The following is a 218,786-nucleotide window of genomic DNA, read 5'->3' as shown; positions in this document are numbered from 1 at the left end:
CAGAATAATGTTTCGTTGGCCAGACAGAAGAGAACAAGCCTCGGTGGAGGGAACCCCCTCATAATTGTTGGCAAATACCATTTGTACTTCCCTTGTGGTTGTCTGTGATCCCACTGACTGTTGAAGTAATGTCCTTTCTCCTTGAAGGGACTTGTAATTCTCAGAGTTTCAAGGAAAGCACCTGCCCCTGTGTTGTTTCAACTCCATGTTCATACTAAAATGTGCAAACTGTGTTCACATGTTCAAACTGAAGCACACCACTCCCTCCCTGATAAACCGAATCTACCGCCATTGTCACTGTCATTGTTAATAGCCTCCTGGTACTCTGTTTGACATGCAGAGTCAGCGTTTAACCACTCATTTCATCACCACATGTAGCGATTTCTTAAAACAATGATGCTGTCTTCCTTGAGCCCATTGTAAGTAAGGTCATGAAAGTATGAGGTTATTTTTCTTGCCTCTGTCATTCTAGCTTTGTTTTCATTCTGAGTCTTTCAAAACTCTCATTGTTAGAATAGACGATTACATCTAGTAAGCACCTGCTCCATGCCAGGCATTGCACCTGCGTTCTACAGTGTCTTAAATTCTTTCAGAGGACAGGTAGGAACAGTAATTTTTAAGTGAGTCTGGTAAGGTTCAGGTTTACATTCAGACACACCCTGGATAAGAAGACAGTTCTCATGGTCTGTGTAGCATGTTTCCTTGGCTGTTCTACTGTGAAACCTCTAGGGGCTGCAGCAAACTGTGTTGCCTCTGTGTGATGGGGATCGTGCACAAGCTGGCCTAACCTATTCTTGGATGCGTGGCAACAGAGCCTAACTCTTAGGGTTGTGCTTCTTTCTAACTCTGGCATTCGATTTTACTTCCTCATTTGCTGATGTCCCTGTAAATCCAAGATAGAGCTCTTGGGTTTCTCTTCCTTAATGGGGAGTGATTTGTTGCCAAAGGCTCCTGTGTTATCAGACTTGGGAGGAATTCTGTCACTGTATGATAACTTGCTATACTAGAACAGGCACAGACTTTTGTGGCCTCAGATTTTCTAGAAGTTACTAACAGTGTGATCTAACCATTGATTTCCTTGTCTGTAGATAGGAATATGCCTAACTTAGAACTTTGCTTTGAGAGTTAAAGAGTTGAAAGCCATCTGTGTGCAGGCCATTAAGTTATAACATGGTTAGACCTGGATAAAAAAATAAGATCATTCTCTACAGGTGGTAGTAGCATTTTCTAGTAGGAACTCAACCAAAAGGACCAAAGAAAGGAAGATAATTAGATTTGTATGTGATAGAGGAGGAGAAATGAATGGATGGTATATATCCATTGAAAGTGCTCTCTTAAATTTGACTAGAACCTTTAGGAAGTAGAGACTAAGACAAGGGTTCTGTGAGTATACTTGGTTCATTAGAAACAAAATCTGAACCAGTCAGTAGCAGGGGAAAGGTGAGGGGAATGGAAGAGGGAAGGAGAAAGCAAATGAACAGAATTAAGGACACTGCCTATAAGCAATAGGGCTTTGATTCTGCCCTTTTAAATCCATGTTAGGTGCACTGTGTAATTTCTAACTTGTAAATATTGACATTATAGTTAGCCAGCTAGAACATGTGTAAATGTATGCAGTTGAATCTGATGCATCTCAGTGCTTTTGTTGCTTACCATCATTACTTTTAAAAGAACATGAGCAGAACTTTGAGACAATGTGACAGACTAAAAGCTACCTGCGTGTGACTTTGTAAAGAAGAGTCGTAATAAGGAAAATCATACTCCAATAGAGAGCTTGGAAATCCATGAAGGTGATGATAGCAGTTTGAAGTATGCAGGGAAAGATGGACAATATGCTGAAAAGGGTAAACTAAGTATCTAGCAGTGCACCTCTCTGGTAGAGAGAGGGGAAGCAGAGATTCATCAAAAAGGTAAGCCAGGTGGCTCTGGTTAAGAGACCGACAGTCCTACCCTTGGGGAAAGTTTATAGCCTTAAATCCAGGTGCCATCTTGAGAACTTGTTAAAACCAAGCCATCTCTCAGGTACCTGAAGATGGGATAATCACTAACCAGTCTGAATTTAACTTGCTACATTCCTAAGGTAAAGGAGACCTGTTACACATGAACTGACAGTAGTTGTGTTTACCCACATAAGACCTATGTAGTATGAGCAATCCAGTTAAAAATTCTAGCATGGATGGAAAAGGGCCTCCAAAGGCTAAAGCTATTGGCAGCTGATGACTGCAGGGTGAGGAAGAATTCTATTTCTTGAGGAATTTGGACACTGGTAGGTTCTTCATTTCCCAGTGGATGGCTCTGTGCCTGTGTTCATATGGGCAGCACTAATTGTGCTTAGAGGGTAAAAACAAACAAGAGACTAAGTTTGGAGGAAGTTGTAAAAGGAGGTCCTGGGGGTAGTTGGAAGGGGAACGAGAGGTGAATATGATCAAGACGTATTGTATACATGTAAAAATAAACAATTTAAAAATATGTAGAAATAGATGTTGGAGGCTGGGATATGACTCAATCAATAAATTATTTGCTCTAAGGAAAAAATATGTAGAAAATAGAAAAATAAAATACACTTACCATATACACTACCCCACCTTCTGAATATAAAGGAAATAAAATCACTATTCCAAAGAAACCAATTATCTGTTCTCAAGACATATACCTCATTGGTAAATAAACTCGCAAACTGGTAGGCAAGGGATGGAAATAGCTATCAAGTGAATAGGTGCTGGAAAAAGAAAAGCCTGGAACAACTACTTGGATATATAATAATAGATTTAAATTCAAAACCAAAAAAAAAGATAGAGCCATTCTGTTATAGTGGAACAATTTATGAAGACATAACAAGGAAGTACATGTTCACTGGACATTGAGTTCACAATTTTATAATACACAAATAACCATAAATAATGACTAGATTCCATACAATAATGGTAGTTCTATTCATTGTTCCCATTCATGGAGCTAGGTCACATGAACTAAAATTGAGAATTAAACTGTACTTAACAGATAAAAACTGAATATCCATTCAGTAGTTGAGAATAAACAGATGATCCTCAGCAACTCATGAAATAATCCCTAATACAGGCCACATTCAAATCCACAAACACAACAATCAAATCAACAAAACAAGTTTTTTTCCACAAAATATATTTTGATCATATTTCCTCCTTTGCCCAAACATCTCCCAGAACCTTCCCACCTCCTTACCTGCCCAGCTTCATGTTGTTCTTTTTCTTACCACCTTATGTCTCAAGAAAAAAAAAGGAATGAAAAACAGACAAGCAAAAGAAAAGAAGGAGAAGAAGAAGAGGAGGAGGAGAAGAAGGAGAAGAAGAAGAAGAAGGAGAAGAAGAACAAAAAATACCCAAACTAAACAGCAACCCATCTCAAGGCAAGGACTTCAAAATAGCCTTTTATAAATATGGAGTAGTCACCAATCTCATCACAAGAAATGGCCTTTAGCAACTCAAACAGGACCTCCGAAGCAAGCCTCACTCATGGATTATAAGAGTGAAACTCAGACATGGAAGACATGATAGAAATGGATTCTGAGATCAATGAAAATGTTAAATATAAACCCTCCTGGCACAAAACATCCAGGAAATCTGGGACTCTGTAAAAAAGACCAAATCTAAGAGTAATGGAAATAGAAGAAGGAGAAGAAATCCAGGTCAAAGGCACAGAAAATGTTTTCAACAAAATCATAGAAAACTACCCTAACCTAAAGTAGGAGATGCCTATCAAGGTGCAAAAAGCATACAGAATACCAAATAGACTGGACCAGAAAAGAAAGTGTCCTTGGCACATAGTAATCAAACACTAAACATAAAGAACAAAGATCATTAAAAGCTCCAAGGGGAAAAGAACAAATAACAGACAGACCTAGAATAACACCTGACTTCTCAAACCCAGAAGGTCCTTTAAGAAACCACAGATAATAACCCAGACTACTATATCCAGCAAAACTTTCTATCAAATAGATGAAGAAAATAGGACATTCCATGATGAACCAAATTTAAGCAACATCTGTCTACATATCTAGCCCTGAAGAAGGGCCTAGAAGGAAGACTCAAACCCAAAAAGGTTAACTGCACCCAAGAAAACAGAATAATCCTAAACCAGCAAGTCAAAATGGGAAACCCACACGTGTAAAAGTAAAGTCTTAGCATGGATATTTTAAGACACTAAAGAAAATCAAAGAAGTCACTAGAAAAATGAAAGATTTCCCAGTCTCAAGGATTGGCAGAAGGAGAAAGAAGGAAAGAGGAGGAAGAAAGGAAAGGAAAAGGAAGGAAGGAAATGAAGGAAGGAAGGAAGGAAGGAAGGAAGGAGGAATAGAAGAGAGGACCTAGGACAATGATGTCATGAGCACTCACTGGAAAAAACTATACCCTCTTCATGACAATTTAAAAAAAATGCTGGGGAACTGTATATCCATACGTAAAAGAACAAAACTTTATTGCTTACCTTGCAGAAAAAAAAATAGTCCAAATGGGTCAAAAATCTTAGTGTAAGACATGCGACTCTGAAAGTACTAGAGTAAAATGGACAAAACACTTAAGCACCTTTGGTGGCACAGAAAATAATCTCAGCCCAGGGCTGTATGAAAACAAAAAGCTTCCGGAAAGCAAAAGAAACAATCAACAGAGACAGGATGATAGAAACTCTTGCTATAGATGCACCTGAGGGGAGATTAGTACTCGGAATTTATTTTTTTAAAACTGTGAAATCTAAACACCAAACTCACAAGGAACTGAGTAAACAGCTCTCAAAGGATGAAATGGAAATGGCCAATATTTGAGGGGAAAAATGATGCTTTAATATCCTTAGCTGCCAAAGAAATGAAAATTAAAATGCCTTGGGATTGTACCTCACCCCAGTCAGCATGATTATCATAAAGAAAAACAAAGTGCTGGCAAGGATATGGAGAAATGTATACCTATTCACTGCTCTGTGGGAATGTAAAGTGCTGCAGCCAGTATGAGAACCAGATTGGAGAATTCAAAAAAAAAAAAAAAAAAAAAAAAAAAAAAAGTAAACTACCACAGCATCCGATGTATATTCAAAGAACTCTTTTTCAGCAAAGTATCTTTGCTTCTCTCTTTAGAATATCCAGGATATGGAAATAGCTTAGAGATCATAACGGATGAATGGAAAAATAAAATATGGTAAATATCACATGGTGTTTTCTTTAGCAATAAGAATGAAATTAAACATTTTTAGGAAAACAGAACTGGTAATCATTATGTTAAGCAATATAAGCCAGACTCACAAATACAAATACAGTATGTTTTCTCTCAGATGCGAAGTCTAGATTTACATTTATGTATTCTCATTTATATGTAGCTCAATGCTGTGAAATTATAGCTTTGAATGCTTATGTTTAAGAAGAAAATGTGTACAAAATCACTGATCTAAGACTCCATGTTAAGGAACTGTAAGAACTGGAGAAATGGTTCAACGGTTGACAGCAGGCTTTGGAACGAGTAGATGAGAGGGTCTAGATTTGGTTTCTAGCATCCACATGGCAACTTACAACCATCCATTCCTTCAGATGCCGTAGCTCTGATACCCTCTTCTAATCTGCATGTGGACCAAGCATGCATATGCAACATGAACAAACGTGGAAAAATCTTCACGCATATCAAATAAAAATAGTTTTTAAAAGAAGTTATAAGAAAAAGCAAGGTAAATTATACAAGCTGCAACTAATGAAATACTAATGAACAAACATTTGGGAAATGTCTAAATCAGAACATTGGCTCTTGGAACAGTATGGCTGATAAAGTCCTACATGAACATAAAAAATTAAATAGGAGATGGACATGAATCCAATAGGCAATTTTATGTAAAGAGAGCTTTTGAACAGCTACATTCAATTGAGGCTTAGATAGAATATAAAAGGTCCTCCAAGGAATTATATAAAACTTAATTTGTTTTGCCAAAAGAGTAAGAAACAATTTGAATTTTAAAATCTTTGCTTAACGAAAACCCAGCCTGAATGTGAATTCTATTCCTTTTAAAGAAGAGATAATAGCCTGGCAGTGGTAGCATGTGCCTTTAATACCAGCACTGGGGAAGCAGAGGCAGGTGGATCTCTGTGAGTTCCAGACCAGCCTGGTCTACCAGAGCAAGTTTCAGGACAGTCTCCAAAGCCCCAGAGAAGACCTGTCTCAAAAAAAAAAAAAAAAAAAAAAAAAAAAAAAAGATGGAAATTGATCAATATAAAGATTTTTGTCAAAATCCAAGAATTGGGAGTAAGTTGACAGTTTGGCCCTAAAATTTGTTCAGAGATGCAGAATGTGTGTGTGTGTGTGTGTGTGTGTGTGTGTGTGTGTGTGTGTGTGTGGTGGGTTGGAGATGACAATAGAATTTACAGAATTTTTAAGGTTAAAAATAATTCAAACTGTATTACAAATGCACAGAAACCAAGAGTTTGACATCAGCAGGAAAATAGCCTGGATTAATGGGGGAAGTACAAAATAAACCTGTATGATCATTACTTGACTCATCAACAAAAGTACCTGGGTAGATTGTGATAGTGGATACTGATAGTGAGTGTCACAATGTGTATCTGAGAGACTAGTTTGTGAGCATGCCCATGAGAGATTATCACAATTAGGTTAACTGAGGTAGGGATACCCATTCCCAAATGTGGCAGCATCATTTCATGGGATGGGTCAAATCCAAAGGGGAAACGAAGTGAGCAACAGCATCCATCCTGGTCTGTGCTTGTTGGCATGATCTGATTAGCTGCCATGCCCTCCCTGAGCGATAGACCTTCCCTCCAATCATAAGCTAATTGTGAACCCTTTCTTCAGTAAGTTGCTCTTCTCAGGATATTTTATCATAGCCACTGAAAGATTAACTAGTTGAAAATACTGGTACAGAAGTGAGGTCATACTGTGATAATCCTTTGAAACTGGACTTGTGGGAGGAATTTTGTAATTTTGAAAGTGGTGAGAGAGAAAGATGCCATGTGACAGAGCTTGGGTGGATTGGGTCCTTTGTTGGGGGAAAATGAATGGGAAAGGGGGGAAGGGTGAGAGAGGAGGCCAGCCTCTGGGGACAGGAGCAGCAAAAGATAAGACAGGAGGAGGAGGGAGGAGAGGAGAAGAGGGAGGGAGGGACAGAGGGAGAGGGAGAGAGAGATGGGAGGCGGGCAGGGCCCTTTTAAAAGGGAACATGGTGAATGTGCACAGGTGGTGCTCTTAGTGGCTGCAGCTGAGGGCCATATCCTGTCAGAACCCCAAGGACAGGCCAGTACAGGTGCTTGAATACTAACAAGGAAGGTGGAAAAATTTGCAACTTTGGGCTTGAAAATGCTTGACTTTAAGCAGACATCAATGGACCACTGTGGTAGCTTGGGAAACAAAGGCAATGGAGGCCAGCTCACGAAGCCTCTTTCTTTCCTTCCTTCTTTGCTTTCCTTGCTTTTCTTTAGCAGCCTACCTAGAGGCTTCTCAAACTTCTTGTTTTTTTTTTTTTTATTATTATTATTAAGAAACTGTTTGTTCCTGTATCTCATTTCCCTATTGTGGCTTTCGTTTTATTTTCTTTCTCTGATGTTTTAAAATTTCTTTATTTCTTTGGATTCATTGTTCTTATTTTTTTAAAACCCTTTGAGGTAGAAGCTATAGTGACTGACTTTGGATATTAATTCCTTCTATTTTAGGCAGTTAAAGCTATGGATTTCCTCCTAGACTCTGACGGATTTCACTGCATACCCTGATTTTTATGTCGTCCACCTTCAGATGGAGGCAGAGGCATTGCTTTCTGCACTTTAGGACCAGGACTGGAAAACTTGTGTATCAGCACATATGAAGTGAGGAGCACCATGTAAGGCCCGAAGAGGGGAGTCAGAGCTAGGGTAGCAGCGGCCCAGTGTGCAGCGTGACAGACCCTTGTGGTGGGGTGTGGCTCAGTTGATCACATGGCTGGCACCACCCTGGAAACAGAAAGATGGATGCTGGTGCTCAGTTTGCTTTTTCTGTTTTATCTAGTCTGGGACCTCAGCCCATGAAATAGTGCTGTCACATTTAGGGAAGAAGGTTGTCTCACTCCAGTTAACCCAACCCCCCACCCCCAGGTATCCCCAGAGCTTTGCTTTCATGTCGATTCTGGGCAGGGTCTTCTCAAAAGCAAAAGGAACGATAATGAAAAAGTAGACACACCCATTTCCTCGGCTGAAGGCGAGGATGTAATTATTTCACTAGACCCAAAGTAAATTATAAACTGGTGTTTATTGGGGAACAATTACACAGAAAAATACAAAGAACCATGGGAGCATTTCCCTGCCCTTCCTACCAGATCTGCTGACGCACCAGAAAGAGCCTGTGCAAGTAAGACCATACCTTACCTTATACTTCCCTCTTTCGGTTTCTGTCAGCCTGAAGCCACATCCAAAGGGGTGTGGCCACTCCTGCAGGGTCACAGACCAAAGGCCTACATGCAGTGAATAATGGAGCAAAACAAATGCTGATGACCCAGAATGACTGACAGAGGGTGGACGTTTGTCTTAACAGGTGTCTTTGATCTGAGAGTGAGGCTTCTAATTAGAACACTCAAGAACACGTGGAGGGATTAAGCTCTATAAGGGTTGTAAAACTTAGAGCCAAAACACAAGGCAACAGCTAGCATGGAACATGGAACCAGTGTTAAATAAAAATTGCTAGGGGCATTCATGGTGTTCTGAGAGGAAGCAGAGATCAAGATGCCAAAGGTGAGGGAATTCACCTTCAATTGGACTGACTGGGCTGCCACCATTACAAACCTCTATTCCCAAGAAGATATTATTGAGTGTTTACTGCATGCCCTTCATCATAATGCACATCACACATGTGTAAATCCACTTATGATATCACCCCAAGACAACTCAAACAGTGCCAACATATGGCCATTGTGTTTGCTTTTTAAATGCAAGTCAAGATATTCCTGGTTCTTGGTGCAATTTTTTTTTTTAAACCAAATCTTTGTTCTCTTGCAGAACATGAGTCATTTAATTTTCCCTTGTGAGGAGGACGACTCCTCCACCCTTGAGTGGGGAAAAGCACAGTCTCTCTACTGCCTGGCGAGACTGGAGTTGAATTCCTTGTCCCAGGCCCCAGTGACCTAGCAGAGGGCGGGCATGTGAGTTTGGCCATCTCCTGCCCCCTGCTAATGCCTCCTGGTAGGCCCCGGGGAGTACTCTGCATGATCCTAGCTGACACCACAGGCAGGTACTGCAGGGTGTGGGGGAAGTCTTCACTCTCCCCTAGACCGCTTCCGACACCACCCTAGTGGAAAGTGTGGCATCATATTGGTCCCCTGAGGGTTCCACTGATACCGCAGAGAAGGGTATCCTGACTTCCCGGCAGGGCCAACATCCTGGCTTCTCACTTGGCCTTTGTTGGCTCAGAGGTGGCTGAGTGAGTTTTTCTGCAATGGCCGCCCCTGCCAAGAGGTTATTTTCTAAGAGTCTCTATTGTGTCAGGCTGATCCATAATCCTGGGATCCTGGCTTTGGGATGCTTTTTCTGATTGGTTGTTTGGGTTTTATATGTGTCCAATGACATTTGTGACTTGCAAGCTTTTCATGTGAAATTAAAATTACAAGCCGGGGGTTTGCTACCTCTTACTCCTCTGGTACTGTGACTAACTGCTCTGTCTTCCCTGGTCCCCCACTTCTCAATGGCTTGGCTTCTTACGTTTGTTCCCAGGTGATGTCCCCAGGGTTAGCTGCTCCTGGGAGGGGTAAGGAAAAGTGTTTCCACACCATCTTTCTGAATGTAGAAATTAAGTGCTAAAAAGCTTTGTTATTGCCCAGGTGACCAAAGGAAAGGAAGCATGCCCGTGGCTTTGAGTCACGGGGTGAGTGTGTGTTGGGGAAAGAGGTAGGAGCGAGGGCCCAGCAATACCGGGACAGACCAGAAGTCTGGAAGAGAGGGCCACAGGCATCGGTGGGCTCCGAAGTGCAGGTGTGTGAAGTTCCATCTGTAACATCTTGCACTTGTCTAATTATGCAGAGGCTCTATGTTAGGGAACGAAGGAGACAGACAAGGCTGGGCCATTGTGTTCAGAACTGAGGAGAGCCTGTACCTGTGGTGACATTTGGTTTATGATCTAACAAATAGATCTTGATTGAGGATCAGAGTGCATCGATAGTCAGGTAGTGGTGGCCACACCTCTAATCCCAGCACTCGGGACACAGAGACAGACAGATCTCTGTTAATTCAAGGCCACTATGAGCTACATGAAATTGATCCAGTCTAAAAGAGAAACAGCTCACACAAAGGTGACCTCAGCACTTGGGATCCCATGCCCTCGGTAGAGACAGAGAGACAGGGAGGCGGGGGAGGGAGGGGAGTGGACGGGACTGGGGGGTGGGGTGGACAGACGGACAGGAGCTCAGTGAAGTCTGAGGTTTGGTGGAGACAGATCCAGCCTGGAGATGCAGTCTGAGGACACGACCGCCCCCTTTGAGCACTGGTAGAAGTGAGAACTCTCTAGTGGCTGGCCACTTTGCTTCTGTGGTCTTCAGTTTTAACCCCAGTACCTATTAGAATTAGTGCTACATGTACCAGTGAGCAGGAGCCCTCCACCAGGGTGATGGAGGTCTGAGCCGGAAATGGAAGCTGGTGGAGTTAGCATGGAAGCCGTGTTCTGGGTCTCAGTGAGTAAAGGTCCAGCAGGAGTGAGGAGCTGAGTCATGGTGAGGAGGCATGAGGGATAGTGAAGGCACTCCTCTGCTCTACAGCCTGGGTGCAGAGAAACCCCCTCTGGTAGGGCGGGGCAGCTCTGGTGTTCACTGAGGTCCACACTGCTCTGCCCAGTACTGAGCTCACACCACCCCCTCCAGCGGTCTCTCGAGTGAGCCTGGGCATAGAGTACCCATTCCTCTCCCCCAGAGCCCTCTTCATTCTGCTTCACGGGTCATGCTTAAAACCGCTCAAGCAGCGGAGGCACTGGAGCACAGCCACCCACCTTAGCGAGGATCTGGTCCCGTCCACCTTCCCCAAGCCAGAGCCAGACACGGTGACTAAGCACTCTGCCTGCTTTGACCAATCCGGGCCAGGGTGTAAGGCAGGGGGAACAGTGGGTCTGTGACAAACCTCGAATGTCTGAGACGCGTCTGCTTTGAAAATGGGGCATGCACAGGGCTGTGATGACCCTACTGCTCCAACAGGAAAGGTGCTGCTGGCCTCCAGCGCATGGGGTCACCAGGAACCTTCCAGCAGGGGCAGTAGGGGGTAGGCGGGAAGAGCTCTTCCTATCCAGTTCCTTGCAGGACTAACAACACAGAGCCCTGAACCATCTTTGCTGGAAACCTGTCCTCATCCGATCTCTTTCCAACTTTCCAGGGTGACTGGGTCTTCCTGCACTTAGCCTTTCTGAGCACCTAGGAGTGAGTCTCAATATCCAGCCACGAGGGTTGAACTTCCTGGGCTTCAGGCAGGAGCTCGTCCGCCTTGCTAGTGCACAGCTGTGAGAATCCAGAAGGATGAGGGTGTGGGAAACGGAAGTTCACTGTAAAGAGAGAAGACTAGGACCTTAGGCTGGCAATGGTAACAGAACGCCGGCATGGGAAGAATTTGAGCTAGAACCTCTGTGTAGCATCCAGGGAGAGGGGGACCAGAGCTCTATGGAGAGGCTTGGATGGAAGCTAGGGAGTGATGAGGGAAACTCTCAAAAGTGCAGATACCCAGGAAGTGGGCAAGGAGTAGGTTTCTTAACGGTCTTAACTCCATACTCAGTTTGCATCACGAGCAGAACATGTTTAGGTGTGGGGGGATGCTTTGTGCATCCCAGCTCCAAATTCCTATGTTGAGTCTTCCTTCTGTAGCTCAGTACAGTATTTCGAGACAGGATCTTGATACAGTAACTAAATTAAAATTTAATTTAATAAAATTAGGTAGTCCCTAACCTAAAGTGCCTGGTGTCTTCAGGAGAGATTAGGACCCAGGCATACAGAGGGGAAATAACCACATGAAGACAGAGATTGGCCAGTGACCCACAGGCCCCAGACTGGAGCCTCAGAAACCAACCATGGCACATTCATCTCAGTCTTCGGCCCCCAGAACTCTGAGAAGAGGCATGCCCACTGTGTAAGTCCTTGGCAGTCAGCGATGGCAGCCCAAGCCAGCTAACACAGCTGCCAATGCGTGTACTTACGCCCAAGACAGAGTAAGCCAGAGTTAGCCTAGCTGGTCTCTGCAGCCTCCCTACTTGCTCTGTATCTAGCACAGAGTTAGCCCTTGGTTCCTGCCCAGAGGAGGCTTGTCCTCTTCCCCCCCCAGCTCTCCTTCCTGCTGCTAAGGACAGTGTCCTCCAGATTCTGACATTTTCCTCCTCCACTCCTCTGGTGAGAGGACGTTCACTGCCCTCAGCCCTCTGCCCTCTGCCCTGCTGGTCTGTCCTGTGTATTTGTCTTTACATGGTGACACACAGTGATGTCTGGCACGACACTGCCCTTTGCACATTAAGAGCATAATGGCAATGGTGATGGCATGGATGAGCCGCACACCTCGAGTCTTTATTTGCTCTCTTGAAGAGCTCCTGAAGACGTGGAGGCACGCATGGCCACAGCTCAGCTTTGTTGTTAAGACAGGGCTTAGGGCTGAGGGCTAAGGCTTCTCAGAGGTTATACAGGGGAAGGACGGGAGCTGATTCTGAGAGAAACTGCAAGACGTGGGCCTTCTGTGTGAGAGACTCCCACTTCGGCCTCTGCTAACTCGGCAGGGTTTAGAGCCCAGAAAAGTTATGGAAGGACTAGAGAAATGTGTGTACATATGCATGTTTGCTCATGACGATTGTGAGGGTGTGTGACGTAGCCTCACATTCGACACTAATGAGGGTTGGATTTTTCCTATTTTCTGCCAATGGCTTCATGTTCTAGAATAGTGTCTACATATGTTAGACCCTAAAACACTGCTGGAGGGAGGAAGGGAGGGAGGGAGAGAGGGGGAGAGAGAGAGAGAAGGAGGCAGTGAGGAAATCAGGAGAGAAAGAGGAGACCGTTTATCCTTCACAGTAGTATGATCCAACTCTGTCACCCCTAAGGATACAGAACTCTGTCACTTGCCTGCAGAGAGGCATTTTAGCGTCACCCTCCCATCTCTTGTCCCCACAGCCTGGAGTGTCCACCCTCCTGACCACTCGAGTATTCTTAGGGGGAGCAGACTCAGGTAGAGGGAGTCCCTGTGACTGGCAGAGAAAACAATGTGCACTGCTACCCTGACAAGTGTCCTAGAGCTTGAGAGCAATACTCGTGTCTGTGCTATAAAGGCTCCATGATGTGGGGACTCAAGCAGGACCTAGCCCTGTGTCCCAGGAGGGGGCAGGATGATGGCCCTGGTCTTCTGGGTCTTTGCTTTGTTGAGCTCAGTCTGCCTGGCAACAGCCAACATCTTTGGTAAGTTCTAAGGCCAAAGCCATGGGTTTGAGGGGGAGTTTGCAGGCATGGGGCCCAGGCAGGCCCAGGGAGGACCCCTAGACCCGCCTGGTGTCACCTCACAAATGCTAGATTTTTGCTCTTTTCTGTTTAGATGAAAAGAAGTTCAGAGAGGTGAGCAGTGTGGCCTGAGAGCCCAGAACTAGGCATTGGAGTAGTGATAAACTAATTCAATCATAGCTTCCCCAATCTCATCCTTATCTCATATTTTTGGCATTTGCATATACTTCTAATATATATCTGGATGCTGCAAACAATATTCCAGCCTTACCAGCATGTGGTAAGAGTAGAGCAGGTAACAAACATGAGATCACCCTATGGCTTAAGACAGACTCGAGCTCTGTACTGGGCTCAGCCACGTATCTATTCGGCTGTGCATGGACTTCCAAGTTTAAGTTTCCATGGTAAAAGTCAGGCAGGGGGAGGCCACAAGGATGACTCATCCGGGCATCTCCTTGGTATGTATGTGTTCATGAGAACCTGAGTTTGGATCTCTAGACTCCACATAGAAGCCAGGCCCTGTCATGTGTGTCTGTAACCCCGGGGCTAGAAGAGGCAGAGACAGGTGGATGCCCTGAGCTCACTACCAATCTGTTTAGTCAATCAGTGAGCTCTAGGGGCAGTGAGAGACTCTGTTGTAAAGCAGAGAACTTAGTGAGGATGACACTCAATGGGGAGCCTTGACCTCCATGAAAATGCACACATGCAAATGTACATATCACACGCAGGCACCCACCCACACACACACACACACACACACACACGGATGGCGAGGGAATGCAAAGGACACACATTTACTTCCTGAGGTGACTGTAATTTTTGCACGAGATCAGACCATCAGGCGGGTCCTTAGTGATGAATCAGGTACTTGCAGTGTAAGCCTGGAAGGTATTACCCCACAAGCACGACTTGGTCACGGCAAGACCAACCAACTTTTGGACTTCCGGAGGGTGTTTTATCCTAATCCACATGAGGACCCCAAAGTTGACTCAGGAATTCTCTTTCAAAAGGTATACTCTCACTGGTACCCCTGGAAGAGTAGAGATATTCCCATCACCTCCCAGGAGCGTACCAGGGATTAAATCTCTTACACTGGGGATGGTGTTAGTGGCTGCCAACACTAGTAAGACTAGGAATGTAAAGGCCGTGTGTCTGTGTGATGGGGACCTGGCCTGCACCCTTATCATGTGTCACCTCCCTTCACAGAGTACCAGGTGGATGCACAGCCACTCCGCCCCTGTGAGCTGCAGAGAGAGAAGGCCTTTCTGACGCAGGCTGAGTATGTTCCACAGTGCTCCGAAGACGGAAGCTTCCGGTAAGAATGGCTTTAGTGGGAGCTCCAGGAACCCAGAGCGCACGGACGAACTCACATCTTGTCCCTGTAATTCCCAGTTGTACCCACCCAGCTGCTCAGAAATCTCTAGCCATGCTGTCATTTGGAGGGGCTCCTTCTCTGTCCTCCACAGATAGTCTGCTGCCCCTGGCAGCCCCTCAGATCTTGCTGAAGCTAACATAATCTGTAAGGCCTTTTAGCAAAGCCCAAATAGAGGTAAGGGAAATCCTAGGCACCTGCTCCCTAATTCCCTGACAGGCAAAACAGAAACTGCCCATTCCTTCCGCTACCCTGTTTTCATAGCTTTCCCGGGCTGCTAGGCTACTCTTCCCCTGGGAGCTCTGCTTTAAAAGGGGCTTTTGGGGGTGCCCTGCCCCGTCCCAAGACAACGTGGGGATTGTCTTCCTCTGAACAGAGTCAGGTTATGGTATAAACTCCTGTTCCCTAGGGAGCAAGAGGCCTTATCCCAGCCCCCACACCCCGTGTGTGGTCACATGAGGAGGCCTCCTCATCTCTAGCGTGAAATTCTGCCCCTGCTTCCTTACTCAGGCTTGCCTTAGGTTAAAAACGCTGCCTATCTCTCCAAGACCTCTGGGAATTTCAGGGTGGTGAGGGAGGAATTAGGGGGTGTGCATCCCTTTCTACCAGCCTGTATATGTTCTCTCCAAGTGTTTCTTCTTACCACTCAAGTTTGGGCCTGCCCTGTCCACAGGAGGGTCTACATCCATGCTTCTTCCTACACAGGCACCTTCTACCCCAGGCCACCCTGAAACTCTCAGTGTAGCTGTAGGGACTCACTCCACAGCCTAGCCTGACCACAACTTTGGCTTTTCTGTGGGACTTGCTAGCCCCTGCTCTCACTAGGCTGGAGCCAGAATGTGGTGGCCTCAGAAACCCATAATGAGATCACATCATATGTCCCTCTTCAGGACAGTCCAATGCCAAAATGATGGCAGATCCTGTTGGTGTGTGGATGTCGACGGCCGGGAAGTACCTGGCAGCAGGCAGCCGGGGAGGCCAACAGCTTGTAAGTAACAAAGGGGCCCAGTGGACAGGGGCCCTCACACTGGGACATCTCACACCTAGGGACAAGAGCTGGGTTTAAAGTAAACAGTGGCGCTGGGCAAACTCCCCTAAGGTCTGCTGGCTCCTCCTCCTCATTGACTACAAAGAAGGTCCAGCTTCTCCAAGACAACTCTGAAGGCCGTGTGAGATACTCAAGCCTGGCCAGTAGCCAGTAAGGTCTTCCCATGAGCCGGCCACTGTGCCCAGCTTGAGTCAGTCATGGCCAGTAGACATCGGAGGGTTATGAAGCCAGGTCAGAGCTCAACAATGTTTGTCCACACTCTCTGACATCATCACCTTAACCAAAGTCACCTACCCTCTGTGGTCTACACACACCCAACCCCAGTCCAGGAAGGAAAGGGAGAACCTGCTTCCCTGGGTGAGGATTTGCAAGGTGATAAGCCTGGTGTGCACGACAGGAGCCAACGCACAGGGGCTTTCCCCTCACATCCGGGGCGAGGCAGAGGTCTTCCCACTCCTAGAGAGGGAGCGAAATGCAAGGTAGTGAAGCAGCTTCCCAGGCAACACAGGCAGACCACCCCACTCTGTCCCGGTTCCCCAGGTGACAGAGCCTTCTGAATGTCTGGCTGAGTGTCCCTCAGGGAGGAAGGGTCCTCCTGGGTTTGATCCCACGTGCTCCCCAAAGTCCTCCTCTGTTGCCTGTGTCCCCAGGTCTGTCCTTCTGCCAGCTACACAGGCAGCAGATTCTACTGAACAGTTATATCAACAGCACAGACGCCCCCTACCTCCCTCAGTGCCAGGATTCCGGGGACTATGCACCTGTGCAGTGTGACCTGTGGCAGGCGCAATGCTGGTGTGTAGACACAGAGGGGATGGAGGTATACGGCACCCGCCAGCGGGGGAGGCCAACGCGGTGTAAGTGTCACTGTCCATGGGCATCGGAATCCCTGAGTGGGCTATAGTTTGACTCCCCGCAAACCCCACGCCTGATGACACAGAGTGCCTGGCCCTCGGGGGTGGGGGTGGGCAAGTGCCTTGCCCTGGAGGGGGTGGGGTCACACGGGCAGTTGTATGACTTTAGGCAGCTACAAGCTCAAACAGGATTTCAGCAAATGCTCGTGAGCTTTCGGTAGACTGTTTGGGGCACTGGTGGCTTTCCATGGGTCACATACGTAGCGTCAGTACTTGAGTCCTGACTGCAGACACCTATGCACCTACCCATCCATGAGAACTGAACAGCGTTGCATGAAAATGTTTAGGTCCAAGGAGCTGTGAGATACGAAACCGCCGTCTACTCCACGGGGTAGGAGACAAGTCGCCACCCCAGTGCTCTGCAGACGGGGAGTTTATGGCTGTCCAGTGCAAGTTTGTCAACACCACAGATATGATGATTTTTGATCTGATCCACAGCTATAATAGGTAAGGAGGTCTGTCCCTTAGTGGGGAGGCACTTAGGGAACCATAAGCTCACGCATGTATCAGGGTCTGGGAGTGTCATGTGTTACACGCAGCCTGGTGGAGAATTAAGGAAGAGTTGCCAGCTGGGAATAGCTATTGCAATTGCATTATCTTAGGCAGTGTTCTATTGCCGTGAACAGAAACCATGACCAATGGTTGGCAACTCTTATCAAAGAAAGCATTTAACTGGGCAGTGGCTTACAGTTTCAGAGGGTTAGGCCATTGTCATCATGGAGGTAAGAATGGTGGTGTGCAGGCAGATGCTGGAACAGTAGACGAGAGCTATATCCTGATTGGGAGGGGGAGGGGGAGGGGGAGGGAGAGAGACAGACAGACTCACTCTGGGCTTGGTGTAGGCTTTTGAACCCTCAAAGCCCACCACCAGTGACACGCTTCTTCCAATATGGCTATACCTCCTAGTCCTCTCAAACAGTGCCGCTCCCTAAGCGGTCATTCTTAATCAAACTACCATGCACATGTACTCTGCGCCCTGCAGCCCACCATGCAAAGGGAAACACCAGAAATGCGATGACCTGCATGCATATCAAGGGCGATGGTCTCGTTGTTCTCCGTCCTAGCAGAGAGCAGGGAGAAAGAGACTGCTTGTCAAACAGGGAGTGGCTGATAAATGTAAGATGCCTTAAACTGTTGAGTAGCCACTGCGAAGAAGGCATCAGGGCTGGAGAACTTGACTTGAGCAGGGTTTGGAAGCATGTTATACTAATACTAATACAGTAGTGGAAGTGCGGGGTTTGGTTGTTAAAAACCAATAGCAAGAAGGTTCTTCATATGTGTGCACATGTGATGCTGTGATCAGATGAACCAGAGGCAGAGGGCTTATGCGAAGGGCCACACGGTTGACGAAGGGCATTCGAGGGGCAGGGTTTCAGTGGAAGGGCACATGGGAAGGGGGTCCTCATCAAAGTGAAGAGAGCCCAGTAAAAAGCATGGCTATGACATATGCATACATTTCTGTAAGTTCTGTGTGTGTGTGCAATAGAAAAGGGCTTCCGTGTCTAAATAATAAATACCAAATGAGAAGCAGCATGTGCACCGTGACCCAGATTTCCAGGGAGCATCTGGCTACTCTAGATCACCCAATGGTTGTAAAGGGCCGCAGATGAAACCAGACCTTTCTGAATGCAAAGAAAGAAAGCAGTAGCTTGTGGGAACGCTGTTGTAGATTCTGTGAGAGAACCTGAGCCTCCGCGTGGCGGCCTTCCAGAACGACCCGTTTCCCTGTGAGAGAGAACGTTCCCACGTGTTGTGCCAGATGGGTCACAGACCATGACCCAAGCTCAGCTCCCACAGACAAAGTGGAGCTGGACCGCACAACACTCTAGAGGCTTGGCCTTTTCCCTAGGTGACATCTTACAAGGGACCCACGGGATTCAGTGCCAGCGATTTCATAGGTTCAACCTTAACTACGAAACTCACACCAGTTTTTAGGAGATCTTTTAGGCGAATCCTGCCCTGAATTATCTGTTTTGCACACCCCCCCCCCGTGTCCTGGGTCCCTCGGAGCTCGGAGCTTGGCCGCCTCACTCCTGCCAGCTCGGTGTCCTGTATTATCCTGCTTCACAGCCTTTGCCTCTGCCTGCTATAGTCTTCACCTGCCACTTTGCAAGGCAACCGGCCTCCTCGGAGTTCTCAGCTGGGAAAAGAAAGTTTGCACTCTGCTTGGCCACTGTTAAGGTCTCCTGTGACTCCATTTATGAAGTCACTGAGAACGTGCATTGCCCAATTTCAGAAAACGTAGGTTAGATTCTTCCCCCTGGGCACCAGCTCAACGGGGAACACAGAACCAGCAGGCAGCCCTACTCTCCAAATGCTCATCTACTCTATGCAAGCTAGGCATCATCAGCTCACGCCTAACTGAATGCTAACTGTGGTCCAAGGATTTGTGTAGATTTCAGCTTTGATGCAGACGTAAACGAGAGAGTGTCGTTTTTGGCATATTGCCCTAGAACCGGGAAGATATTACTAGGAAACATAGTAAGTTTTAGAGATGTATAGAAAATCATTCACTTGTCTGTATTTATGTGACTGGTTTCTCTTCCCCCACGGTGTCTTGCATAGAGTAGTTCTGCAATCCCAGTTCAGAGATGAGATGGGTGTATCAAAAGATGTCCTTAGCAAGGACTTTTTGCGATTGAGGCTCAGTTCACAGCTACGGCCACAAGAGGGCAGTGTAGTTAAACACAAAACTCGAGAATCAAGTATTCATTGTGAATGCAAACAAAATATTCAATTCTGAAATGGGATCCTTCTCTCTTTTATTGTGAGTAAGCATATCTTTGAGCAGACTCTGGCCTGGAAAGGTCATGGGAATGGTTGAGTGGTGGATTATTGCAAGCCCAGGAGTAATCAGGAATCTTCTGTTACTTATGTAGATCTGGCCGCTGCAGGTTTAGTGCCTCCTTTGGGCCAATGGAAGGAGCTGTGCTCACCTGGGGTTGACAGATATGACACAGGGCAGCCAGTTATAGCGGGGTTTCAGATAAGCGATGGGCAATATCGTTTTACTGTGTGTCCTTAACATTGCCTCAAATGTTTTAAACAGACAGTGGTGAAGATTTGAATGGGTAAAGCATTGCATAACCACCACCAGATCCCAGACGTCAAAAAGAATAACCTGGGAAGAGCAGAGTGGGTGCTGGGAGTCAGTCCCAAGTTCCAGGTTCAGTTCGGAGGGAAACGATGCTGGCCGCATCTTAGGAGAGGAGAGCGGGTGTGGTGCTTGGCAGAAGGAGCTGCGCTGGAGACATATTTGTCACACAGGGCTTTGGAAGGTGGGGAAGAAACATCTGGAGGAGAGGGAGAAGAGAGTGAGGGACGACTCCATTCCCAGCAGACGGTTGAAAGTGTGTTTGGTAGGGGAGGAGCCCTGGTTTGACGTTGGAATATTCAGTCTGAGGAGATTTCCTTGTAGATGTGGCATGAAAGACTGACTTGAAACCAGGGGTCTTTCGAAACTCCGAGCCCCAGGGACAGCTTGTTTTCTAAACCCCTGTGGGGTCTTCATGTACTATGCCATGATTTGAGCTTGAGTTTGGCTATTGTAGGTCCCCACCCACCCACCCAGAGGAACCCTAACCCTAACCCTACCCTCACCCCTAACCCCTGGCCCCTGACCCCTAGCCCCTAACCCAAAGGACCACATTCTATTTCATGGGTCTCACCATGTGACCTTCTCTGTGGAAAAGGATCAGCGGAGGTGGGCTCGGGGTTTCCTGGCTCCTTACTCTGCATCCGAGCTTTCCCGGGCATCAGCAGGGTCCTTCTTCAAAAGCAATGTTGTGAGGAGTGAAGGACTGTGGGGGATGCTTGGCTGAGTGTCTGGCCGTCCCCTGCACTGTGCTCCCAGCTGATTCTGAGTAGTAGTAATAGCGGCAGTCAATGTGGTAGGATAGGGCAGGAATTCTGCCATGCTGATTCAAGGCCGCCAGCTCCTCCCGTAGAGTACGGAGCTCAGGAGAGAGAATCGCAGGACAGGGGCACAGGGTCTTCTCCACAGGCACTGAGGGCAGCTCTGGAGAGCAGCGACCTCCAGGAAGTAGTCCTGGAGTGACAGAAGGACCCTTCTCATAGGGCTGAAGCCAGGGAGATCCCCTCAGTACGCAGGAAGCAGAACGATCAAGAGAGACCACACAAAGAGCGCTGGTAGATACTGGTTTCTTTATATCCCAGGGATGCCACGACAGGGACTTAGGCTATAAAATGGCAGAATGGAAATCATGGAACGCCCCTGGAGGCTGGTGCCTTCCCTGGGTTGAGGTGGCTCTCGGGGTTACCTCAGCACTTCATGGTGGAGGGTAATGTAAACGTCTTGTGCCTTTTGCTGGAGTGAGTGTCTGAGCCTTCTCAGGCATCCATCTGTGGAACTGGTATGTGCACGTGACCTCAACCCAGTTATCTTCAGTGTGTGTTAGATGCCAGGAAAATGAGTATTGAGCATCCACAGAATAATGTCACAACAGACACGTGTCTCCAAAGACATGGGACAGGAACCAAGCCCAACCCACGCTGAGAAAGACAGAGAAGACAGGGTCAGATGCTGGATACGACCAGATGTGGATCCAAGGCACTGCCACTAGGCCAAGACGGCAGCCCACATCCCTCACTGCACCCGTCTCCACGATGAGATGAAAAATAACCCTGCTGTCTCGTGGGGAGCACTGGGTGTATTAACGACTCAGTGGGTAGTGAGCCCGTTGCAATTGTCTTTCACAAAGCAGGGCCTCAACAAATAGAAGCAGCCACTTTACTATCATTGACACGTTTAAAACCAAACTATCTCCGTTTCCAGTGAATGAACTTTAAAAAAATCATTTGTCCTCTATCTGCAGGAACAAGACCAAGGGAGATTTTAATTCCCTCAGGATAGCACCCTTTCCCACGTGACCCACGAACCACGACCATACGCAAGCCACGTGGTCACGGATTTGTGGCTCTATAGCACTTTTGTGTATTTGTGGCCTTTGGACTCTAGAGTCACCTCAGTTAAGAAGCCAGCCGATACAACGCTCATAACTTCCACCCAGGCTAACTAATACTTGTGTCTTGTGTGAGTGATGCATGTTCAGAATCGGACAGAATCCCCCCACATTGCCTCCCCGAGTTGGCTTTTCATGGCAATGATCATGATGCGTGTATTTGTTGTCTTACACCCATCTCTTTTTTGCTATTTGGAAGTGTTGCCCTCATCTGTAGTTTTAATCCACTTTGTGGGATTACTAGAATTCATTTCTCTGCCGTTGGACGCGAAGGTCACTTTTAGTATTTTGCTAGAAGATACTAAGTAGTATTAGAAAGAACTCTTTATACAGATAATGACTTACTGTGCTACATGTTCAGACGTAGGTAGAAACACACACTTGAATGTAATGTGATGTAGTTACACAGGACACACACACGAAAGGAAAATTCTCGGCTGACTACTTGGTTGCCCATGGAAGGACCTTCCTAATTAGACTCAGTGCTTTAGTCTCCTCTTATGAGAAGGTGGGGACCCAACCGATGGGCTCTATGTAGCATAGTTAGGACAAGCATTTCTTCAGTTGGCAGAAGGACATGGTGAAATCACTTGGATTCTGTGGAGTTTGATGATGGAGTAGAAACATCTCCCTCTTACAGATCTCATGTAATAGAATCTGGCTTCTTCTTTACACGACCTCGAAAAGTGTTAAAAGCCCTGGAAGCAGTTGCTCTCACAAAATGAGACCCTTCTGCATCCCACCACGGCTGCGAAGCAAACCCAACCTTTGGACTCTGCCGTCACTCTCCTGGGAAAGCTGACATAGTGTTCATGACTTGTTTTCTCTCTGGTCCTCCAAAATTGGCCAAATGCCACCCACAAGGAAAAGAGCTAATTGGTAGACAGATGATAGCTAAGCACCGTCTAACCGTGCTCTGGCTAAATTAAGCCAGTGTAGGAAAATCTAGCCTCCCCACTCAGGTCTCGGCCATGTTGATTCTAATTGAGGATGACTTGCCTTTATGAAATGGTGACCGTACAACTTCCTGTCCGTCAGGTTTCCAGACGCGTTTGTGACCTTCAGTTCCTTCCGGAGCAGGTTCCCCGAAGTGTCTGGGTACTGTTACTGTGCGGACAGCCAGGGGCGGGAGCTGGCTGAGACAGGTAATCGGCCACACTTCTGGCAATGGGAAGGGATCAAGTGTGATTCTCGGACTCCGGCGTCCAAGGCTTTCCACATCCTTGTTAGGTTGCTATGGGTACGGAAGAAGACAGAGTTTAGCCAGCTTTCATCTGTGACACTCTGCCGAGGCTTCTGCATGCTCATATTGATGCCAAGGCAAGCTGAAAGAGGTGCCCTCCTTGTCATGGGGCAAGAGGAGACAGGACAGGTTACCAGCCTCCTTCTCGGGGTAGCGCTGCTCTGTGCCGTCCAACACCTGCACAGCCACTCACAGCAGCCTGAGTTTGTAAACCATTAGAGTATTATTCCAAGCATGTCCAGCCTGTGGCCCAGGGGCTGCATCAGACTTTATATGGCCAAGGATAACTATAGATGTGGCCCTACGAAAATCACGAACATACTTAAAATGCTGTCACTGTTTTCATTATTAATTTTGTAACTGTGTTGCCGGGTTTTCAAGCATGAACTTTGTAGGTGCAAAGTCTACAGGATGTGCACGCCTGGACCCACAGCAAGCTGCTGCTGATGTAGACCCTAACCTTTTGACACCTGCCAGCTCGGCCCGATTAGAGCTCTTCCCCCCCCCAGGAGCCCACCCCCTGAAATGCTGTCTGTATTTGCTCAGGTTTGGAGTTGTTACTGGATGAAATTTACGACACCATTTTCGCTGGCCTGGACCAGGCTTCTACATTCACTCAGAGCACCCTGTACCGGATATTGCAGAGACGCTTCCTGGCCATCCAATTAGTCATCTCTGGCAGATTCCGATGTAAGTCATCACCAGCCAGTAGCAGCTGTGTGACTCTGCTGTGGAATCCCTGGTTTCTTGGGGTCACACATGTAAGAGTCTGTGTGGCTGCTAGTGCGAAGTGCGTTCAGATGTGTAACTCAGGGGCAGCAAGCACCGTGCGTACTCAGGCATTACTCTCACAAGCCTCCTTTCTTGTAGGTCCCACCAAGTGTGAAGTAGAGCGGTTTGCTGCCACCAGCTTCGGCCACCCGTACATCCCCAGATGCAACAGGAATGGGGGTTACCAGGCGATGCAATGCCAGGCACAAGGGCTGTGCTGGTGTGTGGATGCTCAGGGGACAGAGGTCCCTGGCACCCTGCAGCGAGGGCAGTCACCATCTTGTGGTAGGTCGTTTCCTCTCACCACAGCCTGTTACCAGCAGCGCCGTTTCTTCACACCGGTCTAACCAACTGCCCACTGAACCCCCCCCCCCTCCCCGGGTCCTTCAAAGTGTACGTGACTGAAGACAGTTTGCTGCTGCTAACTTGCAGTGGGGAGTTTGTCTTGTGTCAGACACAGCGATTTGTCATAGAACCTACGGCACACAAGGGGACTCGCAGCTAACAAAGGAGAAAAGGAGTGTCCATGAGCTTTGGGAGAAGTGTACACAGGCAGCTGAGGGAACAGCAGTTAATTCTATCTCAAAGCCCCGAGGAAGGCTTCACGGATGAGGAAGACAGTTGTTCAGGGTTCCCACGACACTTTATACTACAAGAGGGGGGAAGACAATGCCTGCAGTATGGCGTACACTTAGTGACTTGGGGAAAGGCGGGAAGGAACAAGACTCCACAGCTCCTCTCCTAACTCAGGCTTGGGCTCCATGTTGGAGGTGAGGCTGGTATGAGACCCATCCTGCAGAGGCCTCCCAGCAGTGTTAACCAATTAGACAAGTCACCTCAAGGTCCTTAGGAGAGAGAGTGGGGAGGCGAGGTCACGACTTCTTAGGGCATTTGTCACAAAGTAACTCAGACTGGGTCTCTTTCAACAATCGTAGCTCTCTCTGAGCAGCAGCTGGCAGGGTCGGGGTGGAGGCTGGGAGTCCACCCCCAGGTGGAAGCTGAGTGCATTCTTCTGCAGTCTCCGTCAGGGGCCTCTCCTGACTCCCTGCTCTGGCAGGGGCTGTTGTGATTTAAGAGACGCGGTGTGTGAGAGAAAGACGCCACGTGACAGGGTTCAAGCAGAGGGGTTGTTTATTAGGGGAAGGGATCATAAAGGGGGGAAGGGGAAGATGGGCCTCTGGAGGAGACAGGAGAGGAGCAGGAGAGAGGAAAGAGGAGAGACAGGGATGGGAGTGGGCGGGCCCCTTTAAAAGGGAGCACAGTGAACGCACACAGGTGGTGCAGCTGAGGGCGTGTCCTGCCAGGACCCCAAGGGCAGGCCAGTGTAGATGCCTGAACTCTAACAGAGATCATCCTCATCTCAGCCAATGACCCTTTTACTACAGTAGCACTTCCCGTGGCTCTGGGAAGGAAGATGCATCTTGGAGGGACATTATTCTACACTGTATGCTAAGGCAGAAGGAAGGCAGGGGCAAACCTCAGCACCATCCGTCGTCACAGGGTATCTCAGAAAGCCCCAAGGATGGGAAGGGTGTGACTATGGGGGAGGGGCTTTGAACCAGGGGAGCTAAGCTGCAGAAGAGTGGAGAACTCCAGTCTCATAGCCTCAGAGTAGGTAGATATTAACGTTGATTCAAGGATCCCCATTAAACCCTTCAGCTTCTTCCTGGGACACTTTATATATTCTTTTCTGTTTTGTTTGTTTGCTTTGTTTTTCAAGACAGGGTTTATCTGTGTAACATCCCTGGCTGTCCTAGAACTCTCTTCTTCGTCCAGGCTGACTTGGAACTCACAGAGATCTGCCTTCCTCTGCCTCCCCAGTGCTGGGATTAAAGGTGTGCACCACCACCGCCCATCTAGATATTCTTTATTTAGTTTGGTGAGTGCACAGATGCCCTAAAAGAAATGTTTAAAGCCTTGTCTTGGGAGTATTTGATACCATCACCCATTTACATGAAATCCCATGAAATACTGTGCCCCCCAGCCTTCAGGGGGAAATGTAGAAGCATAGCTTTCCAAGTTAAAGCAGGAACTCTATTGAATGCATGGGTGGTTTTTTTTTTTTTTTTTTTTTTTTTTTTTTTTTTGGTTTTTTGGTTTGTTTGGTTGGTTGGGGTTTTTTCTAGCGTTTTCTCATGGCCTGTCTTTAGTAGCAGAACTTACTTAACAAATGTATGAAGGGGCTGAGCTCTCAGTGGAGAAGAGGAAGTGAAGCCATGCACTCACTTCCTCTGCCTCCCGTGGCGTCAGTTACGGGGCATTGTGGACTGGCTGAGGTATCTGTTCAGCTTTACAGGTTGTCTGCATGCACACATGCATGCACATACATGCATGCACGCACACATACACACACTCTCCCTCATACTCTCTTACTTTCTCTCTCACACACATACACACACTCTCCCTCTCTCCCTCTCTCTCTCTCTCTCTCTCTCTCTCACACACACACACACACACACACACACACACACACTTACACACCTACCTACATGAGCTACATGTTCCAATTCTTTCCCTGTTGCCTGGTTACAACGGGAAATTGGCTGCCTTCCTTTTTGGCATCTGTGTGAATCAAGAGGAAAGAATTACTTTTGTGAGTTGGGAGTGGCCTGGTGGTTTAGAAGGTCCCCTAAGCTCTGTGGATTTATGGAGGAAGATGGAGCTGACTCACGTCCACCTGTGTGAGGAGATTCAGATGCTGTGTGAGTTCTGCTTTTCCTCCCATGGATACTTTTCACAGACCATCCTGGCCATGACTGAGTCAATCCTTGTCTCTCCAGCAATTTCACACAAAGATGGAGAAGCCCAAGGGGTGATACTCTAAGTGGGCCAGCTTGTCAGTATTACAGTATAGACAACAGTGGAGTATGCTGTGCCTTGGACATCACTTATCACGGCACAGCAGCATAGTTCTTCTGTGAAGCACTGGGCTTTGCTGGGAGAGGTCTCATTCTGAAATAGACTGTAAACTAGACAAGACCATGCCCAGGAGGAATTAGAGAGGCTGGGGGGGGGGACACAAGGTGAGGCATTAGAGTCCTTTGAGAATCCCAGCAGAAAAAGCTTGGAAGCACCAGCTGAGCATCACAAACAGGGTTTTGTTAGCAAACAGGGGCTCCTAAGGCTGTCACAACCAATAGCTACAAAGTGGGTACCTTAGCAGTGGAAATGTGTTCCCTCCCAGTTTCCATGCCAGAATTCAGAAGCCAAGGTGTGAACAGGGCTGTCCATGATCCCTTTGCATAGGATGGTTGGCGATTTCTGGTGTTCCCTGGCTTCATGGCTGCAACTGTCACTTCAGCCTGTGTGTCTTGACCCCCACACAGACAGCCCTTACCCCATCCCTTCTCATGGGAATCTTACTGCTTCCCTAGCCTGCCTAGGTGACTCCACTTTAACTTAGTTACAACTACCAAAACTTTTCTTTCAGTTCACATTTGGGAACGCCATATAGACAAAAAAATACTTTCACGGGACTCTATTCAGGCTAATGCAAGTGTGTCCAGGTTTTCAGAAAATGGGTTGGCATCTCCTAGACTTGCTGTAGAGAAGCACCAGCCTGGTGGGAGGTGGGTGAGCGGTTATGAGGGAAGGAATAGTCACCCCCAGAACTAGCCCCACAGAGGCAGCTCAAGGGAAGACATGAGTGGATAGAGAAAAACAATGGCTCACAAGGTAGCCATGAGCTTTTGGTAGAGGGAGGATGCTTGGTACCATTTGCTCTGAGAACTGTGCCTGCCATTGTTTCACACAGCTGAAGATCAGTCATGTACCTCTGAAAGGCGGCAGGCCTTGTCCAGGCTCTACTTTGGAACCCCAGGCTACTTCAGCCAGCAGGACCTGTCATCTTCTGAGGACAGGCAGACCCCTGCAAGTGGTACCAGATTGGCCACCTCCTGCTCCCCTGCAATCAAGGGACTCTTTGTGGACTCTGGGCTTCTACGCGCCATGGCTGGGGAGCAGTCCCAACAGCTTTCCGCATCAGGAAGTCTCCTTAGAGAAGCCATCCAAGCAATTTTCCCCTCTCGAGAGCTGGCTGGTCTTGCCCTTCGTTTCACCACCAACCCTAAGCGACTCCAGCAAAACCTCTTTGGAGGGACATTTTTGGTAAATGCTGCCAAGTTTAACTTGTCAGGAGCCCTTGGAATAAGAGGCACATTTAACTTCAGTCAGTTTTTCCAGCAGCTTGGTCTCCCAGGCTTCCAGGATGGAGGCAGAGCAATTGATCTAGGCAAACTTCCCCGCATCTCTGAGAAGACAGTTGCTATGAACAAACCAGTTGTGGGTACCTTTGGCTTCAAGGTCAACCTACAAGAGAACCGAAATGCCTTGAATTTCCTTGCTTCCCTCCTGGAGCTTCCAGAATTTCTTGTCTTCTTGCAGCGTGTTCTTTCTGTGCCTGAAGATGTAGCAAGGGACTTAGGAGAGGTGGTGGAAACGGTGTTCAGTGCTCAGGCTTGCAGACAGACACCTGGAAGGCTCTTTGTCCCATCATGTACGGCTGGAGGAAGCTATGAGGATATCCAGTGTTATGCTGGGGAATGCTGGTGTGTGGATTCCCGAGGCAAAGAACTTGATGGCTCAAGAGTCAGCGGTGCACGCCCCAGGTGCCCCACCAAGTGCGAGAAGCAAAGAGCTCAGATGCAAAGCCTTGCAGGCAGTCAGCCTGCTGGCTCCAGCCTCTTCGTCCCTTCGTGTACTAGTGAAGGCTATTTCCTTCCTGTCCAGTGCTTCAACTCAGAATGTTACTGCGTTGATGCTGAAGGTCAGGCTATCCCTGGGACCCAAAGCACAATCGGCGAACCCAAGCAGTGTAAGTCTGTCGGGTATTTATTTTACAAATTCTTGAGTCACCATGTAGACCGTAACCTAATACATTGTAAGAAATCGAGTTTGCTCATGACTTAAGAGTAAGCTTTGGTCAATAGACTAATTAATTACTTTAGCTAAATCTTATCCATGGAGACCTGGACAGTCTTAGCCATTCTAATTAGCTAATAGAGATATTTTCTTGTTACTAAGAAAGTGCACACGCCATAAAGTGCTTGCTGCACAGGCATGCGCATCTGGGCTTGCATCCACCTGAAGTCACGTTGAGCAATGTGCATTTGTAACCCCAGTGATGTGGGCATGAGGAAGGTGAGAACAGGAGCATCTGGAGTTGGAGCTCACTGGCCATCCAGTCTATCTGGAGCTTCAGATTTGGTGAGAGACTGTCTACGAATGTAAGATAGAGCGATTGAGGCACATCCAACCTCAGCCCCCAGCCTACACATACTCACATATGTTCTTAAACACATACATACATAAACACTTGACACACATACAACAGAATGTGCCACATACATTTCTGTGGCTCTGGTCTGATCAGTAGCTGGATTAGTCACTAGGTTGGATGTTATTCATGAATTTAGAAGTATTAAGGTTCCTGAACCTGACAGTTAATCAGACACCTCTTGCTGGAGTGTCCTTCCAGCCTGGTCCATAGCCAATTAGCCCCAAAGAAACACACAAAGACCTGTATTAATTTATAAACTGTTGGCTGATGGCTAGGGCTTCTTACTGGCTAGCTTGTTCTTAGTTAATAACCCATAACTACTAATCTATGTATTTCCACATGGCCTGATCTTAACAGAGAACACCTGGTGCATCCTATCTTCCCAGTCTCTACATGGCCTCTCTCCCATGGCTTCCCCCTCTCTCCTCCTTCCTTCCTCTCATAGCTCCACCCATACTTACTGCCTGGCTACTGGCCAAGCAGTATTTTATTCATCAACCAATAAGAGAAACATATATACAGAAGGACATCCCCCACCAGTCACCTTGCTCCTTCTGAGTTATCCGATTTATTAAATACGTACCCATTATTTCTCCCCAGGTCCCAGTGTCTGCCAGCTACAAGCTGAGCAAGCTTTCCTTAAAGCGGCGCAGGTCCTGCTCTCTGACTTCAGCACCCTGCCTTCCCCGTCCAGTGTCTACATCCCTCAGTGCAGCGCCAGCGGGCAGTGGAGGCGTGTGCAGTGCGATGGGCCCCCCGAGCAGGTCTTTGAATGGTATGAACGATGGAACACTCAGAGCAGCGACGGCCAGGTGCTGACTCCAGCAGGGCTGTTGACGAAGATCATGGGCTACAGAGAAGCAGCTCACGGAAACTTCAGTCTCTTTCTTCAAAGTCTCTATGAGGCTGGCCAGCAAAGCATCTTCCCAGTGCTAGCACAGTACCCTTCCTTTCAAGATGTCCCACAGGCAGTGTTGGAGGGAGCCCTGACTCAGCCCGGGGAGAACATTCTTCTTGACCCATACATCTTCTGGCAGATCCTAAGTGGCCAGCTCAGCCACTACCCAGGGTCCTACAGAGACTTTAGCATGCCTTTGGCACACTTCGATCTCAGGAGTTGCTGGTGTGTGGATGAGACCGGCCAGGAAGTAGATGGGACTCGGAACAAGCCAGGCAAGATGCCAACATGTGAGTAAAGTCATATACAGACCCGATCTCATGTTTTCTTGGAAAATGTTTCCTGGAGGGAAAGCCTCAGTGGGACCAGGGGCATTTCTTTTGTTCCCATTCATCCTTCAGTTTGCCCATCCATCTACCCACCTTCCTGTATCTGTCTATCCAGGTGGTCTAGAATTACATGGGAAGAAAATGTCAGTTGAGGAAATACCTAGGTCATATTGGAATTGTCTTGATTGTTAACGGATGTAGTAGGACCTAGCCCACTCTAGGCTATAGTATCCCCTACGTAGGCAGTACTAAACTATATTTAAAAAAGCTAGCTGGGCATAAGTTGCTTGCCAGACAGCAAGCAAAGCCCTCCATGGCTGGCCCCTGTTGCTGTGGAGGAAGTTCTTTGGCCAGACATAATGCTGCGTGAAATGCCAGGGCTGCCTTCCTGTTCCTGTTGAGTTTCTGTTTCAGTGATGGGCTGTGGCCAGAATTATAAGCCAAATAAATCACTTCTTCCCTATGTTGTCCTTCTGGTGAGGACAGTACAGCAACAGAAACGAAACCTGGGCACGTGGGAGCCAAGTATCTTCTTAGACTTGTGTGCAGATTAAAGTAGACCCTGTGAATGTGCTTAGTGCCTGCCTGGCATGGTGTGAACATGGCGTCTCCTGCGGGCTCCTCCGTGAAGGTCGAGGAGGTCAAGCAAAGGGAGGTGGACTGGGAGACTAAATTCACCCGGCTGTCTGTATTGCTGCCCCAGGTTCTGGCCTCTGTGAGGAAGCGAAACTCCGTGCCCTGAAGTTCATTGAAGAAATGGAAGAGATTGTCTTGGCCTCCAATGGCTCTTCATTTCCTCTGGGAGAGAGTTTTTTAGCAGCCAAGGGAATCCAGCTGGCCAGTGAGGAGCTTGGCCTTCCTCCTCTCCACCCATCCCGGGAGGCTCTCTCTGAGAAGTTTCTGCGTGGGGGTGGATATGCCATTTACTTGGCTGCCCAGTCCAGTGAGTGATGTGTGGAAGGTTCTCACCCCATCTTGTAGTAAGAAGTTTTTTTTCTCTTTTAGAGCGCCCTGCACACAACTCCCAAATGAATCGTGCACGGAGGCTTATTCTTAGTTATAAATACCCAGCCTTAGCTTGGCTTGTTTCTAGCCAGCTTTTCCCATCTACCTTTTGCCTCTGGGCTTTCCCTGTTCTCTTACTTCTGTAAATCTTACTCTGTGGATTGCCTGGTAGCTGGGTGGCCCCTGATGTCTTCCTCCCCTTATTCTCTCTTCTCGTTTCTCCTGCTATTTATAGTTTCCAACTGCCTGCCCTGCCTCCCTATGGTCATTCACCTCTTTATTAGGACCACCAGGCATTTTAGACAGGCACAGTAACACAGCTCCACAGAGTTAAACAAATGCAGCATAAACAAAAATAACACACCTTAAAATAATGTTCTACTACACCATCCATTCGGAGGAAGCCAGAGCTTCTGTCTGACTCTCTTGGGCTTAACTTGGGCTGCCAGGTTCCTGGAAAGGCAGAGTGGTTCTTTGGCCCTCGCCAATGCTTTCCCTAAAAGATCCATGATCCCATAACATAGCCTGTGAGGGGCTTCACACTGTGTACTCCAGATGGCACCCACAGCCCTCGTAAAACCATAATCTTGTTAGAAGGCTCTGTGTGCTCTCAACCCTTGGCCTATCTTAAAGTGGCCTCTCATCCCCAAGACTAAGGGAGGGGGAAGGGACATTGTCCCCTGTACTGAGGAGTCACGGTTCATGTGAGCCCAGGGAATTGTGAGAGCAAGTCCCAAAGGTTTGTGTCATCTCTGAACATGGCAGAGAATCACAGTCCTCCAGCCTAGCAACAGCCACAGGGAGTTTAAATCTAAGCCATGCCCAGGTGTTTGAATGACAAATACATTGTATTAGTTGGGTTAGTATTTCAGAAGAACAATGATGTAATACTTCCTGCGATTCTTTACACAGGTAACTTGAGTCATGGTTGAGACCCTTGCCTGGGTTCACCCATCCGGTAACTGTGTAAGCTGGGCCAGGAAGCCTAGTAGTCTAGTAGTCTAGCCCATACTGTCTGTGTCCTGTGCCCTGCCCAGCTGAACACGGAGCAGCTGTGGTCAGTGCCGAGGCCTGGCTCAGCTGAGAGCCAGCGTCCTTCCTCTGCCAACAGCCTGGTCTGGCCAGAGGCCACTGAGTTTTCACTGACCCCACGTCAACATAACCTGAGCTCTCTCTCTCTCTCTCTGAGCCGCATCTGCATCCCCATCCTTTCTCAGTGGTCTCTGGAGTTCCTGGCCATCCTCCCCTGACAACATTTACGTGACATCAGAGTGAGTTGCCTGCAATAAGCTTGAGACTCCCTGTTTTCCCCTGATGGCACCTGCTGCTGGCTTGGGAGTGGCGTCTTCGTTCTATCCTCAGAGAAGGCTCTGGCAGATCAGCCCATCGTTTGCTGCTCCCTCCCCAACCAGACGACTATTCTGGGGGCCAAAGCACCACACCTTCCTCATTTCCTTCACACCAGTGGCCTGCCCATCGCACACCTGGCCGCCCTTTTTCCTCTGTCCAGGGTCCACCTTTCCCACTTCCTCAGAAACTGGAGGCTTCTGCTTTTACCAGGGAAGCAGCTGTTTCAAACCCGGAGTCTGTATGGAGTCTGGGGATGGAGGTCCCAGGACAAGGAGAGGGTGAGGGCCGCAAAGCACCCTCGGCTAGCAGAACATGGAGGCAGTGTCTAGAGGCAGAGCTGTACCCACTCATTGCATGTCACCTCCCAGCTCTTTTAATATGATGTAACACTTACCCAGTCAGTACTGAGTTCATTTCACTGATGAGCAAATGCAGGATCAGAGAGGTAGAGAAACTTGGCTTTATCACACAGCCAAGAGATATGATACCAGGATATGTAGAAACTAATCAGCTTTGAGAGTACCATACACACCAGGCTGCTTCAAATGCAAATCTTGGTATCTGACTGCAGGTTGATGCTGTCCTTCTATCTGAGATACCTCCTCCTGGAGTCCTGAAGTTGACAGGTTGGGAAGGACCCCCCCCCCATGAAACAGATTGCCGAAGTTACACCAGAGATGGTAGTTCTCTGGGATCCCCAAGAGGAACCACACCCTGGGCACTTCCATTTGTGGAAAGGTTGCAGGCCAGACAGGGAAAGGGGACGGGAGAGAAACCCAGCTCTGTAGAAGGGTAGCAGGGACCTAGGGTGAGGATCTGGGGGATCCAGGCCACGTGGCCATGAGCTCTGACCACTGCTTACTTCTCCTTGCCCTTCTTCTCACACATGCACACATGACAGCATTTATTCCAGCTCTCTCTCTCTCTCTCTCTCTCTCTCTCTCTCTCTCTGTCTTCCTTCTTACTTTCTATCACTTGTCCCTCTTTTTTTTTTTTTTTTTTTTTTTTTTTTGCTTTGTTTTATACATACTAGGGCCTCATATGCCAGGAAATTACTCTTCCATTGACCCACACCCCCCCAGTTCTTTTTTAAATTAAAAAAATTGAGACAGCTTCTCACCAAGTCTCCCAGACTAGCCTTGACCCTGTGGCTCTGGCCGGTCTTCAGCGTGAGATCCTCTTGCCTCCGCTTTCCCTGTAGCTGGGATTACAGGTGTGCATCAGCGTTGACCTAGGGATCAGTTGTCCCCTGAATGTATGTCGTGAGCCAGGTTCTTTGTGCAAAAGAAACATGGACCTCAGTGCTAAGGATCCTAAATGTGAGCCCAGAAGAGGAATGTGATAAGCACATACATGATCTATTGTACATGTATGAAGTGTTGGATGGTGGCGAGTGATGAGCAAGAGGATCCATGCAGGGCTGGGAGAGGTGTGGTGTGAAAACCACATGTTGTCAAAGCTGTCCTTCCATGTCCTGTTGTGAGACCCTGGCTAAGTAGTGTCTGTCTGTCTGTCTGTCTCAGTTTTGTTACTGGTCAGATGGGACGCTGATGCCGCCTAGGTCCCATGGCGAGGATTCAGTTAATCCTTTCTAGCATGTCCAACCTACAGCCTTGTGGGCCACATGTGTTTCAGGATGGTTAGGAATGTGACCCCACACAAAACCGTAAACTCACTCAAAGCATTATGAGGCACGTAAGTGATTTTATTTCTGTCACCCAACTGCGTAGTTCTTGATACTGGACTTTGTAGATGACAGTGTCGTACCAAAAGGTTGACACACGCGATACACAGCATACCTTTGGGCGTCCTGTGTCGTGGGATATTTGCCCACTGTGTGAAGGTGTATTGCAGGCGATTGGTGTAATAAAAAGCTGAATGGCCAATAGCTAGGAAGGAAGAATAGGAGGGAGGAGAAGGAATCTAGTCACGAGAGAGAGAGAGAGACAGAGAGAGAGAGAGAGAGAGAGAGAGAGAGAGAGAGAGAGAGAGAGAGGCCAGGGACATGGAGGGGAAACAGGAGGTCCAAGATGGAAGAGAGGGTTAGACCACATGATAGAATGTAGATGAAGATAATGGGTTAATTTAAGTTATAAGAACTAGTTAGGAACAAGCCTAAGCTATAGGACAAGATTGCACAATTAACAAGAAGTCTCTGTCTTTTGCGTGTTTGTGAGCTGGCAGCCCAAAGAAAAATCTTATGACATCCATGTCTCTTCTGTAGAGTAAAGTGCATCCCATGGGCATGAAGCCCCCAGCAGCCTAATGGATCGTCTATGCGGTTACCACACAGGGTTACGGAGAGCCCTCCCAATGCAGTCTAGCACTTATTTTCACAGGGAGATCTGTTGTTGAGAGTCTCCTGGCTGTCCAAAAGTCTAGGAGAAATTTCAGGTTGAAATGTTTCTCAGGTTGTAAGAAGGCTGTCTTACATGCTGCATGCAAGGACTTGTCCAGAGGTGGGCGTGGTTTATCTCAGGACAGAGCGGCCCACAAGGCAGCTGTCACATTCGGTGCTTTTCTTTCCCTGGCTCCAGCATTGAATTTCTATCAGAGACTTCGAGCTTCCCGGGGAGAGTCCAATGGAGCTGCAAGTCTTCTGTGGTCAGGACCCTATGTGCCACAGTGTGATGTTCTTGGAGGCTGGGAGCCCATGCAATGCCATGCTGGGACCGGTAAGGAGACTGTGAGAGGGCGAGTGAATATTTAGCAGAGAGAGCCACAGTGGGAACCAAGTGGTCCAGATTACTGGCCCCTCTTCAGTAACTAGGAAAAACCCGTAGCTTCTCTATTACCAGCTGTCTCCCCTGTTAAAGGGCAGCAAGGACCGGGATCTGTAGTCAGTGTGGAGTTGACATGCTCATTTACTGGGGGTCTTTTGATTGTGGGCAGTGTCAGGTGAGGGGGCACACAGGCTACCTTGCTGGCTATGAATGCAAAAGAGAGAAGTTACTCACCGGACCCTTGGGAGAGTTCCCACCATGCTTCCGGAGCTGATGGGCTATGGCTTCTTTCCCAGGACAGTGCTGGTGTGTGGATGGGCAGGGAGAGTTCATTCCAGCCTCAATGACTGCAGGCTCCACCCAGATGCCCCAGTGTAAGTAAAGCTGGTGAGATTCTTCAATCTGGTCTCTGTAATGACCTCTGTGCTGCTGGAGCCAGCCTGGTCACGAAACAGAGAGGGACTCTAGGATCTAGCCCTCCAGACCTGTCTCTGAGAATGCCCTGGACACATTGTTTTCTGTGTCCCCAGGTCTTGGGGCTCGTGTTGACTTTGGGACATCCTTGTTGGTGCTCTCTCTGGAGATGTACCAGCAAGAGCCAAGGCTGGTGACAGCTTGGCTTTAATCCCTGTGCCCTGTCCCTGGGCATCTTCAGCTACAGTGGTTATATTGCTACCTCATATGCATTTCTGAGCCCAGCCTCCTATTGAAGGTCACCTCTGGGCCATCGATAATTGATAGCCATCTTGACCCTCTAAAGCCACCAACATAGCCCACACATGTCTCTCCCTGAATGGAGCCTGCCCCTCTGAGGCTCGAGCTCTGTGGAGTACGCATCCACTGGTCTGGAGTCTGGGGTTAGCTGGGGTTGCCTGCCTCCCCTTAGCTCGACAGCAGTTTGTTTATAGCCCCTCTCCCCCCCCCCCACAGGCCCCACAAGCTGTGAGCTATCCCGAGCCAATGGGCTGCTTTCTGCATGGAAGCAGGCAGGACCCCAAAGAAACCCAGGCCCAGGAGATCTGTTCACCCCCACCTGCCTACAGGTGAGCTTCTGCAGACTCAGGAAGGATGCATGGAGGGAAGGTGGCATTGACACGGCCTCCTCTGACTGACGGTGGATTTTCTAGATTTCTAGGTCATTCTCTTTAGTATAAAACTCTCAGGGAGTCATGGGTGCCCTGATCCTTCTAGACCTGGCTGTGTGTCCTTGTGTAGGCCTGCTTTTATTCTCTGTGTCCAACTGTGTCTTGCTTTAATCATAGGCCTGGGCCTTTAAAGACCGATTATGTACTTATATTATTATGCATAATAATGTATAAAATACAGTAGAACACAATGTATGTGCATGCATACTCACATATGTGTGTGTGTGTGTGTATGTATATTTGCTATCGTATGTTTTCTGAAGTCACCTTGTTTGGGTCAGTGGGCTTTGTCTTCTGGTTCCCAGCCTTAGAGGAAGACGTCACCCCTCATCACTTCTAGCTCCTCTGTTGCCAGTTGTAACTCACAGTGCCTTGAAACACCGACGTAAAAACCTCCAGGGAAAGCATTCATGTTCAGGATCTAACCACTTAGTTACCAAGTGGCCCACTCCCCCGTGCCTGTCCCCTATCCCTACTAAAGGGTGGGTGACATCGCCCCCCTACTCTGCTCCCCTCCCAGATGAAAATCAGATGAAATCAGGAGTATGAGATGTTCAGGGACATGTAATGCTAGGCGGCGCCATAGTATGGTGTAGCCCGACGCTTTTATGTGTCCTGCACAGTCCCACAGCCTCTCTTAAAATAACCACTCAGAAGCTTAATATTAATTATAATTGTTTGCATGATGGCTCATAGTTATTATTGGCTAGCATTTATATTACTTATTTATTTTAACCACATAAAGTTCTTTAATACATTTCCTTGGCCCTTTTAATCAGTAATGATTGATACAATCATTGTATGCATACATGCATACAAGATATGTATGGGAGTGTATGTATAGCATTTATATTTAAATCAACCAATTTCTATTAATCTTTGTATTGCCCCATGGCCTGTGGCTTACCAGTATGTGACACTGGGACATCTGTCTCCTTTGGTGGCTGGATGGTGTCTCCTTGACTCTACCTTCTTTCTCCTTGTATCCCTGCTTGGATTTCCTGCCTAGCTATATTCTGCCTTGCTATAGGTCAAAGCAGCTTTATCCATCAACCAATAATAGCAACACATATTTGCAGCATATAGAAGGACATCCCACCCACATCATTATGGGATTCCATAAACAATAGGTCCTCTTATTAATTAATTTGTACAGAAAGTTGCCATTTTGGTCTAGTTTTTTATCTTGCCTGACAAATCACCTTCTCCTGGAGACGCAGGTCAGCCCAATGTTCCTAGCATGGCTGTTCTCCTGAGCAAGGAAATGTGGGCACTGCAGCTTCTGAGGGCAGGAAGGGTAATTCTGACATGTGATCTGATGATCCACAGATTGTGAGGGTTTTGCCAGCTATGGCACTGGTGAACAACAGCTAAAATCCTCACTACCCAAACTGATACCTTCATTTCTGGCCTGCCTTCATCCCCCCCCCTCCCCAGGACTGGTATCTAACCAACAGCTAGACTCCATTTGGATCTCAATGAATTGAGACTGGTATTCACAATTCTAACTTTCTCCCATAGACTTTCCTCAGAACTTAGCTTGAGTTTGAATCTTACCTGGTGGTTGACCAGATGGCCAGAAGCAGAGGCATGCCCTCCTTCTGATCTCTCTCTCTCTCTCCCTCTCTCTCTCTCTCTCTCTCTCTCTCTCTCTCTGTCTCTCTCACTCTCTTTTTCTCTCTCTCTCTGTAGAATGATAAGGGCAGCAGAGTCCCCAGCTTTCTGAGTAGTTCTGGGTTCTGTGTCTCACCTGGGATGAAGGTTGCAGACATAGGATGGGGGCTTTTCTGCTGAAGGAGTTCCTGGAGTGAAAGTACTCTGGAATCAGGCCTGGGGAGATGGCTTTTTCTGTAAAGTGCTCGTCTGACACGCACAAAGACCAGAATCCCCCTAACCCATGTAGCAAAAGCTGAACATCATAGTGCCTTAATCTCAGTACTGAGGTGTCAAAGATCGGCGGATGCCCAGAGTTCCTGGCTAGCAGGCTTAACCTATATGGTGAGTTCCAGACCAATGAGAAATCCTGTCCAAAAATATTGGGTACCTGGCACCTGAGGAACAACAACCAAGGTTGCCCTTTGACCTCCATGCACACACAAATACATGCATACATATCTACACACACACACACACACACACACACACACACACACACACACACACACACACGGCGGGGGGGGGTGGGGATCAATCTAGTCTAGCTTCCTGGCTTTATATGGGGGGGGGACTGAGGACTGAGGCCTAGATAGTTGAAGTGTGAGGTTGGGGAAGCCTACTGTCCCAGGACAGAGCAGGAAAGTAGGAGCCCATGCTGATAGGTCATGTCTGAAGGTCCCCCAAAAGGAGGAAGGGCTTGTGGGATCATTGTCTTAGGCCACGCCTGTATTGCTGATTACAGACACTTAAGGCTTTTTTGAGGTTCCGAATTAAAAATCGTTTCTAGAATTAGTTCTGGACCATGTGGAGCTGGTGTGGGGCACATGCAGTCCTGCTCCTCTCTAGTTCCAGGACATTGTTCCCTTGCCTCACGTCTCATAATAAGACGAGTTTTCCCTTCCCTCAAGTGGCACAACTTGTCCTTGCTTGGTGCCAACAATTTAGAGAATGGCTATAAAGTCTGAATGGACAGTGACCCCTTTATGGAAAGCCTTCTTTGTCTGGAGAAGCTGTCACCAGTTGTTGAGGAAGGGACATTCTTGCAAGCCCTTCTCTCATCAATAAGAGAACTGCAAACCCTCGCATATACTGAAATAACCGTGGCTTTATCACAGACAGGACAGTATGCCAGGCAGCAGTCATCAAAATCCGGAACCTGGTGTGTGGACCCAGCCTCAGGAGAACGATTGCCACAAAACACAAACAGCAGTGCTCAGTGTGAGTAACCTTCTCTTCCCCTTGCCCTAAAGCGGCCGTGGTGAGCATGGAGGCCAAGCCCCAGCTCTGCTCCCTCCTCAGCTGGGACGAGACTGTGTCCTGATACGAATGTGTCTCAGCTTTCCCGTCTATAAAACAGGCACCCTTCCTGTCTTGAAAGATCTCAGGAAAACCAGTGCGGCCAGGAGCTGGCTGTGCTCTGTAACCGAGAAGCACTGGCCAGGATCAGTGCCCATCATCTGTCCCTGCCTACGGGGGACACTGGCATTTTGGGGACGACTGGCCATGCAGCCCTGAGGCACTGCATGCTATGCCTGGCCCTACATGTTCCCAAGGGCAACCCTGGGCTCTGAGGCATGGGTCCAACATTAGACTCCTGAGTGGCCTCTTGCATTCCTCTCTTTGCCATTGCTTGTGCTTGAGATCCTGTCACAAACTGTGGTCAGCACATAAAGAGAGGGCACACTCATTGTGACTCAGCTGCCCAGAAGGCGTCCATCCTTCCCCACTGTGCTCCACCTGGTTCCCACAGACCCCCCAGGGAGGGATGTGGCAAAGGGCAGAGCAGGGGTCAGAGGGAGCAGGTGTCAGAGGGAGCAGGTGTCAGAGGGAGCAGGTGTCAGAGGGAGCAGGTGTCAGAGGGAGCAGGTGTCAGAGGGAGCAGGTGTCAGAGGGAGCAGGTGTCAGAGGGAGCAGGTGTCAGAGGGAGCAGGTGTCAGAGGGAGCAGGTGTCAGAGGGAGCAGGTGTCAGAGGGAGCAGGTGTCAGAGGGAGCAGGTGTCAGAGGGAGCAGGTGTCAGAGGGAGCAGGTGTCAGAGGGAGCAGGTGTCAGAGACAGCAGGTGTCAGAGGGAGCAGGTGTCAGAGGGAGCAGGTGTCAGAGGGAGCAGGTGTCAGAGGGAGCAGGTTTCAGAGGGAGCAGGTGTCAGAGGGAGCAGGTGTCAGAGGGAGCAGGTGTCAGAGGGAGCAGGTGTCAGAGGGAGCAGGTGTCAGAGGGAGCAGGTGTCATAGGGAGCAGGTGTCAGAGGGAGCAGGTGTCAGAGGGAGCAGGTGTCAGAGGGAGCAGGTGTCATAGGGAACAGGTGTCAGAGGGAGCAGGTGTCAGAGGGAGCAGGTGTCAGAGGGAGCAGGTGTCAGAGGGAGCAGGTGTCAGAGACAGCAGGTGTCAGAGGGAGCAGGTGTCAGAGGGAACAGGTGTCAGAGGGAGCAGGTGTCAGAGGGAGCAGGTGTCAGAGGGAGCAGGTGTCAGAGGGAGCAGGTGTCAGAGGGAGCAGGTGTCAGAGGGAGCTCCCCATCCCTTGTCTCTGTACAGGCCCAGGCCTCTGTGATGTTCTCAAGAGTGGAATCCTGACCCAGAAAGTCAGCCCTGGCTACACCCCAATCTGCGAGGCACCTGGCGGGGGCTTCTCCCCGGTGCAGTGTGACTTGGCCCAGGGCAGTTGCTGGTGTGTCCTGGACAATGGGGAGGAAGTGCCTGGGACCCGCGTGGTAGGCGCCCAGCCTGCCTGTGAGAGTAAGTCTCCAATGACCAAGCCTTCACGTCTGGAAGCATGTGGGAGTCATTCTTACTCAAACGTCCACAGCTACACACACACACACACACACACACACACACACACACACACACACACACACTATGCGACCTGTGCTGAGAAGACAGAAGCTAACAGAAGCTGGCTCCCGTCTGTCACCGGTGTGTGACCTTGGGAAACCAGGTTGTGCCACAGCCTCCCATTTCCTTGACTCTACAGCAATCACAATGTCTAGTAGATATGATTTTGGAAGCACCCCAGGACCCTGGCCTGGTCCTCCCGTGCTGCAGAGCCCCATAACATACGAGTGGGAGGCAGAGGCAGCAGGCAGGCACACGGGCATCAAGAGCCCATAGTCACTTTGGGCAGTGCAGACTGGAGGGACACGAGGGAGGGGCCAGTGCTGAAGACCTCACGCACAGGACTATTGTCCCTCTGGGGGGAGAGGCTACAGGGGCTGGTCCTTGAGCTCAGAGCAGTAAAAGTGGAAACATGGACCAGGTTGTGACCCTGAGGTAGCGAGGATGAGGTGGTGGCTCACCGGATTTGTAAGTTAGCTGCGGATGCTGCTGTAACTCGCCTTTGTGGGCAGGAGCCGGGCCGCAGCCGGGCAGGTGCCCATGAGTCTGCTTCTTCCTGCCCCCAGGCCCACGGTGCCCGCTGCCATTCTCTGAGTCACGTGTGGCTGATGGAGTGGTCTTCTGTGAGAAGGCTGCTGGTCCAGGAGCGGCCGCCATTCAGCAGTGCTATCTGCTCTGCCGCGAGGGCCGTCACAGTGCCTTCCCGCTAGGGCCACTGATTTGTAGCCTGGAGAGTCTGCGCTGGGTGTCACCGCCGCCACCCCGAGGAGCCTGCCAGCGTGAGTAGCGATGGGGACATTTGACTTGCATCCTGTTCCCTCTCTGGGCTGTTGCTGAGGAGACTCTGAGGAGACTCTCCCAACTCATACACAGCCTTTTTATAAGTAGGGTGGTACCAGGGCTGGAGAGCTGGCCCCATGGAGCACTGCTTCTAGAAGGAGCTCTGGGAGCAAATATGTCCACAGCTCCTGGAGTTAGGTTATATTGGTGGCTCTCTGGAGCCAAATGTTGTATGGGAGAATTAATGTTATTCTAGGTTGCCTGTGGCTACTTGAATTGGAAACAGATATTCAGTGGTAGATGCTCTGGCTGCCAAGCACTAACCTCTGCCCATATCCATCTTGACCTGTGTGGTGAATTCCTGGAAGGGCAAGGGTCTAAGACCTGTGCCAGATGGGCATTAGCACCTTGGGTAAATGGAGACCTCTCCCTGAGGCAGCTTCTTTTGCTGCCTCAGAAAACCCATTCAACTCAGGTGAAGACAAACCCACCCACCTACACATACTACCGCGTGGCAGCATGGGTTTCCACCCTAGCCTGACTTGACAAGGCCAGGGCATCAGCAGCCCCGGCAGACCAGTTTGAACTGGATCATTCACTTGACCCTCCCAGTGGTAGGAGAAGCATCTTGAGGTGGAGACCAGTATCCCGAGACTGACCTCCATCCTAAGGCTCTAGCTGACTGCCAGTGTGTCTAAGGTAGGATTAGCTGCAAAGCACTGTGGGTTGTAGAGGGTTCTCATCCGGAAAAAGTTTAACATGTGGTTTGCACAATTAGGGGGCCTGTCTCCTTGACTGTGACAGAGTGGCCTCAGTTAAAATTAAGACCAAGTCAATCGTCATTGAACACTGAGCAGCATTAGGGAACATGTACCCCTAGCCTGCAGAGTCATGTGGGGTGGGTGGTGTTCATCTGCAAAGCAGTATGGGAGATTTTTCCAGGGAGAATGTCAGAGTCTCTATGAAGCAACCCCAGTTCAGAGACTGAATCAGCTGGGAGTTTGGCTGTGCCGAGTCTGAGGCATTCAGAGCTGAACCAGTGTGCCAGAAGGCACGTGGTATCTCAGGCCATCTGTGCAAAAAAGGCAGCACTTGTGTGTTTATGCTGAAGGAGGAGGGACTGTGAAGTGCCCAGGAATGGATCAGGCAGGCCTGTCGCCTCAGCTCACCGGGTCCTTTCTTGTGCCCGGCTGCAGGGCCTCGGCTGTGGCAGACCATGCAGACCCAAGCACACTTCCAGCTCCTGCTCCCGCCAGGCAAGATGTGCAGTGCTGCCTACTCCGGCTTGCTTCAGGCCTTCCAGGCCTTCATACTGGACGAGCTGGCAACCCGTGGCTTCTGCCAGGTCCGGGTATGTGGCAGCCTTCCCACAGTGAGGGCTTGGGCTGAACTCAGAATCACTCTCAGGGAGCCTCATGTGGGGAAGAGGTTTTTCGGTCCCGACACATGCTTGCTATCAGCAGCTTCTCCTAATGTCCCTAAACCAAGATGTCCATCTCCATGCAGGTGAACACATTTGGGACCCTGGTTTCCAGTACTGTCTGTGACAACTCCTCGGTTCAGGTGGGGTGTCTGACTGCAGAGCGTTTAGGTGTGAATGTCACATGGAAATTACGGCTTGGGGACATCTCAGTGACCTCACTTCCAGATTTACCCAGCATCGGTATGTCTATCTGTGTGACAGCTTTGAAGGAGCTGGGCGGCCTCCTTGAGCCTCAGACTCCTCCCGGCAACGAAACCGGAGAAGCAAGTGCTCTTAAGCTGCTGACCCTTCTCGCCTGGCAGCACAAACTGGATAGATTACTAGATAATTATTACTACACAATCGATAGACTACTAGAAAAGCGGGAGACATGAAATTGAGGAAGTGGGTAGGGGTGTAGGGTTGATCTGGGAAGAGTTAGAGGAAAGAACTGTGGGTGGTATGATCAAATTACATTGTATGAAAGCCTCCAAGAGTTAATAATAGTATTGTGTGTGTGTGTGTGTGTGTGTAGACAGATAGATAGATGCACTAGTAAAGTTCTTGTCAGTAGGACAGATAGCATCACAAACAATAGAGAGGCTAGACACTTCAGTGTAGGGGTAGACACAGCATGAAGGGAGACTGGGTGGAGAGAGGGTGTCTTCACTGGCTCACAATTTACATACCACCCATTTCCACTGGGAAAACACCTCAGCCCATTGCCTCTATCAACAGCTTGACGGTTATGCTAGGGATGAATAGAGAAACCACAAAAACCTAAGAAGATAGGGTTGGGTGAACTGTGTGAGAGCCATCATGCGTGTGTGCCCTGTGTTCTCTGAGCTTTCTGGTAGGGTAGGGACTGATCCATACATTGCTAAGTAGCATCATTCTTAGGGTCTCAGGGAGCAACTTCTGTCTCTCCTCTGTCATTCAGTTGCCCAACACCCAGTTACCCAGAGTGCCTGGAACCTGACCTCTGTTCTAGGACAATAAATCTCTCAAAAATAAATAAAATAAAAACACAAGGTTGGGGTAGAATCCAGTAGGCAGACTACAGGTCTATAACCCTCTTGGACTCCTGATGGTACCTTGGCAATGATCTATCTAGCATTATGGATTGGAGGTTTTCATTACCCTTCCCCTAAGAAAGCCTGGATAGTTTGAGAGTGTTTGATATTGTAAAAGCATGAGAGGTTTGTCCCCAGCTTCAGTGTGAGGATAATGATGACTGTGGCTTCAGGCCAAGGCCAGTGGCAGGTTGCAGCATGGATGTTCTCTACACATAGAGGTCTGTATCAGTCCCTTAGATGGAACTCCTCTGCTTTCTACTTGGGAAGTCATAGCCCTCTGCAAACTTAGCGAATAGTAAAAGTCGCATTTCTAAAAGAAGGCCATGCTTTTCATGTGGGTGGCTCTTGGGAACTTCCCCACCTATAAATGAAGCATCCCTAGGCCTGTCAGCTGATGTGAACACTGAGGCTTTGTAGAGATCTGAATCTGCTTTACCAGATCACAGTAAAGCACAGTCTGTACCAACATGGATCATTTTAGTGACAGGGAACTAGAGACTTAGCTTAGAGTTTGACTTTGTATGTATTGTGTATGTGACGTTGGGCTAGCCAAGTCACCTTCTTCGAGCCTGGCCTGTTTTGATGTCTAAGGAAGGAGTGCACGATACCCACGTGTCCTTCCTCTCAGGGTGTTCTAGGCAGCCCCACACCTACTATCCTTCCTGGATCTTCAGAGAACAGTTAGGTGACCTCTGCCTCATCTGTGTCTTACAGAACGGGCTTTACTGGGCCAGGATCTCCTTGGACGCTTCACAGATCTGATCCAAAGTGGCAAGTTCCAGCTTCATCTGGACTCCAAGACATTCACAGCAGACTCCTCCCTGTACTTCCTGCATGGGGGCAGCTTTGCCACCTCTCCCAGGACTCAGCTTGGGTGCTTGGAAGGATTCTACAGGGTCTCAGCGACGAGTCAGGACCCTCTGGGCTGTGGTAGGTACCCACCTCCCTCTGGACCGAGGTTTGGAACCCAGGAAGCTTCAGAAAAGGCCACTGAGCTTGGGGGCCAAGGAATCACCAATGCATTGGTCAAGCAGTATTTTCCTCTGTTCGGTTTTCATAGGAATCACTCATTAGCCTTCACTCACAAGGCTCAGCGAGAGGAAGAATCCAGTGTGTGACATTGTACTTTCTGTTAGGCCTTCTTCGGCTTGAACCCTGGGACTGGGTTCACAGGGATAAGATAACCAGTGTCTACACTGTATCCTGGCTCAGCATTTCTTGGTTTTGTTTTAGGAAGTGTCATTCCTCTCAGCCCACATATAGCCATTTGCCAGCCCATTCCATAGCTCATGGACATGAGACCTGTAATGGGTTGGCTTGGCTGTTATTACTCTTGCCCATGAGCATCTTTGAAGACCATTTTCCTGGGAATTCAGCTGCAAAGTGAATGGAAGAATGTGTCGTTTTCCTGTTGCCCTCTTTACAAATCACTCCAGACCCAGTGCTTTTATCCTATAGTTCAGTAGGTAGAATTACAATGTGGGTCTCCTTGGCTAAAAATCAAGGCATCCTCAGGACCGTATTCCTCCTGGAGACCCTTGAATGATCTATCTCCACTATTTTCTCAAAGCTGGGGACACTCTCCACCCTAGACACCCTCTTTCAATGTCAAGGGCAGCAGTCCTGTGACTTTCCAAACCTCCCTACTTCCGGAACCACATCTCCTTCTGGGTTAAGAGCCATTTTAATGATGTACAGCTGGATAATCCAGGACACTTCCATGGCTGAATGATCATCTATTTTAATCCTAACCCCTCCTCTAATTCTAATTCCTCTTGGCTATATAAGTTAATATACAGCTTTCAGGGATAGGGATGTGGTCTGCATGTGGTAGGTTGATGGGATTGTTATTCCATCACCAAAGCTTGAAAGGTTTAACGACGGGATGGAAGCCTTCTTCCTACATGAATTGAGGTAGAGAATGTTTTCATCAAGCTGGAGAGAAAGGTTCTCTGTTATTCCCCCCCCCCATTATTTGTATCAATTGCAACACAGAGCCTTTGTAGACTTTCTGAAATTGGTGCCAAGTTCCTGGGTTTGAGCAATATTCCCATCCTAGCACAGAGAACAGGATCAGTCATTCCCTGCCAGTGTATACTTCAGACTTTACACTCGGCTGTGAGACTTCGTGTGTATGTATCTCACAGGAGTCTGGTAGCAGGCCCTTTCCCCATGAGTCAGAGATGTTAAAGGGATGTGTACAGCCTAAGCAGGGTGTCTCCCAAGAGGGACTTGAAGTCGCCAAACCCGATATCAGTGGGTGAGGAATCCTCGCTCCTCTTGGGCCAGAACACACAATCTGTCTGTCCATCTTCTAAGAGCTGGCCAGACCAGAGGATGCGAAGCTGGAGGAATTGGGGATGGTGGTGTCTGCTAAGTGTAAGGAAGAGTCACAGAGAGGACGCGTCACACATGTCAGCCACTGTGTTTGTTCTCAGACTTTAATATGCTGTGTCCTGGGCGGAGATGTGGGCTTAACATGTGGCGGCTTTGCCTAAAGGAGAAACCCTGCATGTCATCAGGATGGGAAGGACTTCAGTAAAGCCTATAGGAAAACAAAGAAGGGTACTTGGGGAAGAGGCTAGGGTCAGGCTTTGCTGGTCCTTTCTTACAACTCTCCTCTGTAAAGGTCCAGATGGGCAGAATTTGTGGCTTTCTGGGCCATATGGTCTGGTACCAATAGTTCAACTCGGTCACTGTAGAGAGTCAGATGTGACTAGATTCTAGTAAGCCCAATCGCTAAAGCTGAAGGCCAGCTGCATTAGGTTTACATATCTCTTTTGGGCAGCTTCGCTTCAGAAGCATCCCACAAAAGGTGTCAGGAAAATATTGGGGTTTCTTCCATATTTGTGATGATGTCTGAGATCCCCGGTGAGCTGCTTGTATGTGTGGGCGTTTCTGTAGAGTTCAGTGTGCCTCATGTTACCCCGAGGAAGCTGAGGCATACATACAGCTCTATACACTTAGGGCAGCAGTCTTTAGTCAGACACACCTGGACTTGAGTCCTGGGCCCAGCGCCTTCTCACCCTGGGGACCAAGGAGGTCACTTGTCCTCCCCTGAAAATCATGACCTTCCTGATGAGAGCCCACCTCTGTCTAGGGCCAGCTCTTGGCCAGTGCCCCTGCTGTTGATTGCCCGTGTAGACTTGTGAGCCGGGCTCTACCAGCACCAGAGATCTGCTTCTACCCTGTGAACCACAGCCCACCCCTCTCAACAGGGGAGTTCTAGTGAATCCCCACCTCCAAGAATCAGGTTTCTCCTTTTTTTTTTTTTTTTTTTTTTTTGGCTCTCCTTCTAAAACACATCTGGAACACAGCTGTGGAGCTACGAGGCAGAGTATTGTCCTGAGGAGACGAGGCAGGATTTTCTCTGTAACCTCCGAGGTCTGATGTAAGCCGCCCCTGCTAGTGCAGCGACGTGGGGGCCAGCAGGAGTTTCCCTCCCTTGTAAGCTATGTGGACAGGGTCATTCGGATGCTGCGAGGGAGATGATGCCTTGCTTGCAGTTTCATCAGGGTATGATGAGTTCACTCTCTAACCTCCATTCATCATTATGGCTCCTGTGGAAGCCCCTGCTAACAGCCTCCATTGAAGGAGATCACAGGGAGTCTGTCCAGATTTCCTACTTTCCTTCTGCCTGGCATTAATTTTCACTTATCTACTATACATTCTTTTTCCTCACTACAAGTTCTTATACTAGAACTCGTTCCCTATGGACTCCTTTTCCTGGCGTGGTGTGTTACGGCTTTTCCCTACCCTCTTTCAGCCATCTGCCACCCATCTAGTGACATGCAAGCCTCATGCCACAACTACAGAGCAGCAAAGGCACTGTGTATGGCTGGAGCAGAGGACCGTGGTCCTTCCAGAAAGCCAGAGAGACATGCAGCAGGTGTTGGGCAGGGTCTGGAAAAGTGAGTAGGAATTGCTGCTAAGATGGGCAGGTGTGTGTGTGCGCGCGAGCGTGTGCACGCACACGCGCTTTTGTGTATTAGGGTCATCAAAATGAAGACTACTCCAGAAACTGGATGGATTCATGGAAAAGCAATGAGTCTAAAAGCCCCCTGGCTTTATGAGACAATGACATGGTTTCTGTAGCAGAATGGAGTCTGTGAGGAACATGGCAGGAGGTCACCCACTGAGCAAGATGGGGTACAGGGAGGGATAGACCAGAAGTTTGGCTCCCCATCGAGTGCCACAGGAGAACTCTGAGTGACAGGACCAGAAAGGCTTGAGAGGGCTTGAGTGAACTTCTTAGATGGTAAAGGACCATGATGTCGCCTCAAAGACATTTTCCTCTCTTCAGAAGTGTAGCTGTGTCACTGATGGGACGCAAAGATATTGGCAAGTAGAACAACCTGACTCAAAGCCTTGACAACTCTAAACCCAAATGACCCAGGTAACACACTGCGTAAAGGAAGGTGCTGGCCGCAGGCTTCAGTGATTCTGGCTGGCAGAGGGGCACAGTTGAAGGTGTAAGTGAGCGTGCAGGGGCCATGGTGGACTCTCTAGCCTCAAGAGAAGCCACTTTCTGAGCAAAGGATGCTGGCCCTCAAGGCTCCGCCTCATTAGGATCTACAAAAAGTGCCCTTTGGGTGGGAAGGCTCCTGAGGTCAGGCAAAGTCACCATGGAGATAAAGCACGCACACTCCTCACACCGACAGAAGCCCGCGTTCTGATGTGTATCTCTCCAGGTCTCACTTTCCTGTCATCATCAGAACTCTGAGTAAAGATGGCAGGGCCATGAAGCTTGTGTTTGCTTTAGTCCTGAATTTATAGGGCGCTCACTTGTAAAAGCAATTGCCCCAACCAATCACGAAACTCTGTGCTCAGAGAAGGATCTCCGCTGCTAGGGTGTGCTGGAAAGTGCTGGAAAGGCGTGGCAGAGGTTCTGATTTGCTCAGAGACACCAAGCATGCACGCAGATTGGGGACAGCAGCTCCCAGGACGGTGACTCCATCTCGCCGCCGCTTTGTGCTTCCTTTCTGCCAGTTGAGTGCCTTGCTGCCAACTCAGAAACGATGTCTGTCTCATGGGAATAGCTGTCACTGTGCCATAATTTCACCTTCTCCTCTTCCAGAAGAGTGCTGCAGGAAGTGATGGCAGGCCCGGCCGTCTCCGCTGCGAGACGGGAATAGTTGCTAACTCTTAGTGGTGATATATTAAATCATGGAGTGTGCACGGCAGGTGTGTGCCAGGCGCATGCCGAGGGCTCCAAGGACGAAAAAGAGTTTGGCCCCAGCGTTTACAGGCTAAAGCTCAGAGTTTGAAGTTATTTGACAAGTTATTGTGGATACAAACCTGAACCTGGAGGGAAAAGAGACAGGCCCTCCATGTTTCTCCGAGGCAGCAGGGTCAGGGTGGCGGGTGGAGCTCCTGAAGGCTCAATGCATCTTTAGCTATGGGATTCTGGGCTCCCAGCCTATATCGTTGGAAAAGAGACATGAGGAGGGACTGAAGATGTTAGCAGGAAAGAAAGCACCGGGTACCAGCAGATGAGCCGCGAAACAAGGAGAGGACCACAGTAAGATACCAGCACCCAGGTTGACAAATTGACAAGAGCTCTTATCCACAGAATTTGAGCTTTTTAAGACAATCAGAAGCCAACAGGCCTGATCGCAAGAACCACCTTTAGTATTGATTTCTGGGTACCCAATTAGCATCCCCTTTGTCCAGTATTAGCATCATAACTATTAGTGACGGACCCACAGGGACATCAGCCACAGCAGTCAAGTGAGATGGATGACACTACATTGCTAGAATTACTGGACTTGACCCATTGCGAAGGTAACATTTGTGCACAGTTCGCTACAAGGAAGGACTTTCTTTAAACTAAAAGTGGCTATTATTTGCTGATCACATACGTGGTATTAGGATGGACACTGTATGTTCATGGCCTCTATACCCCGTTAAATATTATTGACTCCATTTCACACAGAGTAAAAACGACAGAAGAACCCAAGAACTGTACAGGAAGCAGGGAACCACCCAACCTGCCTGCGCTTTCCACCCTCTGTCACACCCTTTGGGAAGCCACGGTTGGGCCTCTTCTTTCTCATTCACTTCCTGCCAAGCTCATGTCCTTTGCCATCTCATGTCTGGCTTCCTGGCTGGCCTGATTTGGCCTTTCTCTTGCCATTATACCTTGGGGGTCTTGTCCTTGCTGTTTTAACTGTCTGGTACTTGCTCCCCCATCCCCCCCCACACACACACCCAAGTCTCTAGTGTTAACTTCTCAGAGGCTGTTCCTCTCTAATGTGCCCCTGACTTGTCTCCTACTTCATTAGACCCACATCTGAAATCTCGCTTGAATTCCCATGCCTGCCGCACACCCTCAGCTTCTGGAGAGAAGGGCCCAACCGCCTGCCTTTCCTCATAGCTGACTCTTCAGCTTTTGAGCCGGAGGCCCCATTGAAATCCTGGGCTGATTTTTAGGGTTCTACGTGCACTGCAAGCCCCGCCTATGACCATAAAGCAAGTTCTCACTCTGATGTCGCCTGTGCTTGTGCCCCTAGTGAAGTGTCCCGAAGGAAGCTTCTCTCAGGATGGGCGGTGTATTCCCTGTCCCGCTGGCACCTACCAGGAAGAGGCAGGCAGCTCAGCCTGCTTCCCATGCCCAAGAGGCAGAACGACCATCACCACTGGTGCCTTCAGCAAGACTCACTGTAAGTTCTTCTGGGGCCACGCTGAAGGGAAAGCCTTTCCACCCAGCAGAATGCAGCAAAGCTACTCAGTGTCAGCACTGGAGACGTTTGGAGGTGGAGCTCTCTGCATCCTAGACACTGCCCCACAGTGGTAGGAGGTTGAATAGCATCAGTGTGTCCCATATCTGCTAGATGGCACCAGCAGCCTCTCCCCCAAGTTATGACAAGCAAACTTGACTATAAGAATTGCCAAGCATTTCTTGGGTGGCCGGTGTGGGGAGGTTAACGACAAAATTTTCCACTGTTGAGAACCAGTGGCCATCTTCTGTGAATGCCAGGCTCCTGCCAGGCTCCAGACCAATCATGTCATCTGTAAAGTCTCATTCAGTCATCCCAACTCCTCTCCCAGGTGGATGGGACTGCCCACTTTTAACAGATAGGATGGGGGTTCAGGTAGGTGAAGACACTGGCCAGGTGGAGCATGGACTTCCAGGGAGAGACAGTGGCTTGAACACAGGGATAGAGAGGTGTTCACCCCTGGGCAGCAATCTTGCATTCTTGGATGTTGAGGTGGAGTATACATTTTAGACACTGGGCAGTGCAATGGGCTGCAGGCCCTGCCCTCACGGCGCTTCCATCAAGTAGGATGCAAGTTGTCATTAACCACCTTTTCACAGGGCAATAGAAACACTGGCCAAGCTTACCATTGGGTGTCAATTCCAGAAAGAATCATAACATTGGACAAGACCAAGTCGGGGGTCTGGAGATGTTGCCATCTCTCCAGACAGCTATTTCAAACAACTATAAGATGAGTGGCATTGGGCAGCACAAGTTTGGTTTTCATTCTTCTGGAGTCTGGAAGCCCAAAATTAAGTTGACATCAGGTTTGGTGTCTACTGAAAATACCACAGAGGATGACTTGCTAAGTGTCCATGTGTGGCAGAAAGTGCAAATCGGCTCCTTTGCCATCTTTTGTAAGGGCACCAATCCATGTCTAAGGGCACTATCCTCACGACATTATTACTTTCCGAAGGCCCCATCTCCTAATGCGATCACACTGAAGGTTAGATTCCAAAATATGGGCTTTACAGTCCATGTAAAGATGCACTGTAGGTTGGATACAGAGCCTTAGTGGTATGCTTTGCTGAGGGCGGACACACTAAGAGACCTCAGATAGAGTGTCTGGGTTACCCATGACTGTGGCATCACCACAGTCCAGGGGTCCTGAAAGCTGGAAAAGAAGGAATAGAACACACAGCCCTGTTACTCATTACTGTGTCCATCTGTTGTTCCAGGTCTCACTGACTGCCAGAGGAATGTGGCCGGCCTACAGTGTGACCAGGACGGCCAGTACAAAGCCAGCCAGAGGGACAGGGACAGTGGAGCGGCCTTCTGTGTGGACAGCGAGGGATGGAGGCTACAGTGGTTACAGACAGAGGCGGGACTCTCAGATTCCCAGTGCCTGAGTATGTACTGGTTGTATTGTTTCTACTGTGGGTGCCAGGACCAGGGTCTTCAGGGACCTACAGAAAGGGATTATACACAGATACCGTTTGCCTGTCTTAATGGTTTCTATTGCTGTGAAGACATACCATGACCATGGCAGCTCTTACAAAGGAAAACATTTAATTGAGGTGGTGTCTTACAGTTCAGAGGTTCAGTCCATTATCATGGCAGGGAGCACGGGGCAGTGTACAGACAGACATGATGCTGGAGCAGGAGCTGATATTTCTTACATCTTTACTCATAGGCAACAGGAAGTGGTCTGTGACATTGGGTGGAATATTGAGCATAGAACACCTCAGAGACTAACCCAACAGTGACATTCTTCCTCCAACGAGGCCACACCTACTCCAACAAAGACACATCTCCTAATGTGCCACTCTCTATGAGCCAATTACATTCAGACCACCACCTATTCTGCACTAAAAGTTTTTAACTTATATAGAAATCAGAAAATGAAGATTTCCTTCACTTAGATATGTTACTCTATGCTTGCTTTTTTGCTGTTGTTGTTGTTGAATCATTTGAAAATAAGTTTCGGCAATCATAAGACCATCGCCCCTGAATAATTTAGCATGCAAAAGAGATGAAATTTTCATGAAATCTTAACTGGTAAGACCTCTTCTCTTGTAGGCAGCTTGCATCTGTGGGTCTGGGTAGCATTTCCCTCTCAGTTGGATGCTGTGGAACTATTGGGTATCTGTCTCTATTCTATCATTTCCTTATGGGATGACTAGGGATGACTTGCTCAACCCTGATCACCAGCGTCTCTTCTCTGTTTTCTGAGACATTGTGAGAATCAACGTCATCTCAAATGTCCACAAATAAAGCACTATCTCAGGTCTTCAGTGGGCAGTGGATGAGAAGGTCCCAGGCATACCATCAAGTCCCCTCATACAAGGTGTGATAAGAGTCTACAGAACAGAAGGATGTGATATGATGTCTGGGGTCAGAGCGGATGAGTCCCCAAGATTCCCTTGCTGTTCACGTAGTCCTGCATATTCTCTTACCTTCAGTGGTTTCTTCATTTATAACATGAGGATCCAAGGGCCTCTCTTAAATGGTGTCTAAAACTCTGATTTGATGCATAGCGAGTACACAAAGAACATATGAATACCGAAATGAATGTCCACCTTCCCCTCTTCCTTCTCTGCTGGCCATGAACTTCTTCATAGCACCCAGCATGGTAAACAAACAAACAAACAAACAAACAAGAAAAACGCTACTATCTGGGGCTCTTCATATAGAATCCCTAAGCAGAGAGATAAATGGACTGCACTTTTTAGACTCTGTTAGGAATGGAAAGGCCTGTCAAGTTCAGTTTAATCTAGGACGTGCACATGTAGTCTCTATCAAACTGGCCTTAGTGACACCAGAGTGAGTCTGCTGTGGTGTTTGCTACACAGGCACTTCTAGAATATAAACAAAGTCTTAAGGGATGGAAAAATAAGGAGGGGGGATTATGAGGAGCAAGGCTGAGTGTGGGCTGCATTTATGAACCTGGCATCTTCAGTGATGAGAGCAGAAAGGGTCACTTTGTAAATTTAGAAAATGTTTTATTTCTTCATTTTCAAACGTTTCATCCAAGTGTGTATTTATTTTACAGAAGTGAATCTATTCCTTTTCTCATCCCGGTCTCTTTCAATTAGTCCCTTTTGTTTGTCTAGATGACAGTTCCACAGACCCCTCTTCTACATCTACATGAAAGCTTAAAACCTGCTGTTTCTCTGTTAGCACTTCGGCGTATTTATGCTTTCATGAAAAAACTGAGAAAGGACAACTTAATGTCTACTTTCATTTTTCCCCTGCTTCCTCATTAAAAGCATGGTTGTTTTGACCTGTGGAGACCAATGTAGATACAAGGCCTGTTTGTAATGGATTGGACATCTATGGTAATGTGCATCTACATCCGGGTTTGTAGTGGTGACTGAAGATGCTAAGGGGTTATAAATAACTCCTGTGTATTTTGATAGAGATTGGCAGCATAGGCACGCTGGAGTTGTTGTGGCTTGGAAGGTAGCTCTCTCTGTGACTATCACTCATTGGTCTCCTTTGTCAGAAATGCACCCCAAGTCATAAAGCAGCCGATATTTGTCTTTTCTTCCTCCTCACTTGTCTGGTTCCCTGAGCAGGTGGCTCTGTGAGTCCCACCAAATGGATCTCAAGTGTGTTGACGGTTGCTAGAGAAACAGATGACAACCCATCACCTAAATAAATACAGTCTGAAAAGTGTAGGGGGCACGTGACTTATCTCCAGGTCTGCAAAACCTCATACGCACATGTTTGATTTGTCTTGTAAAAATAGCTTACCTCACTTCGGGAAGAATTCAGAATATTTTAGGAGAGGGCGTTTTCAATGTAAGCATCATGCAATATAATTAGCATTCCAAGGCAGGAAAAGAGACGATTAGATGGGGGAAGCAATCAGTTAACTATGAGAAAATATGAGATGAAAAGTCCAAGGTAATGTGAGATCTTCCCCTTACTTCCCGGGCATAGGGTAGGAAGTGGGGCCACAGCAGGGTATACTTCTGAGAACCAGATGTGAGGGAGCAGGCTGGGGCCCCTTCCAATGGCAAGTGCCTCATGTGAGACAGTTAGATGATCAAGGGTGACATCTTGACCTTAACAGGACTTTCTAGCCTGAGTAAATAGTCACGTGCAAATGTCCTCAACACACTTCCGGCTTGGACCTCACAGGTCTACTTTATTTCCAGTGATGCAGAAATTTGAGAAAGTTCCAGAAGCAAAGGTGATCTTTGATGCCAGTTCTCCTGTGATAGTCAAGTCAAAAGTCTCTGGGAATGACTCCTCAGCTCCACTGGTACAGTGCTTGGCAGGTAAGTGAGTTGAGGAGATGCTCACCCGGAGAGGCAGGGCAAACCACACATTAATCAATATGATGAAAATTTAATCAGTCAAAGACATTCTGGGCAACTTGATTTATTAAATGTTTGTACAATTCCTAACGTCTCTGCTGTTTGTCTCATATCTACCATCTGCCGAGAGTTGCACTGAATGTTGGAAAACGGAAATGCAGTCAGTTGTGTATCACTCCGCACCTGCCTAATGCGTGTACCGATAGGAAGGTGTAACAACTTCTGTTCATTGAGCACATCTCTCTAGCATCATCTAGTAATTCTACAACCACCCCATAGGGATTCCAAGGTACAGCTGAACAGGCGGCTTTGGGAGTGTTAATAGTTCGTTCAATGACATGGCCTTAGCAAGTGACAAGTCTTAAATTCAAACCCAGGCTAGCAAAAGTGAAAGTGGCAATTGTGACCACAGCCACAAACCTCTTTCAGTGGCACTCTGAATAAGGACCTACTTTGGATGGCGCCTCTACGTAGGCTAAGCCTATGCTCTTGTTTGTATTGCAGCCGTAATACAAAGCAGGAGATAGGTGGCTAACAAAGTTATCTGTAGAACAAATGGTGTGTGGAAACTGGGTGGGCAGTGTGAAGGGGAGTGAGCAGATGCTACAAGGCAGCCCCAGGACAGCAGACTCGGTAGGTGCCTGTGAGGGTCACTTGTCCTTGCACAGGGCATCACACACACACACACACACACACACACACACACACACACACACACGTGTGCACCATCGCACTCTGTAATACGGCTTGATTTCGAAAGACAAGGCAGCAGGCAGGTAAAAGGGGGATGTAGAATTACATGGAGTGAGGTTAGCAGAAAGGGCAAGGCCCTTTGCTGGCACCAGAAGGTAACGTCATCCAAGCGTGTGAAATCCAGTGCTTAAGGCTAGGGAACACCAACAGACAGAAGTTAGAGTAAGGCTACCATGTCAGGAAGGTCTGGCAAAATCGGGTCTGATAGAGAAACCAGAGCAGGCCATCTCACTCGGGGGCAGACAGGATCTGCAGATCAGTGGGGTTTGGGTATCTTCAACCAGGAAAGTGATTTCCCATGGCTCCAGATCCCAAAGCCCTGAAAACAAGGGGTTGGCAGCCGTGGTCTGTCCAGTTTCTCAATGGCTGTCTTCCTGCTTTGTCTTTACATAGTTCCCCCTGTGTTTCCCGTGTCCTCCTCTCTTCCCTTTCTTAGGACACAGCTCGTGACTCCATTTCACATTATTTAATTACTGCTTTCCAGACCCTAACCCTAAATAAATTACAGTCCTATTCTGATGTACTGGTAGTGACCCCCGGAACGGTAGGCATAACTGTTTCCACAATAAGCATTAAGAGGTTGCTGCAGAAGGTCGCACGGCCACTTAAGAGGAAATGGCTGTGGCAGTGAGAAGGGTGGGTGCCACTGTCGATGAGAGAAAAGAAAATTGTAGGAGAGCCATGTACCGTAGAGAACGAAACAGGAGGGTGGAGAAGAAATGGAGGTGTGGGTTGCAGGGTCGCCGGGGACATGGCAGTAGTGCCCTTGTTCCTAAGACTGAAGTAGAGTCTTGCTTGCAGTGAAAATTAAGTTAATATGATTTGATCGAAGGACAAGAGGCCTTTAGGGCTGAGGGCATGTGGGCTAATGGGAATAATTCTCCTTGAGTTCTAGTGGGAAAGGGTATTTGTCGGTTGAAAGATGCTATTTGCTTCTAGTGGCCAATTCATGTGGAGCCATGTGGAAGAATAGATATCCCTTGAGTGTGTGTGTGTGTGTGTGTGTGTGTGTGTGTGTGTGTGTGTATTTGAATATATTGTGAGTATTTGTGTTTGAATGCTTTCTCTCTCTCTGTATTCTGTGTGTATTTGCGTTTGGATGCTCTGTGTGTGTGTGTGTGCGTGTATTCTGTGTGTATTTGGATATGATGTGAGTGTTTGTGTTTGGATGTTCTCTCTGTGTGTGTGTGTGTGTTGGTGTATTTGGATATATTGTGAGTATTTGTGTTTGGATGTTCTGTGTGTGTGTGTGTGTGCGTGTATTCTGTGTGTATTTGGATATGATGTGAGTGTTTGTGTTTGGATGTTCTCTCTCTCTCTCTCTGTGTGTGTGTGTGTGTGTGTGTTGGTGTATTTGGATATATTGTGAGTATTTGTGTTTGGATGTTCTGTGTGTATGTGCGTGCGTGCAAGAGAGTTTATGTGTTGAGGGCAGGGATATGTCAGGAGATGAGGGTGAGGGCAGGGTGTGGGTCAATCCCCTCCTCAGCATCATCTGAGTCAGATGATGAGTCCCCTGTGGTACTTGCAGATTGTGCAGATGACGAGGCCTGCAGCTTCCTTACAGCGTCCACAATGGCCCGAGAGGTTTCCTGTGACTTCTATTCTTGGACAAGAGACAACTTTGCCTGCATGACTTTTGACCAGGTGAGCTGCAACAGCTGTAGGCAGCTGTATTCCTTTTCCACTGTGGGGCACGTGCTCCTTTGTTTCCAGGGAGGCAGCTGGGCTTCTTTCCCACGGTGTCCGAGATGCTCTTGTGTTCCCTCCCATGGTGGCAGTCAGGAGGCCCCTGTGCCTGAAGATTGTCAAAGTGGCGAGTCTGAGTATTGCAGCAGTGGCGCACAGAGACTTGGGAGGTGACATCAGGAGTAGTGTAGCATCAAGACTGTCCTCAGGGTGGAGGACCCTCACCATGTGCCACTGTTTACCTCACCCAGCAGCTTGGGTCCTCATGCTAAGTGGCTGTTGTCCTAAATAGCATCTGACAACTTAGTTCCTGACACCAGCATTACTTGCACTGTAGAAGTCAAGGGTGATTGTGCTTTGAACTATAAAAAGGCTGGGCATTCATCAGACCTATATGAGACTGCTATTTCTTCAAGTGAAAGCTATTGGAAGATAGCAATTTTGGGTCTTACCATTGCATTAGGGTAAGGAGGGCATCCAGCCAAAATCAAATCCCAGGTCCCAGGGTCCAGAGTGCCTGCTCTTGCAAACTCCACTTTGCTATCCAGATTTTTCTGGTTCCTCTTGGGAAATGTTTATATATTGTAATCCTTTGTTAGTGTGCGGACACCATGCGTCTTCTTTCCTTCCCCGACCTCCTCACGAGTTTTGCATATCTGTATCTTTTTAGTGTGGAAGCCAGTCCACAGTGTGGATGTGTATCACTCCCCTCAAGTGCTTTCAGATCAGGACACCCAGGTGCATGGTAGTTTTAAGATATCACCAGCGCTGTGCACCGCACCTGCCCGTGCCTGTGTCTGTGCACACGTGTCAGAGTGTTCATGAGTGATGCCCCTCCAGGTGCATGGAGCGGGCATCCCCAGAGTTTTAGCAGCGTATGTGATGTAAAAGGAATGCTGGCAGGACTCAGGTTGAAGTATGAGTCCCTCCCACTCCGGACATCCCACATAGTAATAAACGACCATATATCCACATCTCAGGAGAGTGTGAGGATGGGAGACGGCGTGCCAGTGCATCACAGCAGTTTCTGCTGGGCGCATTGCTAGGATGAGAACCACTGCTGTTGTCCGCGTTATACCCCTCCCCCAACCTCTAACTAGGCCAGCAGGAACTGTTACAGGAAGTCCTGTGTGGAGGGAGCATGGTTAAGGTCCTCCCCAGCGCCCTGGCTCTCAGTGCTCTCCTAAGGCAGGGGTGGGGTTAGGGGTTGGTTACATCTGATTGGTCCACCTTGTCAGGGGCTAGGACCACATTCCTAACAGCTCTCACAACCTTCCTAGCTCTGCAGCTCCAACTCCTTTCAGATTTGAGAACCTCAGTGCAGGGGTGCGATCTCCCAAGTCCACATATCCATCTTATGCTTCCTGCCCAATCAGGTGCAAACAGAAGGGACAAGATGGTCTTTAAATCACTCTGGTTCTCTACCTCAATCCCTTCCGGGCCTTCAGAGCACCTTGTTTTTAGGCTCTCCATGGCTCTTCCTTCCCTCCTGCAAGGCCTCCCCTGAGCTGCCACCTCCTGCCTCGCTTCTCTGCCCACCCCCCATCTCACCGGAGAGAACTCCTGGTCTCCAATTAGAGCCCCGCCCATATTCAGTTTTTCTGGGAAGCTCTCTCCGTGGAATCTGTCTCTGTCACCCTGCATCAGACTCTTCTCCAGTTGCACGCCTTTTGCAGCTGCCGATGCAGTTAACGGGAGTTTGCTGCTCCCATGTGTGCCCCCTCTAATAGACCAGGAAGACTTACTACCAGATGCCCTCACGGACGTCCTTTGGAGCCCCGCCATAGAGAACTGTGCTTATAGCTTGGCAAATATGTAGTTGCTTTGCTTTGAACCGTGGGTAATAATGGGGCCTGTTTCCACTTCCAGGAACAAGATGCTGCGGGCAGCTCGAAGGCAACTAGCTTCAGAAGCCTTAAGTGCCAGATGAAAGTGAGGGCTGGCAGGGCAGATTCTCTGGCTGTGTTTGCGAAGAAAGGTAGGCTGATGATGTGGGTGGCGGATGCCAGCCAGGGCTTCCCTTGGTTGTGTTTGGAGTGGGTTTTCCCATGATGCATCTGTGAGGAGGAGACTGTCCCCTCCCCTCACACCACACCTGAGACCTGCTTCTCCTCCAGCCCACCTGAAGCAGGCTCAGCCCACCCGCCCTTTGCAGACAGTGGCCTCTCAGCAGCTGCAAAGGGATTTCTGCATGGTGTTCATTTGAGCCGCCAGTCCTGGTCTTTACCCCAGTGTGCTGGGCCTGTGAACCACATAGTGCAGGAACTAAGGCGCCAATGATAGCTCAACACAATACAGACAAGCACCCCAGTCAGCTTGGCCCACGGGCCTTGCACCCCAAGGCCTTGGTCCTACCTATGCCTGTCATTTGAGCAGGTCCCGGGCTTAGCTCCATGCAGTCATGCCTCCCAGGCTTTCTGACTCTCTCTCTCTCTCTCTCTCTCTCTCTCTCTCTCTCTCTCTCACACACACACACACACACACACACACACACCCCACTCCCAAAATCCCCACCGAGACCTGAACGGGCTTTCCACCTCCGTAGCGGTGTACATGTCTGTCACCTGGGAGACTGCAGATTCTGAGGCTGTTGATGAGTTATAATAACTCTCCAAGGTCTGGAACCTCTCAAGTAGCAAGAAATATCCTACTATTGCACATCTTACTTTCTTTTGCCTTACAGAAACTTGAAGGAAGGCCTCAGAGACACAGACACAGACTTTTGTTAATACCTCATGTATCTTTTTTAAAAAATGTCTGTCTGTCTGTCTATCCATCTTCTGTTTACCTATCATCTGTCTATCTCGTGTGTGTGTGTGTGTGTGTTGGTACACATACACCACAATATTCATGTGGCAAAGAACAACTCTAGGAAGTTATATCCCTCCTTCTCCCATATGGGTTCTAGCGATCAAACTCAGACTGTCAGCTTTGGCAGCAAGAGCCTCTACCTACTGAGCCATCTTGCCAACCTTTTCAGTATCTCTCTCTGTCAGTCCCCGAAGAGCTGTGCTGGGGCTTCAGCATCTTCTAAACAACATGGGGGTAGCAGCGAGAAAGTCTGGGCCCTAGCAGTATAAGGGCGATGAGCAGCAAATGTCTCAAGGCTTCCGTGGCCTGCGCCCCTCTCTCCAGCCTCGACTGCTTCCTGCTCCTCATCTGCAGGGTCAGTGGAGTACCAGCGTATGAAGCTGGGTTTTGTGGCCTCTGGCTCCTTCCAGTGTCCTGGGCTGCAGCTTTCCAGTGGTCCTGAGAGGCAGGATTTCTGACTCCTGTGTCTTATTTCTGTCTTGGAGGCAAACAAGTGTACTGAGCCTCCACAGTGCTCGCTGTTTGATCTATGGAAACTTCTCAGACATTCTAGACTTTAATGTTTATAACAGCAAAATGGGGTTCCCGTATGAATCTAGGCATCATGCGGTAGCCCCTGTTACCACTCGAAAGAAACCCTGCTTAGCAAGTATTGCAAGAGTGACGGTGTCTACAACTACTTTCTTCTTAAGAAGTGTTCAGCTGGCTGAGGACCAGAAGACAGTTGATGGAGGCAGGGCCTGCGATGTGAGGGTTGGAGAGGAGTGAGGTGGGCAGATGGGCTTACAGCACCCTGGAGCCTCAGCCTCGAGCTGGAAACAGCTAGTGTTAGGTTCCCAGGCCACAGCCTCAGGTGACCCTGCAGCACCCTTCAACCTCCACAGGGACAGTGCAGTATCTGTTCCCTCGTGTCCCTGTCCCGATGGAACAGAGTGTGCAGGGGTAACAGAGTCTCCTGGTGTTGGATTTCTCTCATCTACAGCCAGGGCTGCCAAGACTTCCTCCTAGATGTGCAATTGTTTCTACCATCCACTTTTAAGCATAACAAAACTTAGGGATTGTTTTATCCTTACAATAAAGCCAAAACAAATAAAGTAACCCCAGCTAAAAATGTCCCTTGAAAAACTTCAATTAGGCCTTTTAACACACTTAAAAATACAATTGGATTTAAGTGTTTGTTGTCTTGTGCCTCCTCCTGTCTCCTGGAAGTTTATATTTGGATTACAGGGGAAAGTGAGAACCTCTTTGTTGCCAAACTAAACCAAGGGCAGAAATTGGCTTGCTGCTTTATTTTGCTTTCTGTCAGAGTAAGGCCAAGATGTACTCCCACTGTGCTGGAAGAGGAAGGTGGCTGGACTCAGCCTCCTGTTTTCTCCATTTCTACTTTAAGCTCAGTCCTTTTTCCAACATGCTAATCATATGTTTCAGGAGGAAATAACAGTTTCTAAACAGTCTTGACTCCCTAAGGGCCCTTATGTCCAGGTCCACCCCTCACTCACCCTAAGTCACTTGTGTGATGGGACCAAAACCAAGGATGTGGGGGAGGAAGTATCACAGACTCCCAGCTTGTTGAGATGTTCAGCATCACTGCTCTCTTTACTCAGCTGAGGTTTATGGTCCTGGAACCTGAGAGGAGCATGTGATCCTTAGCATCGTAGGAAACTAATGTTTGGAAGTTCCTATGTGATGGGCTAGCCCAGCCCCCAACCAAAAGATAAGGTCTGGAAAGGAGAACCATCCAACTACTCACTGCATCCAGGTGAAACATCCATCACATAGGATCACTGAGACTTACCCCACTGTTGAGGAAATGGCAGCCATGTAGGGCTCACAGCCTTGGCTTGTCCTTAACTCTTCACTAGGAATCACAGGTTGACTATAAGGGCTTTAGTGGCCCAGTGGCTAAATCTGTGAGTAGAACATGACACTGAGCAGCAGAAGAATAACTTCAGTGAGGAAAGCATTTTGCAGGATGTGAAGTTCTTAGATTAAAATGAAGAGGAGAGATGAGACTAAAGTGAGCATGAGCTGCTTTAGCAGTCAGCAGAGAGACCTACAAGGCATGGCATTGCAAGTGATACTTGAAAGATAGGAGGGAGCCTATTGCATGGCGATTTCTGGGTCTTCTGTGGCACTTGTCCTATGTGAAGGACATCCAGGTTGACCTTGACTCTGGCCTTGGCACCAGGAAGCACTGTCCAGTAGAACTGCAGTCTCAGAATCTATGCAATGAAAATGACAGTCAACAGTCACATAGCAGTGCTGCACATTCAAATGGACGTGGCGGCTTCGTTCTTATCCAACGAAATCAGCCTTCACATAGTGACATTAAATACAGGTGAAGGGGGTGGGACCTTTTCTAAAGTCCCAAGCAGGGTGTGAATGAGATGCATGGAAGGAGTGGCAAGTTCTAAAGGTGATAAACCATGATGGCTCCTTTAAGGGAACCTGGGTCCCACTGAGGGATGGTGGCAGCTTTTCATGAGGTTCTAGGCAGAGGGGGCTGAGTGCGTCCCTGCTTGGAGGAAGAGATGCTGGAAGTTTGGAGTGCATCAAAGCCTGGGCACTAGGATAATTGCATAGCTATTTTGGATACAGTTTGCTTCTGGTCAACATCCATGAGGAGAAGGGTTCTCAGGCCTGTGTGTCGGTGAGGGAGCAGAGGCCCAATGGATCCTGGTACTTAATAGCAAGAAGCCATCAAGGTCTACCCTTGGGACCTTCAGAATCCAAGGCTGCACCTTGAGTCTCTAGGAATGGGAGTCAGTGTGAGCCTGGACCACCATTGGGTGAATAGGAAGATAGGGTAGGGAAAGCATAAGTCCCTTCTGCCACCTCCCATGGAACACACTTGGCATCACAGACTAAGGCCGTCTCCTCAGAATAACATGAACACAAGAATAAGGCTACACACACACACACACACACACACACACACACACACACACACTGTGTTTGCAGATTGGTACTCTAAGGGGAACTAGAATTAGGAACAGGCAAACTCCAGAGCAGGCCACTTTTAACCGGAGGGTCAATAGAGTCAATATGGCCCTGCTAAAGCTGGCAGCCTAGTGACAGGAAAACGTGTGCTGAGAACCTTAGCAACAGCTGGTGTGGGCAGTGTAGAAAGCCACTTGAAAAGCAGGTATCGGGGGGGGGGGCTGAGTGATGGTGGGTCACATGGTGAAGGGCAACATGTCAGTGACTTTGGAAGGAAGAGCCTAAGACAGGCTGAATGCAAGAGGCTAGCTAGATCCCTTAGGTCTCCAGCTGCCTCGTGTACTCTAATTTCCTCTGTTGGTGCTTGTGATAACAAGATGGCGGAAATGATGGCAGCCGAGTTTCCTTGCCTGCCACAGCCACGTGTCCAGGCTTACCTGTGTTACATACATGAAGCAGTAAGCATGAAATGAGATGGAACAGGGTGCAGTGTCCACGCAGTCAGGGCACCGTTGTCACCTCGGAAAGGTCGGGGGACACCGCGTGCAGTTTCCCAGGTGTGCAGCCACTCACGGGGATGGTGCATGTGGTCCAGGTAAATGGCCCTGAGGTCCCTGCGGCAGCCATGTCCCCTCCCTGCTCAGGCCAGTATAGAGGCTTCAGGCCCCACACTGCTCTGCACACATGGGCAGAGCTCATCAAACTTGACTGATACCTGGCAGCACTGCTCAGCCCCACAGGCTTTTGAAGGCTTTTCTTATTTTTTTCTGCTTTCCTTTTTTGTTTTTTTTTTTTTTTTGTTTGTTTGTTTTTTTTTCCCCCACTCCCCCTCTTTCTTCTCTCTCCCGTCCACCCGTCCACACTCCTGATTTACTCAGGAGGTCTTGTCTTTTCCCCCTTCCTAGGCAGATCTGTCTATACATCTCTTAGGGATCTCTTTGCTGCCAGGCTTCTCTGGGGTTGTGGACTGTAGACTGGTTGTCCTTTGCTTTATGTCTAATATCCACTTATGAGTAAATACATATTTGTCTTTCTGGGCTTACGTTACCTCACTCAGGATGGGCTTTTCTAGTTCCACCCACTTCCATGCACATTTCAAGATGCCATTGTTTTTACCACCAAGTAGAACTCCATCCTGTAAATAAATGTGCCACATTCCCCTTATCCGTTCTTCAGCTGAGGGACACTTTTTCTGCCTTTCTTTAGGCCACGAATTCACCGCGGCTTCCCAGAAGAGTTTCGAACCAACAGGCTTTCAAAATGTGCTCTCCGGGTTGTACAGCCCTGTAGTGTTTTCAGCCTCAGAAGCCACCCTGACAGATGCACACCTCTTCTGCCTGCTTGCCTGTGAGCATGACTCCTGCTGTGATGGTTTCATCCTCACACAGGTCAAAGCAGGTATGGCCACCTGCAGGGCTGGGCCTATGCAGGGGTTTGGGGCATTTGGAGACTGAAAGACCACAGTGCGGAGCATTGGAATCCGTAAGCAAGGTGTTACCGCGACCAAATGGAAGGTGATATTCACACACAAAGTCGCCCTCGCCTCTTCCCGATATCGTAGATTGTGCCAACACTTCTTGGCTTATTCTTTATGGTTGCCTTCAATTTTGTAAACAAAACCGGAGACTCCTAGTATTGAAATAACTTGCTCAGTGTGGTATTGCTTCTGAGGGGCCAGGGTGGTAGGTATTTGACCTAGGTGTATCCTTCCCAGCATCGTACCGTTACCTGGCAAGACTGGCCAGGCCACTTTTGGTCAAACTGCCTCAGCTCACTGTTCTGCTCCTGCTGACTATATTGATAAGCTGCTGACGGCATCTCTTCCCTGGGTCGTTTTCAATGCTCCCTCGACAGTGGGAATGTCTTCGTTTTACAGAAGTAAACTTGTGCAATTATTCGTGTGACCTTTTGGTCAGGAAGGGACTTTGGAGCTGTAGTGTAAAGCAGGTGAGATCATAGGGATTCGGTAGCTCCCTGGGGGACGTGGAGGCTGGTCCTTGCTCTGGTGAGGAAACAGCACATAGAGGAGGTGAGGAAGCCAGGGCGATGCTAGTGTGGGGTTCACTGGGTGTTAAGCTAGAGGCTGGAGGCACCGTCTGGTTTAAAGAGCACTGGCAGACCCTGGGTCTCAGTAATCAGCTCAGCATAGTGAGTGCATGCTTGAAAAGAGGAACTCACTCACATTCTCTTTCCCCGCACCCTGTCCTTTTCTCCCTGAATAAATTAGAGAGAGAGAGAGAGAGAGAGAGAGAGAGAGAGAGAGAGAGAGAGAGAGAGGTACAGTGGTGTAAGGGGGAGGAGTGGATGGAAGAAAGAAACCACTGGGGAAGCAGTAGCAGCGCCTGGTAGCATGGGAAGTTGTGGGGCTAGGGCTGGGGATGTGGCAGAGGGGTTAGGATGGTTGCCACGTATGCATGTGGCTCTGCGTCCCATCTCCAGCACCGCATAGTTAGGTTTGGAGGTGCATGCCTATAATCACCCCACTAAGGAGCGGTAGGAGGGGGGTTCCGAAGTTCAAGGTTACTTAGGTAGAGCGCTGCCTGGGATACATCAGAGTCTCTTATTTTATTTTTTGATAAAAGAAGGTTTGAGTGCAGATGAGGTAGAAGGTGATGGGTGAGAAGATGTGCAACGTGTCAGACCCTAGAGAATACCCTTAAAAAAAAAACAGGTAGAGCCACTAGGCAGGGAGGAAGAGACCAGAGGCTTCTAAAGGTAACCAAACGAGGAAGGGTAGGACACCAAGGGAGCTTTGACAGTCCCTCATGCTGCTGACAGTTCCAGGAGACAGCATTGGAATGCTCCCAGCTGGGCTCACCGTGGTCCAAAGTGGTAAAAATGAAACTGCTTAGTTTCCGTTGTTTTCACTGAAATAGGATCTTATTTATCCCAAGTCAAAGTTCACTAGGTAGTCAAGGATGACTTTGAACTGGCCTTGCTCTCCCCGCCTCTTCAGTGCTGGGTGTTAAGCTAGAGGCTGGAGGCTTGCATGCCTGTAACATGTATGGTACTGGGGATTGACCCTGGAGCTTTGTGCACACAAAAGCACGCATCCTATTAATGACACAGGGTCCTCGGGCCCAGAATAAGATCCCGTGGTTGAAAAGATGGTCAGAACAACTCGGTCCCTCCCTGTCCTTCTGGCTTCAGCCGTATGGCTGGTTATATGGGTGTAGGTTTAGGTTAGTGTTTACATGGCCAAATCATTAAGTGCCTCCCCATGTGTGTACCAACAAACTTCTTTCTGTATACCCATGTTTAGAAAGTCTGCCTACAGAGGCAGGATGCCTCCTTGAACTGACCCCATCTTCCGTGGGGGCCACCGTCTCTGCAGACACCACGTTACTCACCAATCATGTGACCCTTCTGTGTGGAAGCACTGACTTCATTTTTCCTAGGAGCATATAGAAGGATCGTTTTGTTCTGTGGGGTAGTGAGCCTTCCAAGCCCTGTTTTCCCAGACACCATGGTTGGCAGCCTGCTTGCTGTTCCCTCCAAGTCTAACTAGTGAGCTGGGAATTATCCTGGACCTAGCATCTTACCCACCCCTACCCTCAAATGCAGTGCCAGAATGTGCACCCTTGGGACATGCTTAAACCTTCCAGGCTGTCCTTCCAGACTCATCCGGTCCTGTGGGTGGTTGGCAGTTTTAATTTAGAGGAGTTTGGCTAGACCCGCTGTGGTCTGGGGACAGAATCCTGCTACATCCTCTACCACAGCCTGAAAAGTCATTTAGCTTTCTTTTAAAATCCCTCTTTCCCTCTCCCCTCCTAACCACTCCCCACAGAAGCTGCCAGCTGTGTCCAAACTCCTCTGCTGCCTACCTCCAGCCCTGATCAATGCACGGCTGGATTTTCAGCAGGGAGCAGCTAGCAACAAAGAATAAGTGCACGGAAGCAGAGGCTGCTCAGGGACACTGCAGTGTGACCTGAGTTATGGGCGGTGTGGCACTGACACGGGAGGGTGTGACAGCAAGTGACAGTCCCTGCCACAGGGACACCCAGTGCTAGCAGAAGAAGCTGTTCAGTTTCCTTTCAACCTCAGCACCTGGGGACAAGGGCAGCGCCTCTGCATTAAGGCATCACCCACCTTCTCCCTGCCCCTCCCCTCCCCCTTCCTCTCTCCCCTCCCCCTTCCTCTCTCCCCTCCCCCTTTCTCTCTTTGCCCCTCCCCTCCCCGTCCCCCTCCCTCTCTCCCCTCCCCCTTTCTCTCTTTGCCCCCTCCCCTCCCCCTCCCCCTCCCCTTCCCTCTCTCCCCTCCTCCTTTCTCTCTTTGCCCCTGACCCCTCCCCCTACCTCTCTTTCTCTCCCCTCTCTTCCCCATCCCCCTTCTTCCCCCTCCCCCTTTCTTTCTCTGGCCCCCTCCTCTTCCTCCCCCTCCCCTTTTCTCTCTCTCTCCCCCTCCCTTTCCCCCTCTTTCTCTCTCTCTCTCCCCAGTCAGCCCAGTGACTCCTTGACGGGGCTCTTCCTGCCTCCACCCTTTCACTATTGTTCAGACAAAACACTTCTTCTTTTGTGGTGACTCAGTTTCCCCCTCTGTGAAATGGGGGCATCTAATGAGATCAGTGACTCTTGAATCTGGCTCTACCCCAGACTCTTCCGTGTGCTCCTTGCGAGCATTGACACAGGCCCAGCTGCCTGTGACCACATGCTCAAGTCCACTGCTGGCACCCGCTCCCTGGGCAGTATGTCAGTGCCACATAGGCGCACCTCTGAGGCCATTTTTGGAAAGGGACTTGAAGGAAGGTTCTGGTAGCCTGGTGTCCCTGTCCCGTCCTTGGGAATTGCCCAGGCTCTCAGAGCACAGGAAGGCTTTGCAGGCCCCTGGTGGTTCCCTTCACACCGCCTCTCCTCTCTGACAGGGCCCACCATCTGTGGACTTCTCAGCTCTCCTGACATTCTGGTTTGCCACATGAGTGACTGGAGGGATGACTCTGATACTCAGGCCAACGCTACATGTGCTGGAGTGACGTATGACCAGGGGACCCGCCAGATGGCCTTGATTCTGGGAGGCCAGGAGTTCCTGCAGGGTAAGCCTCCACTCCTCACCATATTTCTAAGCTCCTCTTCCCACCAGCGGAACTTTGCTAACTTCTTAGGTGCAGCTCTGCATCCTGAAACCTTCTACCCCTCTTCAGCTACAAAACTCCCAGGACGCTCCCTCCCCTCACTGACCGCTCCTCCTCCAGGCTATATATATAAAATCCAGAAGGAAATGACACCCACGATATTGCACAGAAAATTGTTGGCTGAGTTCAGTGATACCCCAGCAAAATGTTTAGTTGACTTAGCTCTCAAATCTTCAGGTTCGCTGGGGGCCAAGATCCCTCGGGAATCTAGTGTGCCTGATTGCAGGCTGATCATCCCTGGGCCAACTGGGGCCAGGCCTGGCTTTATCCTCCTTGGCATGAGTGAATTCTTTTCCTGCAGGTGGCAGAAGCAGGGCAGAATTAGTAAGATGTGCAAGGCCTCTGGGAACCCAGACACACTCATCTCTGCCCTGTTCTGGTGCATAAACAAACGTGTGGGGAAACCAGAAGCCAAAGGACAGGAAGTACTGTTCCGTTAATGGGGGCTGTTGCAAAGTCTCATGTAAAATATCTGAAGATAAGTAAGGCTGGAGGAGATACAGTGAGCTACCTGGGGCGTTCTCCCTGGGAAGTTAAGAACCTCAGTGCTACACCTAATGCCCTGAAATCACAGGAGTACAGGGATAGGCCTGTCACGGGCAAGGATGTGCCTGCGGTAAGGAAAAGACTGGCATGCTCCCCTCTCCTGTGTTGCTGAAGCATCTGTGACTTTTCTGTAAAGTATGTAAACCTTAGCGATAGCTGGCCGGGCCCTCAGTCCACAGGGGATAACTGCTGAGGCGCTGAGGGCTGCCCGTGCCAGCCGGACTTGCTTTCTGTCTTCATCCATGGCTCCCTCTCTTAGCAGGCCCAGGAGAGGGGGGGGGCTTCCTTTTCTGTCTTAAACTGGCCCTGCCCAAGAGGCCCAGGAATCTGATTTCTGAGATGCAGTTTCAATAATGTTTAAAACTGTTGCTGGAAGAGAGGATAGCAGTATGGTAGCAACAAAATACTTCACTGTGAGGTCAGCCAGGTAGCAGCAAGGCTGAGACCTGCACACACACAGTGATTCAAGAGATGCACACTGTTGTGATCTTGCCCATCTTACAGTGGAAGGGAAGCAGGCATGTGGGAGCTAAGCCACTCCCTAAGGAGGCTTTGCCTGAAACAGGATCCTGGTGTCTTAGCCTGGCAGGCATACATGGAGAACTCCGGATGATATTATGTTATTTTTTTTAACTCATGCTGATACCAAGGCCAATATAAAATGTACGTTGTTCTTTGGAGAATTATATATGCCTCTGTAATTCTTGGACTCATGACACAGAGCATAGACTCCAGTGTAGAAAACACAGGCAATCTGGATGGCAAACCCAACCAAAGCCTGGAAAAACACGCCGGAATCTGGCAGAAATCCAGGAAGCCTAAGCAGCTTCTTTTGGGGTAAACAGAATCAAACAGCTTATTTGTGGAATGGTTGCCTCACAGATGGTCCCCATTACTCGGGAGAGGCGCCCCGGGGTGAAAACAGGCATTTCAGGAAAGACATGTGATGAACTGGCAGCCATAAGTCAGTGAACTGCATAAGCCAGGACATGTGCTCCGTGTGTGTGTGTGTGTGTGTGTGTGTGTGTGTGTGTGTGTGTGTCTGTGTGCATGCACGTGCCCACAGAGCCAGGAATGTGCCCTGGCCTGGCCTCCCTGTAAAAAGTGACAAGGAATGACATTTGAAGGCTTAACTATTTGTGCATCTGTGTGTGCATCTCTCTCTCTCTCTCTCTCTCTCTCTCTCTCTCTCTCTCTCTCTGTGTGTGTGTGTGTGTGTGTGTGTGTGTTTTCTAGAGCTTTCTTATTGAGGTGGTAGCCTTCTGAGCAATCTATATATAAGACAACCTTTGGTTTATAACACCAGGGGCATACCTCAGGCATCTTCTCAAACAAAAACAACAAACCCTATGTCTGTCAAAGCTCGCGGAGGGTCGCCCCGTCTTCTCACTTCACAGTTTCACAGAGACTGGTTGAATTGTGGAGTCCGCAGACTCATGACCCAAACTCACTGAGAATGCCTGTTCAGTGCTGTGCCTGCCCAGGAGGCAGTCTCTCCAGCTGTGGAAGAGAATTATGAGGGAGGTCCTGGGGACCTCTTAGAGGGTTAAAAGAGTCACAGCAGGAGGCACACACGGGCAACATGCTGCATGAATTGTTTGCTTTCCAAATTCCTTTGGTTGAGCCCAACATTCTCTCCATACCTCTGTTACCTTCCTGGAGCCTCAGGGTGACCCTCTGTGAAGTGTGACCACTTTATGTTATCGAGCCAAGTGCCAGCATGCTGTACAGGCCCCAAAATGGCTTTGCTTCCCGAGTTCCAGCCATTTGGTCATTCATCTGTGTGTCCCATGGCAACCCTGACAGCTAGCTGCTGATGTCAGAGTTGAGCCCAGCAGAGCCCTGGGCCTGGGTAAGGCAGGCACAGAACTATGTTGGGAAGCTCATATGGGTAGGCTCCCTCCCAGTTGTAGGGAACTGCAGCTCAAAAGAATTCATGGCCTTCCAACAGGAAACTCACAAAGTCTGCTTTGCATTACTGTTTTCATGATCCTTTGGATCACCTGCCCAGGCAGGCAAACTTGACCCAGATAGTGCGCTTCAGAACCGAGTGCCTTGTACCATCCACCAAAGCCATCCATAACCAAAGCTCCACTTTTTGAACCCCCACGTTGCTGTGCAAACTCCCCACCATGCTCCCTAGGGCCACTTGTAGTTTCCCGTGGTACCACATGTGATTCCCTGAAAGCAGAAAATGCTCTCAGGTCACCGCTGGTTACAGCAGCGGATGAGTTGGCATCTGTGATAGCTGGGAATCCCTCTTCTGGGATGTCCCTGCATGGCCTCTCTCCTGGACTCAGTGTGAACCCAAGATCCCAGCAAGTTCTGCTTCAAAGGTGGTGAGGGGAAGGTATTAAAGGACTGCTGGCAGGAGGAGCAGAGGGACCAGGGGTGGCCAGCTCTAAGCTGGTGGCAGTCTTCACATGATATCCCCATCCTCCTGTGATGTATTCTCCATAATAAAAGCCCAGCAGGCACATGGGAGGCAGCAGCCCGGGTGCTGGGTGCAAAGGTTGCAAATGTTTACATTGTCAATGCTCAGAAGCTCCCCAGCTAGCTGGGGTGATGGGTGTAGGCATCACTAAAGCACAGGCCTGCAGTGTGGCATCTTCTTAGACTGATAGGATCGTTGACCTGGAAATGCTCGAGCAGCACCCCTCTGCTCAGTTGTTAGAAGCTAGCTAGGTTCTATCTCAGACTACTTAACCTATCTCCAGCTGATTTCTGGTACCCACAACCAGAATAAATACACACACAAGCATGCCCAACACCGACCCACAGAACATCAAGAGATGATTTGGTTCAATCTGACCCCATAGCAGGTATACATAGGAAGTTTGCCCCTCAAACTATCAGGGGTATGTGCCAGGAGAGAGTGCCGGAGGTCTGCTTAGACTGTGTCTGAGACTGAATGGGGGAGCACTTACCGCCAAGAGGATGTGAGAAATGTAGCTTTATCCAGTGTGGCATCAGCGAAGGAGAACTTGCCAGAAAAGAGAGGGGACAGGCTAGAGTGGGACAGAGAGAAATGAGGGAAAAGAGAGGCATTATCGTGGTCAAAGTAGGTGACAAGCGCCAATGAAAATGTCTTTATAATGATATATAATGTAATGAATACATGCCACTAAGAATTTTTAAAGAATAATAAAATAGCATTAACAATGAATTAAATAAGAGACGCTGCCGATGACTGAATATGTATTAGATGTGAAGGATCTAGGAGGTAACTTCTGTAGAGCATTGCCATCACTCAGTTGCTAGTCCCAGTTAGCTTTTCCATTCATTGATCTGTGTGTTTGGTGTGTGTGTGTGTGTTGCATGAACACACATGCCACTATGTGCATGTGAGGTCAGAGGACAACTTGAGTGGGTTAGTTCTCTCCTTCTACCCTGTGGGGTCTGGGCATCAACCTTGGTGGCATGTGACCTTACCCCACCCTGCTAACCCAGACTTAGTAAGGAGCTCAGCATCTCAGCCGCGATTGATCACAGAACACACCAACAATGGAATCTCCTGAAGACCTTGTTTTCTTTAAGCTATAGGTTATGCTCCTATGCTGTATGTTTGTGACCCTCCCCACGTTAACCTGTTTGGTTCCCTGAGCTGGATTCCTGGAGTCTAACCAGCACGGGCTTTGTACCCGAGGGTTAGAATGGTTCTCCATGCAGCTTTGACAGATCCCATGGAGAGAACAGAGTTTAGCAAGGAAAATCTTAGTGGGGGGATGGGGCAGTTGTAAAGGTGGGTGGCCGGTAGGAGCAAGCGCCGACAGGCTCATCAAATGGCAATCTTCTGCAGGTCTGACACTCTTGGAGGGCACTGGAGAAGCCGTTACCAGCTTCCAGCAGGTTTACCTCTGGAAAGGTGAGCTCTGAGGTGGGGAAGCTTAAGTGACAGAACAGTGGCTTCCTGAGTTTGGCCCCAGTTTATATCCACAAGGTGGCCTGTTCTCAGTGGCAAACAAAATGCAGGCCTCTGTGCCGTGGACTTGCTTCTATGGAGCAGAAGGGCTCCCATTCCTCATCAGAGGAGACTCAGTCTAAAAGAGTGCTGAGTAGACAGCCTCCAGCAAATGGAGAAGGCAGGAAATGCTCGTTTCTGGAGAGGTGGCCTTCCCTGCTACCGGCTGCCTTTGTCACCAGAGTGAGCTGCTGTAAATCTCAGGAAGCACTTGCCCGGGGAACTTGGCCCTATGTGCCTCTCTTCCTGGGGTTTGGGGTGGTGGAATGTGACCTTGGTGATCACTGCTATAGATTTAGCTAACCTCTTTAAATCCTGCCTTGCCTGTTGGCCCTCTAAGGGTGTTGGGTTGAGTTCTTTCCCCTCACCACGTCCTCATTTCTTGAAGATTGCTTGTCAGGCTTCTTCATACCCTTCAAGGGTTTTGTGAACATTTTTGAGAATTCTTGAAAGGTAAATGTTAACAGTTACAGTGTCACAGACAATCTAGTTGTAGCCCTGAGAGACTGCATCTGTTAGGTGCGGGGACCAAGCCTGCTCACCCGGTGGTTGGATCTGTCCCTGCCTCCTGTTGAGTTTCTGGTTGTGGGACTTGAGGATTGATGTGTGACTGCCTCATCGTTACCAGTGATTTTATTTTCTTCTTCTAGATTCTGACATGGGGTCTTGGCCTGAGTCTATGGGATGTGGAAGGGACGTGGTACCAAGGTTAGACTCTCCAGCAGAAGCAGGTATTGACTCTGTTTGTACAATTGGGCCCTGCCTATTCAGACAAGATAATGGCATCCAAGATCTAATCAATGAATAGGCCTTGGAGGTATGGTTCTCAATCTTCCTAAAGCTGCAACCCTTTAACACATTTCCTCATGGTATGGTGACCCCAACCATAAAATTATTTTCTTGCTACCTCATAACTGTAATTTTGCTAGTGTTATGAGTTGCGATGCAAATATCTGATATGTAGGATATCTGATATGTGACCCAAGGGGGTCGGGACCCACAGGTTGATAACAGCTCACAAATACAAAGACTCCTGACATAGATAGTAAGAAGAGAACATAAGGAGGCTTCAGTGCCTATTCCCAATGCTACAGAAACCCAAACAAGCACAAGAACTATAGTAGGAGCAATTGCCCGCTTAAAGAGCAGAATTTGACATAGTATGCCCAGGACTTCAGCATGTCAACCCCATAGAGCCTAGAAAAAATGTCTCTCTGTGTGAGAAAATGTCAACTATGTCAAAATGAGAAGCCCGTAAGGAGTGATGGCAGGCTTGGGATGAGTTAATCTAGATGTGAATTGGGGTTGTGTTTGGGGAAGGTGTGTGAACACCTTGCTTCCCAAACCTGTCGTTTTCCTCTAAGGTGTCACTAAGAACCAGGGTGAATGGAAGGAAGACAGAGGCAGAGAGAGATGGAAAGGAAGTCTGGGGGCAAAGGGAGAATGTCTTAGCAACCCTCAGTGCTGCTGTAGCAACATTACAGACCAGGTAGTTTATAATGAATACCACATATCGTATCGCATACCGTGTATCTGACCGTTTACTGTGAAGGCTGGCAAATCCTGGATTGCAAAGCTGTATCTGGGGAGGACCTTGCAGTGGGCAATAATATGACAGAAGGTATGGGAAGGTTCCAGGGAGCAAGAGAGAACCCAGCCTCCTTCCATAGCCCGCCCTTGCCATACAACCTGCCCACTATGCGTTGGATTCAGAGGCAGAATTCCAGCATGACATAGCAAACAGCACTGTGGCTGCTCAAAGTTTCAGGCAGAGGAATCTGGTGATGTGACTGCTGTGATTGGCTCAGCTATGTCACACGAGGCCACCATGCACGGACTGGAATCTCAGTGGGGAACTCTGCCTTGGGTAGAAAAGTGAACTGGGGAGCTCCTAAGGTTTCTTCTAAACCAAACTTCTGGGTTTTCATAAGTATATGATTTTTTACAATGTCCTAAGACTTTCCGAGCCCCCTTTGTCTGACCCACACCCACACTCTAGCCCTGCTCTGGCCTCAGATGACCTAACAATGTTTTTGTCTCTACTTCTGACCTGACCTCTACAGCATGCTTGCTGTAGAGAGAAAGGTAAAGGAGTCTGATCCTCTCCTTCTTCTTCAGATATGGCAACAGAACTTTTCCTGCCTGTGGACACTAACCAGGTCATTGTCAATGCAAGCCACTCATTGCCCAGCCAGCAGTACAGGCTCTTCACACATCTGTTTTCAGCAGAGCAGGCAAACCTGTGGTGCCTTACTCGTGAGTATCCTTAGACTGGAGCCTTCTTCCACACCCTTGTTCAACAACTCCTGAGATGTAGACATGTTCAAATTCTTTGACATAACTTAGGGGTCACTACATTCTTAGCATAGAGATGGGGCTTGCAGAATATTCCCTTACACTGTGTGAAGATAGGACATCTTTTGTGTTTAGTTTAATAAAGATCTGAATGGTCAATAGCTAGGCAGGAAGAGGTTAGGTGGGACTTCAGGGGACAGAGGAGACTTGGAGAAGAAGAAGAGGAAAAAAGACAGAGTCGCCAGCTGGATGCAGAGGGAACAAGATATACAGGAGAAGTAAAAAGCCATGAGCTACATGGCAAACATAGAAGAATAGAAACGAGTAAATTTAAGTTGCAAGAGCTAGTTAGGAAAAACCTAAACTAAGCTTTCATAATTAATAAGTCTCCATACCATTTTTTTGTGAACTGGTGACCCAAAATCTGGATACAGAATTTAATCCCAGTCTTCAAAATGCTCACAGTGAAGGTAATGTCTGCTCAGCAACCAGAGCCTTCATCCATCCACCCACCCACCCACCCTTCCATCTATCTATCCAACCACCCATCCAGCCACCCACCCACCCACCCACCCACCCACCCACCCACCCACCCATCCATCCATCCATCCATCCATCCATCCATCCATCCATCCATCCAATGTTGAATATTCATTATGTTTTAGGACTTACATTTGACTTTGTGGATGAAAGCAGAATCAGGCATGACCTTTTCCTTCAAGCAGTTCACATGGCAAGACTTAATACATATGTAGGCAACTGGATGTTCATATACAAAGACCTGAATCTCTGGGCTGCTGACTCTTTGTGTTTCTGATAGACCACGAGTAAAACCCCTGAACTTTATTGCTGTTGTCTCTTTTGTGCTGAACTTGTTTCTGACCCCCGATTTCACTTTGGCTCTGCCTGTACTCGAGCCACAGCATCACCTGTCACCCCACTTCATAGATTCCCCCGTGTTTTGTGTAGTCCTTGATGACTGTCATGGGCCAACCTGATACAAGTTAGGGTCACCTACGAACAGGGAGCCTCGATAAAGAAAATACTTCCACCATATTGGCTGGTAGGCAAGCCTATTGGTCATCTTCTTCGTTAATGATGGATGTGGGCAAACCCAGCCCATTGTGAGTGGTGCCATCTCTAGGCAGGTGGTCCTGGGTTGCATGAGAAAGCAGGCTGCTTAAGGCATGGATAGTAAGCCAATAAGCTGCACCCCTTTATGGCCTGTACATCCTCCTGCCTTGAGTTCCCTTCATGGTAGACCGTAAGCTGGAAGGTGAAATAAGCCCTTTCCTCCCCAGGTCACTCAGGGTTATGGAGTTTATCACAGCAATAGAAAGTAGACTGGTGCGCTCCGCCAGGAAAGATTCCCCCATGAGTCTGCCTGCTCGTGGCCTTGCTCGGACTGTACATCAGCTGCCTTCTTGCCTTTAGGGTGTGCCCAGGAGCCCGATTTCTGTCGGTTCACAGACATATCGGAGAGCACGTCTTTGTATTTCACCTGCTCCCTCTACCCAGAAGCCCAGGTCTGCGACAGTGTCCTGGAATCTAATGCCAAGAACTGTAGCTGGGTTCTTCCCCACCAACCAAAGGCCCTCTTCCGGAAGAAAGGTAGGCATGGTTGTCTTCATGACCTGGGTGTCTGACAGGCCACCACTCTGAGGGTTTAGAAACAGTAAGAGTGATCTCTTTAAAAGTAATATTCTTGGTACACACACACACACAAACCAAGAACTAAAGAAAAAAAAAAAAAAGACTATGGACTTTTTAAAGAGAACAATGCATGGATGGGATTGGAAGGATGAAAAGGAAGGGAAAATTATGTAATTATATTATAATCTCAAAACACAATATATTGTATAACATAATATATATATATATATATATATAATCATGTAATACATATATACACATAACATTATCTGTGGTCTTTCAGAGATGTGACGCCATTGAGAAAGACTCAGGCTGACACTTTAGAGTGGCCTGTTCTGGGTTCTCAGCTCAGGCAGGGCCACCACTGATGAACCTTGCAGCAGGATTTTATCATGCAACTGTGTGGTCCAGAAATCTCAGAAGCAGTGGCTCTTGTAACACCACAGTTGTTCTTTCTCTTTAGGGATATTGTCATCGTGATGGTGATGCCATTTTTTTTTCACCCTGCTTCCCTCAGTAATTTCTTCTTCCTTATTCTTTGCCAAGCCCCACCCCCCTTATCTGGAGGCCCCTGGTTTACCCTCAGACATCAGGGGCTGCAAAGGCTGTGGAGCAGATCCAACTATTTTGTGGGAGCTTCATGGATGTGGGTTCATCCATAGAAGAATCGGATCCAGTCACTCCCGGTGGGGATTTTTTCCCATCTAAATCATGCTCTCAGATTCACTGTGGGTTTGTGTATCTATGTTCAGGAACCCAAAGGAGACTCTCTTCCAGAAATAAGTCTTCCATCTTTGCCTTTCCTCTGGAGGTGCAGGGGTCTAGAGGCACATGCTACTTCTTGTTATTTCTCATAGGGGAGCAGAACCTGCCTTTCCTAGTGTCTGGAGCCAAGGTTCGTTCCTCCACGGGCTTCCTGGATCCTGAGATTGTACTGATCCGTCCCTCTGATTCCCATTCCCCATGAGCTCAGGCCTTTACACGAGACCCTTTAATGAAATCCTGGGTTCCATTCCAAAAATCTACTGGTGGCTCAAACTTATAATCCTAGAACCTAAGAAATGGAGGCAGGAGGGTCAGAAGTTCAAAGATATCCTTGGCTACACATAGAATTCAAGACTAGCTTAGGCTACACAAGAGCCTATCTCAAAAACCAAATGAACAAACAGAATCTTCCACGTCTTATTCTAGTGAGATTTGGGGACAAATGTTTTAGTTTAATGTGCCGTCTTCCTGGAAGTTCAATCTGGGTTTTGCTCATCATCCCCATATTTGCAAAAGTATAATAAATTTGATTTCTTTTCCCTCTGTGCAGTTGTGCTGAACGACCGAGTGAAGAACTTTTATACTCGCCTGCCATTCCAAAAGCTCACAGGGATTTCCATCAGAGACAAAATCCCCATGTCTGGGAAACCCATTTCCAACGGGTAAGCAGCCAAGTTCTACCTCAATGCTTATTATTAAGACTCCTTGGCTTCCATGAATAGATGCTGCCTCAGCCTTGAAAGGCAGACGCACAGCAGTGATCCAACTCAAAGCTGAGGGTACGGGAGATCACCAGATCAGAAATCCTTGCTGAAGGCAAATGACATATTAAATACCACATCCAGCTCTGAGCCTGTGGTCGGCTGAGGGAGATCAGATGTGCTGAGCCGTCTTGTCAGTTAATAAAAGTGATCATGGTGGTAATAAACTTGTTCCTCAGTGCCTTCCAGTGCTATGTTCAGAGCCTGGAAAGCAAGCAGAATTTTTCACAGACCCTTGGCTTAGAGGAACATTTCACTTGCTACCTCTACAACCCATGCTCTTAATTTTTCATTGGCTTTTCTGTTGGTCGTTATAAACACTTGATGGGACCTCACTCTTCAGAAGCCCCAAGCATGCTACTGCCTACCCACATCTCTGGGCCATTCCCTCCTGAATTTGAGGCCCTGGAATGAGACTCAAGAGTCAAAATTTAAAGGAGGGGCTCCATGAGTCTTTTGCATTTCAGCAGTCACTGACCCATGAACTGCTAATCTGTGAAGTGCTGCTGAATTATGGAATTGCATCATGTTGCTGGCATTTAAGAGCTATTTCTGAGAATGGAGCTCAAAAGATGACACTGGCTGGTTTGTCTTGCGATCCATCTGGACATCACCTTACTAGGGAAAGGGATAGGAGCTAGATGTCATCTTACCGGGAAAGGGGACAGAAATCAGATATCTCTTGGTTGGACATCACCATGCTGAGCCTGGTACTCGGACAGGAACTGGCGGGACAGAGCTTGATGTCATAGTTCAGGCTGGAGTTTAACAGTAGTCTTCCAAAACGAAAGAGAAGCAATAGGTGGGAAGCTGAAGAGCTGGGCAGGAATCTAGAGCACTCAAAGCCAGAATTTCAGGGTCAGGGAAGAGACATAGCCTGCACCATAAAAGCTGCCCAGCCAATACAGTTTTCACCCCTGGGATAAGATGTGGATTTAGGCAAGAACAGCAAGAATGAGGCAGGATCCCTGTACCACAAAGGACCAAGTACCTCTCAAGAGAAGGGAGTGAGTGATCACATCAAGGTGTCGGGTCAAGGCAAGCAATCTTAGAACTGAATGCCAGGGCACTGGTTTGAATGCTAGAGCCCTCCTGCCATGAGGCCACAGGTGGGGTGTTGTAGCTACAGAGGGTGGATTAACAAGGACGGTCCTGGAGAGGGCTTGCAGGAGCGAGTCAGTGAATGGGGGACCCGAAGATACTGCTGTGGAGAGAAGAGTAGGATATTGCTCACAGGAATCTATAACGCCGGTGTTGGCCAGAGTGCTTGCAAAGAAATCTGCTCTCAGAGTCAGAGCGATCCCTTTCGCTCTACACGGCAGGTCCTGGGTGTTCATGGGAAGCTTCAGGCGTGTCTTCTCTTCTGACTCTAGGTTCTTCGAATGTGAGAGGCTCTGTGACAGGGACCCATGCTGCACTGGCTTTGGTTTTCTAAATGTCTCACAGTTGCAAGGTGAGGGTGATAAAGGAGGCAGTCCCCATGCCCTGGCATGTCACCTCAGTCTGGAAAGCCAGCATCTCCTCAAGGCAAGGAGGACGGGTGAACCTCGTATACCGTAAGGAAATGGGGCTGGGAGAAGCAGCAGATGGCTCATCAGTGTGACATTAGCAGTGTGGCTGTCCTGGTCCATGATCTGGTGGCCTATGTGTCCACCTCATATACACATACATCTAACTGACCACAGGTCTGTGTCCCTCCCGCTCAGTTCACATTTCTCCCTGTGGCCTTCCTGAACTCCTGTGGTCTCCACCAGGAGGAGAGGCGGCCTGCCTGACCCTGAACAGCATGGGGATTCACACGTGCAGTGAGGAGAATGGAGGGGCCTGGCGCATTCTGGACTGCGGCTCTGGGGACACTGAGGTCTACACCTATCCCTTCGGGTGGTACCAGAAGCCTGGTGAGTGCCGTCTCCTGAAAGCTGTGCCTTGTGTAGCTGGCTCTCGGTCCTGCATCCGCATGACATCTTCGGATGGGGAAGATTGGTCAGAAATGGCAGGATGGGTCCCCCGTTTACTTTAAGAAGAAAAGCAATGCCCCGGGAGAGCTGATCATTAACCTAAAGGAAAGGTGACCAAGTAGGTCTCAGGAAAGATGGGACCATACCGATTTCCACAGGAGTAGTTAGCCAGTGCCTGTAGACAACTTGTTCTGTTTGCTACTCCTCACTGATTGCTTCAGGGGTGGGGAGAGGCGCTTCGTGTCCCATAGAAACTCTGCATCCAGGATCAGGTTGTAGCCCACTGCTGAAGGGACAGCTTGAGTGACAGTCTCAGCAAACCCAGAACTACTGCAAGAAAGGAGGCTAAGGTCCTGTCGTTGGATGGGCAGCAAAGTCAGCAGCTGTCTGCTGTGCCATGATCCCTCTGTGTCAGTACCGTTTGGATCGTTGTCCTGTGTCAGGATGATATAATACACGGCGGCAGTGTCAGGGAAGGACGTGGGCAGTCCGTGCACTCGAGTTAAGATTTCAGGAACGGACGGCCTGCGCCCTGTGTGGTTCACGGGCACAAGTAGTTACAGCATCTCGGACTCGTTTCCAGGTATATTTTACAAGGACAATGTGAAATCAGTGAAGGAAACAGAATGCTTTTGTGTGTGCTTAGACATACCCAGACTCACAGGAGATGTTAGCATCGTCCCTCCATCAGGACAGGCTGGTCTTTGTAAGACTCATATCACCCCTTACATTCTGTCAGTAGGATAAGCGACTGAGGCTGTGGGTCCCACCCACCTAGGTTCTGGGTGAGATGGCTGCATGGAAACTTAGAAGAGGCTCTCCATCTGTTTGTGTCCCAGGAGCAAATTCAGGAAGGTGTCTCAGGTGAAAAGGTTACTCAGGGAGTAACATGGGTGGCTCACTTCCGGTTGTGAGTGAGTGAATCTGGACAGTGCTGGCCACTCTGGACACTTCCCTGCAAACTAGGGTCAGTAATGCTGGGGGAGGGGGCTTGGAGAAGTGGAACTTCGCTCTTCACGTTCTCCCTACCGTAGCCCACCATTTCTCCACCTAGTTCGGACAACGGGGGTGAACTGGCATTCTTCCCGGGCCTGCTGTGTGTCAGACACATGCTAGCTCTGTATGAGCCATGCCATTTCACCTCATGGGAGCTCAGTGGAGTGGACGTTCCTTCCTCCATTCTCACGTGCAACACACGAGGCCGACAGTGGAAGATGCTGGCCCAGCCACGTGGCTGTTAAGAAAGCAACCAAGTTGAAACCCCATGTCTGATTACCCATAGCTTCCTCTGTCTGCTTTTGGATAATTGCTGGAAGGCCACCTAGTGAGTGGTTATTAAAATCTCCACACACCTTGCCTGGCTGGCTTTCCTCACCCAATGCTAGTAACTTACATGCTACTAATTCATCAACTGTGAAAGGCTAACACCGTAGCAGACCAGCTGCTCCCGGAGTAGTCCCCTAGTCTAGGCCTTAGCTTTGTTTCCAGGGAAAAGATGCTCATATATGTCTCCAGCTCCGTGGCAGCTGGTACGGATGTGATTATTTCCAGGCTGGAAGGCATCTTCCTGCTCATGGCTATCTTGCACACCCTGTGTCTTGATTTGAGGTCTCTCTCTCTGCTGGAGTTTTCTTTCAATAGCTTGAATTGTTTTCAGGGAAAAAAATTGGAGTTGTATAATGAAATTGCCTCTAAGGGCTTATACTCCAAGGGATTTTTCCAGAGAGGGCTTGGGGCTTTACCTTGAGGGTCTGGGAGCAGCTGCCAGTCGTAAGCTGCTACAGAGCCACGCTCACCTCAGGACCTCCTTCCAGTCCATCCTCTTACCTTTTCACCCCGCCAGCATCTGGAAAATGCCACTTTCCGTTTTCATTTGACGATGGAAGAGTTGGACAGAAAGAAGCTTAGGCAGTAATTCGTTTGTTCAGAAAGTGATGGAAGTTGGTCCAAGCTGTTTCAACATTTCGACAGGGCTGGCAAGGACAGGAACCCAAGGTACTCCCGGTTCCAGCAGGTCCCAGATGCTCTGTTCCTTTTCATCTGCCTGCCTGGAGTGCTAGCATCTTCCAACACACACCCTGTGGCTCAGAGTTGGGACTCAGGAGTCCTGACCAGAAGCCACATGGCAGAGAATGAAAATTCATATCAGGCCTGTCACTCAACAGTGGGCACTACCCACGTGTCAGGAGTGTCCAGCAGCTTCCAGTGTGACAGCCTGGTGTCTGGCCGTGAGGTTCTGATGCTGGAGGCCAGCGCTTTGCGAGCACTGTCTCATCAAATCCTCATTTCCCACAGAGGAGAGACAAGAGGTGTATGGGGTCACAAGGGTTCACAGCAGGTAGACAACAGGCCAGGGACCCGGTTTATTTTATCTCTAATTTGCTATGTCACATGGCAGAGTGTGATGGTCCCTGTTTCCCGGCCTCTGGGAGCTCTCCGTCTTAAAGGGTGCTGAGGAGGTAAACCCTTGCTGCTGGGATTCCCACCTTAGGGCTGGACCCTTCAAAACTTTACACTGGGGTGCTGTGCTGGTCACCGAGGAATGGGAGAAGGACAAAACATTGCTGTTTTCATACGTACGGCTGGAGTGAGCATGTGTGAGTACCTGTAGCATATCAGGAACAGCCGAGGAGAAGTCTGAAGAAATGAGTTCTGCTGGGAGCCACGACTTTATGTTGTAGAGATGAAATGGGTCACCCCCCCCAGTGTCTCCTGGGCCAGTTGGCACAGAGCCGCCCGCACAGGCAAGCCAAACAGTACCTGTTCTCATTGTTTGAATATACTTGAGGAGGAGAACTTGTTCCAGTGGCACTAGCCTCTTATTTCCCATCTATGGCCCTGGTACTAAATCACCTCGGTGCATATGTGGCTGTGGGCGTTCTGGTGCGAAGTCTCTTACAAGAAGGCCGTCGGTCAGAGGACACGCTGTCCAGTACAACTCTCCAGGGTAGGGCAATGGCTTTGTCTTTAGGAGGTTTTCCTTCAGAAAGATGTGGGCAAGTTTTAAGTCCATAAGATCATTGCTTCCCAAGATCTAGACAGGAAAAATGAGCCTTACTTAAGAAGCCTGGCTGAGTAATGTCCTTCTTTTCTCAGATGGCCATATGGACCAGCCAGAACCAATCTCTTGACTCATGCTATATTTTCTTAAATGTTCTGTATCTGTGCCCTACACATTCATTTTCCATTGAGTTCCCCTTTCCCTAGCAGACACAGCACACTGGCCTGCTGTGCGGTGTCTCTGAACATGCAGATATCACAGCCACCTCAGCCACACTCTCCCATTCCTTGTCTCTGTATGGACGGACGGCATGGTTGAGCAGGGAAGGGTCTGTACAGGGCTGGGGGGGTGCTACACACAGCAGCAGCACTGAGCCTGACCCCTGAAGGGCACTCAGCCCTTCCTCCTCTCGGCCAGTCCTTGTAGAGGAGGCGTATGTTCACTGAGAACTCTGATGGGGAAGCTGTAGGAGGCTTTGGCCTCTCTGTACTCACAGAGGGAAATGGCTGTCCCTAAGCACTGGATGCCTGTAAATGCATGGAGCACCAGTGTTTTATCTACGAGGAGAGTTCCTTTTCCTGTCCCCTCTGAGGACATGTGTTCTCTGATCAGACAATTATATCACAGCAACATGACAGGTGTTGCTCTGGCTAGTCCACCGGATGAAGACGCGTGTGTGGCAGAGTTTAAACGGGGAGGAAGGACTACTCTTTTACAGGTATTATATTAAAAAGACCCCAGGGAAGAATGAGTCTGAGATAAAGGGCAGGGGACAGAGAAGCAGAGAGTGGGGATAAGGGGAGCATATTCCCACCTCGCACGCCTCACAGCCTCGCCAAAGAGGACAGCACGTCAGTCACTGCAGCCCGACATTTTACCCGTGCTCACAGAGGACACAACAAAGCTGAGTCCTTCAGAGTCCAGGAAAACGAGTTACACACCAAGAACAGAAGCATCAAAGGGAGTCCTCACAGATCCCGTGGAAGTAGCTTCCTGTTGCTGCCATTCTCAAGTTCGAGATGTGTCGCAGCGCAGGCATGCACATGTCCGGGCCAACTTTGTGAATGAAAAATGAGTTTTGAGTCTTCTCCAGCAGCAGGATTCAGAAAGGAAACATTCGGGGTGTACAGAGGCCCAGGGCTCCCTGCATAGATGGGGACAGGCCCGGGTGCCCCTTTCATTTTATGAAAACAAGGTCCCCTCCTGTTTGGATGTGCACCACATGGGATTCAATGGGTGGCACTTGGCTTTGCTCCCAGAGCCAATGACAACCACAACTCTCTCTGTGTCCTCACTTCTGACAGACAGGGGCCCTCAAAACCTGTTGAAGTTCTAGGCACAAAAGAAGCATAAGGAAGGGATGGGCAACCTCTTCTAGTTCTCCTTGGGACCCACGCAGGTGGCGCCACATTCACAGAGCAGTTACTGTAGCCCACATCCTCAACTCTAATCATACCAACCCTCTCACACATACCAAGCACTATGTGTTCCTACCATTTGCTAGTAGCCGGTGTTCCCTCACCATGTCGCCTTCTCGCTTTGCACAAACCAATGAGGTAAGGCTTATTCTGTTTCTTAAACCCAGCCAAGATGGAATGGGAGGCTTTTTTTTAACCCCCCCCAACACTTCTGACACAGTCCCATCTGTAGCCAAGATCCCAATTCTCTAGATATAAACTGGGTCTTTATGAATCCAGTTTATGGATTCTTGTAGTTCTGACATTAAATACCCCAAGTTGAGGTCAGAACTCAGAACCCATGTAAAGGGGACCAACCCCACAGATTTCCCCCACTACCTGCTAATTATGAGGCCAGGGTCTTCTGTTCTTCCAAGCAACTGTCCGTAAGTTGAGAATTTCCAGGTCCCCTACTGGTATTCAGTAGTTTGCCAAACCAGCTCAAGAAATGCAGAGAAACTACAAGCCACTATTCATACTTCACTAGGAAAGGTTCAGCTGGGGCTGGGATAGCGTGTAGCTCAGAAGAGTGCTTCTCTGACACGTGTGACACCCAGGGTCCCATATCCGCCAAGGCAAGCAAACGAAAACCAATGCCCTACAACCCAGTTCTGGCCATGTGGACGATGTCGGAAGTGGGAATGAGGGGCTCCCTTGCCCACCCTGGCCATGTGCTCACCTTCCCAAACCCTGGAGCTCAGGGGCTCTCACGTGACTCCATGGAGCAGAGGTCACCAATCACGTCATTGGTCACTGGTGCATAGACCCTTCGATCTTAGTCTCTGTAGCAACTAAGTCCTATCTGGAAGCCATGAAGGTCTCCAGCCACCAGCTCAGTCACTGAGTCACTGAGATCCCAAGTTATCCTAGGAAGAAGACAATAAGATAAACGATTCTTCCATTCTCTTGTCCTTCGGGAAATGTCACAGGCCAGAGGAGCCCTTTGCTAGGGAATCCCAGATCCCAGATACCGAGCTCCTACTACATGCCAGTGTCATAAATGCTTGTTGTGCTACCCGAGGTCATTATTCAAACCAACCGCGGTATGTTTTACGCTGCTAGACTGCTGCTGCAGGCAGAACTAGGTAGCAGTGTGTGTAAGGGGCTGCTGAGGGCTTTGTCTCCGCCATGTGTCCTCAGTTCAGATGTTTCTGTAAGAAGCTCTCGCATCCCATCAGAGCTTTCTGTGCATTTCTGGACCCGAGTCCCCAGATAACAGGGAGTACACATTTGAATGAACACCCTCACATACTCTAGACTGTTCTCTCAGATCCCCTACTCTGACCTCCTTCCGGGAAGGGAGGGTGTTTGGTAGAACAAAGCAGGGTGGGTGACAGAGGAGTGTCGTGGAAAGGTGATAGCAATTGCGGGCTTCCAGTGTGGGTGAACAGGGCGTCAGCTCAGAGGTTGGCGTCTGGGAACGTGTTGGAAATACCAAGTCTGTTTAAGTCATTGGAAGGAGAAGGAAAGAGGCTGCTTTGGAGATCTGGATCTGTTCAGTGAAGGCTATGGAAGGGAAGCTGACCCGTCATTTCTGTGACACCTACATGGTACGCGGTTTCTCGCTGACGTATGCCATGTTCACTGTACAAACCCCAAGGCCTCTGCCCTGCTTCCCTGTCATATGTCATGTTCAAAGCCAGACCTGTCTTTCCCCAAAGTTCATGTGACTGTCTATTTATCACCGCTCTTTATTGAAGCCTCTGTACCTCGTTCTGTGGCAAACATCACACTTTGGGTTACCTCTGCAGGCCCACAGTAACCTTGCTAGTAGGCTGTTCCAACTCCATAGTACAGAAGTAAGAACTGAGGCATGGGGTGCTCTGCCCACAATCGGGGGTCACAGAGGCAGGCGTTTGTGGTGTGGCCAATGGCGATGGCATGTGAGTGGACAATGCATGCCACTCTTAGGTGGAGCAGTAAAGCAGTATTGAAGTGGGCTGCATGCTCTTGACCCTGGTAACTGTAGCATGGATTCAGATGGAGCTTTCCTGAGTCATGGGAGAGGAAGTCAGCGTGGAGCGCCTCCCCTGGCTCCTCCTGACCTACCTGCACAGTCCGCGGCTTTGCGTCCCTGCCCCGGACCTCTGCTGTTGTCTCCATGGCTGTGACACCGCCTTTGCTTCTTTCCAGCTGTGCAGAGTGGCATTCCCAGCTTCTGCCCTCCCGCTGCCCTGCCGTCCCTCGCCGAGGACAAGGGTAAGTTCATTGTCTGTCTGATCATTCTTGGGAGAAATATCACCTCCTTTCACCTCTTTTCCTTTGCCTTTGTGCAATGGCTTGGCTTGATAAGACACGGCACTGTTAAACTCATGAATATTAGACTCTGTGGACCAAACACATTTAGGTAGGCTGGATACCCTTTCCACCATTATAAATGGCAGAAATGCACACAAAACAGGATCGTATGGGGCTTAGGCCCGGTGTTTTCCTTGTCCTGTCTAACAGTGTGTCACCCTCCCAGATATAGACTAGACTGATAGTCCCACACAGGGTCAGGAGAGTGGTGCTGTGGTCTCATTGGGACAAGTCACCTGGCGCTGGCAGTCACTGTCCGGAGAGTGCACTAGACCCTGAAGCAATCCCAGTGCCAGACCCAGGGGTTCAACCAAGACCGAGTCAGCCCACCCTTCTGTTCCACTGCAGCACGCTGCAAGGCAGCATGGGAAGTCAGGAGAGTGGGGGCTGGGGCTGCTTTGTGCTCTGGAGTGAGGGGAAGAGGTCTGGCCAAGGAGGAGTAACAAGCCTTCGGCGCTGTTCCTTCTACATCCCCCGTTAGGGAATGAGAGGCGCATAATAGGTTCCCGGTGCCACTCAGCTAAAAGCCCATATATCATTAACTTCCGTCCTATGTCATGGCGCTTGACAAGTCTGAGATGCCTGTCATTTGTCCCTGACTGGGGAGCTAAACCATAGATCATGGAGGAAGGGGTTATTACAAACAAACAAAAATGTCAGCCAGTGTCACCAGTCTGCTTCTCGGAGTGAAAGCAGATGGCTTTGAAGCTCACGTCGCATACACATATAGACCCCCCACCCCCCGAGCGTCCTCTATTCGGGGGCTGCTAAACCCTGCCAGTCCCCTGAAGTACCATGTCATTATTGTCATAGATGGCAGAGGTGCATAGCTTAGATCTGATGACGCCCGAGTCCTCACCGAAGAGCCATGTCTGAACCAAAATTTGTTTTGAATTGTGTCAGGATAGTATATAAACACTGTCGGGGTGGTCAAAGCACCTCCCAAAGATTTGTGGTTTAGGAGCAGTCTAAGTGACCCAAAGATACATAGTTTCACGCATACGTGTGCTCCCTCTCTCTCCCTCTCCCTCTCTCTCTCTCTCTCTCTCTCTTACACACACACATACACACACACACACACACAGTGTGTTTTTCCAGTGAAGAAATCTGTCTTTATAAAAGTGTATGGCATTGATATGAAGGGGCAGAGACCATAGAAATGGACAGGAGTCGGTGAGCCTTCAGGGAGACTGACAACTGGGGACTTAACATTCCAAACTAAGTGTCTGGAGAATGAAGGGTAGTGGGAATGCCTTGGGATTTTCTACTGTTATCAGTGGCGAAGGAGCATTTCTATACCAGGAGTACCTGCAAAAAATGGGAGTCATTTCCCTGTGGAGACACACTAAGGCAGCCAATGTCTGTGCTCTACACACAGTGACCACTACAACGAGAGGGGTCCATCTTCCTCTCTTCCTGTTAGTCGAGTGACAGCTGGGTTTTCCTAAGTGATATTAAGTGGGAAAGCCACATAGCACACCTGTAACGTGACTCTCGCTAAGAGAAGGTCACATATGAGAACCAAGTGTCCGAGACTCTGAGGTGGCTGCTGGCACCATGTGACAGGTTGAAACTGCTTGATGCAATGCTGAGCTCTTCCTTCCTTGCAGGGGCCATGGGGCTCTCAGAGCTTCCAAGGCAGCACTGTCTAATCTGTTCCAGAAGAACAGGGCCTGGAAGGCTTCGGCTGCCAGGAACCTGGCTGCTAAGCTGATGTAGTGGCATTTACCTGTGGCTCTGACTTCTGGGAGGAAGGGTGAGGTGGGTGTGAGGCCAGTCTGACTCATAGCAGTGAGATAGGAATACTGGAAAGGTACAAAATTACAAAGGCTTTTGCCATTTGCCTTAGGCAGACTGAGGAGTGTCGGGCACACACACACCCCAGCCTCCCCCGCAGCTCCTCTACAGCTGGGATGAGAACTCAGAAAGAGGGTGAGGAGGCAAAGACCTCTAGTTGTTATCAACTAGTAAAGGCTTTGGGCGCAGACTCTGAGCCCCTCACAGCAGACATGCAGTGACTATTACTCTGCAGTTGTGACCTCTCAGATGGGGGGACATGTCTTGTGATTTCTTGACCACTCAGAAGAACATCCAGCATGTGTCACCTCTTTTTTAATCTGAGGTAAAAATGCCGAAAGGTACCTTTTCCAGTTTCACATGGGAAGGATGACAGTTAGAGCAGGGGCCAGCTCAGGTCTCCTGGATGGCCAGGACTGTCCTCCCTCTCCTGGGTTGACAAGCACTGCAGTGCTAGGACCCTCTTCTGGAAGAATTGTAACACTTGAAAATGCTCCAAGCTCTGGAATCTAACCTCTTCTCTGGAGCTGACCTGGACTGCGGAAGCTAGGGGAGTTTAAAATGGTTCATTATCTGTGTTGTAATTTTAAAAAGGGATGCTCAAGAGAAAGACAGCCATTTGGCAGAGCTTGGGTGGAGGGTTTTTTTGTTTGTTTTGGTTTTGTTTTTTTAAATTGTAAAGTGAGTGGGAAAAGCGGGGAGACCAACCTCTAGGGACAAGATGGCAGAGGAAAGAGAGGAAGGGGGGAGGTAGAGAGAAGGAGAAACAGAGGGACAGGTAGAGAAGATAGAGAGGGGGGAGGCGGGCAGGGCCCTTTTTAAAGGGAACGTGGTGAATGTGCACAGGTGGTGCTCTCAGTGGCTGCAGCTGAGGATGCATCCTGTCAGGACCCCAAGGACAGGCCAGTACAGATGCCTGATTACTCAGAGTGTGTGTATAATGAACATCTTCAAAAGTATTCTAGTCTAGCTTTTAAAAAACACAGTGAACATTAGAAAGAGAAGACATGAGCAAATAAGCCCAATTGGCATATCCATGACCTCATTCTCTCGCAACTGTTTTTGAGGAGAATGTTTGAAATTCACTGTCTTAAACCCGGCATGTTGACACATGCCTACAATCTGAGTACCTGGGAGGCTAAGGAAGAAAGATCAAGAGTTTCTAGGCCAGCTTCAACTACATAGTAAGAAACTGTATCAAGAAATAATAGCACTGAGAAGTATGATGATGGTGGTGGTGATGGTAATGATGGTGGTGATGATGGTAATGATGGTGGTGATGATGGTGGTGATGATGGTGGTGGTAATGGTGATGATGATAATGATGATGGTGGTGATGGTGGTGATGATGGTGGTGGTGGTGATGGTGGTGATGGTGATGACGACAACAAGGTATTCTTTTTCTTAAAAATGTGAGGCTCACTGCACTTCCACATCATACTCATGTGCCTTAATATCACATGATCCATCAACATATATGGCTGTCAATTCCCAGCAATAATCAAAAGAGACTTTCGAAGGGCACACTAGTGCCTCGCCTGCCTGGGCTGCCAGGGCCTGGTGGCAGGCCTCTCTGGCTTCCAGAGCCTGGAACAGCTTGCTCTATCCTCCCTCCCAGTGTCTGCTCTCCCCTCTATCCCATCTCTTCAAGGGTTCTGTGGTTTGTAAGAGGACATACTGTGTGCAGTATCCTAGTTGCAAATACAAACTTTCCAGCTTAATGATAGCTGGCTTTGGGCAAGCCTCTCTTCATGGTATGGCAGTAGCAGGCTGGAGCCCCAAGTGTGGATAAGGTTTTGGTCAGGCTGAGGCTGCTGGTTTGGTGAGGGCTCATCTGATGTCACCAGCTATTGGAGGAGGCTCCAGATCACAGAGACGGGGCAGAAAGAACACAACTCTTTGCTGGCTCTGCCAAGCTCTGCCATGTGATTTGGGTTGGAACCTCTATAACCTTTAGATGCCCCATGCCCTTTCCTCCCAGACCTCAGTCCCCCCCTACTGTAAGGAGGATAGATGCTGATTAGAGAAAGTCTATCAGCTTCCTTTTGTTTCCTGTTCCCACGATTCATGTATAGCAGGCAGGTATGGATGACCAAGCCTAGACTGTAGGCTTGGGAGAGACTCATGTGGCTGCAAACCTCAGGGACCCTCCCTGCCAGCCACAGCCTGCTGACTCCTGGAGGAGGCTTGATGTGGAGTTCTGTAGTCAGACCTAGGTTTGTGCCAGGCAGAGTCCACAGCATGAGAATGACCACAACCAGCCAAGACTGGCGGCAAGGAAGACCACCCAGAGTCTCAGGGACATTCCTCAGGCAGGCCAGAAGGTAGATTGGACATAGGAGCTGATAGGGTGGGTAAGGGAGCCTCATTTGGGAACTTAGTGGCCTGTTTTTCCAAGATACACCTTTTGCTACAAGGTACTGTATGTGGGAAATAGAAGGAGGCTTGGGATGGTCAGCTGTCCATCACTGTGACAAAGGTACCTGAGGAAAACAATCCTTTGGGAGGACGGGTTGATTTCAGCTCACTGTTTCAGCCTGTGATTGCTTGGCCCCACTGTTTTCCGGACTGAAATGAGATAGAACAGAAACACAAAACATCTTCCCTTTATGACAGCAGTGGCCATTTCAAAGAGAGAGAAAAGAAACACATTCTGCTTTTAACAGCATTGTGTATTAATCCACAACACCCAAACAAAGAGATGAATGTAGAATTTTAAAATCATTACATATGATTACCAAGGGAGCACCCTTGAAACTTGACAGGGAAGTTTTCAAATTTAATCCAGAATAAATAACTAATAGTGGTACAAAGATTGCTACAAACAGATGGTAAAATGTGAAATAGAATGTCTCTGGTTTAAGTTGTGTGAGAACAAATCCATTATCCAACAATAGATGTTTGACAAAGAAGCGGTTCCCACAGCAGTGACTAATGTACTATATATGTATGTATGTATGTGTATACATACATACATATACATACATACATACATACATACATACATACATACATATATATATATAGAGAGAGTGTGTGTGCTATATACAGAGGGAGATAGAGGTAGATACCTAGAGATACTGGTGTGTATGTGCAATAAAGCTTTGTGGAAGGGTCTATTTTGTCACAAATGACTCTGACGTCATAATTACCATATGTGTGCTTTAAAAAAAAAAGAAAGGAAATAAACACAGAGGAATCATCTTCTGTTCAAACGAACCCCTCCCCAGTGGACAAGCCCTCAAAGGATGCCACATCATCAACCCGGAGAGGAGGTCACCTACAGTAGATCCTGGTTACTGCATGTGGAGGTACGGCTCCATCAATGCTAGTAACCCCATTCATGCCAGCGGTTTCAGACAGCGGCACACTATTGGGCTCTTACATCTTGCACAAGTGATGGTGCGATGGTGTTGTGAGTTCCTGGCTGATAGTAAATTGACACGAAAAGTCACCAGGATCTCAAGCTTCCACATGCTTCTGTGTCCTCAAAAGCCTGTTTCTCCGAAATATTATAGGAAGCCTATGAGCCCTCAGATGCTGGCAACAAAGGCTCACTCAAGAGACATCACGCAGGCTTGCGTGGGGGACGGTAGGGACATTGGCAAGGACTTGGCTTCAGATCCTCTGGGGTGACACAGCAGCTGGCTCCCACTTGGGGATGTAATTTACTCTTTAATTACAGAGACGGCAGCCTAAACATGGAGTAGGGTCAAGGTTTCCATCTTTGGACCATAATTGGCCTCTGTGGTCCTAAAACCCATGATCACTCTTCTCTGAAATTTCAGTTTCTCTCCATCTAAGAACATCTAAGAGTAGCCACATCACAAAGGCGCCCTTTGAGTTGTCTGTGAAGACAGTAGCATGCAGAACAGCTGAAGAAAAGGAGAGCCCAGAGGAGGCTGCCTGACTAGAGCCACGCACAGAAAAATCCGGCCCTTGGTTCCTCTGCCTCAGGGATGGTGTTGCGAGGCAGAGCGTGGGAGACGATGGCTTGGACAGTGGGGCCATCCTGGTGGTATTAGTAGTTTTCCAGGAGAGATGGGAAAGAGATTGCTTGTCCTCTGCTCTGCCATTTAAGGATATGACAGGAAATTAGCATCCATGAACCATGAGGAGGGACTAAGAAACTCAACCTCACTCAAGCCTAGATCTCAAACTTGAAGTGCATAGAACAGGGAGAAACTCCTGTCGCCTTTTAAAGTGCTCTGTCCGCTGAATCCTATTACAGAGGGGCATGGGTGAGGGCTGTGGGTTAGGCTGTCTCATGGCTCTATTTACCATACTAACTTTAGTGGCCCAGCACTGGTGATAAACATGGGTTGGAGATTGAAATTGCAGGCTCCCCATGTAGCTTGTGGTGCTGTGCTAGCAAAACAAAGACCCTCCTTCAACTAGGAACAGGGACATTGGGACAGTGACCTCAGAAGACTTAGGGCAGTTTCCAGGTTTTTTGTTTTTGTTCTTTTTTTTTTTTTTTGATGAATTAATTTGCCTTTGTATCACATTTTTGAGGAGCATTAGACTCCTAACTAACCCTTGCCACACTCAGAGTGCTGTGATATCAAATCAGATGTAGCAGACATTCACAAAGCCTGATACCTTATGCCATCATTGTGCTCTGCTAGCCAGAGGTCCACACTCACAACTATCTATAAGAACAACAAGCAGCTGTGATCTTCTGGAGCAAAGAGACACGGGAAGGGAGGGCATGATTCTCTCTTCTAATCTTCAGTGCTGTCCCTGCTGAGCTGGGCTTTTCTAGAGTCAGCAGCCTTGGATACTCACACAACCCATACCAGGGTAGGGCAGCCTCTGGCCTCAGAGAGGCGCTCCCATCTCAATGCTCAACTGTTCTCCCATGGCCTACCTTTACTCACAGCCTTGGAGCCGTGACTCCAACGCACCCATCTGTGCACACCCAAGCCTTCTGCTTAGCTGCTACATCTTTGTCTGTGTTCTTGTACCACCTATCGTGTGGAAACCTTGGGGGTATTGGGAGGCAACCATAGTCAGACATAGGCTCCGTAGCTGTGAAGGCAAGAGTTCTCCTCACACTGGCAAACCCTGCCATTATTCCTGAGCCTCGTTTTCTTTATGTTTAAAAGCAGATGCCATGACTGTGTCTTCCGGGAAACAGACTATGAGGTGGGCACTGCTTGAGATGATCCTTAAACAGAGTGTTTGGCCATGCTTGCACATGGAGCACTGTAGGACTCAGGACCACAGGGAGAAGGGGCAGGACTTCTCCGGACTGGGAAGAAGACAGAGAGTCAGACAATGGTCCAGCCCATCTCTCTGAGAGCAGCAGCTGGGTCAGGCATGTTTGTGGTCAGGGCAGACGACAGGACTATCTGCACGGATTAGCTTCTAGAAACAAGCTATCCCTGGGGGAAGGAGCCAGCTCCCTTAGATGAGCGTCAGTGGTTAGAATGACTTAGTTGAGAACCAGATGCTAAGTGGACATGAGAGCTTAATTTCTATAGGGGTCTAGGTAGTCCATCATGGTGCCCCTACAGAAAGCAGCAGGCTTGGGGGATGAGTAAGAGAAACGTCTGCGAAGCGACCGGCTATCTCTGTGGCGTCTGACCTCCATTAATTTCCTTGTCCTCTCCACTTCCCCCTCCTCCTTTGTCTCAGTTTGCAGACACACAACGCCTTCATTTGCTTGTCTAATTTTCAAACTTTGAACACTTGCGCTCGGAGCTTGTTCCACTTAAGTAGTTACAGAGTGGAGATACAGAAAAAGGCAAGGTATGACACAACAGAAAAGACAAACACATACGGTGACACAAGAGAAACCTCACGAAGGCCACTGTGGTAGCTTTTGGGGAAGTCCCCAAGGCCTTCATTCTGTCCCTGGCGATAACCACACGTGATCATCTCTCTTCTGTCCCCCAGTTGCTCTGAACGCCTGGCAGACGCTGCCCCTCTCTTCAGTGATTGTGGACCCATCCATCAAGCACTTTGATGTCGCCCATGTCAGCACCACAGCCACCAACAACTTCTCTGTGGCCCAGGACTTCTGCTTGCAGGGTAAGAGATCCCCCCAGAGAGGGCACAGCAGGGCCTCAGCCAAGTACTGCCCTAGATACCAACCAATGGTAGACAAGAGATTCCAAGATGGCGGGAACACCCGACAGGGAACAACTAACAAAGTAGGGAATGCGTGAGAGTCTCCCCGCTCCTCACCAGGCAGTCTGTAGTCAGGGTTTGCAAACAGCCAGATGGCCACTGAGGGCCGTGAACCAGTCAACAGGGATATCAGCCGCCAGAAGTGGGATTATTGTGAGGGTGAGAAAAACAGAGGTACATGGAGCCGGGTGGGTACCCTTAGATAGAAGGTGGGCTGCCGTGGGTGCCTGGACAGGGTCCTGCGACTATGCCAAGATCTATGGGGTAACCAGTAAAGTATGAGATACTTTCAAAGCAATTTGGAGTGTTGTGGTGGGCACAGTCATCTCCAGATACACCTCTATGTAGAGTTCATAGGCATCATTGGCGATATTAAACTATTAACGAGCTGACCACACGATTCTAACGTTCCACAAAGGTTTTCCTTTTCTAAGGGTGGCTTAGTTTGGCTGACATTTGCACCCGGATATTCTGAACCCTTTCAAGACATACAAATGTTGGGTATCACCTTCTCCACGTGACCGGACGTTTGTCATAAAGACTATACTGCCACGTGTGGATGGCAAGTTGTGTGCTACGCAGCCCCGGCCAGTGTCATTCAGAATCTGGACTTTGAGTAAAGGGGCACAACACACAAAGCTCAGACAGTCCAGTGACCTGGCCCATTCCCCAGAGCTATCCTTGGCACTGAGTGCCAGGAAGTAGGTTAAACTGTGACAGCGCGAGGCTTGCACAGGAAAAGGCGTAGTTCAGACGGAAGGTAGTGAGCATGTCACAGGTTAAGGAAGAGTTACAGGAGGCCAAAGGAAAGTAGGTCTAATGAGGATGCTAGGGGATGGACCACAGAGGGTTGTGCTGCACATGAAGCCCATGGGAAGCTGTGTGAGGGTATGGAAATATCTTTAAGCAAGGGAAGAGCACATTTATGAGATAATTAAGCAATTAAAAACATGACCATTTTGTGTAAAATATCTTGATGGCTGGTCGGGTTTCTACCACCACTGTTTTATTCTCAGCCACAGTGCACAGAATTTATGAATGAGACCTTCTATAATGGATAGATACATAGATAGATGGAAAGATGGGCACATGCATTGGTGGATGTATGCTTTGATAGGGTGGATGGCTATCAGCTGACATTGTGGATGAGTAAATAGGATGCATGATTGGATGCATGTGGTAAGGTACGTGGGTGGAGCAGTGCATGGGTAGATTGGTGCACGGGTAGATGGATGTATGTGTGCATGTGGTAATGCATGGCTACATGAATGAGGTAATGGCTCTGAGCCCAGGCCCCTCTCTCTCTTCTGTTCTGCAGAATGCTCCCGTCACCAGGCCTGCCTTGTCACCGCCCTGCAGATCCAGCCTGAGGGTGTGAGGTGCGTGTTCTATCCTGACACACAGAGCTGCTTGCATAGCCTAAAGAGCCACACCTGCTGGCTTTTACTCCGTGAAGAGGCTGCATACATCTATCGGAAATCTGGTGAGTCAGACTGGGCCTCTGAAGCCATCACTGGTTTGGGGGGGCTGGGGCTGGCTGGGAAGGATATTTGTTTTTGTGATTTGGAGGGCAGTGACTTCAAAATACTTAATGGAGACTTGGCCAAAGGTTGCTGGCTAGGTAGCGTTCTTCTGGGTGCAATAGCGGAGGTTTGAGAAATTCCTGTTTTTGCACATTTATTCTTTGAATCACAGAAGCAATTTGGGCCTTTGGATTCCATAAGATAATAGTTAAATGTGCTTTGTTTAGATACTGTGTGGTTTAGAAAGCTCTTGCCCATGCCTTATTTTGCCTGCAGGCCTGGCGCCTTCTCCTCATGTAGGAGCTGTGCACTCTGTGTTACAGGGAAGTCAGGTGATGGCAGAAGGGGGGGGGACCTAGAGGCACATCTGCCTCCCAGTGCCACCCTCAGCCTCAGCCTCATTCTCAGAGGAAACTTCTCAGCTCGGTTGAGTTTTAAAGTCACGCAGGACTAGAACTATAGTTTAGTTGTAGGGTTCTTGCCTAGCATAACCCCCCCCAGTACTCCATATAAATAAATACTTCAGAGATCACTTACAATGTATGCCAGGCAGTCCTTCACGTGAAGGTGGGGTGGAGATGCATATAAGTCTATCACAGAAGAAGCCAGGAAACGAGCCGTGAGCCAGGGAACATGAGCCAGAGACCATGGAGGAAACCTGCCCTACTGAACACTCTTACTGGGGAAGTGAATGGCTGTTGAGCTATTTGCCATACCTGTCACCCTGTCTCTTGAAGCAGGGTTGCACCTTTTCTCTAGAACGGATCAGATGAAACATGTAATAGGCTTCGTGGCTGTATGTTATTGTTGCAGATATTCTACAGCCATTGTAAGATAAAAGCAGCAGTATATGTCAACGCAATGGACCGGTGTGTCTCTAAAACTTTCATGATAAATCCAGGAGTGACTGGGATGTCCCTATCTCCAGTGCAGACAGTCATTCCTTAAGTCCACTCTGCGTGCCAGGGATTTCCTCCTCTGTTGCCTTAAACATTCAGGCTATGAGTGTCTCCCAGTCCTGGTAAACCTCTAGAGCCTTATCTTCTAACCAGATGCTGAGTCGATCTGGGAAGATTTGTAACAGTGTGTTCCAAGAGTGCAGCTAATCAATATGAGAGTCCCATATTGCCTTAAATCAAGGATGGGTCTTAGAATCAAGTTACATGCCTCTCTCTTACTTCAAGACTGACACTCAGTGGGCAGCCACATACTAAAGAGGAGCGTGCACACCTACACCTGCAAAGCACAGAGTACTAGTCAAGGCAGTCGCAGGATTCAATGCGCAGTGTTTGCAGAATCCACTATGTTTGCAAGGGTTCAGAGGGAAAGCTGCCCATCTGGCATATTTCCTAGGTTTGAGCATGCAGACAGCCTGAGCAGGCACCACCATACGCCAGACTTGAAACCAGGCTGCAGTCTACAGAGCAGGTTTTCATTCCTGTTCCTGCCTTACTTACTTAGTGCAGGTCCAGCTCAGGGCACATGGCTGCTTCCCACAAAGCAGGAGAAATCCAAGCCATCTTAGCAGCCACATAGACAGGTTGTCTGAGACCCTTGATTGAAAGTTGGTGGAGATGACTTCATGATTTGTGCTGTGTTCTCTACTAGAAAACAACCGCCCATTTGCATCCTGTTTCCATTTGGGGCTCTAACTCATACTCTGGGAATTTTGTAAATTCCTTCAGCCCATCTTCCACTTTTCTGCCATCCCCCAGCTCTCCTTCCATCCATCTATCTCTTTCCTTCCCCCATTCTGTCCACCCACACGTGCAGTTCCTTCCGTTGGTCAAGCTCCAGGCTTGAAATGCACCCTCAGTTGCCATTCAGTCTTGGCACCATTGCATTGCAGAACCGGTGCCACCCTGTTTAACATGAGGGAATCTGAGGCTCAGGCACACCACAACCTTTGGCCAAACTGCACCGGCTCCATCGTGTAAGGAGCAGGTGCTCTCCCAGGGCATCATGGGTTCTGCCTCACCCTGCTGAGCCCGTGTCCAGGTCACCAACAGACACCACAGCAGGTTTTTCAGCTTCAATCCCCTCTGGCATATCTGCTGCAGAATCCTTTGTTGAGTAGAGTGTCTTGTTCCATCCTTTGTTGAGTAGAGTGTCTTGTTCCATCCTTTGTTGAGTAGAGTGTCTTGTTCCATCCTTTGTTGAGTAGAGTGTCTTGTTCCATCTACTGTATGATGTTTAGAATCTCCAGCTGGATAAGTCACCACCTTCCACAACCTAGCTGTGACACTCCCAGGCAAGAATCACTGCATACAGCAGCAGTTCTTAGGGAATGGCCCAGCTTCCGCCCACCATCAGTGCCTCTTACACTTTGGTTTGTCATCACCGTGATAGACACATTTTTATAGGAGGAGTCACACAGGGAGCAGAATGGCTTTGTTTTCTGTCAGCTCAGATCAGAGCAAGCTTGCCTTAGGACAGTAAGAGATTTCACACAACATACACATGTATACACACACACACACACACACACACACACACACACTTCATCTTTCTTTGCTGGCATTTGTAGTTTTCTTTGTGCAAGGCCTAGGTCTTATGAGGGACCATCTCAAGACCCCTTGTCATTGTGCTTAGGACCCAGTAAAGATTACTGAATCAACTGGTGAAGGGGAAGACAAGTAGGAGAGGTAATAAGACAGGCAGGCGCTGGTGGCCAGTAACAGACTGATTAGTGTGGTGGCTTTGGGGTAACTCTGGTTCACCAAGCAGGCCTGAGCAGCACCAGATTGTGAATCAAGGCACCCAGGCAGGGAAGGCCTGGAGGCTATGGGGGAGAGGGCTGGAATGATTAACCAATAGGAAGGCTTGGCTTGTATGAACAGGCATGGTTGGGCAAGGGAAGGAGGGAGAGCTCTGATGAGCATCACCCATCACACCTTGTCTCTACTCCAGGACTGTAAACCCTTCTTCAGTCACGAGGCTGAAAGAAAGGTGATCTAGTAGTTAAAATAAACTGAGGGCAGACTCACTTGTCCCAAATCTGGGCTGAGCCGACTGGAGAAATGCCTTCTTCCATCTCAGTATGAATGATCCAGACCTTCCGACTCAGGAGTAAGAAACAAAAAGAAGAGCTTGATAAGAGGCTCAACTCCAGACTGCCAGTTGATGTCCAGTGCCCCTTTTCTACGCTCCCGGGTGTGTGGTGTGTGGTACGGGCCTGGGTTAACCCTTCTCCTCGGGAGCATCAGAAAAACGCAGGAGACCATTCATGAACAGGAGTCGGTGTGTCCTTGCTCCAGCTTTATGCCACATGGAGCGGCTTCTACCATTGATATTGCTGTTGCTGGCATTGAAAGCTAACCTTGGCTAACCTCAAATATGGATGCAAATGGCCCCCTGGCATGTTTCTAGCTGCCTCAAACTGCAATGGCGTCTGCTTTCTTCATGGAAGCCGTCTGGAAAGCCAGTCCTCACTGTCCTTGTCTGCCTCCCTGCTCTTACCTCCCCACCAGGAATCCCTCGGCTCCTCTCTGATGTAGCATCCACACCTTCTGCACGCATCGACCCCTTGGGCCAGCTTCAGGGTAGGACTCAGGTCGTCAAGGTGGGCACTTCTTGGAAGCAGGTCCACCAGTTCCTTGGCGTTCCATACGCTGCCCCACCCTTGGGAGACAGTCGCTTCAGGCCACCAGAGGTCTTGAATTGGACAGGCTCCTGGGACGCCACCAAGCCAAGGTATGGATATGGAGCAAGTGGCACCATTTTGGTGAATGCCCAACGAATGCACATCCCGGTGTAACTGTCATGGCAGAGCCAGGAGTTCTGGTTAGAATGGGACTGCATGCTATTAAATAATACCAGTGCTGGCTGCCCAGCTTCATCGGGCCAGTGCTATTTTGCTCACAGGTAGGCCGTCGGGTGAAAGGCCTGTGTGTTCTGGTCCAGGCAGTGACTCTGGAACCCAGGCTAAGGAGGAGCTGCATTTAGCAACAAATGGTTCTTCCAAATTCTCCTTGGGCATTTGTGTCCAGGAACATGAGGCTGTGGGAAAAATCTCTAGGAGGTTCATAGGGGTCAGGTGTGAGATGGCCATATGCATCACACCGGTATTGTAGTTGTCAAAGTCAGCAACATTTATCTGGCTTTTTAAAGGAGCTTTCTCCTTTTTTCTTTCTTTCTTTTTCTTTTTTTCTTTTTTTCTTTTTCTTTTTTTTTTTTTTTTTAACTTTTCCCTCCCTCACATCCTTCTTTTTCCTGTCTGTCTTTCTGTGATAAGGGCCTCACTATGTAGTTTGAGGCTGGCCTTGAACCTGAGGTCCTCCAACCTCAGTCTTCCTGAGTGATTGGGACTACATGTGTGTTACTATATCTGGCCAGACGTTTAATGTAATGGAATTGAAAATGCAACATGATGGGAAAGATGATCAAGCCAAAGAAAGAGAAAACCGTAGAACAACATAAGGAGTTCTGCTTCTCCATCCTCGTCTTTTCTGAGCTTATTGTGATGGTATTTTGTTTATGATCTAACAAATAAAACTTACCTGAAGATCACAGTGCAGAGCTACCCACACTAGTCAGACATACAGGCCAAGCAGTGGTGGCACACACCTTTAATCCCAACAGCCATACTAGCTAGCCACAGAGGCCTGGGGTGGGGGGTGGGGGTTTACACCTTTAATCCCAGCACCAGAGAGGGATATAAAGACAGGAGGAGCTCAGGGTCTCAGTCTGCAGTCATGCTGAGGACAGGATCACACAGCCTTGGTAGAGATGAGAACTCTCTAGCTGTTGGATGCTTTGCTTTTCTGCGTATCGCTCAGACCCCATCATTTCCCCTCATCAGACCGTTCATGTTAAACGTGAACACATCATGAATACCACTGGAGTATTTTGTGAGAGATATGCTTAGCCCCTTGGGGAGTAGGTTCCTGGTACCTCCTCCATTTGCGTTCTCTCCTTGGCTCCCGTGGCTCTGTCGTCAGGAGTATTCTTCTCCATGCCTTCAGTGGCCTCTGCTGAGCAAACGCCTTTCCCTGGAAGTACAGGATGAGGGAGGGGCTCCTGAAGCCCCTCAGGAAAGGTGACAAGGACCACTCGAGTAGAGTGGCAAAGTAAAATGCAACAGAGTGGTGTTGAGTTGGCTCCACCCATAGAAACCCCAAAACCAGAGGCACTAATTGGAGAACCTTTCTGTACTAGGATGTACCCAAGAGACTGAAGAGGTAGGTGACCACACAGATCTTGAGTAGACAGTGGCCACAGAGTTCAGTCATTGTAGCCCAGGATTGGTAACACTGGAGGATGAGTCCAAATGGCCTTGGGTAGATGATCCTTGTGTGGCCATGAGGAGGGATCCCAGATGAGCTCTTGTACAAGGAGCCACTCAAACTGACACCCAAGCCACTTCTCTGAGGCAGAAGGTTAGTCTGATACCTCTTCCCAGGGCTGAGTCTGGGCGATATAGCAAGGAAAGGCCAAGGCCTTGACAGCTCTCTCTCTGGCTTTGGAACTCTGGTTAGCACATTTACCTCTGGGTGGCAAGTATTTTCCACAGCCCAATGGCCAGAGAAGGTCATGGGCATGCTGCTATTCCTTCTACTCTCTGGCTGTACCTATGACCTGGAGCTTCCTCAACTACTCCAGAGCTACAGCAAAACCAGGCCTTTGGCTCTGGCCCCGAGTAGTGGGTATGGAGGAAAGGGAGAGGAGGCAGGTCCCTTTGATATTTCTCTGAAAATCCCATGCCTTATTTCTTCAGGGCCAGCTGCTGGCAACCAGGTACCCGTAGCCCAACGCCTCCCCAAATCAGTGAAGACTGCTTGTATCTCAATGTGTTTGTCCCCGAGGGCCTGGTGAGTATAGAAACACTGATTGTGTTGTCTGGTGAATAACTTTTAGTGGCCCTTTTTCTGCCTTTCCTGGGCTCTATGTAACCTGTGCTCCTACAGTGTTATCCTTAGAGGCACCGAGCTCCCTTTATGAGAACTGAAAGTGAACAAGAGGCCTCAGCCTTTCTAGATAGGCTCTTGCATGAGATGCGTGGAGATGAAGTGTTAGGCTATAACTTTGAACACGATTCTTCCTGTATGTGCTTAAGAAGCAATTGTTGTTGTGGGGCTGAGTAGCTGGAGGACCACAGACCATGAGAGAAAAAAGGTGCATGAAGGAAGTGAAACTCCAAGTCTGTCCTGAGCCTTGTTCCTACCCCTGCTCACCTTGAAACATTAGCACAGCATCCATACCTCTGTGAGCCTCCACTTTCCTACCTACGAAATAACATACTCATCAGTGATGACATTACAGACTTCCATGGTTAGGCAGCTTGAGCTACACAAACTTTCTCAAAAGGTTGGTTTCTCCCATTGCCTATCTTCTTGACTTGCACTCAGTGCCTTCAACGAGGGTCTTTCATGGTCTTTCCCTTGTGTATGCCTGTGTACAAATGCCTTTTCCCTAAAAGGACACGGTTCCTATGGGATCAGAGTTCACATATTGGACCACAGTCAGGTCTCCTTAGCTCACTTTCTGAGCTAAATTGTCAATGTATGAATTTGGAGGATAAAATTTTGCTCACTGGATAAGGTTAAGTATGTGTCAAGGCAGAGCTGGCAGGAGGACTCAGAGTCTGGTCTCACAAATGGCAATTTCCCCTCACGCAAGCTCAACTTCAACCCCTTCCATCCCGTCAACCCCTTCAGGTCTCCAATGCCTCAGTTCTGGTGTTCTTCCACAATGCCATGGAGATGGAAGGCAGCGGGGGACAGCTGACCATCGATGGCTCCATCCTGGCCGCAGTTGGCAACTTCATTGTAGTCATTGCCAATTACAGAGTTGGGGTCTTCGGCTTCCTGAGTTCAGGTGAGCTGCTGGTATGATGGTTAGGCCAATCAGTCTTCCATCGCTATAAGAGACACCTGAGATGGTTCGCTTAAAAGAGGAAGTACTCATTTGGGCTCACTGTTTTGAAGGTTCGGGTCCATGGTTGACTGCCTCGTTGCTTTGGTCTGTGCTGCATTAGCCTAGCGTGGCAGCTGGAGTCTCTAGGCACAGCTATACTCCTCATGGCCAGGTAGCGAGAGAGAGAGAGAGAGAGAGAGAGAGAGAGAGAGAGAGAGAGAGAGAGAGAGAGAGAGAGAGAGAGAGAGAGAGAGGAGAGAGAGCTAGGAAGTTACAATCTCCTTTGAGAGCGTGAAAGGGGTCTACCTGTAGTACCATTCCGGAGCCACGTCTTTACAACACCAGAATTTAGGGACCTTCTAGATAGACTGGAGCAATTGGGCTGCTTGCCTCTGAGCTGAGAGCTGTTCCCTGCATGAATTCATCCCCATCTTCTTCAAGCCTCAGAACCTCTTTGTCCCTACCATTCCTGTAGCCTGGCTAGACTACAGGAGCGGAGTAGTAGCTGCCATTTGAAGAAAACTTGCTTTATGTCTGAGACTGTCCCAGTACATCTCATGCTTTATCACCTGATATGATCTAACATGTCCTGAGTGTGTGCATGCATGTGTATATTTAGAAGGAAGATTGGAGGCCAAGGAGGGTGGAGAAATGGTTAGAAACCAGAACTGCCACAGTGGACCATGGATGTCCTGTCCGTGGTTAGCTCTGAGAATTAAAGCCATTCTACCACATAGAGGCCATTGGACTTGGTACAAAGGCCATGTGGATAGAGTGACTGCTTCCTCCTCTATTTCTCGACTCACTGTGAATCTATTTGTCATACTACCCACTGCCAACCACTTAAGAATAGAGTCCTGGCCCAGCACATACACCTTCTATCTACCCTTATCTACCTACACGCCTCTGTGACTGGGGCAGGTTGGTCACTAGTGGAGAGGGAGGTCCTTAGGATCTGAAGAGCTAAGGCCAGTCCTGGCTCTCATCACATTTGACCTTAGACCAACTCTCCCTTTCTCCCAGTGTGTTGGATCTCTCTAAAACAGGAATGGTTTTTGCTCTGCTTTGGAAGCTACTGGAAGGGTTAAGATGGTGCATTCAAGAGGTTTTAAAAGCCCTTGAGTATAGAGGTTGAGCCTCATCCCTGATTTCTTCTAAGTCCTGGAATGTGTTAACAGTGCACAGACTGGTGGAAGGCAGGAGACCCAGAAAGAATGTGGGTGGGTGGTGTGGACTGGGGGACCAAGTGGCATAAGGTCTTAAAAGCCGTGGAAAAGGCTCCAGGCTAGCCTGTGCAGCAGGCAGCTGCTGGTGTGGAGCATCTTAAGGCTGGGGAGTTGCTAACGAACTGCAGCTGTGGTTTCCTGTGGAATGCTAGGTTCAGCTGAGAGCCATGGGTGTTAATGGGATATTCTTCGTTTTCCATCCATCCCCTGAGGGATTCTGGGTAGTGTGAAGAGTGGAAGCAGAATGGAGGATGAATGTGTGCAAGTTTTGCATCAGGGTAAAGGAGGATTGTTCACTCCGGGGCTCTATTTTTTTTTTTTTTTTTTTTTTTTTTTTAGAAGAGGAAAATTTTCTGTTGGGTTTCCAGTGTTCTATTCAAACACACATCTGTTTCTCCAGAGCTTTAAGGGACATTTGGGGCTTAGCTGACAGAAGCCAGCAGACACAGCTAACTTTGGCTTAAGGCTTCTCTAGTCATCATCAGAGTGACTTTCCACATGTCCTTTGTCCCGAGGGGCACCTGGAATTGGGATTTCAGGGAGAACACATACCCTTTTGGATAGGCAAACTCATTGTTACCTCTGGTGTAGATGTTTGAGGGAAGGTGACAGAAGCTTCCAGAACACCTACTCTTCTCCTTCCTGACTTACCTGATCATTAAAAAATAAAATAAAATAATAAAACTATCAGCAGCAGGAGAGTTAGGCTTCTCGGGGCCTCTCTTCACCAGACAGTCTGCCTGGATTTCCTCACAGTTCTCAGGCAGCACTGAGACCTGCAGGCTCTGCACTTTCCAGGGGAAAGGTCCAGGCTCAGAGACACTGAGGGGCTTGCAGATCACCCACAGACAGTGACACACTTAGCGTGAACAAGAACAGCAACAAGAAACACCGGAGCACAGCGGCTCCAGGGAGGTCCAGGAATTGAACAGGGCAACCTGTCCACCAGGATTCCTCCTCTGCTGTCATTTAGCCAGGGGAGGCAATCCCTCTTGCGTTGTTCACTTGATGACTGGTTCCAGGGTACCGCCCTCATTCCAATGCCCGCCCCCCCCCCCCTGCACAGATCTTCCCGGAGAGGGAGGGATAGCAGGGAGGCAGGGAGGTAGGGGAAAGCTGTTTCCTAGCTTCTGGTAAAGCGCACAGCCAGGGCCATGGAGTGCTGGGCACAGGGGTGAGGAAGAGAGGGCAGACAATGGGCCCCTGGCAGAGGGTAGAATCAGAGGGGGTGTGCTCTGAACCCAGAGCCAGATGGAAGACTGCAGTTGGCTGTTTTCTGCTCTTTACTCTTTGGGGGTCCACCACCCAGCTCCCAGATAAACACACAGAGACCTGTTCTTCCTTATGAACGCCCAGCCATAGCTTGGCTTGTTTCTAGCCATCTTTTCTTAATTGAAATGATCCCATCTACCCTATGCCTCTGAGCTTTTATCTTTCTCTATTCTACATGTTTCTTTAGTTCTTACTCCATGGCTTGGGCGTGTATGTAGCTGAGTGACTGTGTCCCCCACCCCACACCCCTCTCCTCCTTTTATCACTCCTTGATCTTCTCTACCAAGTTTCTCCTCCTACTAATTCTCTCTGCATGCCAGCCCTGCCTGTCCTTCCTCCTGCCTTGCTATCGACTGTTCGCTCTTCGTTAGACCAACCAGGTGTTTTAGACAGGTAAAGTAGCACAGCTTCGCAGAGTTAAGCAAATGCAACATAAAAGAATGCCACACATCTTTGCATCATTAAACAAATATTCCACGGCATAAACAAGTGTAACACATCTTCAACTAATATTCCGCAACAGAAGACCTTCTACCACCAGCAAGCACACATTGGCATGACCATAGTTACCAGGTACTCTGGGCCTCTTAGAGGGTCTTGCATCTTCTCTAACCAATAAAACAGTAGCTATCACTGCTGTAAAGATTAAACTGGCCCTGCTAAAAGCATCAGTGGGACATTTCTTGGGCCTCAACACGTTTAATCGTATTTCAGGATAAAAGCACAGCTGGGGTGCCTATTTTGGGGAACACTACTGTTGCCTTCACAGGCATTAATTTAGTCATCAGCAGAATGAAATAAAGCACGTTCTACATGCACCCCCACTTTACACATGGAGAGAATAAAAATACGTGGATACTAGTCTTCCCAGGATCCTGTTCCGGGCAGGTGCAGGAGCCAGGATTTCATCTAGGCCCATACCCTTCCATCTCCCACTGGAGTCCATGGCCAAGACTAGGTCCTGCCAGGGGCCCTCCATAGTTGTTGCATAAACTGAATGAAAATGAAATGTGAGAGCCATTCATGTAATAAAGGGACAAGTTGATGTATACTGGGTGGTCCTATCCGGAAGGCTGGGTACCTGGAAGAGTGGGGCCAGATTAGGGAAAGATGACACAAACCATAATAACACATTGTCCAGGAAAATCTCCTCTTGCTTCAGCCTCCCTCTGTGTTTGTGTGTTGAGCGTAGTGTGTGTGTGTGTGTGTGTGTGTGGTGTGTGTGGTGTGTGTTTGTGTGTTGAGTGTAGTGTGTGTGTGTTTGTGTGTTGAGTGTAGTGTGTGGTGTATATGGTGTGTGTGGTGTGTGTGTGTGTGGTATGTGTGGTGTGTGTGGTGTGTGTGTGTGTGTGTGTGTACATGCCTGTGGAGCAGGATCCTGAGGGTGATGTAGCTTGGGCTTGCCCCCACAAGCTCTGCAAAGGAACATTACAGATGTGCTGAGTAGCCCTGGGCACTGCTGGAGCTGACTGAGCAGGAGGCAGGCCTGGAGGACCTAGAGAGTCAGGAGATTTGATGTGGTGTAATGAGGGGATGAAGTTCTGTCAATCAGAACATAACTTTTTAATGCTTGTCATAAAACCTTCAAAAGACATTTATGGAATTAGGTTTGCTTTAAGACAAAGATTTCTGATTTTGAGTTTGGATTTGAGTTCCTACTCAGTGTCATGTTTGCTCTTGCATCTAGACAATTTTCTGTGCTCAGTGATTTTATTTCTTTACCAATGAAGGCTGAGGATGAACCAGATACCTGACAGCACACTGGCCAATCCCCTGCCTTTGTGTGCCAGGGGAGAGCTTGCATTGGGAGGCTTGCACACTGCAGAGTGTGTGCACTGAGAAGTGTTTGCACAGGAGGTGTGGGCATCAGGGGGCATGTGCAATTGGAACGGTGTGTGTGGGAGAGTACATCCATTGGGAACTGTGCCCCAGGAGTAATTACTTTCTGCCTTCTGTGGGGATATATTATTTGTGATCTAATAAAGCTTGCCTGAAAATCAGATAATCAAAGCAGCTAACCACTAGAGACCCTGTCCTCAGTGTGGCTGGAGACTGAATGCCCCATGAGACCCCGAGTTCCTGTCTTATATTCCTCTGTAGTGACAGGATTAAAGGCATGCACTACCATCGCCCAGCTTCTATAGCTAACTATCACAGCTGCTGGGATTAAAGGTGTGTGCCACCACCGATGGCCTCTATGACCATGTCTAGCTTTGCATTCTGACCTCCAGGCAAGCTTTATTAGATCATAAACAATATATCATCACAGCCTTCAGCAATTTATGGCACTGTACTGCACTGGAGGAAGCCCGATTTGTCTTTGTTTGATGAAGGTCTTATTAAATCACCCAAGTTCTTATGTCCCAGGAGTCTAAAGACCTCGGAACGCCCGTGTTAACCCTCATCATGTGGTGGGAAGCTGACGCATGGACAGTTAGCATCCAGTACTCTCCTTCCACATTGCTCCTGCTGATGCCGATTGTGGATTTCTCTCCCTAGAATTGCCCTCTCGCAGGCTTTGCCCTTTCTCACTCAGCACCCTGTTCTCCTGGACTCCCAGAGGTTCAGAGGAAGCAAACACATTGTTCTTGACAAATGGAACTCAGGAGCAATCCAGAAGAGGCCACAGGGAGGACAGGGTTTGCCAGTAGTTTCACCAGGCCCAGATCATGGAAAGAGTCCGAAGAGAACTGAACGGCTCCGCTGCCGGAAGAGTCCTTTGTGCTTTTCATGTGCTCGGAGCTGGTGTTCTCTTCAGCTGTGCAAACATTGGGTCAGGCAATCAGCATGTAGGATTTCCCTACCTTTGAGTATTTGGGAATATGGGGTCTTTTGGGCACATTCTTGTTCCACATGGAACTCCCCCCCCCCCCGTCCATAGCTACAGCTGTGGTGTCTGTCCCATGAGGAACTGTTAGTGGCGCTTAAGAGAGATGCGGGCTGTGGGTATAGCTGTGTACCCATGGCAACAGGAGTTACGCTGTCCCTATGCCTCAGTTTTCTTGTTGCTGTGACAAAATAGCTAACAAAAGCACCTTAAGGAATCAAGAGTTCCCTTTGGCTCACGTGGTCCATCACGACAGCAAGAGCTTGAAGTAGCTCATTACACAGCACCCACCCTCAGGTCACAGAGAGGAGTAAGTACCAGTGCTGAGTTCGTTTTCTTCATTTCACTCAGTTCAGGATCCCTCCCAGGCCATGCATGGGCTGGTACCTCCCACCTCAGTTAAGTCAGCCTAGAAACTTGCTCATAGCCGTGCACAGAAAGAGACTGCTGTGACATGCTAGAGGCATGCCCAGGTCTCAGTGCACAGCACCAGTGTCCCCAAGGGCAGAGTCAGAAAAGGCAAGGGTACGTGCACTTCAGCTGGCAGGGAGTGAGTTACTGGAGGACCCGCCTGTGGAACGGACCAACAGGGAGACGCTGTTATGGCAACCAGAGCACAGTGTAGTGTCTCAAAGGAGCTATTGAGATGTTTACACTTTCTTTATTTAAAGATGGTGCTGTGTCTTCAACAAATAGCTATTAAATTCTATAAGAAAGAGATATGGGTTCAGTGGCATACTTCTAAAGCCACGGATTAGGCCATAAGAAAGGCTGGGCTTCCTTGCCTGGCCTGGTCTGGTTTTGACAGATCTGTCTGCAGTAGGTTTGAGCCCTGGGGTGGGAATTCCATCTCCTTCCCAGGGCTGGAACTGAACATGCATGGCCTCTGCTCTGATCCTGTCCTTCACATTGTCCACTAACAGACAGGAAATCCACAGCTCAAAGAGGAGAGACGTTTCCGATCTCCTGGCTAGTCCAGCCCAAAGCTCAAAGGGAAGCCAGTTATGGTTGATTCCAAAGCCCAGGCCATCTCAGTGGCTACAGCTGTGTTTGTAGCTTATAGCACCGGCCTGGGAGGGCCAGCCTCCTCGGCAAGCCTTCCATCTGTCATAGCGCTGTTAGTGCAAACTCTAAAGCTGTTAACACACGGGCTAAATGGCTTTCCTCTTTTTTGTAGGCTCTGACGAAGTAGCTGGCAACTGGGGGCTGCTGGACCAGGTGGCAGCTCTGACCTGGGTGCAGACCCACATTGAAGCTTTTGGTGGAGACCCTCGGCGCGTGACACTGGCATCAGACCGTGGTGGGGCCGATGTGGCCAGCATCCACCTTCTCATCACCAGGGCTACCAGGATCCAGCTCTTCAGGAGGGCTCTGCTTATGGTGAGTGGCGTGGCTGGCCCTCAGTACTCCCTCAGTGGATTCCCGGGCTTTGGAGACCAGCTGGCTGTAATTATTTTTATGTTCTTGTCCCTCCTGCTGTTGTGGATACCGGCCTTGCTATCACCCCAGGTATGTGTCATCCAGGAGGCTAAAGGTCTTCCTTACTGCTCTCCACTCATGTGGAACAGTCTACAGGGCCGCGCGTCTGTATTTCCTGGATTCGTATTGGGGTTAAAAGCACTTGTCGGTGAGGAAAACTCACTCCTAGGGACTTTGCCTAGCGGGCTGAGATGCCTGCTGAGTGGAGGTGATGGTGGTTCTGCTTCTGCTGTTGTTGCTCCAATGATACCAATGATGACACGAAGTAACAAATGACCCAACTGGCCACATCAGGAGCTAGCTGTTCTGCCACCGACCAGCTACTGCTTGTGTCGAGCATTTGGCTGGTCGGCAGCACTGTGGTGGTGGATGATGGAGTGCCGTGGTAAACTAGGCACATCCCAGTTCACGGGTTGCTGGGCAGGAGACACACACCGAAGGCAGATGCTTTGAAGGATCATGGGACATGAACAAAGGCAAACATAAGAGAAGGAAACAAGATGGATGGCTATGACCTGCAGAGGGAAACGGCTAAAGGCAGTGCAAGCAGTAACCAGAGCCCTGGTGATAATGGCAGTGTGGGAGCGGTGTGCACAGCCTTGCCTGACGGGCACATAGCTTGGGCTTTCCCGGTATGCATGGAAACTACACAGGGATTTTTGCTTGTGCGTTTGTCCGGTTTCTTGTCTGTTCTTATGACACTAGCCATTTTTTTAAGAGTCTGATCAGTGACACTACAGAAGTTCCCAGTGTTACGTGACTATTAATGCTATCTGATGCCAGAACTCTTTTTATCATCTCATGTAGATCTCTGTACCTACTGAATGTGACCCCTGTGCTTTCTTATCCCTGAAGCCCCAGAAAGGCTCTCCCTGCTAAACTCTGGTTTTTATATACTCTAGAACATCATGTTGGTGTAAACACGGGGTGCTTATGATTTGTGTATTCCATATAGCATACCATTTTTAAGGGTGGGCAAGAACATGGTGCATTTTATGAAATCTTTTGGCTTTAGCTATGAACACTATTCCATAGCGGGCATAGACAAGGTTTTGTATCCTTCCACTCACCTGTCAATGGACAGCCATTATTTTCCTTTTGGCTACAGTGAGTAGGGCTTCTGGGAACAAGAGATACATCCTAGGCCTTTAAAGCAGACATAAAACTGGTTTGAGATCCCATCTTGGAAAATTCTCTTAGACATGAATGAAGAGAGACTTTAAGAAGTGGAAATTTCAGGCAGAGAAGTAGCTACTGGACATCTCCAGTAACCCAGGCTAAGGAAAGATGGAGGTGTTGGGGTAATGACTCAGTCATTAAACTCCAGAACCTGTGTAGAAACAATCTGGATGCTGTAAAAAGTTTGGTGTAGTAGTATATTCCTGCATTCCCAGCACTAGGGAGAAGGACATAGCTCCAAACTCAAGACTCACTGGCCAGCCTAGCTTACTTGGCAAGACCAGGCCAGTGTAATACCCTATCTCAAACAATTCCAACACATAACACACAACACCAACAACTAATGAACACTGCTTAATGAATGACACCCAAGGCTCTCCTCTGGGTGACACATACACAGTGACACACAAATGCACATAAACATACACATACACACACATCTACACACACAGTGACACACACACACAGTGACACACACACAAACACACCTACACACAGTGACACACACACACCTACACACACACAGTAACACACACAGTAACACACAGTGACACACATAGTGACACACACACCTACACACACACAGTGACACACAAATTCATATAAGCATACACACACTCAGTGACACACATACAGTGACACACACCTACACACACACATACACAGTGACACACACACAAACACACCTACACACACAATAACACATACATGAACACATACAGAGAAACAAACAAAGACAGAGGACCACTTAAACTAAAACCTTAACCTAATCCCACATAAACCTGCCTCTGCCCATAATTCTAGACCAGTTACTGTACTCCAGCTTCACCCAGCCCTTCTGAGGGCCACACCTTTGGTTATGAGGGAGGAGAATGCCACTGCTTGGCCATATCCGATGCTAGCTGGTATTGTCACCGTTCATGACACAGAGAAGGGCCTCTTTCTCCCTCTTGGAGCTGCAGGGGGTGTCCCATTCCTTGGGCTTTTTCCCCATACCTGTGCAGATAGTTTCATTGACAAAGAACACCCACTCACCTCTTTCCCTGCCCACCCACCGTGTAAAGAGAACCTGCAGACTTTGGGGCTCAGAGCCATGCTCTCTCTATGGCATGTGCTGTCCAAACATTTCCTGTGCAGCAGGTGTTCTCATCTCCATGAGTCTGATTGCCTTCAGTGCCAGCTCAGCCTCTGCCACTTGCCTAGCCCCTGGAGAGGAGTGGCTGCTGTGACTCGGACTCCAAGGCCCCGGGGTGCCCAGCTCAGCACACCTTGAAATGAGGACACAGGGTACCAGTGGGCAAATGAATGTTCTCGGAGACCCAGGGAGCCCTGGAAACCCGGTCCTTCCTGCCCTGATTTTCTTACACCTCTTGCAATTGGTTACCCTTTTTTTTTTTTCTTCACTCCCACACTTAGAAGTGGATCCACCTAGGAGGGAGCTTGGAGCACAAAGACCTTCTAATCTCGGTATTAAGCAGGTCTTCTGTGCTCCAGGCTGACCCTGGAGGGGTTCCTCCAGCTCCCTGTGTTTGCAGGGACTTGTCAGGGTCTTGAAGATGCTCAAATGCCTTCACTGGGCCCAGAAGGCAGACTCTTCTTTTTGGAGTTTAAAGTGTCTGGGGAATTTCAGAAACAAATGGCGATGCATTTAAAAATAACCCGTCCGTCTGCCTTATGCATTTGGAAACAGCTTTTACAACCACTCCCAGAAGTCCTTGGGATTGTGTGAGCTTATTTGGGACTGAGCAAACAGAATCGCTTCAGTGCATTAGCAGCTCTTAAAATGTTCTTTACCAACAGATGTTTGGGGAAGGAGTGCGAGCTGCCAGTTTATTCTTGACTAAGATCAAACGGCTTTCTGCAAATCTTGGGCTTGGGACTATTTAAACATCCATCAAGCGAAGCTGCTGTGGTGATAATTAATAATCTATATTTAGTGTACTGTACTTGGCAAAAAAAAAAAAAGTCACTATCTTCTCTCAGATTACTTCCACTGGCTGGCATGGGTCTTTATTTTATTTTATTTTATTTTCTAGATAAGATAAGGAGTCCAAGGCTTAGAGAATTTCAGGGACTTAGCAAAGAACATGTGCCAAAGAAGGAACTTCATGAGGGATCAAAACCCAAAACCAAACCTCTGTTTTTCCACATCATGGGGCTGCTCCTTTGGTAACTTGGGGTTTTCTCAGCATTTAAAGATGTACTCAAGTGGCCAAACTAGGACCAGGTAGGCCTGAATCGTGGTCTTAAATTTTTTTATCTATAAAATCAGTATGTTTAATTCTGCTACCCAGTATCTTCAGAAGCTGTTGGGTATATGGCTTCAAAGGCCCTGCCCACTGAAGAAATTTAAGCCCCTCACTTACTCCCTTCCCAGTCCAAGGGAAACCACCTCACATGGGCCCAGGACAGCTAACTTGCCTGGGGCCAGGTTGGACAACTTGATGTAGCCACACATCCCACACACAGAGCTGGACTCTAGGCCAGGTTTCCAGGGAGGGAGATGAGGCTCCCTCTGCCTCCAGCATTTACCAAGGATTGTTGGTTTCCCAGCCAGGCTCCTAACTACAGCTGTGACCATGGCCATCACAGATCCTAGAGAGTGACCTGGTGTGTCAGACCTCAAAGCCTGTAGGTCACATGTGTCCCAGAATAGCCATGGAGATGAGGCAACACTTTTGTAGTTGACATCTTGGGCCAATGTCAAAAGGTCACAAAACCTCTGTTGGCCTTTCTTTCTTTGATCAGTGGACAGTGTGTGTTAGGTCACTGGAAATGTCTTTCCCTGAGGCTCCCAGCCTTCTTAAATCTCCCAGCGCAGAGGGAAATTTCCATTGACAACAAGATCCCTGTCTGTCAGTTTTGAGGAATTCTGCCTATTTTTATTTATTTATTTAATGTATATGGGTATTTTGTCTTGTGAATCTCTGTGCAGCAATGTGCCTGGTGCCTGCAAAGGTCAGAAGAGGGTGTTGTACACCCCCCCCCAATAAACTGGAGGTACTGGTAACTGTGAGCCATTGTGCAAATGCTAGAAATTGATTCCAGGTCCTCTGGAAGAACAGCCAGTGCTCTTAACCACTGAACCATCTCTCCGGCCTCCTGTCTGGTTTTACAGTGCTACTTTTAGTGGTGCCCGCCTTTAGTCCCAGCACTCGGGAGGCAGAGGCAGGGGGATCTCTGTGAGTTCAAGGCCAGCCTGGTCAACAGAGCTAGCTCCAGGAAAGGCTCCAGAGCAATACAGAGAAACCTTGTCTCAAAAAACAAACAAAAAATATGATTCTGGTCCTGTCATGGCTAAGTACATCGATTCTTTTAGGAGTTTAATTTTCTTACCAGGTTCCTGACACTTAGCATCATCTCTGGGGTGTAGGACACAACCAACACCCAAGGCATGGCAAGGGGGTGGTGACCCGGTCTCTTGGGCAGCATTACCTGTGGTTGATGCCTGTCACGTAGTGGGAGTGTGCTCCTTTAGCTGGTCTCCTAAATTGGCCGGACTCATCGTGAGCACAGATAATTCTGTATGGACTTCAGAAGGATATTATTGGTGTTTGTTTTATCCTAATAATTCTCCTGGGAATTTGAGTATAACTTCATAGAATTTGACCTATTGCTTTCAGGGGTAAATCTACATAATTATGGTTAATACTGTGTTCAGGAACAAAATGACTCAGAAATGCCCCTAGCTCTACCTAATTTGAATGTTTGGCCTGCTGGGTACATTGAGTTTGCTCTGAAGCTTCCCCCATAGTCTGTGGTTAATGAGTGACTAGCTTATTTCTGTGCTGTTGGAGCAAAGTCTCAGGCAGAGTGACAAAGACACACAGCATCAAGGCAGCTCAAAGCACAAAGCCTCTTCCCTTTCTTCCCTTCCTTCCTGACTTCTTCCCTTCCCGCTCTCCCTCCCTCCCTCCCCCTTTCCTTCCCCCTCCTCTCTCCCTCCCTCCCTTCCATCTTTCCTTCAGATGAGAAGCTGGGTATCTGTGGTCATTTGAATGAAATGGCCCTCGCAGGCTCACAGGAAGTGGCTTTATTTGAAAGAATTAGGAGGTATGGCCTTATTAGAGAAAGTGTGGCACTTGTGTGTGTGGGGGGGGGCGGGGGTTTTGAGGCTTCAGATGCCCAGTCCAGGCCCAGTGGCTCACCCTCTCTTCCTGCTGCCTGTCAGTCCAGAGGTAGGTAGAACTCTCCTCTCGGGCACCACGTCTGCCTGTGTACCGCCATGCTTCCCACAGTGCTGACAATGGGCTAAACCTCTTTTAAGCCAGCCTTAATGAAAAGTTTCCTTTATAAGAGCTGCTGTGGTCATGGTTGTCTCTTCACAGAAACTGAAAGCCTAACTAAGACAGCATCTGCTGTATACACTCAAGACACCAGTTTCTTATGGTGGCTTCTCTGCCATCCCAGTGGCTTAATCCTCATTGGTAGGGCTGCCCCTAAGCCGTGGAAGAGGTCTCACAGGCTTGGTGTGGGAGGAAAGACCCTGATGGGCCACAGCTTGGGATGAAGGTCCTTAGCAGGCTTCTTCTTACCCTTGAGAGTCATTGGATGTGTGTATACACGCCATGATTGTGTAGGCTTTGAGTATTCTTCTCACACGTTACATGTTACACATTACATGCCTCTGTAAAATCTACCTTGTGATTGTTTTAGAAAGTAAATTCCCGACACCCGCCCTTTTCTTTTCTCTCCCTGTGGACCGCGTCACCGTCTCTGAGCTCTCCATTCAGAAGAAGAGTTCACTGCTTCTCAATCTTTATTTTCTAAGGTGCACTATACTTAAAGCAATAGAATTCCCTCTTGCTATTTTATCAGCTGCACCTCAAAACTTTTGCATAAACTCTTCCCTAAGCACTTTGTGCACAGTCTCCCTCTTTACTCGAGGATTTTTCAAGAATTTAAATTCATGGAATTTTTTTCTCATCCTCCGACAAGGTGTCCTCCAACGCATCTTCGATGGTTGTTTAATACGTTGTAGAGACAGTGTCATTTTTCAGGTTGTGAGCCACATGCCTTCTGCCTGGACTGATTTTCTTGTGAGTAGCATTGTGTAATTGAGTCCCATCATTTCATTCTGCTTTGGTGTGTAGCAGAAGTTTTCCTTGTGTTCTTGTCTCTCCACGAACAAAACAAAAAAAACAAATAAACAAAAAACCTTCCACACACGCATAGGGATCACCTGAGCTCCATGATTATATATAAAAAAAAAGTTTCATAAATGCATCTGTGCATCTGTGCATTCCTGCACAGGACCCTTCCAGACAGGAATCCTCTTCCTCAGCCTCCTTTCCAAGTAGAGTGTGGGCCTGGGACTTGATGGAGTCTTCCCTTTCTTGGATGCTCTCTTTATTTTTAGGCTATGCACTCTTAGAACTGTATGTCTCATAGGCAATATGATGCTGGAATTTCCAACATCCATGCTCCATCCAACACTCAGTTGATCTTTCAAAGGACCTAGTGAGCAACTATCACTTTTCTATTTACGTCCTTCCCAAATCTGCCTTTGTCCCATACCCAGGCTAAGCTCTACCCATTCAGGGCTTTGGACTCCTCCCTCCAGCAGACACTTCTATTGCCCCTGTCCCTCAGGCTCAGCCATGCAGTCCTGGGGTCTCTTGGAGCCTTTAACCTGCAGAGTTGCTCAAGCCTGCAGGACCAACCTGCTGGCTTGTTGCCTGGGCTGTACTACCTCAATCTTTGTGCAGCTCCTGCCTCAGAATCCATATAGAGTCATGGATGCATGGAAGCTGCTATTTTTGGAATATCACTACCACCTCTTCCTCAGAAGGTATCTCCTCTGTTAGAGGCATCCTGCTCTGTGACATCAGAGACCTCCACAGCCACAAGCCTCAGCAGTCGGGTTGAGCAGGTGTCCAGATAATGTTTGTGACAGAAAGAAATGCTCAGAAGACTGAGTAGCTCAAGTGCCACAAATAGTGTAATGATAGTTACCATGGTGATCTCAAGAGCTGCCTCCTTCTTGAGCCCTCCTATCTCTACTCACATGAAGTGGGGGTGGGGGGGCACCAGGCATAACGGTTCCTCTTGCTGGCCTTTGCGTCTGTCCTTTCAACTGAACTCTTTGAAAACCAAAACCTGTAAATTCCTGAGAGCCATATTCACACCTCTCAATGCATGGGTCCTTAATCCAAAATTAAATAAGTATGCTTTACTTTAATCGGGAATAAATACATGATTGGGCAAAGTGTAATGCTTCCCACTTAGAAATAACCCCCAAGGGCTACCTAAAGTACCATTCACGTTGGCCACAACAGAAAACAGCATAGGAAACAGTGAGCAGACATTTCAGGAGGCAGAGAACATGACCTCAAGCAGAAGTCACTGAATTTGTGTGACATTTCTTTCTCGCACACTGGCCAGTCTCCTTGAGAGAGTCTTTGAGGGACACCTAGGAGACCACACATGCCTCCTGGTGTGGAACACTAGATATGACAATAAGTGAAGTCATGTCAATGTACATGATTTTGCCATTTGCAGGATGAGCCCAGGTATATGGAATGCACATGATGGCTGACAAATCCCCCCCCACCCCGTATTCCTCTTCCTGAGAATCCCTTTGATAAACAGGGAGGAATAAGCCACAGCCATTCTGCCTCCCACCCAGGCAAGATATAAACATGAGACCGGCGTGTGAGTGCCCTGTGAGTTTTCTCTCACCACTCACAATCATATATGGCAGCATTCAACTTCTCCAGCCCCCCTTTCCCAGACAGAGGCATACTTATTCATTTAGACACCAGCCCTTCCTGGAGTAAAATACACAGAATAAATTAATCACTTAAAGCCCACCAGTCTCCTTTGAAAGAAATCTAACTACACCCAGCCTACTTGGTCCAAGAGCCTTTGCATTCCTGGCAGATCCATGGGGACAGAGCCCCTTGGGTAACCCTCACTTGTCCCCACCCCATTGCAACTGTGAGCCCACAGTCACTGTTACATTCTGCTGTTCTGCTTGTCTCTCTGCCACTGCTGGGAGGCCAGCACTCAGGGATGCTATTCCTGCCTCTTTTGTTCCCATTTGACCTCGGCACAGTGGCCTCTGCCAATGGTCATGAGGGGTGGAAGTTCTACAACAACACAGGCCCCCTGTAGCTGGAGGAGGCAAGACTCTTGTCTCAAAAGTTTGTGCGGTGTAGCTGCCCCCTGCCTCTCTTGATCGCCCCTTCACTGTCACTCTCTGTGACATGGCATGGCCATCTATCTACTGCCCATGTGGCTCTGGTACACCTGAACGCAGAAGGTGTGGCTTGGATCAGAGTTGTAAGTCCTTCCTGATAGTGTTTAGTGTCACAGGTCCCTCTGAGAAAGACAGGAGACATAGCCCAAAGTTCTCACTGGGCCTTTAGGGATTGCTCTGCTCCAGGTAGAGGTTATTGTTCAACCCCAAGAAACCATCTTCCTCGTGTTCTTTCTCAGATAGATGCTATCCACAGGGTCTCAGAGAAGGGGTGGTTTGGACTGTGAGCTTGAGTCAGTCTCCACACACTCTTTAAAGAGTGTTCTGACACATACACACACACACACACACACACACACACACACTCATACACACAGTTCTTCGAAGCACTGCCCCATTACATCATGATTCAAGCATGATGTGGCTGTGCAACACTCCTCACACACCAGGGAGGAGTTCTGCTGCTCTCCATGTAAAGACAGTCTCTGTGTGACTTCTCTTGGTCCCTCGGAGACACGAGATGACCAGAGAGTAGAGAGCTCTGGCTTCCACAAGACCCCAAGTTGGCAGTCAAAAACTTTTGCCTTTGAGTACCAGCCAGAGTACTAATCTTCAAAGTACTGGGGCGCTGCAAAGAAGGAGCTCTTGCGTTTGCTGCCGCTGTACACTAAGGAGAGACTCTTCTTCTTCCGGTCAAAGGAGCTGGTGTCATCCCCTGTCAGGGACAGGTAGGACGCAATGCTTTCCCGGAGACCATAGCTGAAAAGGGACTCATCCACCGTGAGTGGGTTCTCTGCCCCCGCTGGATCATCCTGCAGTCTGTGTGTTTGAAGATTCAGACGGAGAAAGGAAAAGAGACAAGAGCGGTATTAGAGAAAGCAGGGGAAGGAGAGAGGAGGAAGAGGAGAGGAAGAAGGGAATGAGGAGGGAGAGGAAGGAGAGGGAGACGGGGAGAAGGTTAGTCTTTCTCTAAGTTGTTTGAATTCTGAATCTTGCATTTGTGTGCTGTTTGATCTCCGAGCCACTGTTTCCTCTAATGGTTTGAATATCCCATGGTAAACCTTAGTGAATATTCTTTATGGTAGTTACAAGAAATGACCATTTCATTCATGTCTTGGGCAATTCTGATCTCTGATTTTGCTTTAAAATAACTGGGCCCATGCTCAATTAATGTGACAGCCATTGATTACAATCCCCCCCCCACACACACACCTGGAAACCCAATAGCTGCCAATGGACTAAATAGGACAAACTAATGGAAGTTGTTTTTGTTGTTGTTGTTGTTTTCTTACTCAGAGGGAATGATTTACTTTAAGATTTGGGGGGAATGTTTATGCTTTGTAATTAGATTTTAAATATTAAATTTATACCTAATTTATTTGTATGCTACTGTCTTGGATTCTAATAATTAGAAAGAGCAGGGTGTTGTGTTTCTGTTAAAAATGTGGTGTTCACATTGAACATGGACTTGGGGGACTTTTGAGGCTCCAGGAAACTGTAGGCATCACATGCTTGCTATGTGATACCCAAGGCTGGTTTCACAGAACTCAGAGTTTGCCCCCTGCTAATGGGACCAGCGGGGGGTGTTAGCAAAGCCAGGTGTTTTCTCATGATCTTCTTATGCTGGGATCACCCCCATCTGGTGCTCCTATGTGTTCACGGAGGGCAAGCATGCCTATATGCATGCATGTGGACACAAACACACACAAACACACACCTGGATGCCCTCCTCCAGTCAAAGGTTTTCTGGCGAAAGGTGACAGATGAACCAGCAGCGGTGGTACAAGGTGGTTGATGAGCTGTTGAAGCAGGTGTGTTCTGTGCCAGACAGGGTGTGGTGAGCACACAGCATAGACCGTCAGCCACCTCTGTGGATGGAAACACACAACAGTCAGTGATCCCGGCATGCCATAGACAATATGGAGAACAAAAACCAGTCCCTGGTTATTGGCACGGGGAAACGGAAACCAGGACGCTAAAGGGGCATGGGGTTTGGCCGATGTGGCTATGTCCTGAAGGATGTGAACGCTAGGCTTGCACTGACATGCAGAGAAAGCAGATGTGGGGTGAGAGTCAACCAAACCTGGGTTTGCATCACACTTAACTCTACTGTTGAGTTGCATCTTGCATCTCTGGGCCTCATTCTCCCCCACTGCAGAAGGGAGGGGAGGAGACCACAGGGAAAAACAGTTGCCAAGCGCCTACTGGAGAGCAGAACTTCAGGTCACTGTCCCTGGCTGGGCCAGAGCATGGAGCCAGGCACAGGGCAGGCACCTCTGAATGCTTACAGGGCAGGAAGACAAATGAAGCAAGGACAGAAGGGAAAGGAGGGGAGGGGAGGGGAAGGGGGAAGGGGAGGGAGGGGAGGGGAGGGAGGAGGAAAAGGAAAGGAAGAGAGAGTGGAACAAAGGAGGATGCAGGTTAAAAAAAAAAAAAGGCAGAAAACAACAGGAAAGACAGGAAGAGAAAACAAAACCAGAAGGCAAGGCAGAGCCAACAGGCAGTGTCAGAATAAGAACTCCTGACCTTTGCCACTCCATAGGAGCAAAGCGAAAATGGCGGAAAGCCGGCATTGCTCCCCTCAGCTGGTGTTTAATATCTGGCCTGCACGGGTTCATCTCTCCCAGAGCAGCAGGAACTAACACCCAGGAGTTCTAAGCCTCTCTGTCCCATGGCATCATGAGAAATACAGATTCTGTTGTTCCTGACACCTAGGCCTAAGGAGACTTATGCAGGACAGTGGGTCCCAGCCCTGGGGAGACCCAGACGCCCAAGGTATCAGACATACAGCACATTTCTAGCAGTACTCAGGGACCTTGGCCTCAGTCCACCCATCCTTGGGCTTTAGAACGTGCCCTACCTCCTGGTGGCCTCTTTTCATCTGATCTGCGGATCTCTGGGGTGTTCTTACCCAATATAAAAGAGAGTGGCATGCCCCCTACACACACACACTCACACACACACACACACACACACACACACACACACACACACACTCCCGCTTTCCAGACGGACATCATGCTAATCAAAAATGTCACCCAGATTCATACAGGTGTCAGAGTCGGGCTGGGGGTCGGAGTTTAACTGGGTATGCATCTGAAACAGTGGCCTGCTGGGTCTGGAAATGTGCAGGCGTGTCTCCCACAAGGGAGGACTCAAGGCAAACTGAAAGCCCAGGGATACGCAGGTCTGCTGCACGGCAGGACGGACTCCCAGGGTGCTCTGCTTTAGGTCCACCCACTCATCACACACCGTGTGGCATGGAGGGAACCAGGTCACACAGGCAGGTGGCATGAGCCAAAGGCAGAGCTGCTCCCCCAGTGCATCTCACTGAAGCTGCCTCAAGGCCATGCGGTTAGTGCGATGTCCCACACTTGGGATACAGAACACCACAGAAACCCAGCAGTCCTGACCAACTGACTGGGAACCAGTGATGTGTGCCCACAGCAGCACATGGCTCTGGGCAGAAAATAGGTGACCTTGTCCTGCCTTTTGGCCTCTGTGCACCATCTAATTCTCCCTGGCCCCAGCAACTCTGTTCTTGATCCCATTTTCCCAGTGAGATCTGAGATGAGATACAGGAAGCCTTTGGGTTCCCAGGCCCTCCTCCGTTTGGCAGAGGTGAGCCTCTCTCTGGCTGTAGCTCTTTGGCCCACATGACAGTCAGGGGCGTCTTTCAGGAAGGCACTAGTTCTGCACTGGCCTTGCTGTAGTCCGGAAGCTCGGGAGGAGGTGGACGTGCCTAGCCCAGCAGTATGTGGTCTCCCGGTCATGAGAGCTCCAGCGGGTGGCATCAGCTTCATATTTGCTATTGTCTATGCAAAACTTCTGGTCGGCACACTCCTGGGATGATTGTTATTAAGAATCAAAGACCACAAACGACCTTTAGGCAGAGGTAGTTGAAGTTCAGGACTCCCTTCCTCTTTCAGTTTTAGGTAGGTAGCTATGAGCTTTGAGGCCATCCAAGAAGTGATACTTGCCATTGTTTTTCACCTGTCAGACTATGTATTAGACACAGCACATATGCCATTGTGTTTTGCAGTCTGCAAGAGGCTGTCCCCATCACCCTTAGGGAGGGAGAGGCCGAAGCCTTACCCAATAGCCCTTGCAACCCAGTCTGAGCTCACATCTGCCTCTCCCAGCAGCCATTGCTCAATGGTCAGAGTTAAGTTGTCCCCTGTGGGGTCCTTTTTCCTTGCAGTGCCCTCCACTTCTTCACCTAGGGACCTCAAACCCTAAATGATACTAGTGAGGGTCCAGTGCTAGCTCAAGCATCTTGAACCAGGGGGAAAGGAGACATTAGCAAAGCAAATACAAAGCCAACCTTTCCTACTTCCAGCCAGGCAAAAGAGCAGAGGAGGAAGGGGCCACAGAGAAGCAGTTGCCATTGCGTAGGTGCTCAGGGCCAGGCGCGGACTCTCTGCTCAGCTCTTTGCACATTCCAGAAACTCTCCCCATGTCCTTGACAGGTAGGAACAATCAGCATCCTCTTTGCAGAGGATGAACGTGAGACAGGAAGAGTCGCACAGCCCCAGGTGCACAGCTGCCATCCAGCAGACACAGCATCTAGAACTGGGGAGGGGGGCAGATCTTGTCTTTGAAACCTAGCCAACTGCTGACCCTCCTGGTCCACAGAGCATAATTCTAAGAACAAAGCTGGTGTCCGGGACTTTTCGGTCTAACTCGCGTCTCTCGCCGAGGGCACTTTATTCTCACAAACCATGCAGTACTCAGGCATCGTGGGGTCCTCCAGTCTGGGTCCGCCTAAGAGACACATATCTCTGCTGGCAGCTCAACAAGCCAACAGCAAACATGAGCAAGCCTGTTTGGAGTACTAGGGAGAGAAAGGTTGTGGCGTTCTCCGGGGATGGGAAAATGGCTGTTCATTCTCCTGCTATGGCTTCCTGGAGAAGTGGGGAGAGGTTGACCTTGAAGGCTGAAACAGTTTTGACAAGTGGCAAAAGGGAGAGGAGAGTAGTATTTCAGAACAGTGCCCCAGAGTCACCTTGAGGAGCAGTTCTCAACCTGTGGGTCACAACCCATTTGGGGGGGGGTGTCGCATGTCAGACATCCTACATATCAGATATTTACATTATGATTCACGATAGTAGCAAAGTTACAGTGGAATAACTTCATGATTGGGGGTCGCCACAACATGAAAAAGTCTATTAAAGGTCTCAGCATCAGGAAGGTGGAGATCCACTGCCCGAAGGAGACAACATGCCTTAAAGAGACGCTGTGTGTCTACAGTATATGGTTGTGGCTGTGAATACAAGGCGTTCTGCAATGTTTTCTTTATGCAGAGAGGGCACTCTGCTATGCACAGGTGGCCTCATCTGACCCGAGGCGATGAGCTAGCGTATGAAGATGATAGCAGGGGTAGGAGAGAGTCGCTGGCTTTTCTCGGTGACCTACACCACCGACCAAACACTGCCATGCACGCACCAGCACACGGGGCTCACCCCACCGACCCTGGCTGCCCCTTACCGGAATAATGGGTCACCAGATCCTCCAGGCACTGGAAGGTGAGTCTTGGTGAGATGTAGTACCAGTTGTTGGGCAGGCGGAATATGCGGTAATGCTTGACCTGCCTGTGTCTTACCGACAGCGAGTAGAGACCTGCAAAGAGGGCAGCGGGGTCAGGGGTAGCCACAGCGTCCCACGCAAGGGTGACACGCTGCCCGGGCCACTGCCAACCACGGGAAAAAAAGATGCCCCCAGATTTTCTTAGGAACTTGGAGCAAGTGTCAGTTGGCGTGTGCTCTGCGTCACTGAGAAACCTGTGACAGATGTAATTCCTCCTTCAGCATCCTCAGTGAAAGAGAACACCCTGGCAGGTACCATGGCCTCCTGTAGCCTCGGTGTCCCCGAGTGGGAAGTAAGGCCCTGCTCCATCCTTTGGTTTCCCTGCAGGCAGTGGGAGGAGAGGGGAAGGTTCGTTCCTCGCCGGGTCTGTGCTGCCAGGAAAGGCCCGGGAAGATTGCCCCTGAATATTGTACAGACAGCAACAGGGAGGCTCCGGGCCCTGAGGGATGTGTCCAGATTCACCTCCCTGGAGATGGCATCCCTGGATGCAGGCCTCAGCCTCAGCCCCCTGACCCCCCATGAGGGGCATGTGTACCTAGTTCCACTTGAGCCCTGGTTGTGGAATCACCCACTATGTGACTTGTAGCCATGTGAGGGTGACAAGCAGCTCTGCATTGCCAAGCAGAAAACCACCAGCACTGTGCGTACCCAATGGGAGGGGTCTGCTAGCTGGCCCCACGCTCTGCAGTCAGAGTGATTTTGGGTGAGCTGAGATACCTTGGATCCTCCATCCTCTTGGTCATGTCAACATTCCAGGCTTTGAGTGCTTATGTGCAGAGACCGCTGAGACCCTACTTATGGCTCTGTCTCTGTATTGCTCTTAGATGAGCAGGCTTTGGAGAAAAACTTGCTCTGGGACATCTGCGTTTACATATTGCTACAGTCCCTGCTTCCCCAGAACCGAGTGATATTCCCCAGCATCAGGTGGCCCCTGGTCCTTATCGGGTCCTATAAAACAAACTCACAGATAACATGCTTTCTCTCCTGTAATGAAAAACAGGCTGAGGACTTGGCGATGTTTCCTCTATTTAAAAAGACCACAACCCTAGACAAGGAGCTACAGGCAACCAAGGTTCTGCAAGTAGGAGAAATAGTCTTTCTTCCCCAAGGAGAAGCACGGCAATTGGTTATCCCGTAACAATCGGTCAGCCAGGAAAACATACAAGTAACATTACACAGGCTGAGCAGGTTTTACTTAGGTACTTAGGGATATTTAGATGCACACATATGTATATATGCAATCACAATTATAGAAAAGAGACCATGGATTTGAAAGAGACCTTCTGGTGGCTACAGCTTTCTTTCACTTGTGAATAATTCTTACCCATTTACATCCCATAGTATTTTTATGAAGTAGCCCTTTGGAGCTGGTACCCAGGGTTAGAAATGTTGGGGGTGACTGGGTACTCTGAAGCATTGGGGTCCCGTGACTTGTAGCCCGGGAGCGTGCAGGCAAGGTGATGAGGACTTTCCCAGACTAACACTGCCATGGGCGAGGGACCCAGGCTGAAAGAGAGGAGGCTGTCTCCTAGCAATTCAGTGCTGACAGTGTACTCCCGGGCCCCTGCTTGGAACAAGCTTTGCTCTCTCTCTTTTTACTGGCACAGGAAATCAGAACGATAAAGATCTCTGTGAGTTTCCAAGCTCACACCTGCTTGCCCTTATTCTCGGAGATGCCCCCATTTTACCCCAGCACAGAGGTTCCTGCTGTATGCTCCACTCCTACCGCGACATCACAGATGAGCGCAGAGCTCAGGGAAGTAAACAGAGCTGGTGAGCAGGGGCCAGGTGCCCCAGTCTCTGGGTCGGCATGCTGCCCAGCCCTACCATTCATGTGGGACCGTGGCCAGCTCTATCCCTATGACCCTGCTGTCATGAGACCACAGGACTGGGTCTATTTAGGGGGAGGGGGAGAAGGAGAACAGACCCACAGCAAGGCAGCTGAGAGACAATGTGAAGTGGCCACCGTAAAGAGTCATGGCTCACCTTTCTTAGTTTCGCTCTCTCGGATCATGAAGGAGCCGATCTTCGTGTCTGGTAATTGCAGCAGCTCCTCGGCCTTGTCTCTGCCCAGTCCTTCAAACAGCCAGCTAGGAGTCAAGCGGACAGCCTTAAGTGGTCACGAGAAATCAACTCAGTTACCAGAAAGCTGCCCAGATTCCACAGGTGAGGGAAAGCAACTGATGTCTACTCACGCACTCACACACTCACGTACACATACACGCACGCATTCACTCTCCAATCTTTCAAATGAAGTGCTCTGAGTAGCCATTTGTGCCCAGTGTTAGGTAAGGGATGACTAGGGATACATACTATGTATGATATTTCCTGGCCTGTTTCTCAGCACTGACTAGAGCAGGCTCTGACCTTGTGATACAAGGTTTGTACACCATGCATTGCTATCCTGTGCAACCTCTACACCCTGCCGCAGCAATGGCATTGTGTGCAGCAACAGCATTGTGCTCAGCAGCGGCATTGTGCTCCCACGCTCCCTTCCGGTGTCTGGGGCATCGTACCTGTCCGGAATGACAGTGTGGGCACGGCACGGGGAAGGAGAGAGGTGCAGTGTGGCCCCTGCTGCTGAGCAGGTGACCCTTTCTCCCGCTGCTGCTTTTCACGGTTAAGCATAATCGCCGTTGCATGCTTGTGCGTGACTGGCTGTTTTCGCTACACTGGCACAACAGAGGTGGAGGGACGGACAACTTCCCCAGGACAGTGACACGCGGGGTGCTCACAGGAGAAGACTCCAAACCAGAGCAATCTGTGACCAAACTCAGTGGCCCCTTCTCACTTTTCATAATGGGCTCTACAGCTCTCTGCTGAGGGGAAAGGCGTTGCCAGCAGGTGGTGGGCGTGGGCCTCTCTTCAATGGGAGCTGTGTTTTAGAGGAAGGGTGGATGCTGGCTGTTCATCCCCAGGTCTAACTCGGGCTGTTATTTCTGTCTTGCTGTCAAGGCACACACACATGGGCTGGGGTTGAAGCAGGCCTGCTGAGCACTCGTGAGCACTGGGTTCCAGGACACACAGAGGTGGTTCCATTTACCTGTGCCCTCAGCAGCATCATGACCGCTCTCCTCATTAGAATCATAGTACATCCTATTTTTAAGTGTTTCTAGATGTTACAGTGTACAACAAAATACACGATGTATTAGTTTCGGTGTATATGGTAAACATCGACACATATAAGCCTTTCTCTCTCTGTCACTCTCTGTCTCTCTCTCTCTCTCTCTCATGTTTTAAAACTGTGTGAGAAGGCTAACACTCCCCTAAATCTGCTAAACAGACAAAACTTCCCCTCTGGCACAAAAAAAAAAGGAGCCTGAGGACTGGATTGATTAGGTGATTTATCCAAGTTGTCATCACCAGCTGAGGGATACACAATTAAGGGATTCTGGGGGCATACGCAATCCCTTAGCCATCCTACTGCGTTTTCTTCCTCCAGATCCTGTTTTGGGCAGCACTATCACATCTGTTAGGTACGCTGTCCGACAGGGCCAGGGTTACGTTAGTCATCTGGAGTCTCAGCACCTCAGCTCCTACAACTGTCCTATGCCTTTGGCATGCAGGGGCATGTTAGTGTGTGCAGTCTAGGAACCAGCAAGCACATCAGAGCCCTGGTTTATAAGCGGTGCAGTCTAACTCCAACCTCTTTTGGACATGACTACCTCTGCTCAGGAGCTCCAATCGCATCTTCCCAGGGGGCGCCTGGGGCATCTGCCAGGCTCTTTACCACTTGATAGTGGTGTTTGCTTGCTTCCTGCTTCCTCTCTGCTGTGCATATTTTGGCTGAGGTTTGGCCTTGGCTGATTGACGGAAGAGGAGCCTGTGGTTTGTGGAGGCATAGCCACATTCCCAAGGCCCTTCCACGGCAGAAGGGGAACCTGAGTGCGAGTTTGGTAGTGCCCACTGAAGCCTCCCAGGGGACTGTGAGGCCTCTGCCTGGCTGCAGGAACATCCTGAGGAGCCCAGGGTGCAGCTGCTCCCCCTGTCTGTGGCTGCCTTTAGTGAGATCACTGGTGATGTTTACGGGAGAATGCTCCCTGTAAGCTGATGTTTACCGGACGGTGCTCCCCATACTGCCCAGCTTCCTCTGGGCAACTCATTCTCTGACAATCCCGTTCAGCAGTGTGGTTCTGTATCATTGCCCCCATGATGCCACCCTGTGATCCCTCCCGGACAACCGAGGATGCATAGCACTAAGAAGCTTGTCTGTAGTCTCGTGGTCTGCAAATGACAGAGGCAAGATCCAAGACCACCAAGGCTGATCTTTAGTCACTGAACCAAGGCACCTCCTATACACAGTGCCTGGGCACTCGGGTATGTGACAGGAACACTACATCTTCATTTTACTGCTCAGGAATGCAGTCCCAGAAAGTGAGCAGAGGATTAGCCCTGAGCTGGGACAGAAGCCTCCCTTCCTAAGCAAAGCCTCCCTTCTGCTGTACAGTGCTGGAGCGCCTCTTTATTGCCTCAGTCATCCACACGCGTCACAAGTGAATGATGCCGTTTAGACACAGACTTACCCATGATACACTCTGGCCACGCACATTCCTGGAATGTAACTTTCCCGGCCAGTGCTGAGAGAAATGGCTTTCCACCAGCCTCCTTCGCTGTCAGGATAAAGCAGAGAGGGGAATGTACATGGGCAAGCGGCAAGACCTAAGATATGCTCACCCAACTCTCTCACGGCAACGGGACATCTCTCTTTCAAATTCTGTCATCGCTGCTCAGACCCGCGTTTCTCCAATTAAAATTTTAGGTTCCGTGTATGTTTGTGTGTTTGTGTACTTATGTGTGTCATGGCATGCTGTGTGTGCCATTTGTGTGCATGTGGGGGCCAGGGGTACTGACCACGTTGTTTTATTTTCTTCACCTTATGGTATGTGTTCTCTGTGTGTGTGTGTGAGAGAGAGAGAGAGAGTGTGTGTGTGTGTGTGTGTGTGTGTGAGAATGATGTGGGGGATGGGAACATGGGATTCCCACAGCATGCATGTAGAAATAAGAAGACAGCTCTGTGTAGTTATTTCTCTCCTTTTACCTTTACATGGGTCTGAGGGATCGAACTCTGGCTGTCAGCCTTGTACAGCAAGCACCTTTCTATGCAGAGCTGCCTGGCTGTTCCCAGCCTTGTTTTTAGAGGCAGGGTCTCTCTCTCCCCCTCCCTCTCTCTCCCTCTCCCTCTCCCTCTCCCTCTCCCTCTCTCTCGGAAGTTGCTAAGTAGGCGAGACTGGCTGGCCAGCAAGGCCCATCCTTCCCTCCTCAGCACTGAGGTCCCAGGTGTATGCGCTCAGGCCCAGCTTTTTTATTCGGGTCCTCGTGTGCACACGGCCAGAATTTTACCAATAGTGGTGTATCCCCAGCCTAAAAGTTTAGTTTCTAAAGCCTGTATAGCCAGCAGACATCCCTCACTGAAAGTCTCCTGGGGAACCTGCTCACAAGGCTGACATTGCCATCCCTGGGGGACCAGCTGTTCATTTCCTCGGCTGATATGCACGACTGGAGAGTTTCAAAAACAAAAGTTTCCTGTACTGGTTTACTCTCTCAAGTATAACCAAACAAACATCCGTTTGCATGTCTCGATGAATGAGATGCTAAGCCAAAGGACGAGTTTGCGCCACAGGCTGTTCAGAATCGTACGTGAAGATGCTGGCAGGGAGGGAGGGGGCTGTTCTCATGCGCCCGCAGTGGTTCTGGACCCTGCTTCTCCATCCCAGCATACCCTAGTGAGTAACATCACCCTGCATATTCTGAGACCGATGGGCTCAGCTGGGGAAGCAGGATTGGTCATAAAGGAGCTCAAACCGGAAGGAGTTTAGATGTAGTTGGCGGTTTCAGAGCCCTGGGAGTACTTAAAGGGCAGGTCGCAATGGGACCAGGACCCGGGTAGAACTGGACAACTGATCATATGGAAAACCTGATGTGGTTAGTCATGCTTGGGGGATTGGCATGTTTTAAGAGGCTCACTCACTCAGAGATAACGCGCAGTTTCTCCCCTCTCCGGAATATCGGGGGGCTGATGTCAGGAGACGGGTAGTCATTCAGCACAGCCAGGAAGTCGCTCTCAAGTCCTAGGAAGCAAAGCGGAGGGGTTTTGACTGACTGAGAATAAAGGGAGAGGAAGCTGCTGGGGTCTTCCTCAGGAGCAGTAGTTCTAATCTGTGTGGGTCCCAACCTGTTTGGGGGTCCCACGTCCGACATCCCACATATCTGGTTTTTATGTTACAAGTCATAACAAGACCAAAACTACAGTTATGAAGTAGCAATGAAGTAATTTTATGGTTGGTGTGCTCACCACGACGAGAGGAACCACGTGTAAGTGTCCTAGCATTAGGAAGGTTGAGAACTGCCGCTCTGGAAACACCTAGCTTGTACTTGTGAAACTCTGCTCCCATCCACCCAGGAGGGTCCCAGGCCTTAAGAGATGGCCTTCAGACAGGCCTTCGGGCTTCTGACAGCTACAGAAGGTGCTCTTAGTACAGGTGCACCTTGGCCACAGTGTTCCCATCTGAAAACTCGGCTCCAGAGACCTAGAAGCTAGAGCCACACCATCTGGCCTGATTCCAGGATCTGCCCTGTGTGTACGAGCCTCGGTGTTTGCATCTTGAAAATGGGTTGACAGAAGAAAGAACGCCTGCCCCAGAAGGCTGTGTAAAAAGCTCCTTCCCAGAGGGGTTCGCATGGCCCTGCTACTCCTTGAGGCAGTTAGTGGGATGCTGAGGAGGGGGAGCCATTCCCCTCAATGGTGTGGCCACTGAGAAGTTGCCCAAACTCCAATAAACATTCCCCCGTGTATGCTCACACAAGCAAACAAACAAGAGAGGGCCTAGTTAGAAAGAAGGTGTCAGAGAGGAGACAGGACAGTGAGGAGTAATAGGGGTGGAACTGATCAAAATATGCCACATACGTGTGTAATTGTGATTTTAAAAATTCCTTAACGCTATATTTCCAGGTGCCCTCCCTAGGCCCTGTGGGTCCCACATCTGTGGTACTTGTGGAAGAGGGTCGGGTTAATCAACTGGGAGTCTCCTCCAGGCCCAGCAGGCTCGGCTCTGTGGCTTAACAGCCCCTTTTACTCGGAGGGGAGGGCACTATGTCAGGCGTCTAGTCGGCAGGGATGTTAAGTGACATGGCCCATGGTGAGTAGAACACCCATGCTTTCTGGTGTAGGCACATTGACATTTCAACTCCTTAACTTGACAGCTGAGACATGAAATCTGCCTCCCCCTAATAAGAGCTCACATGTGTATGAAACTCTAATGGCATCTTGCAAAGGGAAGTGTACATGCTCTATGGTTCATGTGAGCCCAGCTGGTTACAGAGATGCAGTGATAAGATACGAATCTCCTCCCTGATGCCAAGCAGCGTTTGTTTCCAACCTCAGTGAGTTTCCATAACTCATACACATCCATGCAGGTTGGTGTTGGGGTTCATTCAAGGGAAACAGCATACTTACACAGCACCAAACATAATTACCACTGTGTCTGCTAGCTGGGCATCAGAGTCCACACTTCCGAGTGATATCTTATACTCTTCATTGAGCCCCCTTCATCCTGCTTTGTAAGAGGCCACATTCTAGATCGGGATCACATGTGCCACAGCCTGTGCCTGACCACGGGAAGTTCAATGGGACCCCGATACTCAGCTAAGCGCTGCGTCGTCTGACCTCTCACAGTCTGGAGGTCCCGACAGGCCAACTTCTCAATCTGCCCCACAGACCAAAAGAAAGATTGAACACAAGGCTGAGTGAGTGAGATGAAGGAAGCTTCCAGGAAAGGGACTAACCAACCGCCAACTGGTGAATGAATGGGTGATCAGTTATGGTGGTGGAACAGTACATGCAGATGCGTTGTTCACTTGGGGAAACTGAGTCATGGCCAATAAGCTATGAAAATGTTTGCGAGAGGAAACTAAAAGTGGGTGTCCCCAATGAGTCACTGGAGAAGAGTGAGGGCTCCCAAGAGACAGCTCTGCCAGGTTGGCTCAGAGAGACTGCCGGCCTGAGCCTGTGGGTGAATGTCCCCCACACTCTGCCCTAGCAAATTTATTTTTAGAAACTTCTTCTCTTTGTGACCCAGATACCACCCCAGAAATTAGAAGCAGCCCTCAAGTTGGTCTGAGTTGAAGCCAGAGGTCCTGAATCCTACTAAGGGGCTAGAGCCCCATCCTCTGGGGCATGAAGCTTGTACAGACTTGGAGATTACCTGTAAGCAGAAGAACGTGCAAGCCCAGAATGAGCCACAGGTCGATGGGGAAGACTGGGCAAGGGGGCGGGGTGACAGGGGAGTTGGATAAATCTTCCCTGAGAGCTACCCAGCCGCCAGGGCTGGGGATGCAGAGTCTGGAGACCTGATGGTTTGCCACTTTCGTGCCCACGCCCACCAGGCTTTCTCAGGCTTGTCTTGCTTCTCATACCCCAGCCCCACCCTCTGTGTCCCCCTGTCCAGTCACATCGGCCCTCTCCACTCCTACTACCCCTCAGCAACTGCAGCCTATAGAAATGGTGTGATGCTCTGCCCCCTTCCACCAGAGGCGGTGCTTTGGAGCAGTGTCTCAGAGTTGCCCTGGCGTATCTGTGTGGCTGTCAGAGGAATACCATTACCTGGCTGTGAGCTCAGAGAGGACCGAGCACAGGGTATTTAGTGTCATGCATCCCTGGGGTACTGCCTGCCCAGAATCTGCCACTTAAAGAATACTACAGGCATGGGTGTGGGAAACAACAGCCCTCTTTTACGGAGTCCTCTGTGCTAGGTCTCCGGAGTATTCTAGGCAGAGAAGTACTGATTGGTATGTCCGCTTATGAAAAACAGGGTTGAAATGACTCCTAGAATATGTCATCCATGACAAAAATAGAACCTTGAAAGAGAGCCTATGCCCACCAAGGTGTTTGTGGTTTGAGGTATTCACACTGCACGCTCAAAGCTAAAACTGTGGAACATCACAAAGCCATCTTTTAAAATGTCTGTGACGAAACGGAACAGAAACAAACAAAACAGAGAAGCCCACTGTGAATAGGAGAGTTCCAGTAGGGGGTGGGGGTGGGCATGGGGGGCTCACGGCTGCTACAGTTCCGTGGTAGCAAAAGCAGATTCTCAAGGAGTTTCCTTCACAGCAATGTTTTCACAGTAATGGCGGAGAACTATCACCACGACAGCCTTGCATTTGTCCGCCTAAGGGTTCTCTGGGGCATGCCATATGTGTCTCCATCCCCTTATCACCAGAAACAGAACACCAAAGGACAAGCCACAGCCTGACATAGACCTCCAGGGACAACGGTCTGGCCACTGTGAGAAATTCAATTGCAGGCTCCCTCTGTCTTCCCTGAGCTCTGGTCCCTACAGGGAAATAAAAACCAGGGGTAGAGTATGTGTTTTCTCTTCGAGACATCTCCAAGCCTTCTCAGAGTCCTGGCTTTATTTTTTATTTTTAAAAAAGAACTGATTTTTTTTTTTCTTCACAAAATGCTGTAGACATTTTGACCTAAGTTTAAGCTACTTGTTTGGGCAGACATGCACACGTAGCATCTAGACTTCTGGAAACAAAATGAGAGGGGGTATAGACCCATTAGGACTTTGAATCCTTTTCCAGAGAGTTGAACATTTCGATCCAACCAAATAATGTGTGGCTGGAAGGAGAGGAGCTAAGGAAGGAGGAGGAGTATCAGGACTTAGATCCACAGAACAAATGTGTGCTGGCCATGAGAAGCCCAGAGCATTTGGAATTGGCTGGGCTGACCCACATGCCTCCACTTCAGAGCTCTGTAATCTGAAGAAAGGCTTTAAAAAAAAAAATCAGAGCTTGACTTCTTCCCATATAAAAATGGGAAATATCAAAACCTTGCCTTGTAGTGGATTGTGCAAGGCTGGTCTCAGGAACTCATGGGTCATTCCCACACAGGGCAAGCGTACCCACCCTTTCACAATCAAAACCAGTTCCAGCCTGACCATGTCAGTGTACACGCTACCCAGGAATGCCAACATGAGGCTATCTTACTACCTTTGGTTCATCTAGACACAAACTCCACTTGGTAAGAAGAGAAAAGGAAATTCGGAATAGCAAATATTTGCTAATGCCTGAGAAGTGAGTAGGGATGGGAAACAAAATACAGAAATGTGTTCTGTGAGGAAGGAAGCCAGAGGAGAAAGGAGCCCAGGCAGGGCTCAGTGGACATACACGTTACCTGGTCCACGCAGAACAGGCCCTTGAGGCATAATTGCAATTTAGCATGTCCCGACAGCTTCTTTTCTAATGCTGGCACCCACTCAGCAGGCCTACCGGTGGCTGTAGCAAAAGCTGCAGCTAGCCCTTCCTTCGCATGTTCTACCCAACCTCACAGGCCACCCCCACGTGGAGGATGGGGAAGGCAAAGCTGGAGAGGATTAGTGACATGCCCAGGCAGCAGGATGACCCCGAACATCTATGGTCGCTTCATGGAGCCCTGTTTGCACCTGCGTCCGGCTCTTTTTGATCGTCACTCCATCTTCCAGTGAGAAAGTGCACGTGGCTGGCGGGTGCAGGGCTAAATGGCCGAGTTATTTCAACTTCTGCTTTCCCGTTTGCGCTCTCTCTCTCTCTCTCTCTCTCTCTCTCTCTCTCTCTCTCTCTCTCTCTCTCCCCCCCCTCTCTCTCTGAGTCATCTCCGATTTCAGTGGCTCCTGCAAGGTCACCCTTGGGCCTGGCTCTCAGTGGCTTTGTCAGGAAGCATGAACACATGAACATAGCCAATCAGACGGAACCGCGGGTGGGCACAGAGGAAGAGCCTACTGGGTTCTGCTGATGGATGGGAGCCGGGTTTGTGGGTCCTGTTATCTACGGCCGTGGATTAGATAGGGCACTTGCTTGTATCTTATGAGACTCATTGAGTGTAAAGTGACTCCAGAGTTAAATCCACTTCCTCCTAAAGTCACCCGTGCTCCAGGAGTGGGTTAGTGTCTCAGAAACGAAGGCCTAGGCCAGGATCTGACGACTGGTGCTTCCTCTATGGGATCTCTCACAATGGCACAGGAATGTCTGTGTCATTGAATCTGATGACCAGGCATAGTTCCTCACTCTAGGCACATCCTCTCTTGGAACACACTCTCTCTGCTCTGGAGTGTGATGGACCAGACACTACTCTCTGTCTTCTGCCTGATAAGCTGGAGGGTTTTAGGGGAGTTCACCTAACCCTTCCGGGCCTCAGTTTCTCAGCTACATATTGAAGGGGCTGGTAGTGTTGATGTGGTTGGGCTGTTTGTAAGAACTGAGTCTCTCTGAAGGAGTTTACATGCGGGACGCTCTTCTTGTGGGAGATGCATATGTAGGTGCGATGGCTCCCGTTGCACGGGTAAAGCACTCAGAACTTCGTGGGGCACAGCTCAGGCACCAAACTGAGAACTGAGAGACGCTACAATGAGCTGGTCATTCACCTTTTCACGTGTATTAGGTGCAGAGTCGGGGCTATCCTGGGATCTGCCAGCCTTAGGGGCGGAATACCTTCAGACCCGGTAGGAAATACAGCTACGCACCTTCCACCCGCCATTACAGTTCTGCTGGGTCTTGACATTTCTCTGCTTCCTTCCTCCTCTTGCATTGATCAGCTCTCCCTGCCCCCTTTCATTTTCATGATATCAGCAATGTAAATGCCTGCGGGGCGGGTGTGATTTCCAACCCAGCACAGTGGGGCAGGGTTCTGAGCAGGGCTGGTTTGCGTGGTGAACTCTGACGTGAGATGTCACCTTAGGTCACAGTGATGTGAAGGGAAGAAACGGGGGAGGGGATTATCACAGCAGAGTTGTCTTTATCGAGTGGAAATATGTATTTCCCCAACATCCTGGGCGGTCCCCCCCTCCCCCAGGCCCCTGGTTCTTAATTAACTCTGTGCTGTATGAATGTGGCCCAGGGGAGGTGTCTGAAGTTTGCATGGACTGGGAAATTTCAACTATTTGCAACTCTGTGAAGAAGTTCCCAGGGTTCCCAGTTCCACTGCTTTTACGAGTGCGAGGGATGTTGGCCCTTGAGGGTTGTTCCCACTATAGGGAAGCTCAGGCTCCAGGGGCGGTCAGACTTGAGGGGACTTCACACTTGAGGGATGTCCACCCTTGAGGGATGATGCTCACACTTGAGGGAAGCTCAGGCTTGAGTAATGGCCATAATAGCCTCCTGAGGTAGCTGACCTCAAGTAGATCTGAAAGTGTCCCCACCCCCACCCCACCCCCAGTATCAGGTCACTGCTCTTTGCTCTACTGTGGTGGGAAGGGATCATGGCTGAATCCGTGATGGAAGGCTGGGGACTTCCCCAAGGCCACACCGTTTCTAAAGGACACCACGGGGTCCTTTTGCCTCTGAAATGCATATTATTCCTACCAAATCTGACCATCTCTTTATGATGCTAGCTCCTGGGAGTCACACAGATGAGGAATATTCTAGAAAGCTTATTTTAAAAGAAAACAGACCATAAAGCCGCATGCCCAGGCATTCACTGTCCTGGTATGATGAAAGAAGTGAAAGAAAGAGCTTCCAAAGGCCAAGAGAACCCTTGAGTCTTGAGCTCCCTAGGGCAGCACCAGGGGCTTTCCTGCCCTGAGACATTTGTCCCAGGCCATGAGAGGAAGCAACAGCCCCAGGCTGGCCTGCAGCCTCAGCAATTCAGGCACAGCCTACTAGAAGAGCAGCAAGCTGGTGCCTTCTCCCTTATTCAAATAGATACGTGAAAAAGAGGAAATCAAGTCAGGCTTGACAATAGAGGAAGCTCCAGGGCGGGCCAGTAAAGCAGCCAATCAAATACTGGATGTGACTATCTGGATTACACCCTGGTTTAGGCCTGGGGAATTCTAACCAGTAGCCTGAGGGGAGACCCCTGAACCTCCTCCTCAGAGGTGACCTCCTACCCACACGGTGGGGGGAAAAGAGAGGAAAAAACAAATTACTCCATAGCAATCTGCATTAAAAAAAAAATAAAGACAAACAGGCAAGTCCTTAGAGGTTGATGTTTTCATGAGGCTTGCTCAAGCATTCAGGCCCTTCTGTCTGTCCCAGGCTGAGAAGTAGCACCTGAGCAATGGATTTGGAGGAAGTCACATTTACTGCCCATTCTCTGATGCATGGACAGCCAGGAGTGGGAGGGTTGGAGGGAGACAAGTTGGGTCACTGTGCATGGGCAGCCCACCCTGAGCTGTGTTGTGGGAGGTAGAAGACAAATACTCTGTCCACCCCACCGTACCTTTGCAGGCCTGTGACCAGGCTTGCTGTTTACTCCTCTGTCCCCTCTCTTTTAGAAAGGGAAGCGCTAGTGCTGAAAATCTAGAGTCCCCAGGAGTGTCCCCTGCAGCTGATCTGAAAGTCTATAGGGGAAGGCTCTACCCCTGATCACTGCTAGTGTCTGAACAGCCATCAGGCTATATATATATAGTACAGGCAGCTTCTTGCTCTGCTTCGGGGAAGGTAAGCAGCCCCTCTGTTAAGGGCCCACAGGTGCCATGGAAAGAATAATGGCCAAGACAGGGCAGCACATTTCGTGTGAAGCCCTCGATCAGCAAGCAGGATGGTTTTCTCTATGAACGGTGCCCGATGCAGTGCTTCAGGGCACAGGGAGAGATAGTGTCATCTCTTCTAGGAGATTAATGAGATCTTTAGGGCGATGCTGGGAGGTGGGAGGAGGAAGCAGTCTTATATCCCCCTTGCAAACACGGTTGGTTACCTCCCTTCCAGCTCCTACCGGGCCTCTCCCATAGCACCTCTCACTGGCCTGAGGGTGTTAGATGGGACACACATATGACCCTAGGACTCAGTAGATCCGATGACCAGCCTTGCCTTCTGCTTGCTTATATCCCCTCCACCCTTTGAAGCTCTGGAAGCTTGGTGCAACCTGGCTTCTTGACACCTAGCTGAACTTGGCCACCCTGATTAACCCGCAGCCCGGGCCTCTCCCCTACAGTTCGAGTTCTGGTCTATTGCAGCCTTCACTAGACAGGAGATTTCTTTATCGATATGGCCTGCATTCCCTTTGTGAGACTTGGTTTTGCCAACCATAAAACTATGGAGCCCACTTATCTCAGAGTTCTCTCTTAAAACGGCAACACTTTCGAACTGCCAAGAATCCAACTGTCGCAAATGTTGGTCATTAGAAATTTGAGCCACAAAGTGAAGGGCTGGAATAACAGAGCATCAGTGCCCATGGCCCCTTTCCAACAGGCCCCACTGTCTACCACCGTGCAGGCTTTGCAGCGGGCTGCTGCAGAACTGAGTTAAATAGCTCTCCGGAGAAGTCAAACTTACCCTCGGTGCTGGGTATTGGCCTCTCCAAAGGCGGAGGAGTGGATTTCATGTTGTTTCCCATCTCTGTGTCTCTTGGGGCTGCGGAAGGTACAGGAAGCCTGCAGTAGGAGAGACACACACGTAGAATGAAGCACACCCAGAGATCCCTGAGTGGCGAGTGACCTAGTTCAGAGCTCATGGTGCATCATTTCTCAGGCAGCCTGCTTCTTGAAAGGCGGCTGTTTTTATGTCAAGACGTGATGCAGGAGTGTTGGTTTACAGAGGCACATTGCGAGTTCTTTTATCAAGGGGATGACAGAGAAAAACCACGGAGGAGGAAGTTGCTAGCAACTGCTGTTGGTGGCAAAAGTTTCCATTCCTCCACACCACCGCTGTGCAGAGCAGGGCTGCTGGAGAAGCTGAGCAGTGTTCTAGGTAGCCCCGAAGAAGCTGCGCTCGGGGATGCTAGCCAGCAGCTCTCTCAGCCCAGGAATTCAGACACATCACACTTGGTAGTGAAGGGCTCCACAGCCTGAAGGCGCAGGGCCACTCCAGGCTGGGGGCGTTTTGACTTGACTGGTTCTTAACTGTTTAAATTTCCACACCTGCATTAACAAAGGGTGGCCAAGGCCAACTTCGTGACTGTACCTTTTACTTGGCTGGTGTGTGCTTTATGTGGATGCTTTCCACACTACTAAACACACTCACCTCCACAATAGCCTTGATGGCGGCAAAGCCCCGTGTCCTTAAGGAATCAGACTCAAAGGCGGGTAAATAAGTGAACCTAAGCCACACACAGGTAAAGGAGCAGTTACCTCGCAATGGGCTCCTGGAGCCCCACACGGACTACAGACTACAATGTTGTGGCTCTCACTTAAGAACCAGTAACCTCTGGCAAGCTCTTAACACTTTCTTGCCTGCTGTAGGGGTTTATAGAGCAGCTTTGGGTAGTTGCTACAAAACTGATATAAAGCCAGGGAAACACAGTACATGGCCTGACCGGCGATAATTACATAGACAATAGACAAGCGTTCAAATCCAGAGATTCTGTACAAGTATTTGGAAGAGAGAAGAGTCTTAGGGAGGCACAGAGAAGGTTGCCGTAAGTATGGACAGAGTGGTTCCTGCTTCAGGAAACACATACGCCAACAGGAAACGTGTTCTACTTGTTGTAAGTACACCGCTTGGGCCAAGAGCTCATGAGTTTGAAGCAGGGTACGTTCCCTAGACCCTGGCTTCAGATCACATATCTATACTCTGTGTATGCAGCCAGCCACTAGCCACAGGGACAGCTCCTCCCAAACCCCGCATGTGCTGAGAGTATCACAAGCCTAAATCGTATCAGTGCACCAAGCCCAGACCAGGAAGCTCATCAACACAGCACCCTGTGGGCAAGGGGTCTTTCCTGATGCACATCATCGAGGGGTGTGAGCCTGGGGGAGAGAAATAACATCAGAACTCAAAATCCAAAGTCCAACTTCGACTGAGCGTGCATGGCTGTTGAGCCACTGCTGAGCTTAAAATCTCAAATCCTGTGTGCACAAATTCTAGAAAGAGCCATGCTCCGAGGACAAGGCCTCTGAGAGGAGGCAGAGGGAGGTTCACACTACTTCCTGATTTCAGAGGAAGGGAAGCAGGTGGTGGAGCCCCTCATCTACTGAGAAGCAAGGACATATGAATGGTGACTGGGTGGCAGTACTCTGTAAAGTGTTTTTAAATACAGGACGGGTGATGACTTAGCCCCTCTCCCCTGCCTAAGCCGTGGGCCACTCTGGGGCTTCCAACCCACATCTATCCTTGAAGGCAGGACCTCTTGACCAGACACAGCACGTGTGGTGTGCTGCCCTTCAAATTCTTCCCAGCACCTTTCAACAGTTTGAGGAGCCTATGTTCCTAACACTCAGAGAGAGGAGGAGAGAGAGGCAGAGGGAGGGAGGAGGAGGGAGGGAGGGAGGAAGGGGAGGGAGGAAAGGGACAGGGAGGGAGGGATGGAAGGGGGAAGGAAGGGAGGGAGAGAGAAGAGGAAGAGAAAGGGAAGATGGAGGGGAGGGAGGGAGGGAGGAGCATTGGAAGCTTACATTTTCTTCATGTAGGAAAACTGGGATGCACACCAGAGGGGCAAAGGCAGAGCTAATGAGGGCACATGATCCATCTGGCCCTCCCTAGGCCCGGGCCTCCTGATCTTACCTGGCTCCCCAGGTTCCCACAAGCCATCCCCTCTTACCTCCTCCTGACAAAAGACCTGAAGAGCTCCTTGAGCCACCAGGAGTCCTGGTACCTCAAGAGCACACCACAGCCTTTGTACACTCACCACCTCTCTGCACCTCCAGGAAGGGGTTAAGTCACCATTTAAAGGCTTTTATTTGAGCAGAGTGGCGATGCCCAGAAGCAGGGGGACTGGGGCCTCCCCGAGGAAATAACCGAACAATTTGATTTAATCTGTGACAGTTAGGCGGAGGGAAGGTGCAAGACACTAATTGCTTCTAGGAACATTAAGGAAAGGGCAGGAGAGAGCTCAGTTAATTAACACTGGCCCCGCCTATCCCTGACCTCTTTACCCTTCTCTGAGTGTGGCCTCCTCCTCCTGCCCAGGTGGAAAGGACAGTGACAGCTACTCACCTTCTCGTCCCTTCAGCCCAGAGCTAAAGCTATTTGTCTGTGTGGCCTTTAGCCTCGGTTTCCACTTTTGATAAAATGAGATATCTGGAGAGTCACTTTTTACCCCTGCCCCCCCCACCCAATCACACACACACTTCATTCTAGCAATCAGGACTCCCTGGCTCTCGGAAGACTATTAATAAGAGAAAAGAGCCATCATCATTTTTACAAAATTCCACTGGAGAGAGTGTGAGGAAGGGTATCTGTGCAATTTTCAGAACACCACAGAGAGACGACAACAGGAACTTCAGCCAGGGGTGAAGCAGGGTCCACCCTTGGGGACACATAGGCACCAGCCTTGGCCACAGCAGGCATGGATGTAAAACCTATTACAACATGACAGCTAAAAACTCACCCCTGTAACCATCTTCTAAGGTTTGGGAGCCAGAGACCACTAGTCAGGAGCCTCAGTGTCCACTAAATATGGCACCACTAACCACAACAGTGACACACAAAACAGCCACCCCCACATCAGGTTCTGTCTTGCAACACGGGGCTAGGCAACAACTGACTGTGGCTGACTGTGTACCCAGGCCGAGCTAGCTGAGAGCTGAGGTTTCAGAGCCAGGCGGAGGTGATGCGGAGGTCAAAGCTGGTACACCTGTCCCCAAAGCCCACGCTCTCCTCACCTCTGACAACTTGTCCTGGCCTCCTACCCACCCACCCCCTTCCTGGTCTGAGAAGACAACACCAAAGGGATTCTTCAAAGTCACCCAACCAAATTTGGCAGCTAAATTTGGCAGTCGTGAACTTTGAGGGGAAGGGGAACCAAGGGGCAGGAAGGCCGAGGGGCCAGTTGGAGAACACAGCCCTGACTGGAAGCCTAGGCCTGGAAACCCAGGGTGGGAAGGAGGAGGGGCAGGAGGCAGGTTTGTAAAGGCCTGCTGCTATTTCAAGGCAGCCTTGGGGGTGGGGTAAAGATGGTTCCAGGCTTGCTAGCACTCACAACTGTAACACCATAGGTCAGAATGGAAGAGAAACTGGTGGACGCGCTGAGGTATCATACATTCATTACATATTTATGGTCTTACAACACAGCTCAGGCTGGCCTGGAACACTCCATCCTTTGCCCGAGCCTCTGAAGTGCTGGGGAGACAGGCGTTTACCTCTGTGATCAACTTCATAAGAACGTAGTAGCATATGCACCCACGAGTCTATCACAGGAGCCCGTGAAACTTGCCTAGGAGTCTCCAAGGCTGGGCAAGACTCAGAGACCTCCACAGGCGGGCCTGCAGGGCAGGGTTAGAGTCAGTTGGTGTCTCCGCTCCCCACTTGCTGGCTGTGTACCCTCCAGTCACCTCTGGATCTCTACAGTCTGTTCTTTTCTACCAGTTTAAGATGGAAATGTGTGCTCTGCAGGGTTGTGTTTGGGGAATTCAATTGCTATGCATTAGTAAAGCAGGGGTGTGTTTGGTAAATAGTAGCCCACAGGGGCAAGCTCTCTGTGGTGTCAGTCATTAACTAACCCACCTACCATACCAGCTGTGCAAATAAATAAATCGCTTGCCCTTTCTGGGCTGTACCCCATCCCTCCCCGCAAGGCATGACTGGCCCCTATGATTCCACGTCCGCTTGAAACTTGTTCGGTGATGCTTAGGTCTGACAACTTGCTTCAGGGAAAATAAGAGTTGTCACGGGGGCAGTTCCAGGCACCACTGAGACCCTGGCAGGGTCTCCTGGGTCCCATACCACATCCTGGCTTCAATAGGCAGGTGTTTCTCCCTGAATGGGCACGGGGCTTCCGGGACAGCCTTCCGTGGTACCCCTCCCATCCTTTCCCATCTGTCCCGTCCCGTCCCGTCCTGCTGCCCATTCCCTTTTCTAGGACCGAGTAAAGACCTACTCAGACACCGTACCTCCTGCTGCAACCATCTTACGCCTGACTCACACCCAGAGTGTGAAGAGCCTGCTGGGAGTCATCCCAGAGAAGTCAGCCCACCTCAGTGGGCGGCAGGAGGCCAAGGGTAGCTATAAATGTGACAAAAACTTACCTAAAACATTATGAAACTTTTGTGTGTGTGTGTGTAACCTGATTGCATGAGCATCAATTTTATAGACAGGAGCAAAATGGGAAAGATTAGACATGCCTAGTCTAAGACGGTCCAAACCCCTCTGTTTGAACGTATTATTTTGAAGGAAGTTTCCCCGGGACCTCCGTATGCAAAGCAGATCAAGTCAAGTTGCTTCTTATCTCACACAGGTCCTTGTGAAATGTAGGTACAGTTATAGGTGGAGGCTGAGAGAAACTTCCAGAGAGATGCTGATATGTACTCAAGGACCCGGAGCCCCAAACCAGCAAGGCTGTGATTTCTTAATGATGTCATGTTTCCCAGCAGAAGTTCCTTTTGTTGTTTGTTCATATGTGTGAGTCACCGATATTACTCACAAACCTATCAGCGAGATAGAAATCTGAACTCTGCCCAGTGTAACACACACAGATGATAGTCCCTTCCTTGCTAATCAGTGTAGCTAGGTTCTCAGGTCCAGTAGGACTTGGGAAGCTGCTGTCCCACAAGGGCCAGGGCAGTTGTCACAGTTAGGGAAGCACTCTGAGCACTGCCATGGGCTGGACTCTGACTCTAAGCTGGTGGCCAAGTGTTGGGGTCACAACTGTCTATTTCTGGTTGATTTGTGTGCCATTTCTTCCCCTCTCAAACCCAGAGCCCAGTCCTCAGGGAGATCAGATAAAACCGAAGCCACCGTGTACCACACAGAGTCCTGTGCAGTGACCTTGCTGTCATTTAGCAATCAGTGCTGAGAAAGTCTCTAGTTTGGAATGTTTGACAACCTCTGTGGTGTAAAATGTCATGCTATGCCCTAGTGCTGGCTTCCTGGTTTACATCTCTGGATATGTGGGCCCAATGAGCCTCCCAGCAGTAAGTACCAGCGGGCTCCGCACAAATGAAGTCAACAGTCTGTGAAATTGAAAAAAGTTCATCAGAGTATATTTATTGTACCGTGTGGTTGGTTCATACGGCATCCATTGAAGTATAGCATGTGCTTTGACCATATGAGCCCCATTACTCTCTCCTAAGCTTTCTACTGTCTTTAGCCCCTTACTTTCCCTTTCCTCGTTTATTGTCCCCTCTACCTTCATGGTCTGCATATATGTATGCATGTGTGTGCGTGTGCGTGCGTGCGTGTGTGTGTGTGTGTGTGTGTGTGTGTGTGTGTGTGTGTGTGTGTGAGAGAGAGAGAGAGAGAGAGAGAGAGAGAGAGGAGATGGTGTGTCTAGGTTCCACATAAGGGAGGAAATGTAATAATTGTGTTTCTGAATCTAGCTTATTTTGCTTACTATGATGATTACAATGTCCATTTTCCTGAAAACAGCCTAATTTCAGTATTCTTTATAGCTAAATAAAATCATTGGTTTGGATGGATGGATGGATAGATGGAGGATGGATGGATAAAGGATGGAGAGAGGGGGGAGAGAGAAAGAGAGAGAGAGAGATCTGCATCTTGTCTTGTAATTTGCCTCTGTTGTACCAAATACTGCTAGAAGTTTTCTGCTATCCATACCTGTGTGATTAGGCAGACTTTGTCTGACTCAGAAATAGTGTTGGCGTTAAGCATTCCCCACATTTTACACATAACGTGCACTTCTTATAAACACCACAGAAGTTAGGCTTCTTCTGATAGAAAATGAAACAATAAGCATACATTCAGAGAGGCAAAGTAATTTGCCCCGAGTCACACTTGGTGGCAGATCTGGAGTGCCTCCCTAGGCACTCCAATCCTAAAGCAGTTTAAATGTCAGATATCTAAGTAGATTTCAGTATTGTCTACCCACAAGTTATCATTACACTTCTAGAGTGTTCTGAGCACCTTGCATAGCATCTGTTAACTGGAAAATATCAGTTACAACAGAAGTTGCCCAAGTGCTCATCTCTCCCATCCCAGCACAGCTGTTGAAGTGACTTGCAACTCAGTGTCTTCTAGCAACCCCCAGAACAACAATCTGCAGGCTATGGGATATCTGTTCCCTAACACAAAACCTCTGCTGTCAACAGAGACCTTTGTCCTTAGTCCTTCATACTCACCAAGGCTCTTCCTTCCCATCTCTAGACCCTTGGGGCTCCTAATTGCTTGTATTTATTTCCTTATGGGCTGGGTGACTTGAGTAAGTGGGCCAAACTCTCCGAGACTTGTTTTCTTCATCAGTCAAAAGCAAAGAGCAACTGTACACTCAGAGTGTTCTGATCGTTGAATGACAGTAATGTATTATTATATCCTTCGTGGTCACTCTGCATAGCCAACATCTATCTGTTCATATCCCAGACACAGCCCCAGGCAGGCCACTCTGAGGCTACAGCCCATTTTTTTTTTTCTCTGACAACAGTTTCTCTCAAAATTCAGGCACACACTTACCATGCAGCCTGCCACATTTCTTAGGAAATTCTGAGTTTGCCACACTTCTTTCATTTATAACATTTTACGATTTCAGAATTTATATGCATTGCATGTTGGCCTTCTCTTTAGCTCTGCCTCTGCCATCTGCCTGCTTCCTACTTAGATAATTGGCAGTTATCTGTGCCACTTTCCCCGGGAAGATTCCAGCTACCAGCCTCCACTACTACTGTCATTCAAGGTCCTCTGTACCTTTAGACACAATGACTGGCTGAGGGCCCTGCCTGAGCACCTGCTGTGCATCTGGACCTACCTTGGGCATTATGTGTGTACTACATCAGTTCATCCCGCCATCACCTGTGTGACCCAGCCACACTAGTTCTATCCCATAGATGAGAACATGGAGGTCTATCGTGGTTTAAATGACTTGTCCAGGGTGAGTTGCTCAAGGCGATACAACTGTCACATCCTAGGTGCCTTGAGTCCCCTGGCAGGAAAACAGGCTGCCCACCCGCCAGCCACAGCACTGCTTCCCCCATAAGTAGCTGTTCAGCATCCTCTGAGAGGTCACGGTTTTAGGAGGCAGGACCTTTTCCTGCTCAGTTTCAGGGGTCCTTCTCTAGGTACCAGAAGCCCAGCCCTAACAGCTGCACTTCCGAGGGCTCCTACAGTCTCTCCCACCCCTGTCCCAGCCAAGGTTCCCTAAATACCTTCAGACGCAGAGCATGGCCTCTCCTGGGATTCGGTAGCAGAGAGCCACCAGGCACTGGGTCATCAGCTGCTGCTGCTCCAGGCTGAGAGGGCCACATGGGCTCGAAAGGGAGCACAGGCACAGCCCATGTTAACAAGCAGGCTACAGGGTTGCAGTTGCTAAAGGGCTGCACACTTCCTCTGCTGAAACAAGGAAGACGACGGACAGCCCAGGGCTGGCAGGAGGGCAGGTTCCTGTTTTCACTAACCCACAGAGCAGACTTCTCTCTGCAAGGACGATGGGGAAGAGAAGGGCCTTATTAATTCCTTTACAAAGCACTTGAGAATAGAGCCAGCACGATTGCAAATGGCCAGGGCTTACAGGACCCCCCCCCCTTTCTAATTAAAAGGCAGATGGGTCTGTGAATTTGCCTGTCCCTGAGCTCACTGGGCCCAAGGAGGCCCAGTATAGCTCCCTGCAGCTTTTCTTCCCAGAGTTTCTTTGATTTTTACAAGCTCTCTTGCATCACCCCAGGAGGGACCCAGAGCTGCAGCCCTGCTATAGGCCACTTACAGTTGCCAGAGACCTAAGATGGTGGACCGCTACTCAAGTGCAGAGCAGAGCTGTCCACCTCTGCTGTGGTCCTGCCAGAATAAATTAAAGGGCTCTCGTGTTAAGAGTTTAACACAGAGAAGGGAGTGGTGGCAAATTAGAGCAAGGTCTGACCCTTAAGGGATCCCTGATTGAAGGAGAAAGAACTAGAAGCAACCGTTTTTTTTTTTGTTTTTTTTGTTTTGTTTTTTTTTTTTTTTTTTTTTTTTTTTTTTTTGGCCTTGGGCACGTCATTTTAACCACTGGAGGCCTCCATGTTCTCATCTGTGAAATGGGTGAGACACCCAGTCCCACACCGCACACAGATGATGTCACAAGGAGCTCAGTGCTCTAGGCCACAGTGATAATAGAGAGTCTTGTGGAAGAAGGTTGTAACTCCTAGGGAACACGTGTGTGCGGACATACACGGTGGAAAGTATCACCTGAAACAGTCCGCCTAAAACAAATACACTCAAGGAGGCAGGGAGAGGAGAGGTGGGGTGAGGGCTCAAACGACAGAGGATGTGTGCAGTTTCCCCACAGTTTGGAATTAGAATATACATGTGCCTTGAAATAATATATTGTATATAATTTCACTGTGTGCGTGTGTGCGTGTGTGTGTGTGTACAGCAAGGAAATCTAGGGCCATGCTTAGGTGGAACCAGAAGCTTGCTTCTGGTTAGAAAATGACAGATAACAACACCCGGAGGACCCTCCTACAGGAGGCCCTCTGCCATTCCCGTTCCCAAAGTGGAAAACTCCTCAGAGATTTCAATGAAATCCCCCAGTCTCCAGCTAGTCCCTCCCTACAGAACCAGAGTAGAGTCTGGGGCATGGTGTCCCAAGGACCCCAGCCAGCCAGGCCAATGTAGAAACTCAAGACAGTCATTTAGAAACCTCACTGGGTGTCCTTTGCAAAGACACATCACAAACAGTGGGCAGCATCCAAAATTAGCAGGTGCTGTGCACTCCACAGACTCAGCTGGCTTGTGAAAAGGCAGCTCTGCGCAGAGCATGCTGGGAAGGTGGCCTGTGGGGGCTAAGAGCAAGCAGGTGGGATCAGATGAAGCTGGGCTTTCCCCCACATGCACACTGAGGAGTGGCAGAGCTTTGGAGGGAGGACACTCAGAAGGCAGGAGTAGGGGGACAACTTTCCAAGCCCTGTGCAGAAACCCTCAGGCTTGAGTGAATGCGTTCCTGTGGCCGGCGTCCCTTCAGTTAACACGGGGCGAGCAGAGTGCCATTCAGTCACTAGGATCCAGACTGCCCCGCCCCCAGGACTCCCCAGATCAGAGCCATCAGACAGAGACCCAGAGGGCAGGCCACCGTTACAGGGCTGCTCCAAAGAAGACACTGTGGGTACCAGGACAGTGCCCACAGGTGGGGCTTGTCGGGGACAAGGTAATTGTGGGGGTCATTGAGTTATTACTTCAGGGGTCAGATAGCCTCCAAACAAGTCAGGGTGAGCGGTTCACACAGAAAAAAAAAAACAAAAACAAAAACAAAACGCAAAACTACCGTTGTGTCCTTGGAGTCTGGGGAACATGAGGTAATGAATAGCGTGCACACCGTTCTGAACTCAGACCCTATAGAGTCGAGGTGTGTGAGAGGGCATAGGCCCTGCTGTGGAAGACGGCGTTCATTTGCCTCAAAGTCCCCCACTTCTCTTCGACTGTGTCCTGTACACCCCTATGTGGTCCATCTTTGACCCTCTACCTCAAGTGTGCCCACCATCTCCCTCTAATCCACAAAGGGGGGCTGGGCATAAGAACACTGCCATTTATTCAGGCATATGTCTTGAGATTCGTTCGTTCGTTCATTCATTCATTCATTCATTCATTCATTCACCAGCCTTGGGTAGCACTTGGTATGTGCCGGGCACATACCATACTCAGCACCATGTGCCAGTAAAACGAGGCCCAGTGCAAGGCAAGGTAGGACACTTCGTGATGCTGAACACCGGTTGGGACAGGGCTGCAAACATCTGTGTCCACTGGGGGCGGACTCAGCTGAGATGGCATGGATGGATCTACCCATCTCCGTCCTTGTGTTGACAATCTAGTAAGGGAGACAGGGAGCCAGCTAAAATCCACAGACTGAAAAGCAGGAGCAAGCATGGAGGGAGCCTGAAGGAGAACCCAGAAGAGTCCCGGTGCTAGTTCTACGATGACTGAGGCTTGGCAGGGTCTCGTCCTTACAGTGTGAGTCAAGGTCATTAACGCACGCACGGAGTCAGCACAAATACTAAAGATGGGTGATAGCCTTCCAGGGGGGCCTCAAGCTAGGCATGCGATCAGCCAGGCTGAGCTGTACTGGCAAATGACAGCTACTTCTCAAGAGGTCACAACTTAGGGTCCGCAAAGAAAGGCACGCCAGACCATCTGGGTCTGATTTCCAGAGGGCTTCGCAAGTTAATTAGCCATCATGCCGAGATTAAACAGCCACAGGGAGACACCAGACTGTCAGCCAGGATTGAGCCAAGGATCACTCCCTCAAGTGGAATGGTGCCGTTTCTACCCTTGCTAAGGTGACAAGATGCCCTGTCAGGAGTCAGCTGCCTCAGTCCCCAGCTGGAGCTGGCAGACTCTGAACTGTACTGATCTGAACCTCATGTCCCCGGCTCTGGTTGGTCCTCTGGCTCAGGAAGAGATATGCTGTAAGGCAGTTTGATGTTGCATGCCAGAGGTGTGTGATAACCGGTGGGTCCTGAGTCTGGAGAGTTTAGGTCTCATTTTACTTCTTTCTGCATAAATATTAGAAGAACAGATGATAAAGAAGCCAACCTTAGGAGTCAGTAAGCATCCCTTAAGTAGAAAGGGTCAGGTACCACTGTACTTGGAAAGATTAGATGCCTTTCCTGCCTGGGTGGATACCGCACATCCTACATATGTGTCACCCTCCTGGGCTATCCAGAGCTCCCCCAAGCAAAAGTGAAAGCTCCCTCTTGGATCCCTTGGGAGTTGTTTCTGCAACAGAGGAGTCAATGTCAAGGCTTGGAGTCCAGACAGCTGAAGGCTGGACTGTATGTCCTTGTGTGGACTTCCACAACCCTCACAGAGCCTGATATTAATACCGCTTGCTCATGAAAGACCCATGGGGAAATCCACACAAATTTCATAATGTGACATAAAACCATCAAAGTCCCCTCTTTTATAGACTCTTAGGAAGACCAATGTGGTCTGATATTGTGGACACCAAAGGCAGTGAGTCTAACACGCGTGCACACACACACACACACACACACACACACACACACAACATACCCTGAAGAGGTGACCCACAAGTATCCACTTATGAATAAAAAAGGAGCGTGTGTCTCGGGGACAAAAGCATTTGTATTTACTTTCCCATGTAGGGGCGGGTAGACTATACCATTTCTCAGGAGGTAAGAATCCTGCTTCGGGATTGGCTTAGAGTTAGACCCCCACTACAGTGGAACCTGTGTGCGTCACCGGGCACTGTTTCTGCAGGAAGCCTCCTGGGACTATAGCTCCTTGGCAAAAGAAAGAAAAAAAAAGTAGAAGCTCTGCTGGCCATGCCCCCTGTGCTCAGCAGGGCTGAACAAGCACCCTGACTCATTAGAACCCTGTCCTTCCAGTCCTTGTTCAACTAACCACACCGATGTGCCTGCAGACCCTGGGTGTCCTCAGCCCTGGAAGGGCAGTTTACTAACTTCTAGATGTGCTAGCTCGCAAGCCATTGTCTCTCTTAGATTCAACACAGATACTTGCCTGTTGAAATACTTGCAATGAGACAGCACAGGGCAGAGCACAGGGAGACAAGGCTGCCACTTGTTCCACCCTCTGAGGGGTAATCTTGAATGAAACAGGGGACCAGAACAGGCCAGCATGGTGGAGTCTCAGGCACCCCAGAGGAAGCATCTGGCAAGGCTTTGGTGGCTAACGTTGACCAAGGTCTGGTGTTGAGGGATCATTAAAAGTGGGAGAATTTGCCCGGTGGTGGTGGCACATGCCTTTAATCCCAGCACTTGGGAGGCAGAGGCAGGCGGGTCTCTGTGAGTTTGAGACCAGCCTGGTCTACAAGAGCTAGATCCAGAACAGTTTCCAAAGCTACACAGGGAAACCCTGCCTCAAATAAATACATCAATAAATAAATACATAAAATAAAGAAGACGGGAGATAATTTGGCAGAGCTAGACACTTGGGAGGCTCACAGAATGTTTTCTCTGTACCTCTCTCTCAATTCCTTTTTCTCATGGGATGACTTCAGTTTTGTCTTGTCTGGAGCTGGTGATGATGTCAGCCCTGACCGCTGTCATATGGCCTCTTTCTCTAATCCTCTCAAAACTACTAACGCAGGCTAATGAGTGAGCCCGTCTCTGTCTTCTTCCTACGTTGTTCCTGCCCCCCATTGTCCTGGGGCCTTCACAGAATCTCATCAGGACCTCATGAGTCACGCTGCCATGTGACGTTAGGGAGGATGAAGGGTGTCTGTCTGCAGCTCAACAGTTGTCAGAGTAATCTATACCTGTCCAGGGTCAAGTGGCTGTCTGGCCTGCCTCCTACAGTCAACAGAGCAGAGCCCCTTGGCGGCATGCACCCCTACATCCCCTCTCTTCTCCAGCGTCTCTCTATTGTTTGAGTAGTAACTTCATAACTTTTAATCATGCACCCACAGCAAAAGCCTGGTGCTCAGGATGTCCACAGCTAGTCACAGACCGCTTCCATAGGTAACTCGGCTAATATATACCTGTATACGTGGGACAGGAAAGAGTGGCATTTCTTAAAGGACACTGATAGGTAGATACTCTGGAACCTTCATCCAAGGCTGTCCTTTGTATCCCGTTCAGGCACCAAGGAGGAAAGGGGTTGTTTCTAAACAGGAGTCTTGAAAATGGTTTTTGACATCTTACATTTCACCCATCCCAACATCTTCACGGAAGGCAGTGACATCCTCTGCTCTGAGCTCTGCGTAAGAACAAGGCTATTACAATGTCTTCCCTTGAGAAGGGCATTCAGGGTGGGGCAGTGCCGGGAGCCACAGATGGCATTTTTCAAGGGTGACTCGTAAGACCAGTGTCCATCACTGCAGGCCTGTGACAGGTGAGTACATCGAGTGTGATATGAGATCTGTGCCCTGTGTGGCCAGAGCAAGCCACAGCCGTGGAGTAAAGGAGGTGGGAGACTGAGGGAGCAAGTTTTCAAAAGAGAAGAAAAAATGACCTTCCCCCAGATCTGGGAAGATCTTCAGGCCTTAATCACTACCGCTGATTCAGATTCCCTGGGGCGTCTTTGTACAGAAGCTGCTAGAATTAGCCCGATAATAGAGCCACTCCCAAGAGCAGCAAAGACCTGTGCTGGGATCTGGAAACAGCCGGCTGCGTGACTGGTGCTAAAGCCACCGTGCTCAGCTTCCTGACTGTCCCAGCCTTGGTCACCACGCTGCCTGAGCACCCTCATCTCATGAATAGTCACCCTAAAGGAACTGGCCAGCCAGCTCTGGGTGTCCTGAACAGCACAAAAGGAGGCTGAGATCTTTGGCTGGATTTTCATGGCTCCTATTGACACCCCACCTCATGGTCCACCATGATGCCTCCGTAGGTCTGCATGACCCATTTGCTCATGACAGGATTTTATTGTCAGGAGAAGAGCATGCTCAGAGTTGTCCTTGATGTCATCTAAGTGACTGCCACTCAGAGCCAACTGGATAGGTGTGTATCATCAGTCAGGGTCAGCCCAGCGGGCCGTGGTCCATGCCTAACTGCACCAGCATTAGAACGCTGTGCAAACAGTCTCAACTAAGATGAAACCCCGGTCCTAAATGCCTCTGTTACACTAGGGCAGAGTTCTCAACCTTCCTAATGCTGTGAACTTTTAATACAGTTCCTCATGCTGTGCTGACTCCCGACCATAAAATTATTTCCACTGCTACTTCATAACTGTAATTTTGTTACTGCTATGAACCACCGTGTAAATATCTGTGTTTTCTGATGGTCTTAGATGACCCCTGTGAAAAAGCCATTCAACGGGGCTGGAGAGATGGCTCCGAGGCTAACGGCACTGGATGTTCTTCCAGAGGTCCTGAGTTCAATTCCCAGCAACCATATAATAAATAAAAACAAAAAAGGAAAGGAAAAGAAAGGGCCATTCAACCACAAAGGGGGTGGCCACCCACAGGGTGAGAACCACCGGATTAGAGACAATCCCATTTTAAGATTCTAGTTTCAGTATCGGTAAGTTGCGTGGACATCTGTATGTTCTTTGGACTATACCACCTTTTCATACCTGTGACTTCATGTGATCTCACAAGATTGCTTGGATTATCGGGAAACACTGGTGCTATTTCCCGGAGACCTGGTACACGTTAGTCCCTTCATGCTGCCTCAGGAACTCCTCCTAACAAATATATAAGGAAGGTATTTTCCTCGCCCTTACGTTAAATCCTCGAAAACTGAAGCCCAGGGACTTTAAGTAGCTTTGCTGAGGTTGTGAAGCTTGCACTAAGTCCAGGGAGTGCTGGACGTGGATTTGGGATGATGACCTGATACCCCATGCTCTTGATGCTTCCCCTGTGACATTGCTACATACCCACTTCACAGATGAGGAAACTGTTACCCAAAGAAAGAAACTGAGTGCTGTCATGAGCAGAATTTTGCAAGAGCCTCCCCCGCTCTCCAGCATGAAAGCCCGTTTTCCAACTGGTCTTCCTACATCTTTTCAAAATAATAATCAGTTATATTTGCTTTCTTCTGATGGGTTTGAAGGGCATGATGGGAAATAGACCCCAGGGATGGAGCAAACATGGAGATGTAGAAGTATGCGTGCTCTTCTTGTAGAAGCGCATCAGGACCTCAGTAAGAGACTCCAGGAGGACCCAGGGTAGCATCTGAAGTAAGGATCTTCTTCAGTGGGGAACTCGGAGGCTGCCAATGCCCTCACCCTGGGGGGGGGGCTGGGCTCAGACCGTGAGATGAGGAAGTGGGTTCCAGGGAAGTGACAAACCCATCTGTATTCACGGACTATGGGGACAAGCAGTCCCAAGCAGATGCCAGAAGAGCCACAGGCTGCAATGCAATGGGCCAGCAGACAGTTGGCCCTCAGGAATAAAGACGCAGTCTCTCTCAAATTCATTCCTTCTCCTGTAGTATGTAGAAAGCCCCGTTAGAGCAGTGTATTGCTTCCACCCAAGCTAGGTAGCTCCTGCCTCTCTGTCCAGTCACTTCCAGTCTCTTGGACAGGTCATCACTGTTGTAGACCATCCCAAGAGGCTTCCAGATTGTTCTCCTATATTCCCAAGGCCTACTGTCCCATCAGACTACCCTGCACACTTATACTTTCTAGGGCAGGCAAAGTCTCAAGTCTTGAGTCATGGTCTTCTAGTGAAGAGATGGACAACCTGATCTCAGATCCCAACTACAAAATTAAGAAAATATACGTGTCCTACAAAGCCACCTGATGGGTGACTGATGGGAGATGTCATTGCGTAAAAATGTTTCTCGTATTGGTTAATGAATAAAGCACTGTTGCCCAATAGGAAAGCAAGATAGGCGGGAGTAGGAGACGAGGAGGAGAGAGGAAGTAGTTGGGAGGAGATCCAAGGTGGAAGACAGAGAGAGCAGAATGCCAGCCCCTCTCTCTGGTAAGATAAGACCACGTGGAAGTACTTAGATTAATGGAAATGGGTTAATAATTAAGACAGAGCTAGCCAATAAGAAACTAGTACCTGGCCAACAGAATTATATATTAATACAGAGTCTCTGTGTATTATTTGGGGCTGGCACAGTAGTGGGTCCAGGCCGGTAAGGGGAAAAGCAACTCATAACAGGTGACATGTGGCTAGGCCTTCCTAGAAAAGTATCACAAACTGAACAATGACAGAACATGTTAAACCACAGTTCATCCTTTCCCCTGCCACACATGGGCTCAGCTGTCACCTTCTCTCCATAGCCCCGGGCCTCCCGGATGACCGGGGGGGGGGGGGGGGGAGCAGGAAGGACATTTTGCAACTCCTGACTTTGAAGTCAGCCTAAAAGGGTGCACATATGGGAAGGAAGTGCTCTTTAGCAGGGGAAGAGGCTCCAGGGCTTGACCTTAAGACCCCTTTCTCAACAGAGTGCAGACCCCACCTCGGCTGTCACCGAGATAGGATTTTTCAAGTGCGATGCCTGGTCTGGGACCTAAGTCATTTTTAACTGCCATGTATGTTATGGTTTCTAACAGAAGGGAAGGGAACCAGTTAAGCATTACACATGTGACAAGTGGGAAAAGGTGTTTTGTCAAGTCCTTAAGGCCTGGAGAAAAGGTGACAGGTGGGCGTCCCATTCCAGAGGGGCAAAGCCCAGGCTAGTCCTGTGTGCTCTCGATGTAGGCCCGTGAGGCCTGTTGTTGGAGCCTGTCCCCTCACCCACACCCTTCGCTGGGAGTTTTACTCCACATCACCATTTGTCTGTTTCCCTCTGAAGTGAACTGCAGCGCCCTAGGCCACACCCTTTACTTGTTGGCTGGCTCATAGGAGAAGTGGCAGGGTCTGCTGTCTTCTTGGCAGGGGTCCGTCGATCTATAGTGTGGAACTAGCTTCTAAATAGGATGGAAATGCTTCTCTAATTGCAGTGATAATTCAAGGAGACAATGGCAATGACTGTTCTTGAAACCGTAAGGAGCCGGTGAGACTCCACAACTGGCTCATTATGAGTTGGGTAGACAGGGCTCCGAGAACTGGCAAAGTGAAAATATCCGTGCAGTCCAGTTAAGGGGAGCAGACAATAGGGGTGACTCGTTGGAGCAGACAGACAGCCTATGACTCTCACCCGGATTCTGCCATCCACTGGGGCAGTGTGCTGTCGCGTAAAAGCTCACTGGCAGCAGAATGCTTGGGTATCAGCCTCTTCTACTGGGTACCAGCAAGCTATTAAACCCCCTGACGCTCTCTCCTGTGTGCACAGAAATGCTAGGGATGAAATGGGACATACACAGAAGAGCATCGAAGTAAGTAGTGTGTGTTCCTCTTCTAAAGAGAGTCTAGGGTGTTTAGAACAGGCTCCGTAGCTGGCGGGTCTGTACTGCAGTGAGGTTGTAAACATTTACGGAGAGACTAGCTGTGTACCTGTGGACAATGTTGTGTGCCTGTGGCTTTCCCAGTCTTTGGGCATGACACCCCCCCTTTTCAGAGTCCTGGGTGAGACTGGCCTCTGTCAGGCACTCCTGACCCACAAGGGGAAAGAAAGATCTCATACCATCCTGCTCTCTGGCTGCCCTTGTAAACCTCTCCCTTGTGGACTGTCACCAGCCAGCCACTCATGAGTGGAGAGTGAGATTCCATGCTGTGCCATGCCAGGCTGGGCCGTTCTCAAGTAGAAGGACATGGGGGAAGCTAAAAGCTTTAGAGTGCTGGCTATTGCCAGCCTCAAGATCTCATATACCTCACCTCCTCATTCTGGACTGTGGTCTCCCAATCTGAGGGGGATGGGGGGTAGGTGGGAAGGTTGCTAATATGCAGAGGGTTATTGTGGGGGATCACAGCATAAACACGTACATAAATGAACAGCCCCGGCTCTTGGGAGGATGTTTGCGAAGGCTGAATGCCTTTCACTTTCCCTGTAAGTGACTTTCTACTTCAGATTCTACCTACAGGCAGCACCCTTTGGTGTGGCTTGCACCAGTTAGCACTTAATTAGGAGGGCCAGAGCAGACCACTCCCATCTCTGGCAGGCCAAGGGCACTGAACGAGAAAGCAAGCCAGGCCACACTTTAGCTCTCCCCACCCAAGCTCCATAGCCTCTGCTAGCTAAAACCAAGAACCACCGATTCCAATGAAGAAGAAAAGGGAAGTGAGCTGTGACCCCGTAGGGTGTAGTTTCAAGGTGAAAGCTGTATCATCTGTTGTCATCACTCCTTTTGAAATATGCCAAGACCACGCAACAGACTTCTGGAAGGGGATGGAAGGGGAGATAACTCCAGGCTAAGGACAGGTGAGAGAGCATTAGCACAGATTTGGATGAGAACCACTTTTCCAGGTCTGTCTCCAGGTTCTTCTTGCCTCTCAGAAGCATGCCAGTGGCCGAGAGCTCAGTGGCAGGCTCAGGTTAACACCCACTTAGCTCCACCAGCAATGAAGGGGTCAAGCTGAATCCTACCGTTTGGCCCAGTTCACTTCTGCCCTACATGTCTGCCGGGGAAAGGTGATGGACAGATGGTTCTAGCTAGTGATGGAAAAATCACGTCACGACTCTGCCCTCAGTAGCCCACATTCTGAGGGCACTCACATGCATTCAGTCATTGCTCAGGGGCCTGCTTGCTGTGTGCTCAAGCCGTCTCAGCCTGACCATGGACAGTTGCAGGCAGTGATATTCCTAAATACTTACCATACTCTGTCCAAAAGCCCCTAAGCATTTCCTATAGCTGCAGAAGCATGCCCTGCACCTTGGTGTTCAGGTCTCACCTGGCTGTGGTTGACAGTCCTCTGACCTTACTTCTCAGTGTCTTCTATGCAGATTCTCCCCCTCCTCCTCCCAGAAAGCCCACCTACATCCCCATCCTCCCGTGTGTTGGCTCCCTCCTTTAATACATGCACAGTTCTTTACAGGGACACTGGGGTCTAGAGGCCACAGCTGTTGTCTTCAACATTCCCAACATACCTACCTTCCTATCCACTCCCCGATCAATCAGCATCCCCCCCCCACACACACACCTTACACTCATTTTCTCCCATCAAAGTAAGTCCTCTCCAGTCCTGTGTCTCCTCTGCTTTCTTCTCCAGGCATACAGCCACCCCGCACCCCCTCCTTGGAGTTCTCAACGCAAAAGAATTGTAGGCTCCTTCCTGATCCCAGTCATGGAGGTCTTGTCTCGAGTTCACTCTGATGTGTAGGCTAAGCAGAGTCCATACTCTGAAAAGCTGCGCATCTGGCCACTGTTGGGGACTTAGGGGATGGGAGTCTACATAAAATCAGACAGTCAAAATACACTTAGGATGACCCCTCTTAAGTAGCCCCGTGGCTGAATTCACTGTAGTCCATAACCGAGTGGGAGCTGAGGGTGCTCTTCGGCGTACTGAAGTACACTGGAGTCTGTGGAATTGTACATCTGCTTCCTCCCAGCACGTTAATGCCATTATAGATGCTAATCAGCATTCACTTTCACTGAGTGCTGGATCACTGGTGTGGGATCACTTTGCATCACAGCCCTGTATCCCCTTCCACAAGAATATAGGAGAACTTACAAAACAACATGCAGCACCAAAACCCAAACCTCAGTCTGCCTGTTCCCATCCATAGCCAGGGCCTTCCTAGTGGGTGCTGGCCCCACCTTCTCACAGAGCCAGGCCTGCTAGCACAGAGCAGGCAGGGTGGAATGGCTGCCTGGGATGCACATGTCTGTCCCTTCCCAGCTGTGAGATGTGACGTGCACAGCTTCCTGGCACCTCTAGAATCGGGATTCACGGGTTGTTCTGAAGACAGAGTGCAGTTAATGCTGCCTGGCTCTGGCATTGATTGCCTGTCCCTGAGTTGAGGCTGCCACAGCCCATGCGAGCCTGGGTGCTCACTGTTGAGGAGGCAGCTGTGGGTTTCCCACCTTCCCTGAGGAGTTCAGACTCGCAGTGGGGATACAGGAGAACTGGTGTGTGATGGAGAATGGAAGGGCACGGGAGCTCTAGGAATAACATGGAGCAGGGCTCGCATGAGCTCCCTACCTGCATAAGATCACTGAACCCTAAGGGAAGGCCACCAGAGTGTACATGGGCAGCAAGACACACGCGAGCACACACACACACACACACACACACACACACACACACACACACACCTGTTGCCTTGGCAGCTAATGACTTCTTCTAGGCAGGTCTGAGAGCAGGACACACTGAAGTCACTAACGTCACAATTTCAGGATGACTCAGTGGCAGAGCTGGAGTTCTAGCCTGGTCCCTTTCCCTCTGAGCTCAGGCTGTTTTCCAGGCTCTGCTAATCAAGAACCAAACATGACTAAGTCCTAACAAACAAACACCCCCTGCCACACACACACACACACACACACACACACACACACACACACACCACACAGGGCAGCATGCTTAACTGCCAATTTTCCACCAAGGACATGCTTTCCTTCAGAAAGACTGATTACAACAAAAAGAGAGAGGAAAGTTCTCTCTCCGCTATCTCAAGGTGTCGGTGAAGCCCACGCCTTTACCCACTTCCTCTCGGTATCAAGAACGAACCCCAGCTATTTATAGCAGGCAAGAAAAAAAAAACATTGAAAACATCAGAGGCCCACCCTGAAATCCTCGGGTCCTCAGGCATTCCTGTAGGCAAATCTGGGTCCACCTACTTGACACCCCCTTCCACCCCCACACTTTGCCATGCAGAATGCTTGCTTGCAGGGCCGCAGGGTGGACACCTTCAGTGTGAGTGCCATTCTGTTACTAGAACATATCAAGCAGCTTCTCAGAAAAGCTGGCCACTTGGTGTTATGGAAATATATCGAGGGTGTAAAACTCACACTCACAACAAGTCACCTGCTGTGGCTCAGGGCCCAGGTCACTGCTCCGGGTCCTGGATGGCTACAGGCTTGACCTGCACTGCAATGAGTCTCATGATGAGCATGGTGGGTCCTGTATTGTTTATAGATGCTCGTGCTTGGAGGGGTCTGGTTTACACATCTTGCAGGAGTTACCAGCAGGCTCCTTCATGCTGTCCCACACTATCTCGGGTCTGCAGCCCAGCTCTCTGGCCTTATCTGTACAGCTCAGAGATGTTGGAAAGGGCTCTGGTGACCAGTCTATTTATAGCTACTGGGTTCACAGTCCTCCCCATGCTTAGACCCCATGTAGTCTCCTATTCCTCAGATGAGTTCTTCCCTGCTGGCCTGGCCTCGGGCCTCCAAAGACCTAACAAGTAGATGTCAATATGAAACAGCTGTAGTGTTCTCCCGCCTCCAAGTATGTGTGAGAGCCTGCCTCACGGTGGCTGAATGCTTGGCCATTGAGCTCAGGTCCCTGATGTGCCTCTTATTAGCAATGGACTTCTCAGAGAAGCTGGCCTCTTGTGTCAGAAAAATGACACCCAAGTATGTAGGACTCACACCCAAGCTAAATAACCTGTAGAGGTTCATTGTGAAGGTCACTGGGCTCTAGGCTGTCCCCGTCTGGTTGTGTGTCTGACCAGGCACCCACTTCTCTGTACCTCCCATACCATCATCTCCTGTTAGCTGAACCGGTGGTGTCTTCTGGGGTTAGCATCTATTTTCATATTCAGCTACATCTTAGAGTCGGGAAACCTTGCTGCTAAAGGAGCTCCCTGGGGAAGGAGGTAGATGCAGCTGTGTCTTGCAGAGTTCTTTTACCAGAAGCCCTTTCCAGTCCTTGTTTAGTGCCTCCATGTGCACAGCAAGCCTGCAGATGAACTCATCCGGCACCCTGACTTCACAGATAAGGAGCCCAAGTGTCTCACACAAGCATCTGCTACGTGTTGGTCAGCCCTGACATTCATGCATGCTGGATCCCCAAGGATCCTGCGTATCTGCATTACGCGCCAGGATGCACAGCTCTGCCAAGGCCCGAGGGTCTGCAGCCTAAGCAGCAGCCAAAGCCACACAGACTGTCAGCTCAGTCCCTGTTGTTCTTTCCAGGGAGGCTCTGCACTATCCCCAGCTGCTGTCATCAGCCCTGACAGGGCCCAACAGCAAGCCGTGGCCTTGGCAAAGGAGGTTGGATGCCCTACCTCAGCCATCCAAGAAGTGGTGTCCTGCCTCCGCCAGAAGCCTGCCAACATCCTTAATGATGCTCAGACCAAGGTGGGTGCTGGCGTGCACGCAGGTTGGGGAGGGACAATCTCTTGTCTTTACAAATGGAAGGCCAAGGTCGAACAAGGAGATGTAATGGTCCTTGCCACCCAAGCGACACATCCAGTCGATGGCCAACTAAAGGTGAGTCGCAGTCCAGTTAGGAGCCGTGCGCAGGCTGTGATGGCACACACGAGGCTGCTGATGGAAGATAGGTTCCATCATTCGAATGTCTTAAGTACAAAGTGGGAACTATGACGGAGATCTAGAGCTGAGAGAGGAAATGAGCTAGCATTTGAGAAGGGGCATGCACACTCCATGCTAGGACCAAGGAGGCACAATATCAGGTCACAGCCCCTTAGACAGACAGCGAGGCACCCTTTTTACCCGCAAAGACCTTGCTGTCAGCCTGACATCGACATGCTTTATCCTCTAAGAGGGAGTCTGCACCCTGAGACCTGGACCGAGTCTTGTCCTCAGCCTCGCCTATGTGGGGCTGTGCTGGCTAGTGTCACCCTTTAGAGCCATTGACGTTTCCTTAGGCCTTCCTCTTCTTTCTGTACCTCCTCTTGTTACTTCAGCCGAGGGGCTCTGGGAGGGTCCCCTGGGGGCCCAGCATTGTTGAGGCGATTTCCTGCCCAGTGCTGGCATTGTCACAGGGTGTCCTGCTTGCCTGTTGCCCTCTTCATTCTATCTGGGCTTTGCATTAGAGCTCACTGGATTTGGAGCATGGGCATTCATAGTTAAGAACCCACTAAGCAAAGCAGTCTAATGGTTATATAATAGCCGGATACCATAAGGCAGAAAGGCACACTGTAAGGCCTCTGGAGGTAGAGAAGGATGTGGCACCATCTCGCCTAGTTCCCTTCACAGAGGCCTTTTTGGTCCCTGTGCCAGTTCAGAACCTTGGCTCTTCCTTACCACAATCCTCAGCTTCGGCTGCACAGCCAGGACTGGGATTGACCCTCTTTTAAAAAGGAGAGTAAAATGTGCGCAAGCAATGGCCTTCCTCCTCACCCTGCAGCTCTTGGCTGTTAGTGGCCCTTTCCACTACTGGGGCCCTGTAGTCGATGGCCAGTACCTGCTCGAAGTTCCAGCCAGAGCGTTGAAGAGGCCTCTGCCAGTGAAGGTGGATCTACTCATAGGGGGTTCTCAGGACGATGGGATCATCAACAGGGCGAAGGCTGTGAAGGTAGGTAAGGGAGGGGCCTATGCAGCCTTCTGCTGGGTACACTAGGTCACGAGCTACTGACCGACTGACTTCTCTGACCGACAGAGGACTGTTAGCCAAGGCTGCAGAAGCCTGGAGGCAATCATGGCAGAAGTTGGGTTCAGAACGAAGATATTTACAACAGATGACTCACACAGATATGCCTACAAATTGCAGCTGTGAATCAGTCACTGTGAAGAGCTTAGAGTAGAAGCTGATGGGGTGTTCCCAGCCTCGGGGGGCACCTTGCCACAAGCAAAAACATTCTCCTCTCCCACAATGTGTGCGCAAGGACATTTGTCACAGCATTAATTACTGTAACACACTCAAAAAAAAAAAAAAAAAAAAAAAAAAAAAAGGGAAGAAATCCAGATGTCCCTTGACAGGGAAATGGTTGGCTAAATTAAGATACACTTTAACTGCTAAATATTATGCAGCTGTTAAAAAAACATGAGCCTGATCTCTCTGCTGGCTTGAGGGAGGCGCTGGCGGCCTGCTAAGCAGAAAACAGATAAAAGAGAGGCATAGCGTTGAGCTAGCACTCATCTTTAAGGAACAAGTGTATGCAGGTACGTCAATGTACATGTTTGTGTATTTCCATATGAAAGGCCCGTGGTGTGAACAGATAGAGACCAAGCAACTAACCCTGACTGCCTCTGGAAGTGTGAACCAGAATGGCTCACTCTCTGTAGCTCTCCCCACATGGCGACTTACGCGGATGGTAACCCTTTTCCTTGCAATTGCCACATACACTGCTGCCTGGTGAGAGAGGACTTAGGCAGGAGACCCTGTCCTCACGGTGCTGGCTCTGGAAACACGTGCTCAGCACTCGGCCCATCTCTGTGAGACGAAGGCTACTTTCAGAGTCTCAGCTTAGGGTTCATCTGAGACAGAGAGCATGGGGGGTGTGGGGGAGGGGCCACCCCGGTAGGGGCTTCCTACACCACCTCCAAGCAGTAGAAGTTCCCCAAGTAGGGGTGGGAGTGGCCTCCTGCTAGTAGATTTGGGCTGTGAAGGGGCAGAGCACAGTCCAGGTCATAATTCTAGCCAATCGTAAGAAGGCTGCTTGCCTGTGCAGCTTGGGGCTTGCCCCCCCTTACCACTCCCTGTCCCAGTGGTGCTTGGGGAACTGTCACCGATGACAGGCTACAGGGCCAGAATCCTTCCTCAGGGTTTGTTTCCTGTTGGTTCTCCTTGAACTACCCAAGGTGTTCAGGGCAAAGGGCCCTTTGTTCACTCGCAAAGCAATATGGCGGGCGGCATATGGCAGAAGGCTCACTGCTAAACCAGCCCTGCCGGGGAGGTAGCCACCCAGAGGTGGCCAGAGCAGGGAATCCAGTGCATGCATCCATGCTCCTCCCCACAGGGAGCTAGGCCTTGGCACACTGCTCATTAATCGCCCATTTCTATCTCACTGAGCTCCTGTGTAGTCCTAGGACCTTGAGCCTGGGGAGCACACCTGAGCGCGGCCTGCCTGGAGGATGGGGATGGCAGAAGCAGTGGTTGATGGGAAGACAGGGTTCAGCTTTCTGTACCAGTCCCAGTGAGTGGGACAAATATACCTCCTGCCTAGCTGTCCATTCAGCAACCACTTGACCCCAGACAGCTCCCAGAGCCAAATGACTGCTGAACATCTCCACTCAGGTGTCCTCAGCTCCTCGTCTTTAGCTCACGGCAGATGTCTGGGGCCACCTCTGTCCCCACTCAAAACTCACACACCCACCACAGTCCTCCCAGTGCAGTGCGCTTCTCAGGCTTAGCAACAGTAGATTCACCCCACTTTCTCCAAGTCTACCAGCCAGTTCACTCTGAGCCAGCCAAGCCCCTCCCCAGCAGTCAGAGCTGTACCCTGACAGTGGCCCCAGACGCTTGTGTGATGGGATCTAAGTTTACTCCCCGGTCACCCTGCATGGCCAGAGCAGTTCCACGTCTTCGGTGTTCCTTAGCTCTGCTTAGGCGAGTGGCATATGCTGTCCCCTCTCCTAGAATGTCCTCAGGCTTCATGGGCTTCATTTCATCTGGGGTCACTTCTGAGGCCCTAAACCCAGGAAATCACTGCATCTTAGCCATGCAGGGTGCACAGCATGGGTACCTAACCGCAGCGCCTGTTTGCTGTGCCACTGAAAGCAGAGCATCACTCACAGTGTGCCCGATGCAGGGCCGGTTGCGGTGAACCTCACTTCCAACTGTACCCTGCCCTCTAAGAGGTACCGGTCAGGTCAGAGCATAGAGAATCAACACAGCAACCATCTGGGGATGGCTATATGCATGCTGTGTAGAGAGGTGGGTATCATGTCCCTGAAGACAAGACGTAGGTAGGGTGGGGTCCATTGCCTGTAGTGGCACTTCCAGCTGGGTGACAAATGAGCAGAGTCTGACCAGAGTCCCTCCCTTAGCTTTCTCTCAGCAGAACAGGGGGAAAGTCCTGAGTGTGTTTTGTGTATTTACATTTCCCCCAAACCTGAGACATAGTTTCCCTATCTGTAAATTGGGAAATTATTCATAGAGATCCCGCAGAATATCCCCCAGAGGACTCAAACATACTCTACTGTCTAGAAAATAGTTGCACCTGAATAAATGATAAGTATTTTCATGCTCAATTCTTTAATAAAACAGTTAATGGCACCGGTCCCAGGAAGAAATACAAAGGACGTAACAGTCAGTGAACCATCTGACCTCAGGCGAGTGTTTCAAATCACAGCAGAGATACACGTACATGGTCCAACAAGCACACACGCTTTCTCCTCATAGCAGCCTACAGAAGTGCCAGCTGGAGCCCAGCCCACAAACACACAGTTCAGGGAGGGGTAGGTGCCTCCTAGCCCTCATTCCACCCTTAGGACTAGCCATCCCTTTAGGAGAGACTACCAAACACCCTCAGACCAAAGAGGGTGAGTGGGTAGTGCTTCATCAAATCCCAAAGACTATCACCCCTGCCACCCAGGGCACTGTGGTCTACCCAGGGAGTCCAGAAGACACCCAGAGACATACCTGCCGAGCATGGGGACTACATAGATCCCTGGGAAGGTGGAAAGCCTCCGTTTGCTCCAAATGATCTTATTTCCAAAGTCGGAGCGTTCTATTGAAATTCTTCATTGGTCTCTGAAATGGGGAATTATCCCCCCTTCCTCCTTCTCCTCCTGACTGCTGAAGTTGACAGTCTGTCTGCATTAACCAAGACTACATTTGCATTAGCAAAAGCAGACTTGTTCCAAGATGCATGGTTCTGCTTCCCCCTCCAAGCATCTCCAAGGAAGGCAAGAAAAATCCAAAGCTTGGTGTAGCCGGCGTGTCCTGGGCTTGGCTGGGAGTTGGCCTCATTCAGGAGCAGGTGCCGCAGGGGCCTGTGAAGGGGGGCTGTCTGAGAGTTGGAAAGCTGCACCTGGCAGCCAAGCCGCTGGCATGAGCCCCAGAGCAGCAGTATCAAATCCTTGGTGGCAGCTCGTAGTAATAGACGGATGTAGGAATCCTCCGTGTGTGTATGGGAGAGAGAGAGAGAGAGATTTCTTGGAAAGAGGTGCCACCACCCCAAATCCTCACGCTAGGTCTGGACCTAGGCAGACACGGGATGTGAATTAGGATAATGGGTCATGGTTCCTGGTTTTGACCACATGGTTTGAGTGAGTTGTTTAGCTAGTCAGAGCCGTGGATATTGTAGCTTCCCAGTAGCACGGTGAGTCTTGTCTGCCTTCTGCATATCTGAGAATGGAGACAGCTCTCACAAGATAGGGACTGTGTGGAGCTCCAGCTCCAGGATGCCGTACCCAACAATGTTCGTGCTTTGAATGACTAGGGCGATAGATGGGATGGGATTTAACGTCTCCCATCAGGCCACAGCTATGCACAAGACAGCTAAACCTGGCCAGATAAGACCAGAAAGAGGCAGGTGTATGGCCCAATATCAGGCAGCAGTCAGGACTAAGTGGGATTTGCTTCACATCCTTCTCCCCCTAACCCTAGGGGAAGGCACTCCTGTATTCAGATGGGCAAAGGAAGGCACAGAGGGGTAGAGCCACTTGTTCAAGGTCACACAGTAAAAAGCAGGTGGAGCTAGAACAGCTACACATGCTTAATGCTGTGTGTTGATTCTTCTCAGAGAGAAAATTCTAGAATAGTGTCTGAAGGACACAATGTGTGCCTTTGGTGATACGATTGGGAAATTGCATGTCTTTTTCTTTCCTTCTTCCCTCCCGCTTTTCAAAGCAATTTGAGGAGCGCCAAGGCCGAACCAACAGCAAGACCGCCTTTTACCAGGCACTGCAGAACTCACTAGGTGGTGAGGACTCAGATGCCCGTGTCCTCACGGCCGCTGTATGGTATTACTCCCTGGAGCACTCCACAGACGACTACGCCTCCTTCTCAAGGGCACTGGAGAATGCCACTCGGTAAGCCAGGCCCACCAAACAAGCCAGGGACACTCAGGATGCCAGTTCATGCAATTCCTTTGCCTACTGTGGATGAGGGTCTGGAGGCTTCTCAGATCTCGATGGAGGCGCTGAGGGCCTGGGACTCGGTGCTGAAAGGGTCCTCAGTACACAACTCTCAATGAACCATGAAGTAGCTACCCCCCCCATGGGCCCTCAGACCACGCGGGAGGGTGACAGGACAAGGCCCAGGTGTAGACATGTCCTTAACTCTGCAGTCAGCGCTACATGTGTCCAGAGTCCACTCCGCATGTGGGAATGGAGACCTACCAGGAAGTTTCTATCTCTCTTACCCCAGCAGAAGGAGCCCGGGCTTCTCAATGCACAAGTGACAGCTCATCCCTTTATTTCCTTCTGGATAACTCAGCTACCAACGCCCTCAGCCTTGTGTCTCTACTCTCCTGAAGTGTCCCTCCCTGGGGTGGCAGGCATGAGCCTTCATGAAGGTCCAGTCCCATCCTGTGCTGTTCACCAGAGAAACCCAGCTGTCCACACCTACCCTCAGGGACCCCCTTCCCTAGCCCCACCTTGGAGCCCCACCTGTTACATTTCAACTCTACCAAGCATTACCAATTCCGTGACCGGGAAAAGGGGGGCAGCCCACTGATTAGACAGGACTCAAGAGTGTCCTTGGCCTCCGGTATTGGAAAGTCTCTGCAAGACAGGGTCCCAGGCCAAACTTCTCAGCTGGAAGGCCAAAGAGGACCGAAAACTACTGGGTCTCACCTTACCAACACTGCAATAGGAATTCAAAGCCCCAGAGCCGAGGCCAACATGACCTATCTTATCCCTGGGTTTGACCAGTTCTTGAGGCACACGGCCCGCTCAGCCATACATGCGGAGCCCACAGCTACAAGCAGAGCGTCTTCAGTTGGTGCACATTCCCCCGGATGAGGAACCAACTCGAGTCTCCATTTTCTCAGCTGGTTTTACACTGCCTCCCTCCTACCATTTGTACCAAATGAGGCTTTGCTTGGAGCCTTTGTAAGCAGAAGCCTGGAGAAATTTTTCTAATCCCTGTTACAACAATCAAAACTCTCTCAAAGCTTTGCTGAAAGTTGCCTGGTGTTTGAGGTTTGGCAAATTCAGTCCCCAAAGTCCTAGAACCAAGTGTATCTTATTCATGCAGTATGTTTGAGCGCTCTGCCTTTCTGTCCAGAGGTCTGCTTATTTACGGTGTACTCCAGTGCATCTTCTAGGCTTCCTAGCATGCTTTACTGGCAAATCTTTACGTGATGTTAATGCACTGGAAGGAGGTTGTTCAGACCTACCAGGGGCCTCTTGCTTGATGTGGGACACGTTTCAGATTGCAGCCTGCCATAAACCAGAACTGCACATCTACCAGTGTGGGAACTGGAAAGCACCTCTGTAGGGCAGGGCAAGGGGATTTTGAGGGGATGGGTTTAGTAGGTAGGGCCTACCTGCAGGAAGCATTTCCCTGGCACAGCCCCCCCTCCCCAGCCATGTACCTGAACTTCCTCCTCTGTCGTCTTCCCAGGGACTACTTTATCATCTGTCCTATGGTCAACATGGCCAGCCTCTGGGCAAGGAGAACCCGTGGAAACGTCTTCATGTACCACGTGCCTGAAAGCTATGGCCATGGCAGGTAAGGTGATCATGTGGCTATAGCAAATACAGGCAGAGAATGCCTCCTGGCAAGGGTCCCTGTCACCACACAGAGGAGAAAGAAGGCAGGATGAGGCCTAAGCCATGTCTCTGTGACGCAAAATGGGGCTTGGCCATGTATGTCCTGGTTCCATCAGCTGCAGATGGGATAGTGGTAATGGGTACTTTATCCCATGGTGTTTCTGCCTGGGAGAATGAAGTACAAGCATATGCAGATCTGTCTGCCATGGGGAACTTGGAGCTCTGACTTCAGTTACTGTTTCCCAGGCATGGAGACAGCCTTTTCCCTTGCCAGTAACCAAGTACTTCAGAAACGACTTCCCATAGCAGCATTTCTTCCTTCCTTCCTTTCTTATTTATTTATTTGTTTTTCTGTTTATTTGGTTTCATATTCTCTTACTCTGTAGCCCAGGCTGGCCTAGAACTCACTTTACAGTCCAGGTTGGCCAGGGACTCTCATCAGTACCCCTGCGTCAGCCTTTTAAGCACTGGGATAGGAGGCATGAGCTGTCGAGACTGAAAGAACGGTTTCTGTGTACCTCAGTTTCTCTATCATCCCTACTTGCAGAAGAGGTCCAAGCACCTGGCAATAAAATCCCAGGGTGCAATAAAACAGGGGAGAGCCACAGAGGCGCAAATAGGGAGGACAGGGTTTGGAGGGATGGGCTGTGTGGCCCAGGTCCCGCTTCTGCCCTCCCTACGCGTGGGAAAGCCCATCCCAGCGGAAACGGGGATGCATACATTAAGTGGTATCTGAATGGCGACTTCACACAGCAGCCCTTGGGTATAAGACCTTGAATGGGGCAGCATCCTGGCTGCAGCCTTGGAGTCTTTGGAGGATGTGATCTGTAGGCGTGTCATCTTTCATTCGGTGAGACCCAAAGCTGTAGTGTCCAAGCGGGTGGCTCAGTTTTCATTGCACGCCATGGAAACACACGGCTTGCCTGTGAGGGTGGCAGATGTCCCTGCTTTAAAGGCAGAGGGCATCTCTATCCACTCAGGCTGCTCCAATAAAGCACCTTACACACTGTAAACCCAGGTTATCGCTTACAGTTGTGGAGGCTGAAGTCCAGGTTCAAGACCAGCATCTTGGGGTGTCTGTAGAGGGCAGGGCAAGCCCCGCCTCGCCAGGAGGCACCTTTGCAAAGGAATGTGAAAGCTTGCTGGGGCCTTGTTGGTGCTATTCATATCTACCTTGTCCCCCGAAGACTCTTAGGACCAACACACCGAGGATTAGTCTTAAATGTAAGACTATAGATTAAGACTATAGTCTTAAATGTAAGGATTATAGATGCTTACCCTGTACCAGGGAGTCTGAGGTTCAAGGGGTTCAACGTGTCCTCCCCTACTCCCAGGATGACCAGCTACATCAGTGCACAGTAATAGCTGTCGCTGCCCCTCCCAGCCTAGAGATCTGCCTTCACCAGACCACGTGGTCTGTCTGCTTAGAGCTATTTATTTTTCCACCACCCCCACCTCTAGAGCCAAGCAGTATCTTGGGGTTGAGGGTAGGAGGCTAGATAGCCCCTCGGTAGCTCTCATGAGAACACCTGGAAGGGGGAGGGGTGTTGCAGGCACTCAGGAGTGTGCGCACAGCACGTGGAGCCTGCAGCCCAGTGGTCTGTAGCCGCTATGGCCAGGAAACCTACCCCAGAACATGTTCGTAGAATCATCTTGGCCTTGCCTTGCAGTGCCAAGGCCTGGATTTTGCCACTCATGGCTCTCAGACCAGTATTTGCCTTCTTCTAGTGACGAGAAGAGGTTACAGGAAGGTGTGGACACACACGTACACGCACCCACCCACCCACCCACACACACACATACACACACACACACACACACACACACACACAGCAAGACTATCCTCAGGAGCCTTAGGAGCTAGTGTCTTTTGTGCAGGAGGGAGAGGGGGACATCCACACATAACACCAAAGGCAGAGGAAAGCAGCAGCATGCATGCTGTTCAGTTCTGGCAGTGTCAGGAGGGCGTGAACCCTGGGTTAGTTTCAGAGACTCCCCTGGGGAGGGGCCGCGGGCTTTGTGGTCTTGGAGCAGCAGAACTATATTGCCATGCATTTGGAAGGGCTGCGAAGTGCAGTGCGGATGCCAGCAGGGCTGCAATTCTCCACAGGTCCTGGAAGGGTGTGCCAGGGACCTCTGGCCTCTGGTCGCCTCAGGCACTGCATCCCAGCAGGAGTCAGTCTTCCCGTCCCCTATCCCCTTCCACCCGGGTCCTGAATCCACATCCCCTTCTTACCTCGTGCTGGGTCAGGGTTTACCCTAACAACCTCAGTTTAACTCGCTCTAAGGAAAGACTGTCCCCACGTGTGGTCCCATTCTAAGGCCCCGAGATGAGGACACGATGATCACAGTGTGAAGCCATCGATGTCGTAGACGCCACAGTTATGAGCAGATCAACAAAAGAACTTGAGATTTCGGGCGAATTCTTACTTGCTGCTCCAAAATTGCTGTCTTCTCTTTCCTTCCCTTATCTTTCTCTGCCCCAAAGCTGTCTCTTCTCTCATTTTATTTCTGGCTCTGATCTATACACTTTAAGTGTGCATGTATGCGTGAGTGTGTGTGTGTGTGTGTGTTGTGAGTGTGTGTGTGTTACATTCTCCACTGTCTGTCTCTGTCTCGTGCCTCTGACTGTTGGCACACAGGAGCTTTCCTGGCAAGTGCCAGCAAGCAGACGCCATGCCTTCCCTTCCTTATAGAGCACGCTCAGATGTCACAGAATGGCAGTGTGACACTCTCTGTGAAACAGCTATAAACCACTGAGAAGCTGTCCTTCCTGCCAAGGGCAGGAGCTCAGTGATGCTAGAGCGAGGGCAGAGAATCCGAGACCTGCAATGCCTCATACCTGGGATCTAAAGGTCAGGAGACATCGCCTCTCAGACCTTCCCTCAGAAACAAAAGCCCACCCACACCAGCAGCATTGTGTTCTCGCCTGTTCCCTGCCGTCTCCTCTGTTCTCTTCCAGTTGCACCCATTTCAGCCAAACCTAGATTGCTCAAGTCCATATTAAGCCAAGTTTACACTAGCTGTGCTACCCTGGGCAACTCACTTAGCCTCTCTGGTCCTCCCGGCAAATACCCGGGAGAAGAATGCCTGTCCCACAGAGCTGCTGAGAAGGGGGATGGTACAGGACCTGTGGCAAATTTATTCTGAGGTTGCATATTATGCTCTGGGGAGGGGCATGCCCATGTCCGTAATCTGGAAGACTTGGAACGCCAAGGCTGTAGATGTGAGGGAAAGTCACCGTGGCTTTCACTCTCTGCCCCCTTTATTGGCTGTTTCATCTAAGCGAGTGCCCTTGCCTCGATGTTCTTGACTGTGAAATGGGTGTTGTTTCTTCCACTTCATCTTTAGAGAATTAAGATAACACGTGTTCAATATCCAGCGCTCCGCAGACCTTCAATGCTTGTGATTAAAATCGAGTTATTTTAAGGAATTAATAAAACTCTGCCAAGAAAAAAAAAGTGAATAAAAATGACTATGAAGGCAGCCACTCCCCTCCACCCCCCCCCACTTTAAATGCTGCCCAGCTGTGGGAAACAGAACTGTAAATCTTCGCCTTAAGATGTTTTGAACACCACTTGTCTGCATTCTAGATACTTTTGTGCATTCCAGGGGCCCTGCCCATTCCAGATCCAAAATGCTGTCTCTTCAGCGTGTTATCTGGGTGACTTTGCAGAAATTGGCAAGCCAAAGAAAACAGCATAGGGCTGGATTCTTGAACTGGGTCCACGGGCCCAGCCACACCCTGCGTGATCCTTAAGTTAGCATCTCCCAGGGTGGATGAAATGCCGGTCACTCCTGACACTGACCACTACACCCTGCGAGGGTCTGGCCACTCTCCAATCCTCTTCCACACAGACATGACACATGCCTGTCTAATAGGGGACAAACAACGGAGAGCGTGCCAGTCACCCCGCACATGAATGAGTTCAGGTAACTCAGCAGTGCCAGGAGGGAGGCCCCCTAAGGTGCTGGGTCAGTGTAAAAACTGGACATCCAAGCCTCAGACCTGAATGTCAGGGACGGTGGTAGTGAGTTAGGTTCCCCCTCAAAGAATTAATGGTTGTCAGGTGCCAGGGCCCTAAGGTGGGAAAGGCCTACATGTCTACAGATTTAAAAAAAAAAAAAAAAAAAAAAAAAAAAAGGCTGGGGAATTTAAGTCTGCTGAAGGTAAGGAGACTGGCTGCAGGTGTGAGAAAAATGGACGGGTCTTATCATTTTCCTAGGCATTTACCCAAGTGTGAGAAGAGTATCGGTGAACTTGGTGATCTGATCTCTGTCATCTACAGCGCACAGTGATCCTTTCACTCACCCACACCCAAAAACGTGGCTCACAGAAACTCTGCAAAATGCCCGTGCTAGACCAGCCTGTGGGAAGGACCAGTTGTGGCCATACCGGCATCCGTTCCCTTCCTGTTCCGTTTCAAAGTTAGAGACCTAGGTGGGAAGATGCTGCTTTCAGATCCCCTTCTGAATTTCCTGCAAAACCATAAGCTTAATGTGTACTCCACAATTTGATTGCCTGGCCGGGCCTCTCGGAAGTGGAATCTCTGCATGAAAGACCGTGCATTTAATGACCCAGACAGAAGCTCTGGGCAGACACCTAGCCTGGGTACCGAGAGAGTGTGTGGCACTTTATGTAAACAGTCAGGTTTAGTCCAGTTTAGTCCAGCCAGTCAACTAGAAGCTGCGACTGTCCCACCCCACATTTCCCTACCGGCTCTGCTGGGCTCTGGGGAGGTGAGGAACGCTGCTGCAACCCTGGGTGATTTCTGAGATGGATGGGCACCACTTCCAAGGCACTATGTATGTAAGAACTCCCCCCTGGGGTGCAGGTGAGACTGGGGTACATGGGGAGCTCAGCTTTAAAAGGTTTCACAGGAACACACGCTGTCTGTGAGGCCCATGATGAGCTCCTGAACCGTTCAGGAGCAGGAGCTGAACCTTGTCAGATCAGAGTTACCCAAGGAGAGACACCAGCAGGGTGTCCTCAAGTCCTTGGTGTCACAAAAAGAAGCAAGAGGCCGTGGAAGCAGGACATCCCCTCCCCCCTCTCCCGGCCGTCCTTCAGAGGAAGGACTGTAGGGCTGGGGTGTGCTTTGTGGGTGCTAGGTCAACATCCTTCCTCTCACAGCAAGAACTTCAGGATCCCTGTGGTCACAGACTCGTCCCCAGACCTGTCACATGGTTAGGGTGCAGTGGGCCTTCTTTTTCCAGTTTTGCCTCTAACCCTGTCACCAGAAGGATGATGACTTCCAGCACACAAACTGTAACAAACTCATCACTGCCTCTACCCACCGCATTCCCTTCTTGGCTTGGGGAGACCCCAGCTAAGCCGCCTTCCCGTGGAGGCCATTATTCAGAGCTCTTTGGAGACAGTACCTGAATCTGCTTCCTGCCAAGCCCCATGCCTTGTGGCTCCTGGACATGGAAACCAGCCGTGGGCTGTACTTTCGCTATGACTATGCATTGGCTCCCTGGGAAGGATTTGAGCTGAGTGGGACCGAGGTAAAGTCATCGATCTCAAGTGAGTTCTGTCCTCGCTGGACAGCAGTGGTGGCCTTACCCCAATCCAGGGTTCTTTGCATGAGGACTCATGGCCATGGCCAAAGGCTCTCTGGCTTGGGAACTACCCAGATTCCTCACCTTTTCAGGTCTAGTCTGCAAATTCTTCTGGTCTCAGCTCTTTGCTGAGACCTCCCCTCAGCTGGAGCCCGATGAACCAGGATAAGTGTGCCATCTGCCAACCTGGATTTTTCTAGAATAGGAAGATGACCCCCCCCTTTGTTTCTCGGTGTGGAGCAATTGTCAGTAGGGGTGTGAGGCCTAGGGGCCTGTTGACTGCCAGAGGGTCACTTCAGTCACAGTATGTATTTATTGACCATCTACCAAGCGTCAGGTGCTAGGGTGGGCTGCATGGACAAAAGTCAGCCCTGAGGAGCTGGGATGGGCCAGTGCAGAAGAGAGACTCAAAGCCTGCCATGTTTTATGAGTTTGCTCATTGAGGAGACAGACAAACATCCAAAGACGCTGTGGGTAGCTGGAATCGCATCCAGGGGTCACCCTGGCACACTACCTGATCATCATCTCTCGGCGGCAGGTGAGCCGCAGCCACCACATGTGCCATGAGTCTACCCCAGACCGGATTAGCCCCTGGATACAGGCCAAGTGGGATGCGCACTAAACAGGGATCCTGCGCGTGGTAGGAAGTGTAAGGAGCCTTTGTTCCAGGTGGAGGACTGCTGGGCTTAGGCTCGCGTTGGTCGCCTCATAACCTCTTGCCTTCCTTTCCCTGTTCCCTCAGCCTGGAATTGCTGGCAGATGTGCAGTATGCTTTTGGGCTGCCCTTCTATTCTGCCTACCAGGGCCAGTTCTCAACGGAGGAGCAGAGGCTGTCCCTGAAGGTCATGCAGTACTTCTCCAACTTCGTCAGATCGGGGTATGTGTGTGGCCCACCGTTCTCTGAATCCTATCATGAGCCCTCTGCCTCCCCCCACAGCTGAATGCCAAGGCCACAGTTTTTATCAGTTGACTCACCCTGACCGCAAAAACTGCACTTCTCTGCGACCATACCCCTCTTGGCTTCCCTGTTTCTAATCGAGCAATCTTTGTATAGATAAGTCATGAAGAAACCTTCCATCTGACTCCTTCCTTGCTCGGACACACTGAAGCAAGAGGTTAGGGTTCCTTTAGCCTCTGTACCAGGGACACTTGGGACTGGCTAAGTTGTGTGCATCCCACAGGATAATTGACAGTGTCCCTGGCCTCCATGCACTAGACACCAGCAGTGTATGCTGTGCTGTTTACATAGCTGTGGCTCATGCAAAGAAGGGTTTGTTTGGGGTTCCAGTTCTGCAGGGTTTGTCCTTGGTTGCTTTCCCTACTGGACAGTACATCATAGCAGCAGAAGTGTGGGAAGAAAACCTCTTACCTCATGCCAGACAGGAAAGGGAGGAGGAGGTCAGGAGGAGCAAGGCCCATGATATTCCCCGAGTCCGTTCCCCACGGACCCATTTTTTTCAAGAGGGGCTTCACCTCCTAAAGATGCAAATGCCTCATGATAGCCGCAACAAGCCAAGAAGCAGGAGCTCAACTCGTGAACTTGTGGGTAACATTTTACCTTCAAAACTCAGCACTTGATCCTGTTCTGGTTATGAAAATCAAAAATGTCTCTGGCATCCAGGCCTGACAGTTACCACCTGTCATCTCAGCCCACAGGCTGAGGCAGGAGGATTGGGATTTGCAGACCAGCCTAATCTACATAGAAAGACCCTGTCTCAGAAAATAAATATTTAAAAAAAAACCCACAGGCATTTCCCAGGGTCCCCTGTGGGGCCGACCAATGGGAGGCGACCACGCAGTGCCCTACGGGTGCACCGCCACCGTAGGGCGTGTTATCTTGGCATTCAGCCCCCACCTCCTCCCCGGCAGTCTCTGCTCCAGTTTTGTGGTTCGACACTTCCCAGATGTGCTGTTCCTCCCCACTCCTGGTTATTTTTCTACTTCCTTTATCTCGGTGCATTTCCTAGAACCCTCATAGTTCCCCCAGGGCGGACAGAGACATCCAGGCCCAGCTACAAGCTACTGACACCCTCAAACAGTAAAGGCAGAGCAGATACACCTTTGCTGTAGAAGTTGAAGGGAAAGGGACATTTCTTCTTGTTAGCGTTTTAGAAACATGTTCTCCCGGGGAAGCGGCATCCGCACAGGACTTTCAAGCGGCGCTGGGAAGTGGGCGGTCTGAGCCAAGGCAGGGGCTGGGAAGCACTGTGGCTATGAAGATGGGCGTGGTGCGATGGAGGATCAGATTTAGTGAATAAAATGAATCATAACGACGGCGGTATGATACTTCCTTGGAAGGGCGAGCTAACAGCTGGCATAATGAGTGTCCATCTTTCTTGGGGTTGGGGCTTCTGCAGCCTGAAGGAGGGCACCCACTTTCCTCGGAGGACTTCCAGGGGAGGGGTGCTTTGATGGAAAAGTCCAGAATGAGAGTGTAGAGTGGATGATGAGAAACGAGATCCTAAGATGTTTTAGATTCTCAGCTCTACTCTGAGATTCTGAGGCCAAATGACTCTTTTGACAATAAATAAATAAATAGGAAGGAAGGAAGGAAGGAAGGAAGGAAGGAAGGAAGGAAGGAAGGAAGGAAGGAAGGAAGGAAGACCTGCCATGAAACACTATAGCCTGGAGATAAATCCGCGGTCCTGATATCTCTGGGAGGTGATATCTTCTTTGTGGGACCTTTCTTTATGGATTGCAAGGTGGTCTCTGACTGAACCTATTTATCCATGCTTGGATAAGCAAGGACCTTCAGAAAGTGGCGGTGGCATCCAGCTCAAAGGCCACCAAAGAGAATGGGTGCCCAAGTCTTCTGAGCATTCAGAAAGACAGGGCCACCCACTAGGTCCCAAGTGGTGGCACTGAGTTGTGAACTGCCACCTTAGGGTGTGTTAGTGGGGATTTGAGAGAGCTTTTGTTGGCTGGTGCTTTATAACACAGTTAGTATCCCAGCTGAGTCTCCCGTCTGGGACTCAAAGTTAAATGATTTGCCCCTGAAGACCAGAGCAAGTAGGATGAGATATCAAGTAGTAAAAACACACCTATTCATGTTGCTGTCCTCTCATTTCCCCAGAAATCCCAACTACCCACACGAGTTCTCAAGGAAGGCATCTGAGTTCGCAGTGCCCTGGCCTGACTTTGTCCCCGGAGCTGTAGGAGAGAGCTACAAGGAGCTCAGTGCCCAGCTTCCCAATCGCCACGGCCTGAAACGAGCTGACTGCTCCTTCTGGTCCAAGTACATCCAGGCTTTGAAGGATGCAGGTAGCAGTGTCCTGGGGGATGAGAATTTGGGAGTGGCATTAGATTTGGTACCTACTGATGAGCTGCGTGTTGCTTTCCACTGCGTGTGTAGAGGCCAGCAGGTCACGGGGTACTGGAGGCACAGCCCCTTTTACATGAGGTGCTCGCAATCCAAGACTCTTTTGCTTGCTGCCAAGAGCCTCCTGTTTTGATGGTGGAGGGGAGGGGAGGCAAGGGTGAGGCTCAAGGAGAGGAGAGTAGATGGAGGGAGGGAAGGGACATGTGCAGGTTGAGTGATGAGTGGCAGCCAGCTCCTAGCACTGGTGCAGGAAGAGGAGGAACTTTAGCCTCTTGCCGCCCTTTGTCCGGTTATGTAAAAAACCTCAGAGGGAGAGAATCGATGAGGTACAAATGGCTTTCTTAATTCCTGCAGCTGGGGCTTAAGGGGTAAAATGGAGCATGGTATGACATTAGGACTGTAGAAACAATGTGATAACCCTTAAGAAACTTCAAGGAGAGTAAGGAAACAAATGTCACAACCCAGTGAATGTCCTTCCTCTTCCCCTTCACTGGAAGCACCTGTACCCAAGGGCCTGAAGGGGTCCCAGAGGAGGGATGATTGGGGGGTCAGAATGACAGAGACCAGAAGTGGGACATCAGAGAAGCCACCTTTGTCTAAAGTGCTTTTGGCTTCAAGACCAAATGAGTTCCTTGACATCCCTAAGGACCATTGTGCCCTTAGCTTGTCCCTGCATCCCGGAAATGAATGTGGTATCTGTGGGGATTGATAGGAAAGGAATCTGGTTCTGGGTCTCTTAAAAAAGAATAGATTCTGATCCAGCCTGCCTTCCCTTTCTGTTTCAGATGGAGCCAAGGATGCACAATCAGCCAACAGTGAAGAGGAAGGCTTGGCAGTAGACACTGGGCTGGAAGAAGACGTCTCAGGTTCCCTGGAGCCTGGCCCTAAGAGCTACAGCAAATGACCAGCCCTGAGACCTCCCATCTCAAACTGCCCAACATGGTGACTTTGCTATATACAGCCATTTACTATCAATAAAATATCTGCATACAGAAAAGCATTGGTGATTCTGAAGTATGACTGCAAAGCAGCTCTTGATGATGCTACAACAGTTGTCAGTGTAAATCTTCCTGAGGTTTGGCCCCCAGGTTACTGGGTTGTCAACAATATATAGAGAGCATCCACCCTGCCTCCTTAGAAAAACAAGGTCCCTGCCTTCCTAGAAAAGCAAGGTCCCTGTCCCTCTGAGAGAGGAAGTCGGGCAAACAGAAGACAGTAGCACAGAAAATGGGACTCCATCAAAAACAGGGGCTCCAGAGAGAGTCTCATCTAAGTGAAGGAATGTTCCAGAATGCAAATAGAACCAGGTCTGGGGCAGCAGTATAGCAAGACGCAAGGAGGTCTGAAGCCGTGTGTGATGGTAGAGCTGGATGGAACAGGAGGACAGAACCAGACACTTCGATTGTGTGTGAGGTGGAGTGGGTGTCGAAACTGGATTGCCCAAGCTCTGGGACAAGCACCTAGTTTCTACTTATCATCCCTAAAGGAAGCAAGCGCTGGTAACAGCAACTCTCTCTGTCTCTGTCAATCTGTCTGTAAGTGTGTGTGTGTGTGTGTGTCTGTGTGTCTGTGTGATGTATGTATGTGCCTGTGTGTGTGTGTCTTCTCTTCTTCCCTCTCTCTCCCTTCTTCTCCCCCCTCCCTCTCTCCCCCTCTCCCTCCATCTACCCCCCACACGCACCAAGGAGCAGGTGGAACTCATTAGCTCTCTCTGTCATTTTTATGGCACATCACAATGTATTCACACCCCACCCGTCATCTCACTTGAGTTCAGAGCAAACTCAGTGACACTTTCCAGGTTGAATGGGGCTCAGCAAGGCTATCAGAAAAGGGTGATAGCCCAGCATGTTTAGGTGGCTTAGGGAAAGTCCTTTGGCTCACTGGCTCCCAGCCATGGTTTGTGAGACTTTTCTCAGAACTTTCGCAAACCCTAGTACTCTGGCTACCAGTGGACCACGCCAGGAAGGAATTAAGCAGTTTCAGGGGGAGGGCCCAGACGTTGGTGTCCCTGGGAATGCCTACCCCTCTCACTTTCGCCAGCCTTTGTCTTCTTTGCACAATGGGTGAGCAGAATACCTGTCACTTTGGAAGCCAAAGAGCAAAGACAACAAGAACTGGATCAAACAACTGTGTTAGCAGAAGCTGACAAGCTGAGGAGACCGGAGGCCATCATCTGAAAAATCCCAACGTTCCGCCATCAGGCTGTGTGGGAGGAGAGAGAGCTGAGACAATGGCAGTCGATTGCTCTGGAGATCCGCCATCCTCCTTCGGGCGGTGAACCTCACCTCCGAGACCCGTGATGCTGAGCCTCCCTTGCTTGCTCTGATCCATTGTACTCCTTCCCTAATTTGCTGGATGCCAGGCCTCCGATACCTCCTGGAAGGATTAGTCAGTTTAGTTTCTGCTGGTATTAGTCTAGTCCTCTTCCCAGGGCATCTGGGCTGGGAGGGCTAACTCAGAACAAATAATCCCTTAACTGTGCACTGCTAAGCCATACATAACATGTATGTGCTGAACCCTTTCTACAACGTGGGGTACTCAGGTGAGACTGTCCCTCTGGGACCTGCGCCCTCGGTGGAGCCTTTTTTATGTGCCTCTGTTGTGATTTTTAAAAGTGGCACACGAGAAAAAGATGGCGTGCAGTAGAATTTTGGTAGAAGGGTTTGTTATGGGGGGGGGATACGTGAATGGGAAAAGGGAGGAAGGGAGAGGGGAGACCAGCTTTTGAGGACAAGAGTGGCAGAAGGGGGGAGGAGAAGGGGGAGAGAGGAAGAGAGAGAAAGGCGGGAGACGGGCGGGCCCTTTTAAAAGGGAATATAGTGAATGTGCACAGGTGATGCTCTCAGTGGCTGCAGCTGAGGGCGTATCCTGTCAAAACCCCAAGGGCAGGCCAGTGCAGATGCCTGAATACTAACAGCCTCTGTCTTCTGTTTTCCTGGCTTTTTTCTCCCAGAGGGTCAGAACTCTTGGCTTCCTAACCCTCTGCACCGGGCCAAGTGCAGGGTGACGCTCTTTGTAACACAGAATGTGAAAGTTCCACGCTCAGATGGATCTATTGCATTTACTGGGTGGGCACCATTTACCAAGTTACAAAAATGGAAGCACTTTTAACTTTTTTATTGCTGACCTTTTGCAGTAGTCTCTATAATGTCCCCGCTGAAGCTCTGCCAGCCTAATTCCTGACTCTGGGTGGCATGTGCAGATATAGATAATCAGCTGGCCTTAAATATCCTAGAATTACCTACTTGGGTCAGTTATAATGTTAAGAGCCATTCTCAAAGGAGACCGGGGAGGGGCAGGACAATGGACCAGAGAGAGGGAAGCATGGAAAGATCTTGCTAGTTTTTAAAACGGAGGGGTGCGTGTAGCTTCTAGAGACTGGAAAAGGCAAGGGGATGATCTGCCCCCAGAATGGAATACACCCTCATGACTTGGTTTCAGCCCATGGAGATTTGTGTCTGCCTTCTGATCTACAGACTAACACTACAGACCTGGAAGTTGGCAGTAACTGTCAACAGCAGCCACCAAAAGCTGATGCGCCATTATGCCTATTCAGACATACATCTTCTAGTGCCGTTGACCTAGCCACAGGCATAGCCAGCTCATTGTTTCCCTGATAATAAAAAGCCCACTCCACTCTAGTTCAATATTGAAACTCCAGATCCAACAGCACTGCCCCTAAAATTGGATGGGTGCTGTTGTGATAACTGGTTAAACAGTGGGTGGAACACATTGCCTGTCCCTGTGAGCCCTGCATGTGCGTGGTTTGGGCTCTTCAGGGTGACTGACATCTGCTATTTTATTCCCATTCTTTACAACCTGAGGTGGAAAGCATTCTGGGATAGTGGTAATGTCTGCATGGTAGATTGTCCTGGGGATTATGAGATTTCGCACCTCACAATCGAGGGGAGCTCGAGGCACTCAATGCTTACTCATCCTTGAGGTCAATGGTGGATCTTGAGTAGCTCCTATGTGTAGACTGAAGTTTCTGTCCTGCCCAGTCCCACAGCTGTTTAGTCTCAAATAAACGCACGGAGGCTTACATTAATTATAAACTGTTTGTTTGGCTTATGGCTCGGGCTTCTTATTGGCTAGCTCTCTCTTACTTATTAACCCTTATCTATTAATGTGTGTATCTCCTTGTGGTCTTGGTTTCCAGTGATGCCCAGGTCTCTTGCTTCCTTCACAGCTCCCCTGTGACTCATTCTCCACATGCTTCCTAGAATTCTCCTAGTTTGGTAGCTCCACCTTTACTTCCTACCTGGCTACATCCTGCTTGTCCATTGGCTGAAACAGCTTTATTCGTCAACCAATAAGAGAAATATATATTCACAGCATACAGAAAGACATCCCCCATCACCTATCTGACAGTCCAGTTCATGAGAAGAGAGACTTCAAAGGCCAAATCATCCCAGTACTGCCCCACGCCAGTGCTGGAGAAATCTGTACAGCCAACATACAATAGCCAGGATGCTTGGCTACAGGGCACCCAGGTCCCTATGAAGATGAAAGCAGCCAAGTGTGTCCAACCTGTGGGAGCCGTTGCAGAGCTCTGAGCTCCAAAACCCCATCACAAAGCTTCTCAGAACTGGTGTCATGGAGATTGTTGTAGCCCGCTCCTACGAGCAGAGGTGACAAGACCATATGTCTCGGTGAGGCAGGAAAATATAGGAAATAGCTTATCAACTAGGAACGTTACTTGGCTTGAGCTATACGCACACCCTTCTCTGACTGTGCCTAGAAATCTACCAGCAACACTGGTCCCACACCTGCACAGAGCTGCCTTCTTACCTGCCTTAAGCCACGGAGGAAGGAATGACATTCCTTTTCACATCCATGACCTCTATGTAGTTTCTAGTCAAACGCATACTGGAACACATTTCAAGAACTGACTTGGTATGTGTATGCAATGAGGCAAAACTGTGTTCACAAATGTTTAGGGAGAACCCCCCCCCAATACCATCTTATCCATGTATAAATGGATATGCACACCATCAAAATTGGATGCATTATGAGAAGGGACACATTCAGCAGAGGAAGGATCACATGACCTAATCTGTCACGAACCACCCAAACTGTTGCCTCGAAGCAACCAAACCCCTCCTCTGGGACACCAGAGGAGGAAGCTTCAAACTGCATCTGAGGCCTGTTGGCACTCTCCATGGTGTATTTTCTGACCTGTCCCGTAGTTTCTTGGTTCTTTGCAATCTGTGTGGTCATTTGTTCTATTTTTGAATAAAAGGCCCCGAACCTGGAAACACCCAAGCCAGACCCTGACCACCTCTGGTAACAGCAACTGAGCATTGACGGCCTCTTGAGTTCTCCCCTTCACCTGTAAAGGTCAGGGAGGTCACAGAACACCCATGTTAGGTTCACACAAAGGCCAGCTGAATGGGGAATCTGCTATGAAGAAACAGTGACCTCCGGGCTTGGACAGGCATGATTCAGGAGGGAAGTGTTGACATTTGCTGGGAACCAGGCACACCCATATCCTCATAAAGCAAGCGCCATGAGGCAAGTGTCTTTTTTAAAGGCAATCAAGAGATGACCCTGTAGGTGTCCCTATCCCTTCCCAATCCCTGTCCTTCCCTAACCCCTGTCCCTTTCCAGAAGAGGCAATAGATACCCAGGATCTAGGGGCTCCCTATACCTTCACCAACCTGGGAAAGATGGCTCCTCTCAGGCTATCCTAGTCCATAGGTGATTATTCCAGAACTAAATGGCTTATTAAAAATAAAAATTCCTAAAGGGTGAAATCTGTAATTACAGCTGCTTAGGAGGCTGAGGCGAGAGGATCGTAAGTTTACTCGTGGCTCACAGATCCACAGTTCTGAATGATTAATAACATCTCTAGGTAGGCTGTACCTCCACAGACCTCTCAGCCAGCCATAAGCCCACCTTCCTGTAATCTCTTTCACGGGCCCCCACCTGATTCCCATCACCCACGCCTCTGCATTGCATGAGAGCCCTGTCGCCTGCTCCACTGATCTTGCTGGTTCCCTTCTAGGAAAGTTGGGGTCCAGCCTACATATGCTACCCACCTCTTACACCCCCAGAAATTGAATATCATCAGAATTTCCAATTCTTCTTTGGGTCACTTCTGCGTCTCTACAGTATCTTCTCCCAGCTGGCTGCTTTCTGGCTTGCTGTGTAAATGAGTCGCTCAGCTCCTTCAACCACAACCCCCTCCCCTTCCTTTCCCTCTCTGGTCTTGTCCCTAGCTACCCTCCCATTTTTGACTAGCCACACTCTTGTTTTGCCTTGTCCTAAAATCTCAGCTGAGCCTTCCAGGATCTGTCTACAAGGTCCTACACCTGAAAACCAGTAAGCTCCTCTTGGCCCCAGTAAGACTTTGTTATTGTCCTTAGGCCACGCAACATGTTGGAATCACTTACCAAGTTGTATTCTCATGGCCCATGCCTTGGTCAGTTTTAGGGCAATTTCTGTGTTGGCCATGTTATAGCAGAGTCTAAATGTTATTAACATAGCGGACTTCCCTTCTTTGGTTCTTCTCTCTCTCTCTCTCTCTCTCTCTCTCTCTCTCTCTCTCTCTCTCTGACTCTCTCTCTCTAGCAGTCATGGAGACAATGTTTATTTTAACCAACAAATTTAAATGAACCAATTAATTAAAGATTTAGGTACTTTAAAACTACATTTGTTGGCCGGGCGTTGGTGTGCACGCCTTTAATCCCAGCATTCAGGAGGCAGAGACAGGCGGATCTCTGTGAGTTTTAAACCAGCCTTGTCTACAGAGAGAGTTCCAGGACAGGTTCCAAAGCAATACAGAGAAACTCTGTCTCAAAAAGCCAAAACCAAAACCAAACAAAACAGAAAAGAAAAATATAAAACAAAACAAAAAAGCTACATTTGTTAAAAACAAAACAAAACAAACAAAACCATACATTTATTTTGGGGGGCTCATAAAACTCCAAGTCAGGATAAAATTCTGAGTTTTTGCTTTCATTTAGTGTCTCCTTTCCCATGGGCTACATGGGGACTTCTATAGGTAAACATACTCATTACTATGGAGAGCTGAAAGCACAGACACAATTCACTGTTCCAGTTTTGGACTGGTGGGAGGAGCACACTCTGAAGAGGGTTATGTCCTGGAGCAGGAGTCCCCATATTCTGAAAGCCTGGTTATTCACCCAAATGATGGGAGATGTCACTCTGTAACTATGTTTCTCATACTGGTTTAATGAACAAAGCACTGTTGGCCAATAGGAAAGCAAGATAGGTGGGACTAGGAGATGAGGAGGAAGAGAGGAAGGAGTAGGGAGGAGTCAGCATGGAGAGGTGGGGGATGACAGAGGTCCGGGCCCGGTAAGATGAGACCACGTGGAAATACTTAGATTAACAGAAATGGGTTAATAATTAAGACAGAGCTAGCCGATAAGAAACTAGTACTTGGCCAACAGCATTTTATCTAATACGGAGTCTCTGTGTGTGTGTTATTTGGGGCTGGTGCCGCGGTGGGTCCGGGCTGGCGAAAAAACCTTACTCGTAACACCCAAACAATAGAGACTTCAGCACAGAGACAAAGACCAACTACATTACACTTTGATTCTCCTCTTAAGATTCTAACTCCACCCAGAGCAAAACCACAGAGCCTCCCAGGTGTGTTCAACCTGAGGCCCATGGGCCACATGCACACCCAGGTAGCTATGGATGTATGTGGCCCAACACATCTGTATAAAAAAACACCTTGCTGTAAAATCACAAGTCAGAATACACTGGGAAGGCATTCCTGTCTCTATTGTTTCCATGGGAACTATGGCTCAGCCCTTGAGAGGCAAGAAAGCAAGTGATGGTTAGTAGAGAGAGAGACCAGAGGAAGGAGCTCAGAGCAAACACAGGTACATTGGTGATTCTTAGGTTCTACCAAAATGTCACTGAGCCTGGGGCTGAGTGTTTCAAAGTGGAGTGGGGTCCAGTATTCCTCCAAAACCTTTGCTGGTCCTCCGCGATAACTACTGGGATTGTTCTCAGCCTTCTTATATCTCACGGGATCTTTCTTCCCTCTGCATAGAACTTGGGTTTCTCCCTTAATTTGTTCTAATACATTTGCACCCAAATAGCCCTTGAACATGATTGTATGTCAGGCCAGGGTATAGTAGGGAAGAAAGGACTCACATCCCCTTCTGGAAGAGATGACTCCTGTGTATCTTAGACTGAGTAGCTGGAGGTAGAGGGAAAGCTGTTCTGTATGGGCAGATATCAGAGAATGGCAAACTAAATTATGAAGATGTAGGTCTCCAGAGCCAAGCAGATCGTGCATGCCTATGCCACATGGTTTGTCAGCAGGCAGCAAGTGTGGCTGTTCATGATTTGCTTGACCAGGTAGATCCTGGAAGATCAGGAGAATAACACTCTGGTGTTTCAGTTCAGGGTGCAAATGTGTCGATTTCTCCTCTTCTTCGGGGTCCCTTCCTCGTCGGGGTGTTGAGGCCGAGGCCAGAGCCTGTACCTTCCTGCATCTGTGTGCTGCAAGTTACCTACCTTCTCTTAGCCTCCCTTGGAAGACATGCATCTCCACCCCTCACGAAGAGGAGAGACGTATGTGGAGGGGCCGGCACTGTGCACCAGGAGGCTCTCCCAGGATGTGATGCTTCCCACGGGAGTTTGCAGATATCAACACTGCTTCACTTGTCTTGCTGCCATTAGAATGAAGTACTTCATTTGTCCCAGCTTCTCTGAAAGGTCATAACCTGCCAAGTGAAGCCAAAGGCTCATTGCCCTTTGAAGGACAAACTGTAAATACACCAATCATTGAAAAGAGGAAGGGCTGCACCTGGATGCTAAGGACATGTAAATTTGACCCAGGAAGACCTCTGGGACCATAGTCTGCTGAGCCTGGACATCTCCACTTGGCTTCTGAAGAACCCTGAGCCTCCAGGGTGGAGACTGCAAGCCACCACTGTCCCATGCATTGGCTCTAGAAACTCCATGTGTTGCCCCCCTAGAAGATCATAACTTTACACTGGGGTGAGTCACAAGTCTTTGACCATGATTAACACAACACTCCTTTGTAATGAGGAAGTTGACAAGGGTCATCTTTGGAAGATGTGTTTGTGCCTCTGGACCTGTCCTGAATGTCAGCAATCTGTCCATCGTGATTGCTGGGGTTACTTTGGGTAAGGCAGGGTTGTCATTCAAGACATCAGAGCCTGACTCAGCTCAGCAGTGCAACATGCAGGCACTGTGATTAAAAAGGATTTAGAAGAGTAACTGTGATATGGATCATGCCCACATTCTTATGTCTTTTCTTAAAAGCTACCAACAGCATCATGTATTGCACACCTGTCTCTTTTATTCACACGTGAAATGATTAGGTGATGCAGGGATAAATTTCTGAGTATCCCAAGTCAGTGAGGACTGTGGATATAAGAGCTGTAGACTTCCCCAGGGCCATTGTGGAGCACACCAGGGCCATTGTGGAGCACCCCAGGGCCATTGTGGAGCATCCCATGGCCATTGTGGAGCACCCAAGGGCCATTGCTTGGTCTTCATCATTGGCCAGGCATTGGGTTTTGGGTGAATTGCAATGCCAGAGACAGGGAGCTGAATTTCTTGCTAAAGCTGTGTTGGCAAGAAAAGAGAGATCTTCTTCCCATCACAGGGGCACCACATTACTTCCCAGAGGTAGAGCATGACTTCCTAAGGAGGCATCATGACTGTGTGTGTGTGTGTGTGTGATGGGTGGTCTGTGTCTGGATGCTTTTGTGGACAGGTGTTGTGTGTGTGTTAGGGGGGATCTGGCTGCCGTGTTAGAAGCTGTAGCTCCTGATGGTGGTGTGGTAGGGAGCTCTAGTCCAGTGGGGACACAACTTGTGTGCTGTCCTCTGGCTGGGAGACAAGCTGTTGATCCTGGACAGCTCTCAGTCTAGGCACCCAGACTGACTTCCCAGGACTTCTCCAGACAACCTTTCTCATTTCCTGAGTTCATGAGGACCGTGGTGAGGGACAGGAACTAGAGCTGTGACATTTTGGTAAAGGAAAAGATCAACACAAGAAACAGTGTTGAGGTGACAAGCAGGAGACTACTTCTATAGACTCCGGAGCTGCTGGAAGCAATGAAGACGATTTCCATGCCCCAAACTGTCAACTGTCTGGAGGAGAGAGGCTTGGAGCTGATTTATAGCTCAAGTAGCCAGTGGTAATCTGATAGTGGTAGAAATGTCCCATCTGCTCAGAGGGACCAAGGAAGGAAGTCCCAGGCATGAGAGAAGATGCGTGTTCTCGTGTGTTCACCAAAGCTGGGTGAGAGATCTCCTGGTCCTGTCCTGTGCCTTCCAATGGTGCTGACCTCAGAAAGCAGGTGTTTTGGAACACTTCTTTCCTGACATGCCTTCTCCTCCACCTCCTACAAATACCTTAAGCTCATTGTTTACAACAGTTAAGACTAAAGTCCTGGTCACATTGCTGACTTTGGGTATTCTACAACCCGAATTTCCTTCCTGCCTTCTTTCATTTTTTTTTTCTGATAGCTAGGCAAGTTGGATGGATTTCTCCATGTTTGTTTTAGTTTAGTATAGTTTGGTTTTGAGATAGGGTCTCTCTGTGTAGTCCTGGCTGTCCTGGAACTCACTTTGTGGATCAGGATCGCCTTGAGCCTCCTGCCTCTCAAGTGCCAGGATTAAAGAGGTTTAACACCATGCCCAGCTTCAATTTCTGCATCTTTAATACATGGATGAGGAGAGACAACTGTCCTTAGGACAGGGCTCAGCTGAGCAAGTGGGGTAAGGAAGGTGGCTGGGGCTAGATGAGGGAGTTATGTCCCGTACAGTGGCATCAGCAATCACCCCAGACACACCTGCAGACCTACCAGGTCTAGGTATTTCCTCACTGAGACTCTCATCCCAGATACTTCTAGGTTATGCCAAGTTGGCAGTTAGAACCAACCAATGCCATGAACAGAGGCTCCTGAGCACTATCCTGTGGTTAGACATCCTACCAGCTCTCCAGAAACATGACATCCTACCAGCTCTCCAGAAACATGAGCCCCAACTGTGTTTCTGCAGAAATGAGTAGGTTGGCCCAAGTTAACTTGAAAACCTAACCAAGACAGGGTCAAATCTTCTGCTTGTGGTTTTGAGTGCCTGAAAGTTAGCACAGCCCGTTCTTTCTCTCTTCCTTTAGAAGCAGGTCAAAGCTTTGGGCCCATGATGATATAGACAGAGCTGTGGTCAAACTCAATCAGATGGCCCTAATAACCAAGTCATGATGTTGAGTTTCCATTGCCTCTCTCTTAAAGGGCTTCCTGCTATGTGGGAGAGGATGAGACTCAGCTGGCCCTCACACAGACCTGTTCTTAACTTACTCGTCCACTGAGAAGCTGATCCTGGAGAGGTGGGCAAAACATTCCAGGGTGATCTCAAGGAGAAGGTCTCAGAGTCAAGCAGGAACAGGGAGTCACTGGTCAGACACATCAGTGGGCAAAATCCTAGCAATATTGTTCATTGTCTTGCCACACGAAATGACCGAAGGAACATGCATTTCATCCAATTACACATGGCGGAGAGAAGGCTTTGAGCCTGGTCACCTAGCATGAGAGCTGTGGCCAGGACTCAATGCCAGCTATCTGATCTAGATGTCACTGTAGTGTATGGAGGGACAGGGAACATGCTGTTTCAGGACTAGCTGATAGAAACCACACAGGTCCAGTGGTTGCAGAGATGGTGTCAAGTAGAGGTGGAGGTTCCCTCCTGGCAATGTCAGGGTGCGCCTTAAGAAATTCCTGCAAAACACAGATGTAGTAGACCTAGGTTTTATCTTCTCCACAGAGCTTCAGAAGGCAAGCAGCTCCAAAAGGCCTGGGCCTGGGAGGGCTGAGACCTGCATGCCAGGCTTGACTCCTGCCCGCTGCCCACAGGGAGCTTCAGGGCTTCTCACACGGTCCTGCTGTCTTCCTGGAGGCTGAGGCCAGATGACACAGCTCTTGGCAGAAGGCACAGATTGCTTCTGGAAATTCTGCTCTGCGCCGTACTGGCTTGAGCCACCGGCCCTGATAGCAGATGGTGTCACAGGTATGAGACAGAATTGGACAGGACAAAAGGTCCAGAAGCCAAAAAGGCGAATTCATTGTCACCTGTGCCCAGCGCTCATAGGGTCATTTCTGCCACCCTCAACTATGTCCTCCTAGACTCCAAATCGTGATCTCACAAGGAAATGTCACCTCACCCGCCTAAGATGTATGACACAATGTCAAGGGCACATACGCAAGCAAAGCCATTGCTAATGGCTTTGCAATGAACATAGCCTTCATCTCACTTTGTTTCTCTTTGGGGAGGGCAAAAGGAAGCTCAAACCTGCTCCACAATGACCCTGGAGTGCTCCACTATGACCCTGGGGTGCTCCACAATGGCCCTTTGATGCTCCACAATCACCCTGGGGTGCTCCACAATCGCCCTGGGGTGCTCCACAATGGCACTGGGGTGCTCCACTATAACCCTGGGGTGCTCCACAATGGCCCTTGGGTGCTCCACTATGACCCTGGGGTGCTCCACAATGGCCCTTGGGTGCTCCACTATGACCCTGGGGTGCTCCACAATGGCCCTTGGGTGCTCCACTATGACCCTGGAGTGCTCCGTGCAGCTCCCCATGTAAGTGTTTTTCTCTGTCCCCCAAGATGTTTTAGTTTTGAATGAGCCAGATCCGTCAGCATCAGCCCCCTCATCTGCTGACCTCTTCCTGGAAGGCCTTGCCCTCACTGATCCTTCCCTCACCCTCTACCAGATCTGCAGGTCAGGTAGAGTCTCAAGGCCAGTGCCGCGGGCACAGCCCACAGAGCTTCAGGAAACCACTGACTGTGTGACTCTAGATCCTTCTGACTTCTTGGCCATCTTGTTCCCGGTGTAGCCGCCCACTGGCCTGTAAGATATTCTAAAGAGAACTAACTTGCGTTCTCTGTCTTTCAGTCCACATCCTGAGTCTGGCCTTCCTTCCTTTGACCCATTAGAAGAAGAAATTATGAAGTCCTTTCATCTTAGCAGATAACACAGCTGGTGTAGTCCCATGACCTGGGTAAGGCAAGCTGGGGAGGTTTGGAAGTTTGCCTTTCCAACCTCAAAGGCCCATTAAGACGTTTTTCTAGAGAAATGACTACATAAATTTCCATCCAGCTCCACCAGGAAGTCTTAGAGGGTCTGAGATGATACAGTTCCTCGGTGTACTTTGGTAAGTTGCTATGCTCATTTCCTGACCCTCTCCTACTTTGGTGCTGATAACTATGGAGGCCCATGTACGGTGGAGTTTCCATAGTGTGGGACTTCCTGACACAAGCAACCATACTCTGAAGAGGGCAAGGGAGCAAGTAAACTGAGTGTGTCCCGGCAGGGTTTTAAAGCCTTCGGCGGTAAGTCACCTCTTCCTCTCTCTCTTCCTCTCTCTCCCCCTCTCTCTTCCTTTCTTCCCTTTCTCTCTCCCAATCTTCCCCTCTTTCTCTCCTATACCATGTGTCTGTGTGTGCGCGTGCACGTACACACACAATCACGTGTATGTGGATAGATTCCTCGTGCTGGTGGGAATGTGTGTGTGTCTGCAGGAGCTCGCATGTCCTGGGGTTTGAGGTGGTCTGTGGCAATGTTTATGTAGGCCAGAGCTAGAGGTCCTGTGGAGTGTGGGAGAGGGAGAAGTTTGTGTATGGTGTAAGATTTCTCAGCCTGTCTCTAGCCAAGTGGTTTCCTCTGAAGCTCAGAATCAGCCCATATGGCCTTGGGTGGAAAATACCGGCGTAGGCCGCCAGTGCCTGACTCATTCCGAAAGCCTGCAGGCTGCTGCTTCCTAGCGCCGTGTGTCCCACACTCAAATCTCATCAGCCCGGCCTCCAGACTGTTCCTTTGAGGTCCCACATTCCTCTTGTACAGCCTGGAAGGGAACGTGGAGATCCTGGAACACACATCTCATCCAGACTCCCTCCTATTCCCTACCCTGTATTCAAAGATGAGTACAGACTCCCTTATATTCCCAGGGGCCGCTGGGGAGTATCAGCAAAGTCCCACAAGGCCTGCAGCTCCATATTCTCTCTTCCTTCTTTATCTCTCTTCCCATTCTGCTCGCAGACCCCTGGGTGAAAGTAAAACTTTTGTGGAGTGGCTCCTGGAAATGAGCCTGCGGCCTGATGCCCAAGATTCTACCAAGGACACCTTGAAGGGGTATTCAATCTTGAGAAGCAAGGCACACTTTCAAGATGAAAGTGGCTCCTTCGCCGGCCTCATCCAGTTCATTGTTCACTCCTTTCCCTCCCCAGGCCACGATGGCAACGGCTGAGGGCACATCCACTCTCTTTCCTGTGTTGTTGCACAGCATGAACGAGTGGGTAAGGGAGCGGACACACTTCCTCTGCTGTGCTTCCGGGAAAAGGGCTTAAATGGGCTGTAAGTCCAGGTCTGCAGTTCATGGGGTACACACCCTGATCCTCCTCCATGGGGGAGGGCGGCCGTGATGTGAGATTCCCAAGGTTTAGATCATTCATCTAGCATGGCCACCAGTGTGCAGATGGCCATTTTGTCTCACAGATAGCCAACCAGTGTCCCCACCCTCCGTCCTATGGAATGGCCACCTCTTCGGAGGTCCTGCCCGAGGTTGGTGACCCTCGCCATGCTGAGAGTGTATCTCGCCTGCAGGATCTTGTTCTGAGGTCCGGGCTCGCCTTTCCCAGGATACAGATTCTGTGATGGCCACAAGATACCTCACAGAAATGTGGGCCAGCCATTGTAGTATTTGTAGCTGACAGGCAAAGTGGTGGGCTAGCATCTGCTGACGGTCAGTGTGCTCCTTCTAGAGTGGTTGCTATTCTTCCCTCCCTCCTCCTCCTGGACATCTTCCATACACAGACACTACACACACTCATCCATTCACAACCCACTGCTCCGAGAAGCCCGTGGGAAGCGGTTCTCTCCCAGCACAGCTGTTTTCTTCTAAGCAGAATTAATGGCCATTTTTACCTACAACCTCTTCTTCTAGAATTTACGTGACTATGAGTACAGCCGAAGAGAAACCTGTTGCTGTTTCCTGCCACTGTCTCCCCTCTCAGCCCTCTGTTTTCTGGGCCCTAACCCCCCACTCTCTTTAGTCCCTGGGCTCAGGAAAAAAAAAAGTTTACTGCTGGGCTCTAGAAAAGCCCAGTGGAAGAGTCAGGACAATTGAGGCTGACCGCCGCGCACACAGCCCTCCAAGGTGCTGCTGCAGGATAATGAAGCTGGATAATGACAGAGGATACCCCCTTATCCGCCATAACTCCTAAATTCCAGAGGAAACGTGGGATGAATTATTAACGCACTGGATGGTGAATTATGCAGTCAACAGATGGTCATAAATTGAATATGAAGTCTGTTGCACACCCCTCTCCATCTTGCCGGGTAATAAAAAAAATGCCATGCACATTTGGCAGCCACTGAAGTCACCACAGGTACAATGTGCAGCGTCTGGAGTAGAACCTTCCCCTGTCTTCTGAAATGGCATCTGAATTCTAAGGCACAGGCGGTGCTTTAGTTCCTTTTCCTCTTGCTGGGATTAAAAACACCCCAAGGAAAGCAACTCAGAGGGGACTGGGTTTGTTCAGGCTCACAGTCTGAGGACACACAGTCGACAATGTCAGCAGAGTCTGGACGACGTGAGCCGGAAGCATAACATCATGTTGGCAGGGAGGGGTGAATGAACTCTGCTGTCCGGCTCCTCCTGCCCACCCTCGCTGTCTAAAGTCCCAAGCAGAGAATGGCCCCACCCACCATTAAGACAAGCCTTATATTAATCAACATTAATCCAGATAATCCCTGACAACACTTCCTAGTGCTGTGACCCTTTAATGCAGGTCTTCATGTTATAGTGACCCCCCAACCACAAAATTATCTCCTTGCTACTTCATAAACCATAAGTTTACTACTGTTATCCGTCATGATGTACATATCTGCTATGCAGGCTATCTGATCTGCAACCCCTGTGAACAGGCCATTTGACCCATGGCCCTACAAGCACGCCCCCATGTCCATCTTCTAGATGACTCTAGATCCTGTCAGGGTCGCAGATGTGGAACACATGAGTGACTCGTGTCCCCATCTTCCATCCTGGTGGAATTGTCTCTTGTAGGAGTTGGCCTTCATGTGTTGGGATGGCGGGAGAGGAACGTGAGTGTTGGGCTCTCTCGAGGTGGGCACAGGGAAAGCTGGGTGCCGCCCAGCTCTCCACCCTGAGCCACTGTTCTTCCCTGGGCCGTCCCAAGAAAATGAGTGACAGCTCACTCAATTTGGAGTCCACCCTAGAGATCGGGTTTGTGCTCCCCTGTGGGATTCTGGGTGGTTGCTGAGAATGGAGTTGTTTTTTTGGTTTTTTTTTGTTTGTTTGTTTGTTTGTTTTTTTGTTTTTCCTGCACGTGTGTAGTGGCTTCTGACCATTGGATAGGAAAGTGAACCTGGAGGAGATAGGTCTGACTGTCAGACTCAGTGGACTCTCGGACTCAGGAAAGTGTGGGTGTAATCCAAAACCAAGTTGAGGACATCAGTATCACAGACATATTTTGTTGAAGGCTCTTATTTTTTAAAAAACTAATTCTTTATGGGAATTGTTAAGTATAAAGAAAGTGTAAATGCAAAATGCACAGTCCACCAGGAATCTGTAAAATAACCACTGTAATGTTGTGACATGTGTTCTCCTATCTGACTCCTTGTGTGGGTGTGTGTACGTTTACGAAACCCTGCTAATTCTTTACATGTGCTTTACATCCTTTCTTTGTTTGTTTTCTTGCATCTGTTACCGTGAGCTGTTTCAGTTTTCTGCAAAGACGAAGACGTCAGTGAAGCCACCAATGAAGTCAAAACTGAAACTCAAAATAAAAGTGTATTTTTCTCAAAGATAGAGTAGGCACTGACTGACACATTCTACCCCTCCTCCCCATCAGAAGACGTGGGTATACTTTCCCTTCTCTCATTTTCCAAATCAGGAAGCTACTATTTGGATAGGTGATGTGACTTATGGAAACAAAGTGGAATTGATAGGGCTGGAGAGCCGGCTCAACAGCTGAGTGTTTGCCACTGTTGCTGAGTTCGATTCCCAACACCTGTGATGGCCTACAACCACCTAAAGCTCTGAATTCAGGAGATCCATTGTGTGCTCCTGCACACACATGAGCTCACACAGGCACACACACAAACACACTCACTCACACACATACATAAACTCACACAGGTGCACACACACACATGTAAACTCACACAGGTACATGCATGCACCCACACACACACACACACACACACACACAAACACACACACACTCACACAGGTGCGCAGGCACACACACACATACACACACACACAAACTCACACATGCACACACACACACAGGTGCACACACACAGGCATGCATGCATATACACATACGTACAATATAATAAATATGTCTTTTAAAAAGAATATTTTAATAATTGGATTATTCCATATGATTCCAGCAGTCAGAATCTTAACCATCTCTCTCTCATCTCTCTCTCTCTCTCTGTCTCTTACAAATGTTATTGCCCATCATTGCTTTACAATATATGAATAAGAACATATAAAAAAAATAAAACAACCAAACAAAAAATATTCTCATAGTGTTCTGCTCTATTGGGGTTTTGTGGGGCATAATTAGTAAGCGGATGGGATGAATACAGAAACCTTATAAATACTTCTAAGCTCTGTGGAGAATAGCAAACGGGGGGGGGGGGATGGGGTAGCAATCAGCAGTACAGTGCTCAGGAAGATGCTAGAGCAATGGCTAGAAGGTAGGGAGGGAGCTGGCCATTTGGGTGCTATGAAGAGTTTCCCCCACCATCCAGTCTCCTGCCACGACTCCCTAGCTGCTATGTTCTATTTTGGAAGGCTCATGAAGGCTCTGACTTCACCCACAGTTTAATCCAGTGATGGATCCGATGTGGAGAGGTAATGGAGGTCTAGTCTAGTTAGAGGAAGTAGATCCTTGGTAGTTTGCCTTTAAACAGTATGTGCTGGGTGGGTTTATGTGACAAGGTGACATAAGCTAGAGTTATTTGCAAAGAGGGAACCTCAATTGAGAAAATGCCTCCATAAGATCAGCCGTAGACAAGCCCAAGCCTATAGGGCATTTTCTTAACTGATGACCGACCGGTGGGGGAGGTCCCAGCCCATTGTGGGTGGGGCCATCCCTGGGCTGGTTGCCCTGGGTTCTATAAGCAAGCAGGCTGAGCAAGCCATGAGGAGCAAGCCAGTAAACTGTAAACTCTGCATAAGCTCCTGCCTCCAGATTCCAGGCCTGCTCGAGTTCCTGTCCTGATATCCTACAATGATGAACTATGATCTGGAATTATGAACCAAATAAACCCAATCCTCCCCAGCTTGATTTTGGTCACGGTATTTCATAGTAGGAATAGAAACACCAGGTAAAGCAGGGTGTCTCATCCTTGCCCCTTTCCTGCCCCTCTTTTTTTCTGGCTTCTATGTGTTAAGCAACTTGGCCTGGCTACCATGATGCTTGCTTCACCACAGGCCCCAATAATGGAGCCAGCCAACCCCAAACTGCAACCCTGAAATCATGAACCAAAATCAGTTCTCCCTCCTTGAAGCTGTTCTCTCGGGTTTTTATCACAGGGACACAGAGTCTAATACTGTAGAGCAGAGCAGACACTAAGTCCCTGGGGCAGGTGGTACTTGTATTGTCTGTGGGCTGGGAAACAACCAGGGTAGCTAGGATAGAGTGAGTTAGCTAGATGTGAAAGAGATAAGACTTGAGAGTTGGTACAAGGGTTCAGTGATCTCCCATCTTGCAGATGAGGCCAGTTGAGATTCAAAGAGAGTAAAATTTTAAACTATTGTAGAAGTCTTGTTTTAAGGCCTTAGTCTGGCGTTTCATGGTAACACTCATTGCAGAAGCTAACGCTGACACTGCATTTCATTTCACAATGACCCTCTTGAAGCAGCCTTCCACCATGACAGGATATTGAGGCCGATGGACACGGTCCCAGCTTTTTCCTGTCCCAGACACCGTGGTCTCCACTTGAGTTGATAACATTCTGATGTAACCCTGACATGGTTCCCCCATGTCCCCATTTGTATTAAACTACTGTGTCATTACTGCAACAAAACACTTGAGAACAGACAGCTTAAGGAAGGAGGGGCTCGTTTTGGCTGAGGGTTTCCGGGGAGACTTTCTTCTGTCGTGGTGTGGAACTCTCCGCAGCAGGACAGCGAAACGGGTGGTCAGGTGTTCGCAGTCAGGAAACCGGGAATTGCGTGTGCTCAGCGCCTTTCTCTGATTATTCTGTCCAGGACCCCAGTCCATGGCATGGTTTCAGTTCTATGTAGGGTGAGTTTTCACACTTAACCTAGCTAATCCCTCACATGCCTGAAGGTGTCTTTCTGCTATGATCAAGCATCTCATCAAGTTCGCAATCAACTTAATCAGCGAGCTGAATCCCCTCAGGCGGGATGTCTGCATGTTTTCCCACACACTTCCCACAGATGAGTCTTATCCCTAGATTGCTTCTGGAAAAACTTGAAATGGGCACTTGTGTATGACACAGGATGAGGTGGAAGACAGACATTTCCAGTGAAACTGACCACAGCCTGCCTGTGGTATTTGGGGGAACATGAACATGCGCCAGTATGTACGGCACACGTGATTCCAGCACACATCCTGGTAGGGACTCACCTGTAAGTTTAAAACCAGAAAGGAAAATATAGGCAGCTACTCTTGTAAACAGAATACTGTTCTCTCCCCCTCCCCATCACTGAGAAGTTTCTGAAACACACACACACACACACACACACACACACACACACACACATGCTGGACGGCTGGTGAGCGTAGAGGGGAAGACAAGGCTATTTTGTTCTGGGGATTTCAGGGTCCCTCTCTTCTTCCTATCTCCTCTCTCATCCTGAAATCAAGAAGGTCAGATTGGAGGATCTACTGATCTACCGAGAGGGAGGTCCCAGAGCTTGCAGGAAAAGTAGCATCCTCCCTATGCTCTGAACAGCAGGAAATTCATTGGAAGACGCTGGATCACCCAAGGTCCCTTTCACATGGCACCTCCTTACAAAACTTGAAGGGAAATCGTGGGTGGGAGTATAGTTCAACAAGTCTCAGTTGGGTAAAGGAAAGTGTGGGCTTGCCACCCACCTGGATTCAGCCCATGGCTAGGATATTTAATACCCTGAGGATAGGGGCTCTGGCCTGAGACAAGGGACCTCGCACCTATGAGAGTAGCTGTGACCCTCAGGTGACACCAGGAGCCAGAAGAGACATCTGAAAAAACAGACTTTACCAGACACACTAAAGTTCAAGTCTGGCCTCTGCCCTTCCTGGCACCTTTCGAAGTAATGCAAGCATTTGATCCTGCATATCCAACCTCATTTCATTTAAAAGGACACAGGCAAACATTCCGGTTGTTGCCCTACAGGATTTACTTCCTGATATTCCTTTCCTCTGCTTTACACACCCAACTGCTTCCAAGGAGAGAGATTGAAGCAACAGAGTAGAAGGTTCACCTCAGCATGACAAAGAGGTCTGCAACTTCCAGCATGGGTGCCAATAGCAGGTGTGATTTAATGGTCTGAGTGCAGCCTGTCTCCTCACTTCTCATTCCAGAGACCATGACCACAGACAATGAGACTCAGAATTTAGTCATTCCTTGAAATGTTTGGAGTATGGAATGTTCTAGGCTATCTGACTGCTCGTCCGGAGACTAAACAATGCTTGTTTTATTTTCGTGATTATAAAACTAAATGTGCATGAAAGCAAACTTTGAAATACAAACCAGAAGGAAAAGATCATCCGTAACTCCATCAAGCTTTGAGTATTTCTCTGCCATGTTTCCTTCTTTCTGGGCTTTTCTGTGTGCAAAGTACCATCCAACAGATGGTAAATGTTACAATTTTAATTAATCAGCTTTTTCTCAAATGTCTGGGTTATTTCATTTCCCAAATAGTCTGGGGCTACACCCAGAGTCATTCGATGGTCTACATTCTCCCAGGCTCATCTGATGCCTGTGGGCATGGAATCCCAGATGTGCCATGTGAGGAATAACACATGGTCTCATCATGGAACCTGCATTGACATGGAACTTACTATTTGGCCCAGGCTGGCTTTGAAATGACCATCCTCCTGCCTCAGCTTCAGGTATACCCAATACCTGGCTCTCTCTCTCTCTCTTTTTTTTAACCATTGCTTTAAATTGAGCTATACACTTTTCCCTCCTCCCCTCTCCCCTTCCCTCCTCCCCTGCCCCCCATGCTCCCAATTTACTCAGGAGTTTTGTCTTTTTCCCCTTCCTAGTTGGACCCATTTCCTCCTATGCTTAGCCCATCCCCCGGCTTGGGTATATAAGCATAGGAGGAAATCATGCACCACCCACACCTGGGGTCAAGGCACGGGCATTGCGCACCAGAAAGTTCTGAGAACAACCTTGTTTGCTCAACCTTGAGAGCACGGAGGTTCTACAGCTGGGTGGGGAGGAAGAGAGCTGCACGGGATAAGTACTTCAGTTTCCGAACAGGTAGATTTAAGGACACCAAGAAAAACTCTGTTGTATGCGGTCTCATAGCATTTAACTTGACCCCATGAATTTTAGTAATTCTTTTAAATAGTTCCTTATTTAACTGATGGAGTTTAAACAGAATGGACCCCAGATGCCTATGGTGTCTACAGCTGGCAAGCGTGAGCTGATTGGTGGGTAGAGCTGTGTGGTGTAGGCTTCAGAGGGAAGAGATGACGAAGTGATATCCCATAGCCATGTGGGAAGGTGAAGGGTATGAGTCTATGACACATGCTTCATTTGCCTGTAGGTTTCCATGTCCTAACAAAGAACCTGACACACTCATGTGCCACATAATCACTGTGTTCACAGACAATCGATAAAGAATAATTAACAAGTACAATTAAAAAAAAAAAAAAACCTCACTGCTAAGACTACGAAATTTGTAATTAGCCCTATTCTTAATTACCAGGATCACTTGAGGATGCAGGTCCATGCTGGTTGATTGCATTTTTTAATATGAGCGGATACAAGATATTTCACAGCACACTAGGTCTCTGGCCAAATTTATACCATTCGATCCTCATCAAAACAGTGGCAAATCATGATAGAGAAGGCCGCTGTGTCCTGTGGCTAGTTAGTGCCCAGTATGGTCAGTAGTATTCAGTAAGGGCAACAGGATTGGGGCCTCAAACTGCAGTGTCAGGAGGCCCCTTGGGGACATCTGAAGCCTGGAGTGTGGCAACTAACGCAAAGGCAAGAACAAACGGAAGGATGCTGCAGGAGAGTTAGGATACCCTGTGGGCTCAGAGGCAGCTGGGCCTGTGGGATGCTTGTGGCCCCCAAGGTGAGGCAGAGGAGGTGGCTTCTTGGGAAGGAAGAAGGTAGAGGCCGAGTCATCATCAACAGCAAGGGCCTTTGTCATCAGGTCAGCAGGACAGAGTTTGATGTTCCTTAGCAAACCACTCTGCTTTCCTGGGGCAGCTGCGGAGGCTCAGGCCAGAGCAAAGGTAATAGGAAGGGAAGAAATAACAAGACTCTACCCAGCCCATGTAGAGGCAAAGCCAAGGCACCGTATTATAAGAAACAGTCCCAGCTGGGCGGTGGGGCTGCTCGCCTTTAATCTCAGCACTCGGAAGACAGGGGCAGGTGGATGGATCTCTATGAGTTCAAGGCCAGCCTGGTCTACAGAGTGAGTTCCAGAGCAGGATCCAAAGCCACACAGAGAAAATCCATCTCAAAACCCAAAAAGAAAAAGAAAGGAAAGGAAGGAAGGGAGGGAGGAAAGGAAGGAAGGAAGGAAGGAAGGAAGAGAGGAAGGGAGGAAGGGAGGGAGGGGGAGGGAGGAGGGGAGGGAGGGGGAGGGAGGGAGGGAGGGAGGGAGGGGGAGGGAGAGAGTGGACAAAAGGGATGAAGAAGAGTGAGTCTCATTCCTCTGGCTTTAGTAACCAGCATGGAAAGACAAGGAGAGACAGTTCTCAGGTCCCACCGAGACCTCAGTTTCAGACTTGCTGCCCTCAAGACGTCTAAGAGAGTCCACAGGGCGTGTGGGTCTGGGGCTTGGAGGGGACTGTGTGGGAGGGGAACACATTGAATCGGTGGCACATACTGAAATGGAAGCCACTGGGACCTACAAAGTCACCGAAGCATAGAGAGACCCTCACAAAGTTCAAAAACAACCCGGCCACTCCAAACAAAATACCCAGATCCTGGAGGGTTTTGAAGTAAATGACTTGGAAGAATTCCCTCTGCGGCGCGGGATTCCACAGTCATCTCTGGCTACAAGGAGGGACGTTGCTGGCCTGGGGCTGTGGTCTAGCTGACAGGGTTTTCATTAAGCCTGTCTGGAAACCATGTCCCTACCCGCAGCCCAGTGCCCGGCCCCGTGACCCCAAGGCCTCCCCTCCCCTTCCTTTCAAACTCTGGCTCTGCAAGCATACCGTGGCACTTCGTCTTGAAGCTCTGAGGAGCCCTCAGGGTTTTGACAAAGCTTGGCTTTCTGTTGCTTGTGCTATCATCATCAGCCACAGAGGTTTAGCATAATGGTGGGGTGAGGGGGAAGCTGGTAAATTGCACTTAGGGAAACCAAGATCCAGGATGTGGGGTGGGGGTCATGGTGTCAGGCTGAGAAACCCCGTGGAGAACAAGAAGATAGCTACAGAAAGACAGTGCTAGTGTGAACATCTTTCTTGGCTGAGTGGTGGCTGCAGAAAACCTATTTCTTTTTGCCATGCTTCTCACAACCATTCATTCCTCTCCAAAAATCACACGCACACACTCATTCACACATACTCACAACACACTCACTCACACACTCACACACACACTCACACTCACTCATTCACACACACTCACACACACTCATTCACACACACACTCACACACACTCACACACAAACACACACACACACAAACCAATCATGCTACCTGTTTTTCTCATTACAGTCTGATTCTCAGTCTTCATCCCCAAAGCCTGGTAGGTTCCTAGATTCCCTTAGGCTAAAGAACTCTCCAGAGCTCAAGGAACATTATACTTTCAGTGTGTACGCAGCCGTGTACAACAAATCATGGCTGAAGTATACCCTGGGCTTCAAATGAAAGCTCTGAAAATGCAAAAAACAAAGCAAAACTCTGAAAGGGCAGGGACGATCAAAGGGAACTGCTTACAGATTCTCCACCAGCCTTTCTGTCCTTTCAGGGTTAGTGTGAAGAGAGGGGGTTAGCACCCACGCCTCAAATCATCCCTGGTAAGGCTCTGTGGGGAGCCTTACCTCATGGCGAGTGGCACTGTTAGGAGGTGTGGCTTTGTTGGAGTGGGCCTGGCCTTGTTGGAGGAAGTGCTTCACTACGGGGGCTGGCTTTGAGGTTTCCTATGCTCAGGATACCACCCAGTGTCTCACTGGACTTCCTGTTGCCTACAGGATGTAGGACTCTCAGATACCTCTCCAGTACCATGTCTGCTTGATCGGCTTGAGCTTGCCCGTGTCATGTGAGTACTGTCACAATCACTGTGTGTTCATGTGAGCAGCTGCCCAGCTGTGTCTAGAGGAAGAAAGCTCCAATGCATAGATAGTCTCTGCCCCTCCTGCACTCTCACTGTTAATATTTAGGTTTTACTGGCCTGCCCTTGGGGTTCTGGCAGGACACGCCCTCAGCTGCAGCCACTAAGAGCACCACCTGTGCACATTCATTGTGTTCCCTTTTAAAAGGGCCCTGCCCGCCTCCATCTCTCTCTTCCTCCTCTCTCCTGTTACTCCCCTTTTTATAATTCTTTCCCCTTAATAAAAAAGCTCTCTGTTTGCACTCTGTTGCATGTCTTCTTTTTCCCTTGATCAGCTTTTTAAAATTACAATGCACACACAATTCTTTCCTCCAGCGGGACTGCAAGTCTATAGCCCTGTGGGACTGAACAAGATAAAGAATGATGGAAATTCTCCTTTCTCACTAAAATGGTCACCTTTCACTACCACATGCCTGTTTTGGTTTTTTGTTTATTTGTTTGTTTTGTTTTGGGGGTATTTTGTTTGTTTGTTTTCTTCTCTTTTTTTATTTTATGTTCTGGTGTTTCGCCTGCATGTATGTCTATGTGAGGGTATCAAAAGTTCTGTAACTGGAGTTATAGACAGGTGTGAGCTACCGTGTGGGTGTCGGGAATTAAACCTGGGTCCTCTGAAAGAGCAACCAGTGCTCTTACCCCCTGAGCCATCTCTCCAGCCCCACTACGTGTCTTTTTTAGCCGAAGCAAAGCCTGTGGCTCCTCCCACCTCAGTAGTGCCTCCTTCCATGTCTTTGGCTGTAGTTGTTTTCTGCTTTTACCTGCAGATGTTACAGTGAGCACTTCCGTTATCTGTGCCTATATGAAAAGCACTGGGAATGATGGAAGGCTTCTAAAGCCTTAATGCCTGCCCCACACACCCCAGTGACATACATCTCCAGCAAGGCCACACCTCCTGATCCTCCTCAAACAGTTATATTAACCGGAGACTAAGTATTCAAACATATGAGCCTACGGAGGCCATTTTATTCTGCTACACTGCACACCCCAACTCCCATAGATAGGCCCATGGCTGTATCACAACGTAAAATGCATTCAGTCCAACTTCAAAAGTGCCCATAGTGTTTTATTAGAGTTTCAACACTTTTACAGTACAAAGTCTTTGCTGAGACTCAAGTAATCTCTTAAATTCAACTCCCTATAAAATCAAAAAGCAAATCACATACTTGCAACCTGTAATGGCACAGTGTGTGTGTGTGTGTGTGTGTGTGTGTGTGTGTGTGTGTGTGTATTCCAAAAGGGAGGAATGGAGTGTATTGAGGAAATACTACACCAAAGAAAGGCTGAAAGCCAGAAGGGCAAATCCAAGCCTGTAGCTCCATATCTACTATCAAAGGGTTTAGATGGCTCCCCCTTCCATCTTAGCTAATTCCACCCCCTGTCTGCAGCTTTTCTCAGCAGATGTCCTACCTGGCACCTGTAACATCTTAGGATCCAGTGAAATCCAGGCTTCACGTTCTCAGCTTCGCACAATGGCCTCTCAAGCCCTTCATGCAGGCACCTCTATATTGCTGCGGCTGTTACTGCTGCAGCTGCCATCCTCTTTAGCCCTCAGGAATTCCCCAGCCTTTGGCATCAGCCTGGGGTCACTGAGGATCCAGCTCAAAGGCTGAGCAGGTATTGAATTCTCAGCCTCTCTGACATGCGGGCAGCTATTGTTGGAAAGCCTGGCCCTTTTCATGCAAACCAGTCCAATACATCCCTGTGTAATTCATTCTAGCAGCTTGTTTCCTCTAGATAGGGAACCCTGACCACACACAGAGAGAGAGAGAGAGAGAGAGAGAGAGAGAGAGAGAGAGAGAGAGAGAGGAGGGACTTCATCTGTACCTAAGTTCCTTGGCCAGCTGACCTGTGACTCTGTAACCCAGCTCCTGCCAATTTCTTGTCTTCTCATGCCCTCTCTCAGTACCTGGGGATCTTCTGCCCTCCCCTCCTGTTTGTTCTTCAACAGAAGGCATGGTGTTTCTCAAGACTGCTCTATCCAAAGCCCCCTTCCCCTGATGTCTCTGCCCTGCCTCAGGACTCAAGTGACAAGTCAAGTGTCAGCAGTTCTGGATGACCTTCCTTAAACTTGGCTGAACTCAGTGCCTTGGGGTCATGTGACACGTTAATTTGATTTTCCCTATGGCAGCACTTACAGGATCTGTCATCATCGTCTTGCTTGGTAAGATGGGTGTTTATTATGTGATTTTCCTCAGTGAGAAGAGAAATGTCTAGTACCCAGTAGGAACATGGTGCAACGAATCAATCACTGTTGACTGGAGATAGTCACACTTACAATGAAGCTGGAATCAATCACTGTTGACTGGAGATAGTCACACTTACAATGAAGCTGGAATCAATCATCACTGTTGACTGGAGATAGTCACACTTACAATGAAGCTGATAATTTGATAAAAATCTGAACTTCGGATTCTAGGTCTACCCTGTGTTTGCTAGCTGCTTTGCTCAGCCTACTTAAGCTTTCTCAGTAAAATGGGGATAACAGTCCTTCCTTTGTCTCAGATCACTGGAGTTGAAAGGCCAACTGTGGTGAACACCGCCGATCTTCTCATCTAACCTTTTCAACAGCTTCTGTGAAGTCAATGGTTTTTGGCCCTTTCTACAGATGAGAACGTTGCATCTCAGAGCAGTTGACTGACACCCAGAAAATCACAGATGGTTTCAGAGCAGGATGGGATCCCACATCTATCTGTCTGATACTCATTAATAATACTACCCAGGCCTCCTCACCCTCTTGCCTGCAGTTCCCATCTGGCTGTGAAAGTCAGCTTGGGATCCAACTTCCTCATCAATTTGGCCCAAGCCTTTCTTGGCCTCAGGCTCTTATCTGTGAGATGAACAAGTGGTCTAGACGGTGCATCTGAGTCTGGTTCCACCTCTGGGCCACGTGTATGAACAAGACTGACACTGGTTTACACAGCATTCCTTGGATGTCTGCTCATCGCTCACAGCAGGAAAACCAGTCGGAGGCTAGAGGGATGGAAGCCCGAGGTCCACTGTGGGCTCTGGGAGTCTCTAACTAACCACAAACTCGTCCCCACAGGCAGGCACGGATCCTCCATTATCTCTGAAGTCATGCATGGCTTATGAGTGAGCTCACGGTGGTGAGCCATGGAAAGGACACAAGGGCAGCTCGGGATCCTCAGCACGTTGTGTAGCCACAGGAGAGGGCTGCCTCAGGCTTGTGGGAGAATACAAAGGCAGGGCTGTCCCCTGCAGAGTTAGGTAGACCTCATCCATGACCCTGGGTGAGTTAAAGATGACAGCAGCAAGGATTCTCATCAGGGACAGGGGCAGTGTGGCCAGGCTATTGGTACCAGGTGCAGATGCAACCAACTATAGCCACACAAACTCCTCATTCAGGACCCATCTTGTTGATCTGACGTATCCTATCCAGATATGATAAGTTGATCTCTATTAAAAATTAGGGCCCGGATCATCTTACTGGGCGGTTCAAAGAGCTTGCTAAAGATCTTGTTGGCACCAGAATTCATATCTATTTATTCATTCATTCACTCAAGTATCAAATCTCCAATGAGTTCCCGTAATGTGCTTTATTCCGAAACATCATATTCTTAACAGTGGAGACTACAGAGCCTTCCTGCCTGAGGTGCACACTAGGACATGGATAGGGACAGTCATGACATAAATGGGCATCATTGTGGGGACGCCTACAGATAAAGAGGTAGAGAGAGGGGCTGTTGCTCTTGATGACACAACCTGTATCCCTCTGCCTGGCTAGCATCTTAACAAAGCTGGGCAGGAAGATGAATGGCTTCGGCAACCACTCGAGAGTGAAATTGGAATCTTGAGCAACAATGAGACTTTAGATTCAGGGGCTTCTTGATGTAAAGATGGACTCGCAGTGGGGATGGAGAGAAAATAGAAGAGCGAGACTCTAAAGCTAACACAAGGGCTGGGGGAGTGGAGAGGGTAGGGTGTCTATAGTGATATTTTGCTTGTACCTGTGAATAAAGCTCCCACTGTATTCTTAAAGTTTTAGGGCAAATTAAGCTCTCTCTCTCTTTCTCTCTCTCTCTCTCTCTCTCTCTCTCTCTCTCTCTTTCTCTCTCTGACACACAAACACACAGAGGTGCAGAAATTTGCAGATCATATCTAGGCAACATGGACAACACAGAGTAAAATCAATGGTCTTAGGGTGAGGTGACTACTCAGGACAACATCTGTAGCTGAGCAAGAGACTTATGGAGTGGATGTTTTTCTCCTAGTTGGGACTCAATGTCTGACTACTCCCAGGCATTCTGTGCTTAACTATTCCATCATGTCTTATAACAACACCCAGGCATGCTCCCCGTCGATTCCTGCTGTAAGAGCTGGTTCCTTAGCAGTCTCTGGAGGGAAACGTGTCTGGTTCTTTTCTGTGGCATCTACAGATGCCACCTTTGACATCTCTGGGCTCACAGCTGTGGCTTGCAGGTGGCCTCTCCTTGCCTGAGAGTCCCCTCCTCAGCAGTTCCCTGAGCTTGTATCACCTCCGGGAGGGACCGAATGACTTTCTGGGTTTCGAAGTCACTTGCACAGGCTGCTGCTCCTTCCTGTAGGAAGCCAAGTCAGTGTCCACCCAGCAAGAAGACAGGAGGCTCCCAGGGGTAAAGGTGGGGCATAAAGGGAGGATGGGAGCGGAGGGGTCAGCAGAGGACGTGTGCCTGTGGGCTCTCAGAAAGAGCATGAGAGACTTTTATCTAGACCTGCTGCTGCTCAGGCAGCCAGAGAGAACTTGAGAAAGGGGTAGTTGCAGGGAGGGCAGGGGGGAATTGTTGGATGTTTTGCTCCCCGCAGGTCACCTTCTGGGCCCTCCAGGAGTCACTGAAATGCCACATCCACACACAGCAGGCAAAGGGGCTTTTACCCAGCGTCCCTTGTGGTGTAGAGCCGATGGCTTCTCCGGTTCCAACCAGTGTTTCCTTCTGTGGAGTAAACAGACCCAGAAACACATGGTGCTGGCTTCTCCCACGCAAACAACAGCAGCCCAGAGGGCTGCTGAACAGCTTCTAAGTTGTGCTTTGAAGCTCTGGACCAAGCCTGGAGGGAAATCATTCACCACAAGGAGCATCTTCCTTGCCTCCTTGAATCAGTGTCTCCGGCCTCCTGGAGTCCCCCCTCCCGGTCCCCTTCACGTCTTGAAGGGTACACGCAGAGCGAGCCATGCAGATTCTAAAAGGACACATCTGAAAGTCCTTAAAGATCTGTGTGTGGTGCCTCACCACTGGGCTTCTGAGAACAAGAAGCTGTGGGGAATGAAAGGAAATTAAAGATGATATCCAGAAGTCTTAAGAGGAATCAGAGGGGCATGGAGGTCTCACCCCAGCAGAGATGCAAATGTTGAGTGCTTTGGGCTCTAGCGTAGCTGGTTCCAGATCCTAAGCCTACTGCAAAACTGGGAATCTGGGAGCAAGCTGTGTCCAATGAGAGGGCCTGGCTCACCATACACAGGACAATACATAGCCATTTCAAACCAGGACCCCAGAGAAGGCACCAAATTATATAGGTCATAATGTCACATTAAATAAATAAAACAGAAGAAAATTCTCAGAAACAGCAACGACCAATTTTTGAATCCTCGTTGATTGCCTTAAAATGTTATCTATTGTAATATCCATTAAGTATATTAAAGAATTAAAAAACAAGTGCTCAACTATGTCTCTTCTAGTTTGCAAAACTATATAAGGACAGAAGATATTGTTGCATGCCCTTCCATAGGTCAATTATGCTTGCTTAAGTCAGGCTACTGAATTTTTTATCAATTAATTTTCTAAGAAAAAAAGGCAACAGATAAAATGTTCACCTTAGCTAGTAAATTATATACTCTTTCATATGACTGGCATCTTGTCAATGCAATAGTAAATTTAATAAGGGTGTATTATTAAATAAGACAACACCTGTTGTGGGGAAGTAGATCAACAAAATGCCATGGTTTCCATTTTAAATAATTATGTACTATATATACAATTATTTAAAAGTAGAAAAATGTTTAAAACATCTCAAAATATAACAGCAATCATCCTTGATAATTAAGTCTATGTGTATGATTTGATTTTTTTTAATGTAATAAGTGGGGGTGTGGTAGAGGATTTGTCAACTTTGTATAAGGCCCTGGTTTTGATCAACATAGTTGTAAAAAAAAATAAAATTGATGATCAGGAGCTTGAGGAATGGCTCGGTGGGTAAGGGTACGTCTTACTCTTCCAGAGCACCAGAGATGGGCTGCTTACAACCACATATAGCTCCAGCTCTGTGGGATTCAACACTCTTTCTACCCACCACCCCCGGGACACCCATGTAAACACATGACAAACGAAAATACATAGGCCTGTAGACATAAACACACATAAGTTGGAATTAAAAGTAGTTGCTGTCTCCATGCGCCCATCTGTGGCCAGAATTTCTGAATGTTTCAGTATGCTTTTCATAAACGCTCGTGGTGTCCAATTTTTTTTTGTAATTTTCATTACAGATGGGAAGCTGGTAAAACTAAGAGAAGAGGGGAACAAGAAAAATGTGGAAGGCTTATCTAACCCAGATCTGGAGGGGAGAAGACAGGCAGTATTGTGACACAGGGTAAGTGCAGGCTGGGGACAGCTTGGGATGGCTGCCCACACGGAGGCAGAGCTGCCAGAGAGTCTGCAGAAGCAAGGGGATCAGATACCTCCCCAGCCAGAGGCTGCGAGCCAGCCAAAGCAGAAGCTGTCCCCAAGTGCCCTCAACTAAGGAAAGGGGTGGAGGCCAAGGTGGCAGGAAGCTTAAGCAGAAGAATGTCCCTCGGAGAGTGACTGCAACCCTTCATTTTACAGAACAGGTAACTGAGGCCTAGAGTAGGAAAAGACACACAGGAACACACGGTGAAGAGAGAGCTCAGGCCCTCCGAGGGGCATGCTGGCTCTCACCAGGCAGAGGCTGGGCAGCTAGGATGCAGCAGCTGGCATAGTGCACAGGTCCATTGCTCACCACCGAGTCATTGCTGCTCACACAGCACCAGGTTTACCAAGACTCTGATGGCAGAGCTTTTGGCCCAGTTCTGCCCACATCCTTTGAGTTCTCGAGGCCACTGGAGCTCAGATTTCTGGCTTGCCCTGCTAAGCCGATAGCTCACAAACTCTCAAGTTTCTGCTCCAGTCATATACAGTCATGTGCACATATGCACATATGTAGGCATGTGCCCACCTCCTTATTCGGTTCCTTGTCCACATAATCAGTATCCGTCCACCCATTCACACACCTACCCTTCCGTCCCACATCCGGCCCGCCAGCCAGCCAGCCGGGTATTAACGTGACCAGTTTACTCATCTTAACTTACTTCCTTTGTCCTTTTCCTCTTTGAAAACGTTTATTGAATTTCTTTTTCACATGTTTTTGGAGTGTGCGCTGTGTTGTTCATGAGGAGGTCAGAAGACAACTGGTGGAAGTCATCTCTCTCTTTCTACCATGGGGGTCCTGGGAATGGAACTCTGGTCCTCAGGCTTGGCAGCAAGTTCCCTTGCACACTGAGCTATCTTGCTAGCCCTTCTTTACTCTTTGCTTCCTCTTTCCTCCTTCCCAATTCCTCCTGACTTTTCATTCAACACATAATGAGATGTGGATCGGACACATGTAAAGAAGGAAATCCCCAGATAATGTACACTCTTTGGAGAGAATTGACGGCGTGTTCGGATTGCTTCGGTCTACAGAGAACATGTGTGCTTCATGTACAACAGTGTAAGGAGTAAGGTTTTTCCTCCCGCCACCTAGTCTTGTCCCGCCACCGCACCAGCCCCAATTAACACACAGAGACTCTGAATATAATTCTGTTGGCCAGGTACTAGTTTCTTATCGGTTAGATCTGTCTTAAGTATTAACCCATTTCTATGTATTTCCACGTGGTCTTACCAGCTAGAGGCGGCTGGCGGTTCTGCCTTCTCCAGACTCTCCATCTTGACCCTCCCCCATCCTCTTCCTCTTTCCTCCTCATCTCCTAGTCCCGCCTATCTTGCTTTCCTATTGGCCAACAGTGCTTTATTCATTAACCAGTATGAGAAACATATACAGAATGACATCTCCCATCACAACAGCTTGTAACTGCTCTTGACATTCCAGTGAGAAGAGCCAGAGCCGCCATGGCGGGGAAGGTGAGCGCTCTGCGGCTGCAAATGGTGTCCTTGCTGAGGAAATCCTGGATGTGGGGAGACCCAAGCAAGCATTTCGAGCATGGTGTGTGGAGACAGGTCCCAGGCTGCAGCTCCGCCTTGAGCGCCAGTGCCAAATTTGTGACCGCCGTGACTCCATCATTGCATCCTGTGAGGACATACCCTGCTGCCTCCACCCTGCCGAGCACACTGCCTGGCAGTTGGAGCACTGCTTTTGACTCATCCCCACTCACCACTTTGCCCTTCAAATTGCTCCCACCTCCCCAGGCATCCATAAGGCCATCCCCGGGGAACACGGGTATGCCAAAACGCTTTCCCCTGCTTCTGTCATCCTCCCCAGCCCAGCCCTCACCCCATCTACCTCTTTCTCTGTCCCTGTCATTGGCTCAGGATTCATCAGCACCCTATCACCTGGAGAACGGACCCCTGCGCGCTGACGCCTTCTCCGCCTCCTCTTCACTGCTCCTCATGTTTCTAAGCCCCAGCCTCTTGTCGCACCCAGCATCTTCGCCGCCTGGACCCCCTGATGCCAGTGCTCTTCCGGCCAAGTTCCTTCCCCCCCCCCCATAGCGTCTACTTCGAAAATTCTAAAAGGTCCGACCAGGTATTTTTCCTGTTGGCCCCTTTTAAGTGCTCCCTCAGAAGGATAGCACAGGCCTTTGTGGGTGGCAAGCGTTTAGGAGTACCTGACACCTCAGTTTACCCTGTCAGACTACAGTCTTTAAAATCCCACAAACACGCAGAGCTCTGTCTGCCTGAACCACTACCTTCCTTCTACATAGCAAGCCCTGCTCTCTCCTCCTACCCAGTAACCCCATCTAACCCTGGCACCACCACTCCACTCAGACTGAGTGGATATGCCCCTTGATATGCCCATAATTTGTTGGGCTTGTCTCAACTACAACCGCAGTGGACATAGTTGGACTTTTTGTCTATATGTTAATGCCTTTAGAGGTCAAGACTATGGCTTCTGGGTCACAAAGATCCACATCCCTTCCTGTGCTTGGCATACAGCGGGTGCTCGACCTGCAAGAATAGAGTCTTTCTCTACGGTATTCAGAGAGCTAGAGGGCACATAAAGGGCCAGGTTCTGGAATGGTCTCTGCCACTTGCTAGCCAGGGAATCTGGGGTCCATGTCTTAATTTCTCTGCATATCACTTACTTTGTGCGTAAAACGGAGCTGCTGTGAGGAAAGTGTTTTATTCTCTCATGAAGATTAATGAATTAACACGTACAAGCTGCCTTCGATGGCACCTAGTGCGTGTACAATATGCTTAGTAAATACTGAGACCTATCAAAGGAGGGCAGTTGTATTCCTCCTCCCCCTCCGTGGCCTCCCTCTTCTCCTCCCCTTCCTCCTCACCCTCCTCCTTTCATGCCCCGAGACCAAACTCCTGTTCATCCTGCACGACCTACCCGCCTAGTGTCTTTCCTCTTTGACACAGACTCTCTAGACTTACCCTGATTCCTGTGGTGGCTTGTCCCCTTGCTTGTCTCTGGAGCCCTCCCTTCTGCATCAGCTCAGGCCTGGTTCTTGGGTGATCCCACTATAATGACCAAAAAAACTGACCCATTTTACCCACACCCCAGTAAGAGGCGGGTAGGGATGAGCATCTGGGAGGCTGAGCGGCGAGAGGAAAGGGACAGGAAATGGTCCCATCACTTCAGCATGGTGGCGTTCTTGTCTCTCCCTGTGGTCTGGCATCTGGACTCAGGTCTGGGAGGCACGCTCAGATGATGTAGCACCACAGAGTCAGCTCCAGAGAGCGTCGAGCTCCACAGAGGCAAAGAGAAGGAATCCCGTCCTGTTCTTGTCCAAGATTCCCAGACAGTCTTGACAGGAAGACTTGGTACTGCGGGGAGGGCTGTCTGGCTCTCAGAGCCTCTGGAGTGTGTGAAACCCAGCACTCCCCTCCTGACAGATAAAAAATCCCTATCTGTGTCCAGCCGGCTGCACCGCGCCAAGAGGAAGTATCATTTGTAGCAGACCTGCTCTTTGTCCACACCACACGCTTCCCTATGCTCTTCGAGAGATGCGGTAGCCCACCTAACTTCCCCCAGCACCACTCCAAGCTCTTCTAGACCGTCAAGCCCTATCTGGCTCTGCCTCTTCCTCCGCGCATCTACTTCCTGTCCTTGAGGGAGCTGATGATAGATCTGAGGAAAATCTGGCCAGGGAACACTCAGAACCAGAGCCCAGCTGCTCCGACATCCTTGAGTCACCATGGTTGAGGGTATGAGGGTAAAGATTCGCTGCAGCTGGGTGTGCTGCCCTGCAGATGAGGTTCAAGGCTTTCCTGATGAAATGAGGCAGCGGCAGGTCCTGAGAAAGCACCCCACCACTTACTGTGGGCACCAACAGGGTGATGCCAGTGAGTGTTCTGAGGTAGCTAGAGGGATGAATGAGATAAAAGCTGCGGACCTCAGCTCTGCTATCTGACGCCGGCTGAACAGCACTGAAAGTCCTACCGGCATGACTTAGGTTTCTATTGCCGTCATAGGACACCATAGCCACAAGCCACTTGGACAGGAAAGGGTTTATTTCGCTTTATAGCATGCAGTCCTTCCTGAAAGGAATTGGTGGCAGGAATTCAAGCAGAACCTTTGGAGGGATGCTGCTTACAGGCTTGTTCTTCACAGATTGCTCAGCCCAGGAATGGCAACTTCCCACAATGAGCCGGGCCCTTCCGCATCCATCGTTAGTCAAGAAAATGTCCCATAGACTTGCCTACAGGCCAGTGTGGTACACACAGGCATTTTATCAAATGAAGTCACTGTTTCCCAGGTAACCCTACCTTTTGTTAACAAAAAGGAAGAAAAAATTGAAAGGAAGGAAGGGAGGGAGGAAGGAAGTCACACACCTCACAATTAGAGGATTTGGCAGGATCTGGAGACAGGTACTTAAAGGCATAGTTTCAGTAAAATGGTGTCCCGGGGACTGTCCCTAACTCCAGGGTGACTCTTAGGATCAGGACACACAGAGAGGAAAGATGTTAAGAAGACACAGGAAGAAAATGACTACCTTCAAGGCAAGGGGGAGGGACAGGCTCTGTTGATACCTGGATCATGGCCTCAAAAACATCAGACTATTAAAAAAAAAAAAAACTTCCGTCATGTGGGCCAAAAAGGGCCACGGTATTTTCTGCAGATATCCATAAGAGACAATACTCTCTCTGACTCCATACCTACAACATGGAACCCACTCTCCCAAGCTCAGCTCCCCTCTCTGTTTTCTGTGGTCAATCCCTGATTTATTCCCTTTTTCCATTTCAGTGCTCACCCGTGGAAGGGCACTCTGCTTGGCTTCAGGGTGGGTTATTAGAGCTGAAGTTGCTGGGAAGAGCCCTGAACTTAGTTTGGCACAAATGTGACTTCCCCTTCTCCCTTCTCTCCGCCCACAATCTCATCTCCCACTTTTCTGTTTCTCTTTCTCCTCTTAAAAACCCTCCCTCTTCTTTTCCAATTCCCCTGAGGTAGGCAGAATTTCCTGGGGAGCAGAGGACTAAAGTCACCTGAATTTGCCCATCATCCACAGCTCAATGATCACCAATGTCAAGCTCCTCTCTGGGTCCATTTTGCTGTTCCTCGCGCTATGTTCACAGCTCTCGGCACCATCTCTAGTGTACATCCTGCCACATGTACCCACCTTGTAAAATGTGTGCCTCTGACTCCCATGCACATGGCGGTTGATGGGGCCTCATTCCCCGTGCTCTTCCTTCAGTCACTTCTGGGTTAAACCCTCGCCCAGTGACCACTGTTTCTATTGGGATCCTGTGCCGGTACACCCAAGGCTTACTCTCCCCTTCCTTCCTCAGGAAGCTTCAGGTCCCGTTAGCATAAGCATGAGTTTCTTCCCACTTGATAAATATATAATGAATTCATTTTCTCAGGTTCAGTGGGTATCATTGACCACGGAAACAAATGAGTTACCTCACACGGGAAGCCCTGAACAGAGCCCCGACTTTCCAGGGCTGACTTGAGGTCCAACCTCTGCATGTTTGTCTACTTGGATCTCCTTTGGACTCAGTGGGGGCAGAGGCTGCTTGGAGAGACACTGACCTGGAAGCTCAGTGTAGGACTTAGGGCTCCGTATGCCTTAAGAGTTTCCAGTGAACGTCGTGAACAGGCCTCTGAGATGCCTCCTTTTAGCACTGCGCTACCCCTGAGGCAGTTGGCGCCTGGCCTAAGCACCCAGCCTGAAGCTGAGTGTCTCAATGAGGGCTCAGCCTACAGACAGACATCTCGGTGAGGGCCCAGGAGAGCCATGGAGTGTCATCGGCATGGCCGAGGTGTGAGCCTTCTCCTACCACAGACTGGATTTGACGTAGGTCTCTATCCCTCCTCCCACTGTTCCCTAGAACCGCTGGCACCTAGGATGAAGGCGGCATGCCAGCCTTTGTGGCAGCTGTGCAGCAGCTGCTCGCTGCTCCCCAGCCTGGAATGCCCACTTGCTAGCCGTGGCCAAGCCAAACCAGCTGAAAGCCAAGATGCAGCATGTGCCCACTTTCAGCAAGTCTGCAGGACCGCTGAGTCACACGTGCTTCCCACTGTGAGAATTTCAGAGGCCAGAGACTCAGGACACCCCTGCTCAGAGGCTGCGCAACACGCAGAGCTGCAGACCCTCTCGCCTGCCTGAGCGTTGGGCGGTGTATTGGTTACTTTTCTTTTGCTGTGGTATAACACCACAGCAAGGCAAGTTATAGAGCAAAGAGTCCATCATGGGAGGGAAAGTATAACAGCAGGCATGGTGGGTGGCTGGAGCAAGGGTCTGAGAGCTCACATCTTGGACCACAGGTATTAAGCAGAGAGAGCAAAGTCCAAATGGTATGACTCTGTGAACCCTCAAAGTCTTCAAATGCCCCAGACTGTGGGCCTCAGACCATGTTTCTTTCTGGTACTTGCCTATGTGAGAGACGCAGGAAACTGATGCCTGCCTGGCCATGAGGAGGGCGTGCCCAGCCTCAGTAAATAGCAACAGCTTGTGTTGCTTCTTGTCACACGGAACTGCGACACAAAAAGATGCACACTCCCTTCAATTTAATATCTCTGAAAGATGAGAAAGACAGCATGCTCGTCCTTTTCTTCTACTAGAAAAGGTGAAATCACTTGTGTGTGTGTGTGTGTGTGTGTGTGTGTGTGTGTGTGTGTGTTCATTCATACATGTGCAATAATGGAAGCCAAAAGTCAACCTCTGGTGTCCACCTCAGTTTGGGGACAAGGTCTGTGACAGGATCTAAAAAGACCCAGGAGACACGTCTCCAGGAGTGTCTTGGAGGACTATTTAGGCTATGTTGATTGAGGAGGGAAGGCCCACCCTCACTGTGGGCAGTACCATTCCATGGACGTGGATCTCAGACTGAATAAACAGGAGGAATAAAGCTGGCTTCCTTCTGGGCTGTACCCTGGAGCCGTGAGCCAAAGCAAACCCTGTCTCCCTCAAGTTGTGTCTGCCATGTGTTTTGTCACAGCAACAAGAAAGGCAGTTAACACAAGGTCTCTCACTGAGCCTGGAGCTCACAACTTGAGCTGGACTGGATGACCAATGACTTGAGCTGGACTGGATGACCAATGACTTGAGCTGGACTGGATGACCAATGACTTGAGCTGGACTGGATGACCAATGACTTAAGCAGGACTGGGTGACCACTGAGCTCCAGGGATCCACCTGCTGCCACCTCCTCTAGGCTAAGATTTAAAGCTCATGCCACCACGACTGGCTTTTTACCCTGACCTGGGGACTGGAACTCAGGTTTTCATGCTTGCATAGCCAGTACCTTACCAACTCATCTACTCATTTATCCCCACCTTTTTCTTATAATGAGCATCTATTGAGTGCCTACTGCATGCAAGACATGGTCAACCCACAGAAACATAGAGACTTCAAAAGGACAGATGTGTCCCCAAAGGCCAACAGTAGCCATCTTGCACCCAGCTCACATTATTGTGGCTAGAGCCTGGACCGCAGGGCACAGAATGAAATATTAAACAAAGACCCAGATGATCCCCAAAGCAGATGCTCCAAAAGGGGTTGTGTGGGTGTGAAGGTTCATGGGTTCCGTGCATCCTCCACAGAGGCACTGTGGGTGCAGAAGCCGGGGTCCAGTGTGAGAGACGCTGAGATCAGAGGACACAAGGGAGGCAAGCTTCCATCTTGGTCCAGTGTAGAGATCACAGAATGCTGCCAGACATGCTTAGAGACTCCACAGTGCTGGAAGCAGAGGCCCGAGACCCCAGGAGGCAGGAAAGGGAAGGAGTCTCTACTGGAGGTTTGAAGTCTAGTCATGCTGCGCCTGCTGACCACACAAGAATAGTGCTGACTAGAGTGGCATTTCTGCCATCTCATTTCAGGGTCCCCTCAGACATGCCCTTACCAGAATAAACCAGCAGTGATGGGGGATGTCCTTCTGTATATGTTTCTCTTATTGGTTGACGAATAAAACACCGTTGGGCCAATGGCCAATGAGGCAGGAAGAAAGGCGGGGCTAGGAGAGACGGAGAAATCTGGGAAAGATAGGCAGGAGAGCCTGCCAGAACAGTCACTATATAGCAGGCAAAGCAGGTCGGACATTCTCCGGTAAGCCAAGACCACATGGAAATACATGGATTAGTAGTTATGGGTTGATCAATAAGACAGAGCTAACCAATAAGAAGTTCAAGCCACTGGCCAACAGTTTTTATAATTAATATAGTGTCTGTGTGTTCATTTGGGGCTCAAAGGCCACAGGACCTGCTGGCCCAGAAAGCTCACCTTACACGGCAGAACTGTAGATTTTACCAGGTGACCAGTGATGGGAGAACAAAACTGGGGGTCCTGCCTCACAGCACAGCCAACCTCAGGGAAAGGACCCCAAGACTGAGAGGCGCTGACCCACCAGGTGCCCCAGTATGGCGACACAAGCTGAGCCTCTATGACAAGAGCAAAGGAGATGAGTAACAACCACCGCTCAGCCTCTACCAGGCGCTGAGGACCTAATGTGCATCAGAGCCCTGGAGGCAAACATTACCCTTTGTATGGTTAAATGACCTAGGCCCTTGCATTCTCTGTTTTCTCCTCTCATGAGTGCTGGGGAGTCCTAGGGTTCCCCTATCTGTGGCTAGACTCTAGCAAGCCAACCTCAGCTAAATGACCCAGTAGCAGAGGGGAAATGAGAAGGACCATGGGGGAGGTAGGAGGCTGAGCACGGAGGGAGAAGAGTTACATTGCTCCTGTTAGCATCTAGTTAAACCTGGAGCCCAGAGCTCCCTGCATGACTTCTCCATTGTCCCTCTGGTCCCAGGAAAGGAGGTGGTGCCTGGGCCCAACAGAGCTCATCCTACCCACTGCCAGTCAAGGGAGCTTCCTAGATCAGCAGGTCACCGTTGTGTATGCTGAACAACCAGCCCAGGCCTGCATAGATCTGGCTCTCTGCCACTCACTTGCAAGCAGTGTGGGCTCCCAACATGTTCATGGGATGAATAAATGACAAACAAACAGGCTGTGAGCAGATCTGCTACAGATGTCAGCCTCGGGGCCTCTGGGTACCTGGTACCGAGACTGGGTCTGGAATCTTCCACGCATCTGGCCCTAGTCAGGCTGGCTTCACCGCCTGGTGGAGGAAGGCTGTTCTCTGAGCTGACTCTGGAAGCCCTTCCCCCACACCCTCTCTCTGGAATCTATTTATTATTTACAGCTGCTTCAGGAGATCTGCCAGGACACCTCCTGCAAGATTACAGCTCTTGCTGGTGCAGAGAGCATGCCTGAGATAAAACAGGAAGCAGAGCTTTGACAGGACCAAGGGGACAGCCAGAAGCAGTCCTCCTATGACCTGTGCATACATGGCAATCTGGGGTGTGGGACACAGGGATGCCCTAGGCCAGACTCCCACCTTGGGAGTATTACCAGGACAGGGGCCAAGAAGATAGAGAACATTCTATAGCACTTGCTCTGTGTTAAGCTTGCCTACAGCCCACCCCTCTCTCTCTCTCTCACACACACACACACACATACATCATCATAACCACCATCACCATCACCATCATCACCACCACCATCACCACCATCACCACCATCACCATCATCACCACCACTACCACCATCACCACCACCATCACCATCGTCACCATCATCACCATCGCCATCACCACCACCACCATCACCATCATCACCATCACCACCACCACCATCACCATCATCACCACCATCAGCATCATCATCACCACCATCACCACCACCATCACCACCACCACCATCACCATCATCACCATCACCACCACCACCATCACCATCATCACCACCATCACCACCACTACCACCACCATCACCACCACTACCACCATCAGCATCATCATCACCACCATCACCATCATCACCACCACCACCATCACCACCACTACCACCATCACCACCACCATCACCATCATCACCATCGTCATCACCACCACCGCCATCACCACTTTCTCAGTATCAGGAACCACAGGAAGGAAGCGAGAGCACAGGGAACTCGAGTGATTTCTCCAGGGCCACAGAGCTGAAAGTGTCGGGTGCAGGAATTCAGCCCAGCTCTCCTCAGGCAGTACTGGTCCATCCATCAATCACATGGGAGCAGCATCGGCTACGATGATAGCCAGAGAATGAGTCCTGAATCCCAAGTCCTGAGACATTCCTAAAAGGTGAGAGGCTTTCTGGCCCCGCCTTGGGGGAACTGAACGTATAGCAAGGCCGTTCACTAGAGAACAAGATGGGGCAAGACCTGAAAGTCAAACATGATGGACATTGAGGCACCCATCAGGAGCCACATACTAGGAAGAAGAGGCGATTAGAGAATGCAGCGGAAGTAGATGTTGAAGAAGGCTAAGACGCCTGCCATTGACTTGGGTCAAAACCCCACGTATGCCCAGGGTTTGGTACCAGAATTTATACTCAGGAAACTGCTCCTTGTTTACAGTGAAATTCATGCCTGATATCCGTTCTTTGGGCCTCAGTTTCTCTAAAGATAGAGCGTTTCAGTGAGCATTTTTAAAGAAACAGCTTCTGGGAGGTTGATGGAGACACAGGACAGGGAAGGCACAGAGCTGGCTGCCCCTAAGGATGAGGAGAAGCAGGGCTCATGGGGCCACAGGGAAGGAGACGGCCTCATACAGAGGAAGGAGCTGTGCAGCATTGTGTTCTGGGGGTTCAGCTTGGCAGGCTGGAGATGTGGAGTCCTCAGGGGCTGAGGCTGATCCGGGTGGCTTGGGAAATCTGTTTCTGACAGTATGCATGTCAGCAACAAGGGCACTCAGATATGTGAGCCTTGAAGTTGCCCAGCACCTCTGA

At 49.3% G+C, this 218,786-nt stretch overlaps 2 protein-coding genes across 2 annotated transcripts; one reads left to right on the top strand and one right to left on the bottom strand.

Moving 5' to 3' along the window:
• The first annotated feature begins 13,313 nt into the window (after nt 1-13,313).
• Nucleotides 13,314-177,809, top strand: Tg (thyroglobulin). Its single transcript, XM_051202542.1, has 48 exons — nt 13,314-13,383; nt 14,629-14,737; nt 15,685-15,782; nt 16,493-16,696; nt 17,041-17,200; nt 22,774-22,880; nt 23,525-23,668; nt 23,849-24,034; nt 27,504-28,562; nt 29,628-30,215; nt 30,958-31,197; nt 35,147-35,284; nt 35,629-35,706; nt 36,263-36,375; nt 39,249-39,351; nt 40,662-40,862; nt 41,528-41,740; nt 42,938-43,092; nt 43,248-43,404; nt 44,994-45,209; nt 50,792-50,941; nt 52,216-52,386; nt 55,141-55,263; nt 57,587-57,702; nt 59,614-59,722; nt 64,702-64,893; nt 68,357-68,524; nt 72,969-73,034; nt 73,781-73,861; nt 75,249-75,386; nt 76,860-77,036; nt 78,394-78,505; nt 79,978-80,057; nt 80,359-80,502; nt 87,154-87,219; nt 95,017-95,151; nt 96,569-96,733; nt 100,244-100,466; nt 102,490-102,583; nt 103,430-103,589; nt 110,131-110,333; nt 160,498-160,662; nt 161,675-161,842; nt 166,064-166,245; nt 167,783-167,890; nt 174,236-174,370; nt 176,567-176,754; nt 177,598-177,809. Exons 1-48 carry the CDS (start codon nt 13,314-13,316, stop codon nt 177,714-177,716), a joined length of 8,277 nt encoding a protein of 2,758 aa, XP_051058499.1. The 3' UTR covers nt 177,717-177,809.
• Nucleotides 117,755-146,530, bottom strand: Sla (Src like adaptor). Its single transcript, XM_051202543.1, has 8 exons — nt 146,343-146,530; nt 138,649-138,746; nt 130,367-130,466; nt 128,922-129,008; nt 126,385-126,488; nt 124,300-124,431; nt 120,530-120,680; nt 117,755-119,631 (listed from the first exon to the last, which is right to left on the bottom strand). Exons 2-8 carry the CDS (start codon nt 138,707-138,709, stop codon nt 119,418-119,420), a joined length of 849 nt encoding a protein of 282 aa, XP_051058500.1. The 5' UTR covers nt 138,710-138,746; nt 146,343-146,530; the 3' UTR covers nt 117,755-119,417.
• Nucleotides 177,810-218,786: the final 40,977 nt, after the last annotated feature.

The sequence above is a fragment of the Phodopus roborovskii genome, unplaced genomic scaffold (genome assembly GCF_943737965.1).
Source record: "Phodopus roborovskii unplaced genomic scaffold, PHOROB, whole genome shotgun sequence".
Classification (NCBI taxonomy): Eukaryota; Metazoa; Chordata; class Mammalia; order Rodentia; family Cricetidae; genus Phodopus; species Phodopus roborovskii.
This window is presented reverse-complemented; position numbering and strand designations above follow the sequence as displayed.

Coding starts and splice junctions, on each gene's coding strand:
- Tg (XM_051202542.1), top strand. CDS start 13,314: ATGATGGCCCTGGTCTTCTGGGTCTTTGCTTTGTTGAGCTCAGTCTGC. Junction 57,703..59,613: donor CCTGCATGACTTTTGACCAG/GTGAGCTGCAAC, acceptor TTCCACTTCCAG/GAACAAGATGCTGCGGGCAG. Junction 87,220..95,016: donor GTCCCTCGCCGAGGACAAGG/GTAAGTTCATTG, acceptor TCTGTCCCCCAG/TTGCTCTGAACGCCTGGCAG.
- Sla (XM_051202543.1), bottom strand. CDS start 138,709: ATGGGAAACAACATGAAATCCACTCCTCCGCCTTTGGAGAGGCCAATA. Junction 130,467..138,648: donor GCCAATACCCAGCACCGAGG/GTAAGTTTGACT, acceptor TTTGCTTCCTAG/GACTTGAGAGCGACTTCCTG. Junction 124,432..126,384: donor AGAGAGCGAAACTAAGAAAG/GTGAGCCATGAC, acceptor CCCTCTTTGCAG/GTCTCTACTCGCTGTCGGTA.